Here is a 286783-nt window from a genome sequence, read left to right as displayed (position 1 = left end):
CTCGTTTTTAGTGCGGCGTACGGGCTCACGCTCCTTCTCTGTTTTCCAGGATCCTTTCTCCTTGTCCCCATCCCTCTCCCGCTCTTTGGATGCTGCTGGGGGAGCAGAAGCTGGAGGAGCAGCAGGAGCAGGGCCCGACCGCCGCGGCGGTTCCCGTTCCTCGCCGCGCTCTTCCCTCCTGTCGTCGGCGCGGCGCCACGAGCTCGCTGCGGCGCGGGAAGAAACAGAAACAACTCAGTCATGCAGGAGTTCAAACAAACAGCCCTGACCCCAGTGGGATTCACTGATCCTCAGCCCAACAGCCAAATACACGTTTTGATTTTATAGGGAAGTAACAACAGAACTACTTAAACCTCTTCTCAAGTGTGGGACTGCGGTGAGCAAGCCCAGTGTCATCTTTAAAATGCTGCAGTAAGAATGTTCTACTGATGTACATGGTTTTAAGGTGTAAAAATATATTCTTATACTAGCAGAATTAAAATTATGGAAATGTCTCCTTAGAAATGACTGAACTCTGAAACCAGAAAAATCCTGACTTAAAAACATCTGTGGAAAATGTTTAGGTGTTGGCTGTTATTAAAAGACAGGAAATTGCTCTTCAGCCTACTGGAATCCAAGATAAAATGATACTGAATTACATTACTCTACTGGTAACAGCATCCACTACCCCTCACTGTATAAAAACTGCTCATTTCCACCAAAAAGGATGCTAAGAGCTCCACCCCAGCTGTGTGTAAACAAAACTGTGGTAGATGCCAAGAAGTCAAATCTCAAAACTTCTTGATACATTAAAAAGAAAAAAAAAAATCTCCACACTGAGAACACTCTGCCTTTCTGTCAGCAGCACTCCTGTGTTTGATCCCGTGTTCTGTTCCAGCCTGCTCCCAAGTGCAGAACATCCACATTTGGGACACATAAAAAATGAGATTCTGAAGGTAAGAATGCCAGAATTGCGAGATGTGGTGGTACCTCCAGGCTAAATGGATTTGCTGTTACTGTATTTTTAGAACACAGCAAAGGATTAATAAATATACAAAATTAATACAGGTCTGTCATCAAAATTAATAGCATAATTAATTACCAATTAATACCAAAGAGAGTGTGAAACCCTATTTTAGAAATATTTCTGTCACATTTTAATGGTTTTAAGGAAAGGGCCAGAAGTTACTTTCTGGGATGTCTGTCTTGCTAATCTAAACACACACAGCCAGAACACAAACCTATGAGAAGTGCATGCTTGAAATGTTATCCTCTTACTGTGAAATGTTACTAAGATGGAAAAGAACACAACTACAAATAGCTAAGATTCCCTGAAGAATTCTCAATTAAGCCAAAGGTGCTTTTTATTATTTTGTTTATGGAAAGGCAGTTAACATACAGGCTGCAAAGATAACCTATTCCCATGTGACCCCCTCTGAGCAGTGTCAGAAGAGGGAGGCTGTGCTGGATGTAGGATTTAGGGACAGAAATGAACGTACGCTCTTCCCGCTCGGAGCGCAGGGGGATCCCTCTCCTGAGGGGCGGCTCCCTGTCGTCACCACGCCGGTCTCTCATGTCACGGCCACCTCTGTCCCACTCCTCACGACGGCTTGAATCTCTCCAGCTGGAGGTTTCCTCAGCTGGCCCTCTCCTCCAACCGCCATCATCCCTTTGGCCACACAAAACATAAAACTGGATGTTAAAGATTTTTACTTTTGCTATGGAAAGGAGCAGTAATAAATCACAACATGGCTATTTACAGATCCAGTGGGTGTCTATTTCACATACTTCCAAAATTGGTTTTGTTTTTCTGGAGCCTAACATGGAATTCTCTTGATAATAGGTTAAAAACAAAAATTTAAAAGCATTTTAAGCATTTTGGAATTCTTCCTGTAAACAGATAACATCATCCTAAAAATATCACTCAAAAGGCCCCAAAATGCCCCTATCCATTTGCTGCCCTAAAGTGCTTAGATGCACACAAACTAACTCTTTTCCTTTCACTCAGCAATTCCACATTATTTCTGTACCAGCAGGGCCCTTCTTTCTTTCAGCAGAAACATTCTAGGAGTACTTAAACAGAGAAGTCAGACCTGGGGCGCCTGAAACGATCATCTCGATCAAAATCTCTCTCCCTGTCAAATTCCCGCTCCTTCTCGTTTTCATCCCGATCTTTGTCTCGGTCCCATTCACGGTCTCCCGAAGGTCTGGAGTCTCGGGGAGGGCCCCAGCTGTCCTCACGAGCCTTCTCTCGTTCTCTCCACCCCCCTGCAAGAAAGAAACACAGTCAAAGGAGTTTGTGACTGACCTCTGCTCTCTCTTGAAGACAAAGAACCCTTTACTTCCTCACAGAAACTGGTTCTTCAAGTTCTGACACCTGAAGATCCAACTCAAGATGTCTGTAAGAAGTTTGCACATGGGAGGCACAGAGAAAACACCGTGCAAGCTGCTAAATGTACAGCCAGTAATGCACACCTCATGTCAGGGCTGCCTGCAATAGTCCAGCAGAGCTGGCTGCACCCTGCAGCTTTCATTTACAAACCACAAGGGTCTGATGCAAAACAAGTGCAAGAAGCAAAGGGTGTAGCAGACTCCTTTGTGAAAATCCACAAATGAGGAGACTTTAAGCAAGGAGTTTTAAAGAACTTAACTGCTTTTTCAAAGCACTAATTTAAAATGTGACTTTTGTTACCGTCCACTTAAGACAGTGCACTCTGCAATACTGCTCAGTTATTTATGAATGGGAGTTCTTCATAACGTAGCCTGCTTTGGCTTTAAATAGGAAAAACTGGAATGCAAGTTTTGATATTTATAGCAAGGTTTCTAAAGTTTTGGATTACGGAATTAGTGCCTATGAAAGTTGACATGGTGCCTGCCAAATATATAAGTGAAAAGAACAGGAAATCAAAATCATATCTAACATTCAAATGTCATCAACAGTTCAGAAACAGAAACAGCTCTAGAAACTATCAATGATGCTTAAGAATAAACAATACAAGAATAGAATAATTCAGATTTTAAAAGACCTCAGAAGGTCATCTAGTCCAAGCTCTGCTCTAAGCAGGACTTTCAGGAAGGGTTAAAAACAAAAAGGGAATGTTAAAAACATTATCTGTGTACACATAGACAGGGCTTATCAAAACCAGACCCACTTGAATGAGGTATCAGAATCCTCCTTTAGAAGGAGATTAACTTCAGACACATGGAAGGGGTAGAGTCCAAGGTGTGCTAATCCAGTGAGAATGCTACTTGTACATTTTGGTTTTGCACACAGGGAAGTGACCAGTTAAGCGTGTGACCATCACTTATCTTCCAGACAAGCAAAGTTTTAAAATTCAACCAAATTAAAAGGTTTAATTATACTCAGTAGAGGAGTGTCCACACCAGCAAAATTAATGTAGATGTTTCCAGAGCTGATTCTGGCATCAAATATGTAACACCCACTGTAAGTATGTAACACCCACTATCTCTAACACACACTTTGAAGGGAGGACTGTTACATTACTGTGTTTTACCTGGTTTACCAAATGGTCTCCAAGGACCTGGCCTGGAGTCCTCACCGCCACGCCAGGGGCCCCTGTCATCATCTCTTCTGGAGAGCCTGTCATCGTCCGCGTTCCGCCAGGGTCCCCTGTCCTCATCCCGCCGGGCCATCCTGTCATCATCCAGCCCGCGCCGGGGCCCCCTGTCGTCATCTGCAGCCCTCCAGCTGCCCCTGTCATCATCCAGCCCACGCCTGGGGGGCCTGTCCTCATCCAGAGCCCGGCGGGGCGGCCGGTCGTCATCCAGCCCGCGCCGGGGCCCTCTGTCGTCGTCTGCCGCGCGCCAGCTGCCTCTGTCGTCGTCCAGCCCGCGCCGGGGGGGTCTGTCGTCATCCAGGGCACGTCTGGGGGGCCTGTCATCATCCAGGGCACGTCTGGGGGGTCTGTCATCATCCAGGGCACGTCTGGGGGGTCTGTCATCATCCAGGGCACGTCTGGGAGGCCTGTCATCATCCAGAGCACGCCTGGGACCCCTGTCATCATCTGCAGCTCGCCAGCTTCCTCTGTCGTCATCCAAACCGCGCCGGGGCGGCCTGTCCTCATCCAAGCCACGTCTGGGGGGCCTGTCCTCGTCCCCTTCTCGTCTGGGGGGCCTGTCCTCGTCCCCTTCCCGTCTGGGGGGCCTGTCCTCTGCAGATTCTGGAGGACGCTCCTTGTCATCTGCAGGACCGCGCCTGGGCAGGTCGTCCCCTCGCCGCGGCAGATCGTCCCCGCGCCGGAAGGGTCTGTCATCGTCTCTTGGATCTCCTCGACGCCAGTCTCTGCAAAACCACGGGAACACAGAGTGAAAAGTGGAAGGTGACATCCAGGAAAGCTTTACATCAACAGCATCAAACCCCTCAGAGCCATTTCTGACTGCGCCCACTTGGTGAGTGGTTCCAAACAAGTGCGCAGTTTCAAAATGCACCTTTTAATGCCCGTCATTGCTATGGGAAAGCTGTAAGTCACTGTCCCTACAGCTTCAGTAAAGGCCGAGCAGTTCATCCTCTTCTTCAAAACTACAGTTTGGACAGTCCCCTGTTGGTTATCTGCTGCAACATCACAGAGAAGAGGGCTGGCTTCTACACCAAGCCTAATCTGGCAAACTTGACCTAAGTCTGAAAGAATCAATATTAAAGAACCTCACAATCATCAATTAAGTATCCCTCTCCAAGCACATGCCAACCCTACACACCACTAAGTTTGCTGTCTAAAAGACTTTAAACATACATTTAGACCATAAGCCCTATCTTTGTCACCAAATTAATTTCTTCATTACAGAAATTCACCTTCCTCAGCAATAAAAAAAAAACAAGAAATACAACATCATAGAAATATATTGGTACCTGCTTCTTGGCAGAAGAGAAACTGCACTGGGGTTGAATCTCATGGATTTTAAAAAAATAAAATCCAAACCAAAACCAAACAAAAAGAACATCCCAAGGTTTAGAAATCCACTATGGTACTAAAATGTAAACAAAAATCAGCAATGACTTGCTACAAAACAGCAGATGTAGGACTTGAAGAGGTGAGAACAAAGAGACAACAGTTTGTGACAACTCAAGAGTCACAAGAATTTTGAGGAATTGCAAGCAGTGCATTTCCTGGGTTTGGAAGAATAAGGGAGAATGCAATTATCATTGATCTGTGAGGTAAAAACCAAGACATGGAGATTGTTAATTTCCATTTAGACTCAAATTGGATAATCTTCCCCTTTGAAAAAATCTGATTATTTTACCATAAAATATACGTGGAAGAATGGTTATAATGTTTATCAGATGAACAAGTATTTAATTCATTCAGATACTGTCTCAGGGTCTTAGGATTTACATTTAATTTTAAACTATTACTTTTTAAACTAATTTTAATCAATCTCTAGAAAAGTTGAATGAGAAATGACTAAGACAAGCTGTATCACTCTCTGTGGAAAAAAAATCCATTGAAGCATACAAATAAGTGCATGAAACCCTTTACAAAATCACAGCATGGTTTGGGTTGGAAGGGACCACGAAGATCATCTCATTCCACCCCCCTGCCATGGGCAGGGACACCTTTCACTATCCCAGGCTGCTCCAAACCCTGTCCAACCTGGCCTGGAACATTTCCAGGGATGGGGCATCACAACTTATTCAATATATGAGTAATGAAAGGCTGCACCCAGCAGTTTCATCCAATTATTGGATTCTGCAGTTCATGAGAAAGTGGATCACTACCAGGAATGGCTACACAGCTTTTAAGGAAAGATGGAATTCTATTTTGTTTATAGAGAGATCACACCCTTCTAAAACATTTTAAGAAATTACTAGAGAGAGAAATTTGTTTCCACTGGAGTTGGAGTAAGCAGTAATGGATTTAAATAGCTCTACTGGAAATTAGGGTTAGACATTTACAAAAATCTATCTACTTGCAAGGCTAATTAAGCAATAAAACATACTGCCAATTGGAATCAGCAGTGTTATCTCCACCAGCACAGGCTTTTAAGAACTAGATGTGCACCATCAGAAATATTTTTAGCTACAGTTCATCCTGATGTTGAGCAGAAAAACAGACAAATGCTAAAAATCTTATCTTCTACCACTGTATAAACAGTTTTCACTATTAGTGAACATATCCAAAACCAGATGTAAACTAGTGTGGATTTCTTTTTAATTTTAAAGTTCAAAGTATATTTATAATATTCTTCCTTCAGAAATCTATCCCTCCCTATTCAATATAGTTCTTCAGAACTGGATTTAATTAATGGCATATGTTTAACTATGCAAGTCACAGAACAGAACTGTCAGTTTTCTAAATGGAAAATCTCAGAATTTCATCATCCAGGAACACTGCATTTGCTTGTCATCCTTCCCTATTCTGTATTTAGAGAACTGACACCAATGTTTGAGGAGGAGAGAACCTATTAATTTAAAAAGGAATCCAAGGAAGCAAGTTGTTTATCACACACAGAAGGTGTCTGCTTGCCTTCACATATCCAAGCCAAATAAAACAGGAATGTTATCTGAGCATGGTTCCAAGATAAAACCTCTCTCTCATTCCAAGGTCCTTACAAAGCAACTTTTTAATAGAAGGTAACTTTCAGAGATGCAAAGGCATGAGATATTACTCATGGCATCAAATTAGTGCAGCTTCAGGAGTAGCAACAAGATGGAAGCCTCCAAACTTTAACCCCAATATGTGTGGGCCTCAGTAGCCCCTGATTACCTCTCCACTGGCGCTCGACGCCACTCAGACTCCGGCTCACCACCTCTTCTCCAGGAGCTTTCGGACTCCCTGTCACCCCAACGAGATTCCTGTGGCAAAACAAATCAGGAACATTCTTTTTGAATAGTTTAAAACAAAGATTTTCAACATATATTTTACTTTCGAGCATGTTATGTCACTAAAAACTCACTTGTCACACTGCAGAACACTGAACTTTCAGGAGTTTGAGTAACTGAATTATGGTTTTAACTGACTTTTTTGTTTCTGCTGCAGGTCAAACAAAAACATGGTATCCCTTGTGCCACATACTTTACCAGTAGGGTAGGATATAGGTAAATATACAAAAAAGTTTATGAAAAGTGTATGAACAATTGAACAACAGCTACAGTCAGCCACAGCCACTACTTGTTGATACAAAAGAGATCTTTTAACAATTTCACATTTCCTGAGGGCTTATTACAACAGGAACAAATTTAAGTAATTATTTGCTTTTGTGTGTCTGATCTCATGAGGAAATGTAACTGAATACACTGAAAGCTCTCTGTGACAAGGGCAACTTTGTTACCAATACCTCAGTGCACAGAAGAGCTGAGGTATTAGTGATTCACACGTGTTGCAGGGCAACAATAATCAATAAGTATTTTTTAAAAATAAAATGAAGAAGTCTCTCTCCATTACCAGACAAACCATTTAAATGGATTTTTATGCCTTAATTCCACCACAAGAAACTAGTTAGCTAAACCATCCAAAACACCTGATTTCACACAGTCATACAACCTCCTTATAAAGGTATGGCAGTTTTAAACCCCTTTTTGAGAAGTGTTTTTATTTGTGTTAACCAAGATCTTGCATATCCACTACTCTGTCCTTAAATGCTTTTAAAATTACTCCAAATAACAATGGTGAGCAAAGAATCCCAAAACTGCAAATGGAATTTCTGGAGTGGTACAGGTATCTCTCTCAGAACCTGACCCAGCTTTTCCATATAATCAAGTGCCCACAGATAGGAGACCTCTTATGTAAAAAATACCCATAATGATCATTTACTTGACAGACTATCAAAACAATTTATACAAGCTGATAACTTATCTTCATGGTGTTACTCAATGAAAAATGTATTAAACAAAGAGAAAGGCTGTGGGGGATGAAATTTAAAACTAGTTCTCTTGAATGGGAAGTTCTGGAAAAGTGGGAGTATAGAAGGCTTATGGTACTTAGTTACATTCTTTTAAAGCATTAAACATTTCCAAGTAACTTTTTTTGTTTCCTGTTGGATGGGAATAATAAATTCTCCCAATCCAAGTTATATTTGTAAACAGAAAGTTGCACACACATCTTGGTTTTATTTCATATTTCTTATAAAATACAAAACCATGTTTTTATGCTTAATCTGGGGGGATTTTCCTTCAACATCTACTTGAATTTCTGACTTTTGCATGAGTCACTGCACTTGCTTCCGAAAGTTTTCCTTCTTTTTGCATTAAAGAAAATTTTGTCCAATATTCATTTGAGCCGTGATTAATTTAGTTTTTAAGCAGCTTGGAGATCTTAGTTTCCAAGTAGTTTTCCTTATTTTACTCTATTGCTAAACTAGAGATTTCCGAACCTGACAGTGAGCTGAAACAAACTGACAGTAACTTAGCTATTCAATTAGCCATTATAACTTAAGAAATAGAACTCACATTATAACTCAATAAATAAATAAATAAACAAACTACAACTTTGCAATGCTAGCACCTTCTTTCAAATAATCTAAAGAAGAAGGAGCAGTCAGACAGAACCAAACCTGCAGGTATTACCCACCTTCCTTGAAAATGGATCATCCAGACCTCTCCTCTCCTCTTCTCGGCGGCGCTCTCGCTCCTCTATCTCCATTTCTCTTTGACGCTTTTTCTTCTCCAGCTCCTCCAGTTTTTTGACTCGCTCCTGGTACTCCCGCTGCTCCTGCTCGCGTTTCTCGCGCTCGATGCGCTCCTTCTCCTCACGCTCTGCCCAGGTGGAGACACAGAGAACACAAATTCCATCACTTTGCTGTATCCACAGGAGGGTTACACAATACAATCTCTCCCCTTGAACACTATAAAAATAAACACTTAAAAATACAAGCATTTTGTACGTCTTTAGCTAACCATAGAACCTGTATTCTGCAAGTCTCCTACTTCAAAAGCAATAGGGAAAGGACCACTAATCCATTAATCTTGGACAGAAAGAAAGAAGTTCCAATCCTGTATATTAATTCAATGTACAGACCATAACTGTAGCAACTAAAATATCAGTAGCTACCTCAAACATGGTAGATGATCCCTTCCTTAGAAAAGGTCAAACAAAAAAATCAGCTAACACTGTCAGAAATTTGATATTCATGACTGCTTCAGTTTTTGCATCATGTTGAACTCTGATACAAAAAATCTTCATTCTCCAATTGACAAATAGGGCAGAAATTCATCCTGCAGTTTGCCAACCACCTCTTCACTTCTAAAGCCCTGAAAAAGGCCATTAGGGCTATCAGACAAAACAATTCACAAAGAAAGGTGTGTGAATTGTTTACAATTTTGGAGTTTTTCATCTGACACCAATGTTCCTCTTCTTTTCTCCTTAAGATGTCCACAAACAAGTGGCCAGAACTCCAACTATAGGTTAAAATCAAAGACTCATTTTTTCATTAGCTTCTCTTACTCCAAAGCTTTACCCTCCTGTCTACCCTGCACAGGTAAGCAAGGAAGGTGCGACAACTGGAAGCTGTAAAGACTTCCTCCAAAAACCAGGTATTAGCTGTGTTAGAAAATGGAAAGGCTCAAGGATGCAAAGGATGAAAGTCACATCCTCAATCACACCTTTAAGCAGCTGCTCCTCCCGCAGCCTTTGCTCCTCCTCCTCCTTCTCCCTGTAGTAAGTGATGCGTCTCTCCTCCTTGCGCTGCTTCTTGCGCTCCTCCAGACGGTTCCTCCTCTCCTCTGCCAACCTCTCCTGGAACTGCTTGAGTTTATCCTGAAATACCAACAGTACACCTCAGAACCACAGCTGTAATGTCTAAGAGCTGGGCAGTTGCACAGATTGTTAGATAAAGCTACACAGAAACTAAAACAACTGCAACACATTAATTCTGTTCCACTGAAAATGACCTGCTGGCTTTGTTTGCCTCTTCTGTAATTGATTTTGTATAAGAGAATATACTCTGGTATAGAAGAAACACAATCAAATCATCATGCACAGTATTAGTCCTTTATCTGCTTTTTCAGAAAAGGAATCACCTAAATAATAATTTATCAGTACCTAAAACATACCCATATTATTACAAAGAATCATATGCAGTTATTAATTTACATTAACATAACACGTCTTCTACTTTTTTTTGGTAAAGCCAGTTTTTACTGCAACATAGCCAAATACTCAAAGCTATGAACAGGCAGATACAGCTACCTGCCTATATGACACCCAGTTGTACTGGAATAAACAAATTTTATTTCAGTAAAATTTTTATTTTCCATATATGCTATTCCAGAAACTGTCAAAAATCTTAAGCGATACTACCTAGGAATGAGAGCAAGAAATTTAATTTTAAAGTCAAAGAAAAAAAATAGCAATTCCACAGCTCTGAACCATTTAAAATACTACTTTGTTTCTTGTTTAATGAAGAATCCTTGGGTCAGTTTTAGTTCCTCACTTTAGGGGTGTACTTTTGTTAGCCATGCCACATCTGACGTACCTCATAAACTGTTCGTCGTGATGCTTTGAGCCTGGCTTCAAATAAATCTCTATCCTCCAACATCCTGGAGAGTCTGCTCTTGTGCTCAAGGGCTTTCTCACGCTCCAGCTGCAGGGTGGTGATCTGAAAACAGAAAATACACAAAGTACAATTTTACTATACATTGGATTCAATCCACACCAGCCCCCAGAAGGAGAAATTTTCTCTTCCCCTTTCAGAGCAAAAACATGAACTTGCTGTCCACCAGAAAGTGAAAACACAAAGCTAACATTTCAATCTTTCCTTCTTTTTTGGAAAGAGCTGGGGAAAAAAAACCAAATAGTGCAGAACCCACTATTTTTCATGCATTACTAATACACTTAATCAAGTGAACAAAAAATTCTTACCCTTTCTTCCTCCTGTTGCTCCCACAGCTCCATATCACGCACTCTTTGTTCCTCATAGGCAGTTTTTATTAAAGGAATTTCCTCCAAGCGCTTCGCTCTTTCAAAGTAGTCAATCTGAGCAAAGATAACACATCTTTAGTGTGACATAATGCACACATAATGCACCTTGATTTCTGGAGACTTCTCCAATACACCTGATACACTGTGGCAAAATAGCAACAACTACACTGGACCATCTAAGGTCAACCTAACCAAGAACCTGCCTCTGCCACTGGTAACTAAGTGCAGTCCCAGGCAAGGATGTAGGAATGGAGATGGGCACACCACAATTCTCTCTCAGCATCATCCAGGATTTTCTGTGTTGGAAGCATTTTTATATTTTAAACATTAGTGGATTTCCTCTCTTGTCCTTCTGAACTCACAGCTTTTCATATACAACAATGGACTTTGGAAAGAACTCCTACATGTCAGTGGCTCACAGAATGAAGATCCAACTTCTACCTACAAGCAGCTCTGAACACAGCTCCTGCTGGCTTCATTTGATGCTTCTCAGTCCACTACCCCCTGCAGGCAGTGCAAGAACAACTGCCTCTACCTTCAGCTCTTACAACAGGCACACTCTTACAGACTGGCACCACATCCTCTCTCTAGACATCTGTCAGACAGAGGGGCACTATTTTACAAAGACCTTTCTCCCACAGAAGCCAATCTGTATTACTGATGACTCTTGTTGGCCTCCTGTCAAACTTCCAGTTCAGCTGCATCCTTTTAGACATAAAGAGATCAGAACTGCAGACAGTGCTCAAAATGCAGAAGAACAAAGTTCTTAGTGTTGGCAAAGAATGTTAAGTTTGAAGCCCATCATTTCATCTGCAAAGCCAAAGACTGAGGGATTCTTTCCCCCCGCTTTCCCTAGATGAAGTTTTTAAATCTATGTAACCAGAACATAATTCAAAATCTTTCTTTTGTCACACTACTAAGTTAGGGGTTCTTGTGAAGAACATTTTAAAAGGTTTTTTATTAAATCCAACTTAGTTACCCCATCAGATCAGCCATATGTTTGCTTTGACAGTTTCAGAGAATTCTAAGAGGAAGCCCTTGCTACCATCCCTTTTACAGAAGCTGTGCTGACTTTTCCAGGAAGATCTTATTCACTCAAGTGGCTACTAATTCTATGTTATTGTATTTTCTGCTCCTCTGTCCAGTATAAACAACAGCTTTACAGGCCTGCAGTGTCAAAGATCCTCACTGGAACCTTTTTAACCAACCTGCCACTTTCCACTTGCCATTTTTCTTCAAACCAGTTTTAAGTGACCAGAGTCACCAGCTGTACTCATAAAACTCCTGTTTCATTCCTGAATACAGCAGAAGTCCTGGCTGAATTTTACCTTGTCCAAGTTGTGTGTTTCTATTTATTATTACATATTTCTCATACTTTTATAGCTACCCACGTTGCAGACAGATCCTTTTCTGTCATCTAGGAGGGCTCTAGCAGAGAAGTTTTCTCTCTTTCAGTGAGAACTAACATCATTAATTAATTTTCCTTCTCCATAATAGTCTCTCCTTCTCTGAATATTTAACCTGTTCTGAACATTTTTTAATTATAAGTCTTCCCAACTAAGACTCAGTTCACATCCATCTTAAAGGTCCTTTTTCAAATCAACTCCATTAGAACAGATTTTGCATTGAAACCAGAGACCCAATTGGTATAAAACACATTTACCTTTCTTTAGTTTCAAACAGTGACATTTCCAACACCAGTATTATATATGTGTGCATGCACATATATGTATCAACACAGCTCACATTCCCTAAAAACACATATGGACATTTTTACCCTTCCTACTTTGTACCTTTTTCTCCTGATTCTTCAGTCGTTCCTGAAGTTCCTTCTTTTCTTTTTCCAGCTGTTCCACTTGTTTAGCCATAATAAAGTCAGGATCCAATTCTTCAAGATCCTACAACCAAGTAAAGTTATGAATATAAAAAGAGAAAATACTTCCACAAAACGTGGTCTTTATTCCCTCAGGTAATAAAGGTCCCATCCAAACCCAGAACTAAAGTTTACTTACATTGTCTCATTTTTAAGAGAGACTGTTTACAAGACCAGTTACAACACAAATCCATGAAATCCAAGTAGCCCAGCAATGTAACACTTAAAGCATAACAAAATAACTCCCCACTGCAACAATAAATCCCCTACCTCAATATCAATATCTTTAAATGCTTTGGCTCCCAGTTCAGTCTTCTTAATCTGCTCCAAGCGTTCCCGAACAGTTTTCTTTTTGATCTGCTCATGCTCCTGCAGGATCCGCTCCTTCTCCCTCTCCTTGGCCTCCTGGCGCAGCCTCTCTTCCTCAGCTTTCCTCACTTTTTGCAGCTCTGCTTCCCGTTGTTCCAGCTCTTCCTTCTCACGCTGGATGTTCAAGCTCTCCAGGCGCTCCTTTCTCTCCTCGATGGTTTGACGGCGGGCAAGGATACGCTGATGTTCCTTCCGGGAATTTTTTAGGAAGGCGGTGACAGCCAGCTGATGTTGTTCCTCCTTCTCTTGCTGGATTTAAATTAAGAATAAGACAATGATGTAAACAGCCCCTCTTTAAAAAGGCATTAAGCAAAGGAAATGCTACTCAAGGAAAATGGAAATGCAGCTGTAGGACAAATCTAATCACTCATCCGAGTGGCATCTGAGGCAGTACCGACTGCCCAGAATCATGTGCATATGGACAAAGTTGTCTGTAAAAGACAAAATTCTGCAACATGGACAGGGTATGACAGTTTGACATTTTCTGTCCAAAAATATTGTTATTGATACTGAAATCTTTAACTGCAACAGGTGTGTGGGGCAATCTTGTTTGTGTCTGCATGTGTTTAAAGCAGATCACCACATGCACTGCATTTCACCAAAGCTGCTTTGCTGTTCTAAAGTTTTACTTTGCAAACACATTAATAAAAGAAAAAAGTATCCTAATTAACACAAAAAACTATCTGTGAGATGATTAAAAAATAAGTCAACAATTTAAACATTGTATTTAAAACAATTTTCATTACTTTATTAAAAAAACTAGACACTAGAACACAGACTGCTCTTTAGGCTGCCTTCCCAGCCCAGCATACCCCAGAGCACCCCCACAGCTCTTTGTGGACACTGATGATGTACACACAAGGTGTCACTGTGCCAGCTCAGGGAGCTGCCCATTTCCATGAGTCCAGCCAAACACTGCAGCCCAAATCAGCTCCCCACACTCCCCCAGCCAGGCTACTCCTGAAATGTGAGCACCCCCAGGGATATTTTTAGTAACCTGTCACCTTCAGGGCATTCAGCAAAAACACTGAAACATCCATACTTTGCTGCAGATCTGCACATATTTAAAGCCAAATGGAGGTGCCAGAAACACAGAAGTAAAAAGTTTTAGACAAATTTAATGAATTTGTGAATTATTAGAAATGTGACAAATGGCACACAACCAAAGTGCAAAGTTTTGACCTGGTTAGTGAAGGAAAAAAAGGATATCAACTTGTACTGTAGCTTCTCTAAGCGCACAGATTGATATTAACCTTGACACTGTTCTCCAATTTTACAAGTGTAATGACCACTAATGAGTTAAATGAGGAGGATTTATGTCTTACTCAGCTACTGAGTGTACCAAAATGTCAAGTACAAGACTAACTGCCATTTCTATGCATGAATGTATAGTTAAAGCATGCTTTTTCTTTCAAAATTACAATCTCTACCACTAATCACTAATCAAATCTTCTTTAGGGAAACCTATATAGAACACAATAAACACTATAAAACAACTAATATATGTTCAAGTTAACATAAGGAAGTGAGTATTGGGTGTCATGATACAGTTCTACTTTCTGCATTAAGATTTTAAGAATATTATTTAGTATTTATAATATTATTTAGTATTTATAATTTATTTAGTAGAGAATTTGACATGGACATGCTGTTATCAGCCTTTTTCCCTATGGAACAAATATTTGATGTGTTAGCTATGAAAGATTTCATGAATCTAGAACAAATGAAAAAATTACCACTGCTCTAGTAAAACAAGCGAAGGTTTAAATTGCCATGACCAAAGCATGCTGGAAATCTGAGACTGATTTACACCTTGTTGCTACAGAGTTCTGGAAAACCTGAAATGTGAGTCTGACCTTGAAGCCAAGTGCCCCAGGGAGGAGGAAAGGAAGTGACAAAGACAGGTCAGTTCTTCAGCTGTGGGATGTTTTGTTCTATAAAGCTACATTCCAGGTTTTTCACAACAGCAGCTTCCAGGAAGAATAAATAAAGTAGGCTCTTGGATTTTCAAAAATGCATGCAAAACTTTAAACAAATCCTAATTCTGCAGGCTCATGTATGGGAAAATTATTATTTGTTATATCCTAAATCCTGGTATTTTCAAGACTGGAAACTTTAAACTCAGGCCTCTTGTGTATATTTTGCCATATTTTAGTTATGACCAGAAACTAACTAGTGGAGTTCTTTAAAAAATGACTTTACAAGCACAAAAAACTGACTACTACTAAGCTGGAAAAAAAACAAAAGAAAGTACAATGTACATCTAATCTGAGAAAATACATTCATTAAAACACAAGCTTTGTCAACATTCTCTTAAGACTCTAAATGACTTACCATTAAATGAGGAGGCTTAATGACTGCAAGAGCCTTAGCCAGAGCTGAGGACATGGCAGTCAGTTGGTTTCTGATCTGCTCAGAAGGCATGCTCTGCAGCTGAGGGCCCAGTGGAGCATCCTCTCTAGTGCAGTAATTCAAATCTGAACCAAAACTCAGTGTCCGGGTTGTGTGATCAAGGCGAACCTTCGCAAAAACAGAAAAAAAAGGAAGAAAAAGGATGGTACTTTTTATTGAACAAGTTCTGTTGCTCTGCCTATGACCACCATGAGTCAACAGAGGCTATAAAAATTTGCTATACCAGTCGATGAGAAATGGTAAATTAGTAGGAGAAAATTAGCACTGTCAATGAAGGGTTGTCTTATTTCTATGGTTTAGAAAACAAACCCAAACAACAACAAGATCACTGGGATAGGCTGAACTGTCAATGATTCAATGAAAGGAGGACTGAAATCACTCTTGCCTCTTCCTCCACATTATCAACCAGTTCCTTTTCATCACATGCAACATACATGAACCCAGACATCACTTGCCACAAAGTCTTTGGACAGCACTCACCTGTAAGTCACAATGCCTGGCTGCATCCACGATACAACGCTCCAGCTGGAAAGCGTCCACAAAAGGAACCAGGGTGCACAGACGAGCAAACTCAATGCTTTGATAAATCTGGGCCACCTGAATGTGAACAGAAACATTAGGTATTTTTCCTCAGTAAAAAGAAATCAGAAGTAGAAGTTGTTGTACAGGCCTTAAGGTTAACTTGTTGAATTGTCAACAAATGATGTATACATATTAATGCAAATACTGTTTGAGGATTTTATTTCTGTATTGTACTCAGATTAAACTCCATTCCTGAATGGCTGCTTTGTATGAAGGAGACTGGCAGCAGTAACTACATCCAGCTATGCTGCTAATTAGCCTTCAACTATTTCTTTAGCACACCAGAAATAACACTGCTCATCACTGGTAATGAAAGCAGGTCAATGAAATGTGCATCTTATAAAAATATTAGATACAATTAAAAAAGAACCCAAAACAATTAAATCCCAAAGTGAAATACTCCCCTCCCAGACCTTACTCCAAAGAGAAGTTTTAAGAAATTTGGAACATAATGAAGAAAATCTAGAGAAGAGATTACACTACTGTACCCCATTATCAAGTACAGCTACTGTATCTGTATTTAAATTAAGCACAAACTGAAGATATGGGTTACACATCAGAAAAATACATTTGAAAATCAAACAAGCTTCTATTTGATAGAAGGAAAAATTACTTCAGCATGAAAGTTTCCAACTTAATGTTTCTCCAAAGCATATTCTAACTTATACTTAGGACAATGCATTATCTTTACTCATACCTGCTGCAGAAGGCGAAGGATGGTGTTGTTCTGCAGGTGAGGAATGTACAGCTGCAGTTCAGGCTCCTTTTCAGCTTGGTCCTTCACCCAGTTCAGAACCTAGCAAAAGCCTAAAAAGTTACTCCATCTGCATTGACCTGTACAAACTTCACCATTAAGGTAACATTTGTGGTTTATAGCTCTTAAAACAAGAGCACTGTTTGACTGAAGTGCATCCTTTAATCAGAGCACTTACAGATACAAAGGAGAGCTGACAGTTTTTGTGTGAAGGCGACTGACAGTACTGGCAACATTTACCATACTGCTAATTTACCTTCAAGTTCTTTTTAGCACCTCAAGTATCTTTGTTCCCACTATCAAAGAAAAAGAACATGATGTGCTTCAACTGCAGAATTTACACTAACCTAATCAACAGCTCTCACATTATTCTACCTCCCAACACTCTACCTTTTAATAGTAAAATCAGTCATTGGTACATCCTTCCACTTGGCACACAACCCACTTACCAGCATATGCCCACGTGTGCACAGTCTTATTTTGCACCTTTAAACAAAATTAACTCAGTATCATCTCCACCAACAAAACCTTCTGCACCTTTATGGAGCCCTCTGAATAGCACCCAAAACACCTGAGTGAATTTTTATTCTATTTCAATAACCAGGCTCACTCTATCACATGTCATGGTGATGGAATTTCACCAAATCAAGGCTACTACTGAAAAATCTGGCAAGAGAAAAAGCTAGTTGATATTTACCACAAATCAATAGTGAAATAACAGACCATTAGTCAAGACCAATTACCACACACAGAGAGCTACAAAAAACTTACCTTGCTGACACGGGCACTCAACTTGAGTGGGTGAAAGTCTACTTCAAGCCAATTGTAAAGTTCTTTCACTTCTGGGACAACATATTGCACTACATTGAACCTGACCTACAGTCAACAAAAGAAAATCCAAAGATCTCAATATAAATACAGTATTAACCAATAGTCAATGCTTTAAGAATTTCATATTCAACAAGTGAAACAGGCAAGAGACATGGTTTTTTAATACAGATTATGGATTTTTCATTACATTCTTAACTGCAGTGACAGTAATTTTACACGACATCACTTAAATGTAGCTAAAAATGGAAAAGTGGACAAAAACAAACAAGCTAAACAGACTAGAGTACCACCCTCAGCCATTTCTAAGACACAAGCCTACTACACAAACACAGGCCACATCCAAGCTAAAACCACATGTCTGTTTATGATTAAATTTCTGAAGTCTTAAATTGTGGGTTTAAGGCAGACTGGAGAGGTGCTGCAAGAATTAATTCAAATTGTAAAATGAGCTTTGAACCAAAATAGATTTTAGATATGCAAATGACTGCAAGAGATTCAAGCATTCTCTGAAAATACCTATTATTTAATGTTTAATTTGTTTACAAGCATTTGGGGAGGTCTGAGGATAGATAAATCTAACATTTCTTCCAATTAAACACAAGGAAGTTTTCATAATCACTTAGGTCCATATGGTCCAACATTTGACATCTGGCCTATGCTTATCCAAAACACATTTAAAACAGAAAAATAAGCACTTGGTTCAGTTAATTACACACTTCAGAGGCAGAAAAAAACCCCAAAGTTCTAGATCACAACATGTTTCAGACCCCTCAATGTTTCAAATCAATATTTGTTGCTTGGGTGACATAAAAGACCACATTGAATTGCACACAAGCATTCATTACACTGCCATTTCCAAACAGCCCTTGTGAATCTGCAATTAAGTCCCAATTAACCACACAGCTGTTTTAGCTTTAAAATTGCTGTCCCACAGTGCTCCAGAAGGAGCAGCACTCAGCATTATGAAGCTGCTCCCCTGCACCCAGTACCTACCATGTCATTGATGAGGCTGGCCCGAGTAGGGGGGGCCTGCAGCCCCAGCAGGGTGGCCAGGCGCCGCTGCTTCTCCACGATGATCCCATCCATATCCAGGAGACGAGCGATGTCGGTTCTTTCTGGAGTTATTGGAATGGACAGGGTGGCCAGAAGGACTCGAGTGGACATCCTGGTGACAAAGCAGAAGTGCAAGAGGTGAACTGCTAGAGAACACTCACTAATTCCTGTTCACACATGTCCCAGTTTGAGGGAGGAATGAGTTTACATCCATGATAAAAAATTGTGTAAAAACAACAGAAACAACAGAGGAGACACCAACCCTGAGACGAAATCATGAAATCTTGCAAAGAAAATACCACCACTCAGAAGAGAAAAAGGAAACAAACCCCCAGATATTTATTGACTCTCATATCTTCTCAGTCAGTAAAGAGAAGGAAGCTTAACTAGGTGATGTTAATGTTCACAATACTTACACCGCAGCTTTGTAAAACATCCTCCTTGCTCTAGATTTCTTTTGAGGCAATTAGTACTGGCAAATTTACAGAGCTGCTCATAACATGTCATCTGCTTCTTTTGGGGTACAATTTAGTTTATTTTTGAACCTAGGGGGTTAAAAACAGATTCTAAGATCACAGCAAGTATCTTTCCCCACCTCTGCATCTCCTCTTGTGTGAGATTCTTTCGCATTTCTCTTGATAAGTGATAAAGGCGATGAAGGGTGGATGCGTGAAAAAGAGCATTTCCTGATTTCCAGAACACAGTTGAAACTTTGTGATAGTAATTTGCCATCAGCTGTGGTTTGGGTGGCTTCTTAGATAGTGCAAATAGTCCATGAATATCTTCCACTGCTTTGAAAGCTTCCTAAAAAAATGCAAAACAACCAAATACACTACTGTTAGGAAGTTTTTGTAACATCCCAAAAAAGGAAAAATATAAGTTTATTAAAGGTTGTAAGACTATAAAATATTTAATACTACTGAAAGCTGTGATCTTCAGTTTTGTCAGCTACATGAAATGAAATACTTCTTTCCTAATAAATTATTATTTATACTCCATTAACTATCTGCTTAGAATTTGGTATTTTTAAAAACTTGTTTCATTCAGATTTTCAAGCTATAAACAAAGGCGGAAAAAAAAAGGCCAAACAAAAAAATCTCCAAAAATTCTAGCAGCAAAACTTGGTTTGAAATGGAACACCAGATTAAGCATTCAATATTCTAGATATTAAAACTTATTCTTCAGCTCTTGTCCTTTCTTCACCTTGCTGCATGTACCATGAGACATGAACAGCATGGAGCAGACTCTGCAAAGGATGCAGAGCAAGCATGATGGAGAGCCCTGCTGCATACCTGCCACAGCTCCATGCTGATAGCACTGTCCAGCTGCACCAGCCTGGTCTCCAGGTGCATGGACTGGCTGTCAGGGTTGTTGAGGTTGATGGCTGTGCTTTGGTTGTGGTGCCGCTGGATCTGCCCCAGGTGCATCCGCAGGTTATCGCAGAGCTTGCGGAACTCCGCTTTCCGCGTGTACTGCAGGCAGAACTTGAAAGCTGCAAGAGGGAATAATGGAAATTAAAAATGTTCACTAATGGTCACTTCGTGGTAGTTCTAAATGGGATTCAAATATGTAAATCAGTACACTTAAAGATCTTCATTTGCAGTCAAAAGACATCTCAAACATGATACAATCTGTCACACATAATGAGTAAGTGACAATGCAAAGCATTTTCATCTTGACCTCAAAAGATGAAGATGTTTCTACATAATAAAGCTTAAAGAGCAAAGGGAATACTTTAAGTCTCTTTAAAAATGTTCTAATTTATGCAGTGCTTCCAGCTTTTAGTTTGAACTAAGAGCACACAAAATCCTGTGAATGGCACGAATTCAGGTTTTGGCTTTGTAAAATTTGGGTAAAAAAATTCTCAAGTCATCTAAATATGGTAAAGTCAAATGAAGCTTTCAAACGACTGGAAATGACACAGACAAAAACCCTGTCATTAATTCCACAGTTCTCAAAAAACAGCCCTTGTTCTGGCTTCTGGAGATAAATACAACAGAGCACACCACAAGTGCAAGAAAGAGGTCAAGAATAGGGGGTGGACTGTAGAGGGGGATCAAGACCACCCAAAACCCTGGAAGCCCTCCACCCAATTTCTAGAAAGATCCAGAAGAACAGACAGAGAATGAGAACTGATTTGCATAACAAGTGAGAAACTTAGCTACAAAAAGGTCAAGCCCAGGTGTGTGTACACCCCAGGGCCCTGGACACTCATCAGCTGGATCAACACTGAAGTGAGGACTGATGATTTCTCTCCTTTTCCCTCCCATTCTTTCTCTCTAACCCTCTCTTTAATTCAACCCTCTATTCTTCCAATCTATCCCTTTACCCAAAACTCACTGCCACGTGCTTATACTGGGAGGTCAGGGACTAACACACCAATTTTTATGCCAAGCATGTCATTTACTACTAAAACTTTGTAAGCTCTTGAGGCCTCTCTGATTCTTGTTGATTCTCTCTGATTCTTGGATCTTCATCTCATCATTACAGTTCAAGATTTCATCTTTTACACCTACCTTGCTGTGCAATGTCATGGTACAGGCGTTCTACGCGAGAATTATTTCGGAGAAGATCCAAACACTGTCTGTAGGATTCCCACAGAAATTTAACCCAGGGTGTCAGAAGCAGGCGGTCAGTACGATCCTGAGTGTCTTCTCCACTTACAGCACTCAAAAGAACACTTTAGTCAGGGTAGCAGGGTAAGGAAAGAGAAAAAAGAGAAGTGATTTATTCCCTAGAATTCTCATCAATTTTTCTTACCAGGTTTTAAGATGAGACTGAACAAATCTGAACAGCTAATTGCTGCTGAATGGTCTATTACTTATTTTCAAACTGGTCCCACAGACTGTTCCCTTTTCTTTTAAAGGATGTTGATAATTATTTGAAACTTTTAAGTTTCAAACATTGGCTCTGCATATGACTGACTTCAAGTTCCAGAAGTCAGACATCAGAAACTTGTATCCTTCAAAGGAAACTAACTCCAGGATTTTCCCCTTCCCTTTCCCAGCAGGGAGCTGTGTCTGTACCTCTGTTAGAGTCAAGTATCAGTGTCAGTGCAGACACTTTAGTACTTGCTGACACTTCCCTTTTAGTTACCAGCACTGCTGCCAGAGCTCACTTCATGCTGACATGTGACACAAGTGCTGTGTTATGACACGCACACATCAGAAAGCAGAATATTCACATTAACATTTCAAATCCTTTACAAATTCTGACATGAAAAAGATGCTTACACACATCAAAGCGAGATATGATAATCTTGCATTTAAAACTTTATTCCCTCATCACACAGGGGAAGGCATTCCCAAGACACTGAGATCACTGCTATGTGCCACACGATCCCTTTCTGCTGAACAATCAACTGAACACACTAAACTCACAAAAAACCACCTTCCCTAAGCCTTCATTTCTAAAATCCTTTTTGAACTGTTCAGTGTAAGGTCTCAACTCTTGTAACTCTTTTCTACTACACCATTTCCAGTTCTAGTCTGCATCTTTGGGTACTACATACACTATTAAACAAGACATATCGCCAGCGCTTTCTTTAACGGATCAAGAGGTGAATCCAGGAAAAAACCATGAGAAGTCTAGAACACAGGACCTAAAAAACACTAGGGAAACTGTGCTTGTTTAGATGAGAAGTGTGATTGAAAAGTTCCATTCTCTAGTCCTCTATTATAAAAAGGAGAACAAGGAAAAGAGAGGTCAGTCTTCACTATTTAACTATTAGTGGATTCCTCTGTAACAATTTCAGGCACTGGAAATAACACGAATGGCACTTTTCCCCTACTGAGGACACATCTGTCACCTCCTCCTGTTTGAAACCAACTTCTACTAAAGAGCTTTGCTGTTAACATGTAAATACAGAGCCTTCTACTCCAAGTCTTTATGAGTATTATTAGACTACTACAACTCTATTCCTACACAAGACAAATATTCAGTAATTTCTTCCAAATTTTTATCATTTCTGTCACCATTCTACATTCCCATGACCCATTCTATTAACTCTCTCTTGAATACACTTTTCATGTCCTTTCTTCTATCATCTCATCACTTAGCCAAGCAAGCATAAAGTAACATTTCCTTTTGTTTGTACATGCAGAATGTGGTCAGAAGAAATGGAGGCTATCACATACAGGAATTACATTGGTCTGATATAATTAAAAGCATTTCTACATTAACCAGTAATGAGCAGTTTACCATAATAAACTCTCCTATACCCTACAGATGCAGATCTGAGCAGACACTGGAAAGTGGTGATCCAACTCCCAGAACCACTCCCACTGCACCTAGATTTTCTATTCCTTACTGTTTGCTTTCTTTACATTTCTTTACTCAGACTTAGGATTTCATGCAATGTAAAATTCCTGCTTTTATCCCTACCTTTAAAACCTCTAGAACACTACTAGTATTCCATTTCCAGTCTACCACATTTATGTCTCAGCTTTGTGAATGAAAATAAGGATACTTTCAGTGAATTGCTACATTTTAAAGTAAGGCACACCTTTCTGGAGTCTGAATGTTATCCAAGTCTTCTATGTCCAGTACCATCTGCTGGGATTCTTCCTTAGCTGCTTCTGTTTTTTCTTCAGCTAATTTTAAGTAGGCTCGAACAACATCCTCCAAAGATTTGATGTTAACCTACACCAAAGGCAAAAAAAAGGAAGATGTTTCCACCCACAAGAGGCAACAAATCTTTTAAAATGTAACTGCTACAAACCCAAGAATATCTAAAAGGCGGATTAATCCTCATTCAGGACAAAGCAGTTACTCTGAGATTTTATCATCTGAGAGACACCACACTTGCTATAAATAAGCACAATAAAAAACCCAAAGCCATACCTGCTGGCAAATATTCTTGTACTGGTACAATCCCTCTTTTGCCAGGTGACTCTTGCGCAGATCCACGCAGAGTTCCAGGTATTTCAGCATAATCGGCTCGTGGATTTTCTGCCATGTTCGGTGTTTCTTACTTTTCATAACATCATAGAGAACATCAAGGGCAGGCTGCTTTTTGCCAACCTCAAGAAATTCTGAAAGAAAATCCCAGTTAGCAAAAGATATTAACACCAGAAGATGCATGCTTTATGCTTAACACAGGATACATTCAGATTTTAATCAACTCTACCCAGACTGATGGTTTGATTTCGTTGATCAAAATTTAGTTTTGGTTTAGATCAAAAACGTTGGCAGCTCAGTGACAGTCGTTCAATGACATAACTGGCAAACAGTAAATTTACATGGGAATTTAAGGACAGTAGAGATGTCTCTCCATCCATCCAGGCATGACTGAGCACTTCATACACGTGAATGTACATCAATGTACACATCCAGTTTTAACCATCCTGGTTTCCTCAAGGACAAGGAATACCCATCAGGAGGCCTGCGGGTACAGCACCTACCAAGGGCATTTAACAGATTGCAAAACATACCACAAATGTGACTGAAAGAGAAAGTCCTGCACTCAGGTGAGGGAGGGAGGAAGGAAAATAACTTCATTCAGTAAAGTGAAGTTTGTTCATTTGTTATTTTTAACTCCTGAGTGGTTTAGCATTTCAGTTTACAGAAGTAACACCAAAAGCTGCTGAAGTTCAGTTGAAGGGTCAGACACTTTTTAAATCAGCCTTGCTGCTGAAACCAGTGCCCCATTTATTCATCCCTAAGCAGCTGCTGTTATTAACAGGAGCTCTCAGCATCACAGCAACTCCCACCTCTGATATCCCACACATTCTACCTTGCACAAAACACAGCAAACCACCCAGTGGAAACACTGAGGAAGTGACCCACATGCACACAGACCCTGCTCTGAATGTACCCTGCACTGCAGAACAGCAGGAGAAATGAACACACAGAATGAGAAGCAAACAGGTTTAAAAGATAAGGGAGGTCAAGTACAGCTAGTGGGAAATGTGCCTATTCTTAAAGGCTGAGGGGTGGAGTCAGTACTACCCATGAAGCACTTTGGAAAGCACTCCATTCCTAAATAATGGCAGAAACTATTAAAGTAGGGGCTTCCTCCAGGGGCTCTGACATCAGACAGAGCTTCCAAGTTTTGGAACCTCAAATCTGAAGCTAAACATGGTAAAAGGTTTAGGCTGAAAGCAGCAGAGTGGTTTTAATTTAAGGAACACAACAGCTCATATTCAGGGCTCAGTGTATGTAAATAATGAGCTGGCAGAAGATGAGCAAGCTCCTTTCTAGAGAAAGCACTGTGATACAACTGAAGATAATCAAAGTGTGGCAGTGTCCAGCAGTACTTTACTCAACAAGGGAATTTTAATAAAGCTACCCTCCATCCCATAATTTACGCTGCTATTCTATCTCAGAGCATCTTTTGAGAAAATTGCTTTTCAGTTTTATGCTTTATTTATGAAAATAAACTTGAAAGGCAAGTTTAATCCTGCAACAATGCCATGGCACTCCAACCACAGCTCTCAGTGGCCGATAACCAACTGGACAAAGCATAAAATTAATTTATGTTGCTTTGAAACTTTTAATTAACTCTGGCCAAGCAGGTTCTTACAAGTAAGTCAAATAATTAAGGCTAATTTAAGAGAGACTTCAGTAAAAGCACAAAATGAACCTGAAGAATCAAACACAGCACACAACGTCATGCTTTGCAGTAGGAACTGTAAATTATGGAAACTCAGATCTTTAACATACAAATTGTAAAGCTGAGTCCATAAGTAGCTGTAAGAGTTACCTTCTACCAGTTTTGTTCTTTTATACAACTTAAAATCTAACAGGTATCCAGAGCAGCAACTGAAGCTGAGTGGTCAAGAAGCAGCTGATACACATAAACAATTCACCTACTGCTAATCCAAAATCCTGAATTAAGCTCAGTTTTCAATCTGAGAAAACCTATCATTACAAGAGGTGACAAAGATGTCATGTGCTTTGCAGTATCTCTAACAGTGAGCAAGCTTAGTATCTGCAACAATAAAACACTCCCTAAAGTTGCATTACATCCCTGAGTACAAAGCAATGCAAATATTAACAATAGCTGAGGGTTGGCCTTGACCTACATTTATCAGTTTTAAAAATTGATAATTTCTTACTTATCTATGTATACTTAAAATCTTTCATGCTCTTCGTATTTCCAAACATCACCTGTGTATGTTGAAGTCACTGAGAACATGAAGTGCTTCTAATGCTCACTTGAGCCTTACATTCAAAACATACACTGAAACTCTGGAAACTGCACTGAATGTCCCCATTTGAAATGTCAGTTTAACATTAAACTGCTTCCTGCAACACACAATCTGCCTTAGGTACAACTTTCCACCCTTTATTATGCTTGGCTGTGGTAAGACTGAGCCCCTGCAGTTTGTAACACTTGAGACTGCTTGTCATGTTTTCCATTCAATCCACTGAAATTCAGGATTGCCAGCATCTGTCTGGAGAACATCCCTTTCCATTCCCACCCTTCAGCTCAACTCGACTCCTTCACTTCAACACGATTTAGCAAACTTGCAGCAGTGTAAGAAATGTGATCTCAAATACCAGGAAAGCATCAATAATAACAGTGAGCAGTTTAAAGTCAATATTCCAGAAATGTCACTTGCACACCAAGTACCACTTACACTACCCAAGAATTTGCAAGTATAAATGAAGTTTATATATTATGGTACGTGCATCTTTTCCAGTTAAAGAACTGATACAACACATGTTCATCCTTGAACGCTGACTGAAGCTGATTTTATCTTTCATCTTTTTATCTTTGTGGGAAAGATTTTTACAATGGATTTTTCATTAAAAATCTTAAGGACGTGCAGTATTTTCACATGTTCTTGTTAATATACCAAGTACTTGAATAATGCACAGTCCTCAGACCACACAGCCTCTTCTGCTGCAATTTCAAGACCCAAATATCATCTCTAAGTTGTGGACACCTTTAAGTGTCATCTTGCAATCAGCCCTGTGACAATGAAGGGTCTAAATGGTCTTGCTAAGGGCTTAAAATAGGATACCATAAAAAACAGAAGCGTCAAAGCCATATGTTTGGCCCGAAATGAGCCAGATGATAAATATAACCAGTCCGGCTTTTATGTGGCAGTCAGTAAGCGACGGCTACAGCGCTGAATTGTCTCCCTTGGTTGGTCTTCCAGGGGCAAAGCAGTGTTACCAGCCTGTGCGGCAGTGAAGGAGTTTTACCATTTGCGTTCTCACCGGAGTCACATGAAGGACAGGACACAACACACGAAGCCCACAGGGGACAGAAGGGCCTGGGATCAGCCCGGGTTTGAGCTCAGCCCGGCAGGGTAGCGCGGTGCGGCCGGTTCATGCCCAGCCCGGCCGGCCCTGCCCGCCGGCGGGCTCAGGCCCGCGGGATGAGGCCGTGCCAGCCCCGGCCGCCGCGGCTCCCCCTCCGCCCGGAGGCGGCCATGGGGCCCAGGGGAGCGGGAGGCGGGGCCGGGCCCGCTCCCCGCGCCCGCCGGGCCTCCTTCCCCTCCGCCATGCGGCGCGGCCGCGCCGGCCCGGCCCGGCCCTTTCCCCGCGCTGGCGCTGCGCCGCCCGCTCCCTCCCGGGCAGGCGCTGCCGGGCAGCCTCCGCTCAGCGCCGGCGGGTTCCGGGTGGGCTTCCCCCGGGCGGGCCCGGCCGGGGGGGTCCCGGGGCGGGCGCGGCCGGGAGCCGGGGAGCGACGCGGGAGGCGACCCGGCACTGTGTGTGTGTGGGCGCGGCCCGCACTGACCGTTCGCCCGCTTCAGGGCGTTCTCGGGCCGCTGGAAGTACACCGGCATGATGGCGGCGGCGGCGGCTCCTCACGGGGCGGCGGCGGCTCCTCGCTCCAGCCAGGCGGCACGCGCGGCCGGAAAGGGAGGGAGCGCCAGGGGAAGGGGAGGGAAAGGGCCCGCGCGCGCCCCGACGGCGGCGGCGGAACCGGAAACCCCGCCCGGCGCGCGCCTGAACCGCCGGGCCCACCGGGGCGGGACCGGGACTGGGACAGGAGCGACGGGACAGTGGGGCTGGGAGGGCACCGGGACCGGACTGATGGGGCATTGGGGCCGGGAGGGGACCGGGACCGGGACAGGACCGACGGGACACTGGGACCGGGACGGGGACCGGGACCGGGACTGGACTGATGGGGCATTGGGGCCGGGAGGGGACCGGGACAGGGATCGGGACAGGATCCGGATCGTGGGGGAATCGTGGAAGAAGCGGGAAGGGGATTGAGACAGGGATCCTGAAAGGATTGTGAGGAGATCGGGACCGTGAGGCGGGTCGGGATCGGGAGGGGATGGCAGGACGAGCTCCACAAAGCCCTTTGTCCGAATGAGCCTTAAACGATAGCGGGGCCACAGTGGGGTTTGCCGGCGGTCGGGTGGCGCTGGGTGAGTCGTTCTCCTGTCTCGCACACTCTGTTGTTAACATTGTTCTTGCTGTTCGTTTCCTAATTCCACTGCTGCCTCTAGTAAATTGTTCTTAGCCCAATCCGTCATCTTTACTTTTTTGTACCTCCCAATTCTCCATCCTATCGCAGTGGTGCTTGGTCTGGGATGTTTCAGTGGGAACACTAAATTGGGGAAATCTATTCCTAAACCATGACAGACCTGTATTTTAGTACAGTCTGCATTAATTACAGTCATCACTAAGGTACTTAGAGTGCTGAACAAAAGCACTATACATTTATTGTGTTCATAAAATTAATTTTAAAGTCTGTCAGGTCGGGGTGGCAGCTGTGCCCATGTCACCAAGGCCAGTGACTGTCCTTGCAGCCTTCTCATGGGCACAGCTGTGCTCTCATGTGGACTGCATGGTACTTAACTCTGGATTTGCTATTGGGCAGCCCACTCCATGGTTTTGGATCTCTGAAGTTCCTGAAAGCCCTCCAGGCTGGGATCAAGATGATTTTGTATCAGAACAGCTATTATTGTCTGTATTGTCGTGTCTATTCCTACGTGGTAGTTACACACATTTAAAATGCACACATTTAACGTGTGCTTCGTGACTTCATGAAAATCATATGGCAGGCTGCCCTTTAGTGTGTTCCCGAGACAGGTCTGGCCTCTCTCAGAATTCCACATGTTTTTTTAGCATCTTCTGATGCTCCTCTAGTTATCCCAGTTATTTCAGAAGTTTCAGTGTCATGGTATTCCTAGAACCACTTAGGTCGGAAAAGACCCTTAAGATCATGGAGTTCAATGTTCAGGTGCCACTGTTTATCCAAACTTGGAAATGAGATCTTTACATTCTCAATAAACTTGCTGATGCACGGAGTTACACAGGAATAGTCGTTCTGCTTCTGTGACTGTTCCTCACACCACTCAGTCCCTTGGGCACAAGCCAGCCTTCATCCATGCTGTGTACAAACAGAGATGTGTTTGTGTTTTGGGTTACTCAGGGTACAGCTCCTGCCCATGACTTCAGGAGGTGTTTGCCAGCAGGCCACCCTCTTTTTGTGTAATATTTCACATGAACTGTACCCCATGGTACAATTACAGAGGGCTCCGGAGATGATGACAGCCCTGGAGCTCCTCACTTTTGGGGAAAGGCTGAGGGAGCTGGGCCTGTTCAGCCTGGAGAAGAGATAACTGAGCAGGGATCCCATTCACGTCTGTCACTGTCTGAAGGGAAGTGTCAATCAGAGGATGGACCAGGCTCTGCTCAGTGCTGTCCAGAAATAGGACAAGAGGCAAAAACACGGAATTCCACCTGCATCGGGGAAGAATTTCTGTATGGTGCAGTGATCACGCACTGGGACGCTGCCCAGGGACGGTCGGGAGCCCCTCACCGGAGATGCCCAAAAGCCATCTGGACACGCTGCTGAGTGCCGTGCTCTGGGCACCGGCTGAGCTCCACGGTCCTTCCAACCGGAACTATCCTGGGATTCTGTGACGCACACAAAAAAAGACACATTTTCCCCTTTATTCCCCCGTTCCCGGAGAGCAGCCGGGGGACAGCCGCAGGGAGCGCGCGGGAGCGCTCAGTAAATGGCGGGCGGGAGGGCGGGCCCGGCCGGGCGGGCGGAGCGGGGCCGTGAGGGCCGGGCGGGCCCCGGCGGGCGGAGCGGGGCCGGGCGGGCGGAAGGCGGCGGAGCGAAGATGGCAGAGCCGGAGGCGCAGCTGCTGAGGGCCGTGGGGCTGATCGGTGAGGGCCGGGGGAGCCGGGCCGGGCCGGGGGCGGTACCGGGGCCCCGCCGCGCTGAGGCCGCGGGCCCGGGCGGGGCCGGCTCTGCCTGTTGCAGAGCTAAGCCGTGCACAACTCGGCCGAAGTGTCTGAAATTCGCGGCTCCCGAGGTTTGTGTTGCGAAATCAGCAACAGGGAAAATCATAAATGAGCTGCTCGGGGTGCGTGTTCCTCAATACCGCGCTCGTGTTGAATGTGTGTTCAAACTTGGTGCTTCTCCGACCTCGTCAAGCGGGTCAAGAATGGAGATTTATTAATATTTAAGAAATAAGACCCCTATCAGAATTCCTGCCTTAAGACTTAAATCATAGTGGCAGAACTGGATGTCTAGGGTCAGGGTAAGGTGGAATTTTAATCTGATTCCAGGAAACAAATCTGATTAACCCATCAATTTACTTCCTTGCTGCTGTTTGGCATTCTCACAGTGAACATCTTTCCACCATAGAAAAAGACACGAACGGAGATGCTTTGTGGGTTTGGTGTTATCCGTCCGTAACAGCTGAACTGAGGACTCTGTTGCTGCGAAAGTGCTGCCTTACAGATGAAAACAAATTGCTTCATACGTTTGTATTTGGCCAGTATAAAAGGTCTTGGTTCTACATCACAACGGTAGAAGTTCAAGATTCTCCAGCCTTGAAGAAGGTATGACTTGGCGGGGTTTTTCAGTAGAATGCAGGGAGGGTTTCTGCAGAGCTTCCTCTGTGAGTTAAGCAGTGTTTTGCCATGGAGAGAAGGGTGAGGAGGAGAAGGGATTCAAGGTGTTGTGTGCTCACAGATGCAGCTCTGCCAGTCTACATTTCATTTGTCACCAAGTCTTGGAGTTGGAGAATGACTGTGATATTCATTACCCAATTCTTTGTGTTCACATACAAATGCTATTTCATGCTGCTGTTTCTAGTTAATTTGCATTTCAAGTTCAGCATTTTTTTCTCTCTATAAAGTTTGTTTCATAGACTCCAGAATCTTGTTCCTGTAGAACCTGCTGCTTTTTTTTCCCCCAAAGGATCGAGTTATATAGGTACTTTCTTTTCCACTGCATTGATTACTGCAAGACAACAAATTTAGTTGTATCTTCCATCTGTTCCCTGTTATGAAAATCATTAAACTGTAGGTTAAGTCTATTCAATTTTCATGTTGTTAAGTAGAAAGGCAATGTGGTAATTTTGTATGCCCATAGCAGAATGCTGCATGCCTTTCTTCACTCCAAGTTTGTATTTCCTATGAAATAAAATTAAATGTCACAGTGCTGTCTTCAATAGTTGCAGTGGGAGATGCTATTTCAGGAGGACACGTGAGCCTGGGCATTGTCTGCAGACTTTCAGTCCCAGACTTACTGTCCCAGCCCACAATCATTTGATTGAGGAAGTTAAGTTCTGTTTGTTCTGCTGTCTGTGTATTTTTTCCAGTCTCTTTCTAAATGTGTTGATGCTGTCTGCTTCCGCTGCCTCCTTTGGCAACAAATTCTGGAAGTTTCCTTCCTGCTATGGGGAAGAAAAATGCCTTTCTGTTTTTTAACAACCTCATGTGAGATTAGAGGAAAACAACTCGCATGTGTAGGTTAAGAAAAAGATCTGTACTAGAGCTGAGTCACATCAGAAATTCTCTGTCCAGGCCATTCCTGCAGTTAGGAACTTGGAGCCTTGGCAGTAAAGTGACCAAAACTGTTCATGTGGGGTCATTAACTGAGCTCTGTGTGTTTCTGTGCCTGTGTCATGTGCAGGTGACCCACTTCTCCATTGTCCTGACGGCCAAAGACTTCAACCCAGAGAAATACGCAGCCTTCACCAGGATCCTCTGTAGGTCTGTATAAAAGCTGGCCTGAGGTACTGCTGTGTGCGTGCTTACATCTTGCCAAAGCAAAAGCTTGCATTCATTGTGTTGCATCTGAAACTCAGTCCTACAAACAAAATCGATCATAAAGATCCTTGATTTGAGATTTGAGCTTGTCATATGCAGAAAGTGTTGGGTGAATGTCAGATGTTCTTTGGGTTTTAATGTGTGTCTTCTCCAGACACACACCACCACCACCCTCATACTCATTTTCTCTGAGAATGTATTTTTGAAAAGTGTAAATGTTTGGGAAGATGTCAGTGCTGGATTTAAAGGTCACAATGTGTATGGTGAATGACTTGTATCCTTCCACAACATCTTTGTAAATGCTGCTTGCAGCTTTTCTGAGCTAAGCACAGCACCCAGGGGTTTTTTTCGCTTTTCCTGTAGGGAAGTGAGAGCCCTCTTCTAACCAAAAACCTCATCTCTTTTCCTTGTCCTGTTTACTCACTTCCCTCCATGTCCCCATACTCATACTCTCTCTTTGCTTCTTATTTTGCTTTTTCTTCAGTTTCCAAATTAGTTCTGTCCCAGTTCTTGATACCAAGAGTATTCCCTGGGATGTTGCAGCTAATTGGATCCAATTGTGAGGTTATTGTGCTCTTGGGAATTACTATATATAATGCAGACTGGGAATGCCTTCAGGCTTACCAATTCTGTAGGGTACTGAAAAACTGAGACTTGTTCTTTTTTTGGTGATACATGAAATACTTAGATTCACTATGGATCACATTTCTGCTGACTTACCAGCTAATACTTCCTTTCAATTCTAGACTGGATTCTTCTAAACATGATAATAACTGAGTTTCAAATGTGATGTAGCTTTGTGCTGTAGCTAACATGGAAAGGGTGTGGTTAACAGCTTCAGTGCTATTCCTGAAATCTCTTAACCTGTAAAATAGGTTACAGTGTCTCTCTGCTTCCTGAAACACAGTGCATGGATTCTCTCAGTGTGTGCTTCTTTTGTGTCATTTAGGGTTTTTAATGAGTATCAAGGACATGTTTATGTTTTTCTTTCATCATTTAGCAAAGAGTACAGAAAAATGGCAAAAGATACTTGGATAAAAAATTAAAAGCTGTTTAGTCGTAATCTGCATGTTATAACAGGACTTACTGTGGGAGTTGCTTTTTCATTAAGCAGACACCTTCCAACTCTGCAGAGAATCCTTTGCCTGGACAACTGCCTGTACCTTTGGGGTGTTTTTCTATCTCAGTCCATGTTGGTTCATTCATCAAATAGAAAGCTGAAATAAAAATACAGGGTTATTTTAAATTCTGAAAAACAGACATGTTTATGTGCACATTGCAAGACTTCTAGTTTAGTATTCAAAACCTCAGCCAGGTGTCCAGCATTAGAATTATTGCTAGTAATATTGCTATTTGTGATAGTGATTTTTAGTTGGTTTTTTTTCATATATATATGTATTGGTGCACTGATTGCAGTTAAAATACCAGACTCTCTTCTTTTCACACAGAATCTACTTGAAGCATGGAAGTCCAGTTAAAATGATGGAGAGTTACATTGCAGTCCTTACAAAGGGCATCTGCCAAAGTGAAGAGAATGGATCCTTCCTCAGCAAGGACTTTGATGCTCGGAAGGCTTACCTTGCTGGCTCCATCAAAGGTTAATCTCTGCCAGAGTCTCTATTCTGATTTCCTTCTTACACCCTAAAATACAATCTTGTTTCCATGTATGCTTCAAGTAAACTGTGCTGACACTGTTACCTGTGCTGTTGTTATTAAGCTTCTTCAAAAACATGATAATATCAGCATATATATCTTCTATAAAATGATTTCTCCTCTTTTTTAGATATAGTGTCTCAGTTTGGAATGGAAACAGTTATTTTATATACTGCACTGATGTTAAAGAAGAGAATTGTAGTGTACCATCCTAGAATAGAAGCTATCCAGGAATTTACCAGGTACTTTATCAATTTCTTCCTTCCCACCCACTCCCACAAGTCCAACAAATTTTCATTGAGAAAAAAGCCTGTATTTTAAGGAAAAAATCTATCTTAAACCTGCTTATAGAAATTCTGCTGAATTAATCCCTCTTAAGGTTTAGCTGTATGTTGCTCAACCAAGAGAAATGTAATGGTGGAATGAGTGATAAACTCTGCACTGATAGTAGAAATCTCTACAGTTCATATATGTGTATTTATATATATACCCCCCAAATGAAACCTAGAGATGATTTTTCTTTTTCATGGAATGCAATTTTTACTGTGAAGCTTTAGTTAGTGTAAGTAAAAATCTACTGTTAGTCTCAAGTTGCACCCTAATCTCCCTAGGACTTTGCCTGCTTTAGTGTGGCATCGACAGGACTGGTCAATTCTTCATTCATATGTGCATCTAAATGAGGAGGAACTGGAAGCCTTAAAAGCCTGTACAGGTAGTACTAATTTATTAATAAAAATACCAGGAAAAGTCAATTTTAGCTTCTGTTGCTGCAAAGTTTTGCACCAGGGAACTTTGGAGGGAAATAAACATTTTGCTATTAATGCTGTTGATCAAAGTTAAACATTTTCTTTGGAAAGGGCAAATCAACTGAACAAGTATGTGGGAAGATAAGTAGTTAATCTGGTGGCTTTGGGTGGATCCACATCAGTGTATCCCTAATCAGAGATGCAAAGCAGCCTTGAGACTTTTTTGATGCTTTGCTTGGAGGGGTTGAAAGTCTTCCTGTTGTAGAGAAGCAGCTCACTTAGATAAGCTTCACTTTTTCCCAACTTCTACACATCACTAGTCATGGAATGGGTTTTTTTTAATTCCTAACTCTGAAGTCCCAGACTTCTGTTTTGATGTCAGTGAAGTCTGAGGCTCCTAAGCACAGGTAAATTTTACCTGCAGGAGTTTGCTCTGTGTGACACAGGGCTGTGTGTGCTTAGTGCTTAATGCATAATCCAGGAACAGGCCCTTGCTTTATGCAGAGGTTACTGTGACACATGATGTGGCTATTAAGAGGCTTCTTTATACAGAATATGAGTGAGGAGACTACACATCTGCAACATTTTTACAGCTCACTAAGCATCTTCCATGGAGAAAAACTGCTCCAAGTGTGCTCATCTGACATGCTATAAATAAGAAAATCTCCTGGGTTTATTCCTCTGTTCCAGTCTAATATTGACTTCATGACAAGAGGCTCCAGAGTGGAGATTTTTGTAATGAGAAAATTGCAAATGAGTAATTTTAGTAGGAAGGCAGGAAGAGAGTTTAAAATTTCAGATTGCTAACTTGGTGATATTACTGTAGTGTTAGCAGTTAATCCATGCTCAAGGCAGTTTTAAAAGTCAATTTTTAAGCTCCTTGGAAATGAAGAATCTCCTGAGCACATGTTGAATGACTGATAATATCAAGAGAGCAACCTCCTTGGGTCCAATGGGTCTTGTGTCAAACACTCTCAGAACAGACTTTAGGACTGTGATTCCTGTTTATGAAATCCTAACCTTGCTCAATTCCGTGCTCTAGGTTACATCGCTGGATTTACAGACTCTGAAGTGAGCAGTAGATCTGACCTCTATGATGTGTATGTGAATTTGGCAGACACTGAGATTACAGTATCACCTGTAGTAAAAGGTTGGTTGCTGTTTCTAATTTGGATTTCAAGGCAGTTTATTCCAGAGTTGGCAGGAATTGTTCAACCTTGCTGTAGGTCAAACAATCTTGACCCTTCTTCCATCCAGGTTTTGAAAAATCAATATGTAAACTTCTGTCTTCATTTTATTGCCACCCTGGAAGACTGGTTGATGTTGGGAGTTTGGAAGGATCTGCTTTGTTTTCCAACAAATTGAGATTTCATAACATCCATGTTAGACATGGAAGAGCTGAATGGAGAGATACTACATGAGGTTTTTAGAAAAACATGGCACTAAATACTTGAAGACTGGGGATTATTTGAAAAAAACAACTTGTATGTTACTTATCTTGCTGCTCCTTATCACTTTGGGCCACTTCAGAGGTGCTGGCTGTTGACACAAGGTTATTGCCTTAACCAACAGATTTCAAATGGCAGTCATGAAAAGATTCCTCAGTCTGGTGTGTTACTCATATGCATTCCCAGGTATCACAAAAAAGGTGATTTTATGTGTTTTGTTTTTTTCTTACACAGAGGCAATGACAATGGGAAAACTTCACAAAGAAATTGGACAACTAATTGTTCAATCTGCAGAAGATCCAGATAAATCAGACAGCCAAGTCATTAAGGTTAATATTTTATTTTGAAATCTAATTAACTTCCATTGCTAAATCTTGGCAGAAGGTAGAAGAGTGTCACTGAGAATCAGTCAGTGTCTTCTACCTTCTGCCTTTTTACAAATGAGCATTTTTAGTCATCATACAGGTTTTTAAGGATAACTTAGTTTATATTGCCTCTTGGATATCTACATTGCTGGAGGAAGCTCAGAAGTTCTGTTGTTTCCCAGTTTTATTCCACAAGGCATGGATTTTGCTCAATGCTTTGTCAGTGGTATTGGCAATACCTTGAAAAGGTCCTGCTAAATATGGCTTCTTAGCTATTAAACCTGTTTTTTATTATGATGGCATTTTATCACTCCCTCCTCCATCTAATATTAGACATTTCACAACTGAGTCACAGAGCTCAGTAAGATCAGGAGTGGTTGTGCTTCCTTTATTCACTATGGCACAAGAGCAGGCTGAAGACCTGTTACAAGTTTGCCCCAAAATAAATTGGGTCTTTATTTTAAGTGAGCTCTTTATTTATGGTTTTTTTTTTTTGTTCTCTGTTGATTGTTTTTTATTGTGTGTGTGAAAACCTTTTAATACCTAATACTGTATTCATGGTTGCTTGTTTTTCTGTTCCTTAAGGACATTTCTCTGAAGACAAAAGAAATCTTGGCTACTTTAGCCTCACTTGCTGAAGTTTCTGATGGCAATGAAAAACCAACCCTTAATGCTGAGGCCCTGAAACAAAAGCGATTTCCACCAGCCACAGAGAACTTCCTTTTTCATTTAGCAGCTGCTGAACAAATGCTCAAAATCTGATTTTGATGCACTGCAGTGTTATGGACCAATTCTGAAAAAGCTGTCTCTGCCATCCAGATAGGTATACCTGGTATTTTATATGAAAAACTAAAGGTATGAGTCAATGTCCTAGTTACCATGATGTAATGCAGAATATTGGAGCTTGACTGGGAACATATGGAGACATATTTAGGAACGTTCCTGGTGTCATTATCCCCCCAACTCAAACTGTGTGCCTATGGCTCCTGTATTTCACACCACAAAGTGAGTGGATATACAAGTAGCACAGGCCAGAGTGTCCAGGCTGTGGCAGACATCAGTGTAGTGGCTGTTTGTCCTGCACATTCCAGAGGCTGGACAGCTCTGATTTTTCTGCCTGGGGTCTGGAACATGGCTGCAGCACACATGCTGTGAACCCAGCACAGCTGGGATGTGCTGATCTCTGCACAGGGACACCCTGAACATGCAGCTGCTCTGAGTGCTCCTTCTGGGCTTCCAGGGATGTCAGCCTGTCAGATGCTGCTCTTGCTCTAGATTGCCTGATACCTGGAAACCCCAAATAAATGGACAAGTTCTCTCTTTCTACTTGAAAGTGTCAAGGTGTGAATAAAGAATGTCTAGGAAAATCTGATGTGGTAGCCTTAGTATGAAAAGGAAGGGATATTTTGAAGCTCAGTTGTGAGCTGAGCCCCTCTTTTGGACTCTTGCCTTAGAGGTTTTCCCCCTTTCACTCCATCCCAAGCCTCTGATGGAGGGATAAAATACAGGATTGAGTGGGGCTTCCTGGGGGGTCATGGACAAGTGCTGCCTTACAGCTGGAGTCATTTAAGAAGTTGTTGGGGCTCTCAGCTCAGAAGAGACCTGGCCATTCATTCCTGATCCATGTGAGAAAAAGTTGGAGGAGTCAAAGCCTTATGCAGCAGGAATGCTCAGATGGCCCGAGGCACAAGTAGAGCAGCAGCTTCTTGAATGACTGGAGCTGTACCACAGGTACTGTCTGATGGTGCTCTGTGTAAAATCTAGATGGAAACTTCTGAAGTCGTAGTGAAAACTGGGAAAGAGTTTAGAGAAAATTAAAATTTGCCTACTTGTTTGGTTGCACAACCATAACTCAAGATTGCATTTTTGTTTTGTTTTTTTTTTTTTTTTTTTACTGAGCAGCCTGAAACTAACTGCTTTACAATCTGAGAAGAATTTAGAGTCTGTAAGGAAATGCTCTGAGCCAAACAATCTGTGTTTCTTCCAAAATGTCCACAATAAATCAGTCAATTCTGCAGTAGCACTTTGTTATAAGAAAAAATAACCTTTTTCCTGGCCTTTGTACAGATAGGCTGTAGCATGTGGTTTTGCATAGAGATTTTATACTTATTATTAAAACTTTAGTAACCAATATTTATATTGTTAAATAATTGGATGTTTGCTATTCTGAAACTGGTAGAGCTCATCAATAACTATGTGCAAGCAATATTGGTTGGAAAAAGAGTTGTCTTTTTGCTATGTATGATACCTTAAGGAAATGTATTTTAGAATGTGATTGAGGAATGTGGCATCTGTGTATACAATGGGTGGTTATTACAGTCAGGAAATGAAAGTGCTTCAGAACAATCCCCTATTTTCAGGGGTGTAAAATTCTGCTTTAAACACTTAGTCTGAAGTTTAAATTCTGAACACAGTAGCATGTAATTTTTTCTTTCACTTCTGAGAAAAATACTGCAACTGCCTTTGTTTACCTGTAAGTGTTCTACAGCTGTTTTTCCCATTTGCCCATTAATGGTTTTTGTTAATGGTTCTTTAATATTGCTGCTTCTGGTTTGGGATCTATAAAACAGTTGGATTGGAAGAATTGCAAAACTATGCTGGAAATTCTATTCAGGACCTACTTTAAAGTCCACTGAAAAGGAATTCTTTCACCAAGGAAAATCTGAATCTGCTTCAGCCAGCTGACTTAACAGCACAGTGTAATTGAGAAGAAATTCCCATCATTTCTTATTAACAAACTGCCTTAAGGCATATCTAGAGACAACCACACAAAGCAGAGGAGCTCAATTGCAAACTGAACCTTGAATGCCTGTTTTGATTTCTGTTCTGGAAATGTTTCAGTTGAAAATCTCAGTGTTGTATTAGATCTCCTGACATTTGTGCAACACAAATGGAACACAATTTTGCACTTAAGGAACTGGACTCATAGCATGCTTATGCCTATTAAAAAATTCCTGAATCAGTCTACCCTTTAATTTATGTAAATTTATTCTTGCATAGTTGTGACCATGGTGTCACAGGCTTTAGCTCTTGGTTTTGCAATACTGGGATTGAGCTATGATTTGGTCTTCAGGTTGGAAATGTTCAAACACTTCTGTCATTGCTGATTTTATCATCAGCACTGTGCAAGATCTACTGGCCTCCCTCAGCTTCAGTGCATTCAAAGATTGTCTTAATGTTCTTGCATTGTCTCAATGACTTTTGACACTGCTTCTTTTCAAAAATGTTTAAAATAAAATAGAAAAATTTGCAAGGTCAGGACAGGAAAATATTTCTATTTATTTCTCACTTCCCTTTCCCCAGGATGCACACAAGCAGACTGTGGGTGCAGTTGCTCTTTTCTTCCTCCTAGAAGCAAAGGCTGTTTAAAATGAAAATTTTATTAATACCTTTTCATCTTACTGTCTTTCTATTCTTGGAGAAATACAAAATGGTGAATGGTTCCTGCACCATAACATCTCCATTACATTTGCAGAAATTGGAGGGTAAAGAGTGAATAGAGCAAAGACTTGCAAAAGGGAGCAGGATAAACACTCAGTCCCTGCAGGTGAGATTTTGCTGACTAAATTGGGTTACTTGCTTTACTGCTTTCATCCTGGGGTTTTAGTTCCTGGTATGAGCTGCCCTGCCCTGTTTCCCCTGCAGGCAAATGTGTGAAGGAGGAAATGTTCAGTGGAGAGCAGTGTAATGCATTGTAACCTGGAAAAACTTGACATGGGATATCTGACAGAATCCATCTCAAACGTCCTGGCTGCTCCTGCTTTTGGCTCTGTCTGCTCCTGAAGTGGCTTCTGAGGCTTTGTTAATTGTGTGGTGTGAGATGTGAGTTGAAGCAGCTCCATTTCTGATAAAAAACAAGCCATGAAGCTCAGTGTAGGGAGTTCCCAGCTGCCTCATAGTGCCTTACACCCTTCCCTAGGCAGCTGGCTGGCTGCAGTCTGAGTCAGAGCATCTCTGGTCAGGTGAAGTCATTCCTTGGAGCTGCTGAGTGATGTGGGATGGGAAGAGACTCCAAAGCTCCTTCCTGAGTGACACTGTGCAGCACGTGGTGTTTGCTGTCTAATAGGGAAGGAGCTGCAGTGCAAGAGTCCCTCCCTGCTTCATCCTTCCTTCCTCCACCTTTCCTCCATGTGGGGAAAAGGGAAAATCAGCATGGCTGTGTTACAGGCCTGGGGGTGAAGTAGGGACACAGCTCCAGCTGAGAAGGGCTTTGATCTCAGTATTTCTTAACATGGGAGTGGCTGATTTTTATTTTAAGCTACATTAAAGGGGCCTGAAAGCCTCACTGGATTTTCCTACATTTCAAGATGACAAGCTGAGTGGGTGAGGCACAGCATCTTGTGCTGTACTAAGACTTCTGTTTTCCTTGAAGCTGAAAGCTTCCATCTGTTGTCATTCACCACAACTTAAACTGGTTCTACCACTAATGCACTGTCACTTAACACAAGGGCCAGCTGAGGCAGGAGACAGACCTGCCTTGGGCTGCTAGGTTGTTAATACTTTCCACATTACAAAAGGGAAGGTTTCCTCTTCCCAGGTCCCTCAAACATGATGCTTTGCTGCTTGTCCCAGTCTTGTTCCCTGACTTGTAGCTCTGGATTACCAGGTGTCTGGTCCTGGCAGTTCTCATCTCAGTGACTAGCTCAAGGCTGAGGGTGCCAGGGCCTTTTCAGCAATGTATTTTCCTTGCCCTGATTTGGGAAGCTGCTGAATCAGCCAGGCTGACAATTTAAATGGCAGGCACCTGCCCTCCCTCTTCTGGAAAATTCTGGTTTGGGCAACAGAAACGTTTATGAGAATGGGGGAAAGGGGTGTTTAATACTCCTGAGGGAGCTGAGTTTAATGTGGCAAATTTCAACTCAAGTATTCAGTAAGGAGCTGGTGGAGTTTGAGAAGGGGCAGCTGTAATAACAGACACTATTACCAGTCCTATTCCAGAAGCCTTACTCATGAAGTTGTAATGACATCAATTTGCTTAAAACATCCAAGTGTGTTGCCAGTGGATTTATAGCTTGTCTAGTTACCATGACGATCCAAAGTTCACCAATATATTCTCTTCTGTTTGCTGGCTTTGCTCTGCTCTGAGGTTTTGGGTTTTTAGCTTGTTCCCACTGTGGTTCATGTAACTAGCATTTACTTTAGCCATTCTTAAATTATGTTTACAAAAGGAGTGGGGAGAGGTGCAGGTCTTCACCGTAGTGCCACTTACTGTTTACTTAGAGTGGAATCAGACCCCTTGTGCATTTGCCTTTGGTATGTGACTGAAATAGGAACAGGGAAACAGTGTAGATCATTTAACTGCAGGATGTTATCTGTACCTCTGCTATTAGTTTGGAAGGAGACAAACACTTCAGCCAGACAGGGTGAAGCCTGTTCCACCTGACCCTGTGACAGAATCATGGAATGGTGTGGGTTGGAAGTGACCCTGAAGATCTAGTTCCAACCTCCTGCCATGAGCAGATGACATTTGGCTCAGCAGACCCTTTGGCCTGACACAACACAATTATCTTCTTGACCCTGATGAGATTTTACTGAAGAACAGCACCCACAGAGGCTGAGTGAGCCTGCAGAGTTCAGTAGGGGTAAACAATCCTTTACCTTGAAAAATTCATTACAGTCCTCCAGTGGAGTAGTGCAAACTCTGCCAATTACAGACAGTATCCATATGGTCTTCCAGGGACAGCTTTACAGCACATTTCCCTCCAGTTCCAGGTCCTCAGGATGTGCTGCTGCTCCTCTCTCCTCTTCCCTTGTTTGACCTTTCCCTCCAGTAAGTTGTTAGAGGAAGGCTCTTTTAAAAAAGGCAAAACTCAAACAAGAAATTCAGCTCAACCCCCAACTTCCTGCTTTTGTTCAGTGCCAAAAGCACAGCAGGAATCTCTTCTTGCAAGACTCCAAGACTATTTTTCCTTACTTTGCTCTATGCTGCTCTCTTCCTGTAGGATGGATTGGATTGGGCAACCATTGTTTTCCTCACACTGTGAAAAGAAATCCAATCCTCCAGCAACAGGAGAGCAGTGACCTGCTTACTGTGCCCTAAGGAAGTTAAATGAGGCACACTTGTGATAATCACTTTCACAAAAATAATTTTATATTATTTAGTGCATTTCCATCTTTGTCACACAGCCTTAGCAGCACCTCATATAACTATAGGAGAGGTGATTGAAAAATCACTGAAGATGTTGTCACAATCACAGGTTTCCTGTAAGATTTCTGCAGCTCTTCCCAGACATCTGACAGTCCCTGAATAATTTAACAGCAGCAGCAAAATGTGTCACCTTGCTGATCAACATGCCAAAATGATGCCACATATCAAAAGAGCTTGCTTTCATTGGATAAACACAGCCAACCTGCAAAAGTGGAATTCCTCATTGTCCACCACCAGCTCAGAAAGACATGGGCTCTCCTCATGGCTTCAGTGTGAAAAACCAAGTTCTACAGCTCAAGGGCCATCAGGCCTCACAACTCCTTCAAGGATGTTTAGAAAACCAGGAATTGATTGGTAGTCATGTTTGACACCCTGAACATTTTTAAACAACTAAATTAAACCAATATTCTACTGCCATCAGGGTTGCTTTGTCTATATCACTTCAAGGGCTGCCTCACATCTCATCCTCAAATGAGCATTGTTAGATCACTGAAAACATCAGAGTGTTCTGAGAAGAACCAGCTGGACTTTACCCACAGGAGTACTGATGTCAAAGCCTTCACCAGCTGGGTTCCTGGAAAGAAGCACACCAAAAGCTGCAGCCGAACAAACTTATGTTCTCAACAGTCATTTAATTAAGAAATCAATCATCAGAGGAAGCACAGAACACAGGCTGTGACAAAGGCTGTGTTCCAGTGCTTTTCTAGCACTTTTCAGCATCAGGTGAGGTGTGTTTATGTGCCTCCAGGCTGGGGCTGGCAAAGCCATGCTGCCAACTTCTGCCTCTTTACATGGTACACAGATCTGGCAGCTTTGCCACCACAGAATCACAGTTCAGTCACAAATGTGTTGCATTCAGAATTCACTTAGATCAGAGCACACATTTATATATAAAATCCAGGCTCTAAATCCCCCTGTTGTAGAAGAATTCTGTTTCTTCTGTAGATGTCAGAATTTCCGGTTCAAGGTCTGCTCGCTTTATCTGCAATGTAGGAAAAAAGGGAATCAGCAACACCACAGGCTGCTAAGTGATGTTAAGTCCTTGTTACTGCATTGCACAAATTCAGGTATTGCATTCAGTATTTGGGACTTGAGGCTCTTTGTTTATTTGGGGATTTGAGGTTTGTTGTTGTTTTGGGGCTTTTTTTTCCCCCTCCAACATTTTCTATGTCTGCAAACACACAGGAATAAATACTTATTATTTCAAAATAGTGGCATTATCTCTGTTCAGTACAGAATCACAGAATCATTTAGGTGTGAAAAGACCTTTAAGATCACCAAATCCAGCTGTAAATATATTTGGGTGACACACAGGAGAACTTTTGCTGTGGGCTGAGCCATTGGGAATCCCAAAGGGAATCAACCAGCCCTAAGCTCAGTAGATAATTCCTCAAAAGTCCCCTCATTTATGTTCAGTTTGCTTTGTTGTCCTAAGATTTAAGAAATCTTAAAAATAAAAGACTAAAATGCCAGAAAGTTTAGGCAAATAAAAGAAACCACTGAAAATTGCAAGAGCCCAGTCTTTGACTTGCTAATTCTTCTGACTTTGTGAAAGTCTGATAAATCTACATTGAAAAATGTAAATATAAATAACACACAATGCAACTCAGACCTCAAAAGTCCTGTGAGCCTCTGCCTGTACATGGGCCTTCACAAGCAGCCTCTCTGCTGCCACATTTTAGATGTACCACATTAATCCTGTTGATTTTTTTAAATGTGGCCTTCAGACTGCTGGCCATAGTTCTGAAAGGCTGATTTAATGTCACAATAATCTTAAATCAATTCCTGTGAAAGGACTTACCTCCCCACACTGTGGGAACATACTGAATGAGACTGGCAGCATCCCTGCTAGCACTGACATAATCACAAACATCCTCACTGGACCCAAAGCACGTGGATTTTTAACAAATCTTGCTCTGTCCAAGACATTGAAAAAAGTATGTCAGTTTATTGCAAATAGCCTGACAATGACACAAAGAGCATTAGCTACTATTTTACTGGTTGAAATTACACTGAAATTAGTAATAATCTAGGTTTATGGTTCCTAAAGATGCTTCCTCTTCACTTCCTATGTTCTTACTCTTAACTTCCTGTGCTTTCCCTTTGTTTTGTGCTTGCCTGCAGCATTTTCCAAGCTCAGACTGTCAAGATTAAGAAAAAAGCAGCAAGATCAAAGTGACAAAAGGAGGGAAAGTACATTAGTGCTTTAAAGTGTCTCAGTTCCTTGATTAAGATTTTTCTTGCATTACCCTTTCCTTACACATTTAGTTCCTGTGGGCAGCCCTATTTTGCTTTGTGCAAAAATTTATTACTTGACATATTTTAAATTTTATTTTACATCTGCATTTGTCTTCTAGTAACAGGAGTCCCTTAAGATGATAGGGAATCAATTTAAGCAATGCCCAGAGATGACCCCTGCCTGTACTATTTACATGACAAAAGATCATGACCAAAAGTTCAGGGCAGGCTAAGAATCCTCTCATAAAGTATACAAGGTATTCTTCTTAGGATACAGGGATTTAAAGTGTTGAAAAGCAAGAACATGTTTTATAATAGGTGGAAAACTACTTGAAAGTTAGGATCCAGCTTTAGTTGCAAATTCAAGTGCCACACTACCTCTTGAAAAATACAAACCTAAGCTAAGTGGTGTAAACAACCTTGATACAGACATTGGGACTCAAATCTTTATTTAGGGAACTGGAGAGAGGTAGGTGCTGGAAAATAGCCTATCAGGAGAGCACAAACATGTGTCCTGCATGGGAGCAGAGAGGAAAACCCCATTCCTGCAAACCCTTGGAGCATGGGTTCAGACATAACCAGATTCACTTAATGATCCCAGAGAATCACAGCAACCTCCCACATCATCACTTCCACCAAGGCAAGCAATACTGCAAACCCAAGAAAAAACCTGCAAATGCCAAGTGCCAGACTGAAAACCAGAGTCCCACTGCCCAGGCACCCCCAGCCCCTTGCAGTGCCTCTCACCTCTGCACAAAGTACATGAGCACTTCTGGCAGGAAGAACGTTGTCCCAAACAAGACTGCTCTGGACAATGCTGTTTCCATAACAGCCTTCAGGGAGAGAGCAAAACAAGTGTTGTAAAGCAGTGCTCTGGGCAGCTTCAAACACTGCCTGCTTCCCTGAGTGCTTTCTTGTCTTACACTCTGGAGTTTAAAGCAACAGGTTAATGAGGGATAATAACATCTATTAGAGGAATTCTTTCTTAAATAGAAACTAAGAGGCAAATACTCTGCTGATGACTGAGAAATTCCTAAAAAAGAAGGTGAAACTACTGATGAGTTTTCCTGCCATGATAATAATTTTGCTGACTTGCATGCAATTGGTTACACCTTCTGGGCATCCTAACTAGCCTGTGTTAAATCTGAAGTTCTCTCTCCAGCTGCCCCCAAATCCTTATGCAGTTGTTTCCACAATACAGGGCTTTTCTCTGAGGTGTCCCATCAGAAGATCCAAGAGTCTTATCTCCTTCTGGAGATGACCAGGGAATACAGAAATGTCTGTGCCAGTGTCTCTGGTCCTCAGTATATTGTTCTGGGGAGGCAGCCAACCCTTGATGACACAAAAGTTGTGGAACCTGGTTCTGGAAACCTAATCCAAGCCTGCCCAAAGATTCAGCAGCTGACGTGGGATTCCTTATCCAATATATCCAACTCTGTCTACTCTGAGCATCACATTCTGCTCTTAGCAGGGAATGAAACCCAACTCAAAAAAGTTCTCTGCCCCCTCACCTACCTTCTCACCAGCCTTCTTAGACACTCCTATAACCTTGCCATTCCTGTCCATCACTTCTATCCCATTGTCAAATTCCGGGCTTCTCACCATCGCCACAGTGAATGCACTCATCAAACCTGCAGGGTTAAAGGAGATTTTGCTTTAACAGATCCACAAGGACTGCCTCAGTAATAACATTCACAATGATGTGCATTTTACATTTCCAGTTCAGCAGTTCACAAATTAATAACCTGACAGCTTAAAAAGACATTGTCCTATGAAAATCTACTTGGGATCTGAATCTTTGTTTCAGAAGCTTGAGAGAGATTGGAAAGCTTCAGTCCTAAAAGATGCTTTGTCATTATGGATTCAGAGCTTTAAAACCATTCCCATCCAGCTCAAACCATGAGTACTTTGTCTTAAAAGAAAGTGGAGGTATTTCTGTTGTGGTTAGGTTTTGTCCTGCTCAGCATAAAATCCAGCACAGAAAACAAAATCCTGAAAGCAACAGGGTTTCAGAAAAGGCTGCATCCTGCATTGAAAGGAAGGGCACAGACTGTCAAACTGACCTTGCTTGAAATAACAGATTGCTTTTTTTTATTAGTTCTTGGTAGGGCTATTCAATAAATTCATCAGTGTTCCAGAAGACACTTTGCAAATGCTGGACTAACATTAATCAATTACCCTCAGGGTTTTCTCCACATTTAAGAAAATGGAAGCACATTTAACACCTGCTTCAAAGGAAACAAGTCAGAAACCTCTAATGTAAGATCTCAAGAAACCTCTAATGTTAAGATCTCAGAAATATCTGAGTAGATATCTCACATAACTTGAAACAGAGGAGATGATGCATTTTATCAATTTTTCCCTAAGAAAGGCCAAACATTTCTATAATGGCAATAGAAACACAATTAATGACATTAAATAGTTAAACTTGTCCTTGCAACTTCACCATGGCAGTAGAGCTGCTGCAGCAATGAACTGAATCCCACTTTCCTTGCAGGATTAATAACACCCTGCTGGAACAAGTCTCACTTTCTGCACTCCCAGAGCAATGTCGCACTCTGGTGTCACAGATGTGCCACACCAGGTCATGCCAGTGCCACTGCTACTGCCCTCCTGATCTGTCCTGGTGCTTTCAGACATGTGTACCAAGGTCACAAGAGTGCTCTGCACCTCTGAAACTAAAACCAGCAAGAATCCAGTGAGGCTGGGGACACTGTGCAGTGAGAGTTGTCTCCCACAGAGAGGAGGGGGCCAGCACAGGCAGCCAGAGAAGAAACAGTGAGATCACACCTGTGCAAAAGCAAGAAAACTCTACAGGCAGACAGGCAAATGGCCCTCAGGCCAGCTGCACGATGCACAGTTTGTTTCTACTCACCAAGCAGAGGAGCAGGTAGCAGCTTTTTGACAACAAGTTGCATTAATGAGCTCTTCAATGTGTAACGATTCGCAAAGGCAAGAGGCAGAGCCTAAGGCATGGAGAGGAAACAGGGACCTTCCATTGAAAAAATGTGCAGCATTCAGTGTAACAGGTTAGGAAAAGAAATCTGTGATTTAGTACATAGTTACCACCTATGAAAATAAGCAAATTCCTTGGTTTAACATTCCAACAAAATATATGCCTTCTCTATTTAATGAAGGTACTTGTAATCACTCTTTTACATAAGAATAGAAAACATGACAAAAAAGGCATTCAACATTATTATGTACAGGACAGCAGCAGTGTGAATACAAAGACAGAAAAAAGAAAATAATTACCTCTGACTAACATTTCTTGGATATTTGTCCAATCACATTGTGTCACACACTCCTCTCTCTCCCAGACAGGAAATCTGGTTTACTTCTGTATTTTTCCTGATTCTCTGCAGTTTCAGCCCAATTCTATATTCCCATAATACACTTGCAGGAAGTTTCACTTAGGGGTAAATGGCCAGGACACCAGCTGGCCCTCAGAGACTCCCCTGAAGGACAAAGGGAAGCACTCTCCTGGGCAGGGCTGCCTCCCCAAATTTCTGTAAACCCTAAGCAATCCTGCCCAGCTGTTTTGCCCTGCAGTGGGCAGAGGTGAAACTCCCTCTAACAGAAGCAAGAACAATCACATTTTTCTGCCAGAAGTTTATGAAAATTACTGCTTCATGTAGGGGCTGAGGAGAGGCATTACAGAATCATCCACACTTGAGAAGAGTGTAATGATACCTGAGCTCAGTCTGATGTAGCAAACTGCAGAAACCACAAATTCCTACTCCAGCAGAGAGCACAGGGGCAGCTCCCTTTTGGATGACTAATTTCCCTGCATCCAGTGCTGTATTTTCATGGCTGTGCTGTTCCTGGGATTTGAGCAAACACTGTCCAGTACTGATGCTTGCAGATCTCACCACTTCTTTGGAGTTAGATCTCTTCCACAACACCACATCAAAAATCAGCTACAACACCTCAGTGGCTCACTCTGTGTTTGTAAATACTGGCCATTCCTCTCACTACCTGTTTGCTAAGCTTGCAAAACAATAAAGAAAATAACACAAGAGGAAGCATCAGGGGAAACCAAGCAAAACAATGGCTGACAGATGATCACAAAGTATTCTTATTCTGAACAGTTCTGTGGCAAGACATCAGATTAGAGCACCAAAGCACAGTTCTGAAGGATATCTGGCACTGTGGTTACCTCAGTGCCTAATCCTTCTCAGGAGAGATTGTTAGGAAAGCAATCATTGAGCAAATACTTACACCAACACAGGCTGAATAAGAAATGGCTCCCAAGCCAAGAAAGAGCTGCTTTTGATGAAGTGAGTATTCCTAAGGACAGAAAAAACACGTTAAGTACACTGTAAAACACTTGCAAATCAAGTTCAGAGTGGCATTGGCACAATTAAGATGATTACAGAAATAAAAATCAACACTCACTTCAGCCTTTGGGGTGCGATTTCCATTTGCCAGAGTGAATGCTGTGGTGTATGTGTGAAACACAAACTGCAGAAATAAGACACTGTAAGAAAAATTGAATTCAGGATGGAGACTAGAAGACCTGTAAAAGTAGAAAGAAAGAGGAAATTACCTGACAAAAAAAAGAATGCTTTGCCTGGCGCTGAACAGATGAAACGATGACCTAAGAGGAAAAATGCACAAGAAAATGAGGTTTGAAGAGTGTAGAGGTTTTTGGTGCAGGAGCACTAGGAGAACTGCTGTGCTCATTTTTCTTTCAGTAGAAAGCACACAGACATGTATAAAACACAGACATATAGTGGTGAAACATTATGTGCAAGAATATTGCAGCAAGATGCTTTCTTACCCAGAAGAAAAATGTATTTGTGCCCATGAAGCTTAAATAGATGCAAATAAAATAACTAAGGTAACAAAAGTCAGTTAAATAAATGACTGAGAAAGGGTCAGATTGGTTTTGCTGGGGATATGAATACTAACTTAGATCTAACTGATCTATGATCAAAGATTTTAGGAGTCAATTCCCAGCTTCTTCTCAAATTCAGACATTGAAAAAGAACTTCAGCTTTAATAAACCACAACCTTTCTTGAGGTTCCAAGCTAAAGGTGTGGAACACTTTCAAAAAACAGAGTCAATCAAGATAAGAATACAAAATATTGAATAAGAGGAAGGCTGAGAATCTCCAAAGCCTCAGAGAAGGATCAGTAATTCATTTAATATTAGTGAATCAACCATCTTTATTATTAATGCCAGCACTGACTCCAACCACATCTATGAGAGCACATTAAGCTGTAAATATCAAAAAGAAGTATTTCTATTAATTTTACTACTGCTATTAATGAATTTTAACAGCCATCAAGACTTCCATTGTACTTTCTATCAGTGCCATGTAAGTTCATGCTGTAATGTCTGTATGGAATGACTTATCTCAGGATGCACACTCATAGGCCAAGCCCAAACCCAAAGAATCTAAATTAATAAATATGCACATAATTACAGCTACAAATTTTATGAAACTAAATGGTGCCATTTTTGAGCACAGTAACAAGAGTTTATTTTTATATCTTTGGTAATTTACTGATAACACCATTTCCTACTTGCAAATGCACCATCTACATAAGAAAAAATCATATTCTGGGTCTGAGACACAAACCACAAGGCTCCAATTCCTTCCCACTGCAGTTCCAGAGACCAAACCCAGGCCTTGCTCTCACTGCTGAGTGATGTCACCTTGCATCAGAAAGCTGTCCTTCACATGAACAATCTCTTGGAATGCTGCTGGAGAAGGGTAACTCACAGCTTTGGACTTCCAGGGAGATTCTTTAAGGGCTCAATTTCCAGATTATTCAGCACATCCCATAGAACAGATGTGTTTCAAACAGCTTGTGCTGAAGCTACAGTAAAGCCCCAAAACCTCTATTCCCTCCCTCCAACCCCTGGCTATGGAAAATGGAAGCCTTGCTGGATGCACACCAGGATCTGTCATGATTACTCACCAAGGGAAGAGTTATGGGCATGAAAGCTAAAAAGAAAAAAATCTTTATTTCAGTAAAAATAACATCAGTGAGTGCAGACAGATGGTCTTGAGCAGAAAATTCCCTTAACTTCCCCCATTTATTTCCATCTCCAAGTAAAACACTGCCCACAAACCCCAGCATCACCAGTAACTTCAACCCTAAGCTTTATCTCTGACTCCTCACTCAAGGAGCCACAAGCCCTGCTCAAATTTCACAGCCAAAAGGAGTCCTCATGAACTCCACTCACCAAATAACTGACCACAAGTTCAGCTCTCTGTCCAAAAAGAGATATAACAAAAGCTGCCACAGTTGTGATAATGAGTAAATAGTCTCAGTGTGGTTATAGCTGATTAACAACCTGTGCTGCCTAAACAACACCCCAAGCACTCTTGATCTGTCACCAGGAAGTAAATTCATCCAGCAGCCACAGCCATCAAGGGAAAAACTTAAACCATAGCAGACAGTTAAATGTGGAGGGATTTGGGAATGCATTCTGCAGAAACAAGGAGAGACTAATCAGAGTTTCCCTCTAGATGAGCAGATTATCCTGGGGAGAAATTCCTCAACAGGACCACAGGAATAAATAAATAAACTTTCAACACATAACAATGCAACTAACAGAAGAGTCTGCTTGCTTTTCTATATGGAGAAGAATGTCACTGTGGTATCACAGCAGCTATTTACCACGAGCTGATTTTCCTTCACACACATAAAAATTCTCACAAGGGAACCTACCTGGAGGTCTAAACAAAACAGGAATTATCTTGTCTGTATCAGGATGCACACTAGACTTAAAAAAGAAAAAAAAAAAGTGAATTAGAACATCTTTGCCATACATAAATAAAGAAAAAACCTTCATCTAAATATTTTGTAAACTTACCAGGCTTAGCAAGAAGGCTTGTTTGGTCTGCAACAGTTGGAAAATTAGGTTAGTAATTAAATTTCAGAAGAGGCTGGGTAAAATCTTCTTTCTAAGTTTATTGTATGTCTTTTTCTAATCACTTCTTTTTATACAAAGTGTATACATTTATACATCCCTTAAATTATATTTTCCCCTAAAATTTCTTTCCATATACTCCCTGTTGAATATAAAGGACTCACATCCCATGGGCTGTGTAACCAAAGCACACACTAGGGCAGAACAGAAGGTTATTTTTAAAAAGTTAAAACTAGAAGATATTTTAAAACATAAAACAACAATTAAATATGGCTAAACACTTATGTTAAGACTTTAACTGCAGTCCAAAATACCTGATTATTCTGAATGGGCTCTTTTTGGGTCTTCTCATTGACTTGTATTAATAACCTGGTTCTTCTTATTTCATTCTTTATTTGAGGAAAAAAAACCAAAACAAACAAAACCCCTCAGATTTCAATACTCTGAGTGCAATATATCAGCTATAAATCACCACAAACACAAACCCAGAAGCTAATGATGCACCTGTTCCTCACCTGAGCAGTGAAAGCAAGAACACAACCACATAGATAAACAATTCATAATCATAGAAACTTTTAAATTATTGGGCTAATTCAACTGCTGACACAACAGCCACAATCTGAGCAGGGCTGCTGAGATGGTTGTGCCTAGAAATGTCTCTTGGTTTATGTGATCAGATACAGGAGTGCATACACGTGCATTTCTGTCTATCTAGAACTGTGGAACACTTCATGTTGGAAGGGACCTTAAATCCCCTCCAGTGCCACCCTTGCCATGGCAGGGACACCTTCCACTGTGCCAGGCTGCTCCAACCTGGCCTTGGACACTTCCAGGGGTCCAGGGGCAGCCACAGCTGTTCTGGGCACCCTGTGCCAGGGGCTCCCACCCTCACAGGGAACAATTGCTTTCTCCTACAATCCAAACCTCCTCTCTGTCAGGTTAAAGCCATTCCCCCTTGTCCTATCACTCCGTGCCCTTGTCCGGAGCACCTCCCCATCCCCTTTAGGCACGGGAACATTACATTCGCTGCTGCATTCCTCACGTATTTCCTTTTCCTCAGCAGCCCCGCACTGACCCCATTTCACAGCCCCCGAGCTCGCTCGCACTCACCGAGGACTTGAGGAGCAGCAGCGGATCCAAGGCGTCCGCCCAGAGAAGAAACCTCTGGAAGAACGACTGAGGGAGACACGTTTGAGAGAGACGAGGCGTTATTTCGGACCTTCCCTCAGCACGACCATCCCCACACCCCCGCCCGCGCTGCCCACCTGCCCCTCTGCCCTCCAGTAGCGCAGGTTGGCGTCCATGGAGCCGCGGCACCGGAAGTGCCGGCGGGCCCGGTCCGCTGCTGCACGCTCCGGCCGGGCACGGAGCCGCCGCGCGGGGTTCCGCTGCCTTTGCCAGCGGTTTTCCTTGGGAAGGCCGAGCTCCATGGCCTTCATCCCTTTCCAGCGCTTTTCCCCAGGAAGGCCGGGCCCCATGGCCTTTTCCCTTTCCAGCGGCTTCCCCTGGGAAGGCAGAACCGAGCATCCGGGCTGCGGAGAAACCTCCCCGCGTCCTCCGCGGGATGGCGGAGGGAGAAGGCCAGGCCAGGTGAAGGTCGGGGTTTATTGGGAAAAATTCCACGCTTGCATTTCACAAAACAACCAAACACCGGGACTGAAAAGATTCGCTAGCGGCACCTGGAGCTTCAGCAGGCACGGCACCACTTCAGTGTCATTTTATCCTTCGTTGCACTGGAGCACTGATCCCCATTATAAAGCTGACTTAGGACTCAGCCACCTTGCTCAGGGGGAGAGAAGATGAAAAACAGAAACCCACTGAGTGTTGTATTGATCTATGCAGCCCCCCAGGACTTTGCTGTGAACAAAGGTGCAGGACAGAGCTGCTGAGGCAATGAACACATCCCATTCCTTCAAAACAGAGAAACAGGGCTTAGGGGGAAAGGGAAACAAAAGCAAAGCACCACACCTGCTGCCAGGCCACATTAAGATTATTTTATTATAGCTAAAGAGATGCTACATCAGTTTCAAGCAGTATAAGAGTCAAGCAAATTCAAGTGAAAGAAAACTTGCCATTAAGCTCCAGTAAGTGCACTGTGGGGGTTCAAGTTTTTACCATCTCCCAAACAAAATTAAAGTTCATGCTTGTTAGTGCTCCTGAGGAGCTGCACTTTTTTTTAAATGGCACATATTTACATTCTTTCCATGTTTTAGTGAATTTACACACAAAACCAATTATTTTAAAATTATTTTTACTTGTTACATTCATCTCTTCCTCTGCAAAACCCATTAAAAACAAAACATCTATCAAAATTTTATCCTTGTATTGTTTCAAACTTTTTTTGGACAGAATTTTATGTTGTATGAGAAAACTAAATGTGGGACATTTACTGGTCCAAAACTAGTTAAAGAAAGAGGGAAAAGCCAGTGGAAGGCAACTGTGACTTGTGTATTCATTCAGGAAGATGATTAATGGTCACAGAAATCCATGAAACAAGCTGCAGAAGATGGGGAAAGCCTTGGTTTTACCCTTTTTAAAGCAAGACAAGGGAGTCAGTAAATATTTCAGCATTTAATTTCTTCTTAAACATGAGAAAATTAGACCTTTTATTTTTTATTATTAATTTTTACATTCACAGCTGTTTTCCTAATGTCTTCAGTACACGAAACTTGAAAGTTTTGCCCATATAGTTGAGTGTTTATTTATTCACTTTTTCAAAATATTCTTTGGAACCTTCTGGGCTTGGTTTGATCTGTCAAGAAAAGGAAGTTTAGTTATTATTTGGTACAATATAATAAGTATGATGTAACTTTGTTATTACAGGTACAATAAAAAAAATTGTATTTGACACTTTATCCAAGAATATACATGCATGCTTTATAAAAACAGTACTCTATTTCTGTTTCTGCACTTGGTTGAAAGACAAAAGCCTTGATCAACTCCTACTTGAAAATTTTGAATATAAACCGCATTTTTCCTGTTAAATTACAATACATTAAATAAGTAAGAAATCTGAACTGAGTTAATGGAGAATCAAGTCAAATTTGCAATCTCCTAAAAGGAAACCAGTGACTTTCTTCATGAAATCCCACACTGGGTATCAAGCAGACTAAACTGGCCCAACTGATAAAAGCTTTGTGTTTAAACAACAGGCAGAGATTCAGCCAAGCACCTCACACCCGTGAGGATCCCAGCCCTCCAGACAAGCACAGACAGGCCAGTGCCTATCTTTAGGAGGGTTATATTTAGCACTGAGCAGCACTCACCGTTGGGGAGTTGGGAGTCCAGTTAGCTGGGCACACCTCTCCGTGTGTCTCCACGAACTGGAAAGCCTTCACCAAGCGCAGCGTCTCCTCCACGCTGCGCCCCACGGGCAGGTCATTGACACTCAGGTGCTTGATGATCCCGTTTGGGTCAATGATGAACAGACCTCTGCAATGGAGCAGCAGTTAAGGGAAGGTGAAGAGCATTCCAAGGCCAAACACAAGGAATGCACAATTTCACAAGGCAGTTACTCCAAGTTACATGCAGCAGTTAGGAGTGGAACTACAGCATTTGGTGTCTTGTTTGTTAGCAAAGTGATCCAGTGCTGTGGGACTGTGAGTTACAGAGAGACTATTCAATCCAGGCAAAGTTTTTTTGTACTTCCAAACTGAAAGTTGGCATCCTGCCCATGTCTTTTTGGTCAAATCTATAGGTGCTGAGTGAAGAGCTGCTTGTGCATTATGCCACTAAATTAAATCCTCTTGCATACAAGTATTTGTGAAAATCAAAGTCACAATCTTAGCATACTAATTAACCTAATCTGTCAGTAAATCAGTGTCAAAAGTTTCTGATCCAAAGAGATCAGGAACTGAAGGTCTCCAGAAGACTCCTACCCAATCCACTGTTTCTCAGAGACTATTATGGAAAGAAATTAACAGAAATTGCCCTTCTATGCTGCTCTTTCTTCCTTAATGACATGGAGTTCTCCCCTCTCTCAGAGCAGAAGAGCTGGCTTTTCCCTCACACATTTTCAGAGAGGCCTGAAGTCATTCTCAACTTCATGACCAAAATGGCCAGGTGCCTTTTCCTAGGTGGGATCCAGCTGACATCTCACAGTCTTCCCTTGATGCCACTTCCCCACAGGAGGGGACAGTGTGCCTTGTGTTGGTTAGACTGGGTTGTGCCACAGCACAGCACAGCCAGCAGCCCTTACCTCAGTGCTATGCCAGGTCCTTCCAGCAGCACCCCATAATCACGGGAGATCTGTTTGGTGAGGTCCGACAGAACTGGAATATTCATTTTGCCCAAACCGCCGCTCTAGAGAACAGAGTAAGATTCCACTTGGTTACGAAAAGCTCCATGGGATCATCCTTCCTGAGCTGCTGGATTCCATGTCCTTGAGGGCACAGTAACAACAAAACACAACCACAGTATCTGCTCCATGAAAGTAACTAAGTGTGTGCCGTGTTGCTTGGGTTTGCTTTGTTTGTTTGTTTTGAAGTGGTCAAAACCAGTTTGTTTCTTTAGAAAGTGAAAATTTCTTTTGCAATGAGCATTCTAGAATTGCTTGTTTTGGTGGTAAGAGGCTACCAATGGCAAAAGCCATAAATTTCCAGAAAAACTTCCCTTGTATCCTGTTCAGGAGCTTTGAATAGAAAAAATTATATTGCATATTTAAGTGTTCAGAATTAAATAGTATGAACACAGTGGGGAGGGAAGGGAAACAAACCTGTGAACAAACAAACTTTGGAGAACATATCTGAGGAAGAACAACTGAGGGAGCTGAGGATATTTAGCCTGGAGAAAAGGAGGCTCAGAGGTGGCTTTATCCCTTTCTACAACTACTTAAAAGTGGGTGTAGCCAGGTGGGGCTAAGCCTTTTCTCCCAGGTAACAAGGGAGGTTTATATCAAATATTATCAAAATATTATCAAAAATTTCTTCACAGAAAGGATTGTCAGGCATTGGAACAAGCTTCCCAAGGCACAGGAAAAAAACGTGGCTGTGGCACTTGAGGACATGGTTAGTGGTGAACGTGTTGATTGTGTGGTGAGTTGGACTTCATGGTCCTAGAGGTCTTTCCCAAACTTAACAATTCTATGATTCCAAACACAATGCCCCTAGCAGCATACTAAATATGTCAGAGTTGTGCTGCTCTATTCAGTGAACATTTTTTTTTGTTTTGCCTCCCACAAATCAATTTAAATACTATTTGAAGAGTCAAACAAGATTTCTTTCAGTTTTGCCACATACTGAGACTGCAAGAGAGATACGCTCTCTAACCTTGAAACAAGGCTGGAATTTGTTGGCTTTGCTATTCTTGGCATCATCAGTGAATCACTGTGTAATCTCAGCCACTCAGACCCTGATCCTGCAAACACTTGTCTGCAACAGAATTCCCTACACAGAGCTTTGAGCACAGATGTCAGAGAAACCAAGGCTTCAGCTTCTCTGGGTGTCACTCTGTGTGTGCCTGTGCCACCATGGAATTCTTTCCACCCCGTTCAGGGTGTTTTGAGTTGGACTTGATGATCCTTGTGGGTCCCTTCCAACTCAGGACAGTCTGTGCATCTGTAAAATACTACGTGCATGACTGACATCCCCTGAACACCTTTGGGATAAAGCTGTGAAAACAGGCCACAGTCACAGTGCTGAGCTTTGAACAAAGCAGGCAGAAAAGAAATACCCTCGACAGGCTCAGCCAAGGTGTATTAAATCCAGCAAACTCTCCTCCTTCCCCTGCATGCTCCAGTGGTGCCAGAAGACACCCAGCCTGCTGCACTATTGCACAGTGCTGTCCACACAGGCTGGCACTGATGGCACAGACACTTCTGCACCTGCCTGGGACACTGGTAGTTCTCTGCAGCTACCTAAACCAGGGAGATGTTTTGTGTCATCAAAAGCACGTATTTTTATATACATCTGAGAGAGGCTCCTCTCCAGTAAAAGGCTGTCTCCATCACTTTCCTTTCCTAAAGAAAGCCAGTAACCTCCACTTGTACTGCAAGAGTGGAAACCTTTCAGCAAGTGAGGTAATGATACAAGTGCTCCAATAAACTGCTGGATTCTTTGCTTCCAACCTGAAGCCACCACTATTGGGTAATTGTCAATAGTCACAACTGAACAGCTGCTGCTCCTTTTCTGTGATAGTTTTTGTGCATTATCAACTGTCACAGGCACTTTGGGACAGCGACATATAAACTAACCATTTGTCTTTTGAGATAAATGTACAAGGACACAATGTTATCAACATAACTATCATCACAGCAAAATAAAAACCCAAACCAAATAATTAAGAAAAAGAGAAAGAAAACAAAAGACAGAGGTCAGAATTATGTCATCAAATGTAGAAGTTGACTGCATACGACTTTAGGAAATTATTAAAAATCAGCATTGGCACAATTACTTATTCAACTCCTCCCTGGAGCTCGTGTGAAAAGAAACCAAACCAACAGAGAAAGCCCTAAAAAGATGCTCCACTCCTACCTTCCGTGGTGTGTTTATCCAGGCCAGGTGACTAAAATGAGAGTCCACCGAAACTGCCACCACCTCACAGTTCACGTCACGAAATTCATTTGCTTTGTTGCTAAAAGCCACAATTTCCGTGGGGCAGACAAAGGTGCTGGTGGGAAGACAGATCAGGCTGTAATAATTCTGTCACCTTCTCTAGAGAAGACTCTTACGGGTGTTTCTAGGCACTAATGCAGCAGAGCGTTTTCTTTAGACTCATCATTTTAGCCATGTTTCCTGCTCACGATTACAGTCTCAAACTAACATCACAGCCACGCAGGGACACTAGTTACCTTCTCTGAGTTCTAGACAGATTCCTTACTAAGATGGAAAAACTGTCTCTGCTGCAGATTGCCCATATAGTTTTTGTAAACTATAGCAGAAAGATCTGCAGGTTAAACCCTTCTCCATGTGCCCACATGCACCAGCATGCTCTTGGCCATTCAGGGCTTCTGAGCAGACCGACCTATCCTGTCATGTTTTGCCTTTGCCTTGGAGCCATGTAGTTGCAGTTCTGCTGGCCTTGGTGCTTCAAGGACAGAGTCTCCAAGGTAGCTGCAAACTGCAAAGAAATGCCCTCACCCCGGGATCTGACTGTAACAGAACCACAGCCAGCTCCTGATGCAGTCCCTGCAGCTGGAAGATGCTCTCCAGCCACCCCATCCTCTGCTTTAACACACAGCGGCCATGTGCCCCCAACCTTATCGCTCACGCTCTACACACAGGCACATCTGCTTTGCAAGACTGGCCCAAATCGGGCGAAACCAGAACGACCTGCAGCGCTTGCGATGACCTTCAGCAGGGCAGAAGGCCCATCGGGAAAGGGACAAACCCGCACTCACAAGTCCAGCGGGTAGAAGAAGAGAACCAGGTATTTCCCCTTGAAATCATTCAGGCTCAGCTCCTTGAACTCTCCGTCAACGACGGCCGTTCCCTTGAAGGCCGGGGCGTGCTGTGTCACCGCGGCGGCGAACCGCGAGGAGCCTGCGGAGGGGAGAACGCAGAGCTGCGGGCCGGGCCCGGGGGCGCTCCCGGGGCGCGTCCCCCGCACACCGTCCCGCACTTACCGAGGCTGAAGGCTCGGCGGGAGCAGGCCGGGGGCCCTGCCGTCCCCCTCCTCCCGGCGGTGGCGGCGGCCACGGGCACCTGCGGGGACAGGGAGGGTCAGGGCGGCGGCGGGGCCGGGCGGGCAGGCCCGCGGGCGGGCCCTCACTCACCGCGGCGCGGAGCAGCCTCACCAGCGCGGCGGCCATGTCGAGCGGCGGGCGGAGCGGGGCGGAGCGGGGCGGGGACGAGAGGGGCGCTGAGGGACGCACGGATCGCGGAATCGATCGGGTTGGGAAAGGCTGCTGGGAGCGCGCAGTCCGACCTGTGCTCCAGCACCAGCGGGTCAGCCACACCGTGGCACGGAGGGCCACGTTCGGCCTTTCCTTGAATACTTCCCTCAGTCGTTCCTTGACTACTTCCTTCAGTCTTGCCTTGACTACTTCCAGGGACGGTGACTCCACCACGTCCCTGGGCGGCCCATTCCAATGTCTAATCACCCTTCCTGCAAAGCAATTCTTCCTAATGTGCTACCTAAACCTCCCCATGTACAGCTTGAGCCGTGTTCCTCTTGCCATTTGTTATTGGGAGCAGAGCCCGACCCCGATCCCCTCCTGTCAGTGACAAGCTCTGCCCTGAGCCTCCTCCCGGCTGGGCACTCCTGTTCCCTCACTGCTCCTCGCAGGACTTGTGCTCCAGACCTTTCCCCGGCTCTGTTCCCTTCTCTGGACCTGCTCCAGCCCCTCAATGTCCTTTCAGAGCTGCGGGGCCCAGCGCTGGACAAGGTGCGGCCCCAGCAGTGCCGTGTGCCCGGGCTGAGCCCCTCGGGCCCGGCTCGCAGGGCTGGGTGTTGTTTGCTGTGTGCTGAGACAGCTTGTGCTCAGAAACCTTCCACAGGCACTCTTCTTGCAATTGGCTCTGACTTTGTTGAACTCGCTCTGATTATAGCTACAGAATCACAGAATATTCTCAGCTGGAAGGAATACACAAGGGTCATCGAAGTGCAGCTGCTGCACAGGACATCCCAAGAGTCACACCGTGTGCCTGAGAGCATTGTCCAACACTTCGTGAGCTCTGCCAGGCTTGGTGCTGTACCCACTTCCCTGGGGAGCTCGTTCCAGATCCCAATCACTCTCTGTTTTCTCTATAACCTGGTGGTTTTTCTAATACACAGCCTAAACTTCTACCAACTCAATTTCAGGCTGTTCCCTTGGGTCCTGTCACTGATCACCACGGAGCAGAGATCAGTGTCTGTCTCTCATTTTCCTGTTACAAAGAAGTTGTAGACTGCAATGTTTTGTCCTCTCAGTCTCCTCTTGTCCAGGCTGAACACACCAGGTGTCCTCAGCCACTCCTCATACAGCATCCCCTCCGTGCCCTTCACCACCTTCACAGCTCCTAGTTTCTTTCTTCCTTTGTGTTCCTTCATCTAAACACTTAAACCAAGCTGAATCCAGTTTCTCTTCTGGGTTTAGTAATTTCTGCTTTCATATATGGATTAATATCCATGACATTTTAGAAAGGGCAGACCTTGTGAACTAGAGTTTGACTCTCCTAGCAGGATAAGCTCAGCCATCAGCATCAGGGGGCAAAGCCAAAGGCAGCCAGAGCAATGTCAGCTACCCCTGGGATGAACTCAATGAATGCTAAGTCTACACTTCTGAACTTATTCCTGGTACTAATGCATCTGCATGGTCCAGTCACCTCTCTAATAGTGAACCCTCTGAGCCTTCAAAAGAGGGAGGATTGTCTTCAACCTGGCTGTTAGGATTGATAATTGGCTGGTATTAACTGTCTGCTATGACTAGGAATTGTTTGGGCTGGTATTAGTTGGTGTTGTCCAAAAGTGTGCTGAGACCTTTCTCATTTAACATCATGACAAATTTCAGTCACTGGCACCTTGAATTTATTAATCCAGATGTGGCCAATGACAGCTGGAAATGTGGCTCTGAAAATCTCAAAAATAAAAAAAAATTAATTCCTAGAATAATGTTATGTACTCAAAATATGAAAGGGGAAGTGAGTAAACTATTTGTTCATTAGAAGGTATGGCAGGTGCAGTGTGGGTGAGCTGTGCCCTAGTCTGCAGCCTTGGATTAGGAGAGGGAAGGAGGGATTGTGGAGATTGTGACCAGGGTGGAGGCGTGGGAGGTGTTTGTGCCGCCGCTGACAGCTGCAAGCAGAGCAGTGAGCAGTGAAGCTGAGCCTCACACACCTGTGGAGCAGTGGCTGTAGGTGGAGAGCAGCAAAACCATCAGTCATTACCTGGGCTGATTCTTTTCAGAGCAGTGCAGGATGGCATGACTGCGTTTGTGTCTGAAACCTGGCACATGCCCTCAGGCACAGAGACGTGCTCACTCAGACAGTGCCTTGGGGCTGGGCAGCAAATTGTGTGCCCAGGGGTGGCCGGGTTCCTTTCCCTCAGCTGTGGGAGCTGCATTGTGGCATCCAGAAATGGGTTGTTGCTCGGATTTCCTGAGGATGGCTGTCTCATCCACAGATGATTATTCACAAAACTTCTAAGTTGATGTATTCTAAACCAATGCCCTTCCCCCCATCCCCGGAAAGTTGTATTTGTTTAAAACTCTTTGTTTAAACTCTTGGCTTGCAGGTGGGGAAATATTGCTCATGCTTTGTTATGGAGGGAATGTAATTCAGCTTCTCAGACCTCTGTGCAAAAGCTTGAACTACTGCCATTTAATGGGGGGTGTTCTCCATTTTGCTTTTGCAAAATGAGCATCCCTGCAACCTGAAGATGGGCCTTGTCACTGCCAAAGTGCACCTGATAAAAGTTGTTCCTTTTTCCTCAGCACTGGCACAGACTAGAGCAGCTGCTAAACCTGATTCTTATTGACATCCAAAGCTCAAAATCAATCTACCACATCTTTTCCCAAATCTTGTTGATTGTCTCCTTTGCTGTCTTTAAGCCTGGTTCAAATTGAGATGTGAAGCTGGTGAAAGATTCTCTGGGGATTTCAGCTGGGTTTAAGGAGAAGCTGGTATATAAGGTGCAGAGTAGTCCATAAGGCACTTGAATAGATAATGGCAGATGAGAATGTTCTTTTTGATCAGGGTACTTCTCTGCTTGCTCCCATTTTGTGCCTCTCTTTTCCTATCTGGGAATAGTTAACTATGTCTTTCTGGTGAAAAACTACAAGATGGGTTGATAAAAAATACTAGATAATACTTGTGCGTTGTTTCAATTATTGTTTTGTAAATATTAGATTTTAAAGAGCTCTGAAAGACCATCATTTATACAACAAAATTTCAGGGGAAATGTAGCTGTTTCTCTCTAAACTTGGTGAAAAGGATAAGCAAATCTCAAATCAGAACTGTTGTGGTGGATCACTGAGAAGCAAATTCTGTGCAGAGCATGGGATACATATGTCTGCTTGTTTAAAAATAAAATCTGCTCATCTTCTACAAGGTTATGTTATTCCATGTGCTCAAATGCTGTAACAATCATTTGTCCTCTACCTTGAGGAAATAGATAACTGAAAAAGAGGCTGGGAAATGGAGAAAAAACAACAGAGGCATAAGCATTTTTATCTAAACCAAAGCAAAAAGTTTGGCTTAGGCAACACGATGCATCACCCCGTGACTGTTGGTAGATGGCAGCCTCTGTCCTTGCACACAGGGGCGCTGGAAAATATTCCAGCTGCCTGCAAATGCTCTCACAGGCCTGTGTGCTCCCACCTGCTGATACCCAAGCAAGAGAAAAAATTTGTCCATTCGTAGCAATAAGTTTCAGAAGCAATTCCAAGCACAATCCAGCTTAGAGGTAATCATGAACGGGCTTACTGCATTGATTGTTAGAACATGGATTTAGGAGATAGCTGCTGTTGGAGTAGGTTTCCAATTGATAAGTGTAGGCAAAAACCTTTCTGACATTTGGTTCACCGGGGGTCTCACCCTTCCATTTCGAGGCAGCCATGCTGAGGCCGAGCGGATTTTCTCTGGTGGCAGGATAAAACTGGGTGTGTTGCCGCTGTGTTTCTGGCTGGAGCTGTGTGAGCCCACCCTGCCGATGAGTCATCCTTCGAGTGGCTCAGAATATCACACTGTGCCTCGCTGCTTCCCTGTTCCTATTACACTGATGCATTTGGGTCTCGCTCGGTGTTGGCGTTTCATTTACAAACCTCGCTTTTCCCATAAAGGAAAGATGGCTGCCAGCCCTGCTTTACCCTGATGTTCAGCACTTTTAGGTTTTTAAGAGCCTCTCCTGAATGACTTCAGATGGAAATTTTAAAGTACATTTTTAAAGCACCTTAGAAAGCACATTTTCCAGAATATGAAATTTTTATGGTAGCCTCTCCCTTTTTTTTTCTTTCCCTTCTGATATTGGTTGCTTCTGCATATGATTCAGACTAAATTTTCCTTTTTCTCCTAGCTAGTGAATCAGGATATTTAGGCCAGCAAAGGAGACCTGTGTCCCTTCCCTGCATTCCTTCCCTGCCACCCTGTCTTTGAGTCCATGTATTTCAGCACCATTTTACAAGAGTGAATAGAATCAGATAAGCAGTGGAACAGATTTACAGGTCTCCTGTTTCCCTCTCCCTCACTCACAGAGAAGCTGACCGTTCCATTAAATCATGTGAGGACATAGCTTGAAATCAAAGGACTGTATCACCACAAGAGAAACTAGATATAAATACCTCTTCCTAATGTTGTTTGTTGGTTTTGTGAAGAAATTGTTGCAGGTGACATGAGAATGAAGAGACCTGTGAAGCAGTCGTTAGGTAATGTCCAAATGCTGCAGTTTTGGTTTTGATTTTGCAAAAGGCAACTGATGGATTTTCTGTGCAGTGGAACTTGCTCTGGCAACACATCCATGAAAGGGGCCAGGCCCGTGTCATATATCAGGGGTTTAATTAGACTTAAAAAATGCAGTAGAAAAGAGAGATGCAGTGAGGACTAACCCACCTTGATTTTGTTTTTCAAAGTAGTGCTAGTGAGTGCTGGTGAACACACCTCCTTCCATCTCCTAGTGCACCACAGTGAGTCAGATTTATCAGAAACAAGGCGGGGGGTTGTTAGTTAACATAAGAACATTAAAAAAAACCCTCCCCATTGCTATTCCCAATAAGCATGGAGCCAGAATCGCTGCTCCATGCAGATGTGTAACTCAGACACACATGAGCAGAGCTCTGATATCCCCACTCCCTGCGCTCAGCCACATTTAAGTTGTGTGGCTGCCTCTGGTCCCCTCCAACGCCAAGCCATGCAGCTGAGCTGGAATAACCCGTGTGGCAGCAGCACACTCTCTGCTGGCTGCCTGTCTCCGCTCCTGCGGGGGCTGCCTCGGTGCGCCTTTGGTTGCCAGGATCGTGCAGAGCGCCGGAGCTGCGCCGCTCATGAACACTAGGTAGCTCCGTGGGATTTCCAAACTCCAGACGGATCTGTCGTAACTCTTTTTGATAAATAGGTTTGCCCTTTCAAGAATTAAATATTTGAAACTATACAGGACAACATCAGCGTGCTGGAGTCATACTTTTGCCCCACAGGGCAGCACTGTGGGTGACTGCACATATCTAGAAGGTACATACAGATATAAGATAAAAGAGGAGCAGTAGAGCTGTTGGGTGCACGCGCTGATTTCCAGTGTAACTCATACTTGAGCTCTTCAAGATCTGCCCTCTTCATTCAGGCACCTCTCTGAAAATAACTCACCAAAGAGTCAGTGCTCCCTGTGGAGTCTCCCATGAAGGTCAATCCCTCCCCACTGCTCAGTCTCATCCCGAGGTGCAGCAGACACAGCGATATCCCACTGCTGCTGCAGTGAGTGGTGCTTCACAAAATGGGCACCTAGACACATGCCTGCATTTGTCATTTGGAGAGACGAGTTGCTTGTAGCATTAAAAACATTCTGTGTAATAAAAGTTCTGTCCTCCACCGTGAGCCAATGTTTGCATTGTCCTTATGATGATCATTAATGGGGGGCTGGGCAGGGATATGAAATGCACTTAGAACTGAGCATAATCTGCTCTGTTTACATCACTGCTTGCACAGAAGAGTTCAAACAACAAGCAGGGCAGATGCTCCTTAGGAGCCTCATCTCTGTGCTAAGGCTCTGGTTTCCAGGAAGCAATTTCTCCCTCAAGAATTATTTAATCAGAGAAAAATCTTCCGGTACTTACAGACACAACTGCTGCTGTATAGAACTTGTATTACAAAGAAAGTAACCACAACATGGAAGGCTCTGAAGGCTGAATGTTTTTCTGAAGCTACAGGAGAGAGACTGTGGAAGACTGTACATAGCACTGCCACCTGCTATGCAAAATAACTTTCAAAGGTCAAACCTTTGACACTTAATCAGGTACAAAAGGCATTTATTGTAGCAATTTTACCCTCGAGGTATTATTCATTAAATGCCTTTCTCATCTATTTCCTATGTTCAGAAAATGTGTTCTAGGCAGTCTGCAAGCTCTGCTATTGCAGGTAATTTCTGTGTGGCTGTGGAAAGAAATAAATTGGTACAATAAAAAAAAAAGAAGTAGAAAAAAGTAGTGTCTATGCTCCACTTACAAGAAGGTGCATGTTAATTTCATTTACTTAGTGTGGATTTAATCAATGCAAATACAGATGGGGAAGAGTGTCAGTGGGAGTAATGGGTCATTTTTATTCCTCTTTCATTGCTGACCTGACGAATCGATCTACCCCGTTGCTAGGAAAATCAGAATCATGCTGACATGAGCATCTGTCCTATGTAGACAGGAGAGAGTTTATGTTGTAATCTAGCGCTTAAAATTCACAAACTTTCCACAAGTGGCTGATGCCTCACAGAGCTCCTTACAAGGTGAAAACAATGGTGTCGCAGAAGAGATGGAATTCCCTCGAGTTCTTACGTAGGGAGCTTTTGAGATCCCGAGAAAGGCGAGAAGCCCCGGCCCGAGGAGAAGGGCGGGGGGAGAAGAAAACATCTGCCGGGTGTCGGCGACCCCTTCCCACGGGTGTGGGCACCTGCGGGAGGGGGACGAGCGCCAGGAGCCGGCCGGGGAGCCCTGGGGATCGCGGGCAGGACAAGGGGAGCCCGGGGATGGACCCTGCAGGATGGGATGGAGCCCCGCGGGATGGGATGGAGCCCCGCGGGATGGGATGGAGCTCCGCGGGATGGGATGGAGCCCCGGGGGATGGGATGGAGCCCCGCAGGATAGAGCCCCGCGGGATGGGATGGAGCCCCGCGGGATGGGATGGAGCCCAGGGGGATGGAGCGCGGCTCCAGGGCTGCACCGCGCCGGGACCGCGGGAGCCCCGCGCATCGCCCCGCTGCGAACACCCACCCGCACCGCCCGGGACGGCCCCTGCCCGTGCCCCTGCCCGTGCCCTCCCCCTCCCCGAGGCGGACAGCGGCCGTCCCTCCCTGCGGACCCTGCGCGGCTGCGGAGCCGGCGCCAGGTGCGGCGGGGCCACCCCAGGACTACACGTCCCGGCGTGCCCAGCCCGGCGGGGCCGGCGCCTGCGCGGGCTGCGGGGCCGCTCCGCGGTGCCACACCCCCGGGGAGGGAGGCAGGAGCGCCCGAGCCCTGAAACCACCGGGGGAGCCGGCGGGGCGGAGGATGGAGTAGCGGGGCGCGGCGGAGCAGGCAGTGCGGGGAGCGCCGCCTCCGCCCGGGGAGCGCGGGGGAGCGGGCAGGGCAGGCGGGGATGATGCGCGGGGGGACAGCGCGCTAGGGGCAGGAGGCGGGTGGTCGCCCGGAGACTCCGCACCTCGGAGTGACGTCCTGCTGCAGTGCCGCTGCCTGCGCTGCCCGAGCTCGTCAATGGAGCTGGAAAACATCGTTGCCAACACCGTTTTGCTGAAAGCCAGGGAAGGTGAGAGAGCGGCGGGAGGGGAGAGGGGGCTGGAGCATCCTTGTCGCAGTCGCCCCTCCGCGGAGCGATGCCCGCGGGATGCGGGCGCCGGTGGGGATGCGCGCCGGTCCCGCCGGCGGCGGCTGTCGGGGTGCCATGTGGCTGTGCCGGCGTTGGAAACGGCTTGTTTGAGACAGAGCCCCGGTGAAAATGAAAATACCGCTGTTTTTTTTTTTTTTCCCTGTGCGCGGGGGTTTGGGAAAGGAAGTGAATGAGATTGCAGAGATTACAATATTCACCCATCTCTTCCTTCCCCCTTCCCGCCTCCCCCCCTCAAATCTGGTCCCACAGATTGTGCTATTTCAGCGTCTATTGTTAAAGGTCAGCTGCAGATGCATTCATTCAAAAGGGCTTAGCAAATCTGCAAATAGCTTTCCGCGCCGTGTGGTGAGACCGGCAGGATCGTATCGCTTCCCCGTACAGTCATTGCCTTATTCGGCGTTATTAGGTGAGATCATGTTGCTGCAAACATAACCATTGTTGAGAGCGTGTTTGTCCCCAGCCGGAGCCGGACAAGAGGGGCTGGGGGCTCAGTCCCCGCCCGCGGGTGGCGCGGGGGTCTCGGAGCGGGGGCTCGGGCACCGGGGATGCTCCGGGCGATGCCGGCGCGGAGCCGCCGCTGCTCGGCGCGCAGAGCCCTGCAAGACGCTCAGCTGCCGGCTGGAGGACCCGGCAGCATCCCCGTCCCGACCCCGACGGAGCCGAGCCCCGACAACCACCGGTGGATCGGGCTCCCGGGGTTTGCTTTCCCCCCGTCGGGAGCGGACGCGGTTTCCTCTCCCCGCGCTGGCGGAAATCCTCCCGCGGCTGCGGGGCCGGGGCTCGGGGCTCGGGGCTCGGGGCTCGGGGCTCTCCCCGCACAGCCCCGGCCGCCCGGAGCATCCCTCCGGCTGGAGCGGGAGCGCCACGCACGAGCAACACGTCCTAGGGCTGCGGCATCGCTGCCAAGACGCGATCGCCTTCTGTCTGCTCCAGCCCGTTTTTATGTTTGTGTTTATTTACTTGCTTGTTGCTTAAAAGAAGGCATTTTTCCAAGCCCTCGCTCAGAGTTTCTTCCCTGGAAGCACTTGCTGGACCAGGCGTTTTTAGGTGCGGTACAACCTGCAGCCAGCCCGTTCTCCGCCGTCCGCCGAAGCGCCGGAGCTGCCTGCGAGCTGCCTGGGCACCGCTTGGGTGGGCTTCAGCTCCGGCCACTCTGGAGCTCTGGAACTGCGAGTAAAGCTGCGTTCATTTTGTAAGAGGGATCGTTCAAATAGTCCAGCCCTGGAGCGATCCTTTTGCTGGGAAAATAAGTCAGATTGTAAAATACTGTTTATATAACTCACAGGCTGTTGAACTTTTGAGGCTTAGCTAAAGAGTAAAGTCCTGAGATCCTCCCAAAAAAGCTTTACAAATAATAAGGGCAAAGGTGTTATCCCATTCAGCAGATCAGTGAATTTTAACTTTCTGACTTTTGATGGAGATCTTTTATTTTCTGTTGTCATTTTTAACGTTCTTTGGGATGCAGTTGTTGCTACCAGTGGCAATACAATGCTGGTTTAGATTTCAATAGACTTTAGAAATACTTTAAAGGACTGGTATTAATTACAGTTATTGTGTGTTGTTTACAGAGAGCCGATATTTTGCAAGTAATTTTAAATGTGCCGCTCAGTTTTATGCTCCTTTTCTGCCATTCTCAGGAAGATGGTTCCAGTCATGTTGCTTTATTGTGTTAGAGTTGTAATAAAGAAGCTGTTAGCTATAATCCAAATGGCAGAAATTTATCAAGATTTCCTCCAAACTACATTCTAACTGTTCTTTAAACCATGTATGAACATCCAACAACATTTCTTCAAGGCCTGGTGCTAATTTAAAGCTTTTTTTTTCCTTTTTTTTTTTTTTGGAGGGGATATGAAATTTTTAAAAATGAAGAACAAAGGACATGTACCTGACAGCAGAGCCACAAGTATTATTACTGTATGATACAGATTGCCACACTTTAGTTATTGTTGCAAACTGCTGTGAATAAAGTCATTTTAAAATTTGCAGTGAGTAATGCAGGCAGCTTTTCTTGCAGATGAAGAAGGCACACAACATATGTAAGACCAAGAGTAAAAGCAAGTTAGTATATTGAAGATTATGGTGTCTAAAAATAAGTTTGTTCCAGGTCCTGCAGACTCCATCAATAGATTTAGCCTAAGCCAAGTACGTGCCTGTGTGGTTCCACTTGTGGAGTCAAAATTAAAAGCTGTATTAGCTCAATCACACGCTGGCTGGTGCCTGCAATGTGGTCCTTAATCTTAGGAGAACAAAAATGATGGGATCCACTCTGCAGATGTTAGTAAAGGCAGAAGTTTTGTCAGGATTGCAAGGGGAACACAAAGCTACTCTCAGTAGCACAGGGAATGTCAAAGAGAGGTTTAGGCAGAGCTGCAGTGAAATCCAGCAGTGAGGACGTTTGAGGGAGTCAGAAGTAGGGCTCAGTGGCCACCACAAATGTTTTCTAGCAAATATTGGTTTAAATTTTGCAACTCTCTTGCTCTGGCCTTGGTAGCTTTTTTTTTTTTTTTCCCTTGTGGTCCCTTGTCTAAGTTCCTTCACCCCTGATGTAGAGTGAGCTTTTTAGCTGAAATACCAGGGGGCAAGTTTTACAACTGCTACACAAATACTTGCACTTAAATCCTGATGATCACAATGAGAAGCACACCCAGAATTAACTGATGCCATGTGATACATGAGTAATCTTATTAAAGTAACAAAAAGAGTAAATGTGGTTCACGTACAAAAATGCATTTCAGTGAATAATTTTGAGCAGGGAATAAATTTCAGGAAATTTTAATATTTTTGCAGAATATGAAGGTTTTGACACAAAATTACACATAAGTTACTTGTTACACTCAGAAGTCTGTCAGTTTGAACATGTAAGAATGGAGATTTACTGCATTTGAAAGTCCATTCATTATTTATTAGGAGTGAATTTATGCTGTCTCCTCAACTATAATTTCTCATTTCTTGAATGCAAAGTCCCATTTCACAAATCACTAATCCCTTTTCAGACTGAATAGAAAATACATCTGGTTTAATTATAGGAATCAAATAGGTATTTGGGAACTATCTAGTATTGCCTGGGGAGAAGAATAAGCTAAGAAGGGAAGACAAGAAAGATGAGAGTCATGAAAATAAAATCAAAACAATAACAGTCACAGTCATTTTGGGTTGAGTAAGAACCCCAGATTAGGAGGTGATAAAACATTTGTCTGGATCATAGAATGGTTGGGTTGGAAAGGACCTTAAATCCCATCCAGTGCCACCCCTGCCATGGTCAGGGACATCTTTCACCATCCCAGGCTACTCCAAGCCCAATGTCCAACCTGGTCTTGGGCACTGCCAGGGATCCAGGGGCAGCCACAGGGAGGAATTTCTTCCCAATATCCCATCTAACCCTGCCCTCCATCACTTTAAAGCCATTTCACTGACCCTTCTTTCCATCAGGCTGCTTGTTCCTGGTCTCAGCAGTGGTGGCTGAGGCACAGCATCACCCAGCCATGAGTCCTGGAGATCCAGAAATGAGGCCAGGCTGGGGAGTGAGACCAAGTTCACTTTCCCACTTTGTGCTTGTTTGACAGAGGGCACCATCAGATACAAGGAGCCAGGAGAGACCAAGAGCTGAGTCTCCCAGGGTCTCAGAGGAGCTTTAGCAGTCCTAATCCAGAGAAGGTTTCAGTTGTGTCCACAGAGTCATGAATCTATCCTTGCCTGTCAAAAGCAATAAGCTGATAAAAGCCAAGTCTTTCAAAGAGACTGATAATTAAACTGCAGTGTTTGTATGAAAAATAAACAAGATGGTCTGAAAAGCATGACCAAGGCATGGTAATTACCTGAATATTCTTCCTCATGAGCCATTCCTTCCCAGCCAGACCAGCCTTCCCCGATGTTCCCTGCTGCTTCTGTGGGCATGAGCTTCCTCAGACAACCTGAAACACATTTCAAAACACAAATACAATTTGACTCTGAAGTTGCAAAATCCTTTTAAAATTTGTACAAACAAACAGACAATTCTCACCACTTTGAAGTTTTAATGATAATGTGATGGCTAATTTAGTCATTAGTGTTAAAGCAGCCACTTTGGAAGATGAACTGTGTTTTCTGTCAGACCTAGAGTTTCTAAAGCACAGACTTCACCATGCAAAAGGAAAAAAATATCTTCAACCACTGAAACACAATGCAAATGCTTTTTTCCCTTTTTAGGTAGTTTGGAATTCTAAAATAAGCTTATTTATGGCACCCAAGCAGAGCTTTCTATTGGCCTAGACAAAAGGGGCGACCTTTTATACTCTCAGAATTTTTTGATGAGTGCACACTGATGCCATATAACATGCAAAATGTGCCTGATCATAAATTGCTGTATTTTTAGCTTGCTTTTGCAGGATGATCACAGGAGAGATTTGTGTGTGTCTGTATTGGCAAAAGACTAGCAATAAATCCTAAACATGAAGTGTGATTGCTTTCCAAGAACTTGGCTGCAGAGCAGTTGGAAAAAGGGCAGGAGAACAATGAAAAGCATATTTTGAAGGAAAGAAGGTGGCTATAGTGGCAGCCAAAACTGCATGGAGAATATGGTTATTGCAACTTCATTAACCAGTGCACTGAATGCAGAATCTCAGGTCCTCCATCCCTTGAAGTAAACCCAAAATCCTTTGTATGGAAAACATTGTAAGCAGAGGAAGCTTCTGTGTGGTGTCTCAGTTTAGTTTTCTTTTTGGAGCTCAAGAGAAGCTCACCACTGTAACAGCTTTCAAAAAAAGCAATTCAAGAATGGAATCAGCCATTGCTTCAGATGCAACAGGGTGCTTTTAAGCAGTAGTTTAAAAAAAATTAGTTTCCTGGAACCATTTCTTTCTGGGGGAAAAAAGGTACCTGTAAGAGTCAAGACTACCTCATTATATTTTAATCAAGGAAATTCAGAAAAGAGGATTTTTCAGGCCTTTCTGAAAAGAATGTGTAAGTCTGAATCACTTCAAAATTTCTTTTTAGAGAAGGGAATTGGTTCTGTAGCCACACCTGGCTTAGGGCAAAGGTGTGTGTGTAGAACTGGCTTGAAATATATTTCCTGTGGGTTTTTTTAGTATTTTGCAGAGCAAGGTGGAGCTGTAGTTGTGCCCTTGGTGGACACTGGGGTTCTCCAGTCTGCAGACATGGGCAGCAGGGCTGGGCATGTGGCAATGCTGGAGAAATCAAGGGCTCTTCCATCCAGACTTTTTCACTGGAGAGAGACCATGCTCCTTCCTGTGTTGTGTGGAACTGTTATGGCCTGATTGCTATCTGTCTTGTTGGGTTTGTAGGCATTTAAAAAATATTTAGTAGTGAGCCAGATTATTAACACAGAGAGCCTATTATGTAGTAAAACTTTTAGTACAAATGTTAACTGTGGAGGTTTGAGTAGAACTACTTACATCTGCTCCATTAATCTCATGGGACTGCTTTCCTCCAGTGCAAAATAATAAATCTAAGAAGAGACTGCCTGTCTCTGTTATCAGTATGTTCTTTTCCTGAGAAGGTTTTAACTTAGTGTTGCTGAAATTATCCACTCAGAAAAGAATTTTCAGTACTTATACAAGACATTGACATAACTTTACAACTCTTTTTTTTTTGTATTAGTTAAGAATACTCTGAGAACTTAGTCAAAAACACCCAAAAGAGGTGGTTTTAGTAATGTGAGTGTTGCCAGAGCAGCAGCACACAGACCAAACCAACCCATGTGTCTTTGTGATAAACAGCTCCAGGATAAAAATCTCAAACACTGGTGCCCCAAGATGAGCCCTGCCTGTCCATGCCTTTGTCCCCAGTGAGTTTGGATTGGCATTTGCTGCCCCATTTCGAAGGAGGAACAGCTTAAGAGGAATTCAGCAGCTCTGACTCTGCTGCTTTAGGCCCTGGGGGTATGTTGCACCTGTTTGGTGGCTGATATTGCTTCCTTTTTCCTTTTTACCTGTGGGCAGCACAACTCCTGGAAAAAATACACAACAGAGACCCCACAATTGCACCCTGGCTGACTTCTTGGAAAATGAGCTCCCTTTCCAGGTACTGCTGTGCCAGCTGAGAGCTGCTAATGATCCCTTCCCAGCTCAGAGCATGGAGACCTGTGCTGAGCACTGTGATGTTTGCAGAGGAGGGTCTGAAGCCCCAGTTGTGTAGTCAGGCTTAGTGCAGATGTGTTCTGATCCCCACAAACCTCAAAACTGACTGCTGGGATGGGGGCAGGGTCCTTCTGCATGGGTAGAGACACAAGTTGTGGTTTTCTTCTTCAGCTGACTGATTCTTCTCCCATGCTGGTTTTCTGCCAGAGTTACTCTGTGGATGACTTCAGGTTTGTATTGATCCAGGGAAAGCTGCAATATCACATCAGGATCCATATTGTTGCACTAAAAAATTTCAAAAGCAGCTTGTTTTATCAAAGCAGTTACTGTACTGCTTATGTAAAAATCCAACCAAATAAATTTCTGTTCTGGACAGAAAATTAGGAGTTAGGTGTCTAACCCATGCTCATCTGAGATCTTCCCCTGCATCTTTATTTTGAAAATATTCTGTGTGCTGTATGAGTTTTTTTGTGTGGCAGTGGGGATGAAAAGAATTGGTTACCCCCCTATTTTTAATGGCATGTAATCTAAACAAAAACAAGATGATATAATCCTAATATTTCTTTAAGACCACAGGATGTGAAATTAAATTAAAAGGCCAGGAAAATAAAGAACCCTGCAGTTTGATTACACTCAGCTGGATTATCTTTGTAATTATTTTCCTTGGAAGATTTAAAAATGCATAGGGCTTTGTGAAAAAGATTAAGTAGGGAAACCAAAATTAAAGTAAACAATCTAAAGAAAATATTGCAAAGATGATGGATATTTTACTTAATTAAAAAAAAATGCACCAAGTTGCCTGTTAAAAATGAAAGGATGGAACAGAACACAGGTGAGGAGGAAGATGGATGAGGCTGTTCAACTGGCTCAGCTGCTTCTGGCTCAGAAAATGTCCTTCCAGATATAGTTAAGCAACTGTCAGAAGCAGTTATTCAGGGGAGAAGGGCAGGAAAGGAGCAGAATTACACACAGGTACTCCAGCCTCGATTCAGACCTGGGAGCAAATAATGCAAATAGCGAAGGAAGGAAGGTTGTCTGTGTTCCAGGATGAGAACAGTTATTCACAGAGAAGTTTTTGGTGGTACAGCCAAGGCTGAAAAATGTCTGTATCCATCATTTCCAGCACCTAGGGATGCGTTTGCTATGCATGAGTAGTCCCATGGACTTCATGGGCACTGCTTGCTGGTTGGAAATGCAGCTTGCTTGTGCTCAGGGATCAGCCAGTTCTCACTGCAGCAGAGCTGTTCCAGGCAATAAAAGCATGCATAGAGCTAAAGGGAAACCACTGGAAGCCATTGGGAAAGGCTCCTACATCATCTTGTCCCTGGTCTGCCATGTACTTTTTAAGGTATGAAACATTTTGCTATAAAAATGACTCGTTCTATGGGTCTGTCTCTCTAGATTTTTTTTTAATGAACCCAAGAAATCTTGATTTTTTTTTTTCTTACATTTCCCTTACTCCCATCTCCTTTACTCATGCAGTCCCTTTTGTACAGCTTTCATTTTCCCAGGTACTTTCTGTTCCTCACCAGTTACGGTCTTGCCAAGTTGAACAGGATTTGTTCTTTCCTTCTTCCAGCCTGTCAGCTTGGATGGCCCAGCTGAGATTTTGTGCATCCAGCCCTGAGTTGGAGTTCCCTCCTGGAGCCGGGTTCCTTGTGCTGAGGGACACATTGGTCACACAGAGCCTGAGCCTGCTCCTCACCCTGCCCCGCCTCAAACCCAGCCAGAACAGCTTCAGTGGTGGGCAGGACACACAGGGGATCTCATCAGGCTATTTCTGAGCAGTTTCTCCTGCTGGGTTGCTGGTGCAGCTCCCTGTTGTCCTCAGGATGCAGGGGAGGCAGTTAATAAGCTGGAGCAGCTATTTTTTGCCTTGGTTGAGTATTCTCCTGGGTCCCATTGAATGCATGATTTCACTATGAGCCTGGCTTTTCCTGGTAGGCTGAGGTTATGTTGCAAGTTCTAGAAGTTACCGTATTTTTCATACAATACCTCTTTTGCTTCACTACTGGAAGAACCAGTCTTTACCTTGTGTGGGTGTGGAGAATGATGACTTTTTGGATGCTGTTTGCTGGTTCCCAGTGCTTCTGAGCCCATCCCTTTTCCCTAGCATCATTCTCCCAGTAAATAAATTTGGATTATTTTATTTCCTCTCCCTGTTGGAGCAGTCTAAACTTTTCTAGACCAAAATTCCCATATTTTGTTCTTCCCACTTCTCTGTCTAGTTTATTTTCCCTGTCTTCTGTTTCTGACACCACCTTTGAATTTGAGAAGTCTTTGATGTACTGTTTAAAACACATTTAATTAGTTTGGATTAAATGTCACTTTCCCGGCCACATGTAAGGCTTTATGTATTTACACACTCCTATTATCCTTGGTTGCTCTTTGGTCAGTGTTTAGTCTGTGTGACAAGGCTCCTGTCTAAAATTACTGAAACTGTTCTTTTTTTTTCCTCTCCATGCATGTGTTATGAGAGACCTTCATGGCTCTATAGGAAGTCTTTATTTACAATGAAAGCTTTAGACTCTGCCTGCCTCAGAGCTCCCCCTCAATTTTATCTTGTGTGTCCCAGGAATACCTGCCAGGAGAATGGAGAAATTCTGCAACATTACAGTGCTGTTCTCTTGGCAGCATCTGCACAAGGCACTGATGGAGGATCTCATCTTGTGGGGGAGAAAAAAAGGTTAGAAAAGGAGAGAAATGCAGCTGGAAGAAGAAATTCAGAAACAAAGGGAAGATGTCAATGATGCCAAGTGAAAACAGCACCAGTGAGTCCTCTGTGACACTTAGTCAAAATATTCCTGTAGGCAGTGCAAGGGAGCTGACACCTTCAACAAGCACATGAGTTGGAAAGAATGGATGCCAGGCTAAATCATCATTTAGCCAAGGTTGCCAAAATGTCTGTGGAAGATGTAGATATATGTGGATATATATTCATTCATACTGGTGGTGTTTAATTCTTGTCCTTAGCTTTCTGCTGATTTCCTCTTCCCTCTTAGGGTGGATTTTATTTGTTCCTGGGGATGATGGTTATATTTACTGGTAATCTCTCTCAACCAATGCTCTCCCTTCCATCTCCTTCAGTTTTGGTTGTTACAGACTTGGTTTCTTTATTTTCTGGCCCTTTATGAAGGAGGAAAGGTTTTAGTGGAAATCACTCTGGAAATCAATAGGGTTGCTTTTTGCAGGGATGATCTTGCTACTTGCACAGCAAACCTTTCTCCTGCAGACATCAGTGGAACAACCTGCTTCTCCTCTTTTGTTGCACAAAAATGTAGCTGCTCACCATGCAAGTTTTGCAGAGGAAATTTTACTTGGCTATCAGTTATGGAAAATTAAGGGAATCTGGACGCTCCTCCTTAATCTTACTATGAGAGGAGGGATAGTTGCCCAGTGCAACATTTGGAAGCTGTGAAAAAGCTTACAACTACAGGAGTTTGGACTAATCTGTGAATAAACCCTTTCCATATCTACATTCCATCTTTGAATCATGGTTTGGTGTTTACTGGGGATGCCAAATTATAAATCATATGCTGAGTGAGGATTCCTCATGAGCACACATCTGGGAAAGTTTGTGCTTTGTTTACTTCAGCAGCAGCAGAGTTTTGGGAAGAGCTATCCAGATGATTTACATATGATGTGAGGTTTCCTCAGGGTCACCATACACCTGTCCTGGAAGCCTTGTGTATTTAGTGTGCATCTCCTTTGGCTCTTTGCTGGATGAGAGGCAGGAATGGTTCAGGAATGAAAAAAAAAACCACAAAACTTCAGCACTCTGTCTGGGAAAGCTGGTGATGGAACAGAAAAGCATTTGAAGTACATCTCCTTCTTGTCACTGAATAGCAGCAGGTGCCTGTGGAAAGGTGTGGATATCACAATCCCTCCTCAGGCTGGTTTTTTCAGCCTCCCATCTGAGGAACTTACTGAGCAGAAGGTGGCTTTGCCCTGTGGGATTTAACAAAGGGATCTCTCCTTTAGGAATTTATTTAATCCATTTTTTGGATCACATTTCTGCTTTTGGCCTGAGCAGCTTTTTGTGGTGATGAGTTCCATCATGTAACAAAAGCCTGCAAGCTTCCCCACACGTGTCCTTCACGAGGGGCTTGGTCAGTGTATGACTTGTGTTTTGTCAGCCTCAGAAAGCATTGTCATTGTGAAGACATGGAAGTGTCTTGGAGGGGGAAGAAGGGAAATTATCCACAAATCAATCAAATATTTCTGGAGTTTTGCTGCATTGGTTTGGTTTTTATTTTTTTTGACATGTTTATTTCATTGCTCCTGCAATTTATATTAGACCATCCATGATTTTATAACCTTTTATCATGTCCTCTAATAAACAGTGTATCTCCAGGCTGAAAGGTCCAATCTGTCATCTCTGTTCCTTTGCATCTTCCAATTCTGTGTCCTTTTTTGAATTGGCTGACCAAAACTACCTGGCACTGGTGTACCCTGTGGGCAGTGGCACAGTGATGCTGACCACTTTGTACTTTCTTCTTCTCACCATTTTAACTTGATGTTTGTTTGTGTTTTTTCCCCACTGCCACAAGTATTCATTACTAGGCCCATTGATGGCGACCTCAGAAATTTGTCTCCTGAGCTGCAATGTTTAGTTTGGAGCCCATTGTTTGGTGGATATGGCAAGAGTTGTTTTCCTTCATGAGCAATACTGTGCTGACACAGAATATAGCTTTTTTTTTCTCCTAATTTTTAAGTGATTTAGTACTGCAAAATACTCCTGCAACTCTTTGCAGGCTGTTTTTGTTCCAACTGTCCTGAAGAAATTCATCTTGGCAGCAGATGCCATCTTGTTATTTATCTCTTTTCCAGACCATTTATAAATACACTGAACAGTCTGAGTCCTGTTGCAGATCTCTGTGGCATCCTGTGAGCAGCCCTGCTCCACTGTCAAATTCTTATCCCTGATTTTCCATCTTGTCAACTGCTACTGACTCACAGCAGGCTCCCCTCTCCAGAAACAGTTTAGTTTCTTAAGGATTGTTGGGAAGGTCACTGCCAAGAAAATCACTATTCAAAAGTGTCAAAATGCACCTGCCCAGGCAGCTGTGAGTACAGCCAACTTCTTCCAGAGGTGGGGAGGAAAAGGGAATGAGAAATGTAGGAATTTGCCAGCTGATGGCAGTGTTTGAAGGAGCCATTCCTGAGACAACTGAAGATGATTGGCAAAGAAATGAGGGTTGCACCAAGGGCTGAGGGACAAGGTCCCAGGTGAACCCTCTTAAAATGGGCCCTGTGAAATGTGCCCATCAAATCTGAGGCTGTTGTGAGGTCAGTGATCACTCCCAAGAGGAGTGTGATACCTGCCACTGTGCCACTGGCCACTGCACACTGGAAAATGAACCCAACCCAAATCTACCCCATCCCCAAACCCTGCCAATCATGGACACAAAAAAAAAAAAAAAAAAAGAAAGGTGTTTTCAGGTAATTATTCTCAAATACTTGTCTCTATCCATGCATGCATGCACAGGATCAACCTCCTTCATCAGACAACCTAATCCAAAATCTCTAGCAGATCTTGGGACATTTATTATTCTGGCTCATGCAGACCTCCAGCTGCAGAATGTTTATTTGGCTGTGAAAAGTCTATGAAGTAACGATCTTTGATGGATTCAGCATATTGTTTTCTCTTCCTTTTTTGGGATGCTGTTTGCCTCCAGCTCTCATGGGGAACACATCTCTCTTTTCTGTGTATCATAAATACCAGAGCAAGGGCTGTGGAGGTGGCACAGGTAGGAGCCTGCACTGCACAGAGCTTGCCTAAAAGTAATGCTGTAATAATTCCAACATGTTAATGTTTAACCTTGCCAGCATTTCAGGTTGCTAATAATTTATCCTTGCTTATTAGCAGGTTATGGCCTGATTTATACCACGACACTGGGATTGTTCGTGGAGGCAAGTGAAGGAAGTAAACTCTGGCTCTGTCAGCATTGCTGGGAAAGCAGATAGGGAAATTTATTATTTATTGAGTAACCTCTCCAAGACCTTCGTGTGGTGGTTGATATAAACAAACTGGTTATTGCAAAGAGTGAAATAAGTAGAAGGCAGCTTTTAAAAACTTACGGGTGTGCTGTGAAAATGACGCTTCCAAGATGAAGTTCAAGTCTATATGTTACAAATCTATTTCAAAGGCATTGTTGGAATATATTTTTAAACAAACGTTTACCAGCTGTGTGAAGGCATGAAGCTTGTTTAGAAGCCCAGAAATATTTTACAAGGTGAGGACAGAGCATGCTTTTGTTCAGAGTCCCTGGACTAAATTCTAAAAAAATACTTAGTGATTTTCAAATATATATATGTTTCAGCTTTTAGATACAACGAGCTGAGAAGAAATTAAAACAGGGAATTAACTACTGGGTATTAAACTCTGTTAAAATGTGCATTCTGTGCAGGGAAGAGGTAAATGTGAGAGGTCTGGTGTGTTTCTAGGGCCAGACACCAAGGAGAGCAGGCAGCAAAGCTTTGACCTCTGCCCTTTGCTCATCTCTGTGCTCGCTGTTAATGCTCAGATCTTGGATGCAGCATCACATCTTGAAAGGGGGGATGTGGAAATGCCTGTGTGGACCTACCAGTGCAGGTGCCAGCTGAAGATGCCATTTTACAAACACTGAAGCAGGTAATAAGTTTCAGACACATGTAGTTCCATAAGGTGAACAGTTTGTTGATAGAGGCAATTTAAGCAGTTGCTCATCAGTGAAAGTAAATTCTTCACATTCCTTGCTCTTGCCTTCTTGTATTAAAAAAATCACACTTAGTGTAAATAATTAGAGGGCCTGATGCTTAATTCCAGCAGATGATTGTGGGAAGATTGTTTTTTAGGGAGGTTTTGCTTGTTCCATTAAAAAGGTGATGAGATTTGCAGATGCTTTGCTAACATAGATATGCACTATTACTGTTATCTTTTCATCTGGACTGATTGCAAATCACAATGACTGTGTTTAAAAAAACACAAACAAGTGATGTATTAACTTCTCTAATATCTCATTGCAGATGAAGTTTCATTTGATCTTAGTAGATGATATTCAGCTGGAGGATAAAGCTAAGTTTTGGGATTGCAAAATTTTGCACAGGAGTGTATTTTGCTTTTTGTAAATCTTACTGTTTTCCTCTAGGGAGGGGGAAGAGGGAGAGAAATAGCTTGACAGGAATCAGTTGTTTTGATTTAAGAGAATGTGAGGAAACGGTATCTTCCAATAAATACAGATTTTATTAAAGTTAAATACTGTGACAAATAGTTTAGACTTACAACGTCAGATTTGGTATGTAAGCAGAGCAACTCCACTGAGATTTGAGTGCATTGCTAAGATTAATGAAATATACTTTGTAAAGAAGGGCAATGATTCACTGAGTAAAAATAGGCAGCATCTTAAAGACCTTGTAAACACAGCTATTAATTTTACAACTAGAATCTTACACTCTTTGTCTTAGTCTGAGAATAATGCCACTGCATTCCCTGAAACTATTCAGTGGGTACAAATTCAGCTCTTAAATAGATTTTTAAATAGATTCTGACAGTGGCCACGGTTGCATTTTTGTTTGCATGCTTTGTCCATACTTTGGAACAGCTTCATGACACTTCTGCTGTATAAAATATTAATCTCTTCCCTCTTAAGCCATCACCCACACCACAAATCCTGCTTGATACACTTGCTGCAGACAGCAATAACAATACTAAAGGAGCCACAACTGACATGCCTCTGCTCTTCTACCTACTTATTTCAGGATTTAGCAGTCTAGAAATTCTCCTTGGTGTGAGGCACTAAGTCCTCCCCATTTTTGATTGTGCTTAATGTTTAGTTTGATGCTGTAGTTCATGTTTGGTTTGAGGGATGGGGAATCTCTTCCCCAAGCTCAAGTCTGGTAGTTTTTATTCTTTCTTTTCAGTATGAGAGAGAAGCTTTCTTTTGCTTGACAAAGCTCCTGTCTTATGCCACTGTCTTGATCTTCTACATGAAGTGTATATTTGTTCTCTTTCAGAAGAAGGAAGCCTCAAAATTTGGGCAGGACTCACAGACTCAATTCAGCCTCAATGATATTTTTTTTTTAATGGTACATGGCAAAGTCACCATCATTTTCCATTGAACCTACTGGCCATGAGAATCTTTTTTTTTCTTTTTTTCTTCTAAGCTAAAAAGCACCAGAAAGCATATTTGGTGCCAATTCCTGTAACTTTTGAGAAATAAGCCAAAGGCTCAGCTTACTGCATCTGCAGGAATATTAGAAATCACTTTATATCAACGGGGTAAGCACAGAGATCACAAATAAAATTTACTGAACTCTGTGAGTTCTGTAGGGTTTTTAAAATTTCTCCTCACTGTTGTGATTTACTGTTTTTACCATTCTTGTAGGGTCCAAAACCTCTATTTTTACACTAAAAGCAAGAATCCAGTAACTCATCTCCATACAGCAACCTGCCTATGGGAAGAATCAGTCCAGCTGACCAGGCTGGCATCTGGGTATTTAAATCCTAATCAAAAGCTTAGGCTTTCATGTCAATCTGTAACAACTGGCACAGGCCTAAGTGTAATTTGTGCTCCAACTCGACCTTGTTTTTAGCAGTGAAGGAGTGTTATTTGACTGTTATTTGACAAGCAGCTCTTTTTCTGGCCAGGGTAACCCACATACCAACCACTACAATGTGGTGAGAAGTGATGGGACGTGACCTGTGGTGGGTGAGCACTCTGTCATTTGTAAATGTTCCTGTCTGTGGCTGTCCACGTCTGCCTGCTCTCATGAGGACATAACAGAACTTTTTGGGTATAGCACAGATCCCTCAGAGGTTGCTGTAGCTGGGCTTTTGAGTGGTGGGAATGACTTTCCCTCTGCTGCATCCCAGCTGTGCAGTGCCATGGGGCTCAGCTCCCTTCCCTGCCTGCCTTGGGGGAGGGCTCAGGGTATGGCCCCTTCCTCTAGCCCCTGGGAGCAACAAAATTCCAGACCTAGGAGACACATCAGGGACTCACAGCTGTTTAAGAGGGGTCTGGGATCAGTTAGAAAGTGAGCAATTTTTTTAACTGTGAGTAAATCCTGCACCTGGAAAGAGGAAGGGACTCAGGAGACTGAAACTGGAGTGGAGGAGGCCACCAAGCACCATTCACAGTTGTGTATCCCAGCACTGGCACAGAAGATTTTTTTCCCCTGCCTTTTAAGTTGTGATAGATGAGGCTGGAGAGCAGGAGAATGGTCTCTACCACCAGTTAACTGGGTGCATCTGAGTCAACTGTTTAATTTTTCATGGTCAAAATCTCTTCTGCCGCTGACCTGTGTTCTGTAAAGCAGCTGAACTTAAGGATCTAATAAAGGAATATTAATGCAGGTGTCTCTGTTACATGGAAAACAGAGTATGCAATGACGTTCTCTTCTGCTGTGGAGCAGCATGTGGTTTTTATTTTCTCTGTATAAATCAGCATATTTTATTTGTTTTGTAGTAATTTGTAATACATGGATCAGTGTATTCTACAGGAACTTACACTAATTGTTCAGGAATGATCCCCTGTTTAATTGTTAGGACTAATTTTTCAGCCTGGTTCTTCCATTAGCTGTGCCACATAAGCAAATTTCTAAAAATGCACGTCATCATGAATTATCTTACAGAGGAGTCATGATTAATGCCACTCTGCTGTCTGAGCAGATCAAGGAGCATTCCTATAGCTGACACCCTGGAAACGCTCCCTTTGAAGTCACTGTAGACTTTGGCTGTTTGAAAACCTCAGGACTATGTCCAGGTTGATCTTTCTTCTCAAAATTAGTTAAACCAGATGAATTCTTTTTGCTTCTTCATGGTATTTTTTTAGAGATGAGTGCATATCATGTTCTTCCTGAGACACTGAAGCCAAGTATACCTCACATTTTCTTAAGTATCTATATTTGATCACCAAAATTTCTAATTTTTCTTTACAGGAATGGCTTAATAAAATTCTTGGAAGTTTCCTGAAAGCTTTTGAAAATCCTGGTTTGCTTTCTCAGTTTTGGGCAGCTCTGTGCTGACGTGTGAAAGGGAATATGCACATACCTGAAGGGTGATAGCATTGCTCCTGCAAAGTTTATAAGCTTAAAATAAGCTCACATATATTGAATTCAGCAGCAGTTAAAAGCACATAGGTATGGAAAGCCTTATGTAGGCACTTAACCTTTCTCACAAAGCTGGCTGCTAGAGGCTATGTCGACAGCTCAGTAATTTTACAGAAGTGACCATTAGTGTTTCCTGTCCTCCTTATGAACTTTAAAAATATTCAGTGTTTACCTCTGGTGATAGTAGCAGTGCAGATGCAGAATCCCTTAGTGCTCTCAGTGCTGGCAAGAGCAGCATAAAGCTGAACTAACCCATGGCCAGGTGGGCAGAGTGCAGGGTGAGGAGCTTGCTTGTGGTCCCACAGAGCTTCTGAGCCACAGAAAGCAGCAGAAGGTGCTGCAGTGATCACTGCACTCACAAATCTCAGCTCCCCACTGCAGCAACCATTTGCAACTCAGGAGAGTAATTCGTGTTGTTTCACCTCACCTCTTGCCTACAACCAGTTGAGAAAGTCTTCCTCTCATGCAGCTTCAAATCCTTGTAACAAAGAATTTGAAATTGCAAGTAATTCTGCTTTCTGGGAAAGCATTTCTGCATGAGGGGAAAGCGTGTGGCGGTTGTGGGGCTGCTGGTTTCCTCCAAACAATTTACCCAAGCAGATAAAGAGCTGAGATTTTCCAAAGTACAAGTGCAATAAAATACAGTGGAAAACAAGAGTTCCTGCTATACTGTGGCTACCTGTGGAACTCACAAGGGAATTGAGACAGAACATGCTGCCCACCCCATCTGACAGCAGTGGGATTCACGTCTGGGTTTGCACCAACAACGTTGTTTACAATAAAAACTAAAGAACTGCTCTGGAAAACATGGAAGAAATAACTTTATGTGGGAACCCACAGCTTCTCAGGGGAAGGAATAGAAAGAAGGAAGAGAAAATGCTGGGCCCTTTGTTCCCAAATGATAAAACTCAAGACTCCACGTGTTCCTGCCAGGGAGGTTCAGCAGTGCTGGGTGGGTTGTGCCAGGGCTCAGAGCAGTGTGTGGGGCTCCCTCTGGCTAAATCAGCTGCAGCCTGGTGCCATTTGTGTGCCACTGCCACACTGCCTTCCCTGGGGCTGTGTCAGATACCAGCATGCATCAAAAATGTACTGCTGATAGCAGGTTTTATTTGCAGCCTGCCCTTTCAAAGGGAGTGAAGGTTTTCAGGCAGTTTTAGGGCTTGGCTAAGCTTTACATCCACACAGGTGCCTCCCTGTGATCTGCAGAGGTTGTGAGTGAATGGCTCCCAGCAATAATTGCTGCCAGTGAAATATGGAGCTAATAAATGTCTGCAGTTAGCAGCAAACTGAGGAACATATTTTAAATAGTAAGAATAGTGTTTGAACTCCCATAAGTGTAACAATGTGTAGCTGTAGACTTTGTTAATGAATAATTACAGTGTAAAATTAAGCATATGGAAAATATTTGCATTTCTGTTTTCTGATTTATAACTTATTTTAAACACTTAGGAACAATGTTCTTTCCTGCAAAGGAAAATGACTGGTGCATGGACAGGTTATTAAAGATATTTGATTTTTCACCTTTGAATATGACTTTATTCCCCAAACCCTTATGTGTGGGGAAATGTATACATGTGAGTAGTTGATCTTGCTTCAAAGTAGAACACATCTGGCTTCAGAGTCCACCTCTGAAAGGTGACTTAGAAGCAAAACCTGTAAAAATTTCAAGAATTCTTCTTAAATCTTTGTATCATTAGGCAGTCATCCCCAAGTCAGTCTGCTGTAAGGTCTAGTCTGGGACCTGTTTCCAGAGTATAGGAACACCAGTAGGTTTTGCCAGTTGGCAGCCTGGGACCTGAAATATCTGTTATTACTTAGTGCAAGTACACCATGCTACAGGCTGTGATTTAGAAGGCTGGTGTTTGCAAATCATTTATGAAAACTTTCTTTTCTTTTGTCTTGTAAAACTTTGTAATTCAGCTGCTGCCCAGGGCGTTGTTAAGCTTGGGGGTATTAAGTGTTGCAATGTTTCTGTTTTAAAATCACAGTTTTAATGCATTTTAGGAGTTTCGAACTCCAAAAGCATTCTCAGAACACAAAACATTTCTCATTAGCAAAACTGATGCTGAAATAAACTATTTTTTTCAAAAAAGTGAGTAACTTCCCTGAGTCTGTAGTGTCCTATAAAACCTTTCTACTTGGGGGATGGAGTCTGTGTAAGGAACAGACTCCCAGACTTAGGACAAAATGTTTTGGTGCTGCTAATTCTGCAGAGGCAATTCTTTCTTAAATACTTTAACATCAGTATAACTGGCATTTTGGCATCACTGCCTTACATTGCTCCATGTCAAGTCAGGGTATTATTTTACTTGGTTTAGGAAATGTGTTTGTGCAGCTTCTGTTTATGAATGATTCCATAGACTGGGCTCCTCAGCCTAAGACAAATACCAGTGGAATCTGATGGAAAATGCACAGCCTTAATAGATGTGCTGGTATGCCCTGTTGAATTTTGTTGTATTTATTTTGCTCAGAAAGAGAAAACAAGCAATTAGCCAAGAAAGCTCACAGCTGCATAGCACACTCCCCTCTCTCCTATATACACACAGTCTATTGGTATACACAAAACTGGCACTAATGAAACATAAATAGATCCTTTTCCTGTATGGAAAAGACTTTTAGCATTGAAAGGGAATGAAAGCAATGGGATTCTTTGGAAATCCTAGTTGTTTGGGTTCCCAGTTTGGGTGTTAGGCTCTAAAGCCCTCTGTGGTTCCATACATGGCATGAAGTCTTTCTGGGTTTCTTGGGGTTTCTTTTTCTTGCTTCATGTGTTTGTTTAAATCTGTTGGGAGATGGGATCCTTTTTCTGGGTTTCTGTGACCACATTATTTGCTGCTTCCAGCAATGACCTCCTCTTCCAGAATCAAAGCTTCTCTTCTTTGCAACAGCCATGGAGCCTCTAACTGTGTTTAACAACATTCACCCCTGAAACAACAGCCAGGTCTCTGCCTCTTTTGCTGTGATCTGCCCCCATTTTAACTTCTTGCCTCAGTTCCTAAGAGCAGTGTTGTACCAGAGGCTTGGCAGCTCCAAGCAGAGCTGTTCACACCAAACTTCTGCCCTCTCTCTTTCCCAAGCTAAAATAGCCCCACTTGCAGACCTGGCTGTACACCAGCTCTCAGCCACTGCCTGTGTCACGTCTGTCCTGTCCCCTCCTGCTTCTCTGAGCAAACTGCCATCACGTCCTCTGTCCTTTCCTCACCTACAGTTCCTCTCAAGTTTATTGTTTTGAGAAGCTCAGCAGCAATGTAATGAAGTCATGGCATTTATCTCTAAGCCTCCCTAACGTTTCTGGTCAGAGATGCCTCACGTTCCAGGAATAGTAGGGTCTGCACCATGGTACTCTGAGCTCTTCAGGACTTCGAATACAATTCAAAGAGACCTTCTGTGTTTTATTTCAAAAGGGGGAAAGGTGATCTGGCTTCAAATAAGACAGGTTGGATTCACTTACACAGACTTCATGAATCATGGCAGGATCCTACCCTTCAAAACCCTTCCAGCAGGATCAAGCTAATGAATTCCCCATTACTGTTCTCACACAGCAGCTCACAAGTAGATAGTTTTCTCCTTTAGTGAAACATTTCCTTTCTCATTTTGTGCTTTTGTAACAATTACTTTTCTGTTCAGGCAGTTCCTTGACATCAATAGAAACCTCCTCTGAACACCTTAAACCTCCTCTTTGAATGCCTCTGAGAAGTTCATACAATGGGTTAGGGAAGCCCAAGCTCAGCCCCATCTTTCCTGTTATCCAGCAGAAATCCCTCATTCAGACTTTCTGCACGTTGCATGAATTTCCTCTTCTGTCTGCCTGAATTTTTGGAGAGCCTTAAACATTGGCAGTGGCTCTGCAGAATTTTTCTGGGGAGCTTGGTAGAAGCTGAGCTGGAATGGTGAATTACAACAAGAGTAAAGAACATCACATCACATAATTCCCCAGGAGACTCAGGTTCTGCTCTCAGCCTTAACCTGGGGCTGCTGGACCCTCAGCTCCACAGAGCTGCTCTCAGTGACTCCCTGAGGGCTCTTGAGGCTGAAAATCCCCCACCTTTGTCTCAGGAACCCTTCCAATTTCAGTGTGTGCACTACTAGGCTGCAGCAGGAAGGTGGAGGGTGGCTTATAGACAAAGATACATTTTCAAGGTTTGTTCTTCCTATAGGCAGAGCTATTGTATACAGGAATAATTTACCTCCCCCCCCAGCTGTTTGTGTTTCACGGTGACAAATTTGAAAGGTACCAGTGACTAAGTTAGATAAACTTTGAAATGCCTAATTGTTCTGTTTTTCAAACGCACCCTCGCAGTAATGTTCAGTGCTTTAATAACAGTTTCCTTAGAAAGTTCAAAATGTTTTACATGTCACGATGCCAGAAAAATCGGGAAGGGAAAACAAAACAAATATGTAATTCTTAATGGGAAAGGTCACTTTTCTATCCCTTCCTCCTACCTGCTGAAAAGAGTTATTTAACTGTGTGTGTTTGGCCATCTGAAGTGGTGCCCCCCCAAGCTTTTCTCCCTTTTGGTGCAGAGTTTCAGTCTCTTATCACATCCCTTGGCTCCTTCATGTGTGTGGAAACAGCTGTTGCCACATCTTTATCGTGGAGCCACGGTGGGCAGCCCAGCAGAGCCAGGGCAGCCCCAGCCCCAGCAGATTGTGGCACTCAGCTCACGGAGCCTTATCTGGCCAGGACCTGTTCCAGGCTGCATGCAGCTCTCTGCCTTTGTTTTCTCTCCTCACAGGGCTCCTGTCCCCACCAAAAGTGTGGCCCTCAAGTGCAGTGGGCAGTCACGTAAGAGAAAACATCAGGGAAATGCTGGAGCGGGGATAAGAAGAGGACGTAGGCTGGTGATGAGATCTGAGCTGTGCGTGCTTGGCAAGCTGATAAGGTGGCTGAGCCTAATCAGAGACTGGCCAGGCACTGTTTGGGGGGACAATCGGTGTCCCCAGGACACAATGGGAGGGGAACTACGTCCTCGCACGCACACAGAGGGAGGAAGCCTCCACTTGACAGAGTGGATATTTTAACTGAGTTATTTTCTCCAGTTTCGCCGCTGTGCCTTGGCAGAGAGGCTGCAGATCTCTTTCAAAGCAGTCAGAGGAAGTGAAGTTACAGAAAAGGATCAAAATGGGTAATCACTGAATAGCTGCATTTCCATCCTGTCTTTGTATGACACGTTGTTCTTACATCCAGGCACAGGAATATGCAGTCAGCTGAGTGACACTTCCAGAGAACTAATGGCTGAAACCACTCAGGATTTGTGCAGGAGATGCCAGCACTTTCTTCCTGGCTGTGATTCCTCTCCCTTTGCTGCAGCCTTTCTTGGGGCTCTCAGCTGGCTTTGCTGTGATAAACTCTGGTTCTTACATTTTTATTTCAAGGTCCACAAGCTCTCCTGCCAGTGCCATCACCCCACGTTTGCCTCGTGGCACAGTCTGACATGTACATGACCTCCTTCCTTGTTTTGTGCCATTTGTGACACTCAATTCCCATTAAAAACCCATCTTTCCTTATTTCTCCACAGAAGTCTCATCAGGGTATGTTTTTTTTAATGTTTTGCCTCTTGATACATTCACAATTAAAAAAAAAAAAGTGATGTCTTGCAGAATGCTACAGCTACAAAAGGCTGGAAAGCTTTTGGACCTCTTGTAACTGTTTTATGATAAATACTGCTCAGCAATCCTTTGAGCACACCTGCACTACATCTGGCTCTCCAGTGAAGGCCAAACTTGTTTGCCTGAGTTATTTTACTTTTTAATTACATACATAATTTGGACTGTTTGTATATTATATTAGGCACTTAAGAATTGTAGGCAATTCTGCCTAAACCAGAGTCACATCTTGGACTCTACTACTGGCCTCTGTAATCTGTATTTTTTTCTGTGACAGTAACTAGAGCCAGATGACTGAGGAAGGCGTAATGCTTTGACTGTCCCATAATAAAATATTTGGGAGAGGTTTTTTTTGTTGTTGTTGCTAGCCAGGGATCACTGGACAGCTGAAATCTGATGCTTAGCACTGATTTTTGATGTGTTTTGATCCAAGCACCCACGCATGCTTCCACAGGCTTCCTAATAACTTGCTGGAGCTACAGCCCAGTCCTGCATCACCCCTGAGAAGCTGAACAGCCACACCAAGGGATCTCCTGCAGGCACCTGGACAAAGCAGCTAGAGAAGCAGCTAATCCTATTCTTAGCTCGGCATGCTGGTTATCTTTAAGAGGACAGCCTGCCAGAAATGTCTGGTGACATATTTGTCCAAGGGAGGGAGGCCTGTGCCAAGATGCTGTGGGTGCTGCTGAATGGAGTTGAGTTTAAAAGGAGAAAAATCTGTGAAATGTGAACTCAAAAACACAGCTGTTGTTAAAGAAAATGAGAAGCTGTTCCCACCAACACAGATATATTCAAGATACAGATATTTTTAAAAAATTATTTTTTAAGTATCAGGAAATTAAACAGTAAATGCTGTGGTGTCAGCCAAAGTTAACTCTACCTAATACTTTTGGCTTGGCCACCAGAGGTGGCAGCAAGCTGTATGCACAGCTAAATGCTGTTTTTATTTCATTTCATTTTGAACTTAAAGCCCTTTATGCAGGTTAAACATTCTGGGACTCGTGCTTGACTGTCACCCAGCAGTTTGGGCTGTGTGTGTGCGTAACCCGGTGGTGGGTACGTGTTACAGTCCTCCCTCTGTGCCTGCTCTGAGCAGGCAGACATTTGGTAGCAGCTCCAGCAGCACAGCCTGGCTTGCCCAGAGGCAGCCTGGACTTGGGGGTCTCCCTGCAGTGCCTGTGCTGGCTTGGGCTGGCAGCTGCTCACAGGTGCCCATCAGATCATTGTAAATCAGCAAGGATTAAAAACAAACCAGCAGCTTAAGAGCAATCCCAATACCTGGCAAACCTCTGTTGCTTCTTCTCAGGGCGTTCAGTCTGCCACAGGCTCTGCCAGGTGTCCTGGAGGTGCTCTGGAGCACCATGTGGAGGCACCCACCCCACACTGCTGGCTCCTGGAACAGAGCTCCCTGATGGGAAATCTTGTTTACTTTGCATGCTTCCAACAACCCCAGAGTCTGATGTTTTATCAGGAAACCTCCTCTGAGGTGCCTGAGCCCATTTCTGCCCACCTCCCTCTGTCAGAGCCTGCTCTGCTCCCCTGCTTTTTTGGGGAGAGCTCTCCAGGGATGGCTCCACAACATGGCTGGGAATCCTTTTCCTCCTATATTTTTTATCAGTGAATGGCAGGCAGGATTTAGGCTAAGGCTGTAGTGGTCAGGGTGACTTTGGGGGGCACTGGAGAGGATTTGGCTCTGGGGAGTCCCTCAGCAGTGTCTGGGCTGGGGCTGACCCTGGCAGGATCTGCTCCTGCAGGACCTCAGTCCCTCAGTGCTCAAGCTGGAAATCTTCAGGTGCTCCTGCTGCAGACTAGTTGGGATTCCAAGGCTGACACAGCTGTTTAGGTTGTGGTGCCCTCTGAGAGAAGATCAGTGTGGAGACAAGAGGAACTGTGGCTTCTGCATTGTTTGCTCTAACACAAGCAGAGGTGGAAGCTGATCCCTGTGGACAGGTTTCAGCTGTGCTCACTGTGCCCTGAAGGATAAATTGCTTTGAATTCCTAAAGCCATGAATTTCATGTGTGAATGTAATATAAAAAGTCACTTCGGTTCAGCAGAAAAAATATTGCCCATGAGGCAAGGAATTGTTTTTTTATTATCTGCATCTTGGGTAACAAATCCGTTCTGATAAATGCAGACAATATCAAGTCCATTGTTGTTGGCACCCAAAAATAACAGATAAAGTTGTCTTGGGCAGTTCTAGTGGATGATGTCCAAAGATGACAGGCTTTTGCTGCTGATAAGTTCAAAGTAAATGTAGTTTTTAGGTATATAGGAGAATTGTTGTTACCTCTGGGTACTGAGTGTTCCTAGTCCAGTTACGTAAGAGCAAACAGTGACGAAGTTGGCTTGAAGCCTTCTTCAAGGTTTATTTGGATCACAAAGAGAGTTCCCTACTCTGTAAAGAGAGAAAACTGGGTTGATTTCACACTTGAAGCTATTCACTATGAATGCCTGTAGCAGCACCTGGCAGAGGTCCCACTATTACAGAATGAAGGCACCAAACTGTGTATCAAAAATACAAGAAGAGCAAAGCGGCCAGGCAAGACATCTCTGTCAAGGAAATTGATGTCCCATTCATCCAGCCCTACAGTATGTTTTCCTTAGACATCCTGTGCCTCCTTCAGGGTTTTAAGATGGACCATAACAACTTGTTCCTGCACACAAAGCCTGGTACTCATTTGTATTTGCCAGGTCAAGCTCTTTGCTTGCATGAGGGCAGAGACCCTCCAGTGAATCAACTTATTGCAGGAGCAGCTTCCCAAGTGGAGGCAAGGTTTTAAAACTGCACTATTGCTAATGCACCAAAATGGAATTTACTGCCAAGTGATTAGGGTGTACAAGTCACAGTTTGTGCTTATTGATGAGAAGTTTTCAGGCAAGAGGCAGTTTTGTGGTTTACTTTTGTTGTGGTGAGGTCTCATCTAGGGCAGCAATATTGGTGTGAAGGGAAGGGGCTGGGGAGAGACCTGGTTCTGATTCATTCCCAAACTCCATCAGTGTCCTGCTGAGCCTGTAGCAAAGCCTCTTGTCACCTGGGCCTCTGTTTCTGTTGATAAATGACAATGAACCCAGTTTCTCACCAGGATGAATGCATCATCAGGCATTTTAGAAGTGCTTTAAGATCTTCATAGTCAAGCTTTGTTCTACAGAGGAATAAAATGTATTTCTGCATGTGGTTGTTGCTGTGATACATTCTGCAGCTTTATCTACCTCTCCTGTGCTTTTTCTAACAATCCCTGCTCGTAGCTGTTTCTCCTGTTTATGTCCTTGCAGGAAACAGGGCCATCCCACATTTCACAGTCATTCCCTTCACCCTTATATGCAGTTCAATTCAAATTCAGTTCAATTGTGCACGATCTTTGCTCCCTTCCACTCAGTATTGGTGAGGCAGTGGAAGATGAATGGGAGATGTTATCTGCATAGGTCATGAAAGGAAACTCCTGAGAGCAGGTGGCCAAAAGTGACAGGAGCAGGTTTGAACACAGCAATAGCTTGAAGGTTCTTTGTGACACCTCAGTAACAGTAGCTAATGGACATTTTTGCTCTAGCCTTTGAATTTGCATAACCTGGGATGCAGAGACTACTTGCCTGATCTGCTGTGTAAGTGCTGCAGTGTTTGTGGCCAGTTCTGGTATCCACAGCATCATCCCTCATTCCAGAGCTGTGAACATTTTCGGTGATTAGCTGGCAGAGGGAGCCCTGGCTGGCCTGAGAGCTTTCCCTTGCTGTTTACTATCATTATAATAAGATATTTGAGCCATACAATTCTGACATTAGTGGTGGGTCCAAACCAAAATCTTTGGATTCTAAATGCTCTAGACTTCGGGAAATGGTCAGACCCAAATTTTGTGGCTTGGCACAAACTCTGAATGAAATGAAACCAAACATGCCTAGGATTAAAACTCCTTTAGAGTCAGAAGCATTACTTTATTTTGAAAGAGTTTGATCTCTGTTGTTTGAAGTGTTTTTTAAGACTTTGCAAAGGCAAGTCAGGTTTCTCTACAGTTTCCCCACCCCCCCAAATCCTTTCATATTTGTGGATTATTTTCATTGACTTCTAATACTATTTTCCCTCTGATTTTTGCCTATGTTTTCATCTCTGTAGTGAGAAGAAGAATTAACAGTTGTAGCCTTGATGTTTATAGGCTTCAAGCATTTTTTAATGCTGTGTAGATAGATGTACACTTTTATAGGCCATACTTGGAAAATGTACTTGTGATATGGTTTTAATTTGAAATTGGTCTGACATCTGAAGCTAAACATCTTAATTGTCCATCTGATGTTTCCCTGTGTCCATCTAATGCTTTCCCTTTGGAGACTTGTGTGCTATTGAATCTTTGATTCACAAAGTGCACTGAGTGCCAAACTCTGAATGTTACAGAGAAATCCTTGGATTATGTGCAATGCTTAGGGAAAACTTTGAATGCTACCAGATCTCTAGAGAAGGACTGGAGGACCCTGGGCTGAACTCTTTTGTTTTGACACTGGTTTGTTACTTGACAGATGACAGCCTGATTTTCCTGACTGTTTATTTTCAGGAAGAACACGAGCATTTTCAGCGCTTCTCTCGGCAACTCACTTCTGCCTTCCCAAAAAGTCAGATCACAGGCATTTCTCTTAACCTTTCTGTTTACTCCCTTTATAAACAAAGATTAAGGGGACCTCCCTGGGAAGCTGATGTTTAAATCCTTTAAGGAATGGATCTGCCTGATGGGGAGGTGTGTGAGCTCGCACACCTCCGGGATGTGCAAGGCTGGCACAAGAAATAAATGAATGGGGAGTTGTTTCTCCTTTCTCCTGCTGGGTCTGCTCGAGGTTCCCCTTCCCTGTGCTGAGCAGAGAGCCTTGTGGATGCTCTGTGGCCAGCAGAGACCGTGGGGCTGCAGCTGGTGGCCTGTGGGTTGGAGCTGACCTGCAGCAGGGCTTGGCTCTGAGCCTGTCCCTTGGAGAGGATGGAGAACAGGAGCTCGGGCACAGCAGCCCCACTGCTGCTTGTTTGCAGCAGCTGAAAACCTGGCCTGGGTCACTGGAAGGAACACAAAACATTCCTGAGCCTGGAGGGGCTCCATAGGTCAATCTGGGGCTTAGGAGCCTCTCCATATTCTTTATTTCAGTGTTTGTGAGGCTTGTGTTTGTAGTAACTTCAGAGGGCTGTCAGGAGGAAGCCAGATCAGCTCAAAAAGAGTGTGGTTAGTGCATCTTGTAATGCTGAATCCAAGTGCTCCAAATTCTTGACATTATCAGCACTGAAATAAATAAGAAAAAAAAAAGAAAAATAAGCCGAACACGGAGTTTGGTACATTGTGTTGATAATGTGAGCGTGGTAGACATCCATAGACATACATTCTAGACATACATTTATATGTCATGCCTGAGGAGAAAATTATTGTAAAAGTGTGCTTCCTAATGCATCATCCAGACCTTGCAGCCTGAGCAAAACAGCCAAGGCTTACTCAACTAATCTTCTCCTAAAGATAATGCCATGATATTTCACGCCATTTTGGGGTGTTGTTTTCTTTTTCCTAGCAAGATCTGTATGCATTTATCATACATTAAAAGGCTAAGGTAAATTATTTTCCTCCAGAAAATGCCAGCTGCAATAAATCCTCCCCCATCACCACTCCTGTAATGGAGAGCTTGGCATTTTAAAGCTGTTGATTCACCTTGCTTGCAGGAGTTCCCTTCCAGCCAGCTCACCTTCCCAGCCACCAGCTCCTCTGCTGCTCCACTCTCTCCACTGATAGTCCTGAGGTGCTTTTCCATGAACCTTTCCTAATCCTTCACTTGAGGCTGTGTTCCCATCCCTGCATTCTCCAGCTGATCCCCACTTGCATCCAAGGGGGGATATCCTGTCCCTTACAGCTATTCAGGGACCCACATTAGCATCTGTCCCCTAAACTCCTCTCTCCTTACCTGCAGCCCCTCAGAACCCTCCTCTGAGCTGAATGGTGCCTGTTTGAGGTGCAGGCTGTGCTGTACCCAGCGAGTGCATGGTGTGTGTATGTACTTTGTGGTATGTGCTGGTGGAGCCCGGCACGCTGCTCTCTGATACTGCTTTATGACAGTAGAAATGTCTGCTTGTGTGTAATGTCACGTCCTAGTTGTCATGTTTATTCTGTGGCCAGCATTGCCAGTGGGATCCAGGCTGTACCTACAGAAAGAAGTGCTTTATGCATTTGAACATTTTAAGAACCGAGGTTCATCGCTGGTTTTCTGTGTCCCTACATCTCTGCCCAGGTCTCAGTAGCCAGAGCTCCTTTACACAAATCTGCCTGGCAATCCAGGCTCATGTTCTTTCTCCAGAGTGAAAGCAAAATTCCCAACTCCTGTTTTTTGAGCCACTTGCCTGGTTTCTGTTGCTGCACTGGCTGAGGGTTTGGTAGCGCTTCATGAACTCACCCTTCCAGCTGTGGCTGGTAGGGACATTTCAGTATTACTTTAAAAAAAAAAAAAAAAAAAGAGAGTGGGAGTAAAACACTCAAGTTCTGCAGCGAGGCCGCACTGACAGTTTTAAATGCTTATTTGTGCTTTCTTGTGCGTTAGCACTGGAAAATGAGAATGTGAGGGTGGAGGAGAGCGCAGCGTTGTTTAGCGGCACCGCCTCTGCGCAGCAGCAGCTGGAGGGACAGGCACAGTGTGGCTCTGCTCTGGTGGCTCTGCTGTGGTTTAGCTGCTGGGTGTGAGTGGCTTGGCCACCACCAGCCCCACGTTATGTAAAGGTCATCCGGGCCAGGGTTAATTCTATTGCCACCAGACTTCAGTGAAAGTAAATACGCAAAACGTTACATAACCCGAGGGGAGAAGTAGGATGAAAATTGTGGTGCCCACAGAATGAGTGGGGAGGGTTGTGGGAGTTGGTAATGAGTAATTTAGAACATCTGCAGACTTTTTATTATTACTTTTTTTCTTAGTATTTTCCATTTCTTTGCTTTGTGGTAGTACCTTCCTTAAAAGACCTGGAGGCAATGTTGTATCCAGCAGTAGGTGAATTTAAAGGCTCGGGTGACTTTCATTTGGGAAATGCTGTGCTCAGGATCAGAATCCTAGCGCTGCTTGAATAATCTCTGTTTGCCAAGTCTATAAAAAACATTACCCTACCTCTTCCCAGCACCTCCCCTCCTTGTGTCCCCCAAAGCTGGGGTGTTTATATAGGGAGGGATCTGCCATTTCCCACATCAGCATGAGCTGGCTGGTGAGGTGTTCTCTGCTCCTTTGAGGAGGAACCACAGTGCAGTCACTGGGGCAGACACCCCTTCTACAAACTGGTGTGTTCAGACCCCCAGTTTCACTCTCTGTTGATATTTTCCCCCTCCACCCCCACAAGCACAGTAACATTAAAGGCACTTACAGTCTCCTTTCCATCCAGGAGTGTTTCTGGGTTTTTTAAAGAAAACTGTAAAAGGGATAATCCTCTGCTTGCAGATATAGATCTTCATGCTGGTCTGAATATATTCCCCATGCTTGGGACAGGGCCAACTGAATCTCTTTAGTGTTCAACTTTCCCTTTTTTCTTTTTTTTTTTTTTTAAGAACTTATCTGTATTAGATATTTGAGCATTTCATTCCTTTGTTGTTATATTTCAAGAGAGGAGATATTTCTTCTTCCACATGCTCAGTTTAATCAGAGGGCTGAAAATAGGTGTTTGGGGATTCCAATGTTATTTATTTTTCCCTATTAGGATATGAGTCACGAGTAAGTGACAACACTGTCTCCAATCAGAGGGAGCCAGAGCTTGTGGATGCCAAGGACTTGTCTGCTGGTGATGACTTTTCACTGCACTGCCTTAGAACCTCACCCTGTTTCAGGTGTGGCTTTGGCCTTTTATTATTCTTCTTCCCAGCACACTGAAAAGGACATTTCACTCTTTGTCAGCGAGCACACAACCTGAGTGGTCCTGAGTGCTTTTTCATCCCAGTAAATGGAGGGGGTGTCACAGACGGTCAGCACTGCCCAGCACTCCCTCAAGTACATCACAGAGGCATCTGCTGGCAGAAGCACTCACGAAATTACCCATCAATATCTCTGCATTTCAGCTGTCACATACTCACTGCACTGATAGAAAGTCACGTGTGGGCCAGGCTGGGATGGCTTTACGGGAAAGATGGCTAAAAAGTAATTTCTCTTCCTTGAGAGACAGGGAGTGCTCAGGATATTCTGCTTCATGCCAGTGCCCCTTACAGCCAGATATTTAATTTACAGCCAGATATTTATTTACAGCCAGATATCCCGTTCAGTTTAACACACCTCTTAAAATGTGTATTCCAAGTGCTGCATCAAGATGCTAAATATTAAATTAAATGGAAAAAATCAACTCCTGTTTGATTTGTTGCTCAGGATCTTTTCCTCAGTGATTTAGTCCTTTTTGTTATGATATTGCTCTGATATGAAGTAGTTTTCTTTCTTCAGTGCTAAAAATTAATTACTTTCAAGAACAGAATGAACTGTATGTTAAAAAGCATTTACTTTCTACTTTAAAAAGTACAACTGGCTCTTAAGTCCAGAGGAAAATTATATTGGCTTTAAGGGTAAAGAAAAGTAATTACAAATAACTGTCTGCAAAGCCAGATGAGATTGGCTGGATTTTGAGGAAAATGTATCTTAATCCCTTGATTTGGCAGTCACCTGGCAGTCAGAGCAGGAAAAGAAAGTCACTGAGGTTTTTTTCCATCCCTGTGAGGTGGGAAATGCACATCCTACTACAGAGTGGAAAAGGAACAAATAACTCCACAGGGCAGCATGACAACCACACACATGTTCTTTTCTAGAGAAACAGCCTGTAGTCAGGGTATTCCTGTTTTGTTCAGACCAGTGACAGGAGTATTGCAGGCTCTGCCCAAGTCCCCTCCAGATCTCTGGTGTATGTTTACATAAGTGCTGTGGTAGTAAATTATAGAGGATTTGTTGGCTTTTTTGTGTGTACTGTGTTCATCATAGCTGTCACTCCAAGACCTAAACAAAACTGGAGCCTTGCCATCCTGCTGCTGTGGCAACACAAGAATAAACTGTTTATGACCAGTTTGAAGTCTGAGACAATAGAAAAATAACAGGTAGAGGAGAGGGATAGACTCTGTTCAAGCATCCATATGTGTGTGCTTAATGTTCATATGGACATGCTTTGTTTGCACAGAGGAGGAACAGAGGCATTGTGAATATCTTCTTTTGCTGTTTGTTATTTTTTTCAATGTTCTCATCCTCCAATGGCATGAAGCCATGGCAGAGCAAGGTGTGACACTGTTCTCTCTTCAAATCCCAAAGCATTCCCTACCATTCTTGTTTTAGAGCCGTTTCTTACTCCCTACCCCCAAATAGGGGATTGAATTGCATCCCCCAGTGCAGGCTACAGGCACGTCCAGATCCTGGATTGCTCCCACAGAATTAACACACCCACGTGTGTCTGGGGGCTACAGAGCTAATTGCCACCTCCTAAAGCTTCACTTCCTCTTGTAAAGAGTGAGGCTGTGGTCAAGCTGTAAAACCACAGCTTGAACAAACATGTTTAAATTTTCTGATGTGCACAATAGTTGCCTATAGAAACACACCTAAGGAAGACACAGGTTTCCAAAATTCTGGGTGATTTATCTGGGATCCCTTCCTATGTAGCTCGACCTAACCCCATGGAAACAAGTCTTCTTTGGTAAGTTACAGAAAAGCAGAGCTGGGGACATTCAGAACTGCTTTTATGGGAAACAAATAAATGGTATCTAGCACACATAAAAGCGATAATATATAGCAAATGCAGATGTAATGTGGAGCTGCAGGCTAGTGAAGAAAGAGCAAAGGTGTAAAAACATGTCAGCAAACATTAAAATGACCCCAAGGGAATCTGAGTGTGAGGAAGAAAAGGACATCAACAAGAACAGTACATTCCTGCTGGGAGAGGAATGGGTGTGATGGGGGTTCACTGAAACACCCCCAAATGCCAGAATGAAACCTGTGGCCTTGGGACCCAGAGGGACTGGGAAAGGGAGAGGATAACACCAGGAAGCAGTGTAGAAACTAAGTCTATGTATATATCAGTTCTTACTGTACTAATATCTTTTTTTTGTTCTTTAATTTAAAAATTTTGAAAAAATAAATCTTGACTAATACTCATTAGGGTCTTAAGACTTCAGTTATTCTAGCAATAAATACTTGGTCTTTTGTATACATATGAATATATACACATACATTTATATACATGGTGTGCTTCCTCTTCACTGATAAAACAAGATTTTCAATGTAACAAAATAATTAATCATGTGACATTACCTTTCAAATGAAGGCTTGGGCTGTAGGATTACAGCCCAGAGATGATAAAGGTCCACAGTTTAGTGTCACCCACATCCCACCTAAGTTATTCTCACGCCCTTCAGGCTGGCCTTGGCTGCCCTCAGGACCCCTGGACGTGAATGCACATGTTGGGTCTCAGGCTGGGATAATTGCATGTGATGGCTGCTCGGGTGCAGGGGGGAGGTGTGAAAACAAAAGAGCCTTGAGTAGCTTCCAGGGAGGCCCTGGGACCATGCTAGGGAGGTCTGTGTGCTGAGGCAGATTGGCTCTCCTAAGGGTCCTTTTCCCCCAGTGAGATGTGGATGATGTGTTCCTTTCCCTGCTTAGAGTGATCAGAATAAATCCCAGTGTGTTCTGCTGATGGGCATGGGCTGGGCAGCCTGCTTGTGCTTTCATACCAGATGGGTTAAATATTCCCCACCCTAAGGGCCATTTTTCACAAATGCAGGCAGCACAGGAGGAGAGGGAGCTTGGCCAGCGCTGTGGGAACGGGCAGAGCCATGGAAAACGTGTGTTGGGAATGGGGATCCATCCACACTTGCTGTCTGTGGCTGCTGCTGTGTCAGACTCTGGCTGTTCTCACTTTCCCACCAAGTCTCCCACAGCTGAGCAGAAAGTGGCACGGGCTGAGAGGCAAGAAGTGGCTCTCCTCAGCAGGGCTGGGTTTCCATGCTGCTGGCAGGCAGGGATCTGCTCAGGGCTTCCTTCAAGCACAGGGTGACTGCAGAGCCAGCTCGCTGTGGAACACGTAGGACCTGGCCACACTTTATAATTCCGTCCCTGAGGAATCTTGTGTTGGTAGTGGAGATGATTACAGTCATGGGTGAGAGGTGGAGGTGGCATCTCTCACATGTGAGCTTGGGGAGACTGCATCCCCTTAGGATATCCCCTAGCAGGACAGGACAGATGGCTCTGGCCAGAGTGCTGGGCTTCTCTGGGGACACAAGTCAGGTAGGAACCAGTCTCTTTCCAAAGAGTGAAGGTTTCTATTTGGCTTCAACACACACATTTCAGAGCAGCCCTCCTCACTGAGGGCAGCCAGATGCTCCCCTCCAGGCAATCTGAAGTGCCTTAGCAAAGCACTCAAGCAAAAATTTAGCAGTGGATATTCCCTGTCCTCCACTTCTCTCACGCTTCCATCTGAGCAGAAGAGTGAAGCTCCTGCTGTTGTCCATGGAGCAACATCAGAGCAGCTTCTTAAAATTCCCTGAGGTCTTCATTTGGCTCAAGTCTTGTCATAGATGGCCATAAAATTTTGATGTTTGATTTTGTGTCTGGTTTTTGGACTTTTGCTACAGTATGCACTGCCGGATGTTGAGGTTCACGGTGATTTTTGTTCATTTACTATGTTGAATGTTAAAAGGAAATAAAAATTCTTGTACTTCAGGCTTTAAAACATCCTTTAATGCAGGAAGAGAACCTCAGGTACATTTAATGCATTTCATCCACAAGAAGTGCTTTTAAAGGATGACTGTATTGAAAATGTTTCCTCAAAATAAGGTAGAGAGCATTGGATATTCATCAACAAATAAAACTGCAAATAAAAGAGGCAGCTGGTTCAAGGTTTATCTCTAAAAATTACTGAAGCATTTACAGAAAGGTTTTGTCAGGTAATTTGCATATTCATGAGTAATTTCTCCAGTTGCTGTATTTAGTTGATAATGCCTTTTTTTAATACTGTAATTAAAAAATTTCAATCTAGGTTACACTTCAATTGTTTGCTCAGATGCACCAAAGCAATTGGTGTTTTGTTTGCTTGCTGTTTTAAAAACAGCTATTACCTGTAAAACATCAGTTGCAAGGAAAATTTTCATACCTGACAGATTTCTGGGAGGACCTCCCAGGTAATCAGACTCTGGACACTGCCATTTGAGAAGCCCACAGCTACAGAGATGCTTCCAGGACAGAAAAGGGAAGGATGGAGGAGGAGACAGGTTAGGAGGTAAAAGAAGGATGAGAGCATGCAGGAAAGTTGGCTGCAGCAAAGCCCAGAGCCACTGATAAGTCTGTAAATTCTTCTTTAGCCTTGAGGCAATGAAGATTTATGTTTGTTTGTGATGCCAACAAGAGAAAAGTTTCTTCATCAATCCATTCTGCAAATGTCCCTGTCTGGTAATCCCACACTCAGGACTACAGGCTGCTGTCATCTGGCTGGAACATGAAAATTTTATTCCATGGGCAGTATTGAAGCAAATGAGATTCCAATTAGAACAAGTATAGAAAGCTGTGAAATTTCCCATGTGCAATTTCCTTTTAGAAAGGTTTCTCCTCTCTCACATATTAGTATTTCAGTGAAATATTTCACTGAGACTGAAATACTTAGCTTTCCACTTGTATTAGCTGGTGTCGAGTTATATGATTCTATAATAATGTAGAAATCTAAAGCATGAAGCTAAGATGATGCATTTTGACCTTATCACACAGTAGTATTCCAGACCAGTCAAGTCTGAATTACCATTTTTAGTGAAAATGTTGACAAATTGTGTATCTTCTTCTCATGGAACACTTGAGTTTAATGGAAGCATCATTTCCCAGTGGGAAAATGTGCCATTAAACAAAATGTCAACAGCTGCTGGGCTGGAGAACATGCTAGTGGACAATGGGAGGGGAGGAAGAAAAGACACATGTCACTGACACACACATACACAGTTGATGAAATCAATTTCAATTTACTCAAGTTGTTCTAGCATCACTTTCAATTACATATGCCAAGGAGAAAGCTACAGCATCCAGCTGTGGGAATCAACAAGACAATTGTGTGGCAGTCGTGAAAAGAACAGTCAGCAGAGAAATTATTTGCATTTGCTTTTCTTGACAGCTGATATTTTCCTGATAAATTGCTGCCCTTTGTTGTTCTAGCTGCTTTGAAGAATCAACCCACTCAAGGGGGTGGTAGCTTTGCCCTCATTCCTGGCTTTCCATCAGCTGGCACAGGTTGGGGAGCAAAACAGGAGACTGAGACTGGAGGAGGAGGTTGCAGACCATGTAGCAGAGGTGAAGTTGGAACAGTGATTAAACACATGCTGTGGACAGGGTGATGCACCTGTGATGGTGTTGTCCAGAGCTGTGAGTGTTAGGGTGGATTTGGTGTAGGAAAGACTTCAATGGCTTGATATAAGCTGATGACCATCAAAACAAGTAGGCCTGTGAGGCTGCAGGCTGCTGAGAGAGGCAGAGGAACTGTAAAATTAAACATCTTCTGCCTATGGAGTGTGAGTTTGTGCCAGTGAGAGAGCAGGACAGGAGAGATTGTCGTGGCAGTTTGCATTTAAACTCCAAACCATGCAGCTGTGCCATGGGATTTCTTTCCTTAGCCAGCCCCAGCAAGGAGGAGGTAGAGGGAAACCTTGGCAGCAGGATGTGCAAAAGGTGCCCATATCAAATATGCAAAATTGTTCCCCCAGGATTTCCCTTCAGTGGGGTCATATTGTTGTTAAATGGATTGTTAAATAGGATTTAAATAGCTTATTAAATGGGGTCCCCAGCTGGGTGGTTCTTAGTGGGCAGACTGTTCCAATTATTCTGGATTTGCCCTTTTCCTGCAGCAGCCCTGCCCCGTCTAATACCAATATTTCAGCAAAATTCACTTTTGCAAGAATGTTATTCTATCCTAGGATCTGGGCCAGGCCTTTATTTCTGCTAATTACAGATCAGTCATTCTTTTTCTTTTCTAAATGTTGAAAAAATGTGTTTTATGTGCAAGAATGGCTGATAAGTGATACACCCACAGGAACATTATATTTTTCTAACATCCGCCTCTGTGTTCTTTCTCTAATTTGCCTGCCACTGTCTTTGTAGAGGATCTGTCCCCTTCCCCTAGCATCATTCCCTGCCTTGTAGATGTTTTCTTTTTCTTCAACCACCCTGAATTCCCACCACTGCCACATCACAGTTTATTGCTTTTTAGTGCCTGATCAGTCGGTGAGTGTGAATTTTATCTTCATTTCAGGGATGCTTTGTAAGTCTTCACTTGGTGCTTCACGGTAAAACCTCACCTGCACCATTCTGCTTCATGGCAGGAGCACCACAAGTACCATCTAACCCCTTTCAATAGGTGAACCTATCCTTAAAACCTGTTTGTGGTGCTTTTTATGCAGAATCTTCAGGAAGTCTCCTGTTTATTTCAAAATAACGTCTTTGGCCATCAAAAGAGACTAGCATGATTGCTGAAGTTGGCACCAGTGTTTTCTAAATTAGACTGAGGCAATAGAGAGAGGGCTCAGTGATGAAATGGTTTGTCAGTCCCAGCTGCTTTATACTGGTGAAGATGTTGTGTGTCAGCACGGATGGCCCTGACTCATCCAGCCCTCTTGAGAATAAACTTGGAGGCTTTGGGCAACATTTTCAAAGCAGCTCTGTAGGCAGGGATCCCACATCCCCTCCTTGTCATCAAGGTTTGAACTTCAGAGTGCCAGGCCATTCCACAGTGAGGTGTGTGGAGTGCTCCTTGGGCTCTGCCATACCCTCACCTTTGTTGTGGTGTGAGGGCTCTCTAAAATCGTGTGCATTTTGTGCAGGAATGCAATGCTGGAATCTCTGCAGGCACCCAGCCTTTGTCTGGTCCTGTTCCTGCTGCCATACAGTAAAATGAGGGGCCAAATGATCTCCTTGGAGTGCTGAATCCATCAGCAGAGGTTGAGGTGTCTCAACACAGCACAAAACTTCCGTTTTCCCCTCAGTCCCAGGGATGGAAACAGAGCTGGAGGGAGCTGGGGCAGCAGGAGCAGCTTGTCACACTTGAACTTTTCATGTGGGAGCACTGCTTTGTTCCTTAGGCTTTCCAAACAGTGATGTTTCTTGCCCAAGATGGCTGTTGAGGGTTATGTTTTCAGGTTCCATGTTTGAGAACCACCTGGGAGGTCTGAGGACACATCTCTCCATGGGGTGACACGTGTTTGTTGAACATGTGTGGCGGAAGAGCCGTGCCTGTGCTGTGCTGTGGGTGAGGAGCTGAGAGGAGCAGCCTTGGCAGGCCTGGCCTGGGAGAGGCCTGGAGCCAGCTCCTGACCAGGCACCTCGCTGTTCCTGACAGCACAGGCTGCCAAAAAACCACTGAGGAGTGTGAAATCTGTTTTCTGGGGAAGGAGCTCACACCTGGGGCTACAAACACAGCTCTCCTTCCCGGTCTTGTGGCCAGGGCCCATCAGGAGTGTCTGAGCTCGCTGCTGTCCAGCAGTGCCTGTGCCAGTCGCGTCTTCTCCCTCCTGTTTTACCTGGGCTGCAGGGCAAAACTGTCTTAAATTCTTCACTGGGCTCTTTGAGCTTGCTGTGGGAAGTCTCCCTTGTATCTGGCTGCAGTGAGTGTGGTGTGGAGATCAACAGAGTGTGGAAAACTACTGAGAGCTTCTGGGAGGGGATGGTACACCACTGCTTAACATAATGTGTGACTGGAGCCCCACAGAGCTGCCAGCTCCTCTCTTGTCTGTGTGTGGTGCCCAGGTCTCAGAGGACAGCTGGGGATGGACCCACTCTGACCATGGCTGGCTGGGGCAGGAGCAGCACCAGAGATGGGTACGGTGCATAGTGTCATCTCCACATTCAATAACAAATAAAACCACCAAAGTTCTCGAAATAGCCCTGCTGGGGTTTGCATCAGGGCATGCAGGAGGATGGCAGCCAGAGACAGATTATGGCAGCCTGGAAGCTTCCTCACCTCACTGACCAAAATCCTGCCTACAGGATACAGAGAGCTCTCTGCAGGACACAAGGGGATGTTAATGAAGGATGAGCAGGAAAGTCACAGCAGTACAGCACAGCACATAAAGATGATGTGAGAAGGGTGCTGGTGTGACTGGGGAAAGGTATCTCAGCTGAGGGTTTTTGGATGTACACCTGTGCACTGGTCCCTCGAGCATGGCCCCTGGAGCAAGCCCAGGAGGGATGTGGAAGGGGCACTGCCATCTGGAACACGAGCCCTTTGAGCAAGGGGCAGGTGAGTGACCATCTGTTGCTTTGAGTTGTGCTTGCCAGAAAAGTCACCTCCTCAAACATATTATTTTCTCCTTTTGACCATCACACTCCCAGACACGCTGCTGCTTTGCAGGACATCCCAATGGCTGTGTCCCAGCCTCTTGGTAGCATTTGAACAGTCATCCTTCTCAGGGTGTCCTAGTCAAGTTAAGAGAATCCTTGGAAGTACCCAATATAAGCATGTTTGATTCTGTGCACAGCTCCATCCTGAAGTGCTGTAACTCCTATTTCCTGAGGCACTTATTTCTTGGTTGCACAGGGCTTTGATTTATGGCAGCAGGAGACAATGAGTCTGACTTTCAACATCTGGCTTTTGGAGGCTTGAGAAATTCCTGTGATTCACAGAGAAGATTTACGTGATCAATACCTGCTAGTCCCTGAGCAGGACCAGAGGGGCATCTCTGCCCTCTGAAGCTTTTTATTCTGTGTAGTGGCTGTTCAAATGTGGCCTTCACTGCTCAGCAGGCACAGCTCATGGCACTGGCCAACGTGTGAGGAGAGAAGCTGGGGGAACACAGCCAAGAGTTGTGGTGGAAATACAAAAAGTGTAGCAAATCAAGCTACTTTAAATCAACAAGGAACCCATCTGACACCCTGTCCCTCCAGCTGTCACTGTCTGTATCTGCCATGTTCTTGGGAAACAGGATCTCACCTATGCTGAGGGGTTTTTAAAGCAGAAAGAAAATGTGAAGGTGGTTACAGCATGGATTCAAAACTTCCCCTCCCTAGACCTGCATTGTGCTGATCCCATCCTAAGGAACTAAGCATCCCAAGGGCTGCTGTGCCGAGGTGTGCTGAAGCACAGGTCTGGTGGCTGGGGTGCAAGAAGGGCAAGTGTCAAAGCGAAGGTGCTGTGCTGCTGTGAAGGCTCTGTGCCCTCCTGAGACCTCCATACATGAGGCAGACTTTTCCACTCTGAGACAAGCCAGCTTTTGGGCAGCTCCTTCCCGTGGTGCACACACTGCCCTGCTTCAGGGGCTGGCCCCAGGTTTTTAAATGTTAAAAACATTCATCTTTTATTTCTGTCGCTGTTCAATATTATGGGAAGAGATGTTATCACAGCTAATCCGTGCGGTGTCTCTGGAATTTCTTGGCCTGTGAGGGTTTATACTGCATTCATGTATTCCATGAATTGGGCACAGGTTTTGCTTCCGACAGCAGGAGATTTTTCAAGGGCATCCCAATAAGATGAAAGTGTGGTCGCTGACAGAAACCACAGTGTCAGACTACGGTCTTGAGGATGTTTTGAATGGCTCTGTATTTTAATTCTTGATTTCCCCTGGCATTTAGACAACCAGCAATTTATTTGAAATCCTAAGGGGAGAGGAAAAAGAAGGAGAACTGGAGGAAATGCCTTAATTTAATTGATCGGAATATTTTGGAAGTTCACATGTGCCCTATTTTTTTAAAAAAAGAGAGAACTAGAGAATAGAAAAAATACTGTGGAAAATCATAATGAAATTTTAGCATATTTTTGCCTTGTTTTTTTGGGACTTCTGATTATATTCTAATATACTGGGAAGGTACAAAGTGATACCTAATGGCTGAAAAAAATTAAAAATGGGCATAAGGGCAGTCAACCTGAGGAACTCACTACTGCAGCTTTTTGGCAGAGAATCCCATTTCTTGTAGGAAGACTTTGAAAAACCCTGGTACTATCACGATTATAAAGTTTGTGGTTTTGCGTAGGAAGAGTAAGAAAAAGAAAATGAGATCTTGTACTTCAGGATATGATCTATCCTTTGTCTCTTCCCCAGCTTCATATTAAACACTTCAGTAGGCTTTTTCAAAGGTTGCTGTGTGAAGTATCAAGCAGAAACAATGACTGAATGTTGTGATTGAGGCTGGGAAACCTTAACCAGTAACTTGCAGCTGCCTGTGTGAGTTATCTGCAAACCACATCATCATTGTCTTATGTATATCAAAGCTGATCATTTCCTATATTGTTCTAACATACCTGCCCTGCTCTGTTGAGACTGCAGGAAAACAGGAAAGGAGGAAGGTCTTGGCTGTAAGTGGGTATCTTGATCTTCCTTTGTGATGCCAAAACATTTGTGAATGAGCTTTGACCCTGAAGTAGGCTGAGCTGGTAAGGAAGTTCATGATTTTCTGTTCATTTGCGTTTTATTCACATTGTTTACCTTTTGTTTAAACAAGAGAGTTTTGTTGGGTTTTTTTAGGTTTCTTTGCTTTTGCTTTGTGGAATGATTCACCCATAAGCCCATAAATCAGCCCCTCTCCCCAGTCCTTCCAGCCTTTGACAGCACGGGCAGGGTGAGCTGTGCTGGGGGGTAACAGCAGAAAGCCAGAGAGGTCACACAGAGGATTCACTCAAGCTTTAAGAGCACAGTCACTAATATTTCTTAAATTCTGTGATGTGATACACCCTCTGCAGAGAGGAGCATCACTTTCTTCAGGTGTCCTACCTACACCTCCTGTACAGAATTTCCTACTACAGTGCTCCACCAGGTACAACAGTCCAGGCATGAGGATCACTGGCTGCATTGCTGACATACTGAGAGCATTCCTTCCCCTTCAGATTTTGCTGCAGAAAGTTGGCATTTAGTTTCATACATGCATCTTTTCAAACCTCTGTTTTCTCTGTTTGCTTGTCACCAAAACTTGCAGTTCATGTGTAGCCATTATCACTTTACAGCTGCAACACCTGCAGAGGTGGCACTTGGTAAAAGAGGGTAAAGCCTAACCAAGCAATGCACTGCAAAGCAGCATAAAAATAAATGTGAAGCAGCCTTGTGCGTGAGAGTAGTGGAAAGCTTGCACACAAATGTAGGATCAGATAATCCTGGTTAAATGTACACCACGGTGTAATCAGATTGTGCTGTTGGTTTGTGTTGTTGTAATGGTATTTGTAATAAGCAGCTTTGCTCAGAAGCCTGGTGTTGGTGCAGAGTGCTGTCCTCTCTCTGGGTGTTTCTCAGGGTGCTGTGGTGTGTGTGAACAGGGCAGCTCAAGGTTGCTTCCCAGTTCTGGTGTCCCAGAGGACCCAGGAGCCAAGTGAGGCTGGGAAGCTGCACTGCAGAGGAGGAGCTGGTGGCAGAGGAGGCTGCCAACCCTTTGCTGACCCTGGGCTCCTCTGCACATGGAGAAGAGCACGATCCAAAGGTCTCTGACCCCATAGTTCAAGTTTGCTGCAGACATGTGAACAGCAGTGCCACGTTGGGGTGGCCTTGTGCCCAGGCTGACGGTCAGGGGATCCCCAGGGATCCTTCCCACTGTGCCTGCTCTGCCCATTCTGCCCTGGCTACTGACTCACAGAGAGATCATCTGCAGCCCTGTGCTGAGCCCCATGGGCAGCCCCATCTTCTCCCTCAGGAGAGGAATGCATAAGGCTGGATAAACCCCCCCAACTTTAACAGCTCCATGGTGCTTAAAATCTGCACCACAGCAGGATTCAGGGTTTTCTAAGAGCTCCTCAGAGCTCTCAGGTGTGAGATGCCATACTGAGAGGCGTCAGCAGCTCCGCTCTAACATGACCCTCTCTAAATCTGACATGCTTTTTGCAGGTGATGGTGCTTTTTGGCTTGCCCAAACAGGCAGGGTGGGTTTAACAGCCCAGAGCCGTGTCAGACAGATTTCCAAGAGCCGGGGCTCAGCAGCTGAATCTGTGAAATAATCCCACCGGCTTTAATCAAGAGAGGAGACTGCAAGAGGCTTGTAAATTCCTACAGCAAAATTCTCATTCACGAAGCAGATCCTGCCTCCAATATGCTTATCTCCCTCCCTCTGTGTGCAGAGCCCTTGACGTCAATGGAAGATTCGCTCTTTCGGGGAGAGCAGAAGACTGAGGTCACGCTCCTCCCTGCAAACAGGAGAATTATGTCCCTGGCATTGAGGAGAGAAGGCTCTAGGCTTTTTCACAAAAGCAAAAAAAGGACTTGAAACAATGGCATGCATAGAAAAATAAAAAGGTAGAGGGAATGCAGGAGAAGCGTTTGGAGCTGTATCAGCAGGCGGTGGAAGGATGCGGCTCTGGGCTGCATTTAAAAATGAGCTGTTTGGCAGCCATGAATGGTGTGGAGGATTTCCATTCATTCATCCCCCTCTCCAGCCCTGGCAAGGGACATCTGTCAGCCCTGAACCCAGGCAGCAGTCAGTGGCTGCAGCATGCTGTGCTCAAAGCCCAGCACATTTAAATCAGCAACCCAGAGGTTAAACTCCACAGCTCAGCCACCGGTGGCCTCAGTGATATTTATAGATTGCATTACATTTGCTGCAGCTTTTGTGAGCAAAAGGTGCTCCTCATGGCTAAATTATCAGAGGTTAAGTGTGACCAGTTGTAGTTAAGCTCATGATGGGTGTTGCTATTTTGATTTTTTTCCTTGTATTTGAGAGGACTGAGCATATGGGTTTAAGAATCTCTGAAGAAAATATCAGATTTATTGTTTTTATCAAATTCCATTTATAAAGCTGCTCTTACTGAGGAAGTGCTTTACAGAAATTAACATTTTACCTAGCTTAAACTTTGGAATAGTATCCAGCCCATGCAAATTAAACACTACCATTCCCTTCAAAGAACTGTTTATTTCTTCTCTGCAATAAGGGAAGCGAGTTCCTAACTCTGCGGGGAACTTATCGCTCTGCAAATGAGGTTTGTAGCTGCACAGAAATCCAGCATAGTTGGCCGAGGCCAAAAGCCAGCTGAGGTGACCAAAGCCAGGAGAGGTGTCCCTGGGCGCTCCCCGTGGTCCTGTGAGGGAGGAGGGATGATTTCTGCAGGACTCTTTCCTCCCAGGGCTGGAAGTCAATCAACATGTGGCTCACGCCACGAAGCCGGGAGCGTAAACGGGGAGTTTGTGTTGCTTTCATCCCGTCTCATGTTCCTGCCGAGGCTGTTATTATTCACCATTTACCTTCTCAAAATATTGAGCCAATTAGAAAAGCAAATCTCTCTTTTGGTGAATGCCCAAGGGTGAAGCTGTAACGATGTGTGTTCTCCGCAAGCCCTAATTGCGGGTGTCGCAGCTGCGCCTGGGACCGCTGGGCTGAGCAAACCCAAATTCCTGTCTGATATATTTTACACCTCAGCCAAGCCACACTGAGTGGCTGCTTTTGTCCAGCTTCATAAAGCGGGTGGCTGAGGCTGGGCAGTGCTGGGATGGGAAAAGCAGGCACAGGGAAGGAAGGGATGGCTCTTGGGGAACGTCATCCCCAGCGGATGGAGAGGGAAGGTCTCAGCTGTTGGATCAGGCGCTGCTGCTCACAGACCGGGAACTGCCCGTGCATTTATTGAGATGGGAGCTGTAATCCTGACTGTGAGATACAGAGAGGAGTTTCTGGGCTTTTTCCTTGCTAATTGTCAGACAGGTGGGGGGTGAGTGTTATTATTCATAATGTTGACAGGACTACTCCTGTTAGATTAGGTATGGATCTAAGGTCCTGGTGTTGAAATCCTATTTCTTACATTTCCTTTCTTTTGGTAAATTAAGTAGCACACTCTGTAAGTTTGCATGAATGAGGGTGTGTATGTCAGTTGAGAGATTTCGAGCAAAGGAAGATTTCAGTATCAGCTTCTTGGAAGTGTTGCTGTACTTCCTTTCACCTGCCAGGATTTTTGCCACCCCTGCATGATGACAGCAGTGCTAACTTAGTGAATCCCTTTATTAAACTCATCTGATGGCTCAGGCTGCCTGCCATTAGTGCTGTTTCATACATGGTAAATGGCATTGCTAAGCTTTCTAAAAGGAGTATAACAATCTAACTGGTGCCCAATGGGATATCCATCTTGTGTCTGACTACAAGGAATAAATTATGCTCTCACATTGATAATTGCTGATGCCTGGCTTCAAGAATTACAGTCCTGCAATGCTGATGATTAGAACTGGTCTCCCACTATTGTGCACAGATGCTCCCTGTGATCCACTTCAGCGACTGCCTCAGCTTCTCCAAACTGATTGCTCTGTGCAAAAGAAGGAAGACACAATTCTGCAAGAGCTTTGCAGCCAGCTAGGACCTGATTTAAATTCTGAATATAACGTCTGATGTCTTCTAGGTAGTTTAAAGAAGTATTCTTGGACATTTTTAGTGGTTCTGAAAATGGGGTGGGTAATAGAAAAACAGCATTCAAAAAGAAATATTCGCAGAAAATGCAGAAGTATTCAAAAAACCTGTAAAAGTTCATGTAAAATTAAGTCTGTTCTGAATGGGAGAAGCAGAAATAACTACGAATTTTTTTCTCCCTAAAATAAATTCCCCGAGCTCCTTAACAAGACTGCTGACAAAGCAACGTATGAAGTTCTGCTCTACGCTTCACTGCCTATTTTCTCACCCTCAGCTTAAAAATAACAGCACTGTAGCACCTTCTGTTTTCTCGTGACGTCTACACACACTTTATGAATAATCTCTAGGGGGAATGCTGTGCTTGATCTCTGATTGGGATTTTCCCGTCTTACCCGGTGTTGACTTAACCCCGCTTCCAAGAAGTCAAGAGTGAAACGCCCATTGATTTCGGTGCGAGCAGATTTTTGACTTTTCAGAAACGCTCAGCCATATGTGCTCTCCTTTTGGAAGTATCATGTGGTTGCATTTGGCCCATGTCGTGTTTTAGTCACTCAGAAAGAACACGCAGAGCTCCAGCCTGTCCTTACCTGCCCTCACGACTGCAAGAGCTGAGGGCCTTGGGGAGCTTTTGAGGGCCAAAGGTTTTGCTGTCGTCCTGTTTTGGGGTTTTGCTTGTTTGTTTGTTTTCCTTCCTGAATTTCAAGAAAACATTTCTATTCTAAGACAAAGGGAATACAAACATTTCTAATGTGCTGTGAAATAAATCTGAGGGAGAAAAATGTTTGAGCTCAGACTATATGTTTTATTTGGGAATAAATGGTAACAACAACTTTCAATTTATTCCTTATGATGTAATGTAGTATTTTAAAGGGGTTAAAATCGTTTGGAATCAGACATTGAAATACTGTTTTAATCTCACTGAGGACCTTTTAAATTTCCTACATTTAAAAATAAAATGTTATCAGAAGTGACACATCTGTGAAACATTTACTTTTGGCTGACTGGTATTTTCTGAGGGAAAAATGTTTCACTGACAATTTCTATCAGGCTTTAGGGTTTCTCAGTCTTTAATGTATTTACACCCTTCAATATCAAAGGGAGGCTTAGGAAATGCTCTGGGTTCATGTTATGTGCTGGGAACTGATTGAGGGCAAGATGAAGGGTTCAGAATTGAGATGCTGTGGAGCTTTAGGTGGGATGAACCTGCAGGCAGGGATCAGAGCCCGTTGGGATAATGGGAGTTTTGTGAATCAGGAGCACAGCCCATTAAACCTGCTGCTCTCCAAGGGTAATAATCCTTGGCAGAGAGGCTGGGTGAACAGACCTGTGTCTGCTTCAACCTTCTGAGTCCCTCTGTGATCACAGAGCCCTTACTTTCACAAGGTGCTTACGCAGCCTAAAATAATGTGAGAAATCTGTGCTAGAAGAAGGACTTAAAACTAATCCTCCCTGTGTCTGAGGTTAATGTCCTTTCCCCTGGATTGTCTTTCCTGGTGCCATCCCTATCCTCCTCTGCTTAGTCATCTGTAATGTAAGCTGAGCATGGTAGGGAGAGCTCCTCTCCAGCCAAGGATGTAAGCAGACAAATGCAATTAATCTGTTTTCTTTCCCATTCCTTGTGCTGTGTCCTGCTGTCACCATGTGTTCCCCACTGTAGTCACTGAGGGATTTTCATTGGACATGGCACAGTTTTTGAGCATGTTTCCTGATCTAGATCTGCTGTTTAAAGGATTTGCTGTCCCCCTCACATGATGATGGCACATACCATCAAGGTTTCCCATGACTTTGTGAAAAAAATAATTGCAGTTTTCGTGTCATATGGTTGTTCTGGTTTAAACACACTGGTCTGAGCAACGTGAGCTGGAAGGGGAGTCAGCCTGTGACTTTGAAAATGTGCAAATCACCCAAAAGAAATTTGTCTCAGACGTTTTTATGGTGTTTCAGTTGGAGTTCCATGAAAAGTACAAAAAATAACACTTTGCCTAAAAACAAAGTCCCAAAACAAACAAACCCATAATAAATAAATGCTTGCCAAGAGTCATAAAAATCCTTAACTGTGATTTAATATCCTGTCTCTCTTTTGTCTTAGTGGAAAAGGTCATATAGATGAAAGACATCTGCTGTTGTATCTCTCTTAGATTTCAGGACAAGACCAAAGTCCTGTTCTTGGCCTGGTTGTTTTTGTTTTGTTTTGTTTCGTTTGTTTTTGTTTTTGTTTTTGTTTTTTTGGTTTTTCGGGGGGTTTTTTTTGGTGTGTGTGTGAGCAAATTGCCATAAATTCCTTCTATTCAGTTGTCTTAATGTATCAGCTCCTGAAGAGGATGAACAGGTCTGTAGCAAGTGATTTCAAAAGGAAAATCCCTTTTTTTTTATTCTTCAGAGATGGATGCATGCCTGTTGAAGTCCATTCCTAGAGGCATTTCCCTGAAAAGAGGGAAGAGAAGAGCAAGAGGCTCCAAGCCCCTCTTCCTAGAGCTGTTTTCAAGAGTAGGAAGGATGTGGAGGGGTAGCAGTCCAGTTTGGAACAGGTCAGATATAGAAGGTGTCATCAGAGGCTGATAGTCAACATGAGGTGAAAAGAGGACAAATTGGAAAATAAAATAATTAATGCTAGAAATGTTAGAGATGGGCAAAAGACAGAAAGACAAGAAATGTCAGGGTGGAAGTGAGGGGAAACACCTGGTCTGACTTGCTCTTAATTTTTCAATGTTCTTTCCATCGTCATGTTTTTATTGAATCTGTTTGAAATGCAGTCAGCTCTGGGCAGCAGTGCATTTGCAGCCCTTGTTTGTTCCTGGCTACTTTCAATGTTTTTTCAGTAATACCACCCCATTTTGAAAAACGGGCCTTCCTCAGAAAGCAATTGTGTTGATGAGTGGGAAAACTGTGACCCCCTGAAGCCACAGGGGATGAAATCCTAACCCTTGCTGAAGGCAAAGGCGGCATCCCCAGTGACAGGAGGGGTTCAGGATGTCAGGGGGAGTGCTTTGGCTGCTCTACTGAGCTGCAAACTCTTTGGGGATGGATCTGTGTTCATGTGCTGCCTCGTACAAAGACATCCTGAATTTGTTTGCCTCCAGGCACTGCAGAAAAGCGAATGCTGAGTTGTCCTGTGAGCAGTGAAAGTAATTAAACATCGGTGCCATTGGATCCTCGGGTGTCTGGTAAAGGGCGAGTGTCAGACTTTTCTCAGCAGATCTTTTTGCTCTCTCCAGCTGCTTGTTCTCTCAGCAATAGGAAGGTGATGTGCAATCCCCTGGACAAGTGGAGTTGAATCCCCCAGCCATTTGGAGTTGGTGGAGGGGATCCACACCTGTGTGTGTTCTCTCTCCAGAGCTGGGCAGCCCAAAACAAATTTAAGAATGCTTTTCCCACTAACATCTAGCAGGTCTGGTTTTCTTATGTTCTCTCACAATATCAGCTGGAAAACTTTTCAAGAAGAATGGGTCTGGTTTTATTTTGGTTTTCTTTTTCCTAATTAAAGCTGGGCATTTAAACTGCCTGTGATAATTTCTTTTCCCAGTTGCACATGTGGAATGTCTCAAAAGGACTGTAAAAGTCATGCTAATTTATGTGAGGGCAAAATTAATCTTTAAGCTGGAAAAGCTTTCACTATTTTTGTTTGCAAAATGCTTTTATGTCTTTAAGTAGAGGACACTGCTGAAAAGCCAAGGGTTATGTTGGTTTTATTGTTTTTATTTATGTACTTTAAAAGCAGCTCAGAAATCTTTTACGTGATATCTGAAGCCAAGGCAGCAAAGTGCAAATGGCTTTGTCATCTACCTACGTGGAAAATGTGAAGCAAAATAGATACACCTTCTACTGGGGTTTTCCTCCCCCCCCATATTTGTTTTTCTGCTTCTGGGAGATAAACATGTATTTTTTTAATAATGGAGAACTTTTCCTTTTTCGGCATAAAATACAAATAATTTATTTTTACTATCACTGTAAGCACTCTTCCATATCTTCCATGTTATACTCCCATGAAAAACTTCCAAACCAGGAAGCCTGGAAAACAGAACTTACTGCAGAAATACTCTGTACTTAAAATTTTGTGCAGAGGGGACTCCTCAGTTCAGGTCCTTATCTCTCCCTCTCACAAGGGGCTCATTGAAGGGCTTGCTGGAATTTGTGGCTCCTGATAAAATCAGCTGGAGTTGTGGGTGCTGGACTTGAGGCTTTGGGGTTAAAACTAGTTCTGCTCTTGAGACAGTGGTCAGGCTTTAGGGCAATCACAGCCTGCACTTCAAGAGGATTAACTATAGAAAAGCATAGAAAATAACTGAAGATCCTAGTAAGACTGGAAGTATAGCCTTTACCTTGAAAAAAATCCTGTGTCTCCATGCCTATGGAGGCACTTGTATGTTTGCTGGAGACAGAGGCAGGTTGTTAAACCCAGCCATTCCATCGAGGGTGGAAAGCACAGCCAGCACAATCCTGCTTCCACCTGTTACCCTTGTCCCCTGTTGCTGGTGGGGAGGCTGAGGCTGGGTCTGTGCTGTGTGAGCTGCAGGATTGTCCCCAGGAGAGCCTGTGCCAAGGAGCCACTGGAGCCCCAGCCTGCCTGCCTCCTCGGGTTTCTGCATGTTTTTCAGCTGGGGTCCTGTTTGTGTTGTCATTTTAAAACGTGTTTTGGAATGTTAAGTTCAGCCAGCTGAAATGATTTCCTTCTTGCCCCCTTACTGAGAGGGTTTATAAATATCGAGTTACGCAGGAAGCAAATTCTCCTGTTATCAGATTGTTCTGTAGTCACTTTTCTTTTCCTCAAAAGCATAATGGTGAACTTTATCAGTGCTCAGTCATTTGTTTCCTATTAAACACGAGTGATTAAGATGCTGTTTGGCTCACTGGGAAGAGTTACTGACCTGTTTTGTCTGTAAATGTATCTTCAAATTACCTGAAACTGGTAGGAAGTGGGTATTAATTGGGTTCAAGTTCCACGAGCACAGATTGCAGTTTTTCCCAGTGGGATGTGGTAAATAGCCATCACCAAGATAATATTAATTACATTATCTCCCAGAATGGTCCCAAGAGGTGCTAAAATAGCACATGTGCCACTTGGGCTTGGATGCTCAGACAGGAAGATCAGTGTTTGCTGCCGTGTTGCGTCACTGGGGCAGTTGGATGAGATAAGGAGGCTGGGATTTTCTGGCTAGCTGCTTGGGCTTTTTCTCTCATGAGTCTGAACATCAAAATATTATCTAAAGCAATAGCTGAATTTCTTTTCTCTGCCCTGAAACCTGACAAAGAATGATAATAGCAAGCCTAAAAGAGGGATTTTATAAAACACCTGAACAGAAAGTGTTTTCTGCTGCAGAGATTGTGACTTCCTTGTAGATCTGTTCAGCTCTAGAGTGACTCCAGGTGCCACACAAGCAGCACACAGACCTCATTTATCAGAATCACACTCCATGCAATTGAATTTATACCCAGCCATGCCCCTGGCATTGCAGTGCTCTGCTCTGTGCCACCAGCACTGTTACAGGTTGTGTGGGCTGCACCCTGCCCACTGCCCTTTCCAAAGCTGCAGCTCACAAGCCTGTGCTTCAAAATCCCCTCTGTGAGTTCTGCTCAGCTGGGAGGCCATGAGCCATGTCCTGTCTGTGTCCATGTGAAGGTCAGACTGTCCTCACATTGGAAATGCTGAGCCTGATGCCTCCCTTAGCCCTTGAGGACAATGTGAAGTCTTTTTAGCCTTTGAGGAGCCAGAGCCTCCTTCCTCCCCCAGGTATTGATTAGGGGCAGAAGCAAGAAGCAAACACATACACTGTTTAATGATGTCTTGTCATGAACTTCTCCATTGGTAATTGAAGTTCAGCAAGCTGGATTCATGTGGGATGGAAGCCTGGCATTGGAGATGAATTAACTCTGACCTGATAATCAGACTCTTCTGTCTGGGCTAGAAAAACATGGGCCTGGTGGTTTGTTAGGGACATGCTGGCAGACACTTAAAGACAGTGATGCTAAAGGCACCATTATAATTAGCTCAGCCAGAGACTGAGCACATAGATTGACTTGAAAACCAGTGTGGCTGCTCCACGGTCATCATGACCCCTGCAGAAAACACTGCTGAAAGAATATTTAGACTTTAGTCACCTAATTCAGTGTACACATCCTTGTTAGCAGTGTTATATGTCACCACTGGTAATTAAAGGTATCAGCATGTTCCATAATGAGGGGGATTACTTGCCACGTAAGAAGTCACGTTATGGTTCTCAAAAACTGACGGATAGGTTGAGACTGTGCTTTTTAATATTCAGAAAGTGCTTGTTCCTTGTTTATGAAGCTTAAATTAAACACCAGAGGGGTTCATGTACGTTCAGATGAAGGGGAAAGATGTGCCCTACAGTCTCTTTCACAACAGCTCAAAACCAACATAACCACCTTAAAACAAAGGGAAGCTTTCATCCTTGTTCTAGAGCTACACACGAAAATCTGAATTGCAATGAGATTGAGCAACAGGAAGAAAATAAATAAGTAGACCTCATTCTTCCCTGTGGAAGCTGTTTCAATAGACAAGTATTAGCCAGCTTCAGAAAATGTCACTAACTGGTGAAAGTGGTCCCCATGTATTTCTCAGTTTCCTTACTCCTCCCATGATGACAGTTTCCACTAAGAGATGCATTGTTGAACCAGGGTTGTGCTGGACAATGAAAGAGGGATATTTTCTGGAGAGGGAAAATGTACAGAATTTTTTTTCATTTTGTAATATATTCTGGTAATTTTTTTCCCCGTTGCTCTCTATTTTTCTTCAAAATGAAACATTCGCAGGGTGATTTTTATGATGCAATTCACACTCCTCCAAATTTTTTTTTTAATGCTTTATATTCAAAGCTCTAGATCTGACTTGTTTGTTAAATACAAGCAAACAGTCTTTCTTTCCAAAGTGAGCAGGGTAATCTGTGTCTGCTTGACTGGGCCCAGAAGGTTCTGGTTTGTGCAGGAGTCAGCAGCAGTTTCCTACAGTGACTTCGTTTGACCTGCGCTGCTCTGACAGGCTGGGGCTGGCAACAGTCTCAGCCTCAGCCATCAAAACATTCCTTTGTAGCCAAGTGTCCTTCTGCTTTCTCTGAAATATCTGGTGTCAGTTTTAACAAGAGGGGAAACAGACGTTCGTCACCATTAATTCACTGGACAATTAAGCCCCTGATCTCTGACCTCCTGCCATTATTGGCTTTCAGAGCCAGGGTAAAGACCCCACAGATATCTGTTCTCTGTCATTCCCTGCGAGCTGTCCTAGTATTTTATTTACTCAAAGGCTTAGCTCTTGCCCACCACCAGCCAAATGTATATGCTTGGTAATAAAAATTGCTAATAAGCTGTCCCAGGCAGTGACATTAATCTCTGAGTGACGATAACAGCAAGCAAAGGGAACAGCTGGCTGTCAGGAAAGCATGTGAGTGGGAATCATACATTTATTTAGATTTATGGTAGTATTAGAAGTGTCCATCCCTGGCTGCAGCTGCTTTTGGTGCTTTGGGCTACCTTAGGCATCCACACCAGAGGCAGGGGCTTTCCTCTGGGAGGTGTGGATGGTGTGGGATTGCTGCATGGTGCTGTTCATTCTTCTTGCTTCATCTTCCAGGCTATGACAGTTCTTGGCTTTTGCTCTCTCCTGGAGTCCCTGGTGCTAGGATCTTTGCTGCCACACTGCTCTTGGGGGGCTGATGGCCCAAATCAATACCTTGTTTGAGTTCTGGCCCCAGGCTGCAGTGAGAGCCAGTGGAAGTGCAGGACTGTGTGAGCCATGAGGAAATAGTTAATCCATGGCTGGCACAGAGCTCTGGTTTGTGTTTACTGAGACGGCCGGGTGGGTGAGTGGGTGGGTGGGAGAGGCAGCCGAGCTGGGCCAGCTGCTTGCATCATCTGACGCTTACACCATGCAACCTTCAAGCCTCATTTTTCAGTCACTGCCTTTGAAGCACTTCATTAGCTAATCAGAGGAACCCTCTGCCTTTGCTCTGCAAGTTTCCTTGTTTTTTGTCTTCTACCTCGTAATTTTTTATTTTTTTTTTTTACTTTTGCTTTTTGTGTTCAGTCCTTCAACTGGTAGCTATAGTAACCCCCATGAATGAGTGACTGTAGTACACTTCTCCAGCCCACTGCCCTCAGGAAAGCTGTGCCAGGCTGTCACACACCTGCAATGCCTTGGCACCCTCTCTTTTAGGGGTTTCTCCAAACAACAGGGACAGTCTCAGCTTGGGAGCCAGCTCCATCCTGCTCGCTATTTGCAGCTGCAGCCCACAGTATATTGTGGCAGAAGGAATGAGTCACTGGCAGAGCAATCTGTTGCATCAGATAATCACAGATTACCTCCATTAACCCAAATCCCTTCTGTAACCTTTTACAATAATGATCCCAAAAGCTGACGCATACAATACTGTTACCATCACGTCTTGGGCTGTCAGTGATTTTTAAAGAGGATGTTTTCTGTGGTTTCAGGGGTGATCTAGCAGGTTGTGCCAGCACAATCCACAGAGAGCAGCTGTTGGTACCTTGTTACTGGACAAGATGATGGGGCCAAAGCCAGGTTTTGTAGCTAAATAAGGGGGAAGTCTCTAAAACTGGCCATGTCTTTTTGCATCAGTCCTGTGCACCCTCTTACAGCTTTTCCCTGGTGTCCACACAGATTCTCCTTCCTTTTGCATCAGTCCTGTGCACCCTCTTACAGCTTTTCCCCGGTATCCACACAGATTCTCCTCCCTTTTGCATCAGTCCTCTCCCCCCTCTTACAGCTTTTCCCTGGTATCCACACACATTCTCCTTCCTCCAAATCAATGCTGGTGCCCACACCTTTTCCCCTCTGCCAGCCACTGGCAAATGCTTGTAGCCAGGCATTTCAGGGGGGCTTCACCCCCTCTCCACACTGCTCCTATGGCATGTTGGAAGGCTCCTCATATATCTAGGGTTAAATTTATGTTTTATGCATATGTGTGAGAAATTGGTGTGTTATTTGAGCATGGAGAGCAAGGCAGATGGTAATCTGCTTTTGTGGTGAAGAAAGATGAGTCTGATCCTGGTCCCAGATAGAAAGTGACCCAGTCTGAGACACGTTGTGATGCTGTACTTTTCTTCCTGATTGACTCAGGAAGCAAAAAATGTCACAGAAGGGAAATTCCCTTAAAACAATTCTGGCAGTGTAGCCCATACACATATACTAAGGAGGTTCCCAGCCTAATTTTCACCATTTTTAACATGTGAATTTCTGTGTTCCTGTCAGAACATCTCAAAGCTTTACCAATTCTAGCAGTTTGGTGGAACTAATAAATCAGCCAGGCCTAATAAAACAGCCTGTCTCAAGCCATTAATTTTTCATGATGTTTACAAAAATTCTTTTCTTTAGTCTTGTTGGTAAATTTATTTAGGTGAGGGTAAAAAAGCAGAATAGAACATAATTCTCAGAGCTTGGCTACAGACTGCTGATAAGAACACTTGAATTCTCACCTCCCCTCCAGCTGGATCTCCTCCCCACAGTTCAGAAATACTCCTTGTAAGACTCAAATGTCAGGAACACAGAGGCTAAGTTATTTTTTTTAGATACTGCAGAACTATTTGCAGGGAAAAAAGCCCACACAGCTCTTTGACAGGGACAGACAGAACCCACATAGTTTCCTGCTCAGGGCTGGGTTTTTTGCATGTTCTCCCTCTGGAACTGGTATCACATTTTTCAGGAGAGCTGAGCCCCATATTTGCCTGTACCATGGCCAGGTTTCCTTGAACTCCTCCTGCATGTTTCATGTTGCACATTGTGTGTTGTGTTGCTAAACATCAGAACTGCACATCACCAGCAAATCAGCAGAGCTTTTTAGTTTTCCAGGCACTTATCTCAGTGTCTAACTAGGATCCAGGAGTCCCTGTGAGGTATTTTGGGTTTAGGGGCCAGCCCTGAGAACATCTGGGCTGTTTGAGGAGCACAGCTGTATCCAGGAGCACTACACATCCTCCTGGGCAGTCTGCACAGGCAATACATGGACTGCACATGGATGATGAGCTCACAGACTCATGGAATATCCTGAATTACAAGGAACCCACAGAGATCATCATCCTAACCGTGCACAGGACCACCCCAAGGTTTTGGGTTGGAGGCATCTGTTGGTAGCTTGCATGCAGGTTGTTAAACAGGGTGATAAATATATAGAACAGGTCATAAGTTTAAAAGTCATTGCTTAAAGAGGAGTTCCTTCCTGGAAAGATGTTATCAAGCCCTATTCAAGCAGGATTTCTGGAGCAGGGCTTTGCATTTTCCTTTGGAAGAATGGGAAGCAGGTCTCTTACAGTCAGTGTAACTCAGAGCTGTGCAAATTAACTCAAGGGAATTGGTAAGAAATGTGGGAATTTAGAGTCACTCAAGCATTCAGCTATAGGGAGACCACGTTCCTTGTGTAATTCTTGTGTACTTCAAAGCATGTGACAGTTGAGAACATTTCTGACAAAAGAATCTTCCTTTCGGAGAATGAAGTTTTGTCAAAAATTAAAGGGTTTGCAGGAAAGTGTCTGCTTAAAAGAAAAGATGATTTGCTTTTTCTACCTTCTTATTGACAGTATAGAACCATCATTTTAACAAAGTAAAGAATGTCAATTTACCATACCCATTTTGCTCCAGTGATATCTTAGTACTCTATTTGATATGTTCTATGATAATGTTTTGACGTTAGAGAACTGAGATGACTCAAATGTTATCACAAGGAAATGGTTTAATGTCTTTACATCAGAATTTTGCGGAACTTTGAAATATGGTCTCAGCTGTAGTTTGGAGGAAAAGTCCATGGAGAGTTTAGAATTTTCAGCAAGGTGATAACCTTGAATCTCAGCAACTCTGTTGAAAAGCTTGGTTTTCCATAGTAATCATTGATTTGGAGGTGTTCTTTGATTTTTTTTTCTGTTATCTACACTATTGATGAAGAAAATCTCTCCAAAGTCCCCAGATATGTTGAATCAGCCAGTACATGGTAGTGCATTCTAAACCCAACAAAAATGCCTGGGTTTGTGCCAGTAGCCTTGTTTACTTCGAGGTCAAGAATAGGAAATTGAAATTTTGGGCTCTTCCTAATTTTTCTGTTTTAGATTATAGCTGGCTTTATTTTTCTAAGATTCACTGTTTGTTTTTAATGGATTGTAAATCTTCCATAGACTTTATATCTTTTGGATTATTTTTGTTTGTGCCATAAAAGTCAACAATCTCTTTTTGCTCATTTATCAGCTGCAGATAAACAGTTAAATACAAGGTATAAAAGAGAGAGACACCAAAACAGACAAGCTATAGGTGTTTATGTTGGGGGAAATTAAACTGCATTCAGGGAAATTTGTGACCAAACAACTCTCTGTTAGCACAGCAGTTAAATGTAAACCCAATATATGTGAACTGACCCACAAAATCCAAATAAAACTTGTTCAAACAATCTCAAAGATTAAAACTATCCAGTGGAGGATGTAGGCAGAGTTGTGTGGAGAATGCCACAAACTGGGATGCCTACTTAAGACCAATAGAAGAAATTAAAGGCCTGATTTTTAAGTTTAGTTAAGTCCTTTCAATGTGCTCTGACCAGCCATGAAGGTGCCTTGTGTAAAGACTCCTTTATATTCCTAGGGTAGTAACAAAATGGCCTTGACATATGATAGCTAAGCCCTGAGGATCAGTCTTCAAAGACTGATCCCTTAGCTTTCTCTGTCCCTTCAGGGCAGTGGAGGTTATTAAAGCATGTATTAACATTATTATTAACATAAAAAAATGTGTTGTTAAAGCCATGTTTCAGCCACTTACCAGTATTTGCAGTATTACCTGACCTCTTCTTTAAATCATAAGTAGATATTCCTGCAGTGTTGATCAACACTGACTTCTGTAAGCCAGGGTTAATAGTACTTTAGATACCAGTTGTATACAAAATATTTTGCCCTCTGGTCCTCTGGTAACCAGATTGCAAAGCCAGCCTGACTCTGCTTGTGAAATTCCCATCGATGTGGTTCTGGAGGTTTAAACACGACACACTTCTGCTCTTCATTCCCAAAAAGCAGTGAGGTGTTTTACACAGGGGTTGTCAGGCTGTGGTATTTGCAGCAGCATTTTGAGCAGATGTGCAGTGGCAGCAGGGGAGATGGGCACAAAACCCTGACCATGGTCTGTGACTCCTGGGAGCCACGCTCATCAGAAAAGGCTGCGGGAGATAAAGGCAGATTAGCGTGGATAAGAGGAGCTGTGTAAGGGGATTCTTTTATTGTCTCTGATAAAAGAGAGCCTCTAGAGACTGGTTTGCAGGGGCACTGCACCCCAGTGCATGGTGGGCACCCACCTGCTGTTGGAAATCCAGCCCTCAAACTCCTGGTGTTTTCCTTGTGCTGACAGAGGGGATTCATAAAGAGGTTACTAATGATGTTCTAAGTGCTTGTTTTAAGCACAGGTTAATCAGGAGTATCATCTAAGATCTTTTCAGAAGAAAACAAGGTTCCTGGGGGTTTTTTTCTGCTTTCCCAGAGGAGAGAGGCAGGATGAAGGGCAGAGAGCAAGCAGTCTTTCATTCTTTAAAAACAAGCCCAGTTTTATTTGCTGGTACAGCTGAGCGTAGGTGGAACTAATATGAAAGAATAGTGAACCTGGGAGAACTTCCACATGAAACAGGTCTAATAAGGGTGAAACTGCTTGCCTTAGAGGCTGGATGCATTAGACATGAAAAATTCCTAGGGGAAAATGATGGGCTAGTAAGTTTTATTCATCCTGTCTCATTAGGATGAGGGGCTCTAGGAAAACAAGTTTAAAATTAGTATTCTTTTCCTTCACAAATATACAGTTAATCTTTGGTATTCACACCCACATGAGACATGAGGGCATTCAACAGTGCAGGGCGTTTACCAGGATCACAAGAACAGCCTGATTCAAAGTAGCACGGATGCTAAAAAAGGGAAGAAATTGTTTGGAAGCCATGCACCTTCTTGTTTTGTTAGCCATATCTTATTAACGGAATTGGGAACTAATTTAATGTTTTTCAAATACTTCAGAAACAGCTTTCCAAGATCTCCCTCTGAAGCTGCCTTCACCTCATCCTGTACTGGCCAGACCTTAATCTAATATGGCAATTCCATATATAACACATACCTTCAAACACCTCCATGGGGCAGAACAGAGAAAGGATGGCAGAGAAAAAAGAGAGGAAATGTAAACATCTTGTGAGTGGAAATAGTACACTAATCATGACTTTTTAGACTTCTTATATTTTTGGAGTTTGTTTCACTGCTTTTGCTGTGTAATCCAAGGCCTTGCATTCTGAGGCTACAGAACTCTCTACAGTTGTTGGGAAGGCCTTGGGTGAAACCCAGGAACTGTTGTGGAGTGGAAAATAGAAACTGTAGTGATGTGTGACTTAACTAGATTGAAGTTAATGCAGTTGGATGAAATATTTGGCTTTCTTGGATTAGCCAGGCTGGCAGCATGTGATGTGCTGCTGTCTTATCAACTTGGGCAAGAATGGAGCAGCAGTAGGAAGCCAGATTATCCATCCTTGAAATCTACCTTGCACGGTGGCATGAGGCACAAATGACATATGCTAAGGGCATGGTGCTGGAATAAATTCACCCAACAATATGTTTTACTGTGTGTCATGAATAATCCTCAATTATATGAGCAGGAGCATGGCTGGATGCTGTCTTTAGCAGAGTTTACAGGCTCAAAGCCTTGGCTTCTTCAGCTTCATCTTCAGCTCTGTCCTCTGTCTCTGATTTCTCATTTAATTTTGGACAAACCACTTAATATCTCACTGGCTTAATAATATGTAGGTGTTTTCCTGTCTCTTCTTGGTGTTAGGAGAGTAAGTATATACTGACTAATAGAAGGGAAAAAATGGTAGGCACTTTAGGCTGAGGGTAGCTCCTGCTGGCAAATGTTTTACATGTGTGCCTCTGGTTATGTCTCTCTGCTCTCAGGCAGAGATCAGAGCTAGATTTGCTGTGCAGCATCACAAGATGATGTGAAAAATGCCATGTATTTTTCAGTAGGTAAGATGTAGAGCAAATGCTTTTGTTTCCTGCAGGACTGGTTGACATGTTAGAGAATTAGCTTCAACCCTCAGTTTGCAAATGCTGAGTGGTAGAGTGCAGCCAAGGAAGCAGGGTTGAGCTTTTCTGCTGGCAGCTCACCTTTTGTCGTCAGCAGCAGAGCAAAATTTTAAAGCAGTCAGACCCTCCAACGTCGTGTGATGGAACTTACATTTAAAACATTTACATTTAAAACATGGCACATCTGTCAAGCCCTGCCCTGAGAAGCTGCCTCGAAGAATGCAAATCCTCCTGTACAGAATACAAAGTGCAAAGGCAGCAATCAAGGCAATGTGTGAAAAGCTTCCCTCTGCAACCTGCACCGTGACCTATTCGGAGAAACCTCCCCTCTTAGCTTTTAGCTCTGCTAGACAATTTACTGTGTCTCAGCTGTCTCACTGCATTATGTCCCTCAAACCCCCCAGAATTAACGTGTGGAGCCAGCAGTGTTTGCTGGCTCCACAAGAAAAGCTGAGAGCGGAAAGGTCAGGTCGATTAAAGCACTTGATCAGAATCTTTAACATAAAGACGTCACAAGCAAAGCAGCAACGCTACTTCACGCTCAGCTAAGAGCAAATGATTCATCAGGCAAGGCTGCTTATTTTTGGAGGGTAGCCACAAAGGAGAGGAGAACACGCTGGCTGTATCGATCACGGTTTGAACTGGGGACCGCAGAGCCCTGCTCTAGTTTTGATGGGAATTTAATGTCAGAAATACATCATCCCATGTAAATACATCAATACATATTGTACATTGAATGGATTTTAAAGATGTTCTGGCCCAGCTTAGCAGAATCACATCGCCTCTGCACAAATCTCAGAGATGTCGTTTAGAGCAAAGGGCTACTTTGCAATTTTCTGTGTTGCTGGTAAAGATGCAGCCTTTTTGGGAGGACTGCTGTGAAGGTGGCTGAGAAGCAGATGTGCTCTGGAATCTCTAGTGCTTGAGCCTACAGAGTAGACCTTCAGTGGGTGAAGAGGTACCAATGTTGAGCAGATTCAGCCTGAAGGATGGTTTCATCTGGCTGACCCCCACTGCCTCCTGTGTCCAGAAGGGTTTGGAAATGCTGTTAGAGCAGGCACTGCTGCCCAGGCAGCTGCACATCCCTTGGGCAGAGCTCCTGCTTGCCCCAAGCAGCAGCTCTGTCTGACTCTTGGTAAAGGCAGAGGTGCTGCAGTGGCAGCAGCCAGAAATGAGGGACACATGGAGGTTTAGGCTGGTGTCAGGATAAAGTTTTTCACCCAGAGGGTGGCTGAGCACTGGAACAGGCTCCCCAGGGAAGGGCTCACAGCATCAAACCTGTCTGAGTTCAAAAACATTTGGACAGCACTCTGAGGCACAGGAGTGTTTCTTGGGGTGTCCTGTGCAGTTGGACTGGATGATCTTGATGGGTCCTTTCCAACTCAATATTGTAGGATTTTGTGATTCTCAGATAAATGAGTGTGAGGAAAAACACACAAAAGAGAAGCAAAGTTCAGGGAAGAATGATTCAGAGAAGGAAATACATCCATAGAGGATTGGAAGTGATAAGGAAGCAGGAATTCCTGGTGGAAGGATCATTTTCCCAGAGGAGTATGTGAAGGGAGGGTGCAGGGAGAGAAGTGTAAGCACAGTGTGATGAGGCACAAGGGCAGGAGCACAGAGGAAACTGCCCCTGGAAGAGAAGGAAAAGAGGAGCAGGCGGAGGTGGCAGCATGGCATGCAGGAGCTGCTGTGCAGGATTGCAGGAGTGGGGTTTGGGACATGGAAACCAGTGAAGACCCTTAGGGTAGTTAAATCCAACCCCTGTGGCCACTGGCAGCCAGAGCAGAGCCATGTGTGAACAGCTGTGCTCCAGAAGTTGGTGAACAGATGATCACAGTGCTCACCCCAGCCCACTAAATGCTTTGCAGCCCTTTGTAGTTCACCTAAAGCCCTCAGCATGCAAGACCAAGAGAGCAAGACAAGCTCTCTGATGCTGTGGGCAGAGGGGTGGGGAAGGAAATGACTTCAGCAGCAGTGGTTGGGATGCACTGAAGAGGGGGTTGAGGCAGAATTCATTGCAGACCCAAGGGGTACGTCTGTGTTGCATAATACTGTGTGGTGGGGAGGCAGTCACAGCTCTCTGGGCTTTGCTGCAGTTTGATTCCTGGAAAGGACAGCAGGGCTGTGCTCCTGAAAGCCCAGACAAGCTGATTCCTGTATGGCCAGTGCAGATATCTCAGCTCTACATTGCATACTTAGAAATACAATCAGTTCCTGTCAATAAGAAGTTTTAAATCATTCATGACAGACTCTATGATGGCAAAACCATTTGCCATCAAAAGCAAAGGAATAAAAGGTGAGATGCAAAAGAAGCTCTCCTATGCCAAAGGTGGCATTTTGTGATCAGAAATGCCCCACAGAGGGCATGTAATTTTTTTCTGAGACTCCTGTTGTCTCTCTGGTGGTCTATCTTTTGAGTCAGTGCTCTCCTAATTTAGCCTGCAATGTCATGCAGGACCCAACACACTCTCAGTCTGCAATTGTGGCTCTGCCAGCCCCTCTATAGAATTAACTCAGCTCTGAATTAGTCATTCAGCATGCCAGTGCATGTAAAATAGACTCAGATTTTGTGTGCAGGGACTGAATTGCAGTAAATAGAGTGACTGGGAGAATCCCAGTCTGCATCTGGGCTTTCATGTCCACAGGGATCCTCCTCTTCCATTGGCTGCACAGCCTCTCCAAGCAGAACAGAAAGAAGAACCAGTAAGTGATTTTTTCCTCATGGAGCTATTAATTTTCTCCTCCAGCTCTCCTGTGGAAGCAGCAGTGACCAGAGTGTGTAACACAGTGTAGTGCCATGTTGGATATGCAGGATATGTAATGTGGGGGTGGGAGGGGATGGCAGGAATTGAATTTTGATCTTCAGTTTTCAGCTGTTTTTTGGGATAGAATCAGGGCTTGTCCCAAAACCAGAAGGAGGATATCTGTGTTGCAGAGGTGTGAACTGTGATTTTACAAGATTGTTTGACTTTGTGTGAAGTGGCTCTTGGTTGGGGAAGAGGTGATGCTGGTGGCACTGTCATCTCAGCTGGCCCTGGTGGGCAGCAAGCCTGGGCTGCCAACTTCTAGTGAGCTGACCTTCTGCCAGATGCCACCCCCTTGGTCTGTTTTAGGTTCAAACAAGTTGAGATTTCCTCTGTATCACAGAATCATAGAATGGTTTGGCTTAGGTGAGGTCATCTAGTTGCACCCCCCTGCCATGGGCAGGGATATCTTCTGCTGGACCAGATTGCTCAGAGCCCCATTCATCCTTTCCTTGAACACTTCCAGGAATCTGCCTGTACATCAACAGTGTCTCAGCCTTTATTATTAATGGTATCCATAAGGACTGTGACTGGGCAGGTAAACTCTAGGTGGAACTGTGCCCCCAAAGCAATCTAATCCTGGTGTTTCTCTCTCTGCAGGGGGTGGAGGGAAACGCAAAGGCAAAAGCAAAAAGTGGAAGGAAATCCTGAAATTCCCTCACATTAGCCAGTGTGAAGATCTGCGAAGAACAATAGGTAAGAGCTTTTCCCTTCTTTGGAAGCACTGCATAAATAAAACATTCTATCAGAATGGCTCATTAGAATGGCAATAAAGGTGCTCATCATTCCAGGGAAGAAGTTTGCAGGTGGGCATGCAATGCACATTTTCCTCCCATGGTGCTGCCATGCAAACTCAGTGTTTTCTGTTCCTAGAAGGGGCTGTGGACCAGGCAGGAGAGGCTGGAATGATGCAGTCACAGTGCAGGGCATGGGGCTGGCAGCATCCAGGCCCTTTGTTTGCCATACACAGGTTCCAGGACCCAAAGGGGTTTCACAGCTGGACTACAGCTGGCATGTGGGACAGGGCTTTCACTCTGTCCCTACCAGTGTAGCTGTAAAAATACTTTCAGAAAGGAATCCCCTCATCACATCCTGCATTCCCTTCTAATAAGTATCTCCTCATCTGGGAGGAAATGAGACTTGCTGAAATGAGACTGTAGTTGAATTAGTATTAATTATAGTGTGGATATGATGTTTGAAGCAGCAGCCACTGCTTCTGCCAGGCAGGTTTGCTCAGCAGCACCATCCCCTATTCACAGCCACAGCACAGCTTTATGGAGGTTTTTTACAGGACATGTAAAAATTTTTTTAAACCTAATTTGTTTTATTCATGTGGGCCAAATGCTGCAGATTTGGCAGGGAGATTGCAGTGTCCATTTTCAGAGCACTGCATTTCTCCTGCTCATACATGCCAAATTTCAGCATTCTTTTGACTGCTGCCTTGGCAGACAAGGCTAGTAGCTATCTCCTTCTGCATTCTCCCCTGGAAAGCCCAGGATTACTGGTCTTACCACAAGAGGTTAACTTCAGCATTTGAGGCTCCTTTTCTCTCCTACACATAAAATCCAGCCACTGGCAAGGAATGAATGAAAGGCAAGAATCTGTAGCAACTGAGATAACGGCAGAATAATTTGTCTAACTTGGGTGAACTCCTGGGGTCTGAGTGACAGTGCCCTGGCACTATTTACATTAAAAATCCACAGAGTGTTTATACAGAGAAAATATGTGGAATGTTTGGAAAACTCGTTTCATGGTCTCCTTCAGTAAAATTTTCTTTCTTCACCTTCTGTTGTAGACCTAAAAGGAGATAAAGAAAAGAGGGGAGGCAGGAGAATAGAGTGTAGGTTTTCCCCAGTTGACAAACATATAAAGCCTGACCAATTTCTGAAGGTACAAAACCTGCTGGAAGCAAATCTGACTTAATATATTGTAATTTGCAAAGGGAATTCTCCCCTTTGTTCTGTCAGTCTTGGTTTCCAAAGGGGAAAATGGCTCCAGATAAAATACTCTCTCTTTACAAAGGTATGTTATCTTAAAATGAGTAGTCTTTAAAAAATTAAGTCTGCCAATTTTTTCTGTTTCTGAAATTCTATTTCTGGCTTTTTGTGTGTGTGTGTCAACTTCACCCTAACGTAATTTGTTTTGCATTTTTTTGGTGAATGATTTGGTGAGACCAGGCAAGAGCCATTGTGGGATCTCTGGGTGTGTTTGGTTTCAGTCACTGCAGTGAATACCTGATAACTGGGAATTTTAGCAACTGCCTTTTCCACAGTGGGAAATAAGGTCCAGATCCTGGTTTTGTAACTCTGATTTTTGTTGAGTTGAGCTGGATGTGGTAACACAAGGAATAAGGCACTGACTGCTCAACCTGAATAATGTTCTCTGTCCTTGCTGGCTCTACCATTTTCAGTAAATCTCTGAAGCTGAAACATCCCAGACAAACAGGTGTCCAAACTTCTCCTTGCTCATACAGGACACATCTTGGGTGGGTGGTCTATGGCATTAAGTTACTTCCATGTGTGTGCTCAGGATGGATCCATTGCAGATCCCTTGCATTGGGCTCAGTGTTCCCTGGACACCCAGGAACAAACACTGGTCACTGCAGTTCTTTTCCTCCCTCTGCAGAGGAAGAACAATTTCCATGGCTTTAACCCTTCTTCATTTGTTATCTTCTGCAAGTCCTTTGAAAGGATCTCAGGATTTCAGTCTAGTGTCTCCACATGTACAGGGAATGTTCTGAAACATCTCTGCTGCTCTGGGACTTGCAGGAGATTCAGTGTCTTGGGGTGCACATCAGCCCCTACCCTAACAATTCCTTAACCTTCTAGTCAGTGCTAATAATGAAATAGAGAGCCCAGAAGGGCTTTTTCCTCCAAGGCCAGGTTGGGTGAGGCTTTTAGTGGAAGGTCTTTTAGGGGGATTGGAGCTAGATGATCTTTCCAGCCTTCCAACCCAAACTTTATACAAGGAAAAGGTTACAGCCTAATCCAATTTGTTTAGAGATCAGGACCAATACAAGCAGGTTCTGCTCATCACAGACCTCTTTGCTGCCTGTCCTCCTCCCAGCATTTTCTGTCAGACAGAGTCTTGCCACTTAAAAAAGAAAAAAAATCACAACTAGGCTTAGAGGGCTGGATGAAGTGGAGCACTAGGCTGTTGAGGTTTTGTTCTATTCCTCTCTTCTGGATGCTTCCCAAGAGCCTCTGGGGAAAGGCTGGAGGCAGGAATGGGATGGACTTTTTGATTTAGAGCAGTCATGGACTGCACAGCTTAGTTTAATGCACCCATAAGCAATAGATGGAAAATGCTGCTGTTGAAATTGTGGGAGTACAGCCTACATGTGTGTGTAGATGGCCACATTTTGGTGTAAAAACGTGTGTGCTTTTGCACCCCGCTAAGATGTACTGAAAAGAGTCTGTGTCTTAAAAAAAATAGTGTAGTGTGAAAAGAAATCTGTGAAAAACAGGAAGGCTGAAATAAACCAAGGGTCTGCGACCTGTGTTGACACAATTATGAGTCAGTTCATACCTTTTGGTTACCTCTGTGTTTACAGGAGACTCTGTGTTTGACTATCCATCATCTGGTGTCTCACTGAAAGACTTGCTTAGTAAAGCCCTTTTTTTCCCTTCCTTCTTGTGCACAGAAATAAAAATCAAAACACCCGAGAGAAACACTGCTTTTTGATAAATAAACAAACACTGGAAACATCTTTATTAAAAGTGCCATTTAGCCAAGGAGCTATTTTTTTGGACTGGACTTAAAAGCAACTTCTTTTCTCCTTTCTTTTTTGTCCAAAGTACGCAACACCTTTTGCAGGGAAATTCAGTGGCCTTCATTGTGTGCTAATTAAATAAGCAAGGGAAGCAGGGATGCTGCACTTTGCTGGCCTCTGAGAGAGGCTTGTACACTATGAATGGCTAATGCATGTTTCCATTTGCAGCCCTCTTCCTGCCTGTATTTAATTGTATTAAAACAGCTGGCCTTTCCAGGTTGGAAGATTTCCATATTGGCACCAGAGACCCAGTCAATCAATAAAAACTGATGTTTGAGGCACAGTTACCATGACTCATGTGATGGATGCTGCTGTAGATGGGGTTCTGCTATCTTTAAAACTCACAGATGACAGCTTAGCAAAAGAGAGAGATTTCAAGGGAAGAAAAAAAATAGCAAGGAGCAACTTTAAAAGTTCCTGCATTTGACTCAACACAAAGAGATGCCACAAGTTAGAGATATCCACCAGTTGAAAAGCCACCAGTAAAAAAAAAGTAAGAAAAAGTTGTAATTTGAAAGCCCAGAGCATCTTTTTGATGATAAAAGATTCTGGGTGTCTGTAAATATTTCTGAATGACACAGAAGGTTCTTTTGGTTAAAAGTGTGGAATTTTTATTTATTTTGCTCAGACCCATTCTGTGTTTTTTTTCTTGCATAAAAATCTGCCTGGGTGAAAGAGTTGATTATTCTGATCTTTGGCAAATTTTCATTCGCAACTGTCCAAATGCTATATAATAAATCAAGACTTTTTTACCCCATAGATTGAACCTTGTGGGGAAACTGCCACAGAATGTGTCTGTGTTTGTTGCATAGAGTGATTTGCTGCATTATTGCAGAAAACTTTTAACTCCTTTGGTAAAGCAGTTTGTGGTTGTGCACGATGCTCAGGTAGAAGATAATGTTGAGGATTTATCTTGTTAAATATTTTTATTCAGTGAGACTTCACAGTCAGAAAGATCAGCCCCATTAATACTAATTTGACCATTTTTGGTTTAAAAAATAAAAATTCTTCCTTTGCCATTTAACCTCTTACATGGCATTTGCATCCCATGTACCCAGGGTAAAAGTAGCTTAAGCTTCCAATTCTGGCACATTCTTTTCAGTGTTGTTAAAAATACACTTCTGTGTGAGAAACACTTTATAGAGCTGGTGAACAGAGTAAGTGGGACAAAATCGAAGCCACAGAGTTCACATGCTCACTTTTTACCAAAGCTGGCTCTTTTCTCCCTCCCCCACTCTCCTGGGTATTGTACTTTTTCAGACACGATCAAGACCCTCACCTGATTTTTTTCCAGCCTGGAGGCACAGTTGGCAGTGCAGGCTCTGCAGTGAGACTCAGATGCCTTGAGTATTTGTGGAGCTTCCTAGAAATGCTTTGCAGCCTGCACTGAGCTCCATCCTGTGGCAGAAAACCTCCTGCTGTACCCCTGCTGCTCAAAGGTAGCTTGGACCTCCCTGCTCTGCTGCACAGTGCTGGCACATCTTCCATGAATTCCCACCAGCCATTCTTGGGTTTCTTGACTCCAGAGGTTTTCCAGCACTGCAGAAAGAAACTCATGGATAAGGAGTACTGCAAAAGCGAAGTGTGAGTGTCCAGGCTTGCTCAGGAGGGAAGCTGTCCCTGAGAGAAGAGGGACAGCACAGTCTGTCAGTGCCCATTGTGGGGTAGCTGTGTGGCACCCTGCCCCTCTTCTGGAAGGGCATCACCCCTGGGGCTGTATCCCTCAGGGGATGGAGGCAAGGAAATAAACTCCATGTGCAGATCCCAGAGCCTGAGGCCACGTGGTGCTGTCACATACACAGCTCAGGCACTGGAACTGGGGAAGGGAAGGCATCAAAGCCCAGCCTGATCAAAAACACAAAGAAGCAGCCAAATTTTTCTCCACCAAATTCTTCACCTCTGATGTTTACAGTGATTAAAAAGCGTGGTTGGGAAATGTAATCCTGAAGCCAACAAATAGATCAAAGGAAGGAATTGCAGCTCGCCTTCCACTGTAAATAACCAAGCTCAGCTGGTTATAACTTCTGTGATTGTCTTGTAGTATTGGTCTGAATCCTACACCTAAGGCTGGTCTCGTGTTTTTGGCTGAAACTAGAGTTTAAGTTTTTGAGAAATGTTATTTTTGGTAGAAAGTATTAGCTTTCATTGGGAAAAAACCTTAGATTTTTAATTGGAAATAGCTTTCCAACAAGCAGCCAGGATTCCATGGCATGAAATAACCGCAAGGGGAACCATCTCCTCTTTTCCTTCCAAATGTGTAGGAATCAGGGTAGCTGAGCTGGGAAGATGCTGATGGGGACTGTGTGTGTACAGCCAGAGCTGAGTACCCAGCACAGAGCTCTTACAGCACTTCTGGGTTTTTGGAAACCTGGGAAACTAGAACTACTGGAACAGAAAATGCTGTCTAGTAAAAATATTTAAATAAATAAATAAGACAACATACTGTGTTGTTATTATACTGTTAATTAAAATATATTTCTAGAGAAGTTCATATCATTTAAGGTCCAAGCTGGTAAACATGTAGGCTCAAAAATAATTTTTTAACCACACAGGGCATCCCTTTAAATTCACTTGATGCCAGGGTGGGGGGAATTTTAGCAATCAGAATCATGCCCTGTACGAAAAGCAGTTTTCCCACACTAGTGCTCTTAGATACCTGAAACATAAGACATATTTCAGTCACTATCAGCAGCAGCAAAGGGATTTCTTGCTGTTGTTCTCCCATCAGCCAAGTGCCAGCCCCTCACCTGGGTGTTTGTTCACAGCCCAGGCTCTCAGGGAGGCAGTGGGGCTCTGCATCACCCCTGGGCTCACCTGAGGGCTTGTTGTGGGTGATCCCATGGGTGCTGGAGTGGTGCCTAACAGAAGATCTCCTGGGATGAGTTATCCTCCTTGGTGGGTCTGCAGGGCCAGTACAGAAAGAGCAGAGAGAAGAACCCAAGAAGGACCAAAAACAAAGTTGGAAGGACTCCTGAAAGCTGTGGATAGGATTTATTGCTCTGGAAAAAGTCATGTAGAGTTTTTTGGATTACATTATTTCTGAAAAATGCATCAAACTGATTCATTTCTAAAGAACCTTGACCATGCCCACTCCATACACTTCCCTTCCCCTCACTTTCTTTTTTGCTTTTTCTGCAGTAGACATCACTTTCCCCTCTCTTCTTGAGCCAAAAGGTCTCTGTTGCTCCTTCAAAGCACAGATTATGCAATCCTTCCAGCACAGGCCTTCCTGCAGAGTTACCCTGCAGTTTCTTGGACTTGACATGCTGTCCCATATCGTGAATACATCTAAATTAAATTAGATACTCTTCAGGGGCAGGAACTGGCCACATGATAGAAACAGTTCCAGCACATGAAATGATATGGCTGACGTCAAAACCATATTGTTTGTTTACAAACCCACAGTTGGTTCAGTTCCTTTCTTTAAAATCCTTCAGATTCAACTGTAATTCCATCATAAACATAGGTTTCTAGTGCTCAAATGTGGACAAACAGAGCAATGTTTGGTGCCCTTGCAAGATTAACTGTATCCAGTTTATAGCTATGGGTGGAATTGAGAAGGGTTGGGGTTTTTTTCCACCCCTTGTAATTTTTTTTTAATGCCATCACAGAAAGTATGTGAAAAACAAGCTGTTTTATGCATCTAGTGAGACTCAAGACTAACACTGGGGGAACAGGCTCCTTGCAGGCTGCTTGTGCTTGACAGCTTCCAGGACGGGAAGGGGACGCAGGGGAAATGAGTTGAAATGATCTCAGTCCACGTTCTATTTACAGAATTTATTTCACAAGGCTTAATCCATTAAGTATTACCTTGGCAGGGGCAACCCAGAAGGAAAGCAAGAAAGACATCTATTCTCCACAGATGTCAAGTCCACATCTCTTTACCAAAAAGTGAGCCCCCACCTTTCATCCTTCAATAGAAAACCCCCTAAGGAACAAATATTATCACTAAACTTCTGTATTTGTGTTTTGTGGCAAAGACTGTGTTAGCCTTTGCAAACTGAGAAGGGAAAAAAATGCCACGACTTGCACACTTTGAGTTACTTTCCAATGTTATTACAGGGATATGCAGGAAGGGAATTAGAGGAGAATATATCCTTTTACAAGATCCATTTCATCTCTTGCTGAAAATAGAAGTAGATATTGTGAGCTGCAGGGATTTTCATTATCTCATTAGGTAATATGAGTCATTAAGTCTAATTAATACTTATGCAGTGATTTGTAAAATGCTATAGAAGTGCTCACGGGTCCTGTTAAATAGTAGTACTTGGTTGTTAAGGAAATTTATTTTAAAACCAATTCAGCATTTGCTGGGTACAGGGAATGAAAGGTAGGGCTGCATTTGTGGAAAACCTTGCTCTTATCCCTGCAGGACTCTCTTGTAGCTTTGCTCCTGGTAGTGGTGGGAAGGTGGTGGCAGGACAAAGCTTGGCTGGCTCTGCTCAGCTCTGCTGGAGTCAGGGAGAAAGTTTCCCTTAAATTAAACTGTGCAGGAACCCTCCTATAATGGATAGAGGAACTGCAGGGAGGGAAAAGGGAGAGAAAAGATCTACCAGACCTACTTTATAAGGATGCTGTGAACAGCCTGAAATCCTCACCTTTGGGGATACACTCAGGCTTTCAGGGAGGGATGGGATGAGCCAAAGTTAATGCTTCTTGAGGAAAAGAACTCATTTTGTAGCTGGTAGTGTTATTTTGACTTGGCTTCTCCTGGTTACTACAGAGGCCTCTAGGATGGTGTCTGGGCTTTGTTTTAGGGTTTTCTGGGAGCAGTCATGCACCAGGGAAAGTCCCTTAGTTGTTGGCCTTGTGCTCATGGCTTCCAGCTTTCAAGGAAAAGAGAGGCTGAGTGTTTCTAAGATAATCCCACATCTATCTTTTAATTCTGATTTCAAGACAACATGAGGAAATTTGCATGTGGAATGTTACAAGCCTGATTTTTCAGTGGTTTGGCTGAGTCCCTGAAGTTGTTGAGTGATTTCATTTATTTTTCAGGTGATCACTCTGTGCTGCTTTGGAAACACCTGGAGGTGATAATTCGAAATATTTGTCTGTGCTCTGTAGGTCAGAAATCAGGGCATGGCCATGAAGTCTGCTAAATTTTGCTATTAAAATAGAACCTCCATTCAGCAGGATCAAAGCAGGAGCTATGAGGCCATTCCTGAATAGGGCCCCTGGTTGTGCCAGTACTGTTATTTACTAATTAATCACATTTTTACCATGCTAAACTGATGCCAGGGAATTCTAAGGCAAGTAAAATAAAATACTCTCTGCTCTAAACTGCTGTCCCTTAGCTGAACTAATGGAAAGGATGAGTGAAATTCCAATTTAGGGAAAGGAAACAAAATTATAGAGCAGGGTACTATAATGCAAACTATGAAAAAGTCTCCCAAGTTTGGGCAGGATGATGGACTGATACTTGATTTTGTTGAAGAACCCCCTGTTGTCATGGCATTGGTAAAGCCAGTGAAAAATGGTTCAACAAATAGTCTGAACTCTTATAATCCTTAAAAATACGTTATGGACTGAGACATTTAAGTTACAATTCAATTTAGTATATTAAGAAAAACGTGAAGGGTTTTCCCTTTCCATAAGAATTATTAATTTCAAAAGATGGGGAGTCTCTGTAGCATTAAATGACGCACAAAAATATAATCTTTGGAGGTTACAAACTACTTTGTACCTGCCAGATTTCACCATCCTCCAGCCCTGCACCAGCTTTATATTTGCACAGTGGCACTTTGAAGGTCTCTCCACGTCACATTGATTTTCTGAGCTCTCTCTTGGACGAGTTAGGTCAGTGCTGACAGATTGGTAAAGGCTGTTCTCATGAGCAACAGGACCTGGCTCAACTACATACAAGTATTTGCACTGTTGAAACAGCTCTCTATAAGTAAGTGCTTTCAGGCTTTCATAACTCCTGGTTCAAAATATTTTTGGTATTTGTAAACATGGCCTATGGAGAAACATGGTTTTGAGCACAGGAAGAATTTGGTGTAAGTCACTTCAGAGCTATTCTGATCAGTCCAAACAAACAACATTCAGCACTTGAGCACCAGGATCATCACATTTGACCTTTTGGTGTGGGTATAGTGTGTTTCATGAGCAGTGACTTCAGCACACTGAGCTTCAGGAGTGGTCTGAAAAGGAAGCAGGGACACCCTCAAAGGTACAATACTGACTCTGAAATGCAAAAGAGAGGAACACATGGTGGGGAAGGTACTGAATAACAGGGAACATTTGATTTCATGTAGCTGGGAATATTTGATTTAATGTAGCAAAGTATGACATGTTTATGCTGATCAGCTCTTCAAAGCCAACTGGCAGCCCTGCCACTTCAAGCAAAATCCATTTCAGATTTCATTTTCACATCTCTTCAGGTGAACCTGCTAAGCCTGGCCATGAGTACTGGGTGGGAAATCTCTGGGAGACACCTCTGTGCTGGTGACAGGGTGGGAACAAACCTGTCCTTGGGGAGGGAACAGCAGCACTGTTGGCTCCTGGAGACCTCTGTGCCCAAGGAGGATGGAGAACAGAGGACAGGAGAGTGGGTGAGCTGGGGTAAAAGCTGTAAACAAAGATATATCCCCTTTGTATCATCAGTGGGAGAATTCCCAATTGTTCTGCTTGTGGGAGGAGAAGAGCCAGCATGAAAAGAGCAGCTGTTAAGCAGCCCTAGTGCTGGGAGGGGACCTCATGACTGTCCCTAGCTCTATGGAGGCTTTCTTCCTCCAAGGTAGAAACTCTTTCCTTCTAAGACTGCTTTCATCCCTGCCCAGGAGACTGTGGGTGTCCATGGGGCGCCATAACCTCATTATCTTCTATGGAAAAAAAACCCAACCAACTTCTAAAAATATTGTCTATGTCAGTATTGTCTATGCCAGTGTGACTATGAATCAGTGGTCAGAGCTGTGAGGCAGAATTACAGCCTTTTCTCCCTGTTCTTTGCCATGGACAGCCCCAAGTCCTATGACTGGGACTAATGTCTTTTTTAGAATCTACATCAAAGCCTCCTCAGGGGGCAGGGGCCTTTCTTATGAGTTAAAAATCAGCTTCTTTAGGTGAGATCTTGAGGAGTGAAAGGAGGCAAAGCGAGGTTTTGAACTCGGCAGAGGAGCTGCCAAGGCAAAGGTCACACAAGGTTGTGGTCACTCCCACTGTGCTCTGCAAAGGGCTCTGAGCACCAGCACAGACTGGGATTACAACAGGGCCAGCACAGACACAGGGAACACACGGATCCACCCTGTAGCCATGTGGTTTTCGCAAGTTTTCTGGCACTCACTGGCCTCTGTTCCAAGTCCTAAAGGAGTTCTGATGGAGACATGCCATCTCCTTTCAGAAAAAAAAAAGATTTTGTTCCCAATAGCACTGTTGAATTAAGTGGAAAGCAACCATCCCCCACACCCCACTCCCAGTAAAGCACCTATAGACTGACATCTACAGAGTGCTCTTTAGTGCTCACTGTAACTCTTAGCATAGGTAGGGTATTTCTTTATTTTCTCCTTATTCATGTCATATGAGAAAACTTCTCCTTCTCCATCCCCAAGGACAGATTGTATTTTTTTCCTGAACCCCCGTGTTCATTGCAGGGGGTTGGACTAGATGACCTTTAAACATCCCTTCCAACCCAAACTATTCTATGATTCTGTGGTTTTAGCCTTCTGTCTCACTGTTGCTGGAGGTTGATGATGCTAAATCACATCTCCCCAAAAGCCTTTATTCTTTGTGTAAATTAGCTGATAGCTTCCTTCTACTGATGCAAGTCAAAACAATGCTTTAGCTGGCAGAATTATGTGGAATTCTGCCTCATCTGTTTTTTGCCTCCCATCAACAAACTCGTATTTCCCTAACAAGTCCTCAGATCTGGCAGTTTTCCAGGGTTTCCCTTTTTGGTAGGCAGCAATAAGGAAGGGAATCTCATCTTGCTGCCAGCTCACCCACTTACAGCATGCACTGGGAAGGGATCAGAAAGCCTTTCCTTTGACTGCCTCGGAGAGAGAAGGCACTGGGAGTTCAGCTGGAGGCTCTGCCTGTGAGATGGGGGTCATCAAGATAAATCAGAGAGCAAACACACCCCTTTGCTTTCCTTCCTGCCCTTTTTACCCTTCATTTAAGCAAATTTAGGTGCTGGTGATGCATAGAGAGCTCTTGAAAGGGAGATTCTGTGTGTGTCTCCCAGGCAGGTGCAGTCTGCCTTCCCTGCCTGTGCTGTGGTGCAGGGTGGAGGTACAATGGCAAGAGAAGGAACATTCCAGTGACCATGATTGCCGGTCCTTGGCGGCTCTGCCAGCCCGGGTGCCAGTTGTGGTGGTGGGTTTTGCATAGCTGTGGGTTTGATACCAGGCTAGCTTGCCAACTGGCAGCATGAGCTGGGTGACTTTCAACTCCACAAATGCCATGCCAGCATCTGTCTCTCATCCTACAGCATTTTAAATAATGCATATTTCCAGCTGCCTTCCCCTTCCTTCCCAATTCCAGAGCGCAGTTTGCCGGTTTCACGCGTTGCTCTGGGATGCATTTCCAGGCTCTGCAGTTGGCATGCAAGGCAAAGCTGCTCAGGGGGCTGCAGGATTTGGTGTGAACTGTCCATGCCCTCAGCCTCTAGCACAGATCAGAAGAAATCCTCGGCTGTGAGGAGCCCTACAGCTTGTGGAATGCATTAATTAAACAAGAATCTCTGGAAGAGGTAAAGTGGTAGAGGTCCTCTGCAGATAACTTGGCAGCTCCCTAAAACAGTATTCATGGCTTCAAGTCTCTTAGGGAGAAAAAAAACCTGCTTCATAAAAGGTTTTTTAAAGCCCTGCTTTCCAGTAGGAATGTATTTGAAGAACGCAGTGAAGGCTGTGGAATCATGCTGCTCCCAAGCAGAGGAAAGATTGAATTCCAGTGCTTTGCTTGGGGTAAATTGCTGACCTTTGTCTTCAGCATTAAAGCCATCTGAAGAAAACCATTCCTAACATGCAAGGAGTTGCTTTTGCTGGATTCTTTCCTGCATACAATGTAATAGTTTAATATGAATATAGCAGGAAACAAGGAAAATTGAAAGTATAATTCGTTTTGAATGGCATGATGTAAGAGGTGATTTCTTTTAAGGAGCAAGAAGGCAGAGGGATCAGCACTGAATATTTTAAGTAGGGTCTTGGAACAATCCCCATGTAATGGACTTCCCCATCCCTCCCTCCCTCCTCTTAGGATTGTAAATTCTATGTTTCCTGCTTGTTCTCTTTTTACTTATAGACTATAAGCCTTAATCAGAACAGCTTTACTTACCAGGTTGTGAAAATCCTTTATTTCCTGTCCCAGATAGTCAATAAGTGTTTGCTTCTTCAGCTCAGTAACAGTTCCCCATTCTGCTTTCTGGGCAGATTTACTCAGTACCTCTGCAATTTCTACCTACTGAGCCAATGTCTCTGGGCACAAACTCTTCCTGACTAAGCCTTTCCTACAGCAGCCTCACAATTCCCAAAATCTCTCCTTCCCTTCAGAGCCTGGGAAAGCACATGGACCCTACAGATGACCTGTGGGGAGGTCATGAAATCCAGGCTGTTTGAGCTGAAGTGGGGAAGCACACTTCAGAGGAGTCAAAACTTTCACCAGGAGTGTTTGCAGCGCTCCAGCCCACGCTGCAGAGCCAGCCTCGAGCTCTCCAAGTGGCTGGAGTGACATGGCCTGGGGCACAGGGACAGCAGGTGTCTGGGGTTTGGGCTGTTCTGGTGTGGTGTTTTCCACTCGAGCTGGAGCTCAGCTCTCAGCTAATGACAGCCACGGGAACCCTGTGCAGTGCAAGGCACCCAGCAGGAAAAATCCATTGCAAAGCGTCCTGCTGCTCCCAGCCATCTGCAAGGGGACAGGCAGAGGCACTGCAGAGAGGTCCACAGTCAAATGTCAAGCCCACAGTTTCCTCATCAGCCATAAGGAGAAAAGCACTTGGCAAATCCAACCCAGCCCTGAACCTGTTCTGAGTGACAGAACAGCCTCCTTCAATCTGGCTTCCCCTAAGTGCTGACTTTTTCATTCTGTTTTAGTAAATCGGTTTTATTCCTCACCTCAGGCTTGAAAGCTCCAGTTAATGTCTCTGAATCCTATTGGATTGGCCTGGCACTCAGCTGGCCAAGAGTGTATCCAGTGATATCCAGAAGTGATGTGCTGTCAGAGCTCTGCATGTGAAATAAAGCTGGATCTCCCATGGAAGTCCTTGGGGTCAGAGAATCGGGGCTTGGCATTGCTCTGCAGCTTCTGCTGCTGAAGAGGGGGAAGGCCATGTGGTCAGTGTGCTGTAATAAATAAAGCTGACCTATCTGAGAGAACTGCTGTGGGCAAATAGTTATCTGTGGTCTGGAGGAAGTTATCAGTCAGCACAAGGAATGTGGACTCTGGGTCATATTCAGCTCTGGAATCAAACAGATCAGAGTCTGAGAACAGAGCTATGGCCATGATAAAGGATCATGCTCTAATTCAAGGCAAGGAAAAATGAATACAAAAACTAGTGTCTCAGGCAGCATGAGATGAGTAGGAAAACATTATTGCCACCATAAAAACCCATCAGGAAAAGGCAAGATCAAATGGAGGGGAGCAAAACCAGCACCACAACAGGCATTATGGTTTTCAGGCTGGTGGAAATTCTCGTGATCTTTTGACTGAGTTAACAGCTCTCTGCTCAGGGCCCTTGCCAAGCAGCCCAGGAATTACAGGTGTGATTGCAGGTGGTTATTGCAGTGGGCATGAGAGCAGCCTGAAAAGAGTGGCAACACAGCCTTGTGAAGAAGTAGCAGGAGCCACCAAAGTTTCTGAGAGGCTTCCCCCAACCTCAAGAGGAACATGCCAGGGTGTTTCATGCTTTGCCCTTGCAGCTGGCATAGCTTAGCAGGCATTTTTTATTTCAAAGTGTACATGCATTGTCATTTCATAGTGTTGATCTATGCTACTTTAAAGTAGAATGCTTAGAAAATGGATTATGCTTGGACCTCCTGGTCTCTAATTTGCAGCAAGTGAATTTTATGCCCCTATTAATTTTAGGGAAAGGTTGTTTTAAGGCACTGTCTCAGGCATTTATTCTTATTATTAATGACCTACTGTAGCTCTTTGAAACCTCTGCTCTTAGCCAGGACTCAACAGCCAACTACTCATGGTCAGTGAGACTTGTGGGGTCCAGAAATGAAGTCAATGCCATACAGCTGGACTGATGTAGAGCTGTGAGATATGATGTGATCTCAGACAACAGTAAAAGGTGGTCACTGCCTTAACTGTGGGCAGTAACAGAGTTTATTAATCAGTGATTTCTTACCTTCACTATTTATTTTTTTTGTCGAACCCAAATATATTCCAACTAAAATGTGAATACCACATGGAAATTTTAAAGCTCTGGCCTTGCTTACTGGGTTTTTCAAAGTCATTGGTCTCCTCTGAATACATGCTGAAAGACATGGTCTGTTCCAGGTGTTTTCAGTTATTTAATCAGAAAATTATGTGAAGGCTGGAATGAAGAATACAGGAAAACCTGATAAAAAACTTAGGAAGATAACAAATTTAAATGTTGTCTCACAAGAATGCTGAATTGGAGAAAAAAAGAGAAGCAGACCATTTCAATAATATGAATTATCTGATTTGGAGAATTCCACAATACAACAGTTCCCATTGAAATCAAGGGATGTTGTATGAATTCTTGGACTATCTTGCAACATTTGTAAGACTTTTCACAATGATGGATGAAGAGGGGAATTATGTGAATAATGTGCTACAGTACTTCCAGTGAGGCTGTGCCAAGGGCAGCACCAGGTGACAGGATGGATGAAATCAGACTGGTCAACACAGACACCTCAGGCAAAGGGAGCGTTGTCTTGGGTCTGTTCAGTGGAAATGCCATTTGTGAGAGATGCAAGCAGATTATTCCACACTAGAGCCAGGTCTGGCCAGTCTTAATGATCTAATTAGTCTCAAATGATGAGAATAACCAAAACCAGTTTTCTTAATTGTGCTGGAAATTTTACATCTTCTTTCTGTCATTTTTTTCCTGACTTCCTGCCAGTATTTGCACAAGCCATTGTCATTGAGCAGTCGAGATTGGTTCTGGGGAAAGTAAGGCAAGTCAGTCGTGCTCACCATGTTGACTGTGTGATTCAAAAGTGGTTTGGCCACTCCTAAAAAATGAAGAAAGAAAATTCTCCTGGTCCTTGGCAGAGGATAAGGTGACAACTTTCCAAACACCCTGATTTCCTTTCGCTTGAAGTCTGACATCCAAAAAATGGTGAGGCTGTCGTCACATTTTTGAGTGAGTTCATTTGAGAGCACAGTGATCAGTCAAGGGAAGCTGGCCAACAGGACAGGGTGGAAGAGAGACCTCTTGCAGATGGTTGGTTGGTTTTTTCCCCAGGGGACTTAGCTGGGACACTCCAAGACAAAAGACACTTGCTGTTATCCCAGCAAATGCTCTCCAAATGCTCCACCACATTTGGCAGTTGCAGACTCAACTCTTGATGTTGCCCAGGACTATAAATTCTGGTCTGTGTAGTTTGTTGTGAGAGAGATTATCAGAGGAGATCTTTTACTTTAGCTTGTCACTGCTCTGCTTGGACACTGCAGCCTATATGGAATTTCTTATTTAGAGTAGGATGTTAAATGTAGTGTTCTGGCTAAATTCCAGCCTGGGTGTTTATATTCTGCTCAATTAAATGCCATTGCTGGATCATTATGTGAAAGCAAACTGTGGTGCTTGTCCTTTGCTAGTAATGTACATACCCTTAAGACCTGATTTATGGAGAGGCACATCAGCCCTCCTCTGAGGATCACAAAGTCACGATTCACATCAATAATGGTAGTGTGCACTAGACCAGACCTTGTTTTTTTCTTTGTAATCTCAAGGTTTATTTTCTTGCTCTTGCAGTATTGTTGCTTTTCCTACAGTGTTAGTGTCCCTGAGTTATCACATGATGTATCTCCAGCATGCTGCTGTACCACAGGTCCACGCAGTGGGGGAAGGATAAAAAACCAGATCTTTTAAATCAGGGTAGTTTCTCAAATGCATATTTCTTCAAGAGGCTTGTTTAGTCTGTTTCTGTTTTGCCAGGACCTGTGTTTTTAGGAGTCTCATCCCTTCCCCGTTTAAGTCATGATTCTCTTTGGCTACATCAATAGCAGTGGTCGAACCTGAGAAGACTTGGAAGGTGTCTCTGACAGGCATCCAAAAGTAATGAATATTTATTTGTATTCTCTAAACCTTTCCACTCATCAGGGTAGGACTGCCCTGTTTTTCTGTGTTTATTCAGTGTCTAGCACCATGCTCCCCTCCATGTGTTCTTGCTCCTGTGCCATGATTAGCCATTAACACAGTAAAATAATCTTTATTAGTAATAATGCTACAAGTTATTAACAGAAAGAGTGAATGAGGAGATATGAGTTTGCTTTCCCCTGCATTGCTTCCTTGGGAGGAGGAATTTATTCCAGCAGAGATAGAGTAGAATTCCAGAGATATTCCAGCAGAATTCTGCAGAGATACAGTAGACATCTACTCCTGTCTTCTCTTTAAGTCTTGCATCAGATGCATAGCCACAGGTTTCCCCTCTTCACATGTCATAAACCAGGTATTTATTTAATTTTTTTAAGTATTGACTGAATTATCTCATTTTCTAGGTGCAAAGAATGATGGAAACTGTTGAGCTGTATAGCACTGATTTGACTCAACCATATCAGGTGTACACAGAATAGGAATCCAGGATTTGGCTAAAAATGATGTGTGCCATAGGATGGAGAATCAGTTGCAGATCTCATTAAGGCCAAGTACATTTACTTTATTTTTACCTGAAGCATAATTAATTCAAGAAGCAAGTTCCACAGGTTATATTTTTAGATACTCCTGGGCTGAGATGAAAACGAGAAAAGCTGGTCATTTCCTCATAGCTGGGTTGCAATGAACAGAACAAGAAAAAATTCTGAGGGGAGACTGATGGCTCCAGCCTTCCATAAAGCAGCTGGAGGCTGGAATTCACACATGAAGGACATGTCTTTACATGTGTTCTGAAATCAGCATGACAGAAATGTTGTGCTGTGACTTGCATAACGTGTAGCTCCATTTCCCAACCATTTCATGCACATTGTTGCTGGCAGAAGCCAAGACCACAGCTCTAATGGCAAATCCACATGGGAACCAAACGTGCCCAGCCAACCTCAAGCTGCCTTTGGATGCCTTGACTGAGGAACACTGGAGCTGTACTCTGTTTTTTCACACGGGGTTGGCCCCATCCAGAGGGTCAAAGCTGTGTTAGGGATGATGCTGGTCATGCACAGGCAGTAAAATGACTTTGCCCTGCAAGTGCCACTTCCTAAATTTTCTTCTTGACTTCATCTCCACAGATGAGATCAGTGGAAAGGAAGATGGGGAGGGAATAGCATGGAGATTGCAAAACATGCTGGGAGAAATGTACTTTTCCATGCATGTCTTGCTTGCTGGGCTGCACATTCCTCTTTCCCTGATGACAGTATTATGTGCTGGGTTTTGCTGGTAGCTAGGCAGCTACCCAAAGCAACAAATGCAGGTGCCAATGAAACTTTCCATCGACTGAAGTGGGTTCAAGGGCAGCAGTAACAACTCACAATTCAGTCTCTTCTGAGGCCACAACACAAGGTCCCATGCAATATTTTTAACTGCAAATTATTCCAAAATCTCTCTCAAAACATAATCTGTACTTCATGCTGCGCATCTGTACCAAGGATTTAGAAGAAAAATGGGTTATTAGTACCTAATTTACATTTTATGTTTTATGCTTCCTGGCAAGTTAAAGCTGTGGTCAATGGTTCGGCCCCAAATGGCCTTTCATTACTCAGGCTGTCCAGACATTCATAACCTTATGAGTCCTTACCAAAGAGGCTCAGATTTGTGCCAGAAGTATTGGGAGAAGGGAGCACTCATGTGGAATATGTATAATGTAAGAACTGAATGGAATTCAAGGAAAGTAAGGTTTTATTAATCCCTGATAAGATGGGAGAGATGCTTAATTATTATAAATCATAAAACTATACAAAACGTTGCATGAGTCACTCTTATTTTTCCTCATCTTCTGCTGTTTCATGTTTATCTATTTAGGCTAAAACTCTGGAAAAAGAAGCTGCTTGTGTTTTGGTTCCCATATGACCCTCAAAGATAGCATTCTCTGGGAATTTTGCAGTCAGCATCCAGTGAGGTTTCCAAGTCAAGGCCCCCAAACACCAGCAGGCAGAACTGGCCCTGTAACACATGATAAATAACAACACTTCTCCCAAAGCCAAACCTTCTGAGTAAGGGTTGCTGTTTCTGGTGGACTGGGTAGCACCATCCATTATTGAATTTGTCTAATATTGGACATTATAAGATTAAGATCTTGCCAGAGTTATGTAGACTGAAATTTTCCATGCTGGATATTTTCTGGACACCTTTTTTTCTTTTTTTTTTCCCCTTTTTCTTTTTTTTTTCTTTTTTTTTTAATTTTGAATTTTTTTTCATTAAAACTAACAGTCTGAAGGTGGAAGCCAAGATTGATCAGAAGGACAAGGAAGCAGCATCAGTCTGGTGAGGGAATGAGTGCTGGTGAATTAACTATTCCTTAAACATCCAGGCTAAGTATGAGATCTGTTGCAGTTTCAGAGGATGTTGGTTGCATTGCACATTGCTGAGGGAGCTGACAAAGGTTAACAGTATTTTGTTGCAACTCATCTCCCTGTTCATCCTCTCAGTCAAAAATGGAAGAGGCCATTTAGGGTACATTTCAGCCAAGGATCCCACCTTGAGGATCTCTCCATGCTTTTCCCTCCAGTGAAAGAAAGCAGCCACTTCAGACTGAGGCTCAAAGTCTTGCAGAGGTGTCCCAAAGGGTGGCACTTGGAGAGCTGTTTCAGAGTTGCTGGTGTGCAGTATGTCCATATCCCACCTCTACTGCTGCACATCATCAGGGTAGGACGAGGAATTGGGACTCAGTGTCTGGAGAGATTGAGATTGGCTGCAGAAGTGGAGGAAACTGGCTCAGAGGAGGTGGAATGGAGGAGCAGTACTGCTGGAGAAGATGGCCAAAGCAGGATAATCAGCCAACACAATTTACAGCTTCCTTCCCAGCTCCAGCAGCACAAGCAGATACACTGACACCCCAGCTCTGCTGGGATGGGGATCACTATGAGTGTCAACATGATGGAGTTTCTGTTTGAAAGAAAACTCAGGAAAGAGCTCAAGAAAAGCTGTGTTAAAAGAACATTCCTCAAGTTGCCAAGTCGAAAGTTCCCAACCTTTTGTATAAACTCTTCCAAATGAGCAAGATTTTCTCTACTGGTGCTCAGCAGGTTTTTTTCTTCAGTTCCTTAAAAGCTTAGGAAATTAGTCATGCAAAAATATGTGTTAAAACAATAAGCACCTAAAATAAATTTTGAATTAAGGCTGCGTATGCAGTTTAAATTCATCTTTCAGTATATATATCAAATAATTAATTTTCTTCCCCAGGAGCCCTAATGCAGTCAGTTCAAAAGCCTGAGTTAGTCTGGGGCTGGAACTGGGTTGTCTAATAAAGGAACATAGAATGGCTGACTCATTTACTGCATGAGGTAAAAAGTGTGTGATAAATTTAAATGGGGATTTGCAGCATCAAAGGAAATGGTCTCATAGCCAAAGCAGTTGAATAGCATACTAAGGAACTGGATCTTATGTGATGACAGGCAAGTCACTTAAAATTAGTTTTTCACAGTTGGCCTCTAATTGTGCTTTTTTCCATTTTCTGAGTAGTTGCCTTGAGATTTTTGGGTCTTGGTTACCAACGTGTCCAACTGAAGCAAATGGAAGGTTGGCTTTGGACAGAGAGAACAGCATTTGAATTTAAATACACAGAAAATCATGTAGCACCAATCAGTGGGCACTTTTAACCTTAATCTTCATATGTTTCAGTTCCCCATCTGCAAAACTGGAGTCTCTGTCTCCCAAAGGTGGGGTGCAAATAGATCCATGAACACACCTGAGGTATGCATTGGAGAATGTCACAGAAAAGTCCATGGAGAAATGAATCACTGTCTTCAGAGCAGGCCTGACTGGTGTGCAGTAAATACAGTCCAGGGCCACACACTGGAGCAGAGGAGAGGAGCAAACACTGAATAGCTGCTCATTATTAAGCACTGTCCGTCCTGTGCGCTGAATGAGGCGAAGGCCCTGTGGGAAAAGCAGTTTGCAGTGATGTAATTAAAGGCTGTAGCAGAACTCACACACCGTGAGCAGTGGCATGCAGGCTGCACCAACAACTTTAATTTAGGTTTTTCCTAGGTTTTGAGGCTTAGCTGTGCAACCTCAATCACGTTCCTTTAATAATTTGGGGTGCGTCGACGTAACGCTGCAGCTGAATTCTGCCTTGTGGAATATTATGTCTTGTAAAAAAAGATATTCTGTAATCAAAAGTGAATGTGTTGCATTACTTCCTGTTTGCTCCCCATGCTGCTACGGATAATTGCTTCTTTCCTGCGGGTGGAATGAAGACTGTTGAAGTCCAATGGCCTCGACCATGGGCTGCTTATTCAATGTGGCATGTAAGCAGCAGGGATTTCCTTGTCCCTGGCTGGAGACCTGCATACTTTACCTCTTCCATGCAAGTAGGATGAAATTAATCAGTGTTGGTTTTCTCAGCAAGCAATGAAATTTCAACCACTGCAATGTCGGAGGAGGAAGACTCCTCAAAGGGGATCAGGAGAAAATGCATGAATGGGAAGTTGCTGCCAAGACATGAACACTACACTTGAGTGTGTCTGAAACGTTGGGCGCAGAGAGTAAATAAGCCCCATGACAGGTCTAGCCTAAATACCCAGCACTTCCATGGCAAGTAGCCCATACTTTCACCAACCTTGGCATCGGGACGAGGATAATATTTTTGCAAGGATGAACTGCGCTTGAACAATGTCTCTAATGTTTCAGTGACGATGCAAGCATGCTTTCCTTTCAGATCAGCCATGTGGCTCTTCTTTTCCATCCCTTTCCCCCTTTTCCTTTCAGAGATGTACATTTTATGTGTCTGCTGAAGAGGAAATCCCTGTCTTCTGTAGAGTTCCTGGGTTGAGGACCCAAGGAGACAGTGCACCTCAGTCCTGGGGATGGAGCTGTTAACCCTCAGCTGATGGTTCTCTTCCAGCCTCATGCACTGTGCTGAGTGTTCCCATACCCCACTCTGACAGGACAACCTACCCATCTCCAAAGGGATAATTGCACACAGCAATCCTGAATTCCACTTTTTATAACGCCCAACAACTGTTGCACTGACTGATGAGGTGACAGGAGTGATCTATCTGTGCACATGGGACACACAATACCGCTGGTGAAACCACAGCTTGCTCCAAATATCTGTGCACCAAAAGCCATATACAGCATCTGCCTACCCATTCTCGAGGTCAGCATGAAAGTACAGGCACAAGAGGCTACTCTGCTTGGTAGAATTGAAGGGGCAACCCAAATCTAAGTGGCTGCCCCATAAAAGTGATCTTTTTCCCCATGTCTGAGCATCCCTTCATGTTTACAGACTCAGAGATGATGCTTCACCCAGAGGGAAGGTGGTGTCACCCAGATGAGAAAAGGCAGCGTGAGCAGTTGCACAGTTCTTGTTTCTGGCTTCATCCACCTCACTTCCTCGTATGTTCTTGACCAGAATAACTTGGGAATGGATTTCTCATGTATTGAGGCTGATTTACCATGCCAGAGTTTCCCTTGCTGTGTGTCACTCTGGTATAATATTTTATAAGATAACCAGATTAGATTTCAGTGTATCTATCTGATATATTTGAGCAAAGCAACATCTTAGTGGGTCAGCATCTGGCTGGAAAGGTGCTGAGGGAACCTTTAGGGAAGCATTAGGGTCTCAGTTATTCATTTATTTCTTCAGCTCCAACATGCTGAAGTATCCTCTTCCAAGTGAGAAGTAAAATGTCTAAATATGTTTTCAGCATCTAAATATCCTATCACTGCTTATGAGGTACCTACTTGAACCCTACTTGAAGTTCCTATCAATTTTGCCTTCTGTTCACTGAAGTCTTTTCAGTAACTTTGGAGGGGATAGTCTGGGCTTCTTGTTTTGCAGATCTGAACACCATTGTTTTGTGTTGCTGGATGTTTGTGACTATATATTGAAATTTAGGCAACAAAATGGGGAAAAAAAACACTTCATAAGGGTAATATGTGTTTCGTATGACAGTGTGAAAATAAACCAAGAAATGACCAGGGAAAAAAAAGGATAAATGAAAAAAGTTCAAATACTAGAATAGCACTTAAAACTGCAAAAGGTTTCACATATTTTCCCGATGACAATCCACTTTTCATAAGAATGAATGAAGTGGAAGTTCTCTCTGAAATTGCTTTTTCTTTTTTTCTCTTTTTTTTTATTTTTTAGCTGTAAGTAAGACTGTTGATGGTTTTTGTGTCTGGACACAAGTTGCCACGCCCTTTGCATCCATCCATCCCAGTAATTTGCTATGAAGGAATCCCTGGTACTGCAGACTTCTGTCAAAAAGGACAAGAAGGAGAAAAACACACTTGCCACTGGCAATCCCCATCTTGCACAAGTTACTTTCAGTGCATTTGGAGTTTCTAAATGACTTTAAAACCTCCTTTCCGCTCCTCCTATCAGTTTTGCTCAGCAGTTCAGCTCCTTCACGCCCACTCAGAGGGGGCTGTCTCTCAGCAGGCAGTCAAATCAGCCTGTCAATATGAACCAAGGCCAAGTCAGTGTCTGTATTATTACAAATAAGCCACTTGTAGTTGAGCAAAAGATCCAGTTAAGTGGTAATTTAGCAGTGTTGTCACAGGTCAGTGGTACCCCTTAAAAATCATTGAGGATTGATTATGTTTTCTAGTATATTATTGTCTCTGATTGCTTAGGTTGGTGCTTGAACTTTTTGTGCAATTTTTAAAACGTTGGGATTGACAAACACTTACAAAATAAGTGGAGTTTTACCAGTGTGAAGTTTTGTTGTACTTGAAGCTTGGGGTTTCTAAACATCAGGAGAAAAAATTGAAAGAAAAATACCCAAGAAAATTTAGCAATGAAGCAACGACTAATAACATCTACTATTCTGTTAAAGGATTCACTAATAAAATGGCTGGGATGCTTAGGACTTGCAGTGACTATTGAACAGCATGCAGAGTAAGTTATCCCTGTGAATAGTTTTATTATGTGCCTGTCAGTAGTGTGTGCTGCTTAAATCTGCACTCACAGAGTGACTGTGCTGGTGGCTCTGTGCACTCTGCCACTTACTGACCTGGTAAAAGTTCTGTCTTGAAAAAGGAAAAGCTGCTTTGCTTTCCACCTAGGCTGCTTTAGAAGTCAAAGAGTAGTTTTGCAGAAGTCTTTTCGTCTTAAGAAAGTGATTCACAAGATGTCTCCATTAGTTTCCTGGAACTGAGATGTTTATTTTGTGCTATGTACAACAGCAACAGTTCTGTAGATTTCATAACGTTAAACATTCAAATTGCAACTTCTACTGAAATTTTCTTTCAGCATGTGTTACCCAGAATGTCACCAGGCAGGAGTCTAAATAACAGCACTAGACAGAAAATAAGTTTGGTATTTCAGTTAAAAACTTTCAGACTGGACATAAAAGTCCCAAATAAAAAAATTTCAAAATCTCAGTAGCTACGGTCTTTGGGAACAAATCATCCAGTTCTGTCGTTCCCATCCAAGGCAGAACAAAATGAGAACAACTAAGTGTTTGTTCCCCGAATTTCACAGGGCGTTTCTGAGGTGAGCTTTTATATTTCTTTGAGGGATTTTTTTCCCAGTCCTCTGGCCTTGCCACAGAGACATTGTTGAAAGTCATTTAAGAAGATAAAGGCAAACTCCTTTTCTGGTCAGGGTTTTGGTGTGGGCAGCCCTTCCCCTGGGGCTGCACAAGTACCACATGAAATGCTGGGAAATGTTGGTGGGGCATCTTTTGTGATCAGTGGGAAGAAGTTTGGGAGCCCACCCTGCCCTGAATACCTTTGTGACTGGCCACAGAAACAACTGTTCAAACACTGTGCTTGGGAAACCTCACCAAAGGCATTGATCCAGGGCCATGTGCTTTTCAAGTGTAATTTATGGGAATGGAAAGCAGCTTACTACTAGTAATGGTAATTTTTTGACTAGAAGTGCAACACACCTGCCCATCTGTCTGTCAGCCAGTCAGTCTGTCTCCCTGCTCTTTTTTGCTTTTTGTTCCCTTTCTATGCACTGTTATTTTAACTGGCAGCCAAATGTGAAAGAAAGGATGTGCTTAAGAACATGGTACCTAATAATTTAAGTTTAAAAAAAAACTACTTTAAAATATTCCCATTGCACATTCACAATCCAGATTTCCTGGTGATTAATCCTGGTGCACACATTTCCACTGTCCTGCTGGTGTTGACTGTGGAACTGGGAGACAGAGTGAGTGGTTTATTCGTGTAAATTGTGCTTGACAGAGGAGAGGTGGGACAACTAAGGTGGGCTTGACCAAAGAGCTACTGGACTTGATGGGAATCATTCTTTCCATCTCAGTTGGTCAGAGCAGGGTGCTGATAACACCAAGGTTGGGTGTTCAATCCCCATATGAGCCATTCGCTTAAAAGCTGGACTCCACGGTTGAGTCCCTTCCAACTCAGAATATTCTGTGGTTTCAGCAGAATGTCTTCATTATTGGCAGCAATTATTTGTTGTCTTTCCCTGTACCCCAGAATTCACACAACAGTATTTTTGCTTCTCTGATTGAGAGACTCAAGCATTAATGGCAAACTCCATCTTCTTCAGCTGAACCTTGACCCTGCAGTTTCTGCTTTTGGACACAGGGCTTGGTCAGTGACCCATGTGGAAGGGATGCAGTTTCCTGAGCAAGTAACTTTTAGAAGATACCAGAAGTGTTGTGGGAAGGCTGGAATAACTCAGCAGAGTAGCTCAGATTTTGTTAGGATGAGAATTTGTCTTCCACTAGCAAACAACCTGGTCTCAGGGCAGAGCATTTTCTCTTTGCCATCTGACTGTGCTCCTGGCACAAGGCTGGATGACCAAATGTCTCCCCTGTGAGAGCTCAGGGTCCCTCCCCAGGCTCTGGACCCCACTCATGTTTTCCTGTGCAGTGATTATACTGAGATCACAGGATCTTGTTTGATCCTCCTCCTGCTGCTGCTACAAAAAGGGTGGGTGGGTTATTATTCCTCCTGTCAAAATCTTTGTCCAAAATCAACAAAGCCACAAATGCGTTCTGGTTCAAGTACTCATGCAAACATATTTATGCAACTGCTTGTAGGATTTGACTTTCAAATAGAATTCCATGAGCAAAGCTTCAATACAGCTGCTTTCAAAAAACAAATGAGAAGATCCATATGTATCACTGAAGTGTATTTAACTGCCAGTTTGTTCCAATATTCTCCAAGCATATTTTCCATATCAGTCCAACTGGACTGCTTCCATCTCCAGTGTAATGCTGCTATGATGTGTGGAGTTTATCCCTGTAGCCTAATGCCATGAAAAGAGTAGAAACAAGGGAAGTTATACAAAGCAAACACTGTCTGCATCTGAATAATTATATTAGATGTTAGATGATCAGGAGATTAAATTTTGTTTGTTTTAAAAAAGACAGCTGACAAGCAGAGAAAATTAAGTTGGCAGGACTTAAAACCAGTTCAGGGTAATTCCATTGTCTCAAGTAAGCTTGATTGCATTCTTATTTTTAATTAATTAAACTTAGATAGTCAGTGCCAGAACAACACTTGCTGTAACAGCATAGATGAGGATCTCCAAGTAGAAATTTTTTTCATAGAAAACCCTAAATTCAAATGAAAAAAATGTTCTCCCCCAGTATTTAATATGTTAGATCTAGAGCTTTCCTCAGCAATGAAGGGCTGGTTTGAACTGCAGACTGGGACGAGCTGTTTAGAATAAGGAATCTGTCAAGCCATTATCTTGTCATAGGTCGTAACAATTTCCGTATTTTATTAAAAGATAAAGAAAGCAGATGAAATATTTATGGTCAGAGAGAGTTTGCTTTTGCCACCAGCAAGAGAACTTCATCACAGCCCTTGGCTTCAGAGCTGCTGTCCGGCACCTGCAGGGCTCTGGACCTGCCAAGACAAACACGCTCTGAGACAGAGGCTGTGCCGTCCTTTTTAATCTCTGTGAAGTGCCAGGTGAAGTTCTGGAGCAGTACAGTGGCTCATGCAGAAAAAGACTCTGCTGTGCTCTCCTGGATGAAATTTCCGCTGCGAGTAAATAGCCGGGGGCCACGGGGCCATCCAGCAGCACTCGGGGCTCCCACACTGTAATGGACTTTTTCTGGCCATGCTGCTGGGAGGCAGGCAGTGCCATTAGCCCCATTTTATAAATACAGCATGCCACTGAGGTCTGCAGGGCACAGAATATTAGTTGTGCTGGTAACTGAATTCCCACGGGAGCCTGGATGCTTGTATTTCATTTTATAACATGACTTGCTGCCACAGTTTATAGGAATTTTTGAATGAACTGAAATGTGACATTTTTATTCCTGTCTTGTGCTCTCTAACCATCTGGCTTGCCTCAATTTTTAAGTGCATTGCTGGAGACAGGGTGGATGGAGAGTCCTCAGCATGTTAACCGCAGGTTTCCATTGTAAAACAGCCCCCCTCACTCCCCAAACAACAAAAAAACCCAAACCCAACAAACCCCAACCCTCAGAAAATAACAGACAAGAAGAACAAGGAACTTCCCTCCTGTTGCTTCCTCCATTCCTGCAACATTCCCAAACAGGCACCATGAAAATGAGATCCCTCTCTACATTACTGTGCAGGTTTTTGATCAGGCTCTGCAGTTCAAACACCAATATCCCTGTTTCTCCATCACAAATTGTCCCTTACTTCCGTTTTCTCAAAGAGAAAAATCTGATATGTTTTCTACTGCAAGTACCTGGGTTCTCAGCAAAGTTCATGAACTCCTGACTGGCCATGACATCTCCAGGACTGATGACCATAGAAAATTAAGAGTAAGAGTGAAAACATCTTCAGATGTGTTAACTTGGCCCATCTTAGGCTTTTGCTCTTGAACACAAGGATTATCTTTTGTATTGAAGCATTTTTATTAGAGATGGAAAACCGTCTTTTGTAGAAAGCAAGAGCTAATGTTCCAGCTTTCCAGATCATTCTGAAATACAAGAGCAACACAGACACTGTTAATAATGCAATCAAAGCAATTTAAATCCTTTCAAAACATCCACAAAGGACCCTTTGATAAGAAGCAACTTTCATCAGCCTGAAAGACTAGGCAGTTTAGTGTGTGCTGTTTATTAAGTTTATACATAGACAGTGGTAATTCCACTTTTGGCTGGAGAAGAGCAGCAGTAAATTATAAGACATCTTTATAAGCACCAGTGTTAGACTTGCTGGTTTTAAATGAAAAATGTATTTATATTAATATAACTCTAAATGGGGTTATTCAGTGCTTAAAGATGCAATTTGTTTTCCATTAGTACTCTGAATGGACACAAAATAATTCTGTGAACCTCAAAGGATTTAGTCTGGGTTTTTTTTATAAAAAGAAGGAAATTGCCACAAGTGCACAGTGTATGATGGGCTGTGAAAGTCTGTTTAGTTCAGTTGTGCTGCATATTCTTTAATCTTGCTCTTAGTTCCTGCCTTTGTCCTCCTTTTCATTGTGTGCCCCTGTAAGGAAACCTGCATGAAGAAAGCAAAGATGGGCAAAAAAACCCAGAAGTGATTTAATATTTGGGCTGGGCAGGGTAGGATCTCTTTGAGCAGCATCTCCCTGAGTTTGACTGAGGAGAGAGGTGTGCAATTTTGGGACATTTTTAGCTGAAATTTCCACCCATCTCAGGGATGTTGGGGATCACTTTGACAGGCCCCAGCCCCTTGGAAGAAGAGAGTTTTACCTTTGGTGTGCCTGCACTCTTAGGAGCTGACTGCTACTCCCTTGGGCTCCAATGCTGCTCCTATTGCCCAGCATGAATGTAGGGACTGAGGCATTCAAAAGCTTTCTTCCATTAATTTGGGATGCTTTTTGTCATTCTGGGACAAAGCAGGTGAGAGGAAGAGAGCAGCAGACAAATAATAGACTTACAGCATCTGACTGGTTTTGGTTCACCTTAAAAAAGAAAAACAGGGAAGGGAAGATGAATTCTGATCTTGGATCACTGAGCATAGGCAGGAAATGAACAATTAAGTCTTCCTCCATCCTATTTGGGGGTGTTTGTTGATTGGTTGGTTGGTTGTTTTGTTAGTGGGGTTCTGTTGTTGATATTGTTTTGTGGGAGCTTTTTTTAGGCAGCATAATTACTTTGCGTTTGGATCTTACTCATTTTTTTCATCTGATTTAATGCCAAGGATAGCAGGGATCCAGAGGTCAAGTCCAAAAGTTCCCATGCAGCAACATGGTGCATTTCTTCTTGGCAATTCTCCATGCATTCCTTTGGAAAATCTGCTCTTGGGATTCCAGTTTGTTGGAAAATAAAATGTTACTTAACAGATAGTACATAAATACAATCCTTGCCCACACCAATAAATGACCAAAAAGCTGAAAAGATGTTCCTGGCTTTTGTAGACTTTAAAAGTGAGATTTAAACTGAGCTCATCCCTCCCCTACATCTACCTCTACAGCTGATTGCAGGGCTTGGGTTTGCAGCTCTTCAGAAGGAGTTGCAGAAGTGCAACTTTTACAGCAGTCTTACTTAGACATCTGCAGTTGACACTGAATATCATAAAAAACTGATTTTCAGCCAAGAGTTATGACACAGTTTTTAAATTCAGTACTAACCCATCAAAACCTGCAGGTATATGACAAATGTGAAAGAGAAGGGGGGATGTCGGTTCTTTGCATACCAGTGTCTCTCTCCAAAAGGTGATATTTTGAGCCAGCCCAAAAAATGAAAGATATTTAGATGAGAAAGTAGGAAAAACAATCTTCACAATGCATAGGGAGGTTTCTATCTAATTGAAATATTAGATTTTCCCCTCTTTTAATTGAAAGTTGGAGATTTTGACAACAGCAACTCTATTAACTTGTGTTGAGCTTTTCACTTCATCAATGGTATGTTTTGACTGATATGAAATTTTGTTAATAGAACTATTGTTTTTTAGGCATGGGCTCAGATATTTTTCAGAACCTTACCAGAATATCTGTATGGGAACAAATTGGGCCATAGGCTTTGAATGGTGACAGCATGACGTGTGCAGGTGCAACTATTTTGGTATGTTCTTTGTGCTGGGTGCTCTTGAAATTAGTATTTCAATACATAAGCTATGAAGTAACAGGAAAAATGAGTCAGTAGAATTATGAATAAACATCATTTATCTTTATTTACCTTATGAATGCTAATGATGGCATTTTATATAATACCTTTTCTATATTAATCTGTGTTGTTGCTCTGTTAGGAAGATGGAGAATTCTCTTTCATGTGTGCGTTGTTTGCCTGTGATATTTTCTACACACAGAGTTTGGCGTCAGTGAGAAGTGTCTGCTTTCCCAAGACTTTGACCCACCCAGCTTTTCACCCCCGTTTTGGGTGACTTTGCAGGTGTTAAACAGGATGGCGCTGAGGCAGGAGGGTCTGACTACCAAAGATATCACTCTCAGAGCTGTTTTAGTTACACTTCATCATCATAAGCATATGGTTTCACTTCCAAGTGTTTAACATTTCCATTTCCCCAGGAAATCATTCCTTCTATTTTTTAAACTTTTGAAACTGGATGGATATTTTTACTGGCAGGCGGAGCGAGAGCGGCACAAGGCTCAGCCCAGGAGAGCCCCTGGCTGCAGAGCCCGCCTGCCTCCCCATCCCTTCCTCCTGCAGCAGCTCCTCAGCAGCTCAGGGTGCTCCAGCCACATCTCTGGGGTGCAGCACACTGTTAAAACACTCCCTGCCATAATAAAACATCCACTCCTTTTTCAGCTTTAGCTGAGAGACGTGTTTTTCTTTCTTAGTCCGCTCCAGACCTGTGCATCCCAAGAATTAGTTGAGTGCAGATTCCTTCAGCAGACTTAGTGAGGCCAATGTCAAGATCAGGGCCTAAGAAAATAGTTGTGTCACCTACAAGGAATGAAAGCATTTTTGTCGTGTATTTGTCTGTGTTGGTATATCCAGCAGCTAAATGCACATGACAGAGGAGTGGATGGCTCCAGGGAGCTGCTCTGGCTGTTGTGTTTTCAGAGATTATTTCTGGCATTTCCTTTTTCCTCATTACGAATGGGCCACCCTTCTCATGTGTTGGCCAAGTTCTGTAGAGTAGGAGGAAGTCAGTGCTCATGTCTTATTTATGTTTTGTTTATCCACATATGTCGTAGTGTTTAGCTGCTTGTTTTCTTTCCCTGCTCTGCTATGGAGTACAGTTATGGCTGTGCAATTTGCACACTAATTTAGCTGCTCTCACTGCCCCTTTTGGTAGAAGATCATCCTCTGCTACATTGGCTGTCACCATGTAATAAAACTTTGATAAACTAACTGGATTTTGTACAACTTTATTACTGTCCATCAAATGATGTTGTACAAGAGAAAATATGGGGCAAACCAGATGATTATTGTGTTTGTTCCTTTCTGGTTTACTCTGTTATGAGTCTAGACAGTCTCATTCTTTGCAGTGCTTGTTTGGCATGGGGGGCTTGCTGTGGGTCTGGAATTCTGCAGGGATTGACACAGCAGGCAGGCTGTGTGCTGCTGGTATTCAGGGTGTATGTTTTATTCATGCCCTCACAAGAGTTCATTAGTGAAGGCAGCAGAAAACACCATCAGGCAGATGCAGACAAACCTTCACACCTCCCAGGAGAGCTCACCTGAGCTGCTGAGCCTCTGGGATATTGGGAGTGGCTGTTTGGGTCCAGTCCTCTGACCCCTTCCCTTAGCCCTGTACGTCTGCACATCCCTTCAGCAATTACTCACTAAAAATGCCATTTGGTCAAGCAGCACAAGCTGGAACCCCCCACAAGGACACCCCAAGGCTGCCCCATGTCCCAGTGATCCCACTGGGTTTCCCACCACACGTATCAGTGCCATGATGTTCCATGCTGAAGGCTCCAGCTCAGGCAAACAAACCAGTGCCAGGGGGGTGGCTGCTGATAATTGGATTGACTGGAGGTCAGGTTGGGATTTACACAGTGGTTTTGATCCAGTTTTACTTGTGAGAGAGCATCAAAACATTGCAGTCTTCTCCACAGATTGAGTGATATCCTGATCCAAAATGGAATGGCAGTGCCAGTGAAAAGATGCTGCTGGTGCATTGTTCCCAACCCCTTCAGAAGACCAGAGCAGAGCAGGACCACACTGAATTAAAAGCACATTTCAGCTGTCCCCAACCCATGCCTCCAGTGACCACCCTGGAAGTGCTTCAGGAATCAGTTCTGAAGTACAGCCAGGTGCAGCACTGGGCAGGCTCCCTCCTCCCTCTTACAAGAGGCAGCCTTGGCTGCTCCTGCCCACTGTCACCCAGCTACAGGGCAGTCCAACCCCTCACACAGCATTTCAGTTCAGGATAAATGTACCCAGAGGGTGCTGAGGCCCTGGCACGGGTTTTCCAGAGAAGCTGTGGATGCCTCATCCTTGAAAGTGTCCAAGGCCGGGTTGGATGAGACTTGGAGCAACCTGGGACAGTGGAAGGTGTCTGCCCATGGCAGGGGTTATGTAACTAGGTAATCCTCAGGATCCCTTCCAACCCAAACCATCCCATGATTCCATGATGATTCTGTGAAGTCCTGCTTTTGAAGAACATGGCCCCCAGGGCACAAGCTGGGATGGGCAGGTCCTTCAGCTGGATGCCTCAATGGCAAAGGGGAGCTCCATCCCTGACATGTGCCTGCATCCATGGAGTGGGAGGAGCTGCAGGACGTGGGGGCCAAAGCACAGGGGGAATCCAAGACACTGCAAGAGTGACTGCAGGTCCAAGAGAGAAGTAACTGAGGCACTGACAACTTGTGTGGGTTTCATATGTCTGTTTGCAGTGCTGTGTTATGTGTTTAGAAGCTGGTTGTTTCCATAATAACAGCAAGTGCCATATGGCAGTGAGGAGGGTGGTGAGAAGAATGCCTAAGGAAACACAGTATGTTGTTTGACATGTGTGTACTTGTAGAGGAATAACGTGTCTCAAGCAAGTATTGCTGCTCCAAGCAGGCTGGGGGGATTTTCTGCTCTCACCAGAAAAATATCCAAAGCCCTTGGTATTTGTGCTGGTGCCATGCCAGCTAGTGATGCCTGCCCTTCATCCATATTCTCCTGCTGATGGTGCTTGTGATGGGCAAAGAACTTTTTGCTTTACTGTGAGGGATGGTTGTGCATGCACCAGCACATGGGAATGGCATTTAAACATGGCTTTGAGGGGGAAATACAGTTCTGTAAGGAGTGCTGTGTGAAACTGAAATGAGCCAGATGCCATATGCTCTATCCATTCCTTAATGCTCAGCAATTAAATAGCAGAAATTTTGAAACCTTTGAAAATGCATAGTTTACTATAATTGTTTAATAGAAAGTAGGCTAAGCACTTCCAGAGATATGGGTAATTTAGTGCATATCTAGGAAGCATCCAGGAAGGACTCCACAAATTCCAGCTTTTTCTACCCTTTAATGTGTGACTCATATTTCAAGGACTTGTAATTTGCTCCCCACATTCCCACCAATACCACCAGCCTGAGCTGTACCTTTGCATGCATTTCCACTGCAGAAAAATATGATTTTTTTTTTTATAATAGCTCAATGGCTTTTGCTTGACCTTTACCAACATCAGCCCTACAAAATTCAGCCTCTCTTAATTGAGTCTTAAAGCCTTTAATTGTATTTGTATTTGGATACCTGAAATGTGGTGGCAGGGAAAAGGAGGACGTTTTGATTTGGGGTTGTAGTTCTGCACTCACTTGCAATACTTTAAACTCATGAACAACCCAAAAGGCAGAGCTCTTCTCATTTTGATGCTTCTGTTCTTTTCTTTATTGCCTCCAGAGAGAGATTACTGCAGCATATGTGAAAAGCAGCCCATTGGAAGGCTTCTGTTTCGGCAGTTCTGTGAAACTCGGCCCGAGCTCGAGTGCTGCATTAGGTTCCTTGACTCGGTGGTAAGTCAATTCTTGTGGTATTTTGGGGTGCTTTGCAATGTTCCCCTGACAGAGGAGACTCCTCTGACCCCAAGAAGTCACTGTTTCATGGGGTTTTGTGTCTGAAGTGCTGGAGCAGGCAGTGGACAGGGCTGGCCTCGCCAGGGGCTGGTGCCAGCCTTGGGGGACATGAGCCACCAGAGAGGGACAAGGACAGACACCCCACAGTGCTGCTGTGGCCTCCCTGCAGCCAACAGCCGAGCAGCTGAGCTGCTGTGAGTGATGTCTGCTGATGGGGGGAAGCCTGCAGTGCTGGGAGGCACTGGGAGAAAAGGGAAGTTGAGCATGGACTGACAAGAGAGGATGGGGAGTGTAATAATCCTGATATCCCTTACCAAGCCTTTTCATCCATGGAGTTTGGGATGATTTACACAGGACATCCTGGTAATCACCCTGTTTTCTCAAATAGGAGAACAGAGCCACAAGGTACAGAAATAACTTGATTGAGGTCACTGAGAAACAAATGTGCTCCATTTTCCACCCCAGTGAGCCATCAGTTAACCCAGACACTGAGCATCAGCCCCAAGCCCTGGGGGACCTGACGCTCTTTCCCAGTCTGGCAGCTCTTGGCCATGTGTCCTGCCAGCTGTTCACAGTGGAAAAGTCTCTCAGTGACTTCTTTTGCTGGGAGGCCTGTGAAAGGGGAAGGTGTTGATCAGCCAAAAGGTGAAATGGTACCAAAGAGGAAGATGAACTTGTGAGTTCGCTTGTGAGTGCCTGCAAGGTCTCTCACTCCCTAGCTAACACTGACAGAAGCAAAACAATGCATACCAACAGGAATAAAACTGTTTTGTTTGCACCATGGTGAAGCTGCTCTGAAGGACAGGGAAATGTGAGGATTGCACTGAAGCTGTAAAAGTAACAGTCTGGAGAGGACATGTGGTCTCTTAAGTTTTGTGTAACTCCTGCAGCAACAACAGCAAATTACAGCATCACAAAAAGTGTTGCATAAAGCTGTAGCTGAATCAGTTTTAGCTGGTCATGACTTCCACCTGTTATTCCTAGCACTGCTTGTGATTTTCTCTGGTGAAAGGTGTAGCCATCGAGGTACATGAGACATCTGACAAACACTGTGTGCAGCTGTGCTCAAGGCCAGCAGGCAGGAGGACACTTTGGGTACCCTGAATGTGTCTGTCCTGCCCTGAACCAGCCTTGTCCAGTGGGGTGTCTGCCCCTGAGGAAACACCACACACCCATCTGGGGGAGAAAAATGCCACATCACCTGTGCCCCTGCATTCCTGAGCAGATGGACAGTGGCACCTGCAGAAATTCCAGCCACAGAAGACTGCTGTGAGTGTTTTAATTTCAGACAGAAGCAGAGCAGAGCCGTGCTCAGTTTGGAGGGGCTCAGTTTGCTCTGTTCCATTCCCTCTTCTGTTCCATTCTCTGGAATGGAGGGGCACATTTTGGTTCCAGGGGCTGCCGAGGAGCATTCCCCGTTGTGAGAGCCCTGCATGCACTCAGGGCACGCCTCTGACAGCGAGAACAACATCTGGGCACAGGGAAACATCTGTCTCCCCCAGGGCACCGTGACGCTGCCGTGGTGCCAGCTCGGGAATTGAGGGCACTGTGTCACCCATCCTCCCCAGCCCTGCGACAAGCACAGAGACTGTGTCCTCCCCTCAGCCCTGCAGCACAGCCCTGCCAAAGCTCGTGGTGGCACTGCCTTTGTTTTAAAGCTCTGTCTCCGAGCAATCCCGAACTGATATTCCCAGATCCTTTCACAAAGGTGTGCTCTGCTCCTACCCCAGGTTGGTTTTGCAGGCTGGAGCTGTCCCGTGCGCCTTGGCTGGCCAGTGGTCTGTTCCCAGTTAGGCTCAGACTGGCACTGTGAGGATTTGATGAACAAAATGCCTGTCTGGATGGAGGTCTGAATCCTTATCTTTCTTCTTTTTAACACTAACTAACAGCAGTCTCCTTTGTTTATTGATTTCAATATGAAATATTGTTTATATTTATGATTTCTGTATGAGCTTGCTCCCAGCCCATGAAAATCCTTACATTAAGCAATATTAAGGTCAAGCAACCCAGCCCTTTGCCTTTAAATTGGATGATTACTACTGAAATTTGCCCAGTGGGGTCACACTGTGTTTAGTGAGTAGTGGGATTCAAGCCAAGCCCTATGGTAGGCAAAAAAAAAAAATCCCCATAATGAAACCAGGTCTCTGACTTTACAGCCCTAATCTGAGACCACCAGGAAAGTGGAGCCTTTTCAAGACCACCTGCTGTAACAAGCAGGAAAAGCCAAGAGCCTTAATTTTCTTTTTTTTCTTCATAGCCGTTTTTCTAACACAAGATGCAAAAATTAGCTTTTGTGTAATGCCAAATAAAGGGAAAATAAATATGAGATAATATTTAGCTGTTCATCAGGGACTCACAGCTTTTTGCACACTGAAAGGGAGGACCACCTCTCTTTTTCAGAGCCCATCTGAGGTGACACAGTAGATCACTGGCAGAAGCCAGTACTTGATGCCTCCCAATATTTTATACAGTTTTTCAACTCATGCACTCAACTGCCTGCAAGGAAAGAAGTGACTTCTGGGAGAAAACCAGAAGCTGAGTCAGACATTCAACAATCTACCAACATCCTTATGAGAGACTAATCTCTCTCATACCTTTGCTTCCAAAGGCTGGTAGAATAATCCAGACCTTGCAGACCAGAATATGTAAAGAGACAAAAAAAATCCTCTTTTGACTGGGCATTTATGTCAGCTGTTGTATGAAACAACTAACCTGGTCTGATGTAGTCTCCTGTGAATGTAATTACAGCAGTATTTGGGGATTTTTGCCTGTTGAACAGTTGTTAAGCTGCTTTCTGAAAAAAAAGGATTTGTGTCACTACATTCTGCATGCATGCAGGGGTGTAGCTCTGTGTTCCCTCTGAAACCTGTGAATACCTTGGCCGATTTCAGCCAGTAACTGAGATGAAAGTGCTCAGAGGCATGAAGTCTGTGCATGTTTTCTGAGAGCAGTGTTTGGGTAATTAGTCACAATCGGCTGTAGCCCGGACTAACACGACATGTGGTTTGTAAGCAGTGGGCCCCAACGTGAGATGATAACAGTGATAAGAACAAAGAGACTCAGAGCTCTGCAGCACAGCTCTGGTGAGGCTGTGGGTGTTTGGTCCCCACTGCTGCTGTGGGACCAGTGAGTGCCTGTCAGTGTGTCTGTCTGTCTGTCTGTCTGGGAAATGGAGCAACAGCAGCCCCTTGTCCCAGCTGGCACAAAGGGCTGTAAGGACAGACAACCATCTCTCACTGCGGATATTGTGCAAACAAACTCATGACAGAGGTCCTGATTGCTGAGATAAAATATCCACCCAGCACCCGTGTGGCTCTGAAGGCTGTGCGTGCTTCTCTGGGTGCATGGAGCCACAGAGATCTCCCCTGAATGGCTCAGCAAACCCTGATGGAGCCACTCACATGGTGGAACTCTGTGAACATAAACTATTATCATCAGATGGAGATGGTTTATGATTAAACAAGGCTCCTCTGGAGGCTCTCACCCCAGGAATCACGCACAGCCCTGAAGCACACTTTGCTCTGCTTACAAATATTTTAGCAACATCGTTCAACTTTGGAGCTGTTGAAAGAGAGCCATTAAAATAAAGTGTGAGGGGAAATGTTTCCTGTGTTAAAAGGCAGATCAGTGAGCAGGCAGGGTGCTAGCAAGACGTGTTTCCTTCTCCACAGCCGGTGCCTCCAGCACAAGAAGGTGGCAGCTCAGTTCAGCAGAGACCTCTTGCTCCTGTCCCCTTCTCATCAGCACATTCCCAGCTCCTGACATTTCCTTCTCCTCTCCTCTGATTTTTATGTGTCATTAAAATAAAGGCTTTAGCTTCCCTTTCCTGCCTCATCTACTCACATTCATAATGTTTTTGTCCAAGGGAGGGTTTTTAACAATTTGGACCAGATTTAGGTTGACTGGAGAATGAGGACACTTTTGGTTAGTATTTTCTCTCTAGTGTGAACGAGGTTACTTCTTCTGCACTGAAGTCACACAAAAATACATCCTCTGGAGGAAAACAGCCCTGCTGCCTCTCCAGGTTGTTTCTGCTTGTGATATTTGGGCTCAGGAGCCAGGCATGAACTTTTCAGCTGAACGCTTCGCTAGATAGACACTGCACTTATCTGGGGTGAAAGGATGACTGAGCATCCATTTAATGCCATTTGTGAAAACCCTGCCTTGCTGTTAGGGAGATTTCGTTTGGTTAAGTCCCTTTTGTGGTATATAAACCATCTGTGTGTGTGTGTCTTAAAGCTGTTCAAGGCTTTTCCCATCATAAATGCCAGTTTGTTGGTATCAACAAACTCATTAACTCAAAATGTGTTTTCAAACAGTTGAAAGGGCTCTTTTTGCCCTGCCTTTAAATATGAAAAATATGGTTTCAAGTTCACTTTTCAGTTAGAAATGTGAGTTATTATGAATCCCAGCTGTTGGGGGTTTGCCTTCCAATTTTCAGTCACAGATTTTAAATCTCCAGCGGATGCAAGTGCAAGGACAAGCACTGAGGACAGAGCAATAACAGGACAGAGCCTGGAGTCTGAGAAAGGACTGGGCAGAGAGATAGTCTCAGATAACACAGGAGGGAGCTGAGAAAGTGGAGGTGAAAAATTTGAACTGGAATGCCAGCAGCCTCCTGCAGATGCTCAAAAGTTGATTCCACTATTCCTGATTTTTACCAAGAAGCCAAAACTGTTTTGGTGGGAGTGTCCCCATCTCCATGTCCTGGTGGGTACAAGGGGTGATGATTCCCTTGGCCATGCCATGCTGCCACTGGCAGCCATCAGCTACCTGCTGAGGGGGAGCACCCTGCCAGATCTGCAGAAATGTTTTTTCCATTTTCACATATTTTTAGCCATGCAGTTTCAGGATCTCCAATAATATTAAGGTGAAAATCAAATACTACATAAATTGATGTGTCAGAATCAATGTGAGCCTCTGGGGGGTCCCTGTGTCGTTGCCCTGGTAGCTCTCCATCCATCACAGGCAGACTCCAGCCACCAAACCTGAGCTGTCCCTGAGCCCATGGCCCCATCCCACAGCCAGCCACAGGCTAGATGTTGCTCCCTTTTCCAGCTGAAGAGCATTTTTCCATCTGATCTCTCTCAGCCCATCCTGAGGGCAGCTGCTCCAAAGGGAAGGACACTTTGCCCTCCCATTCCTGCATCCAGCCAGGGCTGCTTCTATGGCAGAAGGAGCCACCAATGTAACTACTACCTCCAAAGCAGCAGCCAGAAGAAAGGTTAGCAGCAGACAGTGGCCAGCCCACATCCTCTTGCCATTTGGGCTGAAGGATCTGTGCCTGCCCACAGAAAGAGCCTTCCCTGCAGCTTGTCCCACGGAGTCAGGGTGATCGTAAATCCTCCCCTCATTTATGGGCTATGAATAGGGCCCTGTCTGACCTAACTAGGGCATGGAGAAGCTATTAGACTTCAGAGCAGGAGCCTTGAAACACATGCCTGGATTCATCAAAGGAATAATGGAAAATATTTTGTTCCACACAGATTTTAAGTAATGGTGTTATTTCTAGCAATTAGGAATTTGCAAACTGTAGCTGGGCTTTTGAGTATTGGGAGAGGAGGGGAGGTATCTTGTGATTTGAGCACAAGACCAGGAGTTGAGGACCTTGGTGGCTTCCCTGGCAGGTGGCAGAGCATGGGGACATCCCTGTCTATCTCCTGTAATAACAGGACATGGCTGAAAATGTACCAGGGTCTGTTGCTGAATAGCTCAAAAATGGCACTGAAGGGAGAAATAATAATGAACTTGGGAATAAAATGGAGCAGGCTTCTAGTGCAGTCCTGCAGTGAAATCACAGTTGGAGCTTATGGTTCCTTCTCACATCCTCACTTGTCTGTCACTTCCCACCTTCGCCACCACCGTGTCACATTTCCTGGGAATGTCAAATGCAAGTATAATTAAACTTTCCTTTCATTCTCTGCTGTCTGTCTAGAGGCAGAACGAGATACTCTGTATATGTGCAGGTGTGCATTTAGCTCTGCATGGGTTGGATCCCATTAGGAATTGCATTTCAAGACATCCAGCTCTTGCTGAGTTTCTGTCTTTTGGTGTGTCCTGATTTGTTTCCTGTTGTACAGTTCAGATGGGATGTAATTGTTACAGGTTATATGTAAAAAGACTTCAAATTTTTCGACAGCTCCCTGGTGCATTTTAAGTAGGAGATGATGACTTATAATCAATTTTTATTTGCTAGGGAGACAATATATTATCAGAGTTTGAAAGCAAATGAAGGAGAGAGGAATCATGGAGAAAAATGCTGCTAAAATGCTCTAAGCATTTCAGAGTTTCTGTATTTTAAGAGCTGAAATGACCCAGCTCATTTCAGCTCTTAAAGTATAGGATATATCTGAAATACTCAGATACCATCTAAAAGGACAGGAAATTAGATAAAAGATTTTTTTAAACCCTTGTATTAAGTTTTATGAGAATGTAATCAGCTTCATCCCCAAAACTGTTGCTCAAGAAGAAGTACTGTACTTGTGGATTTTAGTTTTTGGTTGTTTTTTTCATCATTTTTATTTGTGGCCATTATCATATCCCAAACCAAATCAGATCATAATTCCAGATTGTTCAAGCAACCTGCTATGCCTGTGTGTAAATATTCAGCTGCAATAGCTGCATGAGCACTGGCCAGAGAGAAGGGGAACAGCATTATTACTACATTGTGGTTTCCATGTCATTCCTAGGTTTGCTTAGCTGGGGTATCCATTACAGCCAGCCTGCAGATTTATTGCATCCAGCCTGGAGCAGTACATACATCTTCCAGTGGGCAATAGTTCTGAAATTTGTTCTTCCAAGTGTTTGCCAGTTCAGTCTGATTTACCTTTTTTATTTTTTTTCTTAGCTTCCTCCTCATTTATCATTGCAGACAGCTTGTATTGGACCAGGTTATTTAATTGGTTTGGCAGGATTTTCTGGGATCCTTTTTTTAATACAGTCATGAAAGCTGTCGTCTTCTTTTTTTTTTCTTCTTTTCACTTCTGGAAAATATTTTGATCTGAAGGCTAAAGTTTCATATCCAGGCAGTGCCAAGCAGGAATGTCTCTAAGAACTTGTCATTTAGCCACTGCAGCACGTGTTTCCTTCAAATGCCTGCCATGGATCCAAACCTTCAGCTGAAGTGATTAATATCTTCTGAAGTGATTAATATCTTCTGAAGTGATTAATATCTTCTGAAGTGATTAATATCTTCATGGTGCACACGTAGTGCTTCCTTTGTTTCTAATGTAAGCAAAGCTCATCAAAAGTCAGAAATGCTTCAATACCTAGAACAGTCAGAATTTTAAAATATAGGTAGACTTTGTGTGTGAGGATGAGGTGCTCCCTTTTTTAATGCACTAGGAAAGCCAAAGATAATTTTGTTTATGGTGTCTATTCCTCTAAATGGTCTCTGGTTTCCTCTTGGTCCTAAGAAATCAGCTTTCTGGAGGGACTGAGCCAAGGATCACTAATAGGGATGGGCGGGTCGCTCTGCTTTGCATGGGTATTGTTAGACCATAAATACATAGAAGAAGCACATCAAACAAAAAAGACATTATATTGAATATATATGTATGTATACATATTTACCTGGCACTTGAAATACCGCTGTGGCAAGGGTTAACAAACATTCACTTTCTCTACTACTCAGAGAAATAATTTTACCTTCTGTGTCCACCTTCCTTTTGAGCAAAACCAAATGAAGTTGATGTCTTTTGTCACTGAATGCTTTCTGAAAGCTGGCTTTGCAAGGTTATAAAACATAAATTAATTAAATTGTATTGGTGTTAATTAAGAGACAAAGCCCCAGAAGATGCACCACTAGGGTCTGGTCAAAATATAATGGAAAGTTTTTAATAAGATTGTGTATACTGGTTTTACTTCCACCAGAAAATTATATTTGTCCTTCAGATTTTTCATACAGAGTGTTCTGTTAAGGCTACATCCAAAATGAAGTTATAATGGTGAAATATGAGTGCAAATATTGACTTTTATTTTTTATATGTCTGTTCCAGGCAGAATATGAAATTGCTCCAGATGAAAAGCTGGGAGAGAAAGGAAAGGAAATCATGATGAAATACCTCACCCCAGAGGTAAGGGGCAGCCAAAGTGGCATTACTGAAGGAAGGCTGCAAGGCACACCTTTGCTAAACAAGGTTGTTACAGGCTTTGTAAGCCAGGCTCCTAAAATTTATGGTGGCAATCTCCAGTGAATAAACCTGCAAGTCTTGCACAAACAGTCAGAGAGAAAAAAAATTATAATGCAATCCAGAAATTGACTTCTAAGGATGAACTTGACTTACCAGGGGTTTAATTCATCTGTGGATGAGCAGAGAGCTTCTCTGGTCTCTTCTCAGTGTACAAAGCTCTGCATTGGGGATGTAATACAAGAGACCTCAGCTGTTACCAACAGATGCCCCAGTTATTCCCTATCCACTCAGAAGTGGTGGTGGCATTTCATATTCTGGTGTGTAGAAAGCAGAGCAAAAATGGTCTTCCATAGCAGATACTGTATTTTGGTAGAGAAATTCCTCCCCTAGCCAGGGTGGGCAGGGACAGGCAGGACGGGCAGGGGACAGTGGGGCTGGGAGCTCAGAGGTGCTGTCACCCATCCCTGTGTCCCCCACGGTGGGTCCTGGTGTCACCTCCCTGTGGGAAGGAGAGGAGCTCCTGGGAGAGCCGTGTCCACAGGGTGGCACTCCAAACAGGCACGGATGTGCTGCTGGGATTTGGGACAGCCTGCTCTGGGACTGACCCTTTTGGGGGGGTCACAATCATTTCCTGACCACATTTCACCTTTGCTGCACAGGTCACTGCCAGTAAGCAGTAAACATCCAGCTCCAAACACAACAGCAGTCCTAGCATTTTTCCTAAGTTGCTTTCATAAAAGTAATCAAAAGACGTTCAATTGCTGCTTCAACTGTTTTACAAAAGAAGTATATTTGACCTTCAGGAGAATTAATCACATTTTTGGCAGATGTCTTTCTGAGGGTTTAAATGGTACAATATGTTTTGGAGGTGCAGGGGCAGAGCAGACCACTCTTTTTCCACTCAGTCATTTTCCTACAATAAACTTTGATGCATACTTTCAGTTATCTCAGGCTGCACTTTGGGATCTGGTTTCATTTACTGAGCCTGGCTACTTTCATGTGCAGCCACTGAGCACTGCCAGTATGAGTTCCTGCTGCCCATTCATTAGGGGCATGAAGTTCCACTGCTTTTTAAATCCACCAAAATGACCTTTTGTCTTAAAAATTCCTGTCAACAGAGGAACAAGCGGCAAACTCTGGGGGAAAATATTTCCCACTGCTCCAGCACCCATCTGGAAAGGGAAAAATGCATTTTGTGATAGCAGAGCTAGTAAAGTGAGGGGAGGATGCAGGTTTCCAAAAGCATTTCATTGCTATCCATTGGCTCTCCTGCCATCCATGCTGCAGCCAGAAGCACATGGAATAATTTAGTGAATGTACAGTGAAGACCAAACTGAAAACTGCTGCTTCTTCATCAAACAAAGAACGGGGTGTTACAGGAAGGAAAAATACTGGGACTCCAGAGCTGGAGTTTCCATTCTCTGCCGTGCCCTGTACTTCTTATTTGACCTGTGTACCTGGTTTCTCAGTATGTAAAGTTGGCACAGCATATTTACAGTCTGTCCTGAGACTTTTCTGGTGTTTGCAAGTTACCTTAACAGCTCAGAGCAGAAGGAAACTGGATGACCTCCAGTGGTCCTTCCAACATCACCAGTTTTGTGATCCTGTGAAACACCGGGCTGCTCTCCTTCACTTGTAATCTAAAACTGCCTCCCTGGTGGTGCTGCTTTAATGTCTGCATTGGCCTTGCTGCACTTTTTCTCCTTAATGAGAAACTTCTGCTTCTTCCCAGAGGGATGTGGAAACCCTGTGTAGCAGAAAATACTTCCTAGAGGCAAGTTGACTGTGCTGTAACAATGGGTTGAATACTGGACTTTCTAATAAGTGTCCCATACAATAAATACTTAAAAAACTAGAGCAAGGCCTGGACTGATTTAATTTCATTTTAGATACCTAACTAAGGTAGTCAGGTTAGGAATGCAGATGGCCTACTGTCCTTTCTTCTCAAATGAGTATCTCCAGAGGACACATTTGAAGCTGATAGAAGTCAATGGTTCAAAGGACTGATGTCTGCAGTCCAAATAGATTAATCCAGACCCAAATGTCCTAATGGAACATCATTCTGGTCAGCAAAGAAACCTTCTTTTCATTGGAATCAGCATTTCTCTATTTAATTATCAATCCCTTGAAAGGTACAAATTGCTGCTGTTTCTGGAGTCTTCTGCTTTCAGCTGAAAGCTTCTTTTAAGTAGGTGTGTGTCTGTGCTTCAAAGAACCTGATTGTCTTGATACAAAAATAGCGTGACATACAGCTTGACTGATAGAATAAAATTACAGGTTCAGTTCTTGGACAGATAATTCAGTCTTATAATGTGAGGAGTGTTTTTCCCAGAGTGCAGGATCAGAAGCACAGTGAAAACAAAAACTAGACTTCTTGCTCTTTAATATTTATAAATGATTTTTTAGTTCTTGCTTCAGTTTTTAAGGGGCATACATATTTAACATACAACGTGTCAGTATATCACCACTCCAAAGGGCGTTCATTTGCATAGGGAACATGCACTTTATTTAATAAAACATACACTTCTTGCACAGCAGAAAGGAAGAGAAGGCACTTTCCCAGATGAGCAGACATCCCAGCAGGACTCCCAGCCCAGTGTGACTCACAAAGTCACTGCATGCAAGACATCCACCCCGAGGCCACTAAACAAACCTGCACTTGCCAGGATAGTAGAGCAAGGAGGTGCTTTGTCAAATGATCACAATTCAGGCTCTCCACAGCTTTGGCATCCTGAACTCCCCTACCTGCTTGTTGGGGAATTGAAACCTTTGGACAAGCAGGTAAGGCTTCCACTGTGTCCCTGAGCTACAGGCAACAGCAGTGACAAATCCTGACAAATCCTGGCACCTGGAAGGGATCATGAGTGGTTTTGGCAGAAGGAAACGTGGATGGTTCAGGCCCCTCAAAGAAGGAACAACCTCCCTAAGGATGTGATGGAGTATTCATCACTGGAGGTTTTCAAGGTGCTGTTGGGCACTAGATCATCTCATGTGAGCTTTCCCATGAAAGGTTGGACCAGATGATCTTCAAAGCTGAGCTGTCCCAGGATTCTGTGTCCTCAGGTCCTAGAAGACAGTAATATTCCCTCTCTGTTGCCTGAAGCTCACTTAGCAGCACAACCCATCCACCAGCCCGTTCTGAACTCTTTGGTGGGAGGGAAATGTCAGGAGCACACGTGATCTTCACACTAAGAACGCCAAAATATGACTGTTTTCACAGCTTCTGTAGCAGCTTCACTTGAGGGGTGAGCAGGGAGGCAAAAACCCACAGAAAGGTGTCCTGTAGCTGAGGGAAACATCCTCTGAAGAATTATTCCTTCTCCATGCACAGGAGCAGCATGATGGTTGTCACACCAGCCAGGTCAAGGTTTCTTGACTAGAATATTGCTTCTTTAAAAAAGGCTTTAACAATTTCCATGAAAAAGGCACTTAAAGCTGCCTTCTTGACTTCATAAGCCCCTAGGGCAGAAGTCCAACCCACAGGAAGTCTGAAATTTCTGAGGTTGTGAAATATGATGGTAAAACTGCTAAAATGAATTGGTCACAAATATTTCTTCCCTGTTTTTTTTCCTAATCTCAGCAGTTGAGTGGAAAAGGTTCAGTTTTAGGTCCAGTTCCATCTGTAAATGGCTCCATTGAACTGTTGAGTTAAACTGAACCCAACCTGGCTTCATTACCAGACTGCTTCTTGTACTGGAAGAGCAAAGAGATATATTTACCTTTGTACTGCTTTTAAATTAGGGTTTTACGTCTCCATGCAGCATTTTTGCCTTCCTGCCTGACAGCTGCCATGCCTTACTCTACTAAATCACTATCCCACTATTTGCTTTTTCACTGTAAATCACCTTGAGAGACTTGGAGAGACGCTATATAAAACTAAATTGATTTGAAATGGCTCTTAAGACAGTCTCCATATGCCATTATAGTTTATATTTGGACTCAGCTGGGTACTAAAAATGTTACTGAACAGGATGTCTAATGTGTATTGTTATCCCCATTATAATACTTCACAGAATATGAAGAACAGCACAGCATTAATTTTCTTATCTGAATTCCTGTCCAGTGCCCTTTCCTCCAGGAAATGCACAGAATAAAGACCATGTTTGCACTTTCTTTGCTGCAAGAGGTTAGCAGGGCACAGCAATAACCTCCTTACTCCAGTCTAAGGCTCTCAGTAGGGATTTTGGTAAACAAAACTATGTCTTTGTTTTTATGAACAATTATAGGATAAGGAAGGGAGGAAAAAGTCCCTTTGGAGGGACTCTGGGTGATCTGCAGTGCCTGGCCTTCACTGGTCTACTGGCAAAACTGCCCTTCTCTCAAATCAGGTTTTTATGGAGAAGAGAACATCTCCAAAAGATGGGTGAGATGAAATTAAAATGACACATGAGTCCTTCTGCTGGGCTAGGGCACACAGCTGAGTCAGGCTCCTGCTCACAGACACCTCTCCCATCTCTGTGCACCCTCAGAGTAGTTTCCTTTGACAGCAAGGACCTTTGCCTCTCTCCTTGAGATTTCTTCCCCTCCTTCCTATTTTACAACCCCCTAAATAAATGCAAACTTCAGGACTTGTGCTTGTGGGTGAGTCATCTTCACTGATCAGTGAAGCCCTTCCATCTCCCAGAGGGGAAGTTTCATTTATCACTTCTTAATGATTCTGGCTGAGTCCTGCAGGTCACACCATACCAAGAATTGGATTCCAGTCCTGAGACCTCTTTCTCCAACTGTTTAGCTTTACTAAATGCCTCCTAGGGAACATGTTATAATTAGCTTTTGGGATGGCCAGAACAAAAGTTGAATGCCACTCTAAGGGAAGCAGTGGAAGATAGAAACATTAAGCTTCTGTAAAGCAATCTGCAGAGTTTAATGCAAGACAGAGGCTCTGTGTTTTGAAAGGTGAGCCTTTAGGGACTGTTTTCTACATTGTTATCTTTCTCCTACAAATTCAGCTTATGTCACTTATATCCAGCAAGTCATCTCTGTCCCCCTGTAAACTTATTATCTTGCTGATAAAAGGCCAGCACAGAATCTCTTTTCACTGGCTGCAGTGGATGGCCCCTTGTCTAAGGCTTTTCTAAGAGTTATCTCCACAGCTAGTTTTCAAATTTTTCTAAACCTTACGCATTTCATTAATGACCCAATTGAAGTAAGCAGTGAATGAAGTGCCTGTCTGTCCACAGTGTGTTCCATGGAGTCAGGATGGGCTGGAATTATTTACTTGCTCAAAGTGTTATTCACTGAATCCTTTAGGCTCCTATTAGGAGACTTTTCAGGATGCTAAATGCTTAAATAGAAATACTGGCATCACTTGAGCCAGGAGAATTTTGCCATTTAATTAATTACCCTGGGACTTTGCCCTTTGCCTCGATGGATTTCTCATCTCCCCTTTCTATTGACTTCACTACTCTACGAGCACCATTTTAGCCAGACATGATAGCATTACTTAGGCCTCTGCTTTGCAGCTTGCATAATCAATACATAATCCAGTCTCCAGAGAAATCAATGTATAATTCCTGTTGTTGTTGCAGAGACAGTGCGATCGATATCTCTGCTGATCACTGTGTCTGAGTCCAGGAAAGTACCTTCTCAGTGGGCTTTCTGAAAAAGCTCATCTTTCCAAAGTTCAGTTCTGGGAAAATATCAGAGTGGCAGAACAGCAACTGTGTTACTCAAATTAATGCTTTCTAGTCAGAAATTATTTTAATGAACATTTGTCTGCCACTGGGCTGTAATGTAGGGTATCTGAAAAATCAGTTTTGTCTTGATTAGGAGTTCCTTTGCTATGGTCTCAGGCAAAAAGGCTTTTTTTCTCATGGTTTGAGAGTCCTATTTCCTCATCCTTTACCCACTGTTTACAATACAAATGTTAGTTAACTAAACACTTACTGAGGGCTTCTGTCTCTTGCAGTGGTGCCAAACTTGCAGCAGAGCCTGTGGAAACCACATGGAGCCTGCCCTGTCCTGATGATGCTGCCCCAGAATGGTCCTTGGGTGGTCCTGTGTCCTGTCCTTGGGACTCAGGAAGGGCTGCATCTGTAATGCCTTTGCTCAGACTGGCAGCAGGTCTGGGCTGGAGTCATTAACTCCACTGGTTTTGTGCTCACCAGAGCTGTTGAAGCTCTGCTTCTCTTTCCCTGATTTTCCAGAGAGGATGTGCACATGCCTCGTAACTGTTTGTCATTTTTGGTCAGGAAAAGCATTGGGATGCCTTGGCCATTGGGCAAAAGCCTCGTGGCCTCCCTGTGTTTGCTGGAATTACTCTGACTTGACCCTTTGGAAAATGGAAACTCGTTTCCACTAATGGATGTCAACCGCACATGTAAACCTGGCTTCCATCTGTGTGTGAGGCAGGGCAGGCCCCCCAGGCTGCTCCAGGGAACAGCCAGCCCATCCAAAAGGACTCTGCAGACACAGAGCAGATCTGCTCAGCACTATCTGGCAACAGGAAGCTGTATTTGCCTGTCCTTGGCTAATGAATATGCTAATTATAGTTTCCTCTTCCCTGCTTCAGGGTCATCTTTTCCCTATCCCCTCTGCATGCCCCTCCTGACTTATATTTGGTTTGTGTGGATTATCCAGTGGCCAAGGAATTTAATTCTAAAAGACTTTCAGGTCCATTCAGCTTTCCCAGAAACAGCTTCTTCTGCCTGAAAATTTTGCTCACAAGGGAAAAAAGGAATCAGCCTTTTCCAGCTGTCTGGAACACTGACTTGCAAAACATCCAGAAATCTGGAGGAGATGGCTTTTGTGTGTTTGCACAGAATGACATTAAAATAGACCTGTGGTGAGTCCAGCCTCTTGCATTCCCAGCACTCAGCCTTGGAGGCATCTGGATTGGAGAGATGAGATGAGATGACTCTTTCTGCCCACTGGCTACAGGGAGCCTGGGGAGACTCTGGGTGTCTCAGCTTTTAGATGATTAAAGTCTGATGAGGTGATTCCGTGCAGGGTGTAATGCAGAACACATTCAATTACCTTGCAGGGCATACCCACACAGGTTTCTGTGCACAATTTCTCAATAGTTCAGGAGTCCTTTGAAGACTTGACCTCCACAGCCCTTCCATTCCTCCACTTGCTGCAGCTTTGCTGGTTGGTTCAGTTTCAGATTTCTGAAACTAAAAGCATAATGGATCAGCTAACATCTCCCTGAGCTCAGGATTCCTTGTGCTAAACTCAGAAGCAGTAACAGGCAACCCCATGCTTGATCCCAGCAAAAAAGAGAACGAAGAGACACATGGTGAGAATGGAAGTTAACCACAGCTTACTTCCCACCTGATTCCCTTGTAATAGGAAATTAGAATTCTGGAAAGACATCTGGACACTTCAGCATCTGAGTGGCCTCACACAAATGGGTCAGGCAAATTTCTGTGAGATGCCTGAGGCTGACACCTTTGGCTGGGATGATGCAACTAGAATAATCAGTGAGCTGGTAGAGTGTGCTAGTTTAACTTGGAACCAGGAATCACAGGGTTTTATATTTCACAGAAAAAAAAAAATTAATTTCCTTAAAATATTGCTAGATAAGTGTAAAAAGTGAGATTTTTTAAAAGTCAGTTCTTTACAAATTGATTTAGAAATTATCAGCATATTTAAGTTATGGATATGTGAAAATTCAAGCTATTCCCATTGAATATTTTTCCCCCAGTAATCCAACAACACTAAAAAAAGTCATTTAACCTGCTTGCCAAGCTTTAGCATGCATGCTAATTTATTTTTTATAACCAAGTCAGACTCTGACCCGAGTCAAAAATCAAGCATATAGCAAGTTTATTATCCTTGCACTGATGTTGTTTGCCCAACAAGCAGAAGTGAGGAAGAGTGGAATATGCCGCTGCAAACAGCGTGTCATTCCCTACAATAAATGTCTTCTCTCCCAGCTCTTTGCAGATGGCTGGTGCCATATGATTGCTAATGGATTGTGTGATCCAGGTGATGTGGGAATGCCCTGTTTCCTGCAGTGATTTTGTTTGCCTTCCTGGGTGTTTCCAGTCTTTCTGTGAGTGGGTCACTAGTCCCTGCCTGATGTTTGTTTAATTCGTTTCCTAATTCTTTTCAAGATCTTCCTGGACTCTCTTTTGGATTTTCATTTTTTCATTCAAATGTTTCCTCAGGAGTTTGACCTACTAATGGAAAAAGATGAAGGCAAATTATATAAAATCCTCCCTGCAAGGAGTGCACTCAGTGTGGATCAGACTTCAGCTTGCAGGGGAAGGGTTACTCCTGTTTACAGCCTTGTGTCTCAGGAGTGAATTCAAGCAGGGATCTGTTTGTTTTCCTGCAAGAAAGCCATTCACTAACGTTTAGGTTGTAAATGAGTGTTTATATGTTTAGGGGTTGCTGGGGTTTTTTTTTGTTGTTTTTTGGTTTTTGTTTTTTTTTAATGGAACAAATGACATTTGGTTTACCAGATGAAGCCAAGCTATGACTATTGCAACATAAGGTTGCTTGGTAATGTTTAGGCCATCCATCAGTGCAGGAGGATGTTAAAAGGTAGGAAGGTCCTGATAAGAAGCTGGACACTGGGTGTTATCCAAACCTATTAAGCACATGTGACAAGAGAAAAAAACTTCCTGAGAAGGGAAGCTTTCAGAATTGTCCTGTTTGCTACTGGTAATAGTGGGAATACATTGTTCTTTATCAGATATCTGGCTGCTTGCAGCAATGCTCTGTAGCCATGGCTCCACTCTGTTGCCAACAAAAGTGGTTTTGTGACACTCCAAAGGATTGTGAGCGGCCTCACTGCAGGATGGACAGAAAATCCTGCTTTATATCAACCTTCTCTTCTCTGTTCCTTAACTACCCTCCTCATCCTGCTGACAGCCACAGGTTATTTCATCTGTTTTCATCCTGTAATCTGGGTGCAAAATGCTTTTAAGGCAGAAAAAGGGCAACAAGTAAAACAAAACTTTCCCTTCTCCTGCTTTAAGAGCAAGTTGATTTAAAACAATTTCAGCTGGCTGGTTTATGAGCATCCCTCCACCAATAAACCCATTGTCTACAGAAAGGAGGAAAAATGTGTTTCTTTGGTGAAGAAACCTCTATGAGCATGTTTCTAAAGAATCATTTTAAAGTATGGGTAGGGAAGGACTAGGGTTTGAAGATCCAGAAAAATATCCTGCCAAGCACTTCTTGTGAGGCCAAATTTCTCACTAATTGAAGTCAAAATCATATCTTCTGTGCTGACCAGTTTAGATTCTTAAAATAAGCTGTACCAAAACCCCGTAGCTGGTTGGGATTGCGGTGAGTGTTTCTGTTTAATTGAAGAGTAGTTTAATTGAAGTCTGCAGCTGATTCACTGGACTTGCAAAAGGAGATGATGAAGCAACTACATTTTGTCTCATGGGACAATTTGTTATTTCCAAATTACTTTCTATGGGGCTTTGGGTGTTTAAGCTCTGGTCACCAATAGGAGCCAGGAAGAATTTTCTCTTTCTTGAGCCTAGGCAGTCTTTTCCTTTGTTGCTCCGAAACTCCTGTTGTGGTTATGCCCCCAGATTTCTCTGAATCAAATAAGTCAACATTCCAAGGAAACCACACTGGACTGAAAAGCTTTATGTAGGAAACATGTTGACTCACACCATTTGCATGGCAGTTGCTTGTTTGCCATTCTCAGGAGCAGAAATGCGGTTTCTAGAAAGGAGCAGCTACAGAAATGTCTGCTGAGGAGAGAAAAAACAAGGTACAGCCAGATAGCAGGCCCTGTTGCTGACTTAGAGGAGAGCCAAAAAATAATTCATATCCTTCCTAAGCACTTGTCAGAAAGGGAACCTCAGAGGCTGCTGTTTTTCCAAGGAAGGGCATGGTTCTAGACTACAGCTTGTATCCCAGCACCAAAGAGGAAGGATGCTGGAAACCCAGGGGGGAAACTCATCCATTTCCTGCTGCTGGGCTTGCTGAGGCACAAGAGGAACCCTGAGGAGTCCAGGGCAAGTGAGGGAGCCTGAAGCTACTTCAGATGCACCACAACAAGGTGGTAGCACTGCCCTTTGTGCAGTGTGAGTATAACCCCTCCAGGCTAGAACATGCTCAGCTGCTTGCTGGGGGCTCTGTTATCTCCAGTCATTGTATTTTTCTGTGTCAATATGTGTTTTGATAGTTTAGTAGCATATGAGGGAAAACAGATTTGTCATGACTCCAGATCAGCTTGCAGCTACAAAACAAACCCCACAGCTGACAGACACTGATTATTTGCTTCACTCAGATACAGCAAGTGATCCTGCCCTGGTGTTGGGATTGGGCTCAATATTTCCTCTGCCACTGACCCTCTCTGTAATCCTAGATGAGGTATTTCATATCTTTGGCCCCTGCTCCCCCTCCCAGGGCTGGTGAGATTGGTTTGCTGGGGAAGCTCTGGCTCCCATGACGTGTCTGCAGTGCCTGGCACTATGGGCCCCCATTCTTAGGTGTCATGTCTGCACACTGTTGTAATAGATAAATTGCTACTAATAACACAGCTGCCTTCCATGCTCCCTGTCCACCTCTCTGCCAGCTCCTACATCTGTCATCTCAAAGCAAATATCCTGGAATTATGGAGCCTTTTGCTTTGCTGGTTCACCTCATACAGACACAAATGACTGTGGCAGGAAAAAAAAAAGTAAAAAGAAAATGCAGAAGTTGATTAGTTAAAGTGTTGCAGCTGCTCCTGATGTAGAATTGGCTGCTTACTACAGGCAGAGCTCAAACTGAGCAGATAAGATCAGACACAAGGAAAGGCAAAGGAATGTTCCAACATTTCTGTGTAACACCAAAAGGCATCAGGAGACTGCGTGTGCTGAGAAATGCTGGGATCCTTTCCCTCACCAGGAATGCCCAGCCTTGATTTCCCAACACCCAAATACAACCAAGACATTCCATCTCCTCATCTGCTGCTCGCCTCTGAATTTCCTGATGGGACACTGTGATCTTAAAGGTCTTTCCCAAGCTGAAGGATTTTGGATTCCCCCTGTCAGCCCCTTCACACTTTCCCCCAGTCAGTCCCTGGCTGCGTGGCTGGAACTTCCCTGGCTGGAGCTTAGACTGCTGGACGAAGCCAGAATTTCCAGGATTTTGTGTGTGAACTCTTCTTGTCTGAACATGCATCATCTCACACAAAAAATTCATTTTAGCCTGTTTCTGTCATAGTTTTGAGGTCTCTACTAGTAGCAAATCTAGTGGAGATTTTCAGACAGATTATATGTGGAACATTGCTGTCAACATCTGAAAATACACATATCATGAAGACAAATACTTGGAAGCAGAGGCAGCTCAAGAAAAGTTACAGCTTGAACTTTTGTCCATTGACTGAAACATTTTTAATTGTTTTAAGCCAGTTTGTCGTGGAATGTTTTCATAACCTGAAACATAACATATGCTGCACGTTATTTATTTTACGCAAGTGACTTTGAAAATAACTCATCATGTTTCAGTATCAGCTGCATGCCTGAAACTTGCCAGGAAAGCAGTTGTGTTTGTGACAGTTTGCATGAGGTCTATTCAATCTAAAGAGTTCTTTCTGGTTCATATAGTTTCTGTAGTGATGAACAGTTGTGCTGTAAGACACCCTGATGACTCACATCCACTGGCAGGAGCTGGTATGAAATGAAAGCCTGTACTTCTAGGTTTCTATTCTTTATTCACTAATTGCAAGAGACAATTGGACTGATTTGAGGAATCTGAGCATCTCCAGTTTTCATTTATCTCAGTGCAACTTCTTTGATTTCAGTCACAGGTGATGATCAAATCTTCTGCAAAACACATCCCTTAAGCTCCTGTTCACTGTTCTGTAAAATATTGTGAGATTGCCACCTAGCTCATGAAGACTTCCTCCTGCAATGAAGCTTTAATATTTTGAGGTTCTTAGATGAAAGTCATTGTGTAAGGATGAAGAATTACCTCTGAACTATGGACCTGCTCTGTTTCTTACAAAGTCAGTCTGGCCAAACTCAATGCTTTCCCTTTTTCTGGTCTGAAGTTCAGGGATCTGCAAGCCATGTCATTTATTTTGAGGAGATGGTGATGATTGAGACGATTTGAAACAGGGCTGTTGATTTGCAAAGATTCTTATTCCTTTCCTCAGAGCTGCAGGTTTCCTTTGCTGAGCACTCAGCAAACAAACTCCTTTCCTCATCTGCTCTCATGGCCATGCCATGTGCCTGTGCTTTATGAAGCCCAGTGTTTTCAAAATCACTGGTACAAAGGACTGGGAAAGGGCTCAAGAGCCTCTTGCATTGAACAGAGATCAAATACACTTAGATGATCAACAGATGTCTGAGTGCCCTTGGAGGTCTTTCAGACCTCTGAGAACAGATTCCACAATATTCATAGGCCTGTTCTTCTGCTTCCCTGTGTGAAAAATTAGAATAAAAAGCCTTCATATCCAATTAAGTGGATTTCTTCACATCATTCCCCCAGAGCAGAGCAGAATATGCAGAATAATTGATCCCTGCCCTCTTTATTAAAAACATTTCTATATTAAAAGACCTTTATCAAGTTTCACCCATGCTTTTCCAGACTAAACAGATCTAGTTCCTCAATGCTTTTCTCTGGGCTTTTTTTCCTAAGCATGTTTCCCAACACTCCAGGTACTTGGTGCTCTTGTCAGCTCTCTCTAGCTTTCTCAAATGGTGCTGACCCCACCTGGATATGTCTTTAGCTGGAGCCTCAACACATTCTCAGCCCACTTTATCATTTGGGCACTTTTCCCATGAAACAGCAGCACTGAATGCAATGAACCAGCTCTGCCCATGCAGGTTGTGTTTGTGCATTGCTCTGGGCTCTGGGAATGGCTGGGGACACCTGCTTCTCACCTCACCCCTGTTCCAGAAATGTGAACCCCAGCTGCTGGGATGCCAGGAAAATGCTTCTGTTCCTTGGAAATGCCAATCTCTGCTTGCTGCCTGCCTGCTTTCACTCCCACAGGCTTGGAGGCAGCACCTGTAGCACACCACGACTTGAGCAAGTAAAGTTTGAGTAAAGTTTGGAAGTTATCTCATAAGAAAAGGCAGAACAAATAACATATTTTCAAGAAAAAGTAAAAGAGAAAGTCTTCTGAATGCCTCCTTTGGTACTGCCAACACTTTAACTTGTTTGATAAAGAATTTGACTTGCTGATAAATAATAAATAAATATGTCCCCCACAAGCTGCAGGGAAACACTGGGAGATGTTGTGAGTCCATGGCAAACACACAGAGATGGCTTTGGGAGAAGGAGTTTTTGATGGCTGTCTGTTCAGTGAACTCAGCAGAGACTGGGTCTTGGAGGTCTGAGTGAAGCAGCCTGTAGCAAAACTTACAGAGCTGTCAGGAAAGGAGAGGCCACATTTAAAAGTGTAGTGATACAACATGACATTGAAAATGAGAGCTAATGGGGAGTCACACACTGCAAGCTTCCATCTGATCTGAACCACACTTTGCTACTCTCCAGTACTTCGGTGGGGTGCCATGCACCATACCATGCACTATACCATGCACCATGCCATGCACCATGCCATGCACCATGCACCACACCATGCACCATGCCATGCACCACCATGTTATGTACCATAGCATGCACCATGCCGTGCACCATGCCATGCACCACGCCATGCACCATACCATGCAGCATGCCATGCACCATAGCATGCCAGACAGCACCAGACACTGCTGCTGGACAGGACTCTGCTGGCATCCAAACCTTTTGTAGGCAAGAACACAACTAACCCTGGGCAAGTGTGAGGCATGTCAGCTGTTCTCATGCCATTTACAGAAAGGGAAGAACATCTGGGAGGGACTCTTTGTCTTATAAAGACAGAAAAAATAATATTTAGAAACGAGGACTTTTCTCACAGTGGGCTAATGGTGCTCAGAAGTAACTGAATATCCACTTCTTGTTTCTCAAATAACCACTAACACAATTCCTAGTTGCATTCTTTTCTTAAAAATTGAATGGGAGAGTATCATAAAAGTGAAGTATTGCTATGCCAGCAAAATATTTGTACAGAGGTTTTCCGTTTCTGGCCATAAAAGAGAAGGTACAGGAGGTAGGAGAATTTGGTTAAAACCTGGTAAAAGTAGCGTGGACTTTTGGACTATTATTAAAATATCTGATCAATAAAGATAATGTGATGAGAGAAATTTGTGTTGTAGGATCAACTTAAGCACATCTTGTGCTGCCATGAATTTGTTTTCAGTTCCATCTGCTTTACCCTAGTGTTAATCCGTGGATTTGACTGGCATAATTTCTGATTACATTATTGTAAGTGAGATCGAGAATCTCTCTCTTTGCCTTCAGGAAACAGAATAGCCATTAGGGAAAATATGGAACTGTACTTGTTATAACTCCCCAGTGTTTTGTTTTGAATGCAAGAAAGTGTAACTGGTTTCTGCAGGTGTTTCTGAAGAGTTAGCAGAATATTCTTTGTCACAAGCTCAGATGTAATGGTCTTAATCACGGTGTACAGCTCTCCTAGCTGCCACAGGACATTTAATATGTTGGGAAAGGTGTCTCTGTTCCCTTGTAAAAGCCAAATTTGCTTTTACAGCCATTGCCCATAATGCAGCAGGAGAATGGTGTTAATAACCATTTCATTGTGGCTGCAGAAATCTTCTGCACCCCTCCAGGGAACTTTTTCATCTGTAAATGGCCAAAGTGTTACCTTTGGAAGCTTTCCCTCTTGGGAGCCAAATGCTTCCTTGCACACATAACCTGAACTGCCTAATTGTTCTCCAGGGCAGCAAAAGTAGGTTGGTGGGTTGGGTTTTGGCTTGTAATTGTTTCTGGCTTTGTCTGAACTTCTGAAGGCTGTGGGCATGCACAGTATTCACACAGGGAAAGGGGCAGCCATGGCTGTTTAATGGGAGCAGGGGAGCTGTGGAATCTCGAGGAGATTCTCAGGAAGGATCATGCAGAGGCTCTCTGGAACTGTAGGCAGAGTTGGAAAGGGCTGGGGATGTTCCTCCCAGGCATGTGGTGCCCTGGACTCTGTCAAGGGCTGTAGAACAACACAAAATGTTTTACTGGGTCTACAAAGCTTTGGAAATGATCAGCCTTTGGAAAAAAAAAACAACTCTATTCCTTGTTGAAGAAAATGGAGTGGTCTAGGGAAGTGTTTGCACTGCACTCTGAGGCTTTAGTCCTTGCACAGGATTTCAGTGTGTTCGTGTCTTTGCCTACCTTGATGCTGCTACCTTGCTCCCAGTTTGTGCAGAGGAAGTAAAGACTCCGAGGTCAGCAATGTAAAACCAAGTGGTGACTGCATCTCCCACAAACTTGGAGAGAGGAATCACAGTTTGTGCCATTTGAAAATACTTCCCACACTGTCTTACCATTTCTTCTGCTCATCCTTCCCCCCTTTCACTACAAGAATTTAACTTCGTCTTCATGAATAAGAGTTAGCTGATGTTTATAATTTATTTTTTAAATGTACTTTGGTCTCAGACAAAGTTTGATGGAATTAGTACTCTAGTAATGTGTCATGTGTATGATCTCCAACACAACCTCAAGGCAGTTTACCTTCCTTTGGGAAATGAATTCCCAATGGGAGAAGAAGTTGCCTGGAATGAGTAAGAATCAGGTCACTTGGTCTAAATGACTAATTATGCAGTTTAGTACTTAGCTTTTGGATTCCAGTTTTGACCTCTAAATGCAGAACAAGTTCCAGATGTAGTCAGTAGTAACTTCAGTAAGAGGCCCCAGTTTGGATTTAACTGAAGTGCTACTCCACTCACATCAAAAGACACTCCTGGTCCTCAGCAGTCCCAAAACTGTGGAGTTCAGGGGTGTTTCTGTTCCCTGTAAATGAGAGATATGATAATCTAGAACCAGGGGCTGGACCACTGGATTCACAGCCACCTACCAACTTTGGGCTACCACTGAGCATGTATGTGCAAGTGTGTATCCACTGAGTACATAAATTGTAAATTAGAGGCATTCATTCATCTGGTTTCTAGCCAAAATCAACTGAAATACTGCTGATCATTAGGCTTTTGTTCATATCAGAATATTGCTTTAAAAGCCTTTGATTTAATCTGCTTCCCTGTGTTTTCCCCCAGTTGTTTTCAGTGCTGTAGGACTGGAAAACAGGATTTCTGAGGATTTTGGTAGTTCTTTCATTGCTTTCCCTCTTGCCTCTACATACTCTCTTGAACCAAAACTGGGATAGATTTTTTTGTGGGCATTTATAGTTACCTCAGTGGTCAATCAAGCTGAGAAAATCTGGCTTTGTCTCAGTCTCTGTCTTTTAGATGATAACATGAGGGGTTTATCTACCTCTCAAGAAACCATGAGACTTCTTAATTATTAGTAATCTACTCTGTCTGTGATTAAAAGTAGCTGTTCCCTAGATATCTTTTGCTGAGGAAATGGAGGAATATACTTAGGAGATGAGAAAACATTTCAGTGAGGTCAGAGGTGTCCCCAGCACGTTCTGCAGATTGTCTGTCAGGGCTGAGCAGTGAGAGTGCATTGCACAGCATGCACAGGCAGTTCTGCAAACCATGTTCCTATTTAAAAACATTCAAGTGGAACAAACTTACTTTTTCATGTCACAACCAGGATCATATTCACATTTCAGCAGTGGGAAGGAAAAGATAAAAGACTTAATTCAGCTTTCAACATGCTGGAGATTTTCTGTGGCTCCACCTCTGCCCCTTCCTCTGTCCTCATTCCCAGTGTTTTTGAACTCTGCCTGCAATGCATTTCAGTGCTTGCCAAGATATCTCTAACTAGGGGTGAGTTAATGAGAACATCTGGCCAGGAATGAGGGATGATGCTCTGTGACCCACCCACTCTGCACATCTGGTTGTGGGCATAGGCAGGGAACGTTACTGAGCATTAAGGCTTCTGCAAGGAGAGAGGATTTTATCATCTATGGCTGGGTTTATTGAAAGTACCCAAATCCAACTGGTTATATAAAGGGACGTTCATGTACATGGGAGAAATGCCTGTAAATAGGTGCACACACACAAATATATACTTTGGGATTTAATTACAGTATACAGTCAATGTGTAAGAATGTGGACTGCCTAAAAAGCTGTCTTTTTAGATAATTAGTCCCAAAAGTCCTAAACTGGTTAACCATCAAGGCATATTGCAAGAGACCTCTCTGGTAAGGGCTTTTTGCAGGGTTGAATTTACATTCTCTCCAAAGGGAGGAGAGGATAAAAAGAGTTTATGTGGTTGGTTGGCAAAGTTCCTTTTTGAAATTATTATTTTAAAGCTGCTCAATTATTTTTGTCTTTCTAAGGATGAACTAAGGTGTCCAGATACTTTTGTGAGCTTCTTTTTATAGATAGATAGATAGATGTAGATCTATATCAGTAAGTACCAATGCTCTGCTCCTATTTTGCTTTGCTGGTTAAAAAAAAAAAAAAAAAAAGGAAAAAAGGAAAAAGAAGATGGATTTTTCAGGCAGCACAATGAATCACCCATGAAGTGAAAACACTGGGCAAATTCTCTTTTGTTTAATAGAATGGCCTGCACACAGTTCAGGCCAGCACATTTTTCATGGGATGCAAGGGAGCAGTTCAAAGAATTGGCAAGGAGTGGATCCTGCATATTCATGAGGCTGGGCAAGGAGGTGAAGGTACAGGAGAAGGCAGAAAAGCAATGTGAGGATAGAGTGGAATGTGGAGCGAGTTGCCACGGTATCCTATTTTACTGCTCTTTGACGTAAAGCTCCTTTGCTTTTACACAACCGCTGGAATTGAATGGAAGCAGCTCAGGGGCATAAATAATGAATGTGCCTCTCACACGTTGAGAGAGGAGAATCTGCACCTCCACAGAGAGTTAATGTGCCCCTCTCTTCTCTCCCCAGTCTCCAGCCTACGTTCCCGAAGTCAGTCAAGAACTTATCCAGCAGACAGAGGAGAAACTCGAAAACAGCCCCTGCAAAGAGCTGTTCTCTCCCTGCACAAAGTAAGTATAACATGACACCTAAAAATCAGCTCAGCTTGTCAGGAATGTGCCAGGTGGAGATTTCATTCCAGTCTGAACCTGAGGCAGGTATCTTTGCCCACACTCCTAGAGGCAGAGCTGACCAGAGGTGAAGTCATTTCATCTGAACGAAATACAATAAATATTTCCATGCCATTGTATACGCTGCGCACAGGCACTTACTGTTTCAGGTATTTGACAGAGTGTCCCAGCCAAGTAAACCAGCCGTGGATTCCATGCTGTGTGAAAAGAGCTACGATGATAATGGGTCCAAAAAAAACATCTCTGTTTCAAAGTGAATAAAAATTAAGTGGCTATACAGTCCATTTAGACAGAGGAATGTGCAAACTTGCTCGGCATGGCTTTTCCAGAAAATCTTCACCAGGAGAACGGGGCTTTTTTAATGCTTTCTGTCTGCCTGTGCCGTCCAAACGAACGTGCTTTATTCCACCCTTTGTCTGGGAAAAGGCTTATCAGTTTCTGCAGCGATTTGTGCCATTATGTGCTAAAGCTCCAGGTATGCAATCTGCGTTTGCAAACCCTGCCCCGAGCTGTCCACGCCAGGAGATCATAAACCAATAAAAATATGAAAAGGAGGGATCATGGCACGCGGGCCCATGTGGTTCCTGGCTGAGCAGGGTTTGTTTTCCCTGGGTGATGTAATGGGAATTTGTAAAATTTGCTCCGCTGTCATTCATTGTTTTGACTCATTTCATTGACCTTTTCTGGTTCCAGTTATTCTTTGCGTTGGTAGGAGCTGTGGGTTATTTCTGGCCCTCTCTTATGGCACAGGCAGTTTCCTTGCATTGCCTGGTGTCCTGTAGAGATGCTCTGGGACTCACACCAGTTGTGGGTGCCAGTCCCAGTGACAAAGGCAGAGCTGTGCTCCACACAAACCCCCCTGGTGCCTGTTTCCAGCTCTCAAATCGGTTTGAAAGCTGACAGTTCCCTCCAAAATGCACTTTGTTGTTGCCAAAGAGGGGAACTGAAAAGCAAACAACTGCTGAAAGGCAGCTATTGTTCTTTTAAAATACGTGCAGCTTTTAATTAACTGAATGGAAGGGCGAGCATTGGACACCACTTAATGCAGGCTCCTTCCTTCATCCCAGCTGAAACTCAGGAATGAGCCAGGTTTGGGACCTTGTTAATAAATATGCTGATCATTTCACACGGACTAAAATGAGGTCAAAAGGAAGTTTTAAGAACTTGCTGTTGGTATTTACTGGTACTGGATGATGTTAATTTTGGAAGGGCTCACAGTCAGACCAGAAAAGGGAGCCATACATACAAATATGAAGGCTGCTGTCCTGGAGGAGCAGGGATGGGATGAGTTTCATTCAATCTTCATAGATAAAAAGCAATCTGCAAGAAAAATATGTGTATAACTTAACTTCTGCTTTTACCTTTAATATTTTGACTGACTGCTCCTGGCCTCCTCCAGCTTCACCTAGAATTCTGATGTTGAATTTGGACATTTGTTAAAGCAAATTAAGACTTACTTCTTATTTTATTTTGTAATCTTTAATCCATTAAGGGAAACTGTTATGATCTGTGTCCAGTCAAAGCTAATGAAGACAGCAACAATTTGACTTGTGCATACTGAACATGTGCAATTACCTGCCTTCTCCAAACTGATGGTGCAAGAATTAAAAAAAAAATAATGTTACAGCTGAGAAATTAAAAAAATACTAACCCATGAACAGGGAGGAACTAAACTGAGGGGACACATCACTCATGATGAGTTGTTTGCTCAGAGAACTGCCCCAGGGTAAGACACAGACCATCCATCCCCAGACTAGAACAGTCATTCAGAGAGGATTTCCTCCTTGCAGCAAGATCTGGAAATGTGTCTGCACACCTTCAGACATGGACACAAACGTGTCTGTATACAACCAGACAGAAATGCTCATTTCTTTGGGCACTTTTCACCCAAACCCAATTCTGTGCAGCCAATGCTGCCAGCAGGGGTGGGTGCAGGAGCCCCAGTTAAAAAAGCAAGAACCAACACCAGGAGCTGTTAAACAACATTTCCACCTTCATTTTAGACAGCTCCCAGCTCAGCCCATGTTTTCTTAGTTCCAAACCTTTGGCCTTTCTGACAGGGTGCCTGATGCTCCCTGGCTGTTTGCTGCCAGCCACAAGCAACAGAGTTTCTTCTCACATGTGTAGACTTTTCTTTTTATTCCTTTATTCCTTCCATTATGCGAAAGACTACATCCACTGCATGAGCCCCAAAATTCTTTTCTTGATCCAGAAGAAAATCCACATCCCTGTTCAGACTTTCCTTTCCTTGCTTTACTCTGCAAAGCACACAGCTATTAGGAAATCCCCTTTGACTTTAGTCACATGTACTAATTCTTCTATATAGCAAGAATTGAAACTGATCTTTTTGCTCAGAACGATGCCTCTGATGGTCTCTCTTCAATAGAAATAGGCTTCAGCCAGAAATTTTCTATCCAGATGTAAACATCCCTCAAAGTTTAGGAACTCAGTTCATGAGGATGTTGTTTCAGTTTACTAACAGAAGCAAAGACATTCACAGTCTGGTGGCTAACAACTTCTTTACAAGTCCATTAAAGCCAGTGGGAGTTGCCCTGATACTTTTCAGCAAACATCACCAGTATTCAGCTTGTATGAGGCCTCCTGTTATGAAATATATCAAGCACATCACTTTATATGGAAACAGTGAGCAAAATAAAATAAAAAATAAAGTACAAAATAAAGTAGAAATAACATAAAAGAAGTCTGGATTTTTTTCCTCTTGTTTTGTTTCTTTTTTTGCTCAAAGTTCAGGATTATAAAATGCTTATATATCCTTTTCATCTGAGATAGATCTGTCCTTGACCACCTCAGTGGGGAACCATTCCAAGAATACCTGAACAGCATGTACTTCGACAGGTTTCTTCAGTGGAAGTGGTTGGAAAGGTAAGTGTCACAAATTTTTTTTTAATAAAAATAAAGGTTCATCTTTACTCCATGCAAAGTCTGTAGAATATGCTCAAAATCTGAATATTGAGATGGTGTTTCCTTCTACAGCTCAAGTGTTTGACCATGTAATGGTCTTAGGTACATTAAACATATTGGGTATGATTAATGTACATTCAGCAACTTCAGCTGTCTTTGTGTTTAGCTACCCCCTGAATGTGGTGACTTTTTGTCTGGACCAGTTGTCACTGTTACTAAATCACTCTAAACAGAGAAAAAATGTGGCATATAGCTCCTCTCACTGTATTTATTGGCTGGACATTCCTGAGCACATTTAATAACCAGGCAGCCTTAGTGGGTATTAATTTGCAAGGAAAGGGGCTTGTGCCTTCCCCTTGTCAGGGAGTGCTGCAGCAGACGGTCACTGCTGGGTGACAGTGACCTTGAGCTGAGAGAAGCCCCATTTTCCACAAATGGAATTAATTAGAGCAGATGAGCTAGGGCCGGATCCATGAGCGGTGTGTGTCAGCAGGACGCCTCCAGATCAAAGGAGCTGTGCCAGTTCCTCTCCCTGGAAAGCTGCAAAGCTGCTGCTCCAGAGGGGTGGGCAAAGGGAAGAGCCGTTTCATGCCAAGACATGCTCCACATGCCATCTTCACTGAGCCCAGCATTTACTCTTCCATTTCAATTAAAAAACATTGGGTGATTCATCTCTAGCCAGGCTATTTCCTATCTGTTTTCACATTAGGGATAACAAATTTTCTGCAGTGCTTTGAGGATTTTGTTTTCCATTGCCCCAACAAGAGTGACAAGCTATGGATGCCTGGCTTAAGAAACTGGGAGAATTGCTTTTAAGATCAGCAAAGAGATGTTAGTAGCATGGAGTGATCAACAGCTCCTTCTGAAAGCTTGCTGGCTCCAAAGGAGCAGTCACAGAGTCCATTTATTCCATTGCTGAACATGTAGTTATCACTACTAATTGTTGCTCTTAACCCCAAAAGCATTTGCAGCAGCCTCGTGGATTACTGAAAATAACATCTTTTCCTCGTCTAGTTTTTGCTGTCTGCATACTATTCTTCCCCTACTTTGGAAAACAATAATGGGCATTAATAAAAGGATTTTACTTCAGCATTTATTCTTCATTGTCATCAACCTCATCATGCCTGTGGTGGGAACAGCCACGTTACTGTGCTCCCTCTGCAGGCTGGCTGCCAGCCAGAGGGGAGCAAGGAGAGCAGGAATATTCCCATCCACTGCTGGGATCCTTGTAAAACCCTGCTGCTGGAAACAAAACGGGATCTCGCTGAGCCTAGAACTCTTCTTCTGTCATGTTATAAAACTTTTACAGTGGCAAAGTTGGATGTAGAGTTGTGGTGGAGCAGATTTTGTGGGAAGCCTGGGAGATTGTATGGGGATGTCTTATTTAACCTGAATTTAGCTCTTGCTCCCTTCTTGCCCGTGATGCTCCCCCAGAGGGAATGGGCTGGCTTGGATCTTGTCCTCCTGCTTTCCCAGCCTGCAAATGTCACATAAATCCACCTCTCCTGCTCCCAGGATTGTTTCTGCCTTTCATTCATATCAGTTCCATGTCTTGTTTAACACAAGTATTTTCTGGTGGTTTGAATTTTGAATCTCTTTTTCTCATCTTGCTGGCAAAGCAGAGCAATGTGTTAGCCCATCCTATATGTCATGGGAATTAATATCTTACTGGAAGATCTCAGGCTTCCTCTTTGCTTATCAAAGGCCAAAGCTGTATAATGGAGATACAGAACCCTCCATGGTCCTAAGATGCTAGCAGAAATTATACTGATGACTCACTAATGTGTTGTATTTTATTACAGCTTAATATGTTGGAATTGAAAAGTTCAAGCCATACATAGTATTGAAGTAATGTAATTACATAATTATATATTATATTATATAATACAATTACCTTGAAATAATGGGATTATATAATATTTATCTATTTTGCTTTTCAAAAGTATGCTCTGAAATAAATAAATCACACACAGTGCATTAAACATAGTGTGGTGGGGGTTTTATTTAGTTATTTATTTATTTCCTTTTCTTCCAGGCAACCAGTAACAAAAAACACATTTCGGCAGTACAGGGTGCTGGGGAAAGGCGGCTTTGGGGAGGTGAGTAATTCTGAAACTTTCTGTTCATGGTGTTTCTTACCTTTTAGACACTACAGGTGTCTAAAAATGTGACAGAGGCTGATTTTCATTAATTGCTGACAGTTCTGCTTAACCCCTCATGACCCTGCAATCTCAAAAGGACACTTTCCAGAGTTATTTTGTGTTCAGCTGTTGCATCCGCAGTGGAATTGGGGTCACTCCCTTAATTGTATTTTCCTGGTGTCTGGAAGTGGCAGCAGAGGCAGGGGAGGTGCAGACTCAGAGATCACAATCCGCACAGACAAAAGGAGGTGGGAGAGGAAGCAGGCGGAGGAAAGTGCAATAATAATTCAACCAATATTCCACAGCAGGTTTGGAAACAGTAGTCAGTCCCCCGCCTGCCCCGCCTAAGCCTGGCTCACTAAGCCGCCGTCTCTCGCCTTAAAAGGACTTAAACCCGAGGAGATGGTGAGGAGTAAAGCTGAGCCCAGACACAGCGTTTGCTTCGAATTACCCGGCAATTGTTGTGCTCCCTTTGCAGGTCTGCGCCTGCCAAGTGCGAGCCACGGGGAAGATGTACGCCTGCAAGAGATTAGAGAAGAAGAGGATAAAGAAGAGGAAAGGCGAATCCATGGCACTCAACGAGAAGCAGATTTTAGAAAAAGTCAATAGTCAGTTTGTAGTGAGTATTGACCTCCGTGGTTCCCCGCTCACCTGCTGAGCGTGTTCTGGTTGAATGCGGTGCCTCCTCCATCTCCTGCTCCTGGGAAGGTGCCAGGAGCTGAATCCCTTTGCTTTGCACCTTAGCCCTGCTCCAGGTACCTCTGCTGAGCTTCACTTTAGTCTCTGGTCCGTGAGAAATGCAGCAGTCAAGGGACCTGTGCCTGTAAAGCATGATGTGTTTTACAGCCTTGGCCTGCATCACAGCTGCATCAGGATGAGCTGTTTTATCCAGGGTCATTACCTGGATTCCCAGGGAGAGAGATGCTTGGAGGAGACTGAAGGAGATTCAACCCAAACAGATCAGATGAGATGAGATTGGCTTGCAGAAGCATCTGCTTAGGTGCTGGTGAGGTGGAGCTGGTCAGCCTGATGCAGGGCTGTCCTGAGTCACACCAGCTCTTGTGCCTCCTTTAAAACTTGCCTTAGATTTAAAAGAATTTTTTTTTTAAAGTACTGTCTCAACATCTGCCATGTTCTCTATACTTATTTCAGGAAACACCATGTATACAACACACGCAAGGTGTTTGCTTACACGTTTACTTGTTTCTGCCAGAGGATGGCACACATTTAAAAATGATGAATATGTTTTAGCTGGTCTGATTTTTCCTTGGGCACCCACCAGAGCCTCTCAGGGATGATGCTGACCTTCACTCCCTGTGACAGCCCATTTGATCACCTCAGGACTGGGATATCTGGGCCTTCCAGGGAACTCACTGAGATGCAAAAAGGTGCAGCAGGAGGTGTAGATTCCCTTGATTACTAAGATTTCTCATACATGGGAAAATATGCCTGGAATTAGTATGTTTGTCCAGCCTCTGAAGCCATCTGAGCCTTGAGAGTTTCTGGTGATAAATAGGCTGGATTCCACAAATTAATCTCTATAATCCTAATATCTGACTTTTCTGTACTTTTAAAATATATGTTTACCATTGTAAGAAAGCCCATACCAAATTCAGTCAATGTATTTTTATTTTCATTTTCTGTAGAAAATCCTTAATGAAAAGCTAGCATTTCCTTCTTAGCAGCCATCTGAACTGTCACAACTGTGCTGCAAATGTTTTTCTAGGTCAATTTAGCCTATGCCTATGAAACAAAGGATGCACTGTGTTTAGTTCTGACCATAATGAACGGAGGTGACCTGAAGTTTCATATCTACAACATGGGAAACCCAGGCTTTGAGGAGGAAAGAGCTTTGTTTTATGCAGCAGAGATTCTTTGTGGCTTGGAAGACCTACACAGAGAAAATACTGTGTACAGGTAAGCACTCTCTAGAGTCTTAGGGTGTCTTTTCTGGGTAGGAAAGAATTGTCTGCTTCCTCCCTACTTGTTGTGGTGCTGTACAGCTGAGATGCTTTGGCTGAAATTTTGCAGAGCCTTGTGTAAATACAACATGATACAGTAATCATGGAAGGAAGCAGTTGCTTCCCTAAATACATCCTGTCTAAATTATCCAGAACTAGCACGAAGCTCCCCAAACCCTACCTCAGCATGCACTGGGTGACATAAGAACATGATGGAAGTTCCTTTAAAGGGATTTCATTAAGAAATCAACTTCCTAGTTGGGATGAAATGGAGATCATGCCATCCAAGCCTCTATTTTAATTAGCTGGGTTGTATTGCACGAGGGGCTGCAGCACATCAGATGTGGCAAAACTTCTGTTGCGGAGGGCGTGCAATCCCAGGAGAGTGTCTGAGACAGAGAGCAGGGATTTCCACTGGTGTGAGTGTGATTAGCTAGATAGAATCATGGTGATCCTGGCGTGCCAGCCATGGAAGGGGGCCCATTCCCAGGCACACAGCAGAGGATCCTGCTGGCAGCATCCCGCCATCCATGGGTGCAGCCAGCGGGCACGGCGCTGCCCGGCGCCGCCGCTTCCAGGAGGGCAGATCCCAACTTCTCAGCTTCCAGTTTGGCTTGCAGCTCTACACAAGCACTTTTCCAGGGCAGGCTGGATAAGCAAGCAGATTGCAGACGGCATTCTTGTGACTCCACGAGGATTTATTTTTTTTAATCAGCAGCCACTGTAGTTGTAAACAAGGGTTCATGTTTGTCTTCATCATCCCCGCTTGTGAAATCATCGTTGCTGGCATTCACAGCAGAAGAGGGCCTGTAAATTGATGAAAGAACTTCCAAGGACAATGATTAATAGACAATAAGATGCTATTTTTAAAAGCCAAGCCACACTTTAAATCATTCGATATGCCTGTGTGTAATACATGGGATGCATGTGCTCGTATGCATAGAAATTGCAATATTGCTGTTCCTTGGAGATCTCTAACAAACTGACTCTTGGTTGCCTTGCATCTTGCTGGCACGCAGAGGGCAGACAGATAACATGCTGATTCAGTTGGTGCTCACCCAAGAAGGAGGTTTTTTCTTTCCCCAAGGAATGAAATGGTACTAAGTGTTTAATGTCAATTGAAAAATCAAATTGTAAGTGAAGTGTCTGGCTTCCTTTTCCCTTAGAAAACCTCCTAGCACATTTTCAAAAGTTTTAGGAGGTAGTATAGTGTCTCACAATCATATTTTATTTTTGAAAAATTGACTGTTACATTCATAACATGGCTGGTAAAATGCCATACTAATGCCATTTTCTAATAGAACAAATCAGATCTGACCACCTAAAATCATGCATGGCTCTGAGAGAAATGGCCCCTACTTCCTTAAGCAGGAGTTTTCATGCTACTCTTAAAAGAGCTGCTACTTTACACCTCAGATGGCACATTCATTTTGGTGATGAATGATAGTACATCTTTGTAGGTGACATTTTCTAGCAGTATTTCAGGAGCATCTGCAGAGACCCCTCATTTGTAACAGCACAGTGCAGTGTGGGACCCATGAGAAGTGCTATATAGGTCAATAAAATACAGCAGCTAAATGCTACCACCTTCTCAAGGCGAATAATTCATCACAAAACACTTATTCTTCAGACTTAATTTCATTTTCTATAAACAAAATGCTCCTGAGTAAATCACAGCGTTGGAAAATGCATCCCATCTCCTGGGCTGCTGCTGACGCACGCTGCAGACGTGACCTGGGAGAACAACCAGGCTCACAGTCAGATTTATCTCATTCAGAATTCCCTTGTCAAACATGGCTCTTGTGTTGCATTTCTCAACTGTGTTGTGTTAGTAAAGGTCAATGGGTTGGTTGTTCATGGAAAGCAAATGTAAAGAGCTGCTGGTTCTCCTCAAATTATTTATATATATATATAAAATTTTATATTACATTATTTATATTATGTATTTATAAGTTTATTTATGTTTTATATGTGTATTTGTGTGTATATATCTGCAGTACTTTTATTCTATATAAATATTTTTAATGTATATAATTTTTAAAAATTTATAGTATATAGTATAGTATGCCTGGAAGCTCCAGTCAGCATCAAGTTCACATTGTCCCAGGCATTGCACAAATACATGGTAAAGCCTTGTCCACAGTGATTAATTGAGTTGTTTAGGCTGTCCTGCACAGCCAAACAATTGCCTTTTGAGCATGGGCACAGTGCCAGCAGTTGATGTTTCAGTATGTTTGGGCAAAGCTATTTTACAAATGGGAAGCTGAGCCTTTGGGAAGTAGCTTTATGTGTCAGTGTGTCCCCCAGGGAGTTTGATTCCTCCTGGACATTTCAGTCGTGAGCCCTTGGAAGTGCTGGCCATGTAAAGGAAGCCAGTCTTGATCCTGAGGAACGAGAAGTCTGAAAACAGGAATGACAACTGATGTCTGGGAGGGGAGGCAAGCTTCCTCTAATAGCCCTGAATCACAGAGGACTGTAAGGACTGAACTGGTGTTCTCAGAGTCCTTGTGGGGTCTCTTATTTTCTCATTCAAAGAGAACATTTCCCAAATTGCACCTAAGATTCTTGTCATTGCCCCTAGTTTTAAGTGGGACTGATAACTGCTGAGCAGAAGATGAAGTAACTGATGAAGGCTGAGTTATTCAAGGAAATGATTCTTACAGGATTTAGAACACATTTTCAAAAATAAATAGATGATGCCCTTGATTGTGCTGCTCCAGCACTGGAAACCTTCTGCTGGTAGGCAGGGAAAGCCCACAGTGGTATGTTAAACAAAATCATAGCTTCTCCTCAGAATTCAGCTGCCCTTCACATATTTCAGCATTGTTTATTTGAAAAGTAGGCTTGGCACCCCTGGGCACTGGGTGAGGTTTATCTTGGAGGTCAGGAAGGTCTGAAGCAAGCAAGGAGAGGAGATTACTCACAGCGCCCTGTGTTTTGCTTGAAATCATAAATAAAAACAAGGCAAGTTTCAAAATTCCAATCTTGGCATTTTGAAAACTATAAAATACCCCTCTCCATGCACAGGAAAATTCCTGATACTGGAGTGGTCCAGCTGGAGAGGTGGGGTGGGCTCCTGCCCAGGCTCTGCTCTGCCCTGCTCCCTGGTGCAGGGTTTCTCTTGCACACACCCTGTTTGCTCTTTGCTCAGAAATGCCTCTTGCTGGGAAGTTAACAGAACCAAGCTGGTTCACAGATGCAAGGAGACCTTACAAAAAGAAGAGGCCAAGCAGTGCTTGGATTTGCACCAGGCTAAGCACTGTCTTTAGATAAAAGCCAGGGCATGATGTGGTGAATTGAAGGAACGCTGTTCTCCCTGCCTCACCCAGCTGCTGGTGCCTCATTCGGGCTCCTGAGCCAGCACAGCCCAGTCCTGGGGCACTTGTGGGACACTCCCTGCCCAGCATGTCCATCTCTGACACCTCTCCCATCTCCCAGGCTGGCTTCACTCCCTCTCTGCTCAGGCAGGATGGGATGGAGCCTGCCTGGCTCCCACCTCAGCAGCAGCCCAGGGATGGCAGCGCTGCAGAGCTGTGCTGGGCTGGGAAAGGTCTGAGATCAGCCTTGGTCAAGGAGGGACAGCGTGGCTGGGCTGGGAAGCTTCTCAAAGCAGCAGCTGGTGGAGCAGGTTTTGTGCAGACAAACCTTTCACAAGAATGATCTGCCAAGGCTCTGCTAAATACATGAAAACTGAGATTATTTACTTCTGAGGTTTATACCTTGCACAGATTTGGGGATTTATTTTTTTCTTTTTTTCAGGAACAGTAAAAGGCACATCTTTGACATCACATTGACCACCTTGCCAATTTTCGTGGCATTGCTCCCAACCACACAGACACTAGAGTTTCACAAATGTTTTTAATAGGAATCTTAATCTGGGCACAGCATTTTCCCCTCTGCCCTGCATTTTCCAAACTCAACAAAATTACTGCACATGTGTGCCAGTGCATGGACACACATTCACATATTTGGTGTGACTCAGATGCCAGGTGGAAAATTTGAGCCCAACAGATTGCTGTTTCCATTTTCACATATAAATAAAATACTTTAAAACCTAATATATATATATATATTTTTACCATAATATTTTATAACAGAAAATATTAGTGAGATTTTACAATACACAGGACTACGGGGGTTCATTTACAGGGCTTGCAGGACTAGAGGGGTGAGTCCATTATAGAGTAGATTAGGAGCTAAAAGCTTGGCTTAGTGCAATATTGTAACTCCAGTTTAGAACAAGACATATGGTTTCAGTCTATCTGTGAAGTGAGTTGTAAAAGGTTGTATTGGTTTCAGGAGTTCCTCTCTGTTTGAGTTGACACTCAGCTGCTTTATTACAAGTAATAAATGCCCTCACACAGTTGTATGGTTATGTTATCAAAACCAGCTTCACACCCATAACTGCTATCTTTCATTTCCAGAGATCTGAAGCCAGAAAATATCCTGCTGGATGATTATGGTAAGTCTCGGAGGTTTACAGAGATGCTTTCACAGTAAAGTAGATTAAGTTAGTTTTAGGATATGTATTGCACAATGACAAATAGTGCTGTGCAGTGATTAAGAGGCTCAGCATACACTAGAATTGCTGTCCTGGGTGGGTGAGCTGCTGAGCTCTGTGCACAGATGGAAGGAAGCAGCCGTGCCCTCAGCAGGGGCTGTTCTCAAGAACTTGGCGTTGCTGGGGCCCTCTGCCTTCCCTTGCTGATTTTCCATCCTTGTTGCAAGGCTGATGCAACACAAAAGGAGCTCTAATTTCTAAATCTGTGCTTCCCTCTCTGTTTTTGAAAGTACTTTCATGCTCTGCTGAGGCAAGTCTGGCTTTATGCAAACCCAGGTACCCGTTCGTTGCTGAGGGCAGTGATAATCAAATCTGGTGCTGGCTTGCAGACCAGATGTACCCTCTTCAGCCATCAGAGTTACAGAATTGTGTCAGCCCATCCATCCTCAGTGATCACTTCAAGATACTTCCCCACAGCATGCTTCTCTCTGCCTTTTCTCATGGGTTTTAAAATACCTAAAACAATCCACTGCAGTCCACAGCCTTGCTGTTAACATTTATTTCCCTGTGTTGTAGTGCCCTTACTAATTCCTCTTTTTCATATCAATGAAACTGCTCCAATCCAGTGATTCAGAACACTCTTTTCTTAAAATGTCCAAGCAGTAAATTGCAGGAGTGTTTTAGCAATGACCACAGTTGTGGGTTTTGGACTAATTTGGGTCAGGTCGTTATATCTACTTTGTGTTGTTTTGTTTCTTTTTTCCTTCCAGGCCATATTAGAATATCTGATTTGGGTCTGGCTGTTAAAATCCCCGAGGGTGAATCAATCCGTGGAAGAGTAGGAACAGTAGGGTATATGGGTAAGTCTTCCACAGCTCATCTTTTTAAAAATTTGCTGAGATTACATGAGATTTACAGATATTTCTGCCAAGTAAGCTTGAGGAAAAGAATAAAAAATATTCACAGTTCAGCTGGGTCCAGTTCCATGCAGTAACTCCCACAGAAATCCTGGTAGTGAAAATCAGGAAGGGTGAAAGGATGAACCTCTACAGCTCTCAGTGAGGCTGGTCTGTAACCTTAAATCAGCAAAGCAAACTGGAAGGGGAGACAGCAGCTGGGATTCTAGTGATTTTAGTGTAGATTTATTTTAGGAGGGTTATGTGCCTAAACAGAGGTTTCTTTCTAGTTGCTGCTTTGTGTAGGATAAATATTATAATATAAATATATTTGTATGGTTGTGATAAAATGGGTAAGTCCACACCTCTGCTCCTCTTGAGCTTTCCTCTGTGTGCAGGGCAGGCTGCACAAAAGACAAGTAGGGATTTGTACATTGGTTAAAAAAAATCCCCAAAACTTCATTCCCTTATGTAACTAGATCTGTTTTCTAAACTCAGTGTAATTATTTTCATGCATTCTCTGGGTGGGCATATTTCTTGGAGTAAAAATTGCTTATGCTTATTTGACTGAATAGAAACTAGCTGATGTGAGCCACTGTTACACCATATGGAGACTTTAATGAAAGCAAGCAAATCAGTTGTCATGTCTAAATTTTGTTATCCCAGTGTAAGTTTGCGTGCACACTAAGGCTCTGTGCTTGTGAGCACGTGCAGATGTGTGTTTGCACCCATGCATGGAGGTGAGGGTGCCTGCAAGACAGTGGCTATCTGCCCAAAAAGCATTGTCTGTGGTTGCAACACAAAATTAATGGATTGGAGTTTCTTTAAAGGGGGAAAAGAAAAGCCATGAATTGACTAAAGAGACAGAATTTGCTTTTGAAGAAATGTCATGGCTGTTTACAGGATGTGTGTTTGCATTTCATTTCTTCCCTAAATGGAGAAATCTGGAGGGACTCTTAAAATTAGGTCTCTGCTTAATATTTAGATCCAATTTCTTTTGTGATTTTTTTGTTTAATTGGACTGAGTTGATAGAGAAGTCAGAAGACAGCACGCACAAGGCATGTGGCATGTAGAGAGAACACCGTGGCATGTAGCATGCTGCATTTCCTGCAATGCCCTCAGCTGCAATCAGGTGGTTTTGTATTTTACTCACCATTCTCTGTGCATGTGTATTCACCCACCAAAATGAAACTTCTAGGCATTCAAGTGCTTTGCCTATGTGCATAGCAAGCATTTCCACAAGGCATCTCACTCTCCTCCACAGCTCCAGAGGTGTTGAACAACCAGAGATACACGCTCAGCCCTGACTACTGGGGGCTGGGCTGTCTCATTTATGAAATGATTGCCGGGCAATCGCCGTTCCGAGGGAGGAAAGAGAAGGTGAAGAGGGAAGAAGTGGACAGAAGAGTGCTGGAGACAGAGGAGGTGTACTCCCACAAGTTCTCTGAGGAGGCCAAGTCCATCTGTAAAATGGTAAGGGGCTGGAAAGCCCAGTGGGGCAGCTTCGTTAATGAGGTGTGTGTGACACGGTCTGAGCAGGAGCAGGGTGCCATAGAGGGGCTGCACAAACAAGGGCTAACCAAGCTCATCTGTGGATGGGGTGATTGCACTCTCTATTCACTCAAATTGTGTTTATTTGGGCTTGTTTGTCCATGAGATTCATCATGGTCATCCTGAGTCCTCTCCAAAGTTTTATGGCCAAGGGAGCGGATTCTATTCTCATGAGACTTTGAATGTTAGTTTGCAGTCAAGAATGCATTTCTGTCTTTTATAAGCTTGTAGAAAAAATTAAAAGGGACTTGATGATGCAAGAATCTGATTGTCTCCTGCAAGGAACTGCAAACCCCACGCTTCCATTGTCTTTGGTGAGAGCTGGGGGTAAGCAGGACAAAGATTATGCAATGAAATTATTGTGACACTCAAATGTTGTCCCAGCCCATCTCACTAACTTTGTTAGCAGCTTTTCCCCCGGGGTGCCAGGGTATCCAGCTTTTCTTAATACTGTTGAGCTGTTCTTCAAAATGTTTTCTCACTCCTTCAGCTGGGAGTCATTTTCGTAGCACAATAGCCATGTCTGACAATGGAAATCCTCAATCCCTCTGAGAAATCTCAAAGCTGCATCTGAATTCATCAATGTCTTGTTGACATCCATCTTTAGAAGGCTGAATTGTAATTTGGAAAAGGATGTGGCCTTTTTCTGGGTGTTGTTTGCTAACGAGTGGAGACTCCTTTGGAGACAATGATCCATCTGTGTTTGCTGGTAGAGGGAGAACAAAGGGGAGGAAAGGTCAACAAATAGGTAGGGAGAGTTTCACCAGTGTCTTGTGCAACAGGCAAGCAGGGAGCAGATCCACAGCACTCTGGTTGGCTGGCTGCATGAAGAGACACTGAGGTCTCCTTGCAAAATAACAATGGTAGCACTGCCAAGTATCATGCCTGGAAGTCATTAGCTCACAGTGCACCAAGTCATTCCTGAATCCTCGGGGTGGTAATTAACTGACATCACTCTTGATGGATGCTCTGGGCCATTCCCTGCCCTTAATTGGTGATGCAGAGCCCCCAGTGAAGCTGACACTGGAGGCTCTGGGGCAGCCCTGGGCTCTCACAGGCCATCCCCAGCCTTCTCTTCTCAGGGAGCATCTCAGCTCTCACCAGGTGAGGAGCAGCATCTGCTGGAGGGGCAGAGAATTCGTACACGTCCTGCTGCTAATCTGAAATGGAGATGTGAGGCAGATTTTACCTTGCTGCTTGAGGCACAGAATCAGAATATCTGAGGTTGAAAAGAGACCTTTAAAGATGACATAGTCCAACCCCCCTTTTCTGGCTGACACACCTGTAGAAGCCCTTCTTGTTACTCTTTTTGTCCCTTACATAACAGAATGAGCATATACTTTGAAAATAACCACGAGAACTTAAAGCTGAGAAGAGTTCAATGTGGCATTGATGGGATAATGCAGTAGATGACCTACCACACTCCCAGGGGAGCAGACAGTCATCACACTGTAGTGGTCATTTTCATCTTCCACCCATGGAGACTCTGGTTTCAGGGAGTCAGAACCTCAGGAGGTCATCTAGGTCTTTCTCTTGCCTCAGGAAAGCTTGGACTATATATAACTTATTCCTGAAAATTCATCACTACTGCTTCCCTGTCCAATCACATGGCATGGTTATTGAGGTGGTTTGTGCAAACTATTAATGGATCCAAAGATAACCTTTCCCTTTCTGAGCATCAATATCTTGAGGCAGGAAGAGTCTGAGTCCTGATACTGACTGTGATGGCATTTGTGGTTTCCCATCCAAAAGTAATTTATTTTATCAAGTGATGTTCTTTTAAAAAATCCATTATTCAAACATATTTTCTCAAAATCTTTTTGCTTTATATATTGAAAGCCAGAACTTTGTTGCTTTGCATCAGCATCTTAACAAGGAAACAAAGGGGCAATGAAGTACCCATCATATGTGCAAAACAAAGCAAAACATTGCAATACATAAATGAAACTTGAGCCTTCTCAAAGATCCAACACAAAGGGCTTTCTCATGATGGATTCTTCAGGGCAGGAGTGAGGAAATGTTTCCCACCATGTTGCCCAGCCTTCTCTTCAGAGCTTGCTTCACGAGCTAAGAGCATCACCACCAGGAAGTGCATTGCCTTTATTTACTCACAGGAAAACCCTGTAGTGTCACCCCACGTCAGCCTTCCCCTCCTGCATGCTTGTGCCCTTTTGCATTTTTGCAGGCACATATCATAGCTCCCATTAATCATCATCCATCCCATATTTCCATGTTTCATTTTGTAAGCAATTTCCCATAAATCAGACCTCATTTTGGACTGAAACAGAGATGAATAACAAATAATTAGGAACAGGGGCAGCTGGCTTTCTGGGAAACTCCCCAACCCATAGTTCCCATATAACATAGCTGCTCCTGGTGTGTTCTTTCTGTGAAAAAATCCAGTCCTTCTAGGAAAAGCTCTGTGTTTGTTGTTGTTCTGCCCTGTGCTTCATTGATGTACATACATGTTTTCCCTGACAAGTGCAGTCATGCATCCAAAGATGTGACTTGAAGTGCATTCAAGTCAGCAGTGCTGGATGGGCCCACATTGCTCCTCTGTCACTGTCAGTGCCCTGCTTGTCTGCATTTCCCACAGACTTGTCTTCCCTTTCATCCCTGCAGCTCCCATTTTACCTTACACCAGGCATCTCTGATGGGAGGCTGTAAAGAAGGCAGAGACAAACTCTTGGTTTGGTGTCCCCTAACAGGACAGGAAGAAAAGGAAACAAACAGAGGGGCAGCAGTTGTTCAGTTCCCTCTGAACATTAGCAAGCATTTTTCCATGGTGAGGGTGGCCAAACAGAGGAACAGGTAGCCCAGAGAGGCTTTGTAGTCTCCACATTTGGAGATACCCAAAGTCCAACTGGACAAGGTCTGGAACAGCCTGATCTAGGAAACTCTGCTTTGTCCAGATGTGGCTTCCAGCCTCAGCTCTTCCAAGTTTCTGATTCCCTTTTCAAAGTGCCTCCATCCAACCAACAAAAAAATAATGGGTTCTGTTTTCCTTAAAAGCAATTTTTTCCTGTTCCTCACTTACCATCAGGAGCTCTGTGATCATACAGCTATTCCTGCCTGCTGCCATCCCTCCCTTCTGCTTTCATCCTATGGAAATCAGCATTATGACACCTTAAAGTTTATCAGTGCCAAAGGGTAACTGCTCTTTCATCTCTCCTTTCTCATTTAGTAATTGACCATAATATTGCTTTTCTAATGTCTAAAAATTGATTAAAATATGTTTACTTCAGTGTCAGGGCTGAACTTTAGCTAGGTGATTCCTTAAACTGCTTGATTTAAGCTGGGTCAATGGAAATGGTTTTAGCATTTCTCTTGTCTCTTTTCATGAGTGGCAATATTTTGTTTCCCTTACTCCTATAATTTTAGGACTGGCATCTTAGAAGTTGGAATTATTTATTACATGGTATGATCTGGATATGAACTGACTGATCACATGAAGATAAAACAGTGCTTTGGGGACTTTTGGCTTTTTTTAGCAACCCTCACAACAGTTGTTTCTTTTTGTAAAGCAAAACAAAGTCATGGAAAAAAAGTCTCAGACATTGCAGAGTTTGAATCCCCAGTGGGGATCAAATGAGTGACATGAAAATATCAGAGAGCTCTTTATATCAAGATCTTGATGGAACTTCACTACTGCTGCTCAAGACTGTTTAAAAGTCCTGTCTAGTGTCAACTGGCGCCTTTTTTTGACCAGAACACACAGCTCTGCTGTTTGGCATTAACTTCAGGCATGGTTGGGTGGCCCAGGCCATCTCCAGATTTGAAACTCTGAATTATCTGCAGGCTTTACTGCAGAATTACATTTAAATTGTGATGGGGTCCCTTGCACTGCTGTCCCAGGAGAGCCTGATGGTGTTGCCTTTGTTCTGCTCTCTATTCATATTAAATAAACCCTTTGAAGCTGAATTAAACAAAAGTGTAGAGATGACTGGTAACATACTGTTGTTACCTCCATTTTCTTTTCCATGTCAGATTCCCAAATGGGGTGCATATTTCAGGCTCTTGCATGGGTTTACTATTGCAGAAAGCTTCTGGGGTTGCAGGAAATGGTAAAAGACTCATTATTCCTTGGTGAAAAGAAGGATTCACCCTTCTGGGAAATATTCTAATCCATGCTATGTCTTGATGTCCACAACAGAAGCCAGGAAGAATGTCTGGTTTCACCTGTTGCCATCTCTAGAGCTGGCTGCATCTACAGCTTTTCAAATTCCATTTATTTCTTACATTTTTCTCCACTGGGACTCTCCTGGGGCTCTCAAGAGACAGGCAGCTGCTCCTCTGCAGCAGGGCTTTGCAGGAGAATCCTCTCCTTTCTGTGTCCTTTCAGTCCCAGCCTATTCCCAGTGGCCTGTTCCCTTTTGTGTCTTTCAGCCAGCAGTGGCCAGCCACCCACAACCAACTGCATTCATGCTCCAGAAACTTCCTTCTTGCATCTGAAGTTACTGAATACTCCCTTGTTTGTCATGGAGGAACCCAGGAATCCCCAGGCAGCCTTTTTCTGTCCTCAGCTACCCTTTTCTCTGACCACACACTCCAAACATCTGACAAGGGCAAATTCACAGATCAGCTTGGTCTCCCCACTTAGCCCAGAATCAGGCTGCAGAGATGGCAAATAACCCCCTTTTCATCCCTTCAGAGCTGGCTTGAGGGCAGAGACTGCACAGGTCTCCTGTATCATCTCCAGGCAAGTCCATATCTATCCCTTCCTATCACCACTTGCTCCTCAGCTGTTCCTGAAAGGTCCAAGGTATCCTTTCCAAAAGTGTATCAGAGCCACAGGTACTGAAATTGGTCTCTCTGCTTCCAGATTCTTCTTTCCAACTGTCAGGAAAGTCCTATTGACATGGGAATAAAAGATTAAAAGGACTTTTGATTTCTTTGCCCATCCAGAATAGAGGAGGGCTGATCCTGACTGGAAATTCCAAAGTGACCATCTTTAAATAGGCTAGAGCATAAAACTGTCAGGATTTAAAAAAATGAAACAAACCAAAACAAAAAATAACTCTCACAGCACAAATCTTAGTCTCAGGACCATGAGAACTCAAAGTCTAATGCAATTATTTGAAAGCAGAGCATCCCTCTTTGCTTCTAGCAGGGAAAGCAAAGTGCAGAGAAGTGCTGTGAGACAGATCTTTTGCAGTGAGCCAGATGGATGTGGTACAGTGTCATGTGAATCTCTCTGCTCAGAGAATGGCAAGGCATACAGATGTTTCCTCAAGTATTTTTACATTTATGGATCAGCCACTTGTGATTCGTCAGCCCAGATGTCACCACCTAGACAGCATCAGAGGCAGGGGGAAGTGTGGGGAAGAAAGAGTTGCTGCTATTTGGAAGCTGAAAGTTGCTACTGTGGCCAGCACTGGTGGCTTTAAACTTTTTCCTCCAACCATTCAATCTCCTGCTATTGCTGCTGCTGCTGAGGCAGAAAAACCTGAGCAGAAAACTCTAATAGCTACAAACCCCTTCACACCATTTCTGGCTTGGCTACTGCCCCTGCAGCTTGCCCAGGCCTGGCTGGAGGGTGGCCTCTGTACCCATGGGGCACACGGATTGCCAAAGCCATTTACCATCTCAGGCTGGAAATGAGGCCCCCAGCAGCACAGCAGCAGGACTGAGTGGCTGTTGGAAGTCAGCTAAAAAAACCACCAATGCCCAGGTGGTGGAAATGCCCAGTGGTAGCAGAGAAGCCTAAAGAGCTGTGACACTGTAAACCCCTGACAAGGACAGGAAACCCCAGCTCTAGACAGGCACCAGAGGAAAGAGCACAACATGACGAGCAACAAACAAGTTCTCCCTCGGTGAGATGCTCCATGACTGGGGCAGCAGCCTAGGCAGAAGGTACTGGGGCACACAACACTGAATTGGGCACATAAACCATGAGCTGGACACACAAACCCTCATCTGGGCACACAAGCCCCGAGCTGGGCACTCAAGCAGCATCTCCAGGCAGCCTTTCCCCAGCTGGTTCCCGCTCCTGCGGGGCTACACCCGAGAGCACCGGACTCCTCCCCAGCGTTCCCAAAGGTGTTTGCATCCCTCCTGCTCAGCTGGGACCGTGCTGGGGTCTCTCCCGGGGCTGCTCTGCGGGGGCTCAGAGACCCCAGCCCAGCCCCGCGCGTTCGCTGATGCTCGGTGCCACAGCCCAGCCGAGCGCTCTTCCCGGCCGGCAAAGCCGGGACAGCGGCTGAGGAGCGGGGGAGCCTCGCTCCGTGCCCTGTGTCCCGGGAAAAGCTGCCAGCCCCGCTCCCAGCTCCGCTCCCATCCCCGCTCCATCCCCGCTCCCAGCCCCGCTCCCGGCCCTGCTCCCATCCCCGCTCCTTCCCCGCTCCATCCCCGCTTCCATCCCCGCTCCATCCCCACTTCCATCCCCGCTCCATCCCCACTTCCATCCCCGCTCCCATCCCCGCTCCCATCCCCGCTCCCATCCCCGCTCCATCCCCGCTCCATCCCCGTTCCATCCCCGCTCCCATCCCCGCTCCATCCCCGCTCCATCCCCGCTCCATCCCCGCTCCCATCCCCGCTCCCATCCCCGCTCCCATCCCCGCTCCATCCCCGCTCCATCCCCGCTCCATCCCCGCTCCATCCCCGCTCCATCCCCGCTCCATCCTCTCTCCATCCCCGCTCCATCCCCGCTCCAGTCCCGCTCCATCCCCGCTCCATCCCCGCTCCCATCCCCTCTCCATCCCCGCTCCCATCCCCGCTCCATCCCCGCTCCCATCCCCGCTCCATCCCCGCTCCCATCCCCGCTCCCATCCCCGCTCCATCCCCGCTCCATCCCCGCTCCATCCCCGCTCCATCCCCGCTCCCGTTCCTCTGCTGCCTCCCGGCGGCGCCGCCCGGGGCTCAGCATCGCTGCTGGGGCCGCAGCAAGCTCCGTGTCCAAGGGACTGAAACACCGCCCAGTCCGAGCCCTGCCGTGGGCACGGACACCTTCCGCTGGGCCAGGCTGATCCAGGGCAGCTCCACAGCTCTGGGCAACCTCAGGGAAGAATTTCTTACTAATATCCAACCTAAACCCGCCCTCCTTCAGTTTAAAACCCCTTGTGACATGTCCCTCTCCATCTCTCTTGCACTGGAAGGTGCTGAAGAGGCTCCCCTGGAAATGTCACAGTGTTTCTGTTCATGGACTTGCTTATCTGGCAGAGAGAGCAGAGATGCTGAGTTCAGCTGGTGGGCATTGCTCCACGATGGGCAGGACTTGCTGTAGCAGGTAGAGGCTGTGCACTGCCCTTCTCTGAGAACCAACAAGGCAGAACTGAGGAGAATTACTGAGCACTGATAATTACTCTGTGGATGGAAGTCCCCTTGATTTCAGCAGAAATAAGCCCATGACTCTAAAGGGTTGGTTCAATGTGTCATGTATAGTGTAATGAGTGAGGGAAATAGAATTTGGTATTTTTAGTTTTTCCTCAGCACCTATTCTTCTGAAGGAAAATTATTCTCACAAACATAATAAACAGAAACAAAAGAGCTGAGACAAAGCACATGGAACTTATGAATGTGCATCTTTATATGTTACTAGGGTATGTCTGACCTCCTCTTGAAAGTGTTCACTGAAGGCAGGCAAAAGAAATGGTCTCTATTTTGACTGTAAATACTTTACAGCAGGTGGCTTTCTGAGGATTTTGCCAGCATGTACAACAGTGCAGTCCTAATCCATTTAAATCCAGCTTTTAAGAAACAGCAGTTGTAACTCTCCTCTGTACTTCCCTACGGACACATTCAAAAACAAGTGGAGATAAAAATATCCTTGTGGAGCTGTTGCTTTTCTGACACCCTCACCATTCCTGTTGGCACGTTTCAGCTCCTCACCAAAGATGTGAAGCAGCGGCTGGGGTGTCAAGGGGAAGGTGCAGCAGAAGTGAAGAGACACCCCTTTTTCAAGAGCATGAACTTCAAGAGGTTAGAAGCAGGAATGCTGGATCCTCCCTTTGTGCCTGATGTAAGTACAATAGCAAGAACCCCCAGGGGCCTCTTTTAAGAGGTTTGTTTCTAAAATAGCTTCTCCCTCTCAGGGCTCTCATTGCTCTCTGCATGGGTACCTCAGGAAGGTGTGAAAGTGGCAGGGCTGGAATGGGGAGGCTGGAAGGAAGAGGAGAGAGGGCTCTGTGGGCATGTGGATGCAGGCTGGTAATCTGGGGCTTGATCCATTCCCACTCCTTTTACCACAGCCTTCTTGTAGGACACTGGAGGCACTGGGAGCCTTTGTATTCCCTTATCCACATTATTACTGTGAAAATAAGTGTGCTCAGAATCAGGTGGTGCTTGGGACAATCAGCAGTGAACGCCACATGTGTGCATACAGGTTTATAGAGGTGAAACCAGAAATACAAAGTCCAGAGCTCTGTGGAACTGGATCATCATGAGAACAGTAGTTTGCTCCAGACCCTGAGCCAGCCTCAACTATCAAGTGTCATCTCAAGCAGAGAAGGTGACTTGGACCTGAGAGAGATTTGGAGCTTTTTTGGTGTTCATGGGGCTTGGAACCCAACACTGAGTCCTTACTCAGATTTACACACCAGGCTCACACATACTGAAAGTCTTTGTTGCATTGGCAACAACAAAACTTTTTCCACCCTTTTGTGGTATAGGTTTCTAGCCCAGTGCACAGAGTTATCTGATTATTTCCCTCCTGCAGGGCTCTCTTTCTGGCTGGAGCTTCTATCCTTAAAGTCCCCATATGGTTCTAAGTAAACACTGCTATTTTAACATATTAAGGAAAGTAACATCTTGGCAGCTCCCATTCCCATTGCTGCAAGCTCCACCAAACCAAAGTGGTTTGAACGCTACAAAAGTTTACTTTAGTTGCTCTGGTTTTGCTTTACATTTTACTATGTGGCCTAGTTATTCCTGCCAATTAGCCCGTGGTGTTACAACCTGCTTTAGTGGGAAGAAATCAGAGACAAGCTACTATTTCTTTCTGATGTAGAAAATTATAAAATTCTGGGCTCAAATTTGGGATCCACCAGACTGCATAAAAACTGTAAGGCCTAGAAGGCATCTCTTAAGAGACATACTTGCAAAAGCAAAGGCACATAAATTTTTATGGCTATTTATTGGGAGCTCAAGAACTGCCCCTAATTTAATTTATTTGGCATTTCATCCGTAGATCTCCCAATCTTTACTGAAGTCAGCTGAATCCCCCAAAGCTATATTGCCAGTGGCAGAGGTTGTTACCCAAACCATGTCTCTCCATCCTCTTCCACATTACTCCATCTCCACAAAAATGTTGTGGATTGCAGCTGTCAGGAATGCAGAGGGATACAGCCTTCAGCAAATAGGATTTCTGTCAGGAATTAGGTCAATTTGCTTGGTCACAGTGCTCAGAACTAGATAAATGAGGCACTGCACAGCTGAACCCCTGGGCTGTGCAGACCATGGATGGACAGTAGGATTCCACACATGCTGGTCCCACCCCTCAATTATCCCTGCACACCAAAGGGTGGCTGTACCCTTGATAGGAAATCTCTGGGCACTCACACTGCCTGTGACAGGTAGCCACTGATGGCTCTAGGTAGCCACTGCTGGCTCTCTCTGCTCCCTGGGGCTGGCTGCTGGAATACGAGCTGAAAGTTGCGTCACTGCAAAGAGTTTTGTCTCTGTCATCCCAGAAAATTAAATTGTTCAAAAAGGCAAAGCCATTTGACTGTTTCTTTGAAGAAATGCAGCCAAGTTAAAAGAGTTAATAGAGGTGATTCTGGGAGGCTTCCAGCAGCGGAGCTATTAATAAAAACAATGGAAAAATGCCAAACCTCCTCTGTTTTCTCTAGCAATTAGGATACATTCCTTTAAACTTTCAGCTGCAAACTCCACAGCTATCTGGGCAGGAGGGCACTTCTATCTGAGGCCTTTTTTCAGAACTCTCTCCAGTGTGCCACTTGTAAACATCCTGGTTTTCTGTTGTTCCCTCTCTAAATGAAAAGACTGCTGAAGGGTTCCATTTTTCTTTTCTGGTTCTTTCTGTCCTTTTCCTCTCACTTCTTAACCAGATAGCACATGGATGACTAAAACCTGCTTTGACTGATGCTTTGAGGACTTCAGAATAGGAAGCTTAATGTGCTTAGAGTGAAGTCAGCCTTTGATGATAAACATGCAGGCACAGCAAGTCTGGAGAAGGAGGATGCAGACACACACTTGTTAGACATTCTCACTTGACTGAATCTGTGAATGAAAGCACATGGTCCGACTCAGAAATATTTTTCCTCTTGTCATTTCTCCTTTTTTTTCCCTGCTGAACATAGCCCAGAGCAGTGTACTGCAAGGATGTGTTAGACATTGAGCAGTTCTCCACAGTGAAAGGAGTTAACCTGGACCAAACAGATGACGATTTCTATTCCAAGTTTTCCACAGGATCAGTATCTATTCCATGGCAAAATGAGGTAAGGATGTATCACAGCAAAATTACTGCAATAAACCTCACAACACAGATGGTTTAAGAGGAGTTCTGTGTTTCCAGTAATATATAGCTACTGGATAACTTGCCAGACTCTAATGCTTTCATGAGTTACAAATGGCCTCTTTCAAGGTCTGTAATGTACCACAGATGTCAGGTTCAGGTGACTGTATCTGTTGGCTCTGTGTGTTTGTGTAAATTGGCAAGGATCCTGCTGTACTTCCTCCTCCTGGATTTCTACAGAGGTGTTTCTACAGCTCTCAGCACCTTCTGTGGTACAGCTGGAAATCCTGAACAGAAGGATCCTCCACTGGAGACCCTGCTCTCACCCATTGTGTGCAGCCAGCCCCAGCTGCAGCAGGTCACTCTGGACCCTGAACTCCTCCAGCATTTCCATATCTGGGTCTTTGTTTCTGTTTGGTATCAAAACATAGCCAACAGTGGATTTCAGAATGCACAGCAGATCCATTGGGCAGAGGGGTGCTAATAAATAACTGGGATTTTGCAAGTGTGCCTGTCTTTGCCTGATATTCTCTGCAACACTAAAGGAAAGAACATAAAGTCTTGTGGGGCAGCTTCTGACAAGTCTGATGTGCACTCAAAGCACTCAGCCTGTTTTTCATACTCTATTTGCCCTCTACTGACTCCAGCAGGAATCCAACTGTTCACTCTCCTCACACTCTGCTGACTTTGAAGAACCTAGCACTACTGGAATTTATTTCGTGCAGATGAATCATTCCTTTTTTTTTCTCTCTCTCTCACTGTGTTCCTCTAGATGATAGAAACAGAGTGTTTCAAGGAGCTGAATGTATTTGGACCAAATGGTACTATTTCACCAGACCTAAACAAAAGCTACCCCCCAGAGCCACCCAAGAAAGGATTGCTACAGAGGATATTTAAGCGACAGGTGAGATCTTTTATGACTAAGACCAGGATGGTTTCACAGCTCTGTTCTGGTGATATTTCTGCTAGGAAAAAGGCAGTGCATCTTAGACAGGGCTGGCTCTCATATCCCAAGTTTTCCATCTATCTTTTGTGGATTTTTTTTTTGCCACCAGCAGTTCCAGTATTGCTGTGACTTTTGTTCCCAGCAATTGAAAACTTCTTACCCAACCTATTTTTCAGTGGTATGCTGAAATGCCTTTTGAAACTATTCTATGGTTTTAAGAAGTTTCTTGTAAAAATTCTTGATTTATGTGTTAGGAAAAAAAAAAAAAAGGAAAATACACATTTCAAGGGAGGTAGTCATGGCAGGAAACCAAGACAATAAAGAAGAGAGCAACCCAGATGAAATGTGATGTGCAGCCTTCATGAGGCACCACAGCACCCCTTGCAAATGTCAATAACATTTTTAGACTGGTCTCTTTCTGTAGGGTTTTTTAAGCCATGCCTGGGCACTGGCAGGTATGCTCTGCATTAGTCAGATTTAGCAGATTTTGCATTTTTGCAAAACTGACATTTTGCAGTGAATTGATTTGGCTTCTGGAGCTCAAGTGAGTCTTCTTTGCTGCATTCCTCAAGAACTGCCATGTTCTGCTGAGCTAGAGAGACTCTAGGTAAGGAAGTGAAGAATATTTTTAATCCAAAAATCTTCAAGCAAGAATTTTGCAGCCCAGTCAGTACCGTTGTACCAAGGAACAATGTTGGATTAAAAATAAAACCATGGCATATTATGGAAATCTAACTGTCATTTTCTTCCTCTTCCTACAGCATCAGAACAATTCAAAGAGTTCTCCAAATTCAAAGGCCAGTTTAAATCATCACATAAATTCAAATCATGTAAGTTCAAACTCCACTGGAAGCAGCTAGTTCCAACTCAGTCCTATGAAACAACATGTTACATCCTTCCACTATAATCTCTGGAGCTTCTGTGGATGAGAGAGCCTCCACCATTGAGTGAAAAAAAGAAAATCTGCATCTCCCAAAGCGGAGATTTTCTATCCATTCCTTCCAGTGGAGCCTCACATTTTAAGAAGAAATTTCCACTCAGGTCTGTTTTTGGAGGTGGCACTCAAGACTGTGTGAATCAAATTTGTCTCTTTAGAACATTGCAATAGAAATTCAATGAACATGACTACTTGCACGTATTTAAATAGCATCATACTAGAACTGAATTTTGTCTTTATTATTTTTAAAGAAAAGTTTTGTAAATTTCTCTATTGTCTCAGTTTACATTTTGTACATTTGTATTTAAATGAAAGTCAGACTTTGGAGGTGTATATTTTCCAAGCAGCAGCTGTAAAGCCATGTGTTTTAAGACATTTTTTTAAAAGAAACAAAATGTGACTCAAGACTTCCAGAGCCTCAAACGAGAAATCATTCTTTTTAGCAATTCTAGAAAATTCTTCATAAATCACTTTATCAGACGGGGGTTATTGACATGCATTTTTATGGAACAGTTTCTTCTTAATTATTTTACATCTGTATATTTGGTTTACAGCAACACTGCATACATTTCTCCTCTTCATTGGTTTGTAATGTCTCGCATTAAATGCTAAAAGACAAGATTTTGATGCATTCAAGAATGCTACTTGCTATGCTGAAGGTTTGTGATGTCTTGGGACCAGCACAGCTGAGATTTGCACTTCTGTTGTTATTCCATCAAAGCTTTTTAGTTAGAAAGGGAGCCCTGTTTTAAGCTCTTTTCCTTCACTGGTGTTTGTGCTGTTTCTAACAACAGATAGAACAAAGCTGAGGGAGAGGTGACCAGGAAAGCAAATGTCCATTTATTTTTCTAGGACTTCAAACCTGCACCTGCTGAAATGAGAGCAAAACTCAGAGTATTCCCCATGCTGCAGTCAAAAGCCCAAGGTGTTTCCACAGCTGCCCATATCAAAGAGGCAGCAGGAGAGAAGTCCAGCAGTCTGGTTTGTGCCAACCATGAGATTTGTGACAGCTCTGTGGAGCTGAGCTGTGGAGGTTCAGAGTGGGACCTGAGCTGCTTTTGGGCTATGCCTGCACTGAAAATACTTCCCTGTGTCATGCAAACACCCCCTGGCACATCCCCTCAGCTAGATCCTCAGCTGAATGAAATGCCAGAAGGAAATAGGAACTCCCAGCTCCATCGTTCTTTGTCCAGGATCCTTTAACCATTGGCAAAAACTCTGCCCCCACGAGGATGAGCAGGGTCAGGCAGGATCAGTAGCAGTACCTCAGGCATCAGGATCAGCCTCTTCTCAAGCATTTCACTATTCACCAGGTGAAAGATATGGTTACTTCCCTTCCACTGGAATTGGAAAACCTTTGTGCCCCCAGCTGCAGGCAGGATTTCTACAGCCCAAAGTGTTCTGTAGAGCATGTTGGTTCCCCAAACTCTTTACAATGTTGGCTAGACTACACTGATTTTTTAAAATGTTTTGGTCTTCAGGAACATCTGAAAGCCACCCTGGTGTGTCCAAAATCCTGTTGGGCAGTGGTGGAGCTTCCCCAGGGTCCAAGGAAGCAAAGTTCCAGTGGGAGTCTTAACAGCCAAAATTCATTAGAGTGCCATGTGTATGTTCTGTGTGGCCAGTGCTGGGGGGGGAAGGATGAAGGTTAGTAGTGGCAAATCCCTGAGTGAGAAACACACAGGAATGACACAGTAAAGCAGCTTGGAGTTGTGAGACAGAGACACAGAACAGGGACTTGCCTGGAGCAGCTGACAGAGAAAAGTCAAGCCAGGGAGATGAGGCTTCAGCCATTCTCACATGACAGATCCTACAGATTCTCCCATTGCAGATCTTACAGAAGATCCAGGACTTTAGAGATGTTGCTAATTCGGCATGCAAAGACTAAAATTTTTATTCTTCACCATCTCCCAGTACTGAGAAATACCAGCAAATCCCTTACTGAAAGCTGGTGAACAAATTGCAAATGTTGATTATAAGTGGTCTTACACCTTTTAGATGCTACCAGCCTTAACTAGTGGTGGATGACATTTTAGGGACAGCAGTGAATGACAGCATTTGTGCCTTGTCCTGCTCTCCTTTCAGCCAGGACATCCCCACCCAGCAGCTCTGGGACTGTGGCAGTGGGGACTGAGGGACAATGCAGAGTCCTGGGAGGATGAGAGCATTCATTCACTCCCCTGGATAGCTGGAGATGTTATGCTAGGGTTGGATATCCTGCATTCTCAAAGTGGCAGGAAAGAAAGGATGCTTGTGTGCACCTGCAGGCAGCAAGCCTGGGATGGAGCCCCTCTGAGTCCCACCTCCTTGGAACAGGGAGAGAGGAAGGGCAGGGACAGAAATCACCACCAGGACAGGGAGATTTCATACCACATCCCTTGAGTGTCTCTGTCAAGCACAAACAGTATTACCATGCTGCAGCAGAACTTTTCAGCCCCCAGCCCTGGAAGACATAGAATCCATCAGAAGTGCTGATGACCAGTCCTAGAGATTTTCTTGTCATGGTTTGCCTACAACAACAAAACCTGCAGGATTTCTTTTTTATTGTTTCTTATTTTTGTTGGTATTTTTCTTTTCTTCAACTTAGCTTGCACTCAAAGCTGAAGCAGGAGCACAGTCCTTGCACTTCCATTGTGTGAACCAGGTGCAATTTGGGCCCAGAACTCAGGGCTGGAGCCCTGTCAAGGCAGTGCCCTGCACAGCCAGGCTTCCACAGGCATTTGGCCATTGGCTCTGTGGAGTCAAATTTAAAAACCACTGGCAACTCTGAAAAATAAATTTACAGTTTTCTCATACAACCTTGGAGAGCATTTGCAATTAGATTTTAGTATTTTGATTCCAGGTGAATTTTGAGATGGGTTCGCATGTAACAAATGAGTAGAAAGGAGTAGTTTTGCAATAGCTTTCCAGACTGATTAATTTTCTTAATCTCCTCTTCAGTTACCACAAAAATGCATATGCTCACATCTGGTTGCTTGTTTTTTTAAATAGAGAGATGAGCAAACTTAGCTCTTTTTAAGAATCAGAAATCTTTTGTAATCTGATCCTAAATTATGCAAGCATGCCTTTTATTTTTAAATCTTTGTTGAGTAGTCTGATAAGCACTAATTAGTTGACAGACTTTCATGAGTCAGGTGTTTGCTTTTCATTTTCTACAGTGTCTCGAGGTTCACCTGAGTCTTGTAGCAATTTTTCCCATTGTTGGAGGAGAGGCTTTTTTTAGACAAAGGAATAATGAAGGAAAAAAGTAACAGACTCTTAATGTGCACTCTTGACCTGGATTATCTAAAAAGAGGTTTTTCACAAGAATGGCCATGACTCAGATGTCGTTTCTGAACAAAAACCTGCTTGTGGAGCTCGGAAAGGTGTGAAGATAATCAAACCAAACAGGTAGTGCAGATCAAACTGAGCGTTAGGGAGCTGCAGAATTCAATATTGCAGCATCAACCTGGCCCTGCTGATTAGAGACTCCTGGTTCCTGCCAGTTCAGAGACATAACAGCCCTCCATAAACACAGCTTGACACCACCTCAATTTGCAGTCACCCCAGAAACTATGGCTGAGAGTGCCATCAGCAGCAGGAGTCAAACCAGGCTGACCCAGTAAAGCACCTGATTTGAAGACACTGATTCTTAAGGTCATTCACCCAAACCTCAGGATCCAGCTTGAATTCTGTGCTCACCCATCAAATCCAGTTGATCTTTTTCAGTGGCCATGCCTCATCTGAAAAAGCCAACAGGGAATCACCTGCAATAGTGGTAAAACCACAGGCAGGGTGGCAAGAGGACAGACACACAAGCTGTGAGCTCTGGGGACAGTGGGTGAAGTCCCCAGTGTGTGAATCCTCAGCAAGGGTGCAGTGGCAGCTGGTCCCACCCTGCTGAATGTTCTTCCTTGGGCTCATCCTGTGTTGGTCAGAGTTCCTGCAGTGCCCTGGGAATTGCACACACAAGGGTCTGGCCCATGGAATGTTGTCCCTGTGAGGGTCAGAGGGGACAGCTGGATGAAGAAAGCAGGAATCCCCCCAGCCTGCATGGGCAGCATCACCCAGGTCTCATCCCAGCCTCAGGCAGGAGCTCCTGCACAGGCTTTTGTGGAGCAGCAATAAATGCACAACTCTACAGCACAGCTGCTGCTTCTCACCAACACCCATGGAGCAGGAACTGGCTCCTTTGGGAACAAGATGTGGGTGTTCTCACCCCTGCTCCACAGTTAGTGGTGATCATTGTTTTGTTCAGTTAATATTTGTCATGTTCACTTCAGTTAGTGCAGAGGAGATCATTCATCAGGCATTTCCCATACAATCTTTGCAAAGACTGGATTTTTCTTTGGAAGAGCATCCTTTCTGTCTCTGGGCATGTGGGCCATGTCCCATCATGTGGAAGCCTGCAGGAGCTCTAGAAGTTCATCATTCAAGGCTCTCCTGCCCAGGGATGGTCCCAGTCAGTCTCAGGCTGCAGGGAGGTTCACTTGGCCGTGATATTTGGAAGAATCAGTCTGTTCAGTGGCTTCATGGAAATCAGGAGATTCCAGAGTTGTATCTATCTCAAGCCTTTCACAAATAGTAGTAGTATTTTAACTAAAAATACTACTAAAGATTTAGAGTAAGGAGAATAATTACTGACACTCTCATGCTAAAGTTAAGAGAAAGTCTGCAGTTTAAAACATCTCTTTTGTGTGCTGGGCAAGACACACTTCCTTTTATGCTAAATAATATTGGAGTGCTGGCTGGTAATAATTGTCTTTCCTTAAATGCAAAAACCGAAAAGATAAAGAAATTGGTTCAGAGGATTTTTAAATTATTTCCCTTAGGGAAAATAAAAAATTTCATCAAAGAAGGTGAAAGCCAACAATATGCTACAGTGTTATGGGCTGACCTCCCCCAAATGTCTCTGTGATAATACAAATACAATCTGCTGCAGTTGGATCAGCTAAGCTGGTGTACTGACAAATGGGCTTTATGAAAGAAACAATTTTAAACAGATTGCTGCCTATTCATTAACATGAATATTACTGCTGGCACATATGTATTCTCCTTGCTTTATGTACTGGAGCCAGGAGTGATGGTTTATATTCCTATTCTGACTGTGTTTTCTTCACTGCCCTGGGCAAACCTCTGTGCAATTTTATTTTCCCATTCCCCAACATGGAGGGATGCTCTCTGTCTGTCAATGGAAAACACTTTGGAGTCTGTGCATAAACCAGATCAGTATCAACTCTTTGTATTATTATTTAAATGAAATAGGCTTAGTATAGCTGCTCTTTATTTACATGACTAGTGAGAGGACTCTCCTAAATTAGACTCTTTTTATTATTGGTTTGTCTTAGTTCCTTAGAGATACTGAAACAGAACAAACTGCACTTCTGTAAGACATCTCCAGCAAAGAGGTGACAGTGCAAATGTTTAAGTATTCATTTCTTGCTGAAGAGCTGGCCAGCAATTGTGGCACTCACATGAGAACACCTCCTCTGCTTTTGGAAAGGAGGTAAATAGTTATGAGGAAGGGACAAAATAACATTCATTGGTTCAGCTTTTTTGGCCAAGCCTGCAAAGGATTCCCCAGGCACCCACTGAGAGAGGTGCTGTCAAGTCCCAGAGGTGGATCTGTGGGTCTGGGAGCAAAGGAGCCAACGTGCCTGGGCTCAGTGGGCTCCAGAGGGGAACTCCAGCTTTCCTGGAGCAGTCCTGTAGAGAGGATTCACTCCCAGAGAAGAACATCTCAGGTAGTGGCTGGATGGCAAATGTGATTTCCTTTCTCATCACCCCACATGCAGCTGTTAGATATGTTAATTAGCAAGCTCCAACGAGTTGTTTCATGTGTATTGAATGCGGTCTCCCTTAATTGCATTTCTTTTAAACACTGGACACTCTTCTAAAAGACTGAACATTTTAGCCTTTTGAAGCTGAAAGCTGTAAAAACTTTATTTTGTGTTTCTGAGCAATGTAGATAGACCTAAAGATTTCATGAACTATCATGTGGTTGCCCATATCTGACTAATAATTAAATTGTAAAATTGCAGTTTCATATTAGGGTTAGTCTTTTCACCTGCTTTAAAAATTAAAAATCATATTTGGTATATAAACACACACAGAATATCCTTCTGGTTGAATTTCAAGAGCATATCCAGGAGTAAATGTTTTTAAGCACTTCTAATACTGTAGTCTATAAGAGGAGCAGACACTTCTAAAGCAATGTTAAAAGTTGTCTTTCATAACTGAGTCAACAGATCATTTTTGTAATAAATTAAAGCAAGTGTTCTCAATTAGAAGAGCTAGTGGCTGTTGATATTGTACAAAAAAAAGTCATTCTAATATCCAAAGGGTTAGGGGGGGAGGGTCTGTTTGGTTTTGTTTCTCTTTCCAGGGAGATCTTAAACATTGTTTGATGAAGCTAGTTTCATTTTGAGATTGTTACTGAAGATAAAGGCTTCTGTGTTCTATGGCTGCTTGGATTCTTCGTACATAATGTCCTAGTAATGTCACAGTGCTGCTGTATTTAGATCAAACCACTGTTTCGATTGGGTTTTTTGGCTTTTTTTTTTTTTTTTAATAAATTCCTTAATTTAAATACATGAAAACTGTATGTTTTGCTTTAATGAGGCACCTAATCAAGCAGAGATTCCTCTGGATCCTGGAGGTGGTTGCAGTGAGAGTGGGGTGCAGCCCATCTCTTCCTGGATGTGGTTTGTGTTTTTCTGTGCCACCACATCCTCACAGAGCCTGAGGGAAGCACAAACCAGCCTGGGGTTGTGCCTCACTTTGTGCAGGTTCTGGTTCTCCCCAGGTTCTGTTTCCCTGAGACCTCCCTGCCCTGCCCTGTCCCTCTGCCCCATCAGCCAACACCATTTCTGCAGCCTCAGGGGTGAATTCAGGGAGAGGGTGACAAAATCCCAGCAGGGACACGGCTGCAGAAGGCAGGAGCTCTGCTTTTATATTTATATTTACTTTGCCTAAGCTCCAGCCAGACAGAGGGAATGTATTTACAGAGGGAAAACAACAACCAGCCAAGGGTGCTGTTCAGTGTTCCACACAGGAAGATCTAAAGCAGAGATGAAGAGTGGCTGCAAATTCCAGCAGGAAAGTGATGATGCACTGCTTTTTCTTTAAGAGGAGAAAGAAGGATTTTTCAAAGAGGCATAAAGAATATTTTTATGAGACTACTAATGGCAAGCAGTGTCTGCATCAAGTTTCACGAAAGAACATTGAGAAAACAGATTATCTGCATGAAAGAAGCAGCTTCATCCAACAGCTAAACTCAGTAAAACCCAAGGTAATAGACTATATAAATTCAGGTCATGCATATTATCACTTTCCAAACAAACCCAAGCCATTTTTTCACAAAGTTTTAACAATCTGAGAGGCTGTGACATGAAATTTTATTTCTTCTCTTAACAGCTCTTGGTGTTTTGTTTTTGGTTTTTGGGGGTTATTTTTCTCTGTAGCTTCATGTCTTTTCTGTAGAGCAACATCTAGATATGTTCCCTCCTGGGAGATCTAATCTTCTGAGACTTTTCCACTATCTCTGACATGGGATGTGCAGCTTCTCAGAGGAAAGTCATGACACTGTTTTGAAGGAAATCCAATTTAAAAGGCACATCAACTTTTTTAATCCCTCGGGGTGCTTCACAAATGAAAAATACCATAAATGGGCCTGAGTGTGACATTTCAGGTCTATGGGGTCCTTCTGGGGGAGGAAACACTACAAGTTTCTGCCAAGTCAGAGCCTACTTCTGGGGTTTTGAAATTCTGTTTCACATTTGGTATTCAGTAAAAGTGAAAACTAAAATTTAAATGTGCCTGTTAAAAACTGATGCTCTGAATTGTCTTGAGTGGAGAAGAAGAACTGCCCAGAGGCTGAGCAGCTTGAATAGCATCTTTACAAATGCTTGGGTAAATCACAGAACCATAGAATCATTAAGGTTGGAAAAGACTTCCAAGAATCATCAGGTGAAACGTTTGACCAAACACCACCTTGTCCACTAAACCATGGCATTAAATCATTTCTGGAACACTTCCAGAGACTCCACCATCCTTCCTGGGCAGCCCATCCCAATGCCTCACCACTCTTTCAGCAAAGAAAATACCTTGTTTTCTGGTTTATTTTTAATTACATTTTATTGCTGCTAATTTTTTTTCTCAAGGAATCTTTGTTTTCCTGTGCTGTCAGCAAGTGTCAGTCACACCCTAACAGTGCAAGTCTCCACATACTCTGCTAATTTAAATGGCAGAGGTCTGCAGAGAGGCTCAGGATGCTCCAGACCTGTTAATCTGGGGTTACTGCAGTGTGACAGTCATTAAAATATCAGCAGCAGAAAGGCAGGCAGTTTCCCTTTTCTGAAAAGTTTGTAGATCGGAAATGATCTTGCAAAAACCAGACTTCAAAAGGACACAGCCAAGTGTGGAAAGCCACATGTTTAAGAAATGAAAGAATTAAGGTTGCCTGTGTCCCATTAATACTGTTCCTTTCCCCTCATGCACTGTTATTATTATGCCCTCACATAATACCATGTTATTATAGTGCATTCACTCCTGGAAGAGAAACCTCTGGCAAACTCACAATGAAAACCAGATGCATCCCTGCAATGGCATCTGCTAATACATTATGAGTTTCAGACTTTCATTTAAAACTTAAAAAAAAAAATTTGAAAAAAAAATTTCCTGCAGGGAAAATCTCACCTAACTGGCTGCTCCCTCCATTTGCAGCAGGAAGGCAATTGGGAATTCAGAAAAATTGGTTTGGTCTAAATATTTAGTGCTTTGTCCCACACACAAAGGACTGAGAGCTGTCAGTAGCCCATCTCAGTTTCTTTGGATTGTCTTGATCCTGGGATGGGAAAAAGGATGTGGAATGAGTCTTACATATTTTCCTTCCCTTTTTTTAGAAGGGGGGAAACTCTTGGTTTTTTCCTGAGAAAAGTGGCAGAGGGATATCAGAAGTTCCTCAATCTGCCCTCCCCTTTCCTCATATCTTCACAGTCTGAAAAACACAATTATGAGGCCCAGGAGCTGAGGAGGCAATGCAGAAGAAATATTTCTGCAAATAGGTGTTGGGAAGAAGGAAAATGTGACCTGCAGAAGGGACAAGACACACCTTGGGGAAAGTTTCACCAGGGCTGAAAAATGGGAGGAACAAGGAGGGAAAAGTGATGGGGAGGAGGCAGCACTGGAAGGGATTAGGTGTAGCCAGAGGCATGATTTATTCACATTAAAATAAGTCTGAAAGTAAAGAGAGAAACATGAATTCAAACCACAACTGTAATGAGGAATTTATTGCTGATGATACCACAGGCAGTAATAGATCTTTCTGGAAGCTTAAAATCATTGCCTCATTTTGGGTCTGATGTTCACTGTAGAATTAAACATTGACATTTCCCATAGTAAAAAGAATCAGCTGCAGCTGACATTTTATACTTACATGACCAGGATAAACATTAAAATACAATAAACAATTTGAAGTTCAGATTACATTAGGAATTCACTGTGTGGTTCTTGTATTTACAGTAGGAAAGAAGGAAGGAGCCTTCTTTCATACTTGATTCCATCATTCTAACTTAAATTTAGCATATTTTTCCTCTTTGCCCTTGTGGTGGTTTTTGCATCAAGAGGTTTTGAGTCTGCAAATGAAACCATAATGGCTGATCATATTTAAAAGTAGATCTTATGTCTGTGTTTGCTTCTTCATGCATCACTCTTGCCATGATCCACCTGGTGATTACGTGTGGCCATGAGTGAAAATCAGTCTTTTCTCATAAACTATTTGCATCTGTGTCAGAAATAAGTCACACTAAGAACATAAATTAGTTGGGCAATGATAAAAGCAAGAGACTTAAAACAATGAAAGTGATGAGGCAGAATACAACAATCTTTCCTCAGATTAATTACCACAAACTGCACAGCAGGAAACAAGCTACTCCTCTGACACTAATCACCTTTTTTGAAGGCAACTTGAGTATTCCAGCAATACATGCATGTATTTAGAACACTGCTATAAGCTGCACCTATGGCTCAATCATGCTGATTCTTTCCAGGAAATAATTAAAAACAAATATATGCAGCATTAATCAAGAGCAATCCCAAAACAAGCACCTTTCTGCACCAGAGGGGACTGATACACATGAGCTAAAATCAGAATGGTGCTGAACAGGAGCAGCTCTTCCTGGGTTCTGGGACTGCACAAAAACCTGTAACCAGCTCCAGCATCACTTCTTTTGCACAAATACTTCTAGAGGAGCAGTGATGTGCATGGTCAAGAGGTCCAAGTCCCCGTTGTAGAGCTTGAGGATGTTCTGGATGTCCTTTTGAGCCTGGCACTGGATCCCTCTCTTGCTGTGCTGCTGTGCTGGGCTGCAGGGCTGTTCTCCCTCCTTGCCATGTCCCACCAGGAGCACAGAGCTGCAGCTGCCCCTGCACTGGGACCCTCTGAGAGCCAGGAATGGGCTCTGGCTTTTCTCTGCAAGCCCCTTTGCCCTCCTGCTGCACCTCTGGGAGCTGCCCAGCTCCTTCAGCCGCTCGTTGAAATAGTCCTGCAGAGGTTTGTCCTGGAAGCCAGGGCTGCAGGGCTGGTGGCCTTTCCAGCATCCTCCTGAGCAGTGTCCCAGGCAATGGGGCAAGGAGCCTCTCCTGGGGAAATTACTCAGTTGTGCTGAGGGGTTCTTCCCTCTTTCCAGATCCTGGAAAACTCGGTTGAAGGCAGGGTTTCCCAAATAAATTCGTGATAACTGTTTTAAAAAGAGGGGGAGGGAGAGGCAGGGTTGGGGCAGAAGGAAGAAGGAAATCTGAATTAAAATTTTGGCTTAAATAGAAATAGGATCTAAGGTATAAGGTTCCACACAATAAACAGCTGTTAGTCAATGTTTGAGATTCTTAATCCAAACTGCTGAAGGCAGACTGGTACCAATCCCTCTCTGGAACAGAAATCCAGTGGGCTGAGGTTAGTGCTGAGCACTTTTACCTCCAGCTATGTACTGCCACAATTTTGTGTTGCCTCTGCAAAAATCTAACTTTTTAAAACAATTTCTCACTTTTCTGTATTAACAGAATTTCAGATTAATCTTTTTAAAATCCCATTAGTTTATAGCTGCTGTTTCCCAAGGCAAAACTTGATCCTATTCCTAAGAGATTTATATCCTCCCCCTTTTCTTTAATCCCAGGTAACTGCTGAACTCAGTGCATTTTTACAAGAATTGCGATTTTCACATTCAATGTATTTCTACATCTTAAAACTCAGATGATGATGATGATTATTATTATTATTATTATTATCATCTTCATCATTTTCATCATCACCATCATTGATATGCAAAATTTTTTCTCCTCCTGTCCCACTGCAGGATGCCCCTCTCCTTTCTAACCAGCCAAATTAATACTTCAATTATTTAAATAGCAGAGAAAGACCTGGTCCAACCCCATTGATACACTTGGGCATCTTCAGGTTGATTTCAGAGGAACATCCATGTGGTGAGTCCTTTTATTGACTTTTATTGGGAGATAAAATTTTGGCAGAAATTCACCCTGTAAAAGGTTTCCCTTCCACTGTTTAATGTCCTCTGGGTTTCCCAAGTCCCTGCTCTGCCATTTCCACCTTTCCCACGGGTGCTCCAAGAGACCCTGGCCTGTCTCAAGCTACCAGGAGCAACAGCTGGTTTCTGTACAGCAAGCTGGGCCAGAACTTGGCTTTTTCTCTGAAAATCTTAGCAGTTTGGCTTGAGAGAAGAACTGTTTTATATTATATTACTGTTTCTAATCAATAAAAAGAAAGACTATACTGTATGTAGACGACAGCCACAGCGGGGTCGTGGAACATTTTGCAATCATTTATTATGCCTGACAATGCCTTTGGTATAAAAGAAAAAGCCATCACTCATGCAGTTTTTGACAATCTCTAATTAAGTCTAGATCCTCACTAAGGGTCCAGCCACAAATCTGGTTTGAGAGCCCAGCAATGTCTCAGTGGGGCACTCCATCATCAGCCCTGGCACGCTGCCTGCTCGTAATGAATGAGCAACATTGAGCTCAAATGAGAAATAGTGGGTTGGACATGCCATGTAAACTGAAAAGCAATCAAGGTTTTGATCTCCCTCTATTCCATCACACTTCATTCTGGAGGGGACCCAGCAAATCTGATGTCCCTGCCTGGAGTGGTTGTGCTTTTGGAATAAGTTAAGTAATTGAACACTTAAACCTGACCAAAGCAGTCTTCCTAACTCAAACCTTTTAAAATGGTTTAAAAAACAAAATCAACCTAAAAATAATAATCAGCTTTTAAAATGCAGCAGAATAAAAGCCTTTCAAGTGAAGTTTTTCTGCACCCAACCACAGCTCAGACTTTATTATCATATCAAACATCAGCTTTCCAGAACATAAGGGAACTATTCATCCTGCACAAGAATAGGTAGCAGTCACCATAGATTGCAAAGAGAGTTTTGGCATGCAAACCTTGACATCCTGGAAGCCTGGATACTCTGGGATGATGGGCAGGGCACCCTTGCTGGCGCTGTTGGACCTCTCCTGTCTCACAGTCCTGGGGAGCAGGGGCTGCCCCAGCCCAGGCGGGTTCCCAGCGGTGCTGAGGGGTTTGCAGTGCTTTATGGAGCAAGTGGAGGCAGGTCCTTCCATTCCAGCAGGGTCCAGAGCAGCCTGGAAGCACTGTGTATTCCAGAATAACTCTCCCACCTCTGCTCTAATTCATAATCTGCTCCCAGGGCCAGCTGCAGTGCTGAGCTCTGAGACCCTCCAACCAGTAACGCTGCTTTTATCCTCTGGAAGCTCTTCACAGAAGGACGGCAAATCTGAACCAAGAACGCAAAGGGCTCAGGTGAGAGGGGAATTTGCAGGGATTACAGAGTCCCCACCGTCATCCCAGACAGCCTGGCGTGGCTGCTGACGCCGCAGCAATTACAGAAGATCAGCAGCCACACGCAGGAATCGTCACTCAGCGTATTTGGGGCACTGTCCTTGTGACTGACCAGGGATCCCTGACACCAAAACACTCAGGGCTTTAGCTCAGCAAGGCAAAAAGTGAATGAAGTCAACACAACGAACAACCAGTTTAGAAATCCTGTGCCTCGTGGCTTCCTCAGTGTGGTTGGAGATGGGCTACAAGCCTGGAGACCTGAGGAGATCCAAACTGCCTCTCTGTTTGTGTCAGGAGAGGGATGCCCTGCCTTCAAACAGCCCAGCACCAGGGCAAGTTTGGCAAGAGGCCCTGGAGACAGCAGGATTCCTTTCAGCCAAAGCTGAGCAAATGTTCCCAGCACGAAGCCATGCTGCCCTGAACAGCTACAGCCCACACAGGGCAGAGCAGGGCAGCCAGGGGAGCAGCTCCACAGTTTTGGTTTGGAGATGCTTTGGTGGTGTCATCTGCTGGAAACAGAGACATGCATGTAGCTGGCACATCATCAGCTCTGGCAGCACAGCACAGGGCTCCTTTTTGTCCCCAGGGACAGGGGACAGCCCCTGCCTCCTCTCACTGCCCCACTGGGGCCATGCAGAGCTTTGGCACCAAGGGCTGAATTGCCTCTTCTCCAGCACACACCACGCAGTGATTACTGTGCTCACTGTGCTTGTGGAAGGAATACAGAGGGGATTTGCATCCCCTCACCCTCCAAGGCTTCTCACTTATGAGGTATTCATAAAAGTTTGCCCATTCTGAATACATTCATGCAAATATCCCACTCTGAATACATTCATGCAAATATTTGTTGGTGCCCTGGATGAGTTAGAGATTTTTGTCAATCCAGGGTGTCCATAAACACTCGCATGTACATAGTCAGAGCCCTGACTGTGAGCTAAAGAGCTCTGGATGTGATCCCTGAGACCATCAGCTGGATCCAGGTTGGTGTTCAGGCTCTCTGGTGGGTGGGTGGCAGCAGGGCAGGACCCTCAACAGCAATGTCCCCCTGGCTGCTGGTCAGGAGAGGGACAGGAGCCCACAGAAACACTTCCACCCATCCCTTCACTACCCAGCTGCAAAGGTGCAACACTCCTTCTTTTATCTGCTCTGTCATTTTTTCATTCGAGGGTAGAACAATTCTCAGGCAGAGAACAAAGCTCTCCATGTGAGTGGCACCCCCACCAGCCCTCATGTGTCTGGGTCTGTGTCCACAGCCCTGTGTGAGCCCCACATTAATTCAAAGGTGAGGCTGACAGTAACAATTTGCATGTAGAGATGTCTCGATGCTCACAAAGTCATGGAACTGAGTCCTCCCTGGTTGTTTGCAGTGCTGTTGTATACATAACAATATTTTCATAGAGAAATACAATATGGCCCACTAGGAGAAAAAATTTTAGAAGCGTCAAAAATATTTCCTGGCTAGGAATTTTCCCCTAAAAGGCTTTCCTTGTCCCATTTGGCAGGAAAAAAAATAATTTTTTTACTACTCATCCATCCAAATTTTTTCAGATCCTCCCTGAGCCACAGTTGTTTTGGGGGTGTGTCCCATGCCACACCTGGATCTTTTGTCTGAGAGCCTTCAGACCAGGTCATTGCCTGCAGATCTAAATTATTTCAGAGCAATCTGCCCTGCAGAACCCTCACCCTGCCAAGGGCAGAGAAAACAGCGACAGCAGGAGCCCAGTGATTTCACCGGGGCAGAGCTCTTTTGTTTCACAGAACAAGGTTCTCGTGGTGCTGCCCACATTGTCACCGGCAATGAGAGCTGTGGAACAGCTGCTGCTGGCACGGCTGGCCACACTCAACAGTCCCCTCTTTCCATTTAAACCTGCAGCCTGAATCCTCTCATTACCCAAACCCTGCTGCCCCTGAAAGCTTTCCCTGGTTGGAGTGAGACACCAGCAGCTTTTCGCTGGTAATTGCGCATTGTGCTTAATGAATGAGCGAGCGCTGCACACAATGGGTGAGTTCTTGGAGCTGGGAAAAGCCAGTCCCACGTTCTGCTTTAATGGGAGGTTCTGATTCTACTCCCGCAGTCTGAAACTGGAGTTCATGGAGTTCTGTTATACAGCAGAGCCAAGGCAGTTCTCTCCTCTGCAAAACTCCCCATCCTGTTGAATACACAACTTTGCATTATCCTGTGATCCTCCAGTGAAAGGAAATGTGGTTTTCAGTAATGTGTAGGCTTCACTAGTTACCCACCTTATCTACCAACCTTTTGATTCTTTCAAAAAAATAATTTTTGGATATTTTAGGGGACAGTCACACCCCTCATGCCAGATGAGGCATTCAGGATGTGCACACACAGCCTGCATCAAAATCCAGAAGGATGCTCTCCTGTAAGGCTGAGAGCAAACATTCACAGCAAGAACAGAATGAATTGCACAACAAATCTCTCCCTCAGTGCTGTTCAAGGGATACCACTGCTCCAGCACACTGTCCTGTGCTAGAAACAGTCCAGAGCCTGCCAGGACAGCAGCACAAACCAGCCACAGCACAGCCAGAGCTCAGCAAATCCTCCCTGAGCTGCAGTGCCTACAGAGCAGCCTTCCCTCCAGCCAGACATCCTGTGACAATTGTGATGTAAAGCTTTTAAACTGTGAGGTTTTTGTGGAACTGGGATAAGTGCTGGCTTGTAACACCTAAGAACAGAGAGAGAGGAGCCAGTCCCAAATCCCTGATAAGGCAGAGCCAGGGGGGATTGCAGGGGAGCCAAGCAGAGCTGGAGCTCCTCTGACACCCAGGGGTCTGAAACAGCCCAGAACTGGGAAAGATGAGAGTGAACACACCAACCCCATTGCTGCTGACCACGGGAGCAGTGTGCCATGGAAAGAGAAGCACTGAGCTGTGTCTGGCACAGAGCAGGGCTCTGGTCCCTGTGCCAGGGGGTGGGAGCAGAAGTAGAACTGCAAAAAGCTGAGTCAAAATTTTGTCTCCTGATGTTACTCAGTTCCTCGTCTAGAAAAGACCTTGGTCTGGCCCAAAAAAGAAGTGTGGGCTGTGTGATTGCCTGTGCATCCCGAGTTCCCCCAAATCTGGAGGTGTGACTTCGTGCCACTCACAATTATCTCCCTCCACTCACCAAGAGGAACCCTGTGTGTGTGGGGTGTGAATCTATCCCCCCTTTTACTCTGCAATCAGAAACCCCTGATCTCACTCACACGCCTTTGACCTCAGACCAAGCTTCATGCATCTCTTTTCCTTTCTTAGGCAGTTAATACTCTTAAAAGGAGAAACAGATGGCACCCGTTTGCAGATGTCAAACGCTCGCCTCACGTGGCGTGTTTACTGTGGGATTTTCAGCAGAGGCTTGTGGCCCAGATAGTGAGATTTTAGTCATAATCACCAGTTTGAAATGTGAAGCAAACACTCCCTGAGGTCTGGCCACAGTTTCACCTCTCACTGCTTCTGATTCTTTTTTAAATCGTTTGTAGATTGGAGTCCAGAAAAGAGATTAAATGCCTGGAGTGCAGGAAGAAGAATATTGGAAGTGGGTGCTAAAGAAGAGATGGGGGAAGAATTAAAAATGTAATTGCTACACTCGTGGGAGGGAAAGGGCAGAGCTACAGGAGGACAAGACCCACATTTCTCAGCAGGTGTGAAGCTGACTTGGGAGCAATGCTGTGGGTTTGTGATGAACATTCTGATTTACATTCTGATTTACACTCTGATTTGCACCTGGTTTACTCTCAGCTGTCCCTCCGGTGAGCAGTGGAGCAGGCAGGTGTGACCCTTCTTGTCACAGAACAAAGCAGCTGAGAAGTTTTGCTGCTGCATCCCCCAAACAGGGCTCTCAGGGCTTTTGTTTCTTGGTTTCTTTTCCTGTTTTTGAGCTTCCTGGGGGGAGACTGCAAGCACAGGGACAGAGAGCAGTGGTGCTGCCCTGGTCTCTGCTGCAGCTGCTCCTGTCAGGAATAAATCCACTGGACCTGCTGAGCCCTGGGGCACTTCTGTGGCACTTCAACAGCATGGCACATCTCCAAGAAAAGTCTGTTAGGTACAAGAGCAGCCTCCTCCCTCTTAATTCTGCAAACCAAAGGGGGGCACGATCCCAGTGCTGACACTGCCACGTGTTCTGGACACGTTGAGCCAGCGTGGTTATTCCAGAAGCCCAAAGTGCCTCATCTACCCACCTTCAACAGCACAGGGAGGCATCAGCAAATCCACAGCTGAGCGCCCAGGGTGCAGGAAAAATACAGCAAAAATCAAATTAAGTGTCATGAACAAGGTGGCTGCCTGTCAGGCACAGAAATGGTCTGATTCACTCCAGCACACACATTCATTCTGTCTGTGTTCAGTACCTGAGCTGAGCTGCAAACTGTGCAGATGAGCCCCACTGGGGCACGGTGTCAGCAAGGGAACACTCCATGCTCGTTCTGGTAGCCCAGCAGGCTCAGGATTTCATTTCTCCACTAATGTGACATCTCCACTAGTCAGGACAGAGTTTGCAAATCAATGGAAAGCACATCCATGATATCAGCTCTTAGTGCTACCAAACATGTCACAGGCAGACAATCAGGGTCATGAGCACTATTAGAAAGTCCAGGTAATTTTCACTGGGACTGCTGCCTCAGGGGCCACAAAATATGTCACATCTGGGTCTGTGCCACCACAACTCTCCTCCTGGGGAAGGAAGGAAGGGGTTTTGCTTGCTTTGTCTCAGAGTTATGAGGCAGTGGCACAGGGTGCCCAGAGAAGCTGTCTCATCCCTGGAAGTGTCCAAGGTCAGGCTGGATGGAGTTTGGAGCAATCTGGGATAGTGGAAGGTGTCCCTAAACCCCAAATAAAACACAGAGATACCCTAAGCCCCAAATAAAACAGAGGGACCCCTAAACCCCAAATAAAACCCTGAGATCCCCTAAACCCCAAATAAAACACAGGGACCCCTAAACCCCAAATAATTCCCCCAAAATTCGCCGCCGCCCCACGCGGCCCGAGCGCGCCCTCTGCCGGTGCTGCGGGGCCCTGCACGGGCCAGGAGTCCCGAGACTGCCGTGGGGATTTGGGGGCGCTGGGGCTGGGATGGGGATTTGGGGTCCTGGGGCTGCCATGGAAATGTAGGGTCCTGGTACTGCCGTGGGGATTTGGGGTCCTGGGGCTGGGGTAGGGATTTTGGGGGTGCTGGGGCTGGGATGGAAATTTGGTGATCCTGGGGCTGCAGTGGGGATTTGGGGTCCTGGGGCTGCCATGGAAATTTGGGGTCCTGGGGCTGCAGTGGGGATTTGAGGGTCCTAGGGCTGGCTTGGGGATTTGGGGTCCTGGGGCTGTGATGGGGTTTTGGGGTCCTGGGGCTGTGATGGAAATTTGGGGTCCTGGGGCTGTGATGGGAGTTTAGGGGTTCTGGGGCTGCCATGGGGATTTGAGGTCCCAGGGCTGCCGTGTCCCCCTGGCACGGAGCTCACCAGGAGCAGAGCCCCAGCACCCTCACAGGGAAGGATTCCTCCCCAATATCCCAATATCTCACCCTGCCCTGTGTCTGTGGGAAGCCATTCCCTGTGTCCTGCCCCTCCATCCCTTGTCCCTGCTCCAGCTTGCCTGGAGCCCCTTTGGGTGCCAAAAGGAGCTCTGAGGTGTCCCTGGAGTCTCCTCCTCTGGACTGACACCCCCAGTCCTCACAACCCTTCCTGCAGCAGAGGTGATCCAGCCCCTGAGCATCTCCAGCCTCCTCCAACACATCCCTGTTCACCCTGAGGACACCAGAGCTCCATCCTGCAGCAGGGCAAGGAAATCATTCAGCAAAGTGTTACCCCTGGCTCCAGCTGCAATTTTAGGTGCTGTTTAAGCCCCTGCAAACCCCAGCATGAATGCAATGGTGGAGGTTTTATCTCTGGTTTCTATCAAACAGGCATCTGAGGTCCCCAAAAAGCAAATCTATTAGATGGTGTTAATTCAATGAACCTGCAGCAGATGCAGAAGCTGTCACCTGATTAAATCACGTTTAAATTAGCGCTGTTATCTGTAGAAATAAAAAAATAGGATTGCAGCTTTGGTGGAACATGTGTTTGCAAATCCTCCTGAGCCAAAGGAACCAGGGCAGTGCCAACCTGTGGCATCTCCAGGCTCCCAGAAAGGATTCCCTGCAAGGAACAGCCAGAGGTACTTCTGCCACAGCTCCATCCACATCAGCTCAGCTGCAGCAGCAGCAAACTGAAACCTCAGATTCTAGTCTTGTTGGCAAAAAATAAAACAAAAAAAAATATCCCCAAGCAAAACCCTTCTCTTTGTTTTTAAAGCAGAGGGGCAGAATTGTGTAGTACAGCCCAGTGTTAGGGGAAAAAATAATCATGGGACAGGTTACGTGGAAAACAGGGATGCTCACCACCCTGTGAGCTGTGATTTTCCTCTTTTCTGCTCAGCAACAGTTACTTCTCTTTCCTATCACTGTCTTCTTTCCTGTGTTGAAAACTGGTGGTTTCTATAAGGTATTTAGGAGGGTTTGTGGTCCAGAGGTACAACCACTCCTGCCCATTGTATTTTAAAGGAGAATATGAAGAGAGGGGAAAAAAGTAATAATCCTGGTGTGTGTTATGCCTGTGCAAAATGGAAGGGTGAAGGAGCAGGGTGGGGACCAGAGAGAACAAAGAGAGGGTGGGTGTGATGTCTGCACATCCTCTGGGAAGTGGGTGCCTCGTTCTGCTGCAGTCCAGATGCTCATAAATCTCCCATCCTGGTGAGGCAAGACGTCCCTTGAGGCAAAATGCTGCTTAATGGAAGACTGCTGCCACATCAGTAAAGTTAAAGTTACCAGGACATACCCATATCATGATTTTGGAGATCTTAGTTCACAGCTGCAGAGGCAAATTAAGAAATAACAGTGAGGTAAATGGTGGTTTTCAGGGTACAGCTCCCCTGCTCTCCCAGTCTTGGTCCCATCAGTCATTTCACACAAGATCAAAACTGGAACTTGGCTGAATGCAGATTTTTAATTTGGTCATTACCATGCTTTTCTCAATTTTATTTAGCACACCATGAAGACCTTTTAAAACTGATAAATATAAAAATATAAAGTGATGTTCCCCCTCTTTTTCTGTGCAGTTTGAGACTGTTGTTGGGACATCAGTTCCATACACAAGGACAGCAGACCTCAGCACTGTAACCTTGAACAGAATCTACCTTTGGCAGTTCCCAGCCCTCTGGGGGTCAGTTGCATCCTTGGTCATCCCTCTCTGAAAATGCTGAGCCCTGAAAAGGCTCAGCACTCCCCAGTTCTGTTTTCCTAACTTGTAGCCTCTCTTTTTCAAAAATAAAAGAAGAAGAAAAAAAGACTGATTCAGGTTTTGGCAGCTCTCCTCTCACAGAAGATTATTCCACGCTTGCACACGAAAGGGAATTTTTAGCCAATCAGAGCAAAGAGTCAAAATAACAAACACAAACAATCACCCAAAAAAATTGCCACACTCAGTAGTTTTTCTGACTGCAGCTACTGGCTCAGTGAGAGGCTGGTTCATTGCCTAATCTTGAGCTCAGAAAAAGACAGATCATCTTTAAGTTTACAGTGCTGTTGGCCCAACTACAGAGGATAGGATTTCCCTCAAGCCTTTGCCCAAGCCCCAGTGATGACTCCAAAAACAACAACTCGCCTTGAGGTTGGAAATTTTGCTTCAGAGAGATTTCATTCCGTAAATGATACACAAATATTCATCTGAGTGGATGGAAAATGCTTAAAAGCTGCACAACACAGTGAATGAGACCAGTCCCGAGATGGAAATAATTTCCTTAATTCCTTGCAGCACTGCTGTCACTTCCAGCCATCTGTTAGCTGGGAAGTCACTGATAATCCACGGAGCAGCCTGGGCAATGAAACCCCCTGGAAGCAGAGATCACAAAGAGTTCACTCATTTCTCTACAGCAGAAAAGGAAGTGGGTGGGGAAAAGGATTTAAAGGATGAAACACACAGCTCGTACCCTCCTGGCTTCAGGATAAAAGATTTGCTTTTAAAAAACCCTGGTAATCTCATACTTCCTTAAGAAATGGTTGTGGAGTGAGCAGCAGTCAGAGGCAGGGTTCTGGGAGCCCAATTACCTTCATTATGGGGTTAGATTGCAATTTTAATCCCCCAGGTCTTCCCTGGGCCTGGGGGTTTTCCAAGCAGCCTGGTCAGGATGTTGAGAGCAGCTTTGAACAGTGCCTGGTTGAACACTGCAAGAACAGCAACAGAGATGGGTCTCCCATTCATTCAGGGAATGACTTGCACCAAAACTCTGCCCCTGAGGTCTCATCACACACTGAAATGTTCACACTCAGTGATATCTGTGGCAGTGTTGCCTTTTCTCCTTCCTGTTTCGGTGTTTCATATTGTTTGGTGTTTCTTTACAGGCTAAGAGGGGCATGAGCCTCTCCTCTGTGCTCTTTGCTGTCAGATCCATCTCTGTGGCACTTCAGGCATGCAGAAAGGATATGTTTATGCTGTGTGTGGTGCAGAGGTGTCAAAAATGTCTAAACTCAGTATTCAAACTGCAGAAAAATTGTGAAATCAGTAAATACAGAACAGGAACTAAGAAAAATTTATGTTCAGCCATTCCTCTGGACTGCAGCTTGAAAAACAACCTGAAAGGATTCAATTTATCACCAAGTCAGTGTATTTTTTTGTAATTCTGGGAGAGCTTCAGTGCTGCAATTGTTAGCCTAACTTGGTCAAATAGTTCAAGTTCCTACCTGGTCTTAGTCATGACATGGAAAAACACTTGAAATCTGTCTAATCAAATTGTTCACCAGCTGGGAAAGGCTGATGAAAACAACATTATTTAGTGCTGATACAGCTTGAGCTCAGCTCCTGCCAGCTGAAGTGCAGCCTGGCTTGTCACCCTGTCCAAGCCACACTGAGCACCGTGATCCCCATGGGCTGAGGGGGCTGGCCAGGCTGACCTGGGATTCCTGGGGGAAAACCTGCACTGAGGGAATGCCATGCTCCAGCAAGGGACAAACTGACAGGCTCTGAAATGCATGATGTATAATGTATATGACAATTTAAATGTATATGGCAAAGAAAGCAGAAGCCCTGAGTCTGGACATGGTCCTGACAGCAGTTTTGGTGTTTGCCTGAGACATGGAGCATCCTCATCCTCATCCTTATCCCCATTCCCATTCCATCCCCATCCCATCCCCATCCCCATCCCATCCCATCCCATCCCATCCCATCCCATCCCATCCCATCCCATCCCATCCCATCCCATCCCATCCCATCCCATCCCACCCCACCCCACCCCATTCCCATCCCATCCCATCCCATCCCATCCCATCCCATCCCATCCCATCCCATCCCATCCCATCATCCCATCCCATCCCATCCCATCCCATCCCATCCCATCCCATCCCATCCCATCCCATCCCACCCCATCCCATCCCATCCCATCCCATCCCATCCCCATCCCTGACCCCACAGCTCTGCTCTCCCCTGCCAGCCTTTCCTGCTGGCCTGCAGAGTTGTGCAAAGTGAAACAGGAGTCACACAGGGGTGCAGGCAGGCACTGGGGAGAATTTTGGGCTCATGGAAAGGTTGGAGGGTGGCAGAGCAGGGGTGAGAGCACCCATGGCCCAGGCTGCAGCACTGAGCACCCTGGGCATTATCTGTTTTCTAATGCCAACTTTCAAAGCAATTTCCATCTTGTGCACAGGGATTCCCCCAAGTTTGGTCAGAGCAACATCAGCTGCCTTTACCGACAGCCAGAGCCACTTCAGCATTTCAGCAGGGCTTGAGCTGAGCTGCATTTACTGCTGGCAGAAAGGTCACCAGAAAAGAGATCTAGTTAAATAAGGGACTGGAGTTTTTGAGGGTTTTTTAACCAATGTAAAACCTCTACTTGTCTTTTGTGCAGCCTGCCCTGCACACAGAGGAAAGCTCAAGAGGAGCAGAGGTGTAGACTTACCCATTTTATAATAGTCATACAAATATATTTATATTATAATATTTATCCTACACAAAGCAGCAACTAGAAAGAAACCTCTGTTTTGGCACATAACCTCCTAAGATAAATCTACACTAAAAATCACTAGAATCCCAGCTGCTGTCTCCCCTTCCAGTTTGCTTTGCTGATTTAAGGTTACAGACCAGCCTCACTGAGAGCTGTAGAGGTTCATCCTTTCACCCTTCCTGATTTTCACTACCAGGATTTCTGTGGGAGTTGCTGCATGGAACTGGACCCAGCTGAATGTGAATATTCTTTAATCTTTTACTTAAGCTTACTTGGCAGAAATATCTCTAAATCTCAAGTAATCTCAGCAAATTTTTAAAAAAGATGAGCTGTGGAAGACTTACCCATATACCCTACTGTTCCTACTCTTCCACGGATTGATTCACCCTCGGGGATTTTAACCCAAATCAGATATTTAGACGCAAATCAGATATTCTAATATGGCCTGGAAGGAACAAGCAGCTGCGACCTTTCCCTGCCCAGACTCTCACTCCAAACCCCAAATCCCGAGTTGTTCAGCCGGGAGCCAGGAGAGGGTGCTGCTAAATTTGGCAATGCTCCCATTGCTTTGGGATGCTTTTCCCTGGTTCTTCCCCCACCCCAAGCCCTTTGGAAGGGGCTCTTTAACTGCTGGCTGCGATGGATTTGCACAGGGAGCAGCCAGGATATAACAGCCCTGATGAAAAGCATCTCTGGATTAATCACAGGCGAGCAGAGCTGCGGCTGCAGCTGCTGAGCACTTGTGTGGCAGCACAGCAAAGTCACAGAAATCCCCGGGATAAAGGATGCCCAGAGCTCGCTTTGAGCTGCAGCTTTGCCAAAATCCCTGGGACACGATGGTGCTGGATACAGAACATAGGAACTGCCTCTGGCTCGGGGAAATGAGCCCTGCCATGTAAACAGGGCTTCTGCTCTGTCAGGGGCACACATCTGGCAAAAATGGGTGACTCTGTTAGGCTTGCTGCCCTGCTCTAGAGTTATAAACAATTTATAAAAAGGAGCATGCAGCACTTTTCAGCTTTGGACCAGTCACAGAATTATACAGGAGCTCTCTGCATCACAGACCTAATTAGTTTTTAACCCAGATGCAGATGCCACCCACTTAAAATGTCTGAATTTTCAGTAAAAAACCAAGCATTGGTTTTTTCTAAACTGCTATCCAAACAAGAACATTAAAATCTTTTTCCCTCCCTCCCTCTGATTTTTCAAACCCTCCTTCTCCACACCAGTGGACTGGCAAATGCAATGAAAAAAATGCAGCAGGAACAAAAGAAATGGGAGATGGAGCAGGTACTGAAAACATCTGCCCCTGTTCAAGGGCTTACTGCAATTTGTTCAGACCACAGCCCAGTCAGAAGTGAGCCCCACTGTGCCATTCCTTCTTCCAAGAAACAAAAACCCAACTAGGTTTACACTAGGACAGTGTAAACTGTGTTAGCAAGGACTGAGAGCTGAAAATGGATAATTATAGGACATGAAGTAATCTCGACCCAAACTTTGCTCAGAACATAAAAGAGCTGCCAGCACACAGATTTGGTTGTAGAATATTTTTATTTTTTAGCTGAGAAACACAAAATAGGGTAGAGTTTAAGGCATGCAATTTTTCTTGCTTGTTTTCTGTGCTCATACCTTCAGTGTGAGTTCTGTGGAGAGGAGTAGATCCTATCTTTGATCTCTACATAAAGCAACTCTGAGCACCCACTTACAGCCTGAGGTTGGATGCAAGGTTGTTCCTGGAAGGAAGGATTTACTCCCAGGGAAACTGTTCTTTTTTCTGTCTGTGTGATTTGCTCTGTGCCACATAGAGTAAGTATCACCTGTTTTCAGAAGCAAGTTTGCAATAATACCAACTTTCCCCACATATACACAAATTGCAATTACAGACATCTGCTTGCATTGTTTTAATTTGATTGCCCTTTTACTGAAAAATACAGATAATCTAATGAATAGGAAAAACATCTTTGCTTTCTGCACATTGCAAGCCTACTTTTTGGTGTTGTAGAGAAATCAAACAAACCCAGGCACCACAAAGAGAATGGTGCAATCAACTTTTTACCTCTGAGGTAAAAGAGCAACTCAAAGATTAAGAATTTTATGGGTTAAGGTACATTAGGTTAGAAACATAATAGCTATTGAAATGAACATTACAGGATTAGAGATGCTGCTAAAACATACATTTCCATTTCAGTAATTTTTGTCTCCTGATAGTGTAAAGCACCTTTGTGCCAACTCATGTGGGGCATTTGCTCTGAGCAAAGACAGAACCTGATAGGGAACACACTGCCAAGGAAAGTTGTTCATAAGCAGCTACAAACTTATTTTCTCTCTTTAAAACCCCACCTTTGTTCTTAAGGCTCCTGGTTTTATTTTCTATTATTACCATTTTAAAACATGATAGTCAAAGACTCTTCTCCCTTGCTCATGCATTTTTTAAATCAATATGATTAAAAATGAATCTGCTGTGCATCCATGTGATGAATGTGCTAAGAGCTCGTTCTGCATTTTTCCCATGAACGTCCCCATGCTGAATTTTTCAATATCACTGGACTAATGCAGCTAACACTGGGAAAATACAAATCCCAGGTCCTAAACTGGTTAAGCTGCCCACTCCCAAGGGCTTCAATGCTATCAGAAGTTCTGTCCTCTGCTGTGGCAGGCATTAAGAGTTTGTTATGACAGTGGACTTTCAAAAGAGGTAATCCTGAGATTACAAATAGTTGGCAAGTCCCACGTCCTAGACCCCACTAGAGAAAAAAAAAATAAAAATCCATGCAGATGTTTAGTTCATTCTTATTCAGTAGAACATTGAAATACAGCTTAAGCATGAGGTCAAATACCACTGAAAGTGCCTGAAGTAATATGACTTCACCATTAATCTTTTGAGAGCATAAAAAGAACATTAACTCAGTGCAGAAGAATTACACCTTACAACATGCATATGGAGGCACTGACCTCTTCTTTGTTTTCCTAAAAATGAACAGAGCATGGAGCTCTAGGGGAAGAATCAGAACTTCCATCCCCATTTTTAACCAGGGAAAAGCCCATGGAAACAATTTTCTTTACATAATACCTGCAAGAGTGGCTCAGAGTTAAAAGAAATAATCAAGTCTACCAAGTGAGTTTGCATTCTAAAAATGACAAACTAGACTTAGATTTTAAACACTGATAGTGACAGCAATGTATGAAACATATCTGGCCTTTCTGACACACAAAAAAAAGTACAAAATGTTCAAAAGCTAACTGTGCACTTAGATTAGCCAGCACATAAACAAAAGTTCAAGACAAGCAGTGCAAAAAATGGAAGAGTAAATAATGAGAGAGTGGGAAACAGCCAGAGTACAGCTGCAAAGCTTGTAAATAGAGCAAGCAGCTAATACACTTTCCCAGCTTAAACTGCAACTTAGTAACACTGCAGTGAATTAATCAAAAAATATATGAAAAACTCCATGCCAAAATGTGCTTTGCAGTGCTGACACATTCCCATGGAATGCTCATTGGAAATGTCTTTCTCTACCAACCTTTGATTGCTCAGGGCAGAAATAAATTCCCCTTGCTCTCAAGCTTGATGTGAGAGTGGCTGAACCCCAAAACCAACTCCCTGTTCCACTGCAGCTCTCCAAAATCACAATTAGGAAACCCTGAAATATTTGAGTGGGGCAAACAAAACTCGGCTGGGTGACTTTAGCAGAAAAAATTGACTAAAACAGAACCAGATTTGGTTTGCTGGTCCTTTGCCAAAGCTGTTGCTGCACAGAGCAGGATGGTTCAGGAGACCTGGGAGAGACCAGATGCTTCCTGATAGCAGCATCTGATGTCACACTGGTGTGAGGGACAAAGCCAAGCTTTGCTGAGACCAGTGTGCCCTGAGAGGGATATTTACTGATTTACTGTCACATTTCCTAATGGCAGTTAGTTCTTCAGAGATTCTGTCTCTTTTAGAGCCTTTGTTCCCAAGGGAATAGAGGTTATCCCATCCTCTGAAGAAGGTGATTGTCTACTGCAAAAAAAAAAAAAAAAAAAAAGGGGGAAATTTAGGAGATACAAAAATGAAAATCATGACTAGGGAAGTGTTTTGATTCAGCAATAAAGGCAAAGCAAAACAGACATCACCCTGAAAGAACAAAGTCACACAGGAAGGGATTGGATTCTACTGAGCTTAACCCTGAAAGATGCTGTCCCTTTATGATTAAATTTGCTATGAATGACTCACCCACACACTAATGTGAAATGCACTCCTCAACTGCTTCTCCCAGCAGTTCAGGATGTAAAAGCTAGTCCCAAATAAAAATTACAAGGCAAAAATAAAAACCCAACCACACTATCTCCCATTTCCCATCACCGAGACGCCTCACAAAAGAAAATACAAGAATTGAAAGCATTTTAACTTGTGAAATATGAAAGGCAATTCATGCTATGGAGGAATAGCTCAGCCTCTTAGCTGGGAAACAGTCCTTCCACGGGTGCTTGCTTAATAGCTATCATGCAAAAACAATTAGTCATTCAAGCAATTAAGAAGGTAAGTATCTCCTAAAAAGGTTTTGAGCTTTCCAAGCCCTAAATGCAACTGCAATAAACCTAGACTGTTCCTGAGTGTAATTTCCTTATTGTATTGCCTCTCCTGAAGAGATCCATTGTGTCTCATGTGTTGTAAATCCTTGATGCTCTCTTAGCTGCAGTCTGAGCCTCTGGTGAGTTCTCCTCTTGCTCCTCACTCTTCTTGTGGTTTAGGAATATGTCTGACTTCAGGAAGCGGCTGTAGCTGTCATATTTCATGAGATTGAATATCTGGAAAGAGGGGGAAAAGAATACAAAGCAAATTACCTCAGCAAAATGAGATTTCAAATGAGAGGGATGCATTAATTCCAATGTACTTTAATTCTGTTTGGACTACAGCATTACTACAGAGCAGGACATTTTAGATAAAACACACTTCCAACTCTCCAAGGGGCAGCATGTAGGAAACAATGGTGTGGGTTCCATGGTCACTGCTTGGCAATAACCTCCACATTAGCTCAAAAATCAAATTATGGTTTTCACAATAACCAACTTTGCACCAACTACTGAAGGTGAGAGGTGCCGTGCCCTGGTCAGTGAGGAGGATGATCAGATCCTCCTGGAAGGGTGTCTGGAAGGAATTCAGAGGGACAGAGCAGAACTTTGAGGAAAGAGAGGGACCTGTTTGCACCTTTCTGTCTGCAGTGACTCCTGGATAACCATGCACAGCCCTGGGTAACTGAGGAAAGCTTCTGAATAATTTACACAAATACTGAAACAACTGGTTTAGCCAATGCTCCTTAAACCTGTGCCACTCTCCCATCCTTTTCAGACCAAATGCCAAGACTGGACTCAGGCCAGACAAAAAATGCTGCAGGAACCTGCCACAAAGAGCTGACCTGGTACAGATGTATTTTGCCAGTTAAAATGTGGGTTTAAATTGCTGGTGGATTAAATTTGTCTAATTACACTTCTCACTAGGCCAAGAGATTCTCACAGCCAGCATGGAAACATGAGGTCAGCCCCAGCACAGCTTTTTTCTCCCAGGGATTCAGTTCAGGCTCATCCCTCAGCATAACTGCTGCTCTTCTATTTATACCCACTGCAGACAAAAGGAAAAACAAACCTACAACACTTTTGGAGTTTTCTGAAAACAAAAGGGTTGGGAGAGGAGCCTGGAATCTGTTCAGGTGTCAAGGTCAGGACTATATTTTGCTTGGTCTTGAAACAGAGGGGAAGAGAAAAAAGTAAACTTCAAAACTATAATTGAGGCAAAACCAAAGCCAGCCTCACCCTCAGTCTATTATTTCACTGGTGGAGCCTCTCTGAGTCATGTTTCAGGACTGATTATTTTCTTATGATGCTCAGAATAACTGAATTTCTAAGACAAATTTCTGGATTCTGACCTGCAGATGTGTGGATATTCCATGTGTGGACAAGTCCTCTACCTTTACAGGCCTCACTTCCAACTGCTAGTACAATCAGGTAACACAACTCTTTGCTAGGAATTAAAAAAAAAACAAACTCCTTTTCCATTTCACATCTTCAAGGAACCTGGACTGATACAGCAAACACCTAAAACTTGACTGTTCTTGTCTGTGCATTTGCTGAAATAGCTCCCTTAAAAGTAAATTACATGGTGGATTTTACTAACCACTATTTGCTTACGTATTTAAATATATAAGTTCACATCTAAAACTGTGGAAATATTATTCTTTATGCTACATATTGGAATATGAAAAAAAATGCCAAAACACCCACTCTGTGTAAAGCATGATCTTCAGGGTCTGAACTCCTGGGTTAAGCAAAATCAAATTATACCTCCTGGCACTGGCTAACTGCAATAGAATTACATTTATCCAATGAGTTCAAGGGAAAAAAATTGTAAAGCAGATATTTCCTGCTAAAACATCATGCCTGTGTTAAGAACTTAGACCCCTCTTTTTCTGATATCACTCAAAGCATCTCCCAGAGAGACAGAGCACTGAAGATCAAAATCTTCTGCAGTCTGGTCAGCCAAACACACAGGGCAGAGTTCTGAATCATGTGCCAAAGCAGAATCCTCTTTTCCCCCCCCCTCCCTCCCTCTCTCTCCCCCAGCCTTTCTGGAGCAGGAACATTTTCCCCACAAGTATTCTAAGCACATGGATTTCTATGAACCACTCCAGCACCACTTCATTCAGCACAAACAAACGGCCTGGGGGCACTCAAGGCCACCCCATGAGCAGCAGCCCACACCCCACCAGTACCCCCAGTTAAATCAGGAGCTCTCTGGAGATCTGAAGCTCTCACACCAGCCCTGCTCTACACCAGACTGAGGCCTTCCAGCTCTGCCTTTTCCTACTACACAGTGCCAGCAGTGGTTAACACTGCTCTTCAGAGAACAAATTACACCACTCTTCATAACTTTATAAGGATTGAAAACTGGAGAAGACCATAACTCTTCTGAGCCATTATCTAACAGCAATAAACAGTAGCTTCAAGCACTGGAAACTTGCAATGACCCATAAATGCTCTGCATTTGTTTTTAAAAGCTCACAGATTTTCTTCCCACACTAGTGGGATTCCTCTAGCACTAGTCCAGTATGTTTCCAGTTCAGGTATTACTAATCCTTGGCTCTCCCTGTGCATGTCATTGATAGAACAGCAAATATTTTAACTCCAGTATTCCCTCCAGCTTCCCTCTTACAGTCACTCACTCTGAACTGCAGTGCTTAAATCTACCAGAACATTTCCTTTCCTTCTCCCAAGTCAGAACTTTTTCCATCAAAAACTGTTTCTTCACATGGAAATTGGATTTCAGGTATTTCCACTGCTAATATCTTGGAATCTGTCTGTAAAACAGCAGAGCCTTTGCTGCTCACACCCCTCCAAGTGACCCAGCCAATGTATGCAATACCTGATTGAAATGGGCTGAAAACACTGTTTAAATCACTGTGCTGCTTCTCCACATAAGGAAAGAGCCAAATGGAAAATACAGGTAGTCCTGAGGATGGTACAGGAATTAAAAATAGTACTGCAAGTGCTGGAAAGCTGCAGATAAGAATGACTCACTTCATAACTTATGCTTTGAAATCAGCTAAGTATCAAGAAAATTTACCACCTAAAGACATGCCTGCAAAATTTCTACCAGACCTCCCAAGTTCTTTAGGGAAAGGCAAAGCAGAGACCAACTCTTCTAAGTCTTGCACATGACAGAAGAGGAGGGTATTCAGAAAATTGTGTTATATTCATATCAATATAAATGCCAAAGCAAAGTAAAATGAAGAAATTTGAGCTCTCAAGGAAACCAGTGGCAACTACAGAAACAAACATCAGCAATGACTCAGAACAAGTGAATACACAGGAAAACGAAGGCACTGAGTTAATCTGGGTGATTCTCAAGCTACCCACGCAGGAAGCCAGGAGAAAACTCCATCCAGTTTTCCAGGAAAGCCCTGAGCTGGAATTAGAATGATTGTATTGAGTCTCTTCATTAATTGGTTGTAGTGAGATGGGGCCAAGAACCTGGAATATCTCAGAGCAGCTGCATTAGTATCCCCAGCATGGAAGTTGTGCTTACCTGTTCAATCCAGGCCATGGCTAGGAAGGAGTTCACTAAAATCAGACAAAAATGAATGAAATTGTGTTATTGAAGTAAATAACCTCACCTGGTCCTGGAGCTTCTGAAACATGAGAGGGTGAGGTGTCTCCAGGATGGTCTCACTCAAACGGGACTGCCCTTCAACATTGACTTGGGAGGAAGCTTTACTGGACAGGAAAGTCATGTAAATCTCTTTAGCTTTTTCCTGCATCTGCAAAAGGACATTTATTTAAAGAATTATTTGCTGTGGGAGTGTTCTCTGTATCAGGTTCATCTTACTTGTGCATGTTCATTTGTACTGGAAGAGGAACACCCCTGCAGACCAAAAGCTGCAGTGACATCAGTGAAAGCTGCCAAAATTCAGCTCACAGGGCACAGCAGATGTTTGAACCTCAGCAGCCAATGTTAAACTGCTCAGCATCAACTACACCTCGTCTTTGCTTTTGAGACAAATGTTTTTCCTCACAGATCATCAGTATGGGTAAAACCCAGAGGAATAAAAACTGGGAAGTTACTAGAAGGGAAAATGAAGTGAGGTTAGTGTATAACCCACGGTACTGCCAGGTAACACTGTCACACCACACTGTGTCTAACCCATTACCTCAGAGCAGCTCACCTACACCACCAACTCCATGATTAAAGAAAGCACCAACAGCCTGGCTGATTGGCAAAGACAGGACTCTCAATAGCCTCTGAGAGCTGATAAATAAGGGTGTGAGCTGCATGAAGCTGTTTGCTGGTATTTGCCCTGATCTCAGAGCTCTCCCCTTGTCAAACCAGTAACAGCAAGAACATCTTGACCCCACCAGCATCTTTAAGCTTCAAAGCAGTGAGCAATCCCCTGCAGTTCAAGGAAAGGCCCCTCAACCAGATGGTTGGATAAGAGGAAGCCAGAGAGGGAGAAGAGAACCAAGCCAGGCAAGAGCCAAGCCCCCTGCTGCAATGTGAATTGTGCATGCAGAAAGCAGCCCAGCAGCAGCTGCTCGGGGCCATCCCCAGCCCTGGGCACTCACCAGTGTCCCCAGGGTATCTGTAATGAGCAGCCACAGCTCCAGCCAGCACCAGCTAAAGGGCTGTGCCTTGAAGAAGGAAATGTTTAAATCCTGCCCATGAAGGAGTCTCAGAATTACTTCCATGTTTTACAGCTATACATTTACACTTGGGGGTAATTAGAAGAAAATCTGCATGTGTTTGAGCATTCAGGAGGCCTAAGGAGCTGGGGCTCTCTCACTGCTGAAGGGGACACCCATTCTCTTGTATTCCTTTTTAAAACTCATTATTCATCTGGTGGGTAGAACATTACGTGTCAGGTGCATTAGGTCACAATGAACTGTTTTTAACAATTTCCAACTTGTTTCACAGCTCAGGGAGGACTGGGCCAGCCACTTCTGTTCTAAATGAGCAATTAATCCAAGAGATCAAAGGTGTGACTGCTACAAGTGGCAAAGTTAATGTCCTAATGCAGGCACAGTAAAGGGACCTTCGGCTGTTATTGCATGAGCAACTGCATTGCCAGTCCCACCTCAATGATTTTGGAACCTGGAACTGCTGTCCAATTTCAACCATACTTGAGAGAGGGGCAAAAGGACTGAGAAAAAAAAAATTACCTTCCTGCTGACTCAATGTAAGATCAGCAAGAGAAAAGAAAGAGGAAAAGCAGCACACACACCAAGGGAAAAGCTGCAGCGTGTGCTCAAAAGTTATCTGCTCTACTTAGACTGCCAGGATGTTCTTTGCTGCTGGCTACTGAAGGCAGAGGCAGCTCCTCACCAGCCCCAGCACAAGGTGCTGCTTGCCCAAGGACACAGGAGCAAGCTGGGCAATACAGAGAAAGGGCAGGGGGAGGCTTGAGAGGAAACACAAAACTAGAAGTAACTGTGAGGAAGTTTAAAGGGCATGGAGAGGAACAACAGGACTGTGTGGGAGGCTGGTGAAACAGGGAGGCTCTTTGGATTTTCTGAGGAAGAATAACAAAGAAAGGAAGTGAAAGAGCTGTGGTAGGGAGAGGAGGCCATTGCAGAGAGAGGACCTGGCTTTACAGCAGTGGGGAAAAATGGAAATGCACAGCTGAATGTTACAGGTTCTGCTGCAAATAGAACTGCTCTTCTGTGTCTTTGCTTCAGTAGTACAGCAGCTGATTAACTACAGCTTATAATTTGCTTTAAAAAGAAAGAACAGTTAAAGCTGCCAGTGTGTTCATACACCCCCCAAATGTCACTCAGGCAGAGCCAGGTTCAGGTGGGGGAGGCAGAGATTGTCCCTGCTCACTCGTGGCAATCTCTGCTCTGCATCAGCCTGGAACTAAAGCCTCAGCACAGGGGACTGTGCTGTGGAGCAGCCCTTCAGCTGGGATCTCGTTCACAGGTGGTTATTAGAGGATTTCTGGCAGCCCTCAGCCCCATCTGTGTGCTCTCCCCAGTGTCCGTGCCAGATTCCCATTTGGAGCACGGCTCTGCCCACAGCATCCCCTCACTGTTTCAAGTGGATACAAGATTCCTTCCCACTTCCTCTCCTAAGGTCAAGCCCAGCTCCAAACTTGGTGGCTGGGAGCCCCAGATGTGCTCAGAGCAGGCTCCCAGCACTCCAGCTGTGCAGCACTACCCAGCCCTGCTGAACCCTCGCTGCATTCCACGGGGGAGCAGCAGAAGAAACCCCTGAATGTGCAGGACTTTGTTCTGGAATCACCCACTACAAAACTTCAACATGGACATTTTGGTGGGTTTTAGCAATAGCTGAAAATGTTCCCCGTTGTTGGAAGCATTTATTACAGTCTGAAATGTATTTTTGAAGCTCAGCTGCAAGAGGAGAAGCGTTTAAAACCTGGGAAGCAGCATGACTGACACATTGTTTGTTTCATTAACAGTCACAAATGCAACAACATCTAACTCCAACAAAATATTTAAAGTTAAATTTTATTGCCTTATCCCCACCACTCCCATTTCAGTAATTAAAGACACGAGGGCCACATGGGTGGCAGCAGAGCTCACTGCTATGAGTGGACTTGACCCAATTGCTTTCTCAGTCTTCACTAAACATTACATTTGTATTTTAATTTCAATTTTAAAGGGATATCCTCTTTTTTTTGTGTTTTTTTCAAGCTACAGAGATGTGTCTTGAGCTGAGGGGGAAGGTTGTACCTTCCTGCTAAAAGATGGGCTGAACCCAGTCCATCTAAAACCTGTCAGTGCAGTCTGCCTGCTGCCTCGCTCTGCAGCTGCCAAAATCCTCCCCTGCTGCCTGGATCATCCACTGATGGAACAGCAGCCTGTACAAAACCAAACACTGCCCCAGGCTGGCAGAGAAACGATAACAACAACAATAAATACCCCTGGCACAATGGATGCTCATGTGGTGACCTTTGGGCAAGTTTAAACTGACCAAGCAGAGCCCCATGGCAGCACTCTCACATGAAGTAATGAAAAGTTTATCTCATCCTTTAAAAATAGAGGGGGAAAAAAATCCCATTCATGGAATCATGGAACAGTTTGGGTTTGAAATTACTTTAAAGGTCCCCTGCAGGGACAGGGGACATCTTCAGCTAGACCAGATTGCTCAGAGCCCCATCCAGCCTGGCACTGAACATTTCCAAGGATTGATCACCTCTCACCATCCTCACAGCAAAGAATTTCTTCCTTATACCTCATCTAAACTTGCCCTTGGTCAGTTTGAAGCCATTCCCCTGTCCTGTCCCTCCATCCCTGGTCCCAAGTCCCTCTCCAGCTCTCTTGGAGCCCCTTTAGGCACTGGAAAGTCTCCCTGGAGCCTTCTGAACACCCCCAGCTCTCCCAGCCTGGCTCCAGAGCAGAGCAGCCTCAGCCCTTGGAGCATCTCTGTGGCCTCCTCTGGACTCACTCCAGCCTGGGTTAAATTGATATCAGCTTCATCTGACCAAGAGTCCCAGTGTCTATGAGCTAATCTGTGTGGGAAACCAGATTTAAGGAGAAGCAAATCACAAAACAAGTAAGAAACTGTTTTTAGAATACTGTGTGAACAATAGAGAGATGAAAAGGGATTTCTGCAAGAGTCACTTTCAGAAGAAAAATCCACACTTCGTGCTACCATAAACACTGGAAAGATTTCTATTTTTAGTGCTTTTCCTAGCTTTGTAAATTATCTAAACAAAGCCACCCATAAGCAGTGGCTTCAAAAACTCACTGTAAGTCTGTGTCATTCTAAAGCACATTTATTCAGATATAACTTGGGCAACACCAGACTCCAGGCTGATCACACTGTGGAATGACTGGTACTGAATAATTAACCTAAATAGAACCTAGATAAGTCTCTGCCCATTTATTTGGCAATTCATTGAAGGATTCACCAAGATCCTATCCCTGTACATCACTTGAAATTTTCTGTACTGACATCCTAAATTAGCAATCCTAAATCAGCTAAAAACATGGAAATTATTTAGCAAGGCAAAATATGATTATTATCCAACTGAAAGTGTGGGATTTACAGAAAAGTCGACTGACTGGTTGTTCTTTCCTCAAGGCTTTCTGTGTTCATGGACCTTAATGAGGGAGGGAAGCAGCTGAATACACAAAACTGGAATTACTAAATGTTACAAAGTTCACAGTCAAATTGAACATTTCCCTCCTCTTGCAAAAAACAGTATTGTTGTACTTTCATGGATTTATCAATACCCAAAAAATACTCACAGCTAAACCCAGCAAATTGTTTTGAGGGGAATTTTTTCCAGTGCAAAACACAGGATATTTACAGAACACAGACTCCCCTACCCAAAATACATTGTTTGGAAAGACAGGGAAATTTTTGTTGTTGTTGTTGAAAATCTGCTGGGAAACTGTTTTAGCTGACAATATTTGACTGATCCTAACAGAGAAATCCTGCAGTCTGGACACAGCCCTCTTACACCTGCACTTCAGAACACCTCTCCTAGCCCAGCTCTCCCATCTGATTGCTATTCCTTGGTCCAGTTGAGGTGTTAGGGCATGGCTTGGACTTGATGATCTTGAAGATCTCTTCCAGCCTTGTGATTCTGTAATTCATTTGGAAGAGGTTTAAAGGGCATTTTCCCACTCTCACCTCTTCATGGTACTGAAATCTGCCCTTTGGCAACAAGAGCTGCACTCAGGTAAAAAGCATAAAAGTGGAATTTCAAAAAAAAAAAAAAGAGAATTAGGATCTGACTTTCAAGAACAGGGACATTCACTTGGAGTTTTCAAACCATTTAATTTCATACTCACAGAATGAACTCTTAAAGAGCAAATAAACTTGAAATTTCTCAAGAAAACAACAAAGCAAACAAAAAAACAGACACAAAAACTTTTTGAGAAACAAGCAAATGAAACATGGTACATATTTTAAGCCTGACTCTATAGGCTTCAAAGTCTAAATGTGAAGTGGATCCTGTGTCCCTGGTGGATCTAAATGTAACCCAAGATCCAAGCAGTGGGAAAAAAAAAAACTTATTGGAGGTGTCTGGTTGAAAAATTTTCCAATCGAATATTTCCTACTAGAAAAATAGAGCTGTCATCAAAATGAAAAGGCTCTGCAGGTATACATCAATTTGAATAAATATTTAAGCAAAAAAGTTTAAACAGACTCCTTTTGCTTTGTAACTTGTAATTTGATACAGCAAAATGTTTCATTTTGGTGCTGTAAAATATTTTTGTTTGGGCCATTTGTTATTTTTATGTTCCACTAAGATATCACGGTGGTGTAAATTTCTGTGTAATAGCTGCTGTGCTCTAAAAAAGTCCTGAATGAAATATCTTCATATTTGCAAACAAGATGATGCAACATCGCTGCATTAACAAAACTTTTGCTACTCCCTAGAAACTACAAAAAGTTCAGTTTCAAAACATGGGAAATTTGACAATTTCAGCACTTTGTTTTGATTTGAAATAGAACCAGATGTGTTTCCAAACAATTCCACCAGGATGATTTTAGTACAATTTCTTCAAACATATTTATTTGCATTCACACAAAGCACATTATGCAACAGAGATGTTTTAGCTCCAGCTCTGCTAAGTAAACTTTGTTGACAAGTAGAATTTATTTAGGAAACATACCTGCTTTTTTCCCTGTGTTTTCTTAAATTCTTCACATGCTAACCAGAACAAAACGTTTTCTTCACTAAATTCTTTCTTTAAAAATTCCTAGGAAAGAGAAAAACAAACACACAAAAGTTAGGATCCAGTTTCTCTGTTGTTTTTCCCTCTTCCTACTACAGCTGTCAGAACTAGGAGCTGCCTACAATTAACTTTACCATGAGTTTACCCAACCCAGTGTCACAGAACCACTGCATTTATTGCAGAACTGATATTGCACACTGATATTCTGCGCTTTGAAGGCACATTCCAGGAGGAGGATGGGCTGCATCTAATCTCAGACCATGCCAGTAACTAACAGGAATAGTTTCTTCAGTCTCCCTTAAATAACTCGAGCACTTTTACAGCCACTGCTCAAAGGGAAATCCAAAGATATGTGAATTCATTACCAGGTGAGTAAAATGAACTGTTTTAATGAGAGTCACAAATCACTTGGGATTCTCGTGTAGTATCTTTCTGACTTTTGTAATGAGTAAAATCTCTACAAATAGAAGTGTTTCTAAACATGATCAGCAGTGGCAATAAATTCACTTAAACAAACGGAAGCAGAAGATGTAGCTGTGCTCTCCATGCTGCTTAAAGGCAGCACGTTCCTCCAAAAGTGAGGCATGCTTTAAAAGGGGAAAAATGTACATTAAATTAATTTATGAAATGTAATACTTGAAACTTTTATAGCTCTGAGATCATCAGTTTTCTCTCTCCAGTGTTAGAAAATAGAGACTAAATACTGCTGGGAATTAAACAGCACCAAGATTACTTTTTTTTTCTTTTTAAGAATTTAAAATCAGTGTTTTGCAACTCTTGTTTAGCTCACTTTTCAAACCAGTCTGGCAGGAAACCATTTTATCCCAGTGCATTTTATCAGTATGGGATGGCAAAAGCACTTTCAAGTAGGCAGTTCCTATTCTCACATCTGATGTGGCAAGGAGGCCTTGAAACACCAACTCACCACCCTCACCTAATTAAACTTCAAGCCATTTTGAGCTGCACCAGCCCACACTTTGTAGTAAACTGAAAGGGAATATTTTCAGTAGAGCTGCTAAACACAGAGCAAGAGCCACAGAATCATCAGATTGCTCCTGGCAGCTCAGTGCTTGAGGACAGCGTGTGAGAATGGAGAGCCCAGGAGCTCAGTGATAAATAATGCTTGGCAGGAGGGAGCAGTGGCTCAGGGACTGCAGTTTGTCCAACAGGAACTTGTTAATCCTTGCAAGAGAGGATAGATCCCATCAGGAAGGTGCAGCCAAAAGTCTTGTCTGTGCCTTTTGAGGGGGCAAAAGTGCCACCTCAGGAGCTCTGCCAGTGGCACAGCTCCAGCTCTGCCATATCTAGAGGGATGAGTGCCTCAGCTCACAGTGCTGGCACACATCATGCTGAGGCTCATTCTGCACCCTTCATGCTGAGGCTCATCCTGCATTAAAACCCGAATTTTGCTTTATGTAAATATCCATGTTTAATATATCGACCCTAAACCGTTTCACTCCTTCCGGGTCTTCCAGGAGGCTCTCCAGGGATGTGGCCCATTTCGAGGTTCCTTTCAAGGTTTGGTGGCTGCTGCTTGGGTGGCCCTCACCATCATTTATCTCTGGAGGAAAAAAAAAAAACCCACAAACATTAAAAAACAGCATCTTCTTTAGAAAAGACAACTAGCAGTCACATGCACGTCTCCCCCATTTCCCCCTGCACTCTCGGTTTCAGCTGCTCTCTTTAAAGGAAACACCATGAAACTGAAAATAAACACACACACATACAGACACTTGAATTCTGCTTTGCCTGCAAGCAGGCAAAAATTCCTTACATCACATAATTCATGAGCATGTAAGGAGGCACTGTCACTGTTTTATAGGAGCTCGAGCACCTTCTGCCAGGGGAACACAATGACCACAGCCATATTCTCCTCTGGCACTGTCAACAATGTTGGCTTCTCTAAAGGAACTTCTGGTCAGTCACACTTGAAATTTATTTTTAAGAAGACAATCATCACTGGAAACTGGATGCTTAGTAAAAGCAGAGAGAGAATGAAAAATAATGGTTTGTTTAGCAGGAGAACCAATCCAAGGTATTAACCCAGTCCAGTGGAAGGAAAGACACCCAGCAGAAAAACCTCAGTCCAGCTGAGTCTACTTTTGGGCAAGAGGCTGAATTTACTGCTTGTTTACAAGTCCTGAAATTCTCCTTTTATGAGGTGTACTGGATTGTGCCCACATCTGATGTGCCAGCCAGCCTTCTCACAGGCAGGAAAGATGGAATACAATTTCTGTTTTCTCTATCCCAAGAACAAGTGCATTTCATTCAAGGCTGGTGATGGCAAAAAATCCCTGCTTGCTGGCTACCCTTCAGAAAACCTATCACTTGGAAAAACTCCAGGAATGCTATTGCTCATCTGAGAAACTCTAACACAGACATAAAGTGCTCAGCCTCCTCTCCTCTAACACACAAAATGCCCTGGGAACACAGGAGGGAAGTCAGAAGGGTAAGAGCTGCACTTCAGGTCACAATGCACTGAAGAGATGCACAAAACTCTTACTATAACAAGCAGAGCTTCTATTTATAACTCCTTAATTTCTCCTTACCAGCTTGCTGGAAAGTTGGATCTGGCTTAAGCTCTGCTTTTAAAAACCTTTCTTTCACCATGAAATGAATCCTCACTATTATCTTGAAAAACTCTCTATGCAGAAATACATATATACATATATATATGTGTATATATATATAAATACACACTAGCAGAAGCCCTTTCCAGCTGGTGACTGGAAATAATGCTGAGGTTAAAGCCCTACAGAATATTGGCATGACAGCAGAACCTCCTGAGCTGTGGTTGGTGGGGACCTGTGGAGTCTGTTTGTTTTACCAACTGTTCTAAATGAATGAACATCTCTTCTGCCTTGATAGGAGAGGGGATTTTGTTTCAGAAACTCTCTGCTAGCTTAAAGGTCAGGAGCCAGAACCCAAGGATTGCCTCCAAACCACAGCTGCAGCCTCCACATGTGACAAGAGCACAGCGAGTGAACACGGCCTCACTTTGCCTCCCTTTGCACAAAAGGATGTGGTTCTTGATCAGCACTTGAAAAATTTATTTTAGAAACCTGACTCAAAGTATTTGGGCATCTAATCTCCGTGAAATCTGTGAGATTTGAGTGGGAATGGCCCAGTGTATTGCAGCAGAACACAAAGCCCTCTGAGGAGCTGGGCTGGGCTGTGATGCTCACGCTCACCCTGGAGCAGGGTGGCAGCTCTGTGTGTGCAGCTCTGTGTGTGTGTGTGCAGCTCTGTGTGTGTGTGTGCAGCTCTGTGTGTGTGTGTGCAGCTCTGTGTGTGTGTGCAGCTCTGTGCGTGTGTAGCTCTGTGTGTGTGTGCAGCTCTGTGTGTGCAGTTCTGTGTGTGCAGCTCTGTGTGTGTGTGCAGCTCTGTGTGTGTGTACAGCTCTGTGTGTGTGTGCAGCTCTGTGTGTGCAGCTCTGTGTGTGTGTGCAGCTCTGTGTGTGCAGCTCTGTGTGTGTGTGCAGCTCTGTGTGTGCAGTTCTGTGTGTGCAGCTCTGTGTGTGTGTGCAGCTCTGTGTGTGTGTACAGCTCTGTGTGTGTGTGCAGCTCTGTGTGTGCAGCTCTGTGTGTGCAGCTCTGTGTGTGTGTGCAGCTCTGTGTGTGCAGCTCTGTGTGTGCAGCTCTGTGTGTGTGTGCAGCTCTGTGTGTGTGTGCAGCTCTGTGTGTGCAGCTCTGTGTGTGTGTGCAGCTCTGTGTGTGTGTGCAGCTCTGTGTGTGTGTGTAGCTCTGTGTGTGTGTGCAGCTCTGTGTGTGCAGCTCTGTGTGTGTGTGCAGTTCTGTGTGTGCAGCTCTGTGTGTGTGTGCAGCTCTGTGTGTGCAGTTCTGTGTGTGCAGCTCTGTGTGTGTGTGCAGCTCTGTGTGTGCAGCTCTGTGTGTGCAGCTCTGTGTGTGTGTGCAGCTCTGTGTGTGTGTGCAGCTCTGTGTGTGTGTGCAGCTCTGTGTGTGCAGTTCTGTGTGTGTGTGCAGCTCTGTGTGTGCAGTTCTGTGTGTGTGTGCAGCTCTGTGTGTGCAGCTCTGTGTGTGTGTGCAGCTCTGTGTGTGTGTGCAGCTCTCGTGGCTGCAGAACCAGCCCTGTCCCCCTCTGGGCACAGGATTCAGCACACAGCACAAGGGGGAACATTTGATTCCCAGTGTTTCTTATCCAGCCTAATCTGAAGTGGACATGAATGTAAACTTTGAAAAGAGTGTGTTTCAATGAGCCAATGCAGACCCAGGCCCTTGAAAAACTAAAGAAAAATTTCTGGTGAGCAAAGGTCAGAATAAGTCCTTCCACAAACCAGGATACATCAATCTGCTTCTCTTCTGCTGCTGTGACTGATCTCCCGTTTTACTGCTGGCCATTCTCTATCCTCCCTGACCACTTTCCCTATCTTCCTCTCACTTCCAGCCTACCCAGCACAGCCCAACTCTACCCCTCTATTTCTGTTCTGCCCCCTCTCCTCCTTGTCAGCCTCCAAACCCTGCTCCCTCTACTCCTCTTGTTCCTGAATTCTCCCCCTGCAGCCCTAACAGAACAAAATTTGGTTTTGAAGGGAGGACCTACATGTCCATTCTGCTGAGCCTTGTGCAGCACACTGTACTCAGTTTATTTCCTCACTTAACCAGCTCCCCACAACCCAAAAAATACTGTGGTATTTTTGTTGTCTGTCCATTGCAACCCTTCCATTTACCCCTTGCCTCATTTATTCCATTTATTCCATGTCTCCCTTGCCTCATTTATGCCCCCAGAGCAGAGGCTGTGCCCCCAGAGCTGCAATCCCAGCTCAGCCCAGGCTGCAGCTCCCAGCACTGCCCACCCCAGGGCTGGGAACACCAGGCTGAGCCCCATCAATCCCCTGCCCAGTGTTCCTCTGCAACCACCATAAAACATCAACATTCCCCTTCAGCACAAACACAAACAGGCTGCAGATGATGGTAGCAAGCACCCTGAAATTTTATGAGGGTGTTAAAACTACTGGGTACTTTTATTATATGCCATTAAATATGCTGTCACCAACATTTATTCTAATACAAAAGTGACCCAACCTCCCCTCAGTCAGGATCATAACTTCCCGCTCCATGTGCTGGTTTCATGTAGCAGATTTGTGATTTTCAGAGTTTTTTAAGAGTTTAAGAGACAGGAAAGAGGTTTTCCCCACAAATGACTCCAGAAGCTGATCCCCAAATCCATCTCTATTACTAAATTACCTTAAAAATCATACTTCCACTGAAGTGCAAATTAATGAGTCTGAAACAATTCATTGGAGGAGGCAATGCAGCAGTGTAGTTACATGAATGATCCTCCTGACATCTATTTATCTCTGATACTTATAAAAAGGATAACTTTCTCCTGTTAAAATCATCCGCTGACAAAGTTAGGTAACACAGCCTTGGAAACAACAAGCTTGATCCCATTGTTCAAGAACCAAAATGTACATACATTTAAATGATCATTTAAATGAGGAAGGCAGACATTTGCTGTTACTAAAAACTGGGAGATAATTTTGTGCATCACAAAGGGCATTACAAAATGGCAGTTCTCCCACCAATATTTCTGCAAAAGTAACACACAGAATAGGCACCAGATGATAAATAGGCTGACTGCATTTCTTACATTACGGTGCATTCATCACATTATAACGTGCTAATTAAATTTCAGAGCAGAGCTTGCTGTCTTTTACACGGGTTGGAAAGCCAGAGGCAGAGAAAGGCACGCACAGCAGAGCACAGTTGTAAGAGTTTTTGCTGAAGCAAACTTTCCACTGAGTTGGAAATGTGCTTCAGAGACACCACGGCTCGCACAATGTGCAGGGAGCAGCCAGCTGCTCCTACCAAGGCAGCAAATGATTAAGTGCTTCTTTTAACAGCACCATTCTTCAGAGCACTCCTTGCTAAGCCAGCAAGAGGCAGTTGCATTATCTGGAGCATTATTTTAGAGGAAAACCTCGCAGGAGCTGCCTTCCCATCACACAATGGCACTGCAGCAGCAGGCTGTGGATAAAGGCTCTTTGTGCACGGCAGAACGGTAAGTGCAGCACTAATAACGCCGTCATTATCAGCTGAAGAGTGCTATCAAAAATGCCAAATATTTGCATCCTCCAAACGGGAACTTGGGCTGCAATCCCAGGAAGTATCAACACCATCAATATATACAACTTTGCAGGTCAGGACTCACAGTCCTGGCCCTTGTTTTTGACAAGCACAAAGAGAAAAAACCTATGGGAACCCATGCAAGGAGTGATTCAGACACGGCTAATTGAGTTAGACATGCTGATCACTCTGCCTTCCAGAAGCTTTCCCGAGCTGCTGCCACTCTCCAGCTGTTGATAGCGTGGCCTTTGTGGCCCCATATCGAGCAGCACAGACTCCCACCCTTCACAGAGCCCTGCTGAACACATCCCTTCCCAGCCTGTTCTGCCCATCTCCTTCCTGCACACACCTTCTGCACCCTCCCCAACAAAAACTGCCACACAAACGCTCACAATGACAAACAGCACATTCCTCACAATATTTAAGCATTGATGTACAACAAGAAAAGCTGCTTCCATTTCTTTTTGAAGAACTTCTGACCAGATCTCCCCTCATCCACCTGGATCACAAATCTGCAAGCCATTTTATTATTACTTTAAAAGCACTCTGAATACCTTGTCTTGTCCTACAATCACCTGAATGCCTACCCAGGAGCAATCACCAGTCTGGAATTAATAAATCCAAGGCATGAAGCAGTGGGAAACTTCATAAGCAAGCAGCTGAAAGGGAAAATTCCCTTACTTTCCATGTATCCAAGCATCAGCAGATGAGTCCTCGCACAACAATTCTTTCCTAGTGGCAGCTGAATTTTAGACCTTTTTGCTACAGCAGAGCTGTCCTTGGCATGTGGGGGGTGTTCAGAGCGTGAGGCTCAACATCCTCTTTTGACTGTCTCTAGCAACAGATGGCTACTGGATTCCACTTTTAACTACAAGGAAGGAAACTAAAGGGACGTTCCTCTTTTGTAGCATCTCTGGAAGCGTTCACCAGACATATAGCCTTTAAAACACCCCATCCTCGCCTGCCTCCCTCCCCCCCACCAAGAAAAAAAACCCAACCCAAAAAAACCCCAGAAAACCCAAACAACTCTAGACAAAGATCTCATTTGGTTTTTCTTAGAAAGACTGCAACTTCTTCCTGCTCATCACAAAACACAGTGTTATTTTCTAGGATTTGGAAATTGCAACTGTTGCCCAAATGTCTCGGCAGTGACAGATATCAAACATCACCCCTTGGAACCGAGAGACTCGCAGCATCGGGGACACAAAACACACAGCGCCTGTCTACAGAGGATCCGCGCTGCCCTACATTGTTATTCCTTGGAAATCTCCGCTCCAGCTTGGAACGCTCTCTCCAAAGGCAAACTCCTCAAAGCCAGCGTGGAGTTGAACAACACGGGCTGATGAGAGCCCCGGCCCCGGCAGCAGCAGCAGCAGCTCCGAGCGCAGCCGGGCAGGACCCGGTTCCCTCTTCCGCGGGAAGCGCCGCGGCTGCCCCGGCGCGCCCCGAGCGCATCCCCGCGGGCCCGAGGGGCCACCGAGCAGCCCCGAGGGGCCATGAGCAGCCCCGGGCCCGGCCCCGAGAGCCAGCGGGGCCCAGGGAGCGCCGTGAGCCCCGCGCTCCCCCCGGAGAGCAGCGCACCCGGCCCGGAGCGGAGCGCACCCGGCCCCGCGTTCCCCCGGCGGGAGCGGCCGCGGGCTCGCCCGGGGGTCTCCGCCCCGGCCCCGTTACCTGAGGGCGGCCGCTTCCTGCTGAGCCGGCTCACGGCCCGGTTGAACATCCCGGGCGCCGCTCGGCCCCGCTGCCGAGCCCGAGGGCGGCCGCGCTGCCCCGCCCCGGCCCGCCCCGCCCCGGGGAGCGGCGCCAGCCCCGCACCTGCCCGGCCCCGCGGGGACATCCCACGGAGCGGGGACATCCCACGGAGCGGGGACATCCCACGGAGCGGGGACATCCCACGGAGCCGGGACCTCCCGTGCGACGTGGCAGCGGCGGGGCTGCACCCCCTCGCTCCCTTCTCCTCCCCAGCCGAGGCACGCCGCCCCCGCTCGCAGCCCTGTTACGGTCTCCGTGCTTGTCCATCCCTCCTCCGACTCTTCCCGGCTCCTCAGCCTGCTCCTGTCACCGTGCTCGTGGACACGGGACAGCAGTGTCCCTATCCCCACCCTCCTGTCTTTGCTTTAACCACTTAGAGCAGGTGCAGTAAGCAAAAACATCTTCCCAACACGGGCACCTTCTTGAAGTTAAGTCCTGTCTTACCAACAGAAGCTTTTTGTGTCAGAGTGACTCCTTTGCTCTTCCAATAATTATTTCTGAACAGAAAAGCATCATTACAATTTTAACAAAGGTACTTTCACTTTCAGAAATAATGTTTTTTACCGATGTATTTGTTCAAAAATCCAGCATGTGAGAAGTTTGTGTAATTCTGACAAAGCTGCAAGCCATCAAACAGACAATTACCTCAGCAAAACAGTAGTGGGAGGCAATGGGAGCGCTTCAATCCCACTGGAAATATCACCAATACACAAAAAATCACAGAAACCACTAATAGCAGACAAGTCAACAGTTGTTTTATTTCCACCTCAGCCAAATCCCATCCTGAATTCACATTGCTAAGAAGCTTGGTTCACAGAGGGAACTTGGATGGGCTCCCCATCTCACTGAAAATTATGGATATTTTCCACTTATATGCACAAGGCCAAGATCTCATTCCTGGGAACTGGTGACACCAGAAGACTGAAGGCAAGAATCAATTGCATCTGTGCTTCCAAAATAAACAACAGCACAATACCTTCCAGCTGAGGGGATTTGGCCTGCACCCCCTGGACCTCTGCCTTCAGCACCGGGCCAAAAGCTGTTAGCTGGTAAAGATTTCTTCGCTTTTAGGGTGGATTAAAAAAATAAGAAAGTTTGCTGCTCTGCTGAGGGAACTGCTCAGCAGCTGCACGTGGCGCTTCCAGGCAGATGTGTGAGACAGGCACAACATCTGGGACACAACTGGAAATTCCGTGCAAGCATCAGAAGAGCAGGGTGTCACACCCAGCAGCAGCAGGGCCCGAGGGCACAGCTGGGAGAGGAAAAGCACGTGGAGAGGCACAGGGAAAGGAGCAGGGGGCAGGGTGGGAGAAGACAGCTTGGACATGCACTTCCCAAAGCTTTTTTTAGTCATATCCACTAGTGCCAGGTATTCCAGGCAGAACATTTACACTGAAGCAGTACAGACATCACCAGATTTTATTTTTCTTTCAGAATCAGGTCACAAAGCCCAAAGTTTCTATTTTAAGTCTTAGGAACTCATACTCCTAGGACAACTGCATCGTCTTCGAGCCAGTGCACTGACAAGTTACTGGATTCGCTTTAAGATAATGTCAGGGATTTGGGGCTGAGGGAGTACCTAAGAACTGTGGGAATGGCTGGAAGTCAGACAGAGCCCAACTCTTTGTCCATTCATATAGCAGGAAACCTGACCTACAGATCTGCCAGAATTTGACCTCTAGAATCCAAGACATTTTTGGTTCCTTTCCCCCGTTGATACAAATGTTTCCAGGATGTGTTTCTGCCCCTTCTCCTTGAGAACACTCCCGTAGAGGCAGAATCCCAGGGGGGCACACCAGTGCCTGCCCTCTCAGCGTTGTGTTCCCGATGCTGCTCTGGTGTTTCCTGCTCTCATGTTCAAGACCCAGTTCTTCATCAGACAAAGTGACTCCAGGAAATTTCCCTTCCAGGTGAATTCAGTGGAGATTTTCATGCACGATTCATTTGCTGGTGGTTTTTTCATCCTTTTTCACAAATAAGCTGTAATACCCATATACAGCAAATTATGATTTAATTCAAACTGTGCCAGTGTCCTCATGCCACATCTCTACGTTTTTACATCGGTTTTTAGACCTTGCATCACAGTTTTTCCTTAATTTCAAAGCAAAATTTCCCTTAAAAATGAACACATACATTTCATAACCTCTGGCTGCAGTCCCAGCAATAGAGAGAGGATGGTGTGCTCTGAGCACTTACCACACTGTTGCATTCACACCCAAGGAAGTGGGTACCATTAAAACTGAGAACTGTTCAGTCAAATGTCCTTAAAAGTGACCCTGAAAGCTTTTGTGAGCCTCCTCCTGCTCCACTCTGCACATGCATGACTTGTTAGCACATAGTGTGAAAGAGCAAGCCTTGGGCTGCTCAGCATCCCAAACCAGCTTTGAATTTGGGTAAAATTCAGCAAATTTCCCACTGACACAGGCAGGAATAGGTGTGAGCGTGTGTAGGGGGAAAGAGAATGTGCAAGACACCCAAAAAGGCAGACACACGCTTGATAATGTGATTTCAGACAAAGATGCTATTTTAAAATTTGACTTGTATTCTGAAGAGTAATTTTACTTAAATTTAAATAGCTGGATTTGAAAAGAAATGAAAGGAGTTGTGCTTAGCTGTTGCCATTGCAAAAATCTATTCTGGAACGCGCTGAGCTATGAATAACACCACAGAAAATTCATAAAATGCACAGCTCATTTCAACGCCAAATTGCAGTTGAAAGACTCAAAATTAATCAAGACTATGAGAACCCCAACTCATGATTTAAACCTGATTCCATTTACATCAACATAATGCAACTAATTTCAGTAGAGGTGGAACAAACTTACGTGATTGTAAGAACTTAAAATTAGAAATGTTAAAAATGAGGAAAGGAGGCCTTCAAAATAGGAAACTCTCTTCTCTGCAAAAAATCCCAGCCCTTTAAAATCAGATTTAAGACTTTAAAAGGTTAAGAGCAGAAGTAAGACTAGATACTGCACAGCAAACTAAATGCTGGCCACAAAATGAAGCATTTTCATCAAGAATTCCTGCTCAAAAATCCCAGACTGTTCAGAGTATCACAAGTACAATAAAAGTAGGTTTCAAACTTCCTCAGTGTTCATCTTAACATCTTGATGTTCATGATGGGCTGGCAAACACGGCTTGAAAGCTTTTCCTTCCACAGTAGCCAATGCTGAAATGCACAGAGCATCATGAAGCTGCAGGGACTCAGATGTCTGGGTTCAGCACAGACGTTTTCAGTTTCACCACAAAGCAATGAGTGACCAGTTGTTAGAACACAGCACAGTGTGGTTAACCCTGGGCCCTTCAGAGGAAGCAATGGGACTGGATGTTAAGATCTGGGGTGGTTTTTCACAGTTCAAAACCAAGAATCACTTTTGAGTTTTATTAACCTTAAACCAACAGACCATTTTTAGTTTCAAACCAAGGTTTGTAAGTCTTAGCTAAATGCAGTTACTGCCTGAAGATTCGGAGACACCAGAGTAAAAGAACAGGCAATAAAAGGTTTTAATCCTTTAATAAGATACACACAGAGTAAATCTAAACATAACCTTCCTGCCAGGTACACAGCATTAAAACAGCCTTGAAGAGAATTCTTGTAGAAAATCATATTCTATTTCGGGCTTGCCTAAATAAATCTGGGGAATTTGTCTAGCACTCCTCTTTGAACTCACAGAAAGCTCTGACTCACTCCTTTGTAATACTTTCTAGTATAAGGAGGTTCACAGGGTCAACTTTAATCCCTAATCTTGTGGAACATTCCTCAGTACCTCCAACTCCAGCAGCTTTACGCGTGCCAAAATACAGACTGCAAAAGTCTGGCAGCGAATTCAAACATGCAGAAAGTGAATTACAGGCTGAGTAACTCCAGTAGTGTTCCTACCTTACATTACTTACACCTCTCTCTCTCCATAAATTGCACTCAGGAAAAAAACAGACCAAGTGTTTCAAAACTTGACATTTAAGTGTGATTGTGAATTTTTTTTTACAGTTTTATGCTCTTTGCATCTGACAGGGAACAAAATGTTTCATTAGATTAGTATTAAATGTATATTTAAAATTTGATAACAACCTTACTGCTAAACCACTCTTGGTTTTTTTCTTAAACTTTGTTCTATAAAGAAAGAATTGCATTTTCCATTTATATTGCCTTTAAATTTCAAAGGCAAACAGCTTTTTTTTTACCTACAGTATGTAAACCTATCTTTCAAAAACAAAGCAACACCATTAATTAAGTCTCATTACGAAGAAATATGGTTTTCAATAAGCAATTTCACAGCAATAAAAACTTGACTTGGTAAAATATTCATATATTCAACTAGAAATTAAATAAAGCATCATCAAAATCTGAAAAGCATTCTAAGGCCTTCTGGACTACACACAGGTAGGACTGACTGGGGAGTGCAGTAAAGAAAGCCCAGCTTTTGTGAAATGTTCAGTCTGGTATGAACCTGAAGATAAAAAAAAAAAAAAGATACTTAACACATGCTTTCAACACCCACCTTTAAATATTAAAACAGGTACAGACAACAGAAATCAAAGATTTTTGTATTACAAGGGAATATTAAAAATGATACCTGAGGTCAGTGTGTTTCTGCTAAGAACCAGATGCAAATACAACAGACTTGTCTCCTGGTGCATGAAAAGCAAATACAGCTCTGTTGACCAGAAACATAATTAAAGTGAGAAACACAGCAAAACAGTGTGGAAAATGAAGGATGCATGGCCCTGGCAACAACCGAATCTGATCTCACAATTCAAGTATCCATAGGCATTTTCTACAGCAAAAATAATTACAAAGGAATGCCTGTTTCTACAGCCTCAGTAAACTCAGACATACCTGGATCCCTCTAACAAGTATCTTGCATCTTGTCTTCCTTTTATTCAGCAGTCACAGACAGGAGAGACTCCAGAAATACTTTTCAGTAAGATTTTGCTGTAGAAGCATTCCAAGGAAACATCAGCTTCTAAGTCATGCAACTTGTCAGACACTTGGCACTAGACAGTGACCTTGGAACACGAATTCAAAGTAAAATTGCACATACCTTGGCAAATGTCTATGCATACATCTTGTAGGACAGTTTCTGTGTTCTTCCATAAAACCCCTCAGAACAGAAAGGTGCTGGAAGGAACTCCTTCAGAAGTCAGTGTGGATAGAGCATCACCCTGTGTATTGGTTTAAGTCTTCAAAATACAGCATACATTGAACATCTGCTGGTTTTCTGACCTCAGGTATTGACCATTCCAAAATGTATCAGCAATACATGTGAACAGCTGTTACACTTCTGGAACAAGATCTTGTTACATGCATACTGCAAGTTTATATAGATTTGTTCCCTTATGAAAATATCCGTAAGTGATTTAAGAGATGTTTTTGGACCTTCATATCCTTGTTCCATAGAATACATAAACCCAAGCAGGAGGCAAGCTTCACCTAGGAATAGTATCCTAGAAACACTCACATTTTATTTTTCTTAGCCTGAAATCATTCCTAGATAACGTCACAAACACAAATTCCTCCTACCAAACCACAGCATGTACCTGTAAGTGAAAGAAGCCAAGATAGAAACATTGCACCTCAGCTTTCTCTGAGTATTTGCAAATATACAGAACAGATTTATTCTGTACAGAACACAAGCTTTGCAATTTACCAAAGCAAGGAATAAATATTTCCAGCCTTTGACTGTACAAGATCTGGTGCAGCAGCTGTAGGATGGAACAGCAGCTCGAAGCAGTTGAGTCCAAGGTGTATTTGTGTAGACTCCTTGTGCTGTCTGATGCAAGTAAGACTCAAGTAGAAATGGTTCAACAAAGTTATATAGCAAAATTAAATAGTCCTTTCAATAACTAAGAGGATGATTTTCCCCCCAGTCAGTACCTGAGTTGGAATATTTGGAATAAGCAATAAATTGTATCAACTCGTCTTTCCCATCACGCTTGACAACCCAACACTAAAGGAAACAAATTATTTGTGGAGTTAAAAAGATCTGCCCCATTGAAGGGAACAATAAACCCATGAAGAGCATTTTTCATAGAACAGCAGCCCAGTAATAATTCCCTATCTATTAAGGTCAAAGAACTAGCTACTCAAATGAGGACAGCAGCTTTTCATCATCCCTGTGATATTTATACTTCTACAGAGCTGGCTCTAATAAGCCAATTTCCATCCAGGAAATGTGAGTATTATCCAGTGTTTCTTGTGGTAGACCTACAATTCTTATTCAGTTCTTATCCATCCCTGTTCCAGAAGTTGTCAAGCATGGGACTGTGTTCAACAAGCAGCTGTGCATATCTGAAACTACTTCAATTATACAAAAAGGTCAATATAGACACGCAACAGAATGCCAAGCTAAGAGGTCCACATTAAACAAAAGTCTACAAATTCAGATGCTTAATGCAATTTGCTCCTTTGTTTTGTCACCTTCAGTGCTCTAGGTTGGCTGTTTAATATGCACCTATTCAAAGAGGTTATGTGGATTCTACTTGTATATTTTTAAAGCCATGTTATTTTAAGCAAGCAGATAAAGCAAGTTTGTGTCTGAATGGTCACAAGCCTGGGGGTACTGCTGCAGTGTCTGTGTAAACCTGTTGTGATCCTAAACGTGTCTGACAGTCTGCCCTGGCACTGCTGCTGCTGCACCAGGCACACTGGGCTGCTCCACCTCTTCCCACCATCCTTCCCCTTCCTCCTCCTCCCTTCCATGCCAGCAGCTGGGAAAGACAGCTGCTGAGAGTCTGGGATCTGGGAGAGCCAGGTTCATGCAAGGAATGGTAACTGAGCCAGTGTTTTAGAAGGGAAACGTTCAAACACCATCACCCATCAGTACAGAAAAGTCAGTTTACATTGAATTCCCTGACAACTCCATTAAGTGTTTTTCTTCTAAACAAAAAACAGTCTGTGCAAGTCTGATGCCTTATTGACAGCTTCAACACTAAGATAGAAGGCAAAGCCATGTTTCTTTCCACAGCATATCAAGAATACTTTAATAACCAGTAAGATTCAGATCAGCTTTAATCAAAGCATAGGGAGCTGTGTATTTAAGCAAGAATAACTTGTATTCAAATAATCATTACTGATGTCAAATTAACGTTCTGAGTCATTATCCCTTAAATGTCAGTGAGCAGAGCATGTCATTCACACATCCATGATCTACATCAGCACACAGCCTCAAAAGGACAACACAATCAGTGTTCACTTGTCAACATGAAATCCTGTTTCTTTTTCAAGTAAAACATTCAGTAAACACTTCAGCATTTTCTTTGATTTGAAATTATAGTACAGCAGGATGGGATTTTATCCATGTGATACTGAAAAGCACAACAACTTTTAAGGTTTTTTTTTTTTAAACAATCAACTGGATTCATGGAAGTTGAAATGAAACACGACAAAGACGTTCCCAGAAGCTACTGCCTTGCAGTTGGCTTTTTATGAACAGAAACTTCATTACATAGTGAGACCCTTAAATTTATCCATGTGGGACAGGCACCACATGTGATCAGAACAAATTAATTTTCACTGACTTCCAGGAGAACTTCCTTTTGCTCTTACAGTCACAATCCAGATCCCAGATTATATCTATATATGAAAATTCAAGCTGGAACAAGGCAGTTCTTCACAAACCCCATCCATTTTTTGGAAGTATACTGAACAAAAGATTGCCTGTATCTTGCAATGTAAGAACAGTGCAACAAAATCTTTTATTGCTGACCAGGAAACAGTTTCACATGATTAAAACAAACACTTGTGCCCTTGTTCAAAAACAGTCAGATAAGTAAGAAGTATCAGACACTAATCATGTCCATACAGTTTAAGTCTGCTTCCTTGTGTACAAACACAAGAAAAACAAATCACTATTTTTCTGCAAAACTAAGCCTTATTCACTGTGAGACTTTTTTGAGTGAAAGGAAGGCAATGGTTCTGGTACAGTGAATCGCTTCTCATGAAGTTATCTTAGAAAGAAGAAGGTTCTGCAGGAAGAGTATGTCTAAAAACTGTTAGCAAATATACACAAGGAGGCAGGACTGATGAGAAGCTACAGGTAACCTCAGATTTACAGCCTTACTACTGCAACTCCACAAAATACAAAATGATTTTGTAGGAAACTTTTTTAAATAAAACATCTTTTACATGATTGCAAGTGCATAGTTTACAAGTTCAGCCTTGTCTGCCTGTTGTCAGTTTTATAGCAAAGAGGGACAATGCTTTGACAGATGACAAATACAGGATAAGCCCTTTATCATGTTCCACTTTTATTGAACATTTTCTGCAAATGCAGATTACAACCTTGGTTTAGGTTGCACGCATCAAATTAAGCCATAATAAATCAGTGTTTCTGAAATCCAAATCCTAGTGGCAAGGGTTAGGTAGTGGTTGATTTCTGAAGTTAGAGAAATTACAACAGTGTAAGTGTCACTCATAAAAGCAGTATGGTGCAAGAGGCTCTTTGGTGCCAAAAAATTGTCAGTGATGCATTTATGAATGCTACTGAGTAAAAAGCAATCTAATTTACAACTCTTCCTCGCAGTGCTAGAGAAACATTAAAGGACACTGGAAACCCCCACACCTTGAGCAGTCTGCGAAGAAATATCACCATTACAGAAAAGCTGTATAAAAATCAATGACAAAAAACTGAAATCAGAAGGTATATCCTATCTTTCATCCTGAAATACAGGTCAGGTACGGCCCAGCTCTACAGCAGGCATATTAAATAATCAGATTTAAAGTGATCTACATATTGAGACCTGAAAGATCACTGCCTTAATCTCACACCCATTTATATGGGCATTTATGTGGCAATGTACTTGCATCATCTAAATCTTCAGTAGCGCCTAAAGAACAAACTGCCTCCACACCAGCATGCACCCAGAACAGCCATATGGCAAACACCTAAGGATGTAGAAACCCCAGATTTCAAGTGAAGCCTAAGAAATCCTAAAGGAACTCACAGTTCATCTCTCTGCTGACTCGTGGCTGAGTGTAACAAAAACACAGACTTGACTTGTGAGGTTTTTCCAAACTACAATGTATAGGCCGATCCTCGCGTAGATATACACATATGTACAAAATGTATAGAAAACCAGGAGTCCTGCAGACAAGAGTCCTATCTCGAGTGGAAAGACACTACACATACCTTAAAGGAGAAAAGGAGATAAAGGGCCAATTCTGCCAGCACGAGCACTCGTGGTTCCACACTAACTTCAGTCATTATTGCATGCATTAGATGCCCAGAGTCACGAGTACCTCTGGTGCAGCTGAGCCAACTGACTAAACTGCTCTTCCAGTACACCTCACTTTCAACCTGATCTAAAAGTCAAGGTACTACTTCACACGTCAATAAAAGAGGAAAGAAAACCCTCATGTGATTTGCTACAGCAATAAGTGTAGTTATCTGCACAACCTGGCTGGGTTTAACACAACTGCAAATCTCCGTTTCAAAACAGACTATTCTACCTCGCAACACCTGCACGGTCAGAAACAGAAAATAGAAAATACACAGCTTCTCAGACACTCACTCAGAACTACCAGCTCTAAAAACCAAACTTTCTGTTTCTTTTAAAATGCAAGTTTGCTTCACTGAACTACCACTGCAAATCCTACTCTTTCCCTTCCAACCGTGCCTGCCTCAGCATTCCAGATTACAGCTGAGGCATTTGCACCCTCTAGCTGTCACAGGGAGGACACATTACTTATATCTAACTTACATTCATTTTCAACTTCAAATTTATTGAGGCAGTTTATATCAAGGTATCCATAAAATAATTCAGAAATAACCCAAGTATACCATTTAAACATCTTCATGATTTATCCATTTACACACTCAGTACACAAACAACCCAGCCTCTGTACAAGTTCATCACATGCAAACCACCCATAAAGACAAAAACTTTAATTAAAAATAAGTCACAACTCAGTGTACTGTTTCAACTGCATCTCCATTTACCAAATGGCACATTGAATATTCTCTAAAATAAGATGTTTTTAACAATCTTGTTAAAAAATTCTTGGGCAAAATATTTCTAGACTTAAAAAACATCAAGATTTTTCAAAACACTCAAGATACTATACAACTTATAATAACCTTGAAATAGGTTTACAAGGTTGTTAACCAAGGTATTTACATACCAAATAATGTAAAGCAAAAAATTTGTATTTCTAATGACAAAAAGGTGATGCATTAAAGATTTATGAAATTAAAATTAAGGCTCTTTGTTATAGTTCTTTATGTAACTTTACATAATAGCCAACTTTGGAAATGTCAGTCTTGCACATTCTTGTCAATCTACTGCATTTAAAGCAGTAGGGTATATTAAGTATTACTTTGAATAATTACATTGCTACTTCTATGTTTGAGCATGCTTTTGAAACACTGTAATTATGAAATATTTACAATGTGTAGCCTTCAAACTTTATGTAAAAGCCCAAGTATGACTGTCTGATTTGAATACAAACAACATACTTGTAAAAACACTTTTGCTTCTCAAAATTAAATGTAAACTACAGTTTTAATAAGCAAACCAGCTCTGAAAAGTTTCAACGTGTGCCTGAATGTGGACAGTAAAAGTTACGTGAAATTTCTCAGACAGTACTGTTTTCATTTCAGACTGTATCATTTCATTGTATCAGCTGTTTTCTGTAAGCATGTAGAAAAATTAAATATTTTTTTTTAAAAAATTATTCCAAGACCTACATATACTTTGAGCTATGTCCATAGGTTTCTTGAAAACTCAATACTGTCTCGCAGGTTGTAGTGATTGGTCCACAGTTTATTTCAGGATCTGTGTTCAACTAAAAGCAACTCGCTGTTTTTCAACGTCATTTCTCTTAAAAGCACAATGATATAAAACACTGAAGACAAAACAAAACAAAAAAAAAGGAATGGTAACCTAAAGATCAAATTCATTAGCCATTTCTCCTACTATATCAAAATTTGTAGTCAGAATTGTCTTTATTGACTTTATTTTTAATTTTTGTACACAAAGAAAAACATGTTCATATCCATCATGAACAAAAACTTAAAAAGGCAGAACTAGAAGACATTTGTGTCCTTCACCAAAGCAAAGCTGTGCTAAAGGTTCCAAACATTTCCATTTTTAAAATAAATATTTTCTTTTTTTTTTTTTCATTGTCTACATTCCAGTCTTCAGAATGTCACTGGAAACTGCAGCCTATCATGAAATACACACTTTTAAACAGAGTCCCAGCTCACTGCGTTTGGTAGCTTGCCATACCATATCCAGCTTGGTTAGGTATTACAGGAGCACCTTGTCCCTGGGCAGGTTGAGCACCAAATCCACCCATCCAGGCAGCAGATGGAGATTGGCTTAAAAAGAAACAGGATGGTTAAAAAAGTGGGGAAAAGTAACTTTAAAACAAACAAACAAACAAAAAATACTTCCTACACAACTACTTGTATCAAAATAGAATAATTTCTTCTTTTTAATGAGTAATGCAGGTTAAGCTGTACAACATGTGATTTCTGAAAATATAATGAGCTTTTTAAGAACAAAAGAGAGAAAAAACCCACAAACCTTGGGTACCAGTTGGATATGGCACCTGCCTCCAAAGGCATGAACACACACAGGTGGCTGGAACTCAACACCAGTGATAGGTTTATCAGGGCTTAATATATTAAATTGGCACCAGATAATGAAGAATTAGGCAAACAAGTTATTTCAAAATTAAGTTAAAACAAAGAATTCTTGTGAAGACTTCAGTCTTCAAGAGACACATTATTAAATGCCCACCCAAATTCTGAAATTGCACAAGTTGAAGTGTCTGTGTGTAGTTCCTTCTCTCCCTGCAGGCAAATATCTGGGCTCCTGGCTCAAACTTGCTATCTCTGAAGGCAGAATCCAGGATATATTTAGATACCAGACAAGACCACCACCCAAAACTTTACCACACTGGGTGGTCTTTGTGCCTCCATCACACACAAAATGTGCCATCAGCTACAAGTCAGAGGGACTCACCCCAATATCTGCTCATGGCAAGCACTGAGCATCAACTTCAAACACATAGGAGCCCCCTAAAGTTTGAACCTTTGTGCAATCCTTGACTCATATGAGTCTGAAACTTAAGATACACAAATCTTGGAATATTCTAAAAATTAAATACAATTACTCACTCTACTCCAAAACCCTGTTGATTCCATGCTTGGCCATACATTCCATATGATGGTACTTGCCACCCATTAGCCATATATTGCCCATACTGTTGTGGATTTCCATATACTTGGCTCCATTGTCCCCATTGACTGTAATCCACCTGCAGAAAGAATAACCCATTGTACTTCAGATTCTAGAGATGGTTTATATTGCATTTGTGCTGTTGAAGGCAAAGTTTTGGCTATATCAATCAGAGAGCTAAAACAAGCAATAATGAGATCTGAAAAATAAGATGTCACTATGACTTAATTAGATCCTTGTACTGAAAAGTATATTTGTGTGTGCTTGAAACCCCAAAGACTATTTGGTTGGACAGCCACCTAATCTGCAGTTAGCAAAACAGCAAGAATTAGAATTACCTCAAAGTTTCTCCCTATCTTGGATCATATCCAGAAGACAGTAACAGATATTCCATCAAAATCACTAGCCCAATTTGATGAACTGGAACATAACTGAGACAGAACATGGAATTTCATAAGAACTCCACCACAAAATTTAGCCATTATAACTGGGAAGTCATTACAGGCATAAACACAATTGCTTTTGTAATACAAAGAAAAGGTTAAGTACAGTTACCTGTTGGAAGTTTTTAGTCATATCAGGGGATTCTTTACCCCAATAACATTTAACAACATGTCCTTCAATTGTGGTTCCATTAACTGAAACAATAGCATGTGCTGCACTTTCATGGGTAGAAAACCTAAAAAATGTAAAAACAAACTTATGTTATGTTTTACAGTACTTCCACCTGATTACTTAAACAGTGACTCCACACATACAGGAAATTCACAGAAAGACATCAGCTTTCATAAACATTCATCTTCTCAGGTAAAAATGTTGGTGGCCCCTTTTACAAGTTCCAAATTATTCTATGAATATACGGTGACAGCTTTTACTGCATCAAGACAAGTTCAACCAAGTGAAGTCACAGAGAGATGAAGCATTACTACATGCACAGACCCAGAGATTTTGCTTTCTCTGTCCATACCTGACAAATGAGTAACCTTTTTCTGGAAAAACCCTTATTTCCATAATCTGGCCAAACGGTGAAAAAGTCTGTCTCATAAGTTGATCTAAAACACAAGATGTTTTTGAATTAGATGTTTTTGAATTAGTAATCACCCTGATGTCCAAGAAGTTTCAATAATAAAAAATCAGAGAACATTTCATACCTGTTAGCCCCGAGGCAATTCCTCCACAGTACACAGTACAGTTTTTTGGACTTGACTGATTTACTACGTCTTCAAATCTCAACTGTTTTGTATTATCTATAAAGAGAGAAGGTTGGTTTTCAGCAGTGGGCTGACAGCAACCCAGACACTTACCTCATACACAAGCATCAATTTCACATTTAACAAACACATTCAATATTTTAGGACAGACCAGCAGTGCCAGCACTATGTTGATACTAAACATACCAAAAAAATATAATCAAGATCTGGAAGGCAAGCTAACATGTGATTTAAATGACATGATTCTGGCTTATGTTTTATACCCTCACTGAACAGTGAAGAGACAGCAAACATAACACAGTAGGACATGAAGCTCTTACTTTCTTGTGTACTTTTGGGGGCTGGTGGTTTCCTTGTTGCCCAGTTAGTTCTGATCTGGCGGCCTCCCAACCACTGGCCTCCCATGTGTACAATAGCATTTTCTGCATCCTGAAGAGATTAAAACAGAGATTGTAGCACTTCCAAACAAAAACCATGTACAAATCTATTCCTATTACCTGGTTATCAGTTATTTCCACTGATAACACCAGTAACAGTACTAAGAAGAGCATGAAATTCTGAACACTCATAGCAAGTAAACATTAATTAACATGAAGATAACTGGTTACAGAGAAGGCTCTCAGAAGTAATTTGGTAAAAACTTCCTCCCACCCATCTTCTACACAAGTTAGAAGCCAACTGCAATCATATATATACTACCTGTATATATGCCATATACATACATGTACACACACACATTTATACCATTTATATATATACTACACAAACACCTGCATTAGAATGTTCAAAAGCTGCCCAAAAAAAGTGGGAAGGTCACACAGACGCCAGGACCAATCACTGAAATAAAATAACTATCATTAAATGTTTCTTTTGCTTCTTGGAGGTGTGTAACAGATGCTTTGTAAGTTCTTTACATGTTCAAGTCATTGTATGAACACACACGAGAATCCATGGCCCACTTTTTATCTTGAACATGAAACTGAAGGCAATCTTTGTAAGAAGAAACATCTGGTAAGCAAGGGTAAGTTTGTTAACAGCTGCAAGAAGCAATTTGTCTCCCAATTGCTTTGGAGAAGACAGGCAGAACACACAGTGCATGTCTGAAATGCTTTTCCAAGGGCACAGAGCTTAAGGATAAAACCACCAAGCACAAGGGACAAAGAAAATGTGGACAAGTTAAAGGTGAGCTGCTCCCAGCTACAATTCTTTTCTCAAACTCAGGACCTTGATCTTTCTAAGTTTTAATTGTATTGAGTACTCATTTTGAAAACATATAAATACAAAAATGATATTACAAAAGATCACTGATAAGAAAAATCTAAAAGACAAAACCAAACCACCAAACATACTTTTTAGTACTATGTTCAGAATTAATCCATTAATTTTATTGGGGTTTTATTATGTTTTATTTTTTAATGAATACAAATTTGAAACTGGAGTTTTTATGGTTCAGCCTGAAAAAGAATCCAGTAATTTTAATCCCCTGACTGTTACACTTCCCCTCTGGTCACAGGAACCAAACAGAACTGTATGATAAGGGAAGAGGGGTGCAAGGAAGTAACAGCCATTCCCAGCTGTAACACAGAACAAAGAAAGTGCAACTGGAAAAATACACTAAATCAAGGCATTGCATTGCAGTATCTTATGGCACTGGCAAATCTGAAGAAATTAAAACTTTTTCTCTGATTATGACAGCTCCAGGTTATAGAACATCAAAAGAGACTGGACATGTAGGACTTCTGACCACACAAACAGGCTTTACATGCCTAAAATCCTGAAACTGTTTTTCCTATGCTAAATATTTAAGGAAAATTATTCACAGTTTCCCCACATTGTCCTAAACACACACACAGCTCCTGTACATGTAAATGTGTTTCCCTGGGTGAAGTCTAATAAACAACGAATACATAAACAGGCAAAACTAAAAATGGAAAATTGAAACTATTTTAAACCTGCATTGTGATTACTCACCAGTTTGTTATAAAAAGATACAAAACCATAGCCTTTTGACTTTCCAGTTGCCATATCTTTAACTACCCGTGCATCCCTGTGAAAAGAAGCACAGCTATATGAGGGTAGTATTGATAACCTGCAAAATAAAAACTAAAAGGAACCACACACACTGTATTGTGAGCATAATTTTTTCTTATAAATTCAGTTAGCCCTAAAACTACAGTCATTCCTGAACTCTCCCTATTGCTTCTTTACCTGTTAGAAAAAAGCAGTAGGACAAAAAAAATAACATGTAATAAACATGCAACCTATGCACATAACCTATACTGGCTATAACTAGAATGTTCAAATTTGAAGTATAAGAGAAACAAAGTTTCCTTGTCTAATATTCTATTGGCTAGGGTCCTCTAAGGTTTACTGTTCTATAAATTACTGTAACAATTCTATCTAATTTACCATGCATTTTCTAAATAGTTAAATGTCTTCTGCCTAGTGATACAAAATATATGAAATATTAAAAAAATCGAAAAAGAGGAAAAAATAGGAATTAAAAGGCATACATGGCCTGTTAACAGATTTCTTTATTTTTCTTGGTCAATTCTCTACCATCATTTTGGAGTTTGGGTAGCTGTAAATTTTGAAAAATTGACATTTTCAGAAATTTAAGAAAGGAGAATAAAACTAACAACAATGCTAAGCACACCAGTACGAAAACAACAAATTTACACAGAAATTTTAGTGAGTAAGTTAAAATGATTGGAAATATAGAACTGCACTGAATATAGAATGTTAAAATGTAAATACTAAAATATGTATATATAAATAATGTATAATAAGAATAAATAGAAATGAGAAAAAATCTACAACTGAGTTCCAGTGTGCACAGTTCCTTGCAGTTAGCCTTCAAGATCCTGTCCATTCTTATGAGCAATTCTGCAAAATAACCAGAATGCTATTACTTTTAATTGTGACTTGGACTTTAGAAAAACTGCAGGTCTCAGGTATAAATATAGATTGAGAAACAGAAACCTGAATTATTCTTTTTAAATTGATTTTTAAAACAGTACTACTTACCACATTAAAGAGACAAAAAGCAAAGTAAACAAAACAGCAGAGGTAAGAAATAAGATTTATGATTCATTTAAAAATATGCGTACAGAACAAGAGAAAAATAAGAATTTTGTTCTTAGAAATATATTCCTGTAAAGTAGTACAAAAACGTTCATGTGCAACTTTGATTTTTATAAAGATAAACTGATAAAAGATTAACAGATTTTTTTTGTAGCAGTACTCTTTAGGATATATATATTTTAGCACTCTCAAGGATTTAGTAAAGTTAAATATGTTCAATTAGAACACCAGGTGATTTAGCATCACCTGAATTGTCCATGAGAAGTTTAAAGAAACATTCTCTTAACTGGTAGAAATGTGCACATATTGTAAAGCCACCATTCATTCATTTAAGATATTATAATTGTAATTTATCCCATTATCATAAAAAACCAGATTTCATTCTCATAAGTAATAACTTTTGTCAAACCATTCCCAAGTTATTAACTAGTTGCTTTATAGAATTATATTCCAATTGCCCAGTTTTTCACATTGCCTATGAAATGCAGCAAAAATGCACATAAAACACACCCAGGATACAATAGATACCAGTTGTAAAGTTACTACTCTGTACACATTCTCAACACCAAAAAAATCACACTTAGAGCAGTAATTAAATTTTAATAAAAAGTTGAAGGACATTAGCATATAAATTAGATAAAAAGCACATTGCTTTCAGCAAACCAGAGCACAATTACATTACTGTATTTACACTGTGAAACACACTGAGATACAACCCCTCTTTACTACCCACCCACCCACCACAAGGAAATCAACAGCAGAAAAATGATCTCAATAGATAAAAAATAACATTTCAGCTTAGAAACACATTTTCACTACAACATTTTCTGACTGATAATGGAAATGTTTATGATGATACTTACGATATTTTACCAAAAGGAGCAAATGCTGACTTGATGTCTTCTGTTGTTATTTCTGGACTTAAATCCCCAACGAACACATGGAAGTGATCTGAAAATAAATAATTTACTAATCAAATATTTAACTGCTATCTGAAGTTTCAACTCCTGAGAAAGTGATGCTCTGCACACAGCACTGGGAACCAGGAACGCTCAGGATTCCGTGTGAAGAGCAGCAGCAATTTAATCTGTCCACTCCGCTTTCCCCAGTTGCAAAGCAGAAACAGAAGAATTAGTTTGCAAAATTTTATTAAACACTAGATGGGAAGGAGAGAAATTATGTTTAAATGTATTTATGATAAATTATTACCACTTTGTGAAGTATTTGTGTAGAAACGATACTGTGGCATTACATTACTTACTGGATGTATCTTTTTTCTGGCTACTTGGTGTTGTTGCCCAGTTTACTTTGACTTCCTGAAAACAAGTATAAGATTTAGTATAAATTCACAAAACTCTTACATTTTATAAGTTCATTCAAGGGTGAGTTGCAACTATTAATGTCTACTAGTAATCATTTAATATAAAACACCATCATAAAACAGAACATCACAAATAATACATTTCCTAAACAAGGCTGACTTTTTTATATCAATACTTAAAAAAGATTATTCTATCAATATTTAATCTTGGTAAAACATCCTCAACAGTTTCATTAACATTGTCACTCCAATCTATATTCTTTATATCTAAGATTACCATGTGAGTAACTTACCTTTCCCAAAATTTTTCTCCCATTCATAGCAGCTAATGCAGCAGCTGCATCTCTGTGTTCATAAAATTCCACAAAGCAATAAGGGTCATTGCTTGTATGCTGCAAAACAGAAAATCCAACAGAAGAGTTGACCCTTCTGCTATCGGGTTGCTGAGAAGAAAATCCAGGAAAATATATTACTTATAGCTAGAAACTTTCAGAATGATTTGCATCAGATTTATGAAATAGCCTTTGACATTACACTTAAATGCAAGAATTATTAAGATGGATTTTTTTTATTAAAGGTCTAGCAGTTTCTGAAGGATAGCTTGCTCTGAATGAGGATTGAAGTTTACTGAACTAAAAATAACTGATCAGAAAAGTGATCTGCAAACTGGATGGAAAGGAGGGGGAAAAGGGAAAGAATGGAGAGAAGAACAAAAGTGCCTCATGCATATACTCAAAGTCAGAAAGGTTTATTCCCCAGACACATTTTCATCAATTTTCTCTTGCCCTACTTAAGAAGTCTTGCCTTTTATTTGACTGAAAACCACCAGCAGGCAGTAACCTGGAAGCTGCACAGTGTCAGTCTCAAGTGAAAAATGCCATAGCAAACAGCTGGGAAATAACCTTTTAAAAGAACTCCAAAGAGTTTGACCGAGGGAAAAGGGTATTAATCAATTGACTGTTAACTGTGTTAAACCTGGAGTACAACCTGTTTTTGTGGGATGACCTATAAAACCACCTTTAAAAGTACTCACTGACAGAGGTTGCTGAAGTAATAAATGCACCAGAGTATAAAGTGCAAAGAACAGAAGAGTTTTCTGAAAAGCTGATCAAGTGGAAAGGATGTCGAGAATGCCAACCTGAGCACTGGATTTGATCTACCTCCAAGATGTAATGAGTACAAAAACTCTAACCAAAACATTTCCATTAACTATCCAGCATGTGCAGAGACCAAAAGATGATAAACATTAATATTACCCTAAACAAGTGATTTCTCACATGGATAGGGAAGGGTTTAGCACACAGGAACTGTTCTGGCATCAGTATTCTCACCTCTCAACCTCCTTCAGTGCCAGGCAGAACACAGCTGTAACACAAGAGAAGCCTTTTCCAGCATTCCTTTTAACTTCTGACAGCTCATACACACTTACACTGATGAACAATCTAATCCTTCCCCCTAAAGCTTCAAACATAGTCCTGTCTACTTCTGAAGCTGTTAAGATGCAACAGTTGGACAGATCACAAGGCCTTTATACACCTAAAAAAGGTCATGGAGTCTGAGGTCACTCTCCTGAACACTCTCAGTACTTGGGGCCTCTAACTGATGCACAATGAACAGATGAGAGAAAATGTACCTGAGATGATAAAAAAAGTTTCAGTCACAAAGTTCTCTACAAGCACACTCACCTCAGGTGCCCCAAAAAAGAAAGTCTTAACTCACCCCTCCTCCCACACTTCTTTGGGAAAACCTATTTAAGGCTCCTTTAGGAAAGCTGGTGTAGTTTAGTACTGAGAACTTGGCTGAAAAGGAGAAGAATCTCTTGAATACACTCAGATCTTCCGGTGCTCAAACTATCTACTAACACTGTGCCACCAGCCTGAGTATTATACATCCCCAAAAGAAACACCTGAAAATTTCCAACACTTGATGTGTGCATGTCACACACTCTGCAAAAGAAAAAGTTGACTAAAATGGAAAAAAATCACAGGTTTTTAAAAGGTGATGGTGGTACTAACAATGGTAAGAACCACCTAACCATGTTCCTAGAACATGTTTACCACACACTGCAGAATGATGGACACCATGGACAGGTCCTGTGACAGCTGCAGGCCAGTGCCAGTCCAGAATCCAGCCTGTATTTCTGTCACTGCTGGTTGGCAGGTGCTGAGGTCAGCCCAGTGCAGTCACCTCTGTGTGACTGAATACAGCTGCCAGCAGTTTTTGTTTATCTACTTGTTTCATAAAGATGGCTCACTTATGGAAAGATCTTAAAACTACAAAGCCTCAACCAAGGTAAAAATCTTGAAATTTCTCATCTGATCCTCAAGAAACCAAACTGATACTAAGAGCTCTCACCCAGGCAAAGGTGGGAGCAGCAGCACCTTATGTCTGTAGAGCACATGACAATCAAAGCTGTTTCTTCTGAGAAAAACTAACAACAGTGATCTGTCATCCTTCTGTTATTTTTCTCCAATAAACTTAAAGCAAATGCAGCAGAGAAAAGTGTCACATGGGAAATGATTAGTCTAGACAAAGATGAGAGTGATTAAACAAGCAGCAAGCTGATGATAAGGTAAAAACAAAGAAACAAACAAGCTGTGTGACACACTGAAAGGAGAAGAAGCCCACAGGGGAGTTTCTGCTAGCATTCCTAAAGAAGCCTGGTCACAAGACCTGCCTTTTAATACTTTCATTAACAAAAAACTAATATAACTGTCCTCAAGACATCTGTAATTACAAGTTAGCATGAAGCATAAGATGTAGTAAAGTATGAAGAGTATACAGAAACCAGAGATGAAGGATCAAAGCTTAAACATGGCAGAAGCTCAGATTAGCACCTCCATGCTCAAAGCTTACCAGTTATAAACACAGGAAGAAGGAAAACTACCAGAGATAAAGAAGTTTTGTAGGATGTGTCAAGAAGTTCACAGAAATGGCTGCAAACCATAAAGGTACCAGAGTATTTACAAAGGAGATAAGAAAGCATTAATACTTACCAACACTCTGTGCAAAAGACTTTATCTGGAATACTATGGAAATTTTGTCACTTTGTTTCAAGGAAAAATTAATTTAAGGACAGGTGCAGACAAGAGCTATTTGTACTGGTGCAATCAAGAGCTATTTGAAAAAGCTGAGGAAGAGTCAGATTTATTTTGAAGGATTTCTTACTTTTCATCCTTAGCAAAGAACCATTTATTCAAGAGGGACAAGAATTACTGAGGCTCATGTTCAAATAAAGTGAAAAATGCACAAAGCAGCCTTGAGTAACATTTGAAATAATAAGGTTTCTGATCATCAGAACGATGTGATTCAGCAAAGAAGGGGCAACAATCTTAAATAGAGTGGAATCTCACCACCAGTTGATAAAAGGTGTGTCAGGGCTACAGACCCCAGGTGTCTCCTGCAGAGTTACCCCCAAAGCCAAACACTATCAGCCCAAAGAAATCCACTGCCAGAAACGCCAAAAGAAGCCCCCAACTTCATTTTTTTGGACAACTTAGGATAAAGTTGCATTACATTTGCTACCCCACCCCAGATGTGGAAGGCCTTACCTCTGTGATCATTTTACAGCTTTTGCATGGTCCAATCTGGCTGAATAACTGAAGTATGAGAACCTCAGTCACATCTCTGGAGAGGTTTCCTACATAGCTACACAAGGAAAAAAAAAAGAAGACCAAGATTTTAAACCAGAAATCATCATCTTTTAAAATGCAATTATAGGTTTAAAAACTTCAACAACTATAAAGAATCTCCCTTTAAAACATCTCAGGTATCTTACAGACAACATTTACAGATTATTTCATACTTTTAATGCAGTACTTATGTGGTTTCTAAATTATGACGAGAAGTGAAGCTCAATTCAGACACTGGACACCAAGACCTAGTGCCAATCATTGCCTTGGCACAGAGATGTCAAAAGCACAAAAACATTGCTCAAGAATGTTGTGCAGAACAAGCAACCAACTGGGCAATGATATTTTAAGTTTCACTTCCCACTGAGTATCTCATCAAGGATACCTCTGAATTTGGGTACAAACACACCTCTAACTCCCATGAGCTCAGGAGCAGCTCTCGGACAAATTGTGCCGCCTTGCAAGCAACCAACTCAACTTTTCTGTTTTCCTGAACATTTGGAAAGCCAGCCCACTCACCAACAGACAAGGTAATCTATGCAGCATTCTGCCACAGGAATGCACTGTACAGCATCTATCTCAGCTCCCACCTTTGTGATACCCCCCAAAATCCTGGCAGTGTTATTTTAATAATATCACCCAGACTTCTTGATTTTTGTTAGTTTGTAAATCTTGAGAAATAATTCCAAGTTTCGAAATACTTTTCAAGTTTAGATACAAGTCCTAGATTTACCAGCTGACAATAATGGCTGAGAAAGTCGTGAATGCAAAACTAAATTCTTTTTAACAATGTGACTAATTTGTAATCAAATTGTAAACAAAGTGATCAGTTAAGAGAATGGCTTGTCACAGTAACAGATGTCAAAAGCCATCAGCAGAGGGACGCTCATCATCTTTACAAATAACCCTGTCAAGGCATAAAGAATTCAAGTGCAACCATCAAGATGAGCAGAACCTTCTGTGATTCAGAAGCTGAAAGAATATACATTTTATTCATTTTACTCTGGTCAGTTACAGAACATCATAAAACTGCAAACTAAAGTCGGCCTGACCTGTTAATGCAGTGAACATAAACGTGAACAAGAGTTTTTTATTGCTCACAGACAAATTTATTTTGAGTTAATAAAGGTGTGCTGTGAAATTGCCCTGAGAGGCAAGCCTTGAAAATTTTTGAAAAGCAAATTCTGCGTTTGACAGTTGGACTTTCATCTGGATCAGCAGAATGAAAATGGACACTGTTTATTTTCATCAGAACACCACACAATGTTATCAACAGATGTTTGTTTATGTTGTTCCTCTCTCAGCAACTATGGGGCAATTCTGCACCTTCTCAGCAGGACTTCAATGCTACAAGATCCACACTGAGTTTCTGAAGTGTCACCTGAGGGTAGAACATCCACTAAAACCCTTCATGTAAACCATGTGAATTAACACAAGTCATTAACAGAACCCTGTGGTGTTATGAAGCTTTTCAGTAGAGAAATTTAAAACTGCAGAACTCCAAGACCCCTTAGAGGACAAACTGGCCATCTCACTGACTTTTCAGATCTGTCCTGAAAACTTAGTAGTTAAACATTTATCCTTACCTTCTTTCTGAAATATTAACTAAATTTTTGTTAATCATTCACCAAAAATAAATTGTAAATCACTAATAGCCTTTAGTGGAAGTATTAACCTTTGCAGATACTAATAAAATCAAATGGAAAATGTGTATCCCAGTAGGAATTCCAACATAAAGGGTCAGTGGTGCTGTGAACTTATTGCTTGTACTGATTTCCTCTGGATGCTGCAGAACAGTATTCATTAATACTGAGCCTTCACAGCACACTGATATGAAATTAAATAGTGAAGTCTTATTAACATTATTTCTGCTGCAAATCAGATTCAGTAAGGAGTACAATTAACACAAACAAAAAACCAAACATCATCCTCTTCTGCATAACATTAGCATGTATTTGGGAAACACAAGAAGTCTGAAAATCAAGCTGAAGAATTCCTCTTGGTCTGACAAAAATTTAAAAAAGGCCAGAGAAAGCCATTTCTCAGCAACCTAGTCAACTGAGGTAAGAAAAGTTACACTAGCTGCTAGAAGATACAAGATCTACCAAGGGGTTTTTTGGTATTACCATGTCTTCAGCAAGGTAATTGTGAGAATGCAGCATCATGAACCTTAGCTATGAAACAAGGTGCCTTTAAAAAAAAAAAAAAAAAAACCAACCAGGACCACCTTAACCACTACATTCAGATGGGATGTGAAATCCTGCTGGTCCATTAATTCCCTAAATGATAAATCCTGCCTTGGTGCATAATATTTCCATTAGTCAGAGGCATTCCCACCCTTCCCAAGTTACTAAAACTCAAACTTCAGTAATGCACACTCTGAGAATACTGCACAGTAAAGGTTTGGGTAGCAGGACACAAGAGAGACCCAAATGTCTCAAACTGAATGGAAAATATGGGAATACAGACCTCTACAAATTTGAGACAATATGCTAAAAAGTAAGACTTGATGGTTTCTTTCATGTCTTTAAGCAGAATGCAGCAACATCACCTCCTTCAGTACAGCTAGAGATGACTTCAATAAACACATACAAGCAAACATCCTCAGTGTGAATGTCTGAATACTACAGAACTAAAGAAAAAATATATTCACCACATTAGGAACAGACACCTTTCCTTTCTGAAACACAAAACTTGGCTCAGTTGATGTTAATCACCCACTCCACATGGCCAGCCTGTGGTCAGCTTTCCCCTTTCCAGCTCCATTTACACATGATGGAACAGAGCAGCATCTTCTATTCTACTTCATGAAATCAAAATTATCAGAGCCACACCTCAGGAAACCAGAAGACTCCCAACATGCTATTTTATGGTATTTCAATCTTTTTGGACTGGTACTTTCTATTATGCAAACCTTTTAACAATTATAAAACCCAGCAGGGCAGAAGCACTTACTGAACTTTTACAGATGGTCCTGGATGAGGTGGCAGGGTAGTAAAAGTTGGGGCTTTTTGCACACAGGCAATAGTGTTTGCTCCCTTCTGCAAGCCTGAAGCAACTCAATACCAATTAATAAGCCCTACAAAAAAACCTAAACCAAACAACCTAGACACAGATAGATGTCCTGACATAATTTTTTGACTATTACTCTTCTGAATTCTGCTGACAACACGAAGAATAACAAACTACTTGAAATTCAGAGATGTTGTAGAACTGTCTAAAGAACAAGAGGCACCTATCAGTCCATAATGAGTTTTGGAACTCAACTCCTTGGCTTGAGCAGAAATACTCTCTTTTTGAAGGTAAATGGATTTGTATTACATGTTAGACAGAGAGGCAAGAAAGGGACATTTACAGCCACTACTTTTAGGTCCACAAAACTCCCTTACACCTTTTTCTGAGGAAAAATCATAAATCTGACATCACTCTCACACAGGCAACATGCAAGAAATGGCAGTTTCCATATTTAAAAGAAAAAATGATAAGCAATAAGATAACTGATGTGCTCAAGACCCATGGAAATTCTAGCAACTCTGCCTAGTGCTTTTGAGCTACTGGAAATAAAATGATACCAAGAATAATCCACTCTGTAGCCTCCTCCAGGAGACACTCCTGTACAAGAGCTGAACTAAAGGAAGTCCAAGAGAAGTGAATCCGGGTGAAGCTTCACTCCTGCACCTTTATCCACATTCCAGACTGGAATACAGCATGGCTAGGCTGATGAGATAACAGCTGTAGGTATGCAGTGACTACAGAGCAGTCACTGAATGCCTACAAACCACACAAAACATTTCTGAAAGCACTAACAAGAATAAAACTTGGGAACTTTTCTGCTTGTCTGAGAGCTGATAGCATTAGCAACACGCCAGTTTAGTAGTAGAAGCAGGATTTTGATACAGCCTGTGATATCTACCAGTACCCACAGAAAACAGTGCTTTCAAGTGTTTATTTATTAAAATAAAAGTTTTTTAAAAATCAGAAGCTCACAGTTCATTTGAGGACCAGCTAAAAAATTACATGTGACAAATCACACAAAAAGGCCTCAATTCCTTGAGAGTTTTTTGGCAGAAAGTATCTAAGGTTATTCTTCACATTGCCATAGAATTAAGAAATATAAGAAATAAAAATGTAAATGGTGTCAGGTTTCAGTATTAAGCCCCAGAAAATATTCAGAATTCTTAGAGGTCCATGACTGACCTATCATGACTAGAAACAACATAACAGCCCTGTAAGTACTGCAAATTGGAACAATCCTTATTCCTGAGCTGTTTAAGGTGGGCATAAATATTGTAGGTAGGTTCTGCTTTTTGTAAGTAAAAAAGAATTACAATTGTTAAAAAAAGAAAATTCCTTCCTAAATTACAGATTTTGGATTTCATTTATTCCTTCAGGAGTGAAAAAACTAAGACATTCATAAAGTACTGCTTACACTCTCAATCAAGTGCTTCTGCACATGGTCAAACAGCCACTGAAACAAACTGTTCTTCACTTTCTCCCCCTCCCCCTCCCCAAATAACCAAACAATGAAAACTTTTAAGATCAACTAACAGTATTTTCATTTGTTATTCTTGGGGGGACAGTGAGTTTTATTTATGAGATCACAATTGCTCTGTATGAAAAGCAGTGCTCAGGGTAATAATCTTTAAAACACGACTTGCTATTCTAAATTTAAAGACATTTCAAATAAAAAGTAAGGACAAGAAGTTAAAATGTAAAAAATGCTACAGCAGAATTTTTGTCTTCCATGCAAAAAGCCAACAAATAATTACAGGAAAGTAACCCTTTGTGATTGTGGTTACTACAGAACTACTAGGAAATTAATGTGCATGTTGTTTATTAGTTTAACAAATGAAACAGTCACACACGTGCAATAAACCATTTGGGGCAGCTGAAGAGATGCAATTTCAGACACAAATTCATTTTTTTCTCATTAGTAACTAAGTGGGCTAAGTCAGGTCCTTGATGGATGTGCTGCTGGGAAGGACCCATGGCAATGTGGTACCCAAACTTTTTAGCACTGAAAGAACATTTTAAAACTTAGTGGGAATACAGCAGTTCTTAAAAGAAAGGAAAAGAGCCAATAATGAAGAAAGGAGCCTTGCAAATAAAACTGAGTAAAACACCGTGTGACTCTGCTCCTTTTCCTCCTCCTAGGCTAAAACACTCAAACCTAGGTCTGTTCTGAGGGCCAAGTAAACTCAGATCATTTGGATAATCAACACAAAAAGCATTTCAGATATTCTTATTTAAACTGTGCATCTCAGAGAGTGAGGACTGAGTGCTTATACTACACTACAAACGAGTTAAAAGAACTCTTGCCTAGAAAGGAGAAAAAACAAATTGCCTTGAGCCTTAAATGCCAAGTCATCATTTTGGTAGTGAGAACAGAACTACGAGACATTTTACTCTGTTTCAGTAGTTTCTTTAGAGCGGCTTTGAGTCCAGACTATCTCGGAGAGCTTTTCTGAAGGCTACTGTCCCGAAAGCTAAATAGACAAAGATTTCATCTGCACTGTCCTGGGCTGTGTTTGTCATCTGGGCAGCCCGAGCATGAGCCTGCCTTTCTCCCAGGGACAGCCCGAACGCTGCACCGCTCCCAGAGCCCCAAACACCCTCTGGCACTGCCCTGGCAATCCGGGAACTGCTTAAAATCAGCAGCAGCACAAAATCCCTGCTCTCGAGTGCCCAACCGCAAGTGCGAGCCTCCCTCGTACAAGCCAACAGGACAAAGAAAATTCATCAAAACCATATCTGCAAAGCTGAAAAGAACTCAACAGCATCGCCAAAATGCTCAAATTTGTATTTTTAAACAGAAAACAGATGACAGCCACCAAGTGGTTAAACAACCCGAAGAGACACGGCCAACACACAGTTATTTCTTTCTGCTGGGCCCGATACGCTGTTATTGAACCACACCGTGACACGCTGGAGGGAAAAGCGATCCCTCCCGGTTTCCCGGCGCTCCCCATCCCACCCAGTGCCGGGATAGCACAAAGAACTTTCCCAGCGCCGGGACCGCCGTGCAGGGGGGCCCGGGGGCGGCCTGAGCCCCCCGGGGAAGGCTTGGGACCCCCGCCTGCACCCCCAGACCTCCGGGGACGGACCCTGGGGGCTCCGGGGATGGACCCCGACACAGCCCGGGTCCAGCCGCGCTTGGCCCGTGTTTTCCTTGGATGGGTGCAGCGCAATGTCCGTGTGGGCCGCCGCGCTCCCCTCCCGCTCCTCTCCCGCTCCCCGTGCCCGGACCCCGCTCCGGCCCTGCCGCACACGCTCCGTCCCGCTCAGCCCCCTCCGCTCCCCCGGCACCCCTCAAGGCCCCGGCCCCGCTCGGTGGGAGCGCATCCCTGCCCCCGCCCCGCTCCGCCCCGGGCCCGCTGCCCACCCTGCCGCCCCCTCCCCACTCACAGGGTCCTGGGCTGCCCGTCGTCTTCCATGATGGTGGGCGAGCGCCGCTCTCCGCAGCCGCGCCCAGGGGCAGCGCCGGAGGGGCTCGGCGGCGCACGGAGGCCAAGGGAAGGTGAGGAGGGTGCGGGCGGCCCCGGCTCCCCCCGCTCCGCGTCGCCCCCGCGCCAGGTCCCGCGGCCGCAGATCCCGAGCGGGAGAGGGAAGCGGCACCACAAAATGGCGGCCGCCACCAGACGCTCAGGAAGCCGCGCTTTGCGCAGGCGCCGCCCCGCGCGCTCCCGGACCCGCTTCTTCTTCCAGGCCCCGCGGGGCGCGATGGGGATCGTAGGCACGGCCGGGCACGGTGTGGCGGGGCCCCGCAGCCTGCTGGGAGTTGTAGTTCGCCTCGCCGCGCACAGAACGGCGACAGCGCTGAGAGGGAACTACAGCTCCCGGCATGTCCGGCGGCAGCGG

At 43.4% G+C, this 286783-nt stretch overlaps 7 protein-coding genes, 1 long non-coding RNA gene and 1 other non-coding gene across 15 annotated transcripts in view; 2 read left to right on the top strand and 7 right to left on the bottom strand.

Annotated features, from left to right (window-relative positions):
* The window catches only part of EIF3A (eukaryotic translation initiation factor 3 subunit A), a 28592-nt gene extending 1060 nt beyond the window's left edge, over positions 1-27532 (bottom strand). Inside the window, exons 1-22 of the mRNA XM_033065977.1 lie at positions 27420-27532; positions 23570-23760; positions 23232-23368; positions 21244-21407; positions 20020-20219; positions 19323-19531; positions 18668-18839; positions 17615-17719; positions 16787-16885; positions 15988-16104; positions 15430-15615; positions 12997-13344; positions 12647-12751; positions 10794-10907; positions 10408-10530; positions 9536-9689; positions 8505-8689; positions 6702-6790; positions 3495-4282; positions 2073-2247; positions 1479-1648; positions 1-206 (exon numbers count right to left, since the gene is read on the bottom strand). The exon at positions 1-206 is cut by the window's left edge and continues 1060 nt beyond it. Coding sequence (XP_032921868.1) covers positions 1-206; positions 1479-1648; positions 2073-2247; positions 3495-4282; positions 6702-6790; positions 8505-8689; positions 9536-9689; positions 10408-10530; positions 10794-10907; positions 12647-12751; positions 12997-13344; positions 15430-15615; positions 15988-16104; positions 16787-16885; positions 17615-17719; positions 18668-18839; positions 19323-19531; positions 20020-20219; positions 21244-21407; positions 23232-23368; positions 23570-23760; positions 27420-27468 — 4086 coding nt within the window. The 5' untranslated portion in view covers positions 27469-27532. The remainder of the gene's footprint in view (positions 207-1478; positions 1649-2072; positions 2248-3494; positions 4283-6701; positions 6791-8504; positions 8690-9535; positions 9690-10407; positions 10531-10793; positions 10908-12646; positions 12752-12996; positions 13345-15429; positions 15616-15987; positions 16105-16786; positions 16886-17614; positions 17720-18667; positions 18840-19322; positions 19532-20019; positions 20220-21243; positions 21408-23231; positions 23369-23569; positions 23761-27419) is intronic.
* On the bottom strand, positions 16293-16425 carry LOC116999842. Its single transcript, XR_004418631.1, has one exon. It is a non-coding gene; the product is annotated as a small nucleolar RNA SNORA19 (small nucleolar RNA).
* Positions 27533-29705: 2173 nt separating the features above from the next.
* DENND10 (DENN domain containing 10) lies at positions 29706-39192 on the top strand. Its single transcript, XM_033066137.2, has 9 exons — positions 29706-29815; positions 30300-30496; positions 31575-31654; positions 33160-33308; positions 33495-33606; positions 33976-34076; positions 35153-35260; positions 35793-35887; positions 36509-39192. The coding sequence occupies exons 1-9, from the start codon at positions 29770-29772 to the stop codon at positions 36683-36685; spliced, it is 1065 nt and encodes a 354-aa protein (XP_032922028.1). The 5' UTR covers positions 29706-29769; the 3' UTR covers positions 36686-39192.
* Positions 39193-42683: 3491 nt separating this feature from the next.
* Positions 42684-52537, bottom strand: SFXN4 (sideroflexin 4). Its single transcript, XM_033066138.1, has 14 exons — positions 52464-52537; positions 52309-52374; positions 51513-51587; positions 51142-51168; positions 50997-51051; positions 50241-50266; positions 48859-48909; positions 48708-48773; positions 48531-48599; positions 47185-47275; positions 45825-45940; positions 45057-45142; positions 43873-43987; positions 42684-43053 (listed from the first exon to the last, which is right to left on the bottom strand). Exons 1-14 carry the CDS (start codon positions 52500-52502, stop codon positions 42976-42978), a joined length of 960 nt encoding a protein of 319 aa, XP_032922029.1. The 5' UTR covers positions 52503-52537; the 3' UTR covers positions 42684-42975.
* Positions 52538-53170: 633 nt separating this feature from the next.
* Positions 53171-58945, bottom strand: PRDX3 (peroxiredoxin 3). The gene is made up of 7 exons (XM_033066675.1): positions 58910-58945; positions 58760-58838; positions 58535-58676; positions 57669-57804; positions 55397-55500; positions 54465-54630; positions 53171-53950 (listed from the first exon to the last, which is right to left on the bottom strand). The coding sequence occupies exons 1-7, from the start codon at positions 58943-58945 to the stop codon at positions 53897-53899; spliced, it is 717 nt and encodes a 238-aa protein (XP_032922566.1). The 3' UTR covers positions 53171-53896.
* Positions 58946-66356: 7411 nt separating this feature from the next.
* On the top strand, positions 66357-220224 carry GRK5 (G protein-coupled receptor kinase 5). Of its 2 annotated transcripts, XM_033065792.2 has the most exons (16): positions 66357-66548; positions 128108-128203; positions 161172-161284; positions 169342-169419; positions 187247-187347; positions 190198-190290; positions 192365-192428; positions 192949-193089; positions 194197-194387; positions 198856-198893; positions 199703-199792; positions 201094-201302; positions 209200-209337; positions 211637-211774; positions 212564-212695; positions 213499-220224. In XM_033065792.2, the coding sequence occupies exons 1-16, from the start codon at positions 66497-66499 to the stop codon at positions 213595-213597; spliced, it is 1773 nt and encodes a 590-aa protein (XP_032921683.1). In that variant the 5' UTR covers positions 66357-66496; the 3' UTR covers positions 213598-220224. The 2 variants fall into 2 exon arrangements, with proteins under 2 accessions (XP_032921683.1, XP_032921684.1); XM_033065793.1 differs by lacking the exons at positions 66357-66548; positions 128108-128203; positions 161172-161284; positions 169342-169419 and having other exon boundaries at positions 190194-190290.
* A 17786-nt stretch (positions 220225-238010) lies between these two features.
* RGS10 (regulator of G protein signaling 10) lies at positions 238011-258502 on the bottom strand. 2 transcript variants are annotated; one of them, XM_033066653.1, is made up of 5 exons: positions 258411-258502; positions 252096-252214; positions 250591-250677; positions 244623-244766; positions 238011-241263 (listed from the first exon to the last, which is right to left on the bottom strand). In XM_033066653.1, the coding sequence occupies exons 1-5, from the start codon at positions 258457-258459 to the stop codon at positions 241117-241119; spliced, it is 546 nt and encodes a 181-aa protein (XP_032922544.1). In that variant the 5' UTR covers positions 258460-258502; the 3' UTR covers positions 238011-241116. The 2 variants fall into 2 exon arrangements, with proteins under 2 accessions (XP_032922544.1, XP_032922545.1); XM_033066654.1 differs by lacking the exon at positions 258411-258502 and adding an exon at positions 257421-257594.
* A 1382-nt stretch (positions 258503-259884) lies between these two features.
* On the bottom strand, positions 259885-264049 carry LOC116999218. Its single transcript, XR_004418540.1, has 2 exons — positions 263069-264049; positions 259885-262942 (listed from the first exon to the last, which is right to left on the bottom strand). It is a non-coding gene; the product is annotated as an uncharacterized LOC116999218 (long non-coding RNA).
* A 1436-nt stretch (positions 264050-265485) lies between these two features.
* Positions 265486-286559, bottom strand: TIAL1 (TIA1 cytotoxic granule associated RNA binding protein like 1). 5 transcript variants are annotated; one of them, XM_033065598.1, is made up of 12 exons: positions 286331-286559; positions 279845-279941; positions 276587-276736; positions 276234-276288; positions 275836-275923; positions 273860-273935; positions 272209-272317; positions 271829-271924; positions 271645-271729; positions 271233-271356; positions 270617-270756; positions 265486-269812 (listed from the first exon to the last, which is right to left on the bottom strand). In XM_033065598.1, the coding sequence occupies exons 1-12, from the start codon at positions 286357-286359 to the stop codon at positions 269695-269697; spliced, it is 1167 nt and encodes a 388-aa protein (XP_032921489.1). In that variant the 5' UTR covers positions 286360-286559; the 3' UTR covers positions 265486-269694. The 5 variants fall into 5 exon arrangements, with proteins under 5 accessions (XP_032921489.1, XP_032921490.1, XP_042635414.1 ...); XM_033065599.1 differs by having other exon boundaries at positions 276587-276685; positions 286331-286557; XM_042779480.1 differs by lacking the exons at positions 276234-276288; positions 276587-276736; positions 279845-279941; positions 286331-286559 and adding an exon at positions 274402-274774.
* Between the last annotated feature and the right edge of the window lie 224 nt (positions 286560-286783).

The sequence above is a fragment of the Catharus ustulatus genome, chromosome 8 (genome assembly GCF_009819885.2).
Source record: "Catharus ustulatus isolate bCatUst1 chromosome 8, bCatUst1.pri.v2, whole genome shotgun sequence".
Classification (NCBI taxonomy): Eukaryota; Metazoa; Chordata; class Aves; order Passeriformes; family Turdidae; genus Catharus; species Catharus ustulatus.
Note: the sequence above shows the minus strand (reverse complement) of the source record. Positions and strands in the feature narration are given on the sequence as shown.

What these genes read in the sequence shown, in the direction of transcription:
- RGS10 (XM_033066653.1), bottom strand. Translation starts at nt 258,459, where the DNA reads ATGTTCAACCGGGCCGTGAGCCGGCTCAGCAGGAAGCGGCCGCCCTCA. An exon ending in CAGGAAGCGGCCGCCCTCAG is followed by an intron (nt 252,215 to 258,410) that starts GTAACGGGGCCG and finishes TTTTTCCTCCAG; the next exon opens with AGATAAATGATGGTGAGGGC. An exon ending in AAGGAGTGAAACGGTTTAGG is followed by an intron (nt 250,678 to 252,095) that starts GTCGATATATTA and finishes TCTCTTTCCTAG; the next exon opens with GAATTTTTAAAGAAAGAATT.
- SFXN4 (XM_033066138.1), bottom strand. Translation starts at nt 52,502, where the DNA reads ATGGACGCCAACCTGCGCTACTGGAGGGCAGAGGGGCAG. An exon ending in ACTGGAGGGCAGAGGGGCAG is followed by an intron (nt 52,375 to 52,463) that starts GTGGGCAGCGCG and finishes TGTCTCCCTCAG; the next exon opens with TCGTTCTTCCAGAGGTTTCT. An exon ending in TGTTTTGTTTAGACCTCCAG is followed by an intron (nt 50,267 to 50,996) that starts GTAGGTTCCCTT and finishes TTTTCTTTTTAG; the next exon opens with CTTTCATGCCCATAACTCTT.
- DENND10 (XM_033066137.2), top strand. Translation starts at nt 29,770, where the DNA reads ATGGCAGAGCCGGAGGCGCAGCTGCTGAGGGCCGTGGGGCTGATCG. An exon ending in TTCACCAGGATCCTCTGTAG is followed by an intron (nt 31,655 to 33,159) that starts GTCTGTATAAAA and finishes CTTTTCACACAG; the next exon opens with AATCTACTTGAAGCATGGAA. An exon ending in AGTATCACCTGTAGTAAAAG is followed by an intron (nt 35,261 to 35,792) that starts GTTGGTTGCTGT and finishes TTTCTTACACAG; the next exon opens with AGGCAATGACAATGGGAAAA.
- TIAL1 (XM_033065598.1), bottom strand. Translation starts at nt 286,359, where the DNA reads ATGGAAGACGACGGGCAGCCCAGGACCCT. An exon ending in TATCTTTTTATAACAAACTG is followed by an intron (nt 272,318 to 273,859) that starts GTGAGTAATCAC and finishes TAATCTCTTCAG; the next exon opens with GATGCAGAAAATGCTATTGT. An exon ending in CCCCAAAAGTACACAAGAAA is followed by an intron (nt 271,925 to 272,208) that starts GTAAGAGCTTCA and finishes CTCTCTTTATAG; the next exon opens with ATAATACAAAACAGTTGAGA.
- PRDX3 (XM_033066675.1), bottom strand. Translation starts at nt 58,945, where the DNA reads ATGGCCGCCGCGCTGGTGAGGCTGCTCCGCGCCGCG. An exon ending in TGAGGCTGCTCCGCGCCGCG is followed by an intron (nt 58,839 to 58,909) that starts GTGAGTGAGGGC and finishes CTGTCCCCGCAG; the next exon opens with GTGCCCGTGGCCGCCGCCAC. An exon ending in TTCTTCTACCCGCTGGACTT is followed by an intron (nt 57,805 to 58,534) that starts GTGAGTGCGGGT and finishes TCTTCCCACCAG; the next exon opens with CACCTTTGTCTGCCCCACGG.
- GRK5 (XM_033065792.2), top strand. Translation starts at nt 66,497, where the DNA reads ATGGAGCTGGAAAACATCGTTGCCAACACCGTTTTGCTGAAAGCCAGG. An exon ending in TTTGCTGAAAGCCAGGGAAG is followed by an intron (nt 66,549 to 128,107) that starts GTGAGAGAGCGG and finishes CTCTCTCTGCAG; the next exon opens with GGGGTGGAGGGAAACGCAAA. An exon ending in ATCCTCCCTTTGTGCCTGAT is followed by an intron (nt 209,338 to 211,636) that starts GTAAGTACAATA and finishes TGCTGAACATAG; the next exon opens with CCCAGAGCAGTGTACTGCAA.